The sequence below is a fragment of the Gorilla gorilla genome, chromosome 4, assembly GCF_029281585.2.
Source record: "Gorilla gorilla gorilla isolate KB3781 chromosome 4, NHGRI_mGorGor1-v2.1_pri, whole genome shotgun sequence".
NCBI lineage: Eukaryota > Metazoa > Chordata > Mammalia > Primates > Hominidae > Gorilla > Gorilla gorilla.
In genome coordinates, this window is record NC_073228.2 from 8,601,987 (window position 1) to 8,884,537 (window position 282,551).

Sequence of the window (282,551 nt, forward strand, 5' to 3'; positions counted from 1 at the left end):
TATCTCTTAAAACTTGGAAAAATCTACACCGTTATGGGAATAAACAATGAAATATCTTCACCGCCATCTATATGAAGATGGAAATATCTACTCTGACATCTATATAAACATGAAAATATCTACAACGCCATCTGAATGAACATGGATATATCGACACCACAAGCTCTATAAACATGGAAATACCTACACCGATATCTGTATAAACATGGAAATATCCACACCGCTATCTGTATAAACATGCAAATACCTACGCCGCTATCTGTATAAACATGGAAATATCTACACCGCTAACTGTGTAAACACAGAGATATCTACACCGATATCTCTAAAAACAGGGAAATATCTACAGCGTTATGTGTATAAAGATGGAAATATCTACACCGCTTTCTGTATAAACATGGAAATATCTACACAGCCATCTGTATGAACATGGAAATGTCTAAACCTCTAACTCTATAAACATGGAAATATCTACACCGCCATCTGTAGGAACATGGAAATATCTACACCACTATCGGTATAAACATGGAAATATCTACACCGCTATCTGTGTAAACATGGAAATATCTACACCTCTATCTGTGTAAACATTGAAATATCTACACCGCTATCTCTTAAAACTTGGAAATATCTACACCGTTACGTGTATAAACATGGAAATACCTTCACCGCCATCTGTATGAAAATGGAAATATCTACACTGCCAACTATATAAACATGGAAATATCTACACCGCCATCTGTATGAACATGGAAATATCTACACCGCCAACTCTATAAAGATGGAAATATCTACACCGCTATCTGTATAAACATGGAAATATCTTCACCGTTATCTGTATAAACATGAAAATATCTACACCGCTATCTGTATAAACATGCAAATATCTAAGCCACTATCTGTATAAACATGGAAAATCTACACTGCTATCTGTATAAACATGGAAATATCTACACCGCTATCTGTATAAACATGGAGAGAACTACACCGCTATCGGTGTAAACATGGCAATATCTACACTGCTAATTCTTAAAACTTGGAAATATCTACACCCTTACTTGTATAAAGATGGAAATATCTACACTGCTATCTGTATTAACACGTAAATATCTACACCGCTATCTGTATAATCATGGAAATATCTGCACCACTGTTGGCATAAACGTAGAAATATCTACAGCGCTATCTGCATAACCGTAGAAATATCTACAGCGCTATCTGTGTAAACATGGAAATATCTACACCGCCAAGTGTAGGAACAAGGAAATATCTACACCACTATCTCCATAAACACGGAAATATCTACACCGCTATCTGTATAAACATGGAAATATCTACACCACTATCTACCTAAACGTGGAAATATCTACAGCGCTATCTGCATAAGTTTAGAAATATCTACACCGCTATCTGTGTAAACATGGAAATATCTACACCGCCAAGTGTAGGAACATGGAAATATCTACACCGCCATCTGTATAAAGATGGAAATATCTACACCACCATGTGTATCAACATGGAAATATCTACACCGCCGTCTGTATAAAGATGGAAATATCTACACTGCAATCTGTATAAACATGGAAATATCTACACCGCCATGTGTATAAAGATGGAAATATCTACACAGCTATCTGTATAAGGATGGAAATATCTACACCACCATCTGTATTAACATGGAAATATCTACTCCGCTATCTGTATAAACGTGGAAATGTCTACACCACTATCTCTATAAACATGGAAATATCTACACCGATATCTGTATAAACAAGGAAATATCTACACCTCTATCTTTATAAACATGGAAATATTTACACCGTTATGCCTATTAACATGGAAATAACTAAAAAGCTATCTCTATAAACGTGGAAATATCTACACCGCCATCTGTATAAATGTGGAAATATCTACACTGTCATCTGTATAAACATGGAAATATCTACACCGCCATTTCTATAAACATGGAAATATCTACACCGCTATCTGTATAAGGTTGGAAATATCTACACCACCATCTGTACGAACATGTAAATATCTACACTTCTATATGTATAAACGTGGAAATGTCAACACCGCTATCTCTATAAACATGGAAATATCTACACCGCTATCTCTATAAACATGGAAATATCTACACCGCCAACTGTATAAACATGGAAATATTTACACCACTATCTGTATAAACATGGAAATATCTACACCGCCATCTGTATAAAGATGGAAATCTCTACAGAGCAATCTGTAGAAACATGAAAATGTCTACACCGCTATCTGTATATACATGGAAATATCTACACCGCCATGTCTAAAAACATGGAAATATCAACACCGCCATCTGTATGAACATGGAAATACGTACACCACCATCTGTGTAGAGATGGAAATATCTACACCACCATCTGTACAAGGATGGAAATATCTACTCCGGCATCTGTATGAACATGGAAATATCTACACCGCTATCTGTATAAACAAGGAAATATCTACACCTCTGTCTCTATAAACATGGAAATATCTCCACCGCTATGTAAATTAACATGAAAATAACTACACCGCTATCTCTATAAACATGGAAATACCTACACCGCCATCTGTATAAAGATGGAAATATCTACAACGCCTTCTGTATAAACATGGAAATAACTACACCGCCATGTGTATAAAGACGGAAATATCTACACCGCTATCAGTATAAACTTGGAAATATCTACACCGCCATCTGTATAAACATGGAAATATCTACACCGCCATCTGTATAAAGATGGAAATATCTACAACGCCATCTGTATAAAAATGGAAATATCTACACCGCCATCTGTATAAACATGGAAATATATACACCGCCATCTCTATAAACATGGAATTTTCTACAACGCCATCTGTATGAACATGGAAATATCTACACCGCCATCTGTACAAGGATGGAAATATCTACACCGGCATCTGTATGAACATGGAAATATCTACAGCGCTATCTGTATAAGGATGGAAATATCTACACCACCATCTGCATGAACCTGGAAATATCTACACCGCAATCTGTATAAATGTGGAAATATCTACACCGCTATCTCTATAAACATGGAAATATCTACACCGCTATCTGTACAAACAAGGAAATATCTACACCTCTGTCTCTATAAACTTGGAAATATCTCCACCGCTATGTATATTAACATGAAAATAACCTCACCGCCATCTCTATAAACATGGAAATAACTACACCGCCATCTGTATAAACATGGAAATATCTACACCACCATCTGTATAAACATGGAAATATCTACACCTCCATCTGCATGAACATAGAAATATCTACACTGCCATCTGTATAAAGATGGAAATATCTACACCGCTATCTGTATAAAGATGGAAATATCTACACTGTCATCTGTATAAACAGGGAAATATCTACACCGCCATTTCTATAAACATGGAAATATCTACACCGCTATCTGTATAAGGTTCGAAATATCTACACCACCATCTGTAGGAACATGTAAATATCTACACTTCTATATGTATAAACGTGGAAATGTCAACACCGCTATCTCTATAAACATGGAAATATCTACAATGCCATCTCTATAAACATGGAAATATCTACACCGCCAACTGTATAAACATGGAAATATCTACACCGCTATCTGTATAAACATGGAAATATCTACACTGCCATCTGTATAAAGATGGAAATATCTAGAGTTATCTGTATAAACATGAAAATATCTACAGCGCTATCTGTATATACATGGAAATATCTACACCGCCATGTCTAAAAACATGGAAATATCAACACCGCCATCTGTATGAACATGGAAATACGTACACCGCCATCTGTGTAGAGATGGAAATATCTACACCGCCATCTGTACAAGGATGGAAATATCTACACCACCATCTCTATAAGCATGGAAATATCTACACCACCATCTGTACAAACATGTAAATATCTACACTTCTATGTGTATAAACGTGGAAATGCCAACACGGCTATCTCTATAAACATGGAAATATCTACACCGCTATCTGTGTAAACAAGGAAATATCTACACCTCTGTCTCTAAAAACGTGGAAATATCAGCAACCGCTATGCCTATTAACATGGAAATAACTACACCGTTATCTCTATAAATATGGAAATATCTACACCGCCACCTCTATAAACATGGAAATATCTACACCGCCATCTGTATGAACATGGAAATATTTACACCGCCATCTGTATAAAGATGGAAATATCTACACCGCCATCTGTATAAACATGGAAATATCTACGCCGCTATCTGTATAAGGATGGAAATATATACACCACCATCTGTATAAAGATGGAAATATCTACACCGTCATCTGTATAAACATGGAAATATCTACACCACCATCTCTATAAACATGGAAATATCTACACCGCCATCTGTATAAACATGGAAATATCTACACCGCTATCTGTATAAGGTTGGAAATATCTACACCAACATCTGTACAAACATGTAAATATCTACATTTCTATGTGTATAACCGTGGAAATGTCAACACGGCTACCTCTATAAACATGGAAATATCTACACCGCTATCTGTGTAAACAAGGAAATATCTACACCTCTGTCTCTATAAACGTGGAAATATCTGCACCGCTATGCATATTAACATGGAAATAACTACACCGCTATCTCTATAAACATGGAAATATCTACACCGCCATCTCTATAAACATGGAAATAACCACACCGCCATCTGTATAAACATGGAAATATCTACACCACCATCTGTATAAACATGGAAATATCTACACCGCCATCTGCATGAACGTGGAAATATCTACACTGCCATCTGTATAAAGATGGAAATATCTACACCGCTATCTGTATAAACATGGATATATCTACACTGCCATCTGTATAAACATGAAAATATCTACAACGCCACCTGTATAAAGATGGAAATATCTTCACTGTCATCTGTATAAGCATGGAAATATCTACACCGCCATCTCTATAAACGTGGAAATATCTACACCGCTATCTGTATAAGGTTGGAAATACCAACACCACCATCTGTACGAACATGTTAATATCTACACTTCTATATGTATAAACGTGGAAATGTCAACACCGCTATCTCTATAAACATGGAAATATCTACAATGCCATCTCTATAAACATGGAAATATCTGCACCGCTATCTGTATAAACATGGAAATATCTACACCGCCATCTGTATAAAGATTTAAATATCTACAGAGCTATCTGTATAAACATGAAAATATCTACACCGCTATCTGTATATACATGGAAATATCTACACCGCCATGTCTAAAAACATGGAAATATCAACACCGCCATCTGTATGAACATGGAAATACATACACCGCCATCTGTGTAGAGATGGAAATATCTACAATGCCATCTGTACAAGGATGGAAATATCTACACCGGCATCTGTATGAACATGGAAATATCTACAGCGCTATCTGTATAAGGATGGAAATATCTACGCCACCATCTGTATGAACCTGGAAATATCTACACCGCTATCTGTATAAATGTGGAAATATCTACACCGCTATCTCTATAAACATGGAAATATCTACACCGCTATCTGTATAAACAAGGAAATATCTACACCTCTGTCTCTATAAACATGGAAATATCTCCACCGCTATGTATATAAACATGAAAATAACTACACCGCTATCTCTATAAACACGGAAATACCTACAACGCCATCTGTATAAAGATGGAATTATCTACAAAGCCTTCTGTATAAACATGGAAATACCTACACCGCCATGTGTATAAAGACGGAAATATGTAACCAGCTATCTGTATAAACATGGAAATATCTACACCGCCATCTGTATAAACATGGAAATATCTACACCTCCATCTCTATAAACATGGAAATATCTACACCGCCAACTGTATAAACATGGAAATGTCTACACTGCCATCTGTATAAACATGGAAATATCTACACCGCCATCTGTATGAACATGGAAATATCTACACCGCCATCTGTAAAACGATGGAAATAACTACACAGCTAACTGTATAAACACGGAAATATCTACACCGCTATCTGTATAAACATGGAAATATCTACAACGCCATGTATATAAACATGGAAATATCTACACCGCCATCTGTATGAACATGGAAATATGTACACCGCCATCTGTATAGAGATGGAAATATCTACACCGCCATCTGTATAAACATGGAAATATCTGCACCGCCATCTGTATAAATATGGAAATATCTACAACGCCATCTCTTTAAACATGGAAATATCTACACCGCCATCTGTGTGAACATGTAAATATCTACACCGCCCTCTGTATAAAGACAGAAATACCTACACTGCCATCTGTATATAAAGGGAAATATCTACACTGCTGTCTCTATAAACAAGGAAATATCTAAACCTCTGTCTCAATAAACATGGAAATATCTACAACGCTATGCCTATTAACATGGAAATAACTACACCGCTATCTCTATAAACATGGAAATATCTACACCGCCATCTGCATAAACATGGAAATATCTACACCGCCACCTGTATAAACATGGAAATATCTACACCGCCACCTTTATAAACATGGAAATATCTACAACGCCATTCGTATAAAGATGGAAATATCCACACCGCCATCTGTATAAACATGGAAATATCTACACCACTATCTTTATAAGGATAGAAATATCTACATCACCATCTGTATGAACATGGAAATATCTACACCGCCATCTGTATAAACAAGGAAATATCTACACACCCATCTTTATAAACACGGAAGTATCTACACCGCTATCTGTATAAACACGGAAATACCTACACCGCAATCTCTATAAGCATGGGAATATCTACACCGCCATCTGTATAAACATGGAAATATCTACACCGCCTTCTGTATAAACATGGAAATATCTACACCGCCATCTCTAAAAACATGGAAATATCTACACCGTCATCTGCATAAACATGGAAATATCTACACCGCCATCTGTATGAACATGGAAATATCTACACCGCCATCTGCATAACGGTGGAAATATCTACACAGCGAACTGTATAAACATGGAAATATCTACACCGCTATCTGTATAAACATGGAAATATCTACACCGCCATGTCTAAAAACATTGAAATATCTACACCGCCATCTGCATGAACATGGAAATATGTACACCGCCATCTGTAAAGAGATGGAAATATCTACACCGCCATCTGTATAAACATGGAAATATCTACAATGCTATCTCTATAAACAAGGAAATATCTACACCTCTATCTCTGTAAACATGGAAATATCTACACCGCCATCTGTATGAACATGGAAATATCTACACCGCCATCTCTATGAACATGGAAATATCTACACCGCCATCTGTATAAAGATGGAAATATCTACACTGCCATCTGTACAAACATGGAAATATCTACACCGCTATCTGTTTAAGGATGGAAATATCTACACCACCATCTGTATGAACCTTTAAATATCTACACCACTATCTGTATAAATTCGGAAATGTCTACACCGCTATCTCTATAAACATGGAAATATCTACACCGCTATCTGTATAAACAAGGAATTATCTACACCTCTGTCTCTATAAACATGGAAATACCTACACCGCTATGCCAATTAACATGGAAATAACTACACCGTTATCTCTATAAACATGGAAATATCTACACCACCATCTCTATAAACATGGAACTATCAACACCGCCATCTGTATAAATATGGAAATAACTACACCGCTATCTCTATAAACATGGAAATATCTACACCGCCATCTCTACAAACATGGAAATACCTACACCACCATCTGTATAAGGATGGAAATATCTACACCACCTTCTGTATAAACATGGAAATAGCTACACCGCCACTTGAATAAAGATGTAAATATATACACAGCTATCTGTATAAACATGGAAATATCTACGTCGCCATCTCTATAAACATGGAAATATCTACACCCCCTTATGTATAAACATGGAAATATCTACACCTCTATCTCTATAAACATGAAAATATCTACACCCCCTTCTGTATAAACATGGAAATATCTACACCGTCATCTCTATAAACATGGAAATATCTACACCGTCATCTCTATGAAAATGGAAATATCTACACCGCCATCTGTATAACGATGGAAATATCTACACAGCTAACTGCATAAACATGGAAATATCTACACCTCTATCTCTATAAACATGGAAATATCTACACCGCTATGCCTATTAACATGTAAATAACTACACCGATATCTCTATAAACATGGAAATATCTACACCGCCATCTCTATAAACATGGAAATACCTACACCGCCATCTGTATAAAGCTGGAAATATCTACACCGCCATCTATCTAAACATGGAAATATCTACACCGCCATTTGTATAAAGATGTAAATATCTACACAGCTATCTGTATAAACATGGAAATACCTACACCGCTATCAGTATTAACATTGAAATATCTACACCGCCATCTCTATAAACATGGAAATATCTACACCGCCATCTGTGTGAACATGGAAATATCTACACCACCATGTGTATAAAAATGGAAATATCTACACATCTATCTGTATAAGCATGGAAATATCTACACCGCCATCTCTATAAACGTGGAAATATCTACACCACCATCTGTATAACGATGGAAATATCTACACAGCTACCTGTATAAACATGGAAATATCTACACCGCCATCTGCAAGAACATGGATATAGCTACACTGCTTACTGTATAAACGTGGAAATGTCTACACCACTATCTATATAAACATGGAAATATCTACACCGCTATCTGTTTAAACTAGGAAATATCTGCACCTCTATCTGTATAAACATGGAAATATCTACACTGCTATGCCTATTTACATGGAAATAAATACACCGCTATCTCTATAAACATGCAAATATCCACACCGCCATCTCTATAAACATGGAAATACCTACACTGCCATCTGTATAAACATGGAAATATCTACACCGCTATCTGTATAAACATGGAAATATCTACAACGCCTTGTGAATGAACATGGAAATATCTACACCGCCATCTGTATATAGATGGAAATGTCTACAATGCCGTCTGTATAAAGAGGGAAATATATACACCGCCACCTGTATAAGCATGGAAATATCTACAACGCCATCTCTATAAACATGGAAATATCTACCACGCCATCTGTATGAACATGGAAATATCTACACCACAATCTGTATAAAGATGGAAATATCTACACCGCCATCTGTATAAACATGGAAATATCTACACCGCTATCTGTATAAGGATGGAAATATCTACACCACCATCTGTATGAACCTTTAAATATCTACACCGCTATCTGTATAAATGTGGAAATGTCTTCACCGCTATCTCTATAAACATGGAAATACCTACACCGCTATGCCTATTAACATGGAAATAACTACACCGCCATTTGTATAAAGATGTAAATATCTACACAGCTATCTGTATAAACATTGAAATATCTACACCCCTATCTGTATGAACATGGAAATATCTATACCGCCATCTCTATAAACATGGAAATATCTACACCGCCTTCTGTATAAACATGGAAATATCTACACCCTCATCTGTATAAACTTGGAAATATCTACACCGCCATCTGTATAACGATGGAAATATCTACACAGCTAACTGTATAAAAATGGAAATATCTACACCGCTATCTGTATAAACATGGAAATATCTACACCGACATGTCTAAAAACATGGAAATATCTACACAGCCATCTGTATGAACATGGAAATATGTACACCGCCATCTGTATAGATATGGAAATATCTACACCGCCATTTGTATAAACATGGAAATATCTACACCGCTATCTGTATAAACAAGGAACATCTGCACCTCTGGCTCTATAAACATGGAAATATCTACACCGCTATACCTATTAACATTGAAATAACTACACCCTTATCTCTATAAACATGGAAATTTCCACACCGCCATCTCCATAAACATTTAAATATCTACACCGCCGTCTGTATAAACGTGGAAATATCTACACCGCCATCTCTATAAACATGGAAATACCTACACCGCCTTGAGTATGAACCTTGAAATATCTACACCCCCATCTGTATAAGTATAGAAATATCTACACCGCCATCTGTATAAAGATGGAAATATCTACACCGCCACCTGTATAAACATGGAAATATCTACACCGCCATCTCTATAAACATGGAAATATCTACACCGCCACCTGTATGAACATGGAAATACCTACACCGCTCTCTGTATAAATGTGGAAATGTCTACACCGCTATCTCTATAAACATGGAAATATCTACACCGCTATCTGTATAAACATGGAAATATCTACAACGCCTTGTGAATGAACATGGAAATATCTACACCGCCATCTGTATATAGATGGAAATGTCTACAATGCCGTCTGTATAAAGAGGGAAATATATACACCGCCACCTGTATAAGCATGGAAATATCTACAACGCCATCTCTATAAACATGGAAATATCTACCACGCCATCTGTATGAACATGGAAATATCTACACCACAATCTGTATAAAGATGGAAATATCTACACCGCCATCTGTATAAACATGGAAATATCTACACCGCTATCTGTATAAGGATGGAAATATCTACACCACCATCTGTATGAACCTTTAAATATCTACACCGCTATCTGTATAAATGTGGAAATGTCTTCACCGCTATCTCTATAAACATGGAAATACCTACACCGCTATGCCTATTAACATGGAAATAACTACACCGCCATTTGTATAAAGATGTAAATATCTACACAGCTATCTGTATAAACATTGAAATATCTACACCCCTATCTGTATGAACATGGAAATATCTATACCGCCATCTCTATAAACATGGAAATATCTACACCGCCTTCTGTATAAACATGGAAATATCTACACCCTCATCTGTATAAACTTGGAAATATCTACACCGCCATCTGTATAACGATGGAAATATCTACACAGCTAACTGTATAAAAATGGAAATATCTACACCGCTATCTGTATAAACATGGAAATATCTACACCGACATGTCTAAAAACATGGAAATATCTACACAGCCATCTGTATGAACATGGAAATATGTACACCGCCATCTGTATAGATATGGAAATATCTACACCGCCATTTGTATAAACATGGAAATATCTACACCGCTATCTGTATAAACAAGGAACATCTGCACCTCTGGCTCTATAAACATGGAAATATCTACACCGCTATACCTATTAACATTGAAATAACTACACCCTTATCTCTATAAACATGGAAATTTCCACACCGCCATCTCCATAAACATTTAAATATCTACACCGCCGTCTGTATAAACGTGGAAATATCTACACCGCCATCTCTATAAACATGGAAATACCTACACCGCCTTGAGTATGAACCTTGAAATATCTACACCCCCATCTGTATAAGTATAGAAATATCTACACCGCCATCTGTATAAAGATGGAAATATCTACACCGCCACCTGTATAAACATGGAAATATCTACACCGCCATCTCTATAAACATGGAAATATCTACACCGCCACCTGTATGAACATGGAAATACCTACACCGCTCTCTGTATAAATGTGGAAATGTCTACACCGCTATCTCTATAAACATGGAAATATCTACACCGCTATGCCTATTTACATGGAAATAACTACACCGCTATCTCTATAAACATGGAAATATCTACACCGCCATCTCTATAAACATGGAAATATCTACACCGCCATCTCTATAAACATGGATATATCTACACTGTCATCTGTATAAAGATGGAAATATCTACACAGCTATCTGTATAAACATGGAAATATCTACAACGCCATCTCGTTAACATGGAAACTCTTCCACTGCCATCTGTATAAACATGGAAATATCTACACTGCCATCTGTATAAAGATGGAAATATCCACACCGCCATCAGTATAAACATGGAAATTTCTACACCGCTATCTGTATAAGCATGGAAATATCTACACCACCATCTGTATGAACCTTTAAATATCTACACCGCTATCTGTATAAATGTGGAAATGTCTACACCGCTATCTCTATATACATGGAAATATCTACACCGCTATCTGTATAAACAAGGAGATATCTACACCTCTATCTCTATAAACATGGGAATATCTACACCGCTATGCCTATTAATATGGAAATAACTACACTGCTATCTCTATTAACATGGAAATATCTCCACCGCCATCTCTATAAACATGGAAATATCTACACCGCCATCTGTATAAACATGGAAATATCTACACCGCCATCTATATAAACATGGAAATGTCTACACCGCCATCTGTATAAACATGGAAATGTCTACACCGCCATCTGTATAAAGATGGAAATATCTACACTGCCATCTGTATAAAATGGAAATATCTTCACAGCTATCTCTATAAACATGGAAATATCTACACCGCCATCTCTATAAACATGGAAATATATACACCGCTATCTGTATAAACGTGGCAATGTCTACACCGCTGTCTCTATAAACATGGAAATATCTACACCGCTATTTGTATAAACGAGGAAATATCTACACCTCTATCTATATAAACATGGATACATCTACACCGCTATGCCTATTAACATGGAAATAACTACAACGCGATCTCTATAAATATGGAAATATTTACACCGCCATCTCTATAAACATGGAAATATCTACATTGCCATCTGTATAAACATGGAAATATCTACACCGCCATCTATATAAACATGGATATATCTGCACCGACATCTGTATAAACATGGAAATATCTACACCGCCATCTGAATAAACATGGAAATATCTACAAGGCCAACTGTATGAACATGGAAATATCTACACCGCCATCTGTATAAAGATGGAAATATCTACACCACCATCTGTATTAACATGGAAATATATACACCGCCATCTCTATAAACATGGAAATAACTACACCGCCATCTGTATAAATGTGGAAATGTCTACACCGCTATCTCTACAAACATGGAAATTTCTACACCGCTATCTATATAAACAAGGAAATATCTACACCCCTGTCTCTATAAACATGGAAATATTTACACCGCTATGCTTATTAACATGGAAATAACTGCTATCTCTATAAACATGGAAATATCTACACCGCCATCTTTATAAACATCAAAATACCTACGCCGCCATCTGTATAAAGATGGAAATATCTACACCGCGATCCATATAAACATGGAAATATCTACACCACCATGTGTATAAAAATGGAAATATCTACAAAGCTATCTGTACAAACATGGAAATATCTACGCCGCCATCTCTATAAACATTGAAATATCTACACCCCCTTCTGTATAAACATGGAAATATCTACACCTCTATCTCTATAAACATGGAAATATCTACACCCCCTTCTGTATAAACATGGAAATATCTACACCACTATGCCTATTTACATTGAAATAACTACACTGCTATTTCTATAAACATGGAAATATCTACACCGCCATCTCTATAAACATGGAAATATCTACACCGCCATCTCTATAAACATGGAAATATCTACACTGCCATCTGTATAAACATGGAAATATCTACACCCCCATCTGTATAAACATGGATACATCTGCACTGCCATCTGTATAAAGATGGAAATATCAACACAGCTATCTGCATAAACATGAAAATATCTACACCGCCATCTCTATAGACATGGAAATATCTACTCCGCCGTCTGTATAAAGATGGTAGTATCTACACGGGCTTGTGTATTAACATGGAAATATCTACACCGCCATCTATATAAAGATGGAAATACCTAAACCGCCATCTGTATAAAGATGGAAATATCTACATCGCCATCTGTATAAACCTGGAAATATCTACACCGCTATCTGTATAAGGATGGAAATATCTACACCACCATCTGTATGAACCTTTAAATATCTAAACCTCTATCAGTATAAATGTGGAAATATCTACACCGCTATCTGTGTAAACATGGAAATATCTACACCGCTATCTGTGTAAACATGGAAATATCTACACCGCCATCTGTCTAAAGATGAAAATGTCTACACCGCCATCTATATAAAGATGGAAATATCTACACAGCTATCTGTATAAACATGGAAATATCTGCACCGCCATCTCTATAAACATGGAAACATCTACACCACTATCTGTATAAACGTGGCAATGTCTACACCGCTATCTCTATAAACATGGAAATATCTACACCGCTATTTGTAAATCAAGGAAATATCTACACCTCTATCTCTATAAACATGGAAATATCTACACTGCTATGCCTATTAACATGGAAATAACTACAATTCGATCTCTATAAACATGGAAATATTTACACCGCCCTCTCTATAAACACGGAAATATCTACAGTGCTATCTGTATAAACATGGAAATATCTACACCGCCATCTATATAAACTTGGATATATCTTCACCGCCATCTGTATAAAGATGGAAACATCTACACTGCCTTCTGTATAAACATGGAAATATCTACACCGCCATTTGTATAAAGTTGGAAATATCTACGCAGCTATCTGTATAAACATGGAAATATCTACACCGAAAATCTGTATAACGATGGAAATATCTAAACAGCTAACTGTATAAACATGGAAATATCTACACCGCCATCTGTATAAACATGGGAATATCTACATCGCTATCTGCATAAGGATGGAAATATCCACACCACAATCTGTATGAACATTTAAATATCTACACCGCTATCTCTATAAATTTGGAAATGCCTACACAGCTATCTCTATAAACATGGAAATACCTACACCGCTATCTGTATAAACATGGAAATATCTACACCGCCACCTCTATAAACATGGAAATATCTACACTGCCATCTGTATGAACATGGAAATATCTACACCGCCATCTGTAAAACGATGGAAATATCTGCACAGCTAACTGTATAAACATGGAAATATCTACACCGCTATCTGTATAAACATGGAAATATCTACAATGCCATCTCCATAAACATGGAAATATCTACACCGCCATCTTTATAAACATGGAAATATCTACACCGCCATCTCTATAAACATGGAAATATCTACACCGCTATCTGTATGAGGGTGGAAATATCTACACCGCCATCTGCATCAACATGGATATATCTACACCGCTTACTGTATAAACGTGGAAATGTCTACACTGCTATCTCTATAAACATGGAAATATCTACACCACTATCTGTTTAAACTAGGAAATATCTACACCTCTAGCTCTATAAACATGGAAATATCTACACTGCTATGCCTATTTACATGGAAATAACTACACCGCTATCTCTATAAACATGGAAATATCTACACCGCCATCTGTATAAACATGGAAATATCTACACCGCCATCTTTATAAACATAGAAACATCTACACTGCCATCTGTATGAAGATGGAAATATCTTCACAGCTATCTCTATAAACATGGAAATACCTACACTGCCATCTGTATAAACATAGAAATATCTACACCGCCGTCTGTAAAAAGATGGAAGTATCTACACCGACTTGTGTATGAACATGGAAATATCTACACCGCCACCTGTATAAGCATGGAAATATCTACACTGCCATCTCCATAAACATGGAAATATCTACTCCGCCATCTGAATGAACATGGAAATATCTACACCGCCATCTGAACAAAGATGGATATATCTACACCGCCATCTGTATAAACATGGGAATATCTACACCGCCATCTCTATAAACATGGAAATATCTACACAGCTATCTGTATAAACGTGGCAATGTCTACACCGCTATCTCTATAAACATGGAATTATCTACACCGCTATTTGTATAAACAAGGAAATATCTACACCTCTATCTCTATGAACATGGAAATATTTACATCGCCATCTCTATAAACATGGAAATATCTACAATGCCATCTGCATAAACATGGAAATATCTACACCGCCATCTATATAAACATGGATATATCTTCACCGCCATCTCTATAAAGATGGAAATATCTACGCCGCCTTCTATATAAACATGGAAATATCTACACCGCCATTTGTATAAAGATGGAAATATCTACGCAGCTATCTGTATAAACATGGAAATGTCTACACCGCCATCTGTATAATGATGGAAATATCTGCACAACTAACCGTATAAACATGGAAATATCTACACCGCTATCTGTATAAACATGGAAATATCTACACCGCCAAGTCTAAAAACATGGAAATATCTACACCAACCTCTGTGTTAACATGGAAACATGTACACCGCCATCTGTATAAAGATGGAAATATCTACACAGCCATCTGTATAAACATGGGAATATCCACACCGCTATCTGTATAAGGATGGAAATATCCACACCACCATCTGTATGAACCTTTAAATATCTACACCGCTATCTGTATAAATTTGGAAATGTCTACACCGCTATCTCTATAAACATGGAAATATCTACACCGCTATCTGTATAAACAAGGAAAAAACTACAACTCTGCCTCTATAAACATGGAAATATCTACCCCGCTATGCCTGTTAACATTGACATCACTACACCGTTATGTCTATAAACATGGAAATATCTACACCGCCATCTCCATAAACATGGAAATATCTACACCGTCATCTGTATAAACATGGAAATATCTACACGCCTATCTGTATAAGGATGGAAATATCTACACTACCATCTGTTTAAACATGGAAATATCTACACCGCCATCTCTATAAACATGGAAATATCTACACTGCCATCTGTCTAAACATGGAAATATCTACACCACCATGTGTATAAAAATGGAAATATCTACACATCTATCTGCATAAACATGGAAATATCTACACCGCCATCTCTATAAACATGGAAATATCTACAACCCCTTCTGTATAAACACGGAAATATCTACACCTCTATCTCTATAAACATGGAATTATCTACACCGCTATCATTATAAACATGGAAATATCTACACCGCCATCTCCATAAACATGGAAATATCTACACCGTCATCTGTATAAACATGGAAATATCTACACGCCTATCTGTATAAGGATGGAAATATCTACACTGCCATCTGCATATGCATGGAAATATCTACACCGCCATTTGTATAAACATGGGTATATCTACACTGCCATCTGTATAAAGATGGAAATATCTACACAGCTATCTGAATAAACATGGAAATATCTAAATCGCTATGCCTATTAACATTGAAATAATACACCGTTATCTCTATAAACATGGAAATATCTACACCGCCATCTCCATAAACATGGAAATACCTACACCGCCATCTGTATAAACATGGAAATATCTACACCGCTATCTGTATAAGATTGGAAATATCTACACCAACATCTGTATGAACATGAATATATCTACACCGCTTTCTGTATAAACGTGGAAATGTCTACACCGCTATCTCTATAAACATGGAAATATCTACACCGCTATCTGTTTAAACTAGGAAATATCTACACTTCTATCTCTATAAACATGGAAATATCTACACCGCTATGCCTATTTACATGGAAATAACTACACTGCTATCTCTATAAACATGGAAATATCTACACCGCCATCTCTATGAACATGGAAACATCCACACGGCCATCTGTATAAACATGGAAATAACTACACCGCCATCTGTATAAACATGGATACATCTACACTGCCATCTGTATAAAGATGGAAATATCTACACAGCTATCTCTATAAACATGAAAATATCTACACCGCCATCTCTATAAACATGGAAATAACTACACTGCCATCTGTATAAACATGGAAATATCTACACCGCCATCTCTATAAACATGGAAATACCTACACTGCCATCTGTATAAACATGGAAATATCTACACCGCCATCTGTATAAAGATGGAACTATCTACACCGCCATCGGTACGAACATGGAAATATCTACACCGCTATCTGTATAAGGATGGAAATATCTACACCACCATCTGTATAAACCTTTAAATATCAACACCGCTATCAGTATAAATGTGGAAATGTCTTCACCGCTATCTCTATAAACACGGAAATATCTACACCGCTATCTGTATAAACATGGAAATGTCTACACTGCTATCTGTGTAAAAATGGAAATATCTACACCGCTATCTGTGTAAACATGGAAATATCTACACCGCCATCTGTCTAAAGATGGAAATGTCTACAACTCCATCTGCATAAAGATGGAAATATCTACACAGCTATCTGTATAAACGTGGAAATTTCTACACCGCCATCTCTATAAACATGGAAATATCTACACCGCTATCTCTATAAACGTGGCAATGTCTACACCGCTATCTCTATAAACATGGAAATATCTACACCGCTATGCCAATTAACATGGAAATAACTACAACGTGATCTCTATAAACATGGAAATATTTACACCGCCATCTCTATAAACTTGGAAATATCTACACTGCCATCTGTATAAACATGGAAATATCTACACCGCCATCTATATAAACATGGATATATCTTCACCGCCATCTGTATAAAGGTGGAAATATCTACACCACCTTCTGTATACACATGGAAATAACTACGCCGCCATTTGTATAAAGATGGAAATATCTACACAGCTATCTGTATAAACATGGAAACATCTACACGACTATCTGTATAAACATGGAAAAATCTACACCGCCATCTCTATAAACATGGAAATATCTACACCGTCATCTCTATAAACATGGAAATATCTACACCGCCGTCTATATAAACATGGAAATATCCACACCACCATCTCTATAAACATGGAAATATCTACACCGCCATCTGTATGAACATGGAAATATCTACATTGCCATCTGTAAAGCGATGGAAATATCTACACAGCTAACTGTATAAACATGGAAATATCTACACCACTATCGGTATAAACACGGAAATATCTACACCACCATCAGTATAAAGATGGAAATATCTACAACGCCGTCTGTATAAAGCTGGAAATATCTACAGCGCCACCTGTAAAAGCATGCAAATGTCTACACCGCCATCTCTATAAACATGGAAATATCTACACCGCCATCTGTATGAACATGGAAATATCTACAACACCATCTGTATAAAGATGGAAATATCTACACCGCCATCTGTATAAACATGGAAATATCTACACCACTATCTGTATAAGGATGGAAATATCTACACCACCATCTGTATGAACCTTTAAATATCTACACCGCTATCTGTATAAATGTGGAAATGACTTCACCGCTATCTCTATAAACATGGAAATATCTACACCGCTATCTGTATAAACATAGAAATATCTACACCGCTATCTGTGTAAACATGGAAATATCTATACCGCTATCTGTGGAAACATGGAAATATCTACAACGCCATCTGTCTAAAGATGGAAATGTCTACACCACCAACTGTATAAAGATGGAAATATCTACAAAGCTATCTTTATACACATGGAAATATCTACACCGCCATCTCTATAAACATGGAAATATCTACACTGCTATCTGTATAAACGTGGCAAGGTCTACACTGCTATCTGTATAAACATGGAAATATCTACACCTCTATCTCTGTAAACATCGAAATATCTACACCGCCATATATATGAACTTGGAAATATCTACACCGCCATCTGTAAAATGATGGAAATATCTACACCACCATCTGTACAAACAAGGAAACATCTACACAGCTATCTGTATAAGGATGGAAATATCTACACCACCATCTGTATGAACCTTTAAATATCTACACCACTCTCTGTATAAATGTGGAAATGTCTAAACCGCTATCTCTATAAACATGAAAATATCTACACCGCTATCTGTATAAACAAGGAAATATCTACACCTCTGTCTCTATAAACATGGAAATATCTACACCGCTATGCCTATTAATATAGAAATAACTACACCATTATCTCTATAAGCGTGGAAATATCTACACCGCCATCTCTATAAACATGGAAATATCTACACCGCCATCTGTATAAACATGGAAATATCTACACCGCCATCTGTATAAACATGGATACATCTACACTGCCAACTGTATAAAGATGGAAATATCTACACCGACATCTGTATAAAGATGGAAATATCTACACCGCCACCTGTATAAACATGGAAATATCTACACCGCCATCTCTATAAACATGGATATATCTACACCGCCACCTGTGTGAACATGGAAATACCTACACCGTTATCTGTATGAACGTGGAAATGTCTACACCCCTATCTCTATAAACATGGAAATATCTACACCCCTATGCCTATTTACATGGAAATAACTATACCGCTATCTCTATAAACATGGAAATATCTACACCGCCATCTCTATAAACATGGAAATATCTACACCGCCATCTGTATAAAGATGGAAATATCTACACCTCCATCTGTATAAACATGGAAATATATGCAATGCCATCTCTATAAACATGGAAATATCTACACCGCCATCTGTATAAATGTGGAAATGTCTACACCGCTATCTCTATAAACATGGAAATATCTACACCGCTATCTGTATAAACAAGGAAATATCTACACCCCAATCTCTATAAACATGGAAATATCTAAACCGTTATGCCTATTAACATGGAAATAACTACGTTATCTCCATAAACATGGAAATATCTACACCGCCATCTCTATAAACTTCGAAATACCTACACCGCCATCTGTATAAAGATGGAAATATCTACACTGCGATCTGTCTAAACATGGAAATATCTACACCACCATGCGTATAAAAATGGAAATATCTACACATCTATCTGCATAAACATGGAAATATCTACACCGCCATCTCTATAAACATGGAAATATCTACAACCCCTTCTGTATAAACACGGAAATATCTACACCTCTATCTCTATAAACATGGAAATATCTACACCGCTATCGGTATAAACATGGAAATATCTACACCGCTATCTCTATAAACATCGAAATACTTACACCGCCATCTGAATAAAGGTGGAAATATCTACACCGCGATCTGTATAAACATGGAAATATCTACACCATGTGTATAAAAATGGAAATATCTACACATCTATCTGTATAAGCATGGAAATATCTACACCGCCATCTCTATAAACATGGAAATATCTACAAGCCCTTCTGCATAAACATGGAAAGATCTACACCTCTATCTCTATAAACATGGAAATATCTACACCGCTATCAGTATAAACATGGAAATATCTTCACCGTCATCTCTATAAACATGGAAATATCTACACCGCCATCTGTGTGAACATGGAAATATCTACACCGCCATCTGTTTAACGATGGAAATATCAACACAGCTAACTGTATAAACATGGAAATATCTACACCGCTATCTGTATAAACATGGAAATATCTACACCGACATCTCTATGAGCATGGGAACGTATACACTGTCATCTGTATATAGATGAAATATCTACACCGCCATCTGTATAAACACGGGAATAACTTCATCGCTATCTGTATAATTATGGAAATATCCACACGAACATCTGTATGAACCTTTAAATATCTACACCGCTATCTGTATAAATTTGGAAATTTCTACACCGCTATCTCTATAAACATTGAAATATCTACACCGCTATCTGTATAAACAAGGAAACATCTTCACCTCTGTCTCTAAAAACATGGAAATATCTACACTGCCATGCCTGTTAACATTGAAATAACTACACCGTTATCTCTATAAACATTTAAATATCTACACCGCCATCTGTATAAACATGGAAATATCTACACGGCTATCTGTATAACGATGGAAATATCTACACTGCCATCTGTAAACATGGAAATATCTACACCGCCATCTACATAAACATGGATATAACTACACCGACATCTGTATAAAGATGGAAATATCTACACCGCCTTCTGTATAAACATGCAGATATCTACACCGCCTTTTGTATAAAGATGGAAATATCTACACAGATATCCGTATAAACATGGAAACATCTACACCGCTATCTGTATAAACATATAGTTATCTACACCGCCATCTCTATAAACATGGAAATATCTACACCGTCATCTCTATAAACATGGAAATATCTACACCGCCATCTGTATAAACATGGAAATATCTACAGCGCCATCTGTATAAACATGGAAATATCTACACCACCATCTGTATGAACTTGGAAATATCTACACCGCCATCTGTATAAAGATGGAAATATCTACACCACCATCTGTATTAACATGGAAATATCTACAGCGCCATCTCTCTAAACATGGAAATATCTACACCGCTATCTGTATAAGGTTGGAAATATCTACAGCACCATCTGTACGAACATGTAAATATCTACACTTCTATGTGTATAAACGTGGAAATGTCAACACGGCTATCTCTATAAACATGGAAATATCTACACCGCTATCTGTGTAAACAAGGAAATATCTACACCTCTGTCTCTATAAACGTGGAAATATCTGCACCGCTATGCCTATTAACATGGAAATAACTACACTGTTATCTCTATAAACGTGGAAATATCTACACCGCCATCTCTATAAACATGAAAATATCTACACCGCCGTCTGTATGAACATGGAAATATTTACACCGCCATCTGTATAAAGATGGAAATATCTACACCGCCATCTGTATAAACATGGAAATATCTACACCGCTATCTGTATAAGGATGGAAATATATACTCCACCATCTGTATTAACATGGAAATATCTACACCGCTATCTGTATAAACGTGGAAATGTCTACACTGCTATCTCTATAAACATGGAAATATCTACACCGATATCTGTATAAACAAGGAAATATCTACACCTCTTTCTCTATAAACATGGAAATATCTACACCGTTATGCTTATTAACATGGAAATAACTACACAGCTATCTCTATAAAGGTGGAAATGTCTACACCCGCCATCTCTATAATCATGGAAATATCTACACCGCCATCTTTATAAACATGGAAATATCTACAACGCCATCTGTATAAACATGGAAATATCTACACCGCAATCTGTATAAAGATGGAAACATCTACACAGCTATCTGTATAAACATGGATATATCTACACTGCTATCTGTACAAACATGGAAATATCTACACCGCCATCTGTATAAAGATGGAAATATCTACACTGTCATCTGTATAAACATGGAAATATCTACACCGCCATCTCTATAAACATGGAAATATCTACACCGCCATGTGTATAAACATGGAAATATCTACACCGCTATCTGTATAAGGTTGGAAATATCTACACCAACATCTGTACGAACATGTAAATATCTACATTGCTATGTGTATAACCGTGGAAATGTCAACACGGCTACCTCTATAAACATGGAAATATCTACACCGCTATCTATGTAAACAAGGAAATATCTACAAATCTGTCTCTATAAACATGGAAATATCTGCACCGCTATGCCTATTAACATGGAAATAACTACACCGCTATCTCTATAAACATGGAAATATCTACACCGCCATCTCTATAAACATGGAAATAACCACACTGCCATCTGTATAAACATGGAAAAATCTACACCACCATCTGTATAAACATGGAAATATCTACACCGCCATCTGCATGAACGTGGAAATATCTACACTGCCATATGTATAAAGATGGAAATATCTACACCACTATCTGTATAAACATGGACATATCTACGCTGCCATCTGTATAAACATGAAAATATCTACAACGCCATCTGTATAAAGATGGAAATATCTACACTGTCATCTGTATAAACATGGAAATATCTACACCGCCATCTCTATAAACGTGGAAATATCTACACCGCTATCTGTATAAGGTTGGAAATACCTACACCACCATCTGTACGAACATGTAAATATCTACACTTCTATATGTATAAACGTGGAAATGTCAACACCGCTATCTCTATAAACATGGAAATATCTACAATGCCATCTCTATAAACATGGAAATATCTGCACCGCCAACTGTATAAACATGGAAATATCTACACCACTATCTGTATAAACATGGAAATATCTACACCGCCATCTGCATAAAGATGGAATTATCTACAGAGCTATCTGTATAAACATGAAAATATCTACACTGCTATCTGTATATACATGGAAATATCTACACCGCCATGCCTAAAAACATGGAAATATCAACACCGCCATCTGTATCAACATGGAAATACGTACACTGCCATCTGTGTAGAGATGGAAATATCTACACCACCATCTGTACAAGGATGGAAATATCTACACCGGCATCTGTATGAACATGGAAATATCTACAGCGCTATCTGCATGAGGATGGAAATATCTACACCACCATCTCTATGAACCTGGAAATATCTTCACCACTATCTGGATAAATGTGGAAATATCTACACCGCTATCTCTATAAACATGGAAATATCTACACCGCTCTCTGTATAAACAAGGAAATATCTACACCTCTGTCTCTATAAACATGGAAATACCTCTACCGATATATTAACATGAAAATAACTACACCGCTATCTCTATAAACATGGAAATACCTACACCGCCATATGTATAAAGATGGAAATATCTACAACGCCTTCTGAATAAACATGGAAATACCTACACCGCCATGTGTATAAAGACGGAAATATCTACACAGCTATCTGTATAAACATGGAAATATCTACACCGCCATCTGTATAAACATGGAAATATCTACACCGCCATCTGTATAAACATGGAAATATCTACACCGCTATCTCTATAAACATGGAAATATCTACACCGCCATCTGTATGAACATGGAAATATCTACACCGCCATCTGTAAAACGATGGAAATAACTACACAGCTAACTGTATAAACATGGAAATATCTACACCGCTATCTGTATAAACTTGGAAATATCTACAACGCCATGTATATAAACATGGAAATATCTACACCGCCATCTGTATGAACATGGAAATATGTACACCGCCATCTGTATAGAGATAGAAATATCTACACCGCCATCTGTATAAACATGGAAATATCTGCACCGACATCTGTATAAATATGGAAATATCTACAAAGCCATCTCTTTAAACTTGGAAATATCTACACCGCCATCTGTGTGAACATGTAAATATCTACACCGCCATCTGTATAAAGACAGAAATATCTACACCGCCATCTGTATATAAAGTGAAATATCTACACCGCTGTCTCTATAAACAAGGAAATATCTACACCTCTGTCTCAATAAACATGGCACTATCTACACCCCTATGCCTATTAACATGGAAATAACTACACCGCTATCTCTATAAACATGGAAATATCTACACCGCCATCTGTATAAACATGGAAATATCTACACCGCCACCTGTATAAACATGGAAATATCTACACCGCCACCTGTATAAACATGGAAATATCTACAACGCCATCCGTATAAAGATGGAAATATCTACACCGCCATCTGTATAAACATGGAAATATCAACACCGCCATCTGTATGAACATGGAACATTTACACCGCCATCTGTATAAAGATGGAAATATCTACACCGCCATCTCTATAAGCATGGAAATATCTACACCGCCATCTGTATGAACATGGAAACATTTACACCGCCATCTGTATAAACATGCAAATATCTACACCGCCATCTGTATAAACATGGAAATACCTACACCGCTATCTGTATAAGGATGGAAATATCTACACCACCATCTGTATTAACATGGAAATATCTACACCGCTATCTGTATAAACGTGGAAATGTCTACACCGCTATCTCTATAAACATGGAAATATCTACACCGATATCTGGATAAACAAGGAAATATCTACAGCTCTATCTCTATAAACATGGAAATATCTACACCGTTATGCGTATTAACATGGAAATAACTACACAGCTATCTCCATAAAGGTGGAACTATCTACACACGCCATCTCTATAAACATGGAAAAATCTACACCGCCATCTGTATAAACATGGAAATATCTACAGCGCCATCTGTATAAACATGGAAATATCTACACCGCCATCTGTATAAAGATGGAAACATCTACACAGCTATCTGTATAAACATGGATATATCTACACTGCCATCTGTATAAACATGGAAATATCTACACCGCCATCTGTATAAAGATGGAAATATCTACAGAGCTATCTGTATAAACATGAAAATATCTACACCGCTATCCGTATATACATGGAAATATCTACACCGCCATGTCTAAAAACATGGAAATATCAACACCGCCATCTGTATGAACATGGAAATACGTACACTGCCATCTGTGTAGAGATGGAAATATCTACACCACCATCTGTACAAGGATGGAAATATCTACACCGGCATCTGTATGAACATGGAAATATCTACAGCGCTATCTGCATAAGGATGGAAATATCTACACCACCATCTCTATGAACCTGGAAATATCTACACCGCTATCTGTATAAATGTGGAAATATCTACACCGCTATCTCTATAAACATAGAAATATCTACACCGCTATCTGTATAAACAAGGAAATATCTACACCTCTGTCTCTATAAACATGGAAATATCTCCTCCGATATATATATTAACATGAAAATAACTACACCGCTATCTCTATAAACATGGAAATACCTACACCGCCATCTGTATAAAGATGGAAATACCTACAACGCCTTCTGTATGAACATGGAAATACCTACACCGCCATGTGTATAAAAACGGAAATATCTACACAGCTATCTGTATAAACATGGAAATATGTACACCGCCATCTGTATAAACATGGAAATATCTACACCGCCATCTGTATAAACATGGAAATATCTACACCGCTATCTCTATAAACATGGAAATATCTACACCGCCATCTGTATGAACATGGAAATATCTACACCGCCATCTATAAAACGATGGAAATAACTACACAGCTAACTGTATAAACATGGAAATATCTACACCGCTATCTGTATAAACTTGGAAATATCTACAACGCAATGTATATAAACATGGAAATATCTACACCGCCATCTGTATGAACATGGAAATATGTACACCGCCATCTGTATAGAGATGGAAATATCTACACCGCCATCTGTATAAACATGGAAATATCTGCACCGCCATCTGTATAAATATGGAAATATCTACAACGCCATCTCTTTAAACATGGAAATATCTACACCGCCATCTGTGTGAACATGTAAATACCTACACCGCCATCTGTATAAAGACGGAAATACCTACACCGCCATCTGTATAATGACGGAAATACCTACACCGCCATCTGTATATAAAGTGAAATATCTACACCGCTGTCTCTATAAACAAGGAAATATCTACACCTCTGTCTCAATAAACATGGAAATATCTACACCGCTATGCCTATTAACATGGAAATAACTACACCGCTATCTCTATAAACATGGAAATATCTACACCGCCACCTGTATAAACATGGAAATATCTACACCGCCACCTGTATAAACATGGAAATATCTACAACGCCATCCGTATAAAGATGGAAATATCTACACCGCCATCTGTATAAACATGGAAATATCTACACCGCTACCTGTATAAACATGGAAATATCTACACCGCTACCTGTATAAACATGGAAATATCTACACCGCCATGTCTAAAAACATGGAAATATCAACACCGCCATCTGTATGAACATGGAAATACATACACAGCCATCTGTGTAGAGATGAAATATCTACACCGCCATCTGTACAAGGATGGAAATATCTACACCGGCATCTGTATGAACATGGAAACATCTACAGCGCTATCTGTATAAGGATGGAAATATCTACACCACCATCTGTATGAACCTGGAAATATCTACACCGATATCTGTATAAATTTGGAAATATCTACACCGCTATCTCTACAAACATGGAAATATCTACACCGCTATCTGTATAAACAAGGAAATATCTACACCTCTGTCTCTATAAACATGGAAATATCTCCACCGCTATGCATATTAACATGAAAATAACTACACCGCTATCTCTATAAACATGGAAATATCTACACCACCATCTGTGTAAACATGGAAATATCTACACCGCCATCTGTGTGAACATGTAAATATCTACACGGCCCTCTGTATAAAGACAGAAATACCTACACCGCCATCTGTATATAAAGGGAAATATCTACACCGCTGTCTCTATAAACAAGGAAATATCTACACCTCTCTCTCAATAAACATGGAAATATCTACACTGCTATGCCTATTAACATGGAAATAACTACACCGCTATCTCTATAAACATGGAAATATCTACACCGCCATCTGCATAAACATGGAAATATCTACACTGCCATCTGTATAAACATGGAAATATCTACACCGCCACCTTTATAAACATGGAAATATCTACGCCATTTGTATAAAGATGGAAATATCCACACCGCCATCTGTATAAAAATGGAAATATCTACACCACTATCTTTATAAGGATAGAAATATCTACATCACCATCTGTATGAACATGGAAATATCTACACCGCCATCTGTATAAACAAGGAAATATCTACACACCCATCCTTATAAACACAGAAGTATCTACACCGCTATCTGTATAAACTTGGAAATACCTACACCGCAATCTCTATAAGCATGGAAATATCTACACCGCCATCTGTATGAACATGGAAATATCTACACCGCTATCTGTATAAGGATGGAAATATATACACCACCATCTGTATTTACATGGAAATATCTACACCGCTAACTGTATAAACGTGGAAATGTCTACACCGCTATCTCTATAAACATGGAAATATCTACACCGATATCTGTATAAACAAGGAAATATCTACACGTCTATCTCTATAAACATGGAAATATCTACACCGTTATGCATATTAACATGGAAATAACTACACAGCTATCTCTATAAAGGAGGAAATATCTACACGCGCCATCTCTATAATCATGGAAATATCTACACTGCCATCTGTATAAACATGGAAATATCTACAGCGCCATCTGTATAAACATGGAAAGATCTACACCGCAATCTGTATAAAGATGGAAACATCTACACAGCTATCTGTATAAACATGGATATATCTACTCTGCCATCTGTATAAACATGGAAATATCTACACCGCCATCTGTATAAAGATGAAAATATCTACACTCTCATCTGTATAAACATGGAAATATCTACACCGCCATCTGTATAAACATGGAAATATTTACACCGCCATCTGTACAAACATGGAAATATCTACACCGCTAAATGAATAAGGTTGGAAATATCTACACCAACATGTGTACGAACATGTAAATCTCTACACTACTATGTGTATAAACGTGGAATTGTCAACACGGCTACCTCTATAAACATGGAAATATCTACACCGCTATCTGTGTAAACAAGGAAATATCTACACCTCTGTCTCTATAAACGTGGAAATATCTGCACCGCTATGCGTATTAACATGGAAATATCTACACTGCCATCTCTATAAACATCAAAATACCTACACCGCCATCTGTATAAAGATGGAAATATCTACACCGCGATCTGTATAAACATGGAAATATCTACACCACCATGTGTGTAAAAATGGAAATATCTACACAGCTATCTGTACAAACATGGAAATATCTACGCCGCCATCTCTATAAACATGGAAATATCTCCACCCCCTTCTGTATAAACATGGAAATATCTACACCTCTATCTCTATAAACATGGAAATATCTACACCCCCTACTGTATAAACATGGAAATATCTACACCGTCATCTCTATAAACATGGAAATATCTACACCGCCATCTGTATGAAAATGGAAATATCTACACCGCCATCTGTATAACGATGGAAATATCTACACAACTAACTGTATAAACATGGAAATATCTACACCGCCATCTCTATAAACATGGAAATATATACACCGCTATCTGAATAAACGTGGCAATATCTACACCGCTGTCTCTATAAACATGGAAATATCTACACCGCTATCTCTATAAACAAGGAAATATCTACACCTCTATCTCTATTAACATGGAAATATCTACACCGCTATACCTATTAACATGGAAATAGCTACAACGCGATCTCTATCAACATGGAAATATCTACACCGCCATCTCTATAAACATCAAAATACCTACACCGCCATCTGTATAAAGATGGAAATATCTACACCGCGATCCGTATAAACATGGAAATATCTACACCATGTGTATAAAAATGGAAATATCTACACAGCTATCTGTACAAACATGGAAATATCTACGCCGCCATCTCTATAAACATTGAAATATCTACAGCCCCTTCTGTATAAACAAGGAAATATCTACACCTCTATCTCTATAAACATGGAAATATATACACCCCCTTCTGTATAAACATGGAAATGTCTACACCACTATGCCTATTTACATTGAAATAACTACACTGCTATTTCTATAAACATGGAAATATCTACACCGCCATCTCTATAAACATGGAAATATCTACACCGCCATCTCCATAAACATGGAAATATCTACACTGCCATCTGTATAAACATGGAAATATCTACACCCCCTTCTGTATAAACATGGAAATATCTACACCGCTATCTGTACAAACATGGAAATATCTACACCGCCATCTCTATAAACATGGAAACATCTACACCGCTATCTGTATAAACGTGGCAATGTCTACACCACTATCTCTATAAACATGGAAATATCTACACCGTTATTTGTAAATCAAGGAAATATCTACACCTCTATCTCTATAAACATGGAAATATCTACACTGCTATGCCTATTAACATGGAAATAACTACAACGCGATCTCTATAAACATGGAAATATTTACACCGCCATCTCTATAAACACGGAAATATCTACAGTGCTATCTGTATAAACATGGAAATATCTACACCGCCATCTATATAAACTTGGATATATCTTCACCGCCATCTGTATAAAGATGGAAACATCTACACCGCCTTCTGTATAAACATGGAAATCTCTACACAGCCATTTGTATTAAGTTAGAAATATCTACGCAGCTATCTGAATAAACATGGAAATATCTACACCGAAAATCTGTATAACGATGGAAATATCTAAACAGCTAACTGTATAAACATGGAAATATCTACACCACCTTCTGTATAAACATGGAAATAACTACACCGCCATTCGTATAAAGATGGAAATATCTACGCAGCTATCTGTATAAACATGGAAACATCTACACGGCTATCTGTATAAACATGGAAAAATCTACACCGCCATCTCTATAAACATGGAAATATCTACACCGTCATCTCTATAAACATGGAAATATCTACACCGCCGTCTCTATAAACATGGAAATATCCACACCACCATCTCTATAAACATGGAAATATCTACACCGCCATCTGTATGAACATGGAAATATCTACATTGCCATCTGTAAAACGATGGAAATATCTACACAGCTAACTGTATAAACATGGAAATATCTACACCGCTATCGGAATAAACATGGAAATATCTACACCACCATGTCTATAAACATGGAAATATCGACACCGCCATCTGTATGAACATGGAAATATGTACACCGCCATCTGTATAGAGATGGAAATAACTACACCGCCATCTGTAAAAATGGAAATATCTACACCGCTATCTCTATAAACAAGGAAATATCTACACCTCTATCTCGGTAAACATGGAAATATCTACACTGTCATCTGTATAACCATGGAAATATCTACACCGCCGTCTCTATGAACATGGAAATATCTACAACGCCATCTGTAAAAAGATGGAAATATCTACACCGCCATCTGTACAAACATGGAAATATCTACACCGCTATCTGTATAAGGATGGAAATATCTACACCACCATATGTATGAACCTTTAAATATCTACACCACTATCTGTATAAATGTGGAAAGGTCTACACCGCTATCTCTATAAACATGGAAATATCTACACCGCTATCTGTATAAACAAGGAAATATCTACACCTCTGTCTCTATAAACATGGAAATACCTACACCGCTATGCCTATTAAAATGGAAATAACTACACCATTATCTCCATAGACATGGAAATACCTACACCGCCATCTCTATAAACATGGAAATATCTACACCGCCATCTGTATAAACATGGAAATATCTTCAACGCCATCAGTATAAACATGGATACATCTACACTGCCATCTGTATAAAGATGGAAATATCTACACAGCTATCTGTATAAACATGAAAATATCTACACCGCCATCTCTATAAAAATGGAAATACCTACACTGCCATCTGTATAAACATGGAAATACCTACACCGCTATCTTTATAAACATGGAAAAATCTACACCGCTATCTGCATAAACATAGAAATATCTACAATGCTCTCTCTATAAACTTGTAAATAACTACACCACTATTTCTGTAAACATGGAAATATCTAGACAGCCATCTCTGTAAACATGGAAATATCTACACCACTATCTGTATAAACATGGAAATATCTACACCGCTATCTGTATAAACCTGGAAATATCTACACCGCCATCTGTATAAACATGGAAATATCTATACCGCTATCTGTATAAACGTGGAAATATCTACAACGCTATCAGTGTAAACATAGAAATATCTACACCGCTATCTGGATGAACATGGAAATATCTACACCGCTATCTGAATGAAAATGGAAATACCTAAACCGCTATCTCTGTAAACATGGAAATATCTAAACCACCCTCTGTATAAACATGGAAATATCTAAACCGCCATCTCTATAAAGATGGAAATATCTACACCGCCATCTGTATGAACATGGAAATATCTACACCGCCATCCGTAGGAACATGGAAATATCTGCACCGCCATCTCTGTGAACATGGTAGTATCTAAACCGCCATCTCTACGAACATGGAAATATCTACACTGCCATCTGTATGAACATGTATATATCTTCACTGCCATCTGTAAGAACATGGAAGTATATACACCGCCATTTGTATGAACATGGAAATATCTACACCGCTACCTGTATGAACATGGTAATATCGACACCGATATCTGTATGAATATGGAAATATCTACACCGCTACATGTATGAACATGGAAATACCTACACCGCTATCTGTATGAACATGGAAATATCTACACCGCTATCTCTATAAACTTGGAAATATCTAGACCGCCATCTCAATAAACATGGAAATATCTACAATGCAATCTGAATAAACATTGAAATATCTGTACCGCTATCTGTATGACCATGGAAATATCTACGACGCTATCTCTATAAACATGGAAATATCTACACCACTATCTCTATACACTTGGAAATATCTACACCGCTATGTGTATCAACATGGAAATATAGACATCGCTATCTGTGTAAACATGGAAATATCTAAACCGCCCTCTCTATAAACATGGAAATATGTACACCGCCATCTCTATAAACATGGAAATATCTACACCGCCATCTGCATGAACATGGAAATACCTACACAGCCAAACGTTTGAACATGGAAATATCTACACCGCCATCTCTATGAACATGTAAATATCTACACTGCCATCTGTATCAACATGTAAATATCTTCACCGCCATCTGTATGAACATGGAAATATCTACACCGCCATCTGAATGAACATGGAAATATCAACATTGCTATCTGTATGAACATGGAAATATCTACACCGCTATCAGTATGAACATGGAAATATCTACACAGCTATCTGCATGAACATGGAAATATCTACACCGCTATCTGTATGAACATTGAAATACCTACACCGCCATCTCTATAAACATGGAAATATCTACACAGCCATCTGTATAAGCATGGAAATATCTATACCGCCACCTCTATAAAAATGGAAATATCTACACCTCCATCTGTATGAACATGGAAATATCTACACTGCCGTCTGTATAAAGGTGGAAATAACTACACCGCTATCTGTATGAACATGGAAATAACTAAACCGCTATCTATATAACAATGGAAATATCTACACCGCAATCTCTATAAACATGGAAATATCTACAAAGCTATCTGTATAAACAAAGAAATATCTACACCACCACCTCTATAAACAAGGAATTATCTACACAGCTATCTGTATGAACATTAAAATATCTACAGCGCCATCTGTATAAACATGGAAGTATCTACACCGCTATCTCTATAAACGTGGAAATATCTACACCGCCATCTCCATAAGCTTGGAAATACCTACACCGCCATCTGCATGAATATGAAAATATCTACACCACCGTCTCTATAAACATGGAAATATCTACACTGCCATCTCTATAAACATGGAAATAACTAAACGGCCATCTGTATGATCTTGGAAATATCTACACCGCTATCTCTATAAAGACGGAAATATCTACACCGCCATCTGTATGAACATGAAAATATCCACACCGCCATCTCTACAAACATGGTAATATCTACACAGCCACCTCTATAAACATGGAAATGTCTAAACCGCCATCTGTATGAACATGGAAATATCTACAATGCTATCTCTATAAAGATGGAAATATCTACACCGCCTTCTCTATAAAAATGGAAATATCTACATCGCCGTCTCTACAAACATAGAAACAACTTCACCGCTATATCTATAAACGTGAACCTATCTACACTGCCATCTTTATAAACATGGAAATATCTACACCGCCATGTATATAAACATGGAAATATCTACACCGCCATCTGTATGAACATGGAAATATCTACACCGCCATCTGTATAAAGGTGGAAATAACTACACCACTATCTGTGTGAACATGGAAATATCTACAACGCTATCTCTATAAACATGGAAATGTCTACACAGCTAACTGTATGAACATGGAAATATCTACACCACTATCTGTATAAACATGGAAATATCCACAACGCCATCTGTATGAACATGTAAATATCTACACCGCCATTTGCATGAACATGGAAATATCTACACCGCCATTTGCATGAAAATGGAAATATCTTCTCCGCCATCTGTTTGAACATGGATATATCTACTCCGCCATCTGGATGAACATGGAAATATCTACACCGCTATCTGTATGAAGATGGAAATAACAACACAGCTATCTGCATATACCTGGAAATATCTACGCAGCTTTCTCTAGAAACCTGGAATTAACTACACCGCTATCTCTATAAACTTGGAAATATCTACACCGCCATCTGTATCAACATGGAAATATCTACACCGCAATCGGTATGAACATGGAAATATCAACACCGCTATCTGTATGAACACGGAAATATCTACACCGCTATCTGTATGAACATGGAAATACCTACACCACCATCTCTATAAACATGGAAATATCTACACCGCCATCTGTATAAACATGGAAATATCTATACCACCACCTCTATAAAAGTGGAAATATCTACACCTCCATCTGTATGAACATGGAAATATCTACACTGCCGTCTGTATAATGGTGGAAATACCTACAGCACAATCTGTATGAACATGGAAATATCTGCACCGCTATCTGTATAATCATTGAAATATCCACACCGCTATCTGTGCAAACATGGAAATATCTTCACCGCTACCTGTATAAACGTGGAAATAAATACACCGTTATCTCTATAAACATGTAAATATCTACAGCGCTATCTGTGGAAAGATGGAAAGGTCTACACCGCTATCTATGTAAACATGAAAATATCTACATCGCTTTCTGTATAAACATGGAAATATCTACACCGCCCTCTCTATAAACATGGAAATATCTACACCGCCATCTGTATAATCATGGAAATATCTACACCGCAATCTCTATACACATGGAAATGTCTACACCGCCATCTGTATGAACATGGAAATATCTACACTGCCATCTCTATAAAGTTGGAAGTATCTACACCGCTATCTGTATGAAGATGGAAATATCTACACCGCTATCTGTATGAACAGGGAAATATGTACACCGCCATTTCTATGAACATGGAAATATCTACACCACCATCTGTATGAACATGTAAATGTCTTCACCGCCATCTGTATGAACATGGAAATATCTACACCGCCGTCTGTATGAACATGGAAATATCTAGTCCGCTAACTGTATGTACATGGAAAATGTACATCGCTATCTGTATGAACATGCAAATATCTAAACCGCCATCTGTATGATCATGGAAATATCTACACCGCTATCTGTATGAACATGGAAATATCTACACTGCTATCTGTATGAACATGGAAATATCTACACCGCTATCTGTAGGAACATGGAAATATCTACACAGCTATCTGTATATCAATGGAAATATGTATCCTGCTATCTCTATAAACATGGAAAAAACTACACCGCTATCTGTATAAACATGGAAATATCTACACCGCCATCTCTATGAACATGGAAATAACTACACCGCCATTTGTATCAACATGGAAATATCTACACCGCCATCTGTATGAAGATGGATATATCTTCAACGCCATCTGTATGAACATGGATGTATCTCCACCGCCATCTCGATGAACATGGAAATATCTACACCGCTATCTGTATGAACATGGAAATATCTACACAGCTATCTGCATATACATAGAAATATCTACACAGCTTTCTCTAAAAACATGGAAATAACTACACAGATATCTCCACAAACTTCGAAATATCTACACCGCTATCTGTATGAACATGGATATATCTACACCGCCATCTGGATGAACATGGAAATATCTACACCGCTATCTGTATGAACATGGAAATATCTACACCGCTAACTGTGTAAACATGCATACATCTTCACCGCTATCTGTATAAACCTGGAAATATCTACATCGCCATCTCTATAAACATGGAAATATCTACAATACCCTCTGTATCAACATGGAAGTATCTACACCGCTATCTCTATATACCTGGACATATCTGCACCGCTATCCGTATAAACTTCGAAACATCTACACCGTTATCAGTATAAATGTGGAAATAACTACACCGCTATCTCTACCAACATGGAAATATCTACACCACTATCTTTACAAACTTGGAAATATCTACACTACTATCTCTAAAACAGGGAAGTATATACACCGTTATCTCTATAAATAAGGAAATATCTACACCGCTATGTGTGTAAACATGGAAATATCTACACCGCCATCTCTATAAACATGGAAATATCTACACCGCCATCTCTATAGACATGGAAATAACTACACCGCCATCTGTATGAACATGGAAACATCAACACCGCCATCTGTATAAAGGTGGAAATATCTACACCGCTATCTATATGAACATGGAAATACCTACAACACTATCTGTATAAACATGGAAATATCTACACTCCTATCTCTATAAACTTGGAAATATCTACACCGCTATCTGTATAAACAAGGAAACATCTACAGCACCATCTCCATAAACATTTAAATATGTGCAAAGCTCTCTGTATGAACATGAATATATCAACAGCGCCATCTCTACATACATGGAAGTATCCACACCGCCATCTCTATTAACATGAAAATATCTAAAAAGCCATCTGTATGAACATGGAAATATCTACACAGCCATCTCTATAAACATGGAAATATCTTCACCGCCATCTCTATAAACATGGAAATATTTAAACCGCCATTTGTATGATCATGGAAATATCTACACCGCTATCTCTATAAAGATGGAAATATCTACACGGCCATGCGTATAAAGAAGGAAATATCAACATCGCCATCTCTATAAACATGGAAATAACAACATCGCTATCTCTATAAACATGGAACTATCTAGACCGCAATCTCTGCAAACTTGGAAATATCTACACCGCCATGTATATAAACATGGAAATATCTACACTGTCATCTGTATGAACATGGAAATATCTACACTGCCATCTCTATGAACATGGAAATATCTACACCGCCATCTGTATGAGAATGGAAATATCTACACCGCCATCTGTATGAAGATGGAAATATGTATACTGCCATCTTTACGAACATGAAAATACCTACACCGCCATCTGTTTGAAAATGGAAATATCTTCACTGAAATCTATATAAACATGGAAATATCTACACCGCTATCTATATGAATATGGTAATATATGCAATGATATCTGCATAAACATTGAAATATCTACACCGCTATCTGTATAAACATAGAAATATCTACACCGCTATCTCTATAAACTTGGAAATAACTACACTGCTCTCTCTATAAACATGGAAATATCTAGACTGCCGTCTCTATAAACATGCAAATATCTACAACACCATCTATAAAAACATGGAAATATCTACACCACTATCTCTATAAACATGGAAATATCTACACCACTATCTGTATAAACATGGAAATATCTACACAGGTATCTGTATAAACATGGAAATATCAACATCGCTATCTCTATAGACATGGAAATATGTACACCGCTATGCCTATTAACATGGAAATAACTACACCGCTATGTGTATAAACATGGAAATATCTACACCGCCATCTGTATAAACATGGAAATATCTACACCGCTATCTTTATAAAGATGGAAATATCTACACCACTATCTCCATAAACATGTAAATATCTACACCACTATCTCTATAAACATGGAAATGTCTACACCACCATCTGTATGAGCATGGAAATACCTACACCGCCATCAGTATAAAGATGGAAATACATACACGTCTATGTGTATAAACATGGAAATGTCTACAACGCTATGTGTGTAAATATGCAAATATCCACACCGCTATCTGTAAACATTTAAATACCTACACTGCCATCTGTATGAACATGGAAATGTCTACACCGCCATTGGTATGGACATGGAAATACCATCACCGCCATCTGTATGGACTTGGAAATACCTACACCGCCATCTGTACGAACATGGAAATATCTACACAGCTATATGTATGAACATGGAAATATCTACACTGCTATCTGTATAAACATGGAAATATCTACACCGCTATCTGTATGAACATGGAAATATCTACACCGCCATCTGTATAAACATGGAAATATCTACACCGCTATCTCTATTAAGATAGAAATACTTACACCGCTATCTGAATAAACATGGAAATATCTACTCCGTCCTCTGTATAAACATGGAAATATCTACACTGCCATCTCCATAAACATGGAAATACCTACACCGCCATCTGCATCAACATGGAAATATCTACACCGCTATCTATATAAAGATGGAAATATCTACACCGCTATCTAAACATGGAAATATCTACAACGCTATAACCATAAACATGGAAATATCTACACCGCTATCTCCATAAACATGGAAATACCTACACCGCCATCTGTATGAACATGGAAATATCTACACTGCCAACTGAATGAACATGCAAATAGCTTCACCGTCATCTGTATGAACATAGAAATACCTACACCGCCATCTGTATGAACATGGAAATAACTACACCGCTATCTGTATGAACATGGAAATATCTAAACCATAATCTGTATAAACATGGAAATATCTACACCGATATTTCTATAAACATTTAAATATGTACACCGCTATCTGTGTAAACAAGGAAATATCTACACCGCCATCTCCATAAACATGGAAATATCTTCACTGCCATCTGTTTAAACATGGAAATACCTACACCGCTATCTGTATATACATGGAAATATCTACACCGCTATCCATATAAACATGGAAATATCTACACCGTTATCTGTATAAACATGAAAATAACAACACCGCTATCTCTGTAATCATGGAAATATCTTCACTGCTATCTCTACAAACATGGATATATCTACACTGCTATGTGTAAAACAGGGAAATATCTACACCACTATCTCTATACACATGGAAGTATCTACCTTGCTATCTCTATAAACATGGAAATGCCCACACCGCTATCTGTATAAACATGGCAATGACTATACCGCTGTATGTATAAACATGGAAATATCTACACCGCTGTCTGTGTAAACACGGAAATATGTTCACCACTATCTGTATAAAAATGGAAATATCTACACCGCTATCTCTATAAACATGTAAATCTCTACAACACTATATGTATAAATATGGCAATATCTACATCACCATCTCTATAAACATACAAATAACTACACTGCTATCTCTATAAACATGGAAATATCTTCACCACCATGTATATAAACATGGAAATATCTACACCGCCATCTGTATGAACATGGAAATATCTACACTGCCATCTGTATAAAGGTGGAAATATCTACACCGCTATCTGTATGAACATGTAAATATCTACACTGCTATCTGTATAAACATGGAAATATCCACACCGCTATCTCTATAAACATGGAAATATCTACACCACCATCTCTATAAAAATGGAAATATCTACACCGCTATCTGTATTATGATGGAAATATCTACACCGCTATCTGAATAAACATGGAAATATCTACACCGCCATCTCTATACACATGGAAATATCTACACCACCATCAATGTAAACATGGAAACATCTACACTGCCACCTGTATAAACATGGAAATATCTACACCGCCATCTCCATAAAAATGGAAATACCTACACCACCATGTGCATAAACATGAAAACGTCTACACCGCTATCTGTATAAACATGGAAATATCTACACCGCTATCTGTATAAAGATGGAAATACCTACACCGCTATCTGTATAAACATGGAAAATCTACACCGCTATCTCTATAAACATGAAAATATCTACACTGCTATGCGTACAAACATGGAAATATCCACACCGCCATCTGTATAAAAATGGAAATATCTACACCGCCATCTCCATAAACATGGAAATATCTACACCGCCTTCGGTATGAACATGGAAACATCTACACAGCCATCTCTATAAACATGGAAATATGTAAACCGCTATCTCTATAAACCTGCAAATATTTGCACCGCTATCTCTATAAACATGGGAATATTTACACCGCTATCTGTATAAACATGGAAATATTTACACCGCTATCTCTATAAACATGGAAATATCTACACCGCTATATCTATAAACATGGAAATATCTACACCGCTATCAGTATAAACTTGGAAATATCTACACCGCTATCTCTATAAACATGGAAATTTCTACTCCTCTATCTGTATAAACAAGGAAATATCCACACCACCATTTCTATAAGCATGAAAATATCTACACCGCTATCTGTATGAACATGAAAATATCTACAGCGCCATCTGAATGAACATGGAAGTATCTACACCGCTATCTCTATAAACATGGAAATATCTACACCACCATCTCTATAAACATAGAAATATCTAAACTTCCATCAGTAAGAACATGGAAATATCCACACCGCTATCTCTATAAAGATGGAAATATCGACACCGCCATCTGTATAAACATGGAAATATCTACACCGCTATCTGTATTAACATGGAAATATCTACACCGCTATCTCTTTAAACATGGAACTATCTAGACCGCCATCTCCATAAACATGGAAATATCTACACCGCCGTGTATGTAAACATGGAAATATCTACACCGCCATCTGTAACAACATGGAAATGTCTACACCACCATCTGTACAAAAGTGGAAATATCTACACCGCTATCTGTATGAACACGGAAATATCTGCACAGCTATCTGTGTAAACCTGGAAATATCAACACTGCTATCTCTATAAAAATGGAAATATCTACTCCGCTATCTGTATAAACAAGGAAATATCCACACTGCCATTTCTATAAACATGGAAATAACTACACCGCTATCTGTATGAACATAAAAATATCTACAGCGCTATATGCATAAATATGGAAGGATCTACACCGCTAGCTCTATAAACATGGAAATATCTACACCACCATCCCTATAAACGTGGAGATTCCTACACCGCCATCTGTATGAACATGAAAGTGTCTACTCCGCCATCTCTATCAACATGGAAGTATCTACACCGCCATCTCTAAAACATGGAAATATCTAAACCGCCATCTGTATGAACATGGAAATATCCACACCGCTATCTCAATAAAGATGGAAATATCTACACCGCCATCTGTATAAACATGAAAATATCTACACTGCTATCTGTATTAAGATGGAAATATCTACACCGCTATCTGAATAAACATGAAAATATCTACACCGCTATCTCTATAAACATGGAAATATCTACAATGCTATCTGTATAAACAAGGAAATATCTACACCGCCATCTCTATAAATGTTGAAATATCTACACCGCTATCTCTATGAACATCAAAATAATTACAGCACTGTCTGCATAAACATGGAAGTGTCTACTCCGCTTTCTCTATAAACTTGAAAATACCTACACCACCATCTCTATAAACATGGAAATATCTAAACTGCCATCTGTATGAACATGGAAATATCTACACCGCCGTCTCTATAAAGACCTAAGTAACTACACCGCCATCTGAATAAACAAGGAAATATCTACACCGTGATCTGTATAAACATGGAAATATCGACACCGTTATCTGTATAAACATGGAAATAACTACACCGCTATCTCTATAAACATGGAAATATCTACACCACTATCAGTATAAACGTGGAAATATCTACACCGAAATCTCTATAAGCATTGAAATATCTACACCGCAATCTGTATAAACAAAGAAATATGTACAACGCTATCTCTATAAACATGGAAATACCTACACTGCCATCTGTATGAACATGAATATATCTACACCGCCATCTCTATTAACATGGAAATATCTGCACCGCCATCTGTATAAAGATGGAAATATCTACATCGCCATCTCTATAAACATGGAAATAACTACACCGCTGTCTCTATAAACATGAAAATATCTACGCCACTATCTGTATAAACAAGGAAATATCTACACCGCCATCTCTATAAACATCGAAATGTCTACACCGCTATCTCTATGAACATGAAAATATCTACAGCTCCGTCTGTATAAACATGGAAGTATCTACACCGCTATCTCTATAAACATGAAAATATCTACACCGCCATCTCTATAAACATGGAAATATCTAAAGCGCCATCTGTACGAAGATGGAAATATCTACACCGCAATCTCTATAAACAAGGACATATCTACACTGCTATCTATATGCACATGAAAATATCTACAGCGCCCTCTGTATAAACATGGAAATATCTACACCGCTATCTCTATAAACATGGAAATATCTACATCGCTATCTGTATAAACATGGAAATATCCACACCGCCATCTGTATGAACATGGAAATATCCGCACCGCTTCTGTATGAGCATGGAAATATCTACACCACCATCTGAATGAACATGGAAGTATGTACACCGCCATCTGTAAGAACATGAAAATATCTACACCGCTATCTGTATAACCATGGAAATATCTACACCGCCATCTCTGTAAACATGAAAATATCTACACCACTATCTGTGTAAACAAGAAATATCTACACAGCCATCTCTACAAACATGGAAATATCTACACCGCTACCTGTATGAACATGAAAATAACTACAGGGCCATCTCTATAAACATGGAAGTATCTACACCGCCATCTGTATAAAGATGGAAATATCTACACCGCCATCTCTATAAACATGGAAATGACTACACTGCCATCTGTATAACATGGAAATATCTACACCGCCATCTGTATAAACATGGAAATATCTACACCGCCATCTGTATGAACATGGAAATATATACACCGCCAACCGTATGAACATGGAAATATCTACCCCACCATCTCTATAAGGATCTAAATAACACCGCCGTCTTTATAAACATGGAAATATCTACACCGTGATCTGTATAAAGAGGGAAATAACTACACCGCCATCTGTATGAACATGGAAATGTCTACTCCGCTATCTGCATAAACATAGAAGTATCTACACCACCATCTCTATAAACATGGAAATATCTACACAGCCATCTCTATAAACATGGAAGTAACTACACGACTATCTCCATAAACATGGAAATATCTTCACCGCCATCTGTATGAACATTGAAATATCTACACCGGCATCTGTATAAACATGGAAATATCTTCACCGCCATCTGTATGTACATGGAATATCTATACCGCCATTTGTATGAACATGGAAATGTATACACCGCCACCTGTGTGAACATGGAAATATCTACACCCCTATCTCTATGAACATCGAAATCTCTACACTGCTACCTGTATGAACAAGGCAATATCTACACCGCTATCTGTATAAACATAGCAATATCTACACCGCTACCTCTATAAACATAGAAATAACCATACTGCCATCTCTATAAACATGAAAATATCTAGACGGGCGTCTCTATAAACATGGAAATATCTACACCGCCATCTGTATACACTTGGAAATATCTACACCGCCATCAGTCTAAAGATGGAAATATCTACACCGCCATCTGCATGAACAAGGAAATATCTATGCCGCCCTCTGTATGAACATGGAAATATCTACACAGCTATCTGTATCAACATGGAAATATCTACACCGCTATCTGTATGAACATGGAAATATCTACACAGCTATCTGTATCAACATGGAAATATCTCCACCGCTATCTCTATAAACATGGAAATTACTTCACCGCTATCTCTATAAACATGGAAATACCTACACCGCCATCTCTATAAACACAGAAATATCTACACCGCCGTCTATATGATCATGGAAATATCACCGCCACCATCTGTATAAAGGTGGAAATATCTACACCGCTCTCTGTATGAACATGGAAATACCTACACCGCTATCTGTAAAAACAAGGAAATATCTACACAACCATCTCTATAAACATGGAAATTCCTGCACCGCTATGTGTATGAACATGAAAATATCTACAGCACCATCTGGATAAACATGGAAGTATCTACACCACTATCTCTATAAACATGGAAATATCTACACCGCCATCACCATAAACATGGAAATACCTACAACGCCATCGTATGAACATGAAAATATCCACACCGCCACCTCTATAAACATGGAAATATCTACACTGCCATCTCTACAAACGTGGAATTATCTACACCGCCATCTCTATGAACATTGAAATATCTACACAGCCATCTCTATAAACATGGAAATATCTCATCGCCATCTCTATAAACATGGAAATATCAAAACCACCATCTGTATGAACATGGAAATATCTACACCGCTATCTATTTAAACGTGGAAATGTCTACACCGCTATCTGTATGAACATGGAAATATATACACAGCTATCTGTATATACATGGAAATATCTACACCGCTATCTCTATGAACATGGAAATATCTACACAGCTATCTGCATATACATGGAAATATCTACACCGCTACCTCTATAAACGTGGAAATATCTACACCGCTATCTCCATAAATATGGAAATATCTACACCGCTATCTCTATGAACATGTAAATAACTACACTGCTATCTCTATAAACATGGAAATATCTACACCGCTATCTGTATAAACAAGGAAAAATCTGCAACGCCATCTCTGTAAACATCGAAATATCTACACCGCTATCTCTATGAACATGAAAATATCTACAGTGCCATCTGTATAAACATGGAAGTATCTACACCGCTATCTCTATAAACACGAAAATATCTACACCGCCAGCTCTATAAACATGGAAATATCTAAACGGCCATCTGTATGAACGTGGAAATATCTACACCGCCATCTCTATAAAGATCTAAATAACTACACCGCTATCTGTATAAAGGTGGAAATATCTACACCGCCATCTGTATGAACTTGGAAATATCTACACCGCTTTCTGTATAAACATGGAAATATCTACACTGCTATCTGTGCAAACAAGGAAATATCTACACTGCCATCTCTATAAACAAGGAAATATCTGCACCGCTACCTGTATGCACATGAAAATATCTACAGCGCCCTCTGTATAAACATGGAAATATCTTCTCCGCTATCTCTATAAACATGGAAATATCTACACTGCTATCCATATAAACATGGAAATATCCACACCGCCATCTGTGTGAACATAGAAATATCCACACCGTCATCTGTATGAGCCTGGAAATATCTACACCACCACCTGTATGAACATGGAAATATGTACACCGCCATCTGTAAGAACATGAAAATATCTACACCGCTATCTGTATAAACATGGAAATATCTGCACCGCTATCTCTATACACATGGAAATATCTACACCGCTATCTGTGTAAACAATACCTACACCATCTCTATAAACATGGAAATATGCACACCGCTATCTGTATGAACATGAAAGTAACTGCAGCGCCCTCTGTATAAACATGGATGTATCTACCCCGCTATCTCTATAAACATGGAAATATCTACACCGCCATCTCTATTAACATGGAAATACCTACACCGCCATCTGTATGAACATAAAAGTATCTACACCATCTCTATAAACATGGAAATATCTGCACCGCCATCAATATAAACATGGAAATATCTAAACCGCCATCTGTGTGAACGTGGAAGTATCTACACCGCTATCTCTATAAAGATAGAAATATCTACACCGTCATCTGTATAAACACGGAAATATCTACACCGCTATCTGTATTAAGATAGAAATATCTACACCGCTATCTGAACAAACATGGAAATATCTACTCCACCCTCTGTATAAACATGGAAATACCTACACCGCCTTCTCCATAAACATGGAAATACCTACACTGCCATCTGCATCAACATGGAAATATCTACACCGCTATCTGTATAAAGATGGAAATATCTACACCGCTATCTATATAAACATGGAAATATCTACAACTCTATCACTATAAACATGGAAATATCTACACCGCTATCTCCATAAACATGGAAATATCTACACCGCTATGTGTATATACATGGAAATATCTACACCGCCTTCTCTATAAACATGGAAATATCTACACCACTATCTGTATAAACACGGAAATATCACACCGCTCTCTGTATAGACATGGAAATATCTACACCACTCTCTGTATAAATATGGAAATATCTTCACCCCTATCTGTATAAATACGGAAATATCTACACCGCTATCTCTATAAACATGGAAATATCTACAACGCTATCTGTGTAAACACGGAAATGTCTACAATGCTATCTGTGTAAACATGGACATATCTACCCCACTATCTGCATAAACATGGAAATATCTACACCGCCATCTCTATAAACATGGAAATATCTACACAGCCATCTGTATGAACTTGGAAATATCTACACCACAATCTGTATAAATGTGTAAATATTTACAACACTATCTGTATGAAGATGGAAAGGCCTACACCGCCATCTATATAAACATGCAAATATCTACACCGCTATCTCTATCAACATGGAAATATCTAAACCGCTCTCTGTATAAACAAGGAAATATCTACACCACCATCTTAATAAACATGGAAATATCTACACCGCAATCTGTATAAACATTGAAATATCTACACTGATATCTCTATGAACATATAAATATCTACACCACTATCTGTATAAACAAGGAAATATCTACACTGCAATCTCCATAAACATGGAAATATCTACACTGCCGTCTGTATAAACGTGGAAATATCTACACCGCTTTCTGTATTTACATGGAAATATCTACACCGCTCTCCGTATAAACATGGAAATATCTACAACGTTAACTGTATAAACATGGAAATAACTACACCGATATCTCTCTAATCATGGAAATATCCGCAATACTATCTGTATAAACATGGATATATCTACACTGCTAAGTGTAAAACAGGGAAATATCTACACCACTATCTCTATAAACACGGAAATATCTACACTGCTCTCTGTATAAACATGGAAATATCTACACTGCTATCTGTATAAACATGGAAATATCTACAATTCTATCTGTATCAACATGGCAATATCTAAACCGCTATCTCTATAAACATCGAAATATCTACACCGCCATCTCTATAAACATGGAAATAACTACACCGCTATCTGTATAAACATGGAAATACCTACACTGCCATCTGTATGAACATGGAAATATCTACAGCGCTATCTGTATGAACATGGAAATATCTTCAACGCTATCTGTATGAACATGGAAATATCTACACCGATATCTCTATGAACGTGGAAATATCTACACCACTGTCAGTATAAACATGGAAATATCGACACCGCTATCTGTATATACAAGGAAATATCTACACCGCTATCCGTATAAACATGGAAATATCTACACCGTTATCTGTATAAAGATGAAATAACAGCACCGCTATCCCTATAAAAATGGAAATGTCTACACCGCTATCTGTATAACCATGGAAATATGTACAACGCTGTCTGTATAAACACAGAAATATCTACAACGCCATCTCTGTAAACTCGGAAATATCTACACCGCTATCTCTATAAACATGGAAATATCTAAACCGCCATCTGTATGAACATGGATATATCTACACCGAGATCTGTGTAAACATGGAAATATCCTCACCGCCATCCGTATGAACATGGAAACATCTATGCCGCCATCTGTATGAAGATGGATATATCTACACCGCCACCTGTACGAACCTGGAAATATCTACACCGCAATCTGTATGAACATGGAAATATCTACACTGCTATCTGTACAAACATGGAAATATCTACACCGCTATCTGTATGAACATAGAAATATCTACTCCGCTATCTGTATAAACATCTAAATATCTACACTGCTATCTGTACAAACATTGAAATATCTACACTGCCAGCTGTATAAACATGGAAATATCTACAATGCCATCTCTATAAACATGGAAATATCTAAACCGCCATCTGAATGAACATGGAAATATCTACATCGCCATCTGTATAAACATGGAAATATCTTCACCGCCATCTGTATGAACATGGAAATATCTATCACGCCATCTGTATGAACATAGAAATATCTACACCACCATCTGTATGAACGTGGAAATATCTACACCGCAATCTGTATGAACACGGAAATATCTACACCTCTGTCCCTATCAACATGGAAATATCTACACTGCCATCTGTATAAACATCGAAATATCTACACCGCCATCTGCATAAACATGGAAAAATCTACACCACCATCTGTATAAACATGGAAATATCTAGACCGCTATCCGTATAAACGTGGAAGTATTTACACCGCAATCTCCATAAACATGGAAATATCTACACCTACATCTCTGTAAACATGGAAATATCTACACCACCATCTCTATAAACATGAAAATATTTGCACCGCCATCTGTATAACCATGGACATATCTACACCGCCATCTCTACAAACATGGAAATATCTACACCACCATCGGTATAAACATGGAAATATCTACACCGCTATGTGTATAAACATGGAAATATCTAGACCACTATCTGTATAAACATTGAAATTTCTACAGCGCTTTCTGTAAAAACATGTAAATACCTACACCTCTGTCTGTATAAACATGGAAATATCTACACCACTGTCTGTATAAACATGGAAATATCTACACCGCTGTCTTATGAACATGGAAATATCTACACCGCTATCTCTATAAACATGGAAAGACTTACACCGCTATCTCTATAAACATGGAAATATTTCCACCGCTATCTCTATAAACATGGAAATATGTTCACCGCTATCTGTACAAACATGGAAATATTTACACCGCTATCTCTATAAACATGGAAACATCTACACCGCTATCTCTATAAACATAGAAATATCTACACCTCTATCTGTATAAACATGGAAATACTTCCACCGCTATCTGTATAAACATGGAAATATCTACACCGCTATCTCTATAAACATGGAAATATCTACACCGCTATCTGTATAAACAAGGAAATATCTACACCAGTATCTCTGTAAACATATAAACATTTACACTGCTATCTGTATAAACATGGAATCACCTACACCGCTATCTGTATAAACATGGAAATATCTACAATGCTATCTGTATAAACATGGAAATATCTACACCGCTATCTGTATAAACATGGCAATATCTACACTGCTATCTCTATAAACATGGAAATATCTACTCCGCTATCTCTATTAAATGTAAATATCTACACTGCTATCTGTATTAACATGGAAATATCTACACCGTTACCTGTAGATACATGGAAACATCTACACCGCTGTCTGTATAAACATGGAAGTATCTACACCGCTGTCTGTATAAACATGGAAATATCGACACCGTTATCTCTATAAACATGGAAATATCTATACCGCTATCTGAACAAACATGGGAATATCTGCACCGCTATCTCTATAAACGTGGAAATATCTACACCGCAATCTCTATAAACATGGAAATATCTACACCGCTCTCTGTATAAACATGGAAATATCTACACTGCTATCTCTATAAACATTTAAACACTTACACCGCTATCTGTATAAACATGGAATTATCTTCACCGCTATCTGTATAAACATGGAAATATCTACAACGCTATCTCTATAAACATGTAAACATTCACACCGCTATCTGTATAAACATGGAAATTTCTACACCGCTATCTGTATAAACATGGAAATACCTACACTGCTACCTGTAGAAACAGGGAAACATCTACACCCGCTGACTGTATAAACATGGAAATATCTACACCACTGTCTGTATAAACATGGAAATTTCTACACCGCTATCTCTATAAACATGGAAATATCTACACCACTATCTGTAAAAACACGGAGTTATCTACTCCGCTATCTGTATAAACATTGAAACATCTACACCGCTACCTGTATAAACATGGAAACATCTACACCGCTATCTGTATAAACATGGAAATATCTACACCGGTATCGATATGAACATGGAAATGTCTACACCACTATCTGTATGAACATAGAAATATCTACTCCGCTATCTGTATGAACATGGAAATACACCGCTATCTGTATGAACATGGAATCATCTACACCACCACCTGTATGAGCATGGAAACATCTACACCGCTACCTGTATAAACATGGAATTATCTACGCCGCTACCTGTATAAACACGTAAACATTTACACCGCTCTCTGTATAAACTTGGGAATATTTACACCGCTATCTCTATGAACATGGAAGTATCTACACCGCTATCTCTATAAACATGGAAATATTTAAACCGCTATCTCTATAAACATTGAAATATTTACACCGCTATCTGTACAAACATGGAAATATTTACACCGCTATCTCTATAAACATGGAAATATCTACACCGCTATCTCTATAAACATGGAAAGATCTACACCGCTATCTGTATAAACATGGAAATATCTACACCGCTATCTTTATAAACATGGAAATATCTACACCGCTATCTGTATGAACATGGAAATATCTACACTGCTATCTCTATAAACATTTAAACATTTACACCGCTATCTGTATAAACATGGAATTACCTACACCGCTGTCTGTATAAACATGGAAATATCTACAACGCTATCTCTATCAACATGTAAACATTTACACCGCTATCTGTATAAACATGGAAATTTCTACACCGCTATCTGTATAAACATGGAAATACCTACACCGCTACCTGTAGAAACACGGAAACATCTACACCCGCTGTCTGTATAAACATGGAAATATCTACACCACTGTCTGTATAAACATGAAAATATCTACACCGCTATCTCTATAAACATGGAAATATCTACACCGCTATCTGTGTAAACATTTAAACATTTACAAAGCTATCTGTGTAAACATGGAATTACCTAACGCGCTATCTATATAAACATGAAAATATCTACAACGCTATCTCTATAAACATGTAAACATTTACACCGCTATCTGTATAAACATGGAAATATCTGCACCGCTATCTGTATAAACATGGAAATATCTACTCCGCTATCTCTATAAAATGGAAATATCTACACCGCTATCTGTATAAACATGGAAATAACTACACCGCTACCTGTATAAACATGGAAATCACTACAACGCTACCTGTATAAACATCGAAATATATACACCGCTGTCTGTATTAACCCGGAAATGTCTACACCGCTATCTCTATAAACATGGAAATACCTACACCGCCTTGAGTATGAACCTTGAAATATCTACACCCCCATCTGTATAAGTATAGAAATATCTACACCGCCATCTGTATAAAGATGGAAACACCTACACCACCACCTGTATAAACATGGAAATATCTACACCGCCATCTAAATAAACATGGAAATATCTACACCGCCACCTGTATGAACATGGAAATACCTACACCGCTCTCTCTATAAATCTGGAAATGTCTACACCGCTATGTCTATAAACATGGAAATATCTACACCGCTATGCCTATTTACATGGAAATAACTACACCACTATCTCTATAAACATGGAAATATCTACACCGCCATCTCTATAAACATGGAAATATCTACACCGCCATCTCTATAAACATGGATATATCTACACTGTCATATGTATAAAGATGAAAATATCTACACAGCTATCTGTATAAACATGGAAATATCTACAACGCCATCTCGTTAACATGGAAACTCTTACACTGCCATCTGTATAAACATGGAAATATCTACACCGCCATCTGTATAAAGATGGAAATATCCACACCGCCATTAGTATAAACATGGAAATTTCTACACCGCTATCTGTATAAGCATGGAAATATCTACACCACCATCTGTATGAACCTTTAAATATCTACACTGCTATCTGTATAAATGTGGAAATGTCTACACCGCTATCTCTATATACATGGAAATATCTACACCGCTATCTGCATAAACAAGGAGATATCTACAGCTCTATCTCTATAAACATGGGAATATCTACACCGCTATGCCTATTAATATGGAAATAACCACACTGCTATCTCTATAAACATGGAAATATCTACACCGCCATCTCTAAAAACATGGAAATATCTACACCGCCATCTGTATAAACATGGAAATATCTACACCGCCATCTATATAAGCATGGAAATGTCTACACCGCCATCTGTATAAACATCGAAATGTCTACACCGCCATCTGTATAAAGATGGAAATATCTACACTGCCATCTGTATAAAATGGAAATATCTACGCAGCTATCTGTATAAACATGGAAATATCTACACCGCCATCCCTATAAACATGGAAATATATACACCGCTATCTGTATAAACGTGGCAATGTCTACACCGCTGTCTCTAGAAACATGGAAATATCTACACCGCTATCTCTATAAACAAGGAAATATTTACACCTCTATCTCTATTAACATGGAAATATCTCCACCGCTATGCCTATTAACATGGAAATAGCTACAACGCGATCTCTATCAACATGGAAATATTTACAACGCCATCTCTATAAACATGGAAATATCTACACTGCCATCTGTATAAAGATGGAAATATCTACACAGCTATCTGTATAAACATGGAAATATCTACACCGCCATCTCTATAAACATGGAAATATCTGCACCGACATCTGTATAAACATGGAAATATCTACACCACCATCTGAATAAACATGGAAATATCTACAAGGCCAACTGTATCAACATGGAAATATCTACACCACCATCTGTATAAAGATGGAAATATCTACACCACCGTCTGTATAAACATGGAAATATACACACCGCCATCTCTATAAACATGGAAATATCTACACCGCCATGTCTATAAACATCAAAATACCTACACCGCCATCTGTATAAAGATGGAAATATCTACACCGTGATCCGTATGAACATGGAAATATCTACACCACCATGTGTATAAAAATGGAAATATCTACACAGCTATCTGTACAAACATGGAAATATCTACGCCTCCATCTCTATAAACATTGAAATATCTACACCCCCTTCTGTATAAACATGGAAATTTCTACACCGTCATCTCTGTAATCATGGAAATAGCTACACCGCCATCTGTATGAAAATGGAAATATCTACACCGCCATCTGTATAACGATGGAAATATCTACACAACTAACTGTATAAACATGGAAATGTCTACACCTCTATCTCTATAAACATGGAGATATCTACACCGCTATGCCTATTAACATGTAAATAACTACACCGATATCTCCATAAACATGGAAATATCTACACCGCCATCTCTATAAACATGGAAATACCTACACCGCCATCTGTATAAAGATGGAAATATCTACACCGCCATCTATCTAAACATGGAAATATCTACACCACCATTTGTATAAAGATGTAAACATCTACACAGCTATCTGTATAAACATGGAAATATCTACACCGCTATCTGTATAAACTTTGAAATATCTACACCGCCATCTCTATAAACATGGAAATATCTACACCGCCTTCTGTATAAACATGGAAATATCTGCACCGTCATCTGCATAAACATGGAAATACCTACACCGCCATCTGTATCAACATGGAAATATCTACACCGCCATCTGCATAACGATGGAAATATCTACACAGCGAACTGTATAAACATAGAAATATCTACACCGCTATCTGTATAAACATGGAAATATCTACACCGCCATGTCTAAAAACATTGAAATATCTACACCGCCATCTGCATGAACATGGAAATATGTACACTGCGATCTGTATAGAGATGGAAATATCTACACCGCCATCTGTAAAAACATGGAAATACCTACACCGCTATCTCTATAAACAAGGAAATATCTACACCTCTATCTCTGTAAACATGGAAATATCTACACCGCCATCTGTATGAACATGGAAATATCTACACCGCCATCTCTATGAACATGGAAATATCTACACCGCCATATGTACAAAGATGGAAATATCTACACTGCCATCTGTACAAACATTGAAATATCTACACCGCTATCTGTTTAAGGATGGAAATATCTACACCACCATCTGTATGAACCTTTAAATATCTACACCACTATCTGTATAAATGTGGAAATGTCTACACCGCTATCTCTATAAACATGGAAATATCTACACCGCTATCTGTATAAACTAGGAAATATCTACACCTCTGTCTCTATAAACATGGAAATATCTACACCGCTTTGCAAATTAACATGGAAATAACTACACCATTATCTCTATAAACATGGAAATGTCTACGCCACCATCTCTATCAACATGGAACTATCTACTCCGCCATCTGTATAAACATGGAAATAACTACACCACTATCTCTATAAACATGGAAATATCTACACCGCCATCTCTATAAACATGGAAATACCTACACCACAATCTGTATAAGGATGGAAAAATCTACACCGCCATCTGTATAAACATGGAAATATGTAGACCGCCATTTGTATAAAGATGTAAATATATACACAACTATCTGTGTAAACATGGAAATATCTACACCGCCATCTCTATAAACATGGAAATATCTACACCCCCTTCTGCATAAACATGGAAATATCTACACCTCTATCTCTATAAACATGGAAATATTTACACCCCCTTCTGTATAAACATGGAAATATCTACACCTCTTTCTCTATAAACATGGAAATATCTACACCGCCATCTCTATAAACATGGAAATATCTACACCCCCTTCTGCATAAACATGGAAATATCTACACAGCTATCTGTATAAACATGGAAATATCTACACCGCTATCTGTATAAACATTGAAATATCTAAACCGCCATCTCTATAAACATGGAAATATCTACACCGCCTTCTGTATAAACTTGGAAATATCTACACCATCATCTGCATAAACATGGAAATATCTACACCGCCATCTGTATGAACATGGAAATATCTACACCGCCATCTGCATAACGATAGAAATATCTACACAGCGAACTGTATAAACATGGAAATATCTACACCGCCATGTCTAAAAACATTGAGATATCTACACCGCCATCTGCATGAACATAGAAATATGTACACCGCCATCTGTATAGAGATGGAAATATCTACACCGCCATCTGTATAAACATGGAAATATCTACACCGCTATCTCTATAAACAAGGAAATATCTACACCTCTATCTCTGTAAACATGGAAATATCTACACCGCCATCTGTATGAACATGGAAATATCTACACCACCATCTGTATAAAGATGGAAGTATCTACACCGCCATCTGTATAAACATAGAAATATCTACACCGCTATCTGTATAAGTATGGAAATATCTACACCACCATCTGTATGAACCTTTAAATATCTACACCGCTATCTGTATAAATTTGGAAATGTCTACACTGCTATCTCTATAAACATGGAAAGATCTACAACGCTATCTGTATAAACAAGGAAACATCTACACCTCTGTCTCTATAAACATGGAAATATCTACACCACCATCTCCATAAACATGGAAATATATACACAGCCTTCTGTATAAACATGGAAGTATCTACACTGCTATCTATATAAGGATGGAAATATCTACACCGCCATCTGTATGAACATGGATATATCTACACCGCTTACTGTATAAACGTGGAAATGTCTCCACCGCTATCTCTATAAACATGGAAATATCTACACCGCTCTCTGTTTAAACTATGAAACATCTACACCTCAATCTCTATAAACATGGAAATATCTACACCACTATGCCTATTAACATTGAAATAACTACACTGCTATTTCTATAAACATGGAAATATCTACACCGCCATCTCTATAAACATGGAAATATCTACACCGCCATCTCTATAAACATGGAAATATCTACACTGCCATCTGTATAAACATGGAAATATCTACACCCCCATCTGTATAAACATGGATACATCTACACTGCCATCTGTATAAAGATGGAAATATCAACACAGCTATCTGCATACACATGAATATATCTACACTGCCATCTCTATAAACATGGAAATATCTACACCGCCGTCTGTATAAAGATGGGAGTATCTACACCGGCTTGTGTATTAACATGGAAATATCTACACCGCCATCTATATAAAGATGGAAATATCTAAACCGCCATCTGTATAAAGATGGAAATATCTACATCGCCATCTGTATAAACCTGGAAATATCTACACCGCTATCTGTATAAGGATGGAAATATTTACACCACCATCTGTATGAACCTTTAAATATCTACACCGCTATCTGTATAAATGTGGAAATATCTACACCGCTATCTGTGTAAACATGGAAATATCTACACCGCCATCTGTCTAAAGATGAAAATGTCTACACCGCCATCTATATAAAGATGGAAATATCTACACAGCTATCTGTATAAACATGGAAATATCTACACAGCCATCTCTATAAACATGGAAACATCTACACCGCTATCTGTATAAACGTGGCAATGTCTACACCGCTATCTCTATAAACATGGAAATATCTACACCGCTATTTGTAAATCAAGGAAATATCTACACCTCTATCTCTATAAACATGGAAATATCTACACTGCTATGCCTATTAACATGGAAATAACTACAACGCGATCTCTATAAACATGGAAATATTTACACCGCCATCTCTATAAACACGGAAATATCTACAGTGCTATCTGTATAAACATGGAAATATCTACACCGCCATCTATATAAACTTGGATATATCTTCACCGCCATCTGTATAAAGATGGAAACATCTACACCGCCTTCTGCATAAACATGGAAATATCTACACCGCCATTTGTATAAAGTTGGAAATATCTACGCAGCTATCTGTATAAACATGGAAATATCTACACCGAAAATCTGTATAACGATGGAAATATCTAAACAGCTAACTGTATAAACATGGAAATATCTACACCACCATCTGTATAAACATGGGAATATCTACACCGCTATCTGTATAAGGATGGAAATATCCACACCACAATCTGTATGAACATTTAAATATCTACACCGCTATCTCTATAAATTTGGAAATGCCTACACCGCTATCTCTATAAACATGGAAATACCTACACCGCTATCTGTATAAACAAGGAAACATCTACACCTCTGTCTCTATAAACATGGAAATATCTACACCGCTATGCCTGTTAACATTGAAATAACTACACCGTTATGTCTATAAACATTGAAATATCTACACCGCCATCTCCATAAACATGGAAATATCTACACCGCCATCTGTATAAACATGGAAATATCTACACGGCTATCTGTATAAGGATGGAAATATCTACACTGCCGTCTGTATAAACATGGAAATATCTACACCGCCATTTGTACAAACATGGATATATCTACACTGCCATCTGTATAAAGATGGAAATATCTACACAGCTATCTGTATAAACATGGAAATATCTACACCGCTATGCCTATTAACATTGAAATAACTACACCGTTATCTCTATAAACATGGAAATATCTACACAGCCATCTCCATAAACATGGAAATATCTACACCACCATCTGTATAAACATGGAAATATCTACACCGCTATCTGTATAAGGATGGAAATATCTACACCACCATCTGTATGAACCTTTAAATATCTACACCGCTATCTGTATAAACGTGGAAATGTCTACACCGCTATCTCTATAAACATGGAAATATCTACACCGCTATCTGTATAATCATGGAAATATCTACACCGCTATCTGTGTAATCATGGAAATATCTACACCGCTATCTGTGTAAACATGGAAATATCTACACCGCCATCTGTCTAAAGATGAAAATGTCTACACCGCCATCTGCATAAAGATGGAAATATCTACACAGCTATCTGTATAAACATGGAAATATCTACACAGCCATCTCTATAAACATGGAAATATCTACACCGCTATCTGTATAAACGTGCCAATGTCTACACCGCTATCTCTATAAACATGGAAATATCTACACCAGTATTTGTAAAAACAAGGAAATATCTACACCTCTCTCTCTATAAACATGGAAATATCTACACCGCTATGCCTATTAACATGGAAATAACTACAACGCCATCTCTATAAACATGGAAATATTTACACCGCCATCTCTATGAACATGGAAATATCTACACTGCCATCTGTATAAACATGAAAATATCTACACCGCCATCTATATAAACATGGATATCTCTTCACCGCCATCTGCATAAAGATGGAAATATCTACACCGCCATCTATATAAACATGGAAATATCTACACCGCTATCTGTATAAGGATAGAAATATCTACACCACCATATGTATGAACCTTTAAATATCAACACCGCTATCTGTATAAATGTGGAAATATCTTCACCGCTATCTCTATGAACATGGAAATATCTGCACCGCTATCTGTATAAAGATGGAAATATCTACACCGCTATCTGTGTAAACATGGAAATACCTACACCGCTATCTGTGTAAACATGGAAATATCTACACGGCCATCTGTCTAAAGATGGAAATGTCTACAACACCATCTGTATGAAGATGGAAATACCTACACAGCTATCTGTATAAACATGGAAATTTCTACACCGCCATCTCTATAAACATGGAAATATCTACACTGCTATCTGTATAAACGTGGCAATGTCTACACCACTATCTCTATAAACATGGAAATATCTACACCGCTATTTGTATAAATGACGAAATATCTACACCTCTATCTATATAAACATGGATACATCTACACCGCTATGCCTATTAACATGGAAATAACTACAACGCGATCTCTATAAATATGGAAATATTTACACCGCCATCTCTATAAACATGGAAATATCTACATTGCCATCTGTATAAACATGGAAATATCTACACCGCCATCTATATAAACATGGATATATCTTCACCGCCATCTGTATAAAGATGGAAATATCTACACTGCCTTCTGTATAAACATGGAAATATCTACACCGCCATTTGTATAAAGATCGAAATATCTACGCTGCTATCTGTATAAACATGGAAATATCTACACCGCCATCTATATAACGATGGAAATACCTAAACAGCTAACTGTATAAACATGGAAATATCTACACCGCTATCTGTATAAACATGGAAATATCTACACCGCCATTTGTATAAACACGGATATATCTACACTGCCTTCTGTATAAAGATGGAAATATCTACACAGCTATCTGTATAAACATCGAAATATCTACACCGCCATCTCTATAAACATCGAAATATCTACACCGCTATCTGTATAAACGTGCCAATGTCTACACCGCTATCTCTATAAACATGGAAATATCTACACCGCTATTTCCATAAACAAGGAAATATCTACACCTCTCTCTCTATAAACATGGAAATATCTACACCGCTATGCCTATTAACATGGAAATGACTACAACACGATCTCTATAAACATGGAAATACTTACACCGCATCTCTATAAACATGGAAATATCTACACTGCCATCTGTATAAACATGGAAATATCAACACCGCCATCTATATAAACATGGATATATCTTCACCGCCATCTGTATAAAGATGGAAGTATCTACACCGCCTTCTGTATAAACATGGAAATATCTACACCGCCATTTGTATAAAGATGGAAATATCTACACAGCTATCTGTATAATCATGGAAATATCTACACCGCTATCTGTATACACATGGAAATATCTACACCGCCACCTCTATAAACATGGAAATATCTACACCGCCGTCTGTATGAACATGGAAATATCTACACCGCCATCTGTAAAATGATGGAAATATCTACACAGCTAACTGTATAAACATGGAAATATCTACACCGCTATCTGTGTAAACATGGAAATATCTACACCGCCATCTCCATAAACATGGAAATATCTACACCGCCATCTTTATAAACATGGAAATATCTACACCGCCATCTCTATAAACATGGAAATATCTACACCGCTATCTGTATGAGGGTGGAAATATCTACACCGCCATCTGCATCAACATGGATATATCTACACCGCTTACTGTATAAACGTGGAAACGTCTACACTGCTATCTCTATAAACATGAAAATATCTACACCACTATCTGTTTAAACTAGGAAATATCTACACCTCTATCTCTATAAACATGGAAATATCTACACTGCTATGCCTATTTACATGGAAATAACTACACCGCTATCTCTATAAACATGGAAATATCTACTCCGCCATCTGAATGAACATGGAAATATCTACACCGCCATCTGAACAAAGATGGAAATATCTACACCGCCATCTGTATAAACATGGGAATATCTACAACGCCATCTCTATAAACATGGAAATATCTACACCGCTATCTGTATAAACGTGGCAATGTCTACACCGCTATCTCTATAAACATGGAAATATCTACACCGCTATTTGTATAAACAAGGAAATATCTACACCTCTATCTCTATAAACATGGAAATATTTACACCGCCATCTCTATAAACATGGAAATATCTACAATGCCATCTGTATAAACATGGAAATATCTACACCGCCATCTATATAAACATGGATATATCTTCACCGCCATCTCTATAAAGATGGAAATATCTACACCGCCTTCTGTATAAACATGGAAATATCTACACCGCCATTTGTATAAAGATGGAAATATCTACGCAGCTATCTGTAAAAACATGGAAATGTCTACACCGCCATCTGTATAATGATGGAAATATCTGCACACCTAACCGTATAAACATGGAAATATCTACACCGCTATCTGTATAAACATGGAAATATCTACACCGCCAAGTCTAAAAACATGGAAATATCTACACCAACCTCTCTGTTAACATGGAAACATGTACACCGCCATCTGTATAAAGATGGAAATATCTACACAGCCATCTGCATAAACATGGGAATATCCACACCACTATCTGTATAAGGATGGAAATATCCACACCATCTGTATGAACCTTTAAATATCTACACCGCTATCTGTATAAATTTGGAATTGTCTACACCGCTATCTCTATAAACATGGAAATATCTACACCGCTATCTGTATAAACAAGGAAACAACTACAACTCTGCCACTATAAACATGGAAATATCTACCCCGCTATGCCTGTTAACATTGACATCACTACACCGTTATGTCTATAAACATGGAAATATCTACACCGCCATCTCCATAAACATGGAAATATCTACAGCGTCATCTGTATAAACATGGAAATATCTACACGCCTATCTGTATAAGGATGGAAATATCTACACTGCCATCTGCATAAGCATGGAAATATCTACACCGCCATTTGTATAAACATGGGTATATCTACACTGCCATCTGTATAAAGATGGAAATATCTACACAGCTATCTGAATAAACATGGAAATATCTACATCGCTATGCCTATTAACATTGAGATAACTACACCGTTATCTCTATAAACATGGAAATATCTACACCGCCATCTCCATAAACATGGAAATACCTACACCGCCATCTGTATAAACATGGAAATATCTACACCGCTATCTGTATAAGGGTGGAAATATCTACACCAACATCTGTATGAACATGGATATATCTACACCGCTTACTGTATAAACGTGGAAATGTCTACACCGCTATCTCTCTAACCATGGAAATATCTACACTGCTATCTGTTTAAACTAGGAAATATCTACACCTCTATCCCTATAAACATGGAAATATCTACACCGCTATGCCTATTTACATGGAAATAACTACACTGCTATCTCTATAAACATGGAAATATCTACACCGCCATCTCTATGAACATGGAAACATCCACACTGCCATCTGTATAAACATGGAAATAACGACACCGCCATCTGTATAAACATGGATACATCTACACTGCCATCTGCATAAAGATGGAAATATCTACACAGCTATCTCTATAAACATGAAAATATCTACACCGCCATCTCTATAAACATGGAAATAACTACACTGCCATCTGTATAAACATGGAAATATCTACACCGCCATCTCTATAAACATGGAAATACCTACACTGCCATCTGTATAAACATGGAAATATCTACACCGCCATCTGTATAAAGATGGAACTATCTACACCGCCATCGGTATGAACATGGAAATATCTACACCGCTATCTGTATAAGGATGGAAATATCTACACCACCATCTGTATAAACCTTTAAATATCAACACCGCTATCTGTATAAATGTGGAAATGTCTTCACCGCTATCTCTATAAACATGGAAATATCTACACCGCTATCTGTAAACATGGAAATATCTACACCGCTATCTGTGTAAAAATGGAAATATCTACACCGCTATCTGTGTAAACATGGAAATACCTACACCGCCATCTGTCGAAAGATGGAAATGTCTACAACACCATCTGCATAAAGATGGAAATATCTACACAGCTATCTGTATAAACGTGGAAATTTCTACACCGCCATCTCTATAAACATGGAAATATCTAAACCGCTATCTCTATAAACGTGGCAATGTCTACACCACTATCTCTATAAACATGGAAATATCTACACCGCTATGCCAATTAACATGGAAATAACTACAACGTGATCTCTATAAACATGGAAATATTTACACCGCCATCTCTATAAACATGGAAATATCTACACTGCCATCTGTATAAACATGGAAATATCTACACCGCCATCTATATATACATGGATATATCTTCACCGCCATCTGTATAAAGGTGGAAATATCTACACCACCTTCTATATAAACATGGAAATAACTACACCGCCATTTGTATAAAGATGGAAATATCTACGCAGCTATCTGTATAAACATGGAAACATCTACACGGCTATCTGTATAAACATGGGAAAATCTACACCGCCATCTCTATAAACATGGAAATATCTACACCGTCATCTCTATAAACATTGAAATATCTACACCGCCGTCTGTATAAACATGGAAATATCCACACCACCATCTCTATAAACATGGAAATATCTACACCGCCATCTGTATGAACATGGAAATATCTACATTGCCATCTGTAAAACGATGGAAATATCTACACAGCTAACTGTATAAACATGGAAATATCTACACAGCTATCGGTATAAACATGGAAATATCTACACCACCATGTCTATAAACATGGAAATATCGACACCGCCATCTGTATGAACATGGAAATATGTACACCGCCATCTGTATAGAGATGGAAATAACTACACCGCCATCTGTAAACATGGAAATATCTACACCGCTATCTCTATAAACAAGGAAATATCTACACCTCTATCTCTGTAAACATGGAAATATCTACACTGTCATCTGTATAAACATGGAAATATCTACACCGCCATCTATATGAACATGGAAATATCTACACCGCCATCTGTAAAAAGATGGAAATATCTACACCGCCATCTGTACAAACATGGAAATATCTACACCGCTATCTGTATAAGGATGGAAATATCTACACCACCATCTGTATGAAACTTTAAATATCTACACCACTATCAGTATAAATGTGGAAACGTCTACACCGCTATCTCTATAAACGTGGAAATATCTACACCGCTATCTGTATAAAAAAGGAAATATCTACACCTCTGTCTCTATAAACATGGAAATATCTACACCGCTATGCCTATTAACATGGAAATAACTATACCATTATCTCCATAGACATGGAAATACCTACACCGCCATCTCTATAAACATGGAAATATCTACACCGCCATCTGTATAAACATGGAAATATCTACAACGCCATCAGCATAAACATGGATACATCTACACTGCCATCTGTATAAAGATGGAAATATCTACACAGCTCTCTGTATAAACATGAAAATATCTACACCACCATCTCTATAAACATGGAAATACCTACACTGCCATCTGTATAAACATGGAAATATCTACACCGCCATCTGCATAAAGATGGAAATATCTACACCGCCTTTTGTGTGAACATGGAAATATCTACACCGCCATCAGTATAAAGATGGAAATATCTACAACGCCGTCTGTATAAAGCTGGAAATATCTACAGCGCCACCTGTAAAAGCATGCAAATGTCTACACCGCCATCTCTATAAACATGGAAATATCTACACCGCCATCTGTATGAACATGGAAATATCTACACCACCATCTGTATAAAGATGGAAATATCTACACCGCCATCTGTATAAACATGGAAATATCTACACCACTATCTGTATAAGGATCGAAATATCTACACCACCATCTGTATGAACCTTTAAATATCTACACCGCTATCTGTATAAATGTGGAAATGTCTTCACCGCTATCTCTATAAACATGGAAATATCTACACCGCTATCTGTATAAACATAGAAATATCTACACCGCTATCTGTGTAAACATGGAAATATCTACACCGCTATCTGTGTAAACATGGAAATATCTACAACGCCATCTGTCTAAAGATGGAAATGTCTACACCACCAAATGTATAAAGATGGAAATATCTACAAAGCTATCTTTATAAACATGGAAATATCTACACCGCCATCTCTATAAACATGGAAATATCTACACCGCTATCTGTATAAACGTGGCAAGGTCTACACTGCTATCTCTATAAACATGGAAATATCTACAACTCTATCTCTGTAAACATCGAAATATCTACGCCGCCATCTATATGAACTTGGAAATATCTACACCGCCATCTGTAAAATGATGGAAATATCTACACCACCATCTGTACAAACAAGGAAACATCTACACAGTTATCTGTATAAGGATGGAAATATCTACACCACCATCTGTATGAACCATTAAATATCTACACCACTCTCTGTATAAATGTGGAAATGTCTAAACCGCTATCTCTATAAACATGAAAATACCTACACCGCTATCTGTATAAACATATAGTTATCTACACCGCCATCTCTATAAACATGGAAATATCTACACCGTCATCTCTATAAACATGGAAATATCTACACCGCCATCTGTATAAACATGGAAATAACTACACCGCCATCTCTATAAACATGGAAATATCTACACCGCCATCTGTATGAACATGGAAATATCTACACCGCCATCTGTAAAACGATGGAAATATCTACACAGCTACCTGTATAAACATGGAAATATCTACACCGCTATCTGTATAAACATGGAAATATCTACACCATCATGTCTATAAACATAGAAATATCTACACCGCCATCTGTATGAACATGGAAATATATACACGGCCATCTGTATACAGATGGAAAAATCTACACCGCCATCTGTATAAAGATGGAAATATCTACACCGCTATCTCTATAAACAAGGAAATATCTACACCTCCATCTCTGTAAACATGGAAATATCTACACCGCCATCTCTATGAAAATGGAAATATTTACACCGCCATCTGTATAAAGATGGAAATATCTACACCGCCTTGTGTATGAACATGGAATTATCTACACCGCCATCTGTATAAAGATGGAAATATCTACACAGCCATCTGTATAAACATGGAAATATGTGCACCGCCATCTCTATAAACATGGAAACATCTACACTGCTATCTGTATAAACAAGGAAATATCTACACCCCTGTCTCTATAAACATGGAAATATTTACACCGCTATGCCTATTAACATGGAAATAACTACACCATTGTCTCTATAAACATGCAGATATCTACACCGCCATCTCTATCAACATCGAAATACCTACACCGCCATCTGTATAAAGATGGAAATATCTTCACCGCGATCTGTATAAACATGGAAATATCTACACCGCCATCTGTATAAACATGGAAATATCGACACCGCCATCTGTATAAACATGGAAATATCTTCACCACCATCTGAATAAACATGGAAATATCTACACCGCCATCTGTATGAACATGGAAAAATCTACTCTGCCATGTGTATAAAGATGGAAATATCTACACCGCCATCTCTATAAACATGGAAATATCTACAACCTCTTCTGTATAAACATGGAAATATCTACACCTCTATCTCTATAAACATGGAAATAGCTACACCGCTATCAGTATAAACATGGAAATATTCACACCGTCATCTCTATAAACATGGAAATATCTACACCGCCATCTTTATGAACATGGAAATATCTACACCGCCATCTGTATAACGATGGAAATATCTACACAGTTAACTGTATAAACATGGAAATATCTACACCGCTATCTGTATAAACATGGAAATATCTACACCGCCATGTCTAAAAACATGGAAATATCTACCCCGATATCTCTATGAACATGGAAACATGTACACCGCCATCGTATAAATATGGAATATCTACACCGCCATCTGTATAAACATGGGAACACCTAAACCGCTGTCTGTATAAACATGGAATTATCTAAACCGCTATCTGTATAATTATGGAAATATCCACACGACTATCTGTATGAACCTTTAAATATCTGCGCCGCTATCTGTATAAATTTGGAAATGTCTACACCGCTATCTCTATGAACATGGAAATATCTACACCGCTATGCCTATTAACATGTAAATAACTACACCGCTATCTCTATAAACATAGAAATATCTACACCGGCATCTCTATAAACATGGAAATACTTACACCGCCATCAGTATAAAGATGGAATTATCTACACCGCCATCTATATAAACATGGAAATATCTACACCGCCATTTGTATAAAGATGTAAATATCTACACCGCTATCTGTATAAACATGGAAATATCTACATCGCCGTCTCTATAAACATGGAAATATCTACACCGCCTTCTGTATAAACATGGAAATATCTACACCGTCTTCTGTATAAACATGGAAATATCTACACCGCCATCTGTATGAACATGGAAATATCTACACCGCCATCTGTATAACGATGGAAATATCTACACAGCTAACTGTATAAACATGGAAATATCTACACCGCTATCTGTATAAACATGGAAATATCTACACCGCCATCTCTATAAACATGGAAATATCTACACCGCCGTCTGGATGAACATGGAAATATGTACACCGCCATCTGTATAGAGATGGAAATATCTACACCGCCATCTGTATAAACATGTAAATATCTACACCGCTATCTCTATAAACAAGTAAATATCTACAACTCTATCTCTGTAAACATGGAAATATCTACACCGCCATCTCTATAAACATGGAAATATCTACACCGCCATCTGTATAAAGATGGAAATATCTATACCGCCATCTGTATAAACATTGAAATATCTACACCGCTAACTGTATAAGGATGGAAATATCTACACCACCATCTGTATGAACCTTTATATACCTACACTGCTATCTGTATAAATTTGGAAATGGCTACACCGCTATCTCTATAAACATGGAAATATCTACACCGCCATCTCTATAAACAAGGAAATATCTACACTGCCATCTGTATAAACATGGAAATATCTACACCGCCATCTGTATAAAGATGGAAATATCTACACCACCTTGTGTATGAACATGGAAATATCTACAACGCCATCTGTATAAAGATGGAAATATCTATACCGCCATCTGTATAAAGATGGAAATATCTACACCGCCACCTATATAAACACGGAAATATCTACACCGCCATCTCTATAAACATGGAAATATCTACACCACCTTGACTATGAACATGGAAATATCTACACCGCCATCTCTATAAAGATGGAAATATCTACACCACCATCCGAATAAAGATGGAAATATCTACACCGCCACCTGTATAAACATGGAAATATCTACACCGCCATCTGTATAAATGTGGAAATGTCTACACCGCTATCTCTATAAACATGGAAATATCTACACTGCTATCTGTATAACCAAGGAAATATCTACACCCCTGTCTCTATAAACATGGAAATATCTACACCGCTATGCATATTAACATGGAAATAACTACACCCCTATCTCTGTAAACATGGAAATATCTACACCGCCATCTCTATAAACATCGAAATACCTACACCGCCATCTGTATAAAGATGGAAATATCTACACCGTGATCTGTATAAACATGGAAAGATCTACACCACCATTTGTATAAAAATGGAAATATCTACACAGCTATCTGTATAAACATGGAAATATCTACACCGCCATCTCTATAAACATGGAAATATCTACACCCCCTTCTGTATAAACATGGAAATATCTACACCGTCATCTTTATAAACATGGAAATATCTACACCGCTATGCATATTAACATCGAAATAACTACACCGCTATCTCTGTAAACATGGAAATATCTACACCGCCATCTCTATAATCATGGAAATATCTACACTGCCATCTGTATAAACACGGAAATATCTACACCGCCATTTGTATAAACATGGATATATCTACACTGCCATCTGTATAAAGATGGAAATATCTACACAGCTCTCTGTACCAACATGGAAATATCTACACTGCCATCTCTATAAACATGGAAATGCCTACACTGCCATCTGTATAAACATGGAAATATCTACACAGCCAGCTGTATAAATATGGAAATATCTACACCGCCTTGTGTATGAACTTGGAAATATCTACACCGCCATCTGTATAAAGATGGAAATACCTACACCGCCATCTGTATAAAGATGGAAATATCTACACCGCCACCTGTATAAACATGGAAATACCTACACGGCTATCTGTATAAGGATGGAAATATCTACACCGCCATCTGTATGAACATGGAAATATCTACACCGCCATCTGTATAAAGATGGAAATATCTACACCGTCATCTGTATAAACATGGAAATATCTACACCGCTATCTGTATAAGGATGGAAATATCTACACCGCCATCTGTATGAACATGGAAATATCTACACTTCCATCTCTATAAACATGGAAATACCTACACCGCCATCTCTATAAAGATGGAAATATCTCCACCGCCATGTGTAAGAACATGGAAATATCTACAAAGCCATCTGTATAAAGATGGAAATATCTACACCGCCATCTGTATAAACATGGAAATATCGACACCGCCATCTGTATAAACATGGAAATATCTTCACCACCATCTGAATAAACATGGAAATATCTACACCGCCATCTGTATGAACATGGAAAAATCTACTCTGCCATGTGTATAAAGATGGAAATATCTACACCGCCATCTCTATAAACATGGAAATATCTACAACCTCTTCTGTATAAACATGGAAATATCTACACCTCTATCTCTATAAACATGGAAATAGCTACACCGCTATCAGTATAAACATGGAAATATTCACACCGTCATCTCTATAAACATGGAAATATCTACACCGCCATCTTTATGAACATGGAAATATCTACACCGCCATCTGTATAACGATGGAAATATCTACACAGTTAACTGTATAAACATGGAAATATCTACACCGCTATCTGTATAAACATGGAAATATCTACACCGCCATGTCTAAAAACATGGAAATATCTACCCCGATATCTCTATGAACATGGAAACATGTACACCGCCATCGTATAAATATGGAATATCTACACCGCCATCTGTATAAACATGGGAACACCTAAACCGCTGTCTGTATAAACATGGAATTATCTAAACCGCTATCTGTATAATTATGGAAATATCCACACGACTATCTGTATGAACCTTTAAATATCTGCGCCGCTATCTGTATAAATTTGGAAATGTCTACACCGCTATCTCTATGAACATGGAAATATCTACACCGCTATGCCTATTAACATGTAAATAACTACACCGCTATCTCTATAAACATAGAAATATCTACACCGGCATCTCTATAAACATGGAAATACTTACACCGCCATCAGTATAAAGATGGAATTATCTACACCGCCATCTATATAAACATGGAAATATCTACACCGCCATTTGTATAAAGATGTAAATATCTACACCGCTATCTGTATAAACATGGAAATATCTACATCGCCGTCTCTATAAACATGGAAATATCTACACCGCCTTCTGTATAAACATGGAAATATCTACACCGTCTTCTGTATAAACATGGAAATATCTACACCGCCATCTGTATGAACATGGAAATATCTACACCGCCATCTGTATAACGATGGAAATATCTACACAGCTAACTGTATAAACATGGAAATATCTACACCGCTATCTGTATAAACATGGAAATATCTACACCGCCATCTCTATAAACATGGAAATATCTACACCGCCGTCTGGATGAACATGGAAATATGTACACCGCCATCTGTATAGAGATGGAAATATCTACACCGCCATCTGTATAAACATGTAAATATCTACACCGCTATCTCTATAAACAAGTAAATATCTACAACTCTATCTCTGTAAACATGGAAATATCTACACCGCCATCTCTATAAACATGGAAATATCTACACCGCCATCTGTATAAAGATGGAAATATCTACACCGCCATCTGTATAAACATTGAAATATCTACACCGCTAACTGTATAAGGATGGAAATATCTACACCACCATCTGTATGAACCTTTATATACCTACACTGCTATCTGTATAAATTTGGAAATGGCTACACCGCTATCTCTATAAACATGGAAATATCTACACCGCCATCTCTATAAACAAGGAAATATCTACACTGCCATCTGTATAAACATGGAAATATCTACACCGCCATCTGTATAAAGATGGAAATATCTACACCACCTTGTGTATGAACATGGAAATATCTACAACGCCATCTGTATAAAGATGGAAATATCTATACCGCCATCTGTATAAAGATGGAAATATCTACACCGCCACCTATATAAACACGGAAATATCTACACCGCCATCTCTATAAACATGGAAATATCTACACCACCTTGACTATGAACATGGAAATATCTACACCGCCATCTCTATAAAGATGGAAATATCTACACCACCATCCGAATAAAGATGGAAATATCTACACCGCCACCTGTATAAACATGGAAATATCTACACCGCCATCTGTATAAATGTGGAAATGTCTACACCGCTATCTCTATAAACATGGAAATATCTACACTGCTATCTGTATAACCAAGGAAATATCTACACCCCTGTCTCTATAAACATGGAAATATCTACACCGCTATGCATATTAACATGGAAATAACTACACCCCTATCTCTGTAAACATGGAAATATCTACACCGCCATCTCTATAAACATCGAAATACCTACACCGCCATCTGTATAAAGATGGAAATATCTACACCGTGATCTGTATAAACATGGAAAGATCTACACCACCATTTGTATAAAAATGGAAATATCTACACAGCTATCTGTATAAACATGGAAATATCTACACCACCATCTCTATAAACATGGAAATATCTACACCCCCTTCTGTATAAACATGGAAATATCTACACCGTCATCTTTATAAACATGGAAATATCTACACCGCTATGCATATTAACATCGAAATAACTACACCGCTATCTCTGTAAACATGGAAATATCTACACCGCCATCTCTATAATCATGGAAATATCTACACTGCCATCTGTATAAACACGGAAATATCTACACCGCCATTTGTATAAACATGGATATATCTACACTGCCATCTGTATAAAGATGGAAATATCTACACAGCTCTCTGTACCAACATGGAAATATCTACACTGCCATCTCTATAAACATGGAAATGCCTACACTGCCATCTGTATAAACATGGAAATATCTACACAGCCAGCTGTATAAATATGGAAATATCTACACCGCCTTGTGTATGAACTTGGAAATATCTACACCGCCATCTGTATAAAGATGGAAATACCTACACCGCCATCTGTATAAAGATGGAAATATCTACACCGCCACCTGTATAAACATGGAAATACCTACACGGCTATCTGTATAAGGATGGAAATATCTACACCGCCATCTGTATGAACATGGAAATATCTACACCGCCATCTGTATAAAGATGGAAATATCTACACCGTCATCTGTATAAACATGGAAATATCTACACCGCTATCTGTATAAGGATGGAAATATCTACACCGCCATCTGTATGAACATGGAAATATCTACACTTCCATCTCTATAAACATGGAAATACCTACACCGCCATCTGTATAAAGATGGAAATATCTCCACCGCCATGTGTAAGAACATGGAAATATCTACAAAGCCATCTGTATAAAGATGGAAATATCTACACCGCCATCTGTATAAACATGGAAATATCGACACCGCCATCTGTATAAACATGGAAATATCTTCACCACCATCTGAATAAACATGGAAATATCTACACCGCCATCTGTATGAACATGGAAAAATCTACTCTGCCATGTGTATAAAGATGGAAATATCTACACCGCCATCTGTATAAACATGGAAATATCTACAACGCCATCTGTATAAACATGGAAATATCTACACGTCTATCTGTATAAGGATGGAAATATCTACCCCACCATCTGAAACAACATGGAAATATCTACACCGCTATCTGTATAAACGTGGAAATGTCTACACCGCTATCTCTATAAACATGGAAATATCTACTCCGCTGTCTGCATAAACTAGGAAATATCTACAACTCTATCTACATAAACATGGAAATATCTACACCGCTATGCCTATTTACATGGAAATAACTAAAACGCTATCTCTACAAACATGGAACTATCTACACCTCTATCTCTATAAACATGGAAATATCTACACCGCTATGCCTATTAACATGGAAATAACTACATCGCTATCTCTATATACATGGAACTATCTCCACCGCCATCTCTATAAACATGGAAATATCCACACCGCAACCTGTATAAACATGGAAATACCTACACAGCCATTTGTATAAACACGGAAATATCTACACCGCCATCTGTATAAAGATGGAAATTTCTACACTGCCATCTGTATAAAGATAGAAATACCCTCACAGACATCTGTATAAACATGGAAATATCTACGCCGCTATCTGTATAAACTTGGAAATATCTACACCGCCGTCTCTATAAACATGGGATTATCTACACCGCCATCTCTATAAACATGGAAATATCTACACCGCTATGCCTATTAACATGGAAATAACTTCACCGCTGTCTCTATAAACATGGAAATATCTAAACCACTGTCTGTATAAACAAGGAAATATCTATACCTCTATCTCTATAAACATGGAAATATATACAACGCTATGCCTATTAACATGGAAATAACTACACCGCTATCTCTATAAACATGGAAATATCTACACCGACATCTCTATAAACAAGGAAATATCTACAATGCCATCTGTATAAAAATGGAAACATCTACACTGCCATCTGTATAAACATGGATATAGCTACAAAGCCATTTGTAAAAAGATGGAAATATCTACACAACCATCTGTATAAACATGGAAATATGTACACCGCCATCTCTATAAACATGGAAATATCTACACCGCCGTCTGTATAAACGTGGAAATATCTACACCGCCATCTGTATAAAGATGGAAATATCTACACCGCCATGCGTATGAACATGGAAATATCTACACCGCCATCTGTATAAAGATGGAAATATCTGCACCGCCATCTGTAAAAACATGGAAATATCTACACAGCCGTCAGTATAAACATGGAAATATCTACCCCGCTATCTGTAGAAGGATGGAAATATCTACACCACCATCTGTATTAACATGGAAATATCTACTCCGCTATCTGTATAAACGTGGAAATGTCTACAACGCTATCTCTATAAACACGGAAATATCTACACCGATATCTGTATAAACAGGGAAATATCTACACCTCTATCTCTATAAACACGGAAATATCTACACCGCTATGCCTATTATCATGGAAATAACTACAATGCTATCTCTATAAACATGGAAATAACTACACTGCCATCAGTATAAACATGGAAATATCTAAACAGCCATCTGTATAAAGATGGAAATATCTACACCACCATCTGTATAAAGATGGAAATATTTACACAGCCATCTGAGTAAACATGGAAATATCTACACCGCCATCTCCATAAACATCGAAATACCTACACCGCCATCTGTATAACGATGGAAATATCTACACCGCGATCTGTATAAACATGGAAATATCTACACCGCCATCTCTATAAACATGGAAATATCTACACCCCCTTCTGTATAAACATGGAAATATATACACCGTCATCTCTATACACATGGAAATATCTACACCCCATTCTGTATAAACATGGAAATATCAACACCGTCATCTCTATAAACATGGAAATATCTACACCGCCATCTGTATGAACATGGAAATATCTACACCGCCATCTGTATAACAATGGAAATATCTACACACCTAACTATATAAACATGGAAATATCTACACCGCTATCTGTATAAACATGGAAATATCTACACCGCCATGTCTAAAAACATGGAAATATCTACACCTCCATCTGTATGAACATGAAAATATGCACACCGCCATCTGTATAAAGATGGAAATATCTACATCGCCATCTGTATAAACATGGGAATATCTACACCGCTATCTGTATAAGGATGGAAATATCCACACCACCATCTGTATGAACCTTTACATATCTAAACCGCTATTTCTACATATTTGGAAATGTCTACACCGCTATCTCTATAGACATGGAAATATCTACACCGCTATCTGTATAAACAAGGAAACATCTACACCTCTGTCTCTATAAACATGGAAATATCTACACCGCCATCTGTGTGAACATGGAAATATCTACAACGCCATCTGTATAAACATGGAAATATCTACTCAGCCATCTGTATAAAGATGGAAATATCTACACCGCCATCTGTATAAAGATGGAAATATTTACACAGCCATCTGAGTAAACATGGAAATATCTACACCGCCATCTCTATAAACATAGAAATATCTATACCACCATCTGTATAAACATGGAAATATCTACACCACCATCTCTATAAACATGGAAATATCTACACCGCCATCTGTGTGAACATGGAAATATCTACAACGCCATTTGTATGAAGATGGAAATATCTACACCGCCATCTGTATAAACATGGAAATATCTTCACCGCTATCTGTATAACGACGGAAATATCTACACCACCATCTGTATGAACATGAAAATACCTACACCACTATCTGTATAAATGTGGAAATGTCTACACCGCTATCTCTATAAACATGGAAATATCCACAACGACTTCTGTATAAACAAGGAAATATCTACACCTCTATCCCTATAAACATGGAAATATCTACACCGCTATGCCTATTAACATGGAAATAACTACACCGCTATCTCTATAAACATGGAAATATCTACACCACCATTACTATAAATATGGAAATATCTACACCGCCATCTGTATTAACATGGAAATATCTGCACCGCCATCAATATAAACATGGAAATATCTACACGGCTATCTTTATAAGAATGGAAATATCTACCCCGCCACCTGTAAGAACATGGAAATATCTACACCGCTATCTGTATAAACGTGGAAATGTCTACACTGCTGTCTGTATAAACTAGGAAATATCTACACCTCTATGTATATAAACATGGAAATATCTACACCGCTATGACTATTTACATGGAAATAACTACACCGCTATCTCTACAAACATGGAAATATCTACACCGCCATCTCTATAAACATGGAAATATCTACACTGCTATCTGTATGAACATGGAAATATCTACAATGCCTTTTGTATAAACATGGATATATCTACACTGCCATCTGTATCAAGATGGAAATATCTACACAGCTATCTGTATAAACATGGAAATATCTACACCGTCATCTCTATAAACATGGAAATGCCTACACTGCCATCTGCATAAACATGGAAATATCTACACCGCCATCTGTATAAATATGGAAATATCAACACCGCCTTGTGTATGAACATGGAAATATCTACACCGCCATCTGTATAAACATGGAAATATCTACACCTCCATCTGTATGAACATGGAAATATCTACACTGCCATCTCTATAAACATGGAAATATGTACACCACCATCTCTATAAACATGGAAATATCTACACCGCCATCTGCATGAACATGGAAATACCTACACAGCCAAACGTTTCAACATGGAAATATCTACACCGCCATCTCTATGAACATGGAAATATCTACCCCACCATCTTTATGAACATGGAAATATCTACACAGCCAGCTGTATAAATATGGAAATATCTACACCGCCTTGTGTATGAACTTGGAAATATCTACACCGCCATCTGTATAAACATGGAAATATCTACACCGCCATCTGAATGAACATGGAAATATCAACACTGCTATCTGTATGAACCTGGAAATATCTACACCGCTATCAGTATGAAAATGGAAATATCTACACCGCTATCTGTATGAACATGGAAATATCTACACCGCTATCTGTATGAACATGGAAATACCTACACCGCCATCTCTATAAACATGGAAATATCTACACCACAATCTGTATAAACATGGAAATATCTTCACCGCTATCTGTATAAGGATGGAAATATCTACACCACCATCTGTATAAAGATGGAAATATCTTCACCGCTATCTGTATAAGGATGGAAATATCTACACCACCATCAGTATAAACATGAAAATACCTCCACCGCTATCTGTATAAATGTGGAAATCTCTACACCGTTCCCTCTATAAACATGGAAATATCTACACCGCCATCTGCATAAAGATGGAAATATCTACACAGCTATCTGTATAAACATCGAAATATCTACACCGCCATCTCTATAAACATGGAAATATCTACACCGCTATCAGTATTAACGTGGCAATATCTACACCGCTATCTCTATGAACATGGAAATAACTACACCGCTATCTGTATAAACAAGGAAATATCTACACCTCTATCTCTATAAACATGGAAATATCTACACCGCTCTGCCTATTAACATGGAAATAGCTACAACGCGATCTCTATCAACATGCAAATATTTACAGCGCCATCTCTATAAACATGGAAATATCTACACTGCCATCTGTATAAAGATGGAAATATCTACACCACCATCTGTATAAACATGGAAATATCTACATCGCCATCTGTATAAAGATGGAAATATCTACACAGCTCTCTGTATAAACATGGAAATATCTACACAGCCATCTCTATAAACATGGAAATATCTGCACCGCCATCTGTATAAACATGGAAATATCTACACCGCCATCTCAATAAACATGGAAATATCTACACCGCCATCTGTATGAACATGGAAATATCTACAACGCCATCTGTATAAAGATATAAATATCTACACCGCCATCTGTATAAACATGGAAATATATGCGCCGCCATCTCTATAAACATGGAAATATCTACACCGCCATCTGTATAAATGTGGAAATGTCTACACCGCTATCTCTATAAACATGGAAATATCTACACCGCTATCTGTATAAACATGGAAACATCTACACCTCTGTCTCTATAAACCTGGAAATATCTACACCGCTATGCCTATTAACATTGAAATAAATACACCGTTATCTCTATAAACATGGAAATATCTACACCGCCTTCTCCATATACATGGAAATATCTACAGCGCCATCTGTATAAACATGGAAATATCTACACCGCTATCTGTATAAGGATGGAAATATCTACACCGCCATCTGTAAGAACATGGAAATATCTACACTGCCATCTCTATAAACATGGAAATATCTACACCGCCATCTGTATAAAGATGGAAATATCTCCACCGCCATGTGTAAGAACATGGAAATATCTACACTGCCATCTGTATAAACATGGACATATCTACACCACCATCTGAATAAACATGGAAATATCTACACCGCCATCTGTATGAACATGGAAAAATCTACTCTGCCATTTGTATAAAGATGGAAGTATCTACACCGCCATCTGTATAAACATGGAAATATCTGCACCGCCATCAATATAAACATGGAAATATCTACACGGCTATCTTTATAAGACTGGAAATATCTACCCCGCCACCTGTAAGAACATGGAAATATCTACACCGCTATCTGTATAAACGTGGAAATGTCTACACCGCTGTCTGTATAAACTAGGAAATATCTACACCTCTATGTATATAAACATGGAAATATCTACACCGCTATGACTATTTACATGGAAATAACTACACCGCTATCTCTACAAACATGGAAATATCTACACCGCCATCTCTATAAACATGGAAATATCTACACTGCCATCTGTATAAACATGGAAATATCTACAATGCCTTTTGTATAAACATGGATATATCTACACTGCCATCTGTATCAAGATGGAAATATCTACACAGCTATCTGTATAAACATGGAAATATCTACACCGTCATCTCTATAAACATGGAAATGCCTACACTGCCATCTGCATAAACATGGAAATATCTACACCGCCATCTGTATAAATATGGAAATATCAACACCGCCTTGTGTATGAACATGGAAATATCTACACCGCCATCTGTATAAACATGGAAATATCTACACCTCCATCTGTATGAACATGGAAATATCTACACTGCCATCTCTATAAACATGGAAATATGTACACCACCATCTCTATAAACATGGAAATATCTACACCGCCATCTGCATGAACATGGAAATACCTACACAGCCAAATGTTTCAACATGGAAATATCTACACCGCCATCTCTATGAACATGGAAATATCTACCCCACCATCTCTATGAACATGGAAATATCTACACTGCCGTCTGTATGAACATGTAAATATCTTCACCGCCATCTGTATAAACATGGAAATATCTACACCGCCATCTGAATGAACATGGAAATATCAACACTGCTATCTGTATGAACCTGGAAATATCTACACCGCTATCAGTATGAAAATGGAAATATCTACACCGCTATCTGTATGAACATGGAAATATCTACACCGCTATCTGTATCAACATGGAAATACCTACACCGCCATCTCTATAAACATGGAAATATCTACACCACAATCTGTATAAACATGGAAATATCTTCACCGCTATCTGTATAAGGATGGAAATATCTACACCACCATCTGTATAAAGATGGAAATATTTTCACCGCTATCTGTATAAGGATGGAAATATCTACACCACCATCAGTATAAACATGAAAATACCTCCACCGCTATCTGTATAAATGTGGAAATCTCTACACCGTTCCCTCTATAAACATGGAAATATCTACACCGCCATCTGCATAAAGATGGAAATATCTACACAGCTATCTGTATAAACATCGAAATATCTACACCGCCATCTCTATAAACATGGAAATATCTACACCGCTATCAGTATTAACGTGGCAATATCTACACCGCTATCTCTATGAACATGGAAATAACTACACCGCTATCTGTATAAACAAGGAAATATCTACACCTCTATCTCTATAAACATGGAAATATCTACACCGCTCTGCCTATTAACATGGAAATAGCTACAACGCGATCTCTATCAACATGCAAATATTTACAGCGCCATCTCTATAAACATGGAAATATCTACACTACCATCTGTATAAAGATGGAAATATCTACACCACCATCTGTATAAACATGGAAATATCTACATCACCATCTGTATAAAGATGGAAATATCTACACAGCTATCTGTATAAACATGGAAATATCTACACAGCCATCTCTATAAACATGGAAATATCTGCACCGCCATCTGTATAAACATGGAAATATCTACACCGCCATCTCAATAAACATGGAAATATCTACACCGCCATCTGTATGAACATGGAAATATCTACAACGCCATCTGTATAAAGATATAAATATCTACACCGCCATCTGTATAAACATGGAAATATATGCGCCGCCATCTCTATAAACATGGAAATATCTACACCGCCATCTGTATAAATGTGGAAATGTCTACACCGCTATCTCTATAAACATGGAAATATCTACACCGCTATCTGTATAAACATGGAAACATCTACACCTCTGTCTCTATAAACCAGGAAATATCTACACCGCTATGCCTATTAACATTGAAATAAATACACCGTTATCTCTATAAACATGGAAATATCTACACCGCCTTCTCCATAAACATGGAAATATCTACACCGCCATCTGTATAAACATGGAAATATCTACACCGCTATCTGTATAAGGATGGAAATATCTACACCGCCATCTGTAAGAACATGGAAATATCTACACTGCCATCTCTATAAACATGGAAATATCTACACCGCCATCTGTATAAAGATGGAAATATCTCCACCGCCATGTGTAAGAACATGGAAATATCTACACTGCCATCTGTATAAACATGGACATATCTACACCACCATCTGAATAAACATGGAAATATCTACACCGCCATCTGTATGAACATGGAAAAATCTACTCTGCCATTTGTATAAAGATGGAAGTATCTACACCGCCATCTGTATAAACATGGAAATATCTGCACCGCCATCAATATAAACATGGAAATATCTACACGGCTATCTTTATAAGACTGGAAATATCTACCCCGCCACCTGTAAGAACATGGAAATATCTACACCGCTATCTGTATAAACGTGGAAATGTCTACACCGCTGTCTGTATAAACTAGGAAATATCTACACCTCTATGTATATAAACATGGAAATATCTACACCGCTATGACTATTTACATGGAAATAACTACACCGCTATCTCTACAAACATGGAAATATCTACACCGCCATCTCTATAAACATGGAAATATCTACACTGCCATCTGTATAAACATGGAAATATCTACAATGCCTTTTGTATAAACATGGATATATCTACACTGCCATCTGTATCAAGATGGAAATATCTACACAGCTATCTGTATAAACATGGAAATATCTACACCGTCATCTCTATAAACATGGAAATGCCTACACTGCCATCTGCATAAACATGGAAATATCTACACCGCCATCTGTATAAACATGGAAATATCAACACCGCCTTGTGTATGAACATGGAAATATCTACACCGCCATCTGTATAAACATGGAAATATCTACACCTCCATCTGTATGAACATGGAAATATCTACACTGCCATCTCTATAAACATGGAAATATGTACACCACCATCTCTATAAACATGGAAATATCTACACCGCCATCTGCATGAACATGGAAATACCTACACAGCCAAACGTTTCAACATGGAAATATCTACACCGCCATCTCTATGAACATGGAAATATCTACCCCACCATCTCTATGAACATGGAAATATCTACACTGCCGTCTGTATGAACATGTAAATATCTTCACCGCCATCTGTATAAACATGGAAATATCTACACCGCCATCTGAATGAACATGGAAATATCAACACTGCTATCTGTATGAACCTGGAAATATCTACACCGCTATCAGTATGAAAATGGAAATATCTACACCGCTATCTGTATGAACATGGAAATATCTACACCGCTATCTGTATCAACATGGAAATACCTACACCGCCATCTCTATAAACATGGAAATATCTACACAGCCATCTGTATAAACATGGAAATATCTATACCGCCACCTCTATAAAAATGGAAATATCTACACCACCATCTGTATGAACATGGAAATATCTACACTGCCATCTGTATAAAGGTGGAAATGCCTGCACCGCTATCTGTATGAACATGGAAATAACTTCACCGCTATCTATATAACAATGGAAATATCTACACCGCAATCTCTATAAACATGGAAATATCTACACCGCTATCTGTATAAGCAAAGAAATATCGACACCACCACCTCTATAAACAAGGAATTATCTACACAGCTATCTGTATGAACATTAAAATATCTACAGCGCCATCTGTATAAACAAAGAAGTATCTACACCGCTATCTCTATAAATGTGGAAATATCCACACCGCCATCTCCATAAGCTTGGAAATACATACACCGCCATCTGCATGAATATGAAAATATCTACACCACCGTCTCTATAAACATGGAAATATCTACACTGCCATCTCTATAAACATGGAACTAACTAAACCGCCATCTGTATGATCTTGGAAATATCTACACCGCTATCTCTATAAAGACAGAAATATCTACACCGCCATCTGTATAAACATGAAAATATCCACACCGCCATCTCTACAAACATGGTAATATCTACACAGCCACCTCTATAAACATGGAAATGTCTAAACCGCCATCTGTATGAACATGGAAATATCTACACTGCTATCTCTATAAAGATGGAAATATCTACACCGCCTTCACTATAAAGATGGAAATATCTACATCGCCGTCTCTACAAACATGGAAACAACTTCACCGCTATATCTATAAACGTGAACCTATCTACACCGCCATCTTTATAAACATGGAAATATCTACACCGCCATGTATATAAACATGGAAATATCTACACCGCCATCTGTATGAAGATGGAAATAACAACACAGCTATCTGCATATACCTGGAAATATCTATGCAGCTTTCTCTATAAACCTGGAATTAACTACACCGCTATCTCTATAAACTTGGAAATATCTACACCGCCATCTGTATGAACATGGAAATATCTGCACCGCAATCAGTATGAACATGGAAATATCAACAACGCTATCTGTATGAACACGGAAATATCTACACCTCTATCTGTATGAACATGGAAATACCTACACCACCATCTCTATAAACATGGAAATATCTACACCGCCATCTGTATAAACATGGAAATTTCTAAACCGCCACCTCTATAAAAGTGGAAATATCTACACCTCCATCTGTATGAACATGGAAATATCTACACTGTCGTCTGTATAATGGTGGAAATACCTACACCGCTATCTGTATGAACATGGAAATAACTACACCGCTATCTATATAACAATGGAAATATCTACACCGCAATCTCTATAAACATGGAAATATCTACACCGCTATCTGTATAAACAAATATCTACACCACCACCTCCAAAAACAAGGAATTATCTCCACCGCCATCTGAATGAGCATGGAAATTTCTACACCGCCATCTGTATAAACATGGAAATATCTACACCGCTATCTGTATTAAGATGGAAATATCTACACCGCTATCTGAATAAACATGGAAACATATAAACAACGATCTGTATAAACATAGATATATCTACTCCGCTATCTGTATAAACATGGAAATAACTACACCACTATCTGTATAAACGAGGAAATATCTACACCACCATCTCTATAACCATCGAAATAACTACACCGCTATCTCTATGAACATGAAAATATCTACAGCGCCGTCAGTATAAACATGGAAGTATCTACCCCGCTATCTCTATAAGCAGGAAAATATCTTCACCGCCAATTCTATAAACATGGAAATATCTAAACCGCCATCCGTATAAACATGGAAATATCTACACCGCCATCTCTATAAACATCTAACTAACTACACCGCCATCTGTATAAACATGGAAATATCTACACCGTGATCTGTATAAAGATGGATATATCTACATCGCCATCTGTATGGACATGGAAATATCTACACCGCTTTCTCTATAAACATGGAAATATCTACACCGCTATATCTATAAACATGGAAATATCTACATTGCCATCTTTATAAACATGAAAATATCTACAATGCTATCTGCATATACTTGGAAATATCTACACCGCTATCCATATAAACATGGAAATATCTACACCGTTATCTGTATAAATATGGAAATAACTACACCACTATCTCTATAAACATGGAAATATCTACACCACTATCTGTATAAACATGGGAATATCTACACTGCTATCTGTAAAACACGGAAGTATCTACAACACTATCTCTGTAAACATGGAGATATCTACAATGCTATCAGTATAAACATTGAAATATCTACACCGCTATCACTATAAACATGGAAATAGCTAAACCGCTATGTGTTTAAACATGGAAATATCTACACCACCATATGTATGAACATGGATATATCTATACCGCCCTCTTTATGAACATGGAAATATCTTCACCGCCATCTGAATGAACATGGAAATATCTACACCGCCATCCGCATGAACATGGAAATATCTACACCGCCATCTCTATGAACATGGTAATATCTACACCGCAATCTCTATGAACATGGAAATATCTACACCGCTATCTGTATGAACATGGAAATATCTTTACCGCCATCTGTATGAACATGGAAATATCTACACCGCCATCTGTATGAACATGGATATATCTACACCGCCATCTGAATGAACGTACAAATATCTACACTGCTATCTGTATGAATATGGAAATATCTACAATGCTATCTGAATGAACATGGAAATATCTACACCGCTATCTCTATGAACATGGAAATATCTACACAGCTATCTTTATATCAATGGAAATATCTACACTGCTATCTCTATAAACATTTAAATAACTACACCGCTATCTGTATAAACATGGAAATATCTACACCGCCATCTCTATGAACTTGGAAATATCTACACCGCCATTTGTATGAACATGGAAATATCTGCACCACCATCTGTATGAACATGGAATTATCTTCACCACCATCTGTATGAACATGGATATATCTACACTGCCATCTGAATGAACATGGAAATATCAACACCGCTATCTGTATAAACATGGAAATATCTACACCGCTATCTCTATAAGCATGAAAATATCTACACCACTATCTGTATCAACATGGGAATATCTACACTGCCATCTGTTAAACATTGAAGTATCTACACCACTATCTCTATAAACATGGAGATATCTACACTGCTATCAGTATAAACACTGAAATATCTACACCGCTCTCTCTGTAAACATGGAAATATCTAAACCGCTATGTGTTTAAACCTGGAAATATATACACCACCATTCGTATGAACATGGATATGTCTATAGCGCCATCTTTATGAACATGGAAATCTCTACACCGCCATCTGTATGAACATGGAAATATCTACACCGCCATCCATAGGAACATGGAAATATCTACACCGCCATCTCTATGAACATGGAAATATCTACACCGCCATCTGTATGAACATGGAAATATCTACCGCGCTACCTGTGTGAACATGGAAATATCTACCCCACCATCTGTATGAACATGGAAATATCTACACCGCCAACTCTTTAAAGGTGGAGATATCTACACTGCTATCTGTATGAACATGGAAATATCTACACCACTATCTGTATAAAGATGGAAATATCTACACCACTCTCTGTATGAACATGGAAATATCTACACCGCTATCTGAATGGACATGGAAATATCTACACACCTATCTGCATATCAATAGAAATATCTACACTGTTATCTCTATTAACATGGAAATAACTACACTGCTATCTGTATAAACATGGAAATATCTACACGGCTCTCTCCATAAACTTGGAAATAAATACACCTCTATCTCTATAAACATGGAAATATCTAGAACGCCATCTCTATAAACGTGGGAATATCTACACCACCATCTGTATAAACTTGGAAATATCTACACCGCCATCTGTAGGAACATGGAAAAATCTTCACTGCCATCTGTATGAACATGGATATATCTACACCGCCAACTGAATGAACATGGAAATATCTACACCGCTATCTGTATGAACATGGAAATATCTACACAACTCTCTGCATATACATGGAAATATCTACACAGCTTTCTCTATAAACATGGAAATAACTACAACGCTATCTCTATAAACTTTGAAATACCTACATCGCCATCTGTATGAACATGGAAATATCTACACCGCCATCTGTATGAACATGGAAATATCTACACCGCCATCTGTATGAACATGGAAATATCTACACCGCTATCTGTAGGAACATGAAAATATCTACACCGCCATCGGTATTAAGATGGAAATATCTACACCGCTATCAGAATAAACATGGAAATATCCACACCGCTATCTGTGTAAACATGGAAATATCTACAGCGCTATCTGTACAAACATGGAAATAACTACACCGCTATCTCTATAAACATGTAAATTTCTACAACGCTATCTGTGTAAACATGGAAAGGTCTACACCACTATCTGTGTAAACATGGAAATATCTACATCGCTTTCTGTATAAACATGGAAATATCTACACCGCCGTCTCTATAAAGATGGAAATATCTACAACGCCGTCTGCATAAACATGGAAACATCTACACCGCCATTCGTATAAACGTGGAAATATCTACACCGCTATCTGTATGAAAATAGAAATATCTACAACGCCATCTCTATAAAGGTGGAATTATCTACACCACTGTCTGTATGAACATGGAAATATCTACACCGCTCTCTGTATGAACATGAAAATACCTACACAGCGATCTGCATACACATATAAATATGTACATTGCTTTGTCTATAAACATGGAAATCACTACACCGCTATATCTATAAACCTGGAAATATCTACACCGCCATCTGTATGAACATGGAAATATCTACACCGCCGTCTGCAGGAACATGAAAATATGTACACCGCCGTCTGTATGAACATAGAAATATCTACAAAGCCTTCTGTAGGAACATGAAAATACCTACACCGCCATCTGTATTAAGATGGAAATATCTACACCGCTCTCTGTATAATCATAGAGATGTCCACACCGCTATCTGAGTAAACATGGAAATATCTTCAGTGCTATCTGTATAAACATGGAAATATCTACACCGCTATCTCTACAAACGTAAATATCTACAACGCTATCTGTGTAAACATGGAAAGGTCTACACTGCTATCTGTGCAAACATGGAAATATCTACATCGCTTTCTGTATAAACATGGAGATATCTACACCGCTATCTCTATAAAGATGGAAATGTCTACACCGCCATCTGTATAAACATGGAAATATCTACACCACCATCTCTATAAACATAGAAATATCTACACCGCCATCTGTATGAACATAGAAATATCTACACCGCCATCTCTATAAAGGTGGAATTATCTACACTGCTATCTGTATGAACATGGAAATATCTACACCGCTGTCTGTATGAACATGGAAATATCTACACCGCTATCTGTATGAACATGGAAATGTCTACACCGCTATCTACATGAACATGGAAATATCTACACCGCTATCTGTATGAACATGGAAATATCTACACAGATATCTGTATAAACATGGAAATATCAACACCGCTATCTCTATAATCATGGAAATAACTACACCACTATCTCTATAAACTTGGAAATATCTACACCACCATCTGTATGAACATGGAAATATCTACACTGCCATCTGTATAAACATGGAAATATCTACACCACCATCTGTATGAACATGGAAATATCTACACCGCCATCTGTATAAACATGGAAATATCTAAACCGCTATCTCTATTAAGATAGAAATACTTACACCGCTATCTGAATAAACATGGAAATATCTACTCCGTCCTCTGTATAAACATGGAAATATCTAAACTGCCATCTCCTTAAACATGGAAATACCTACACCGCCATCTGCATCAACATGGAAATATCTACACCGCTATCTGTATAAAGATGGAAATATCTACACCGCTATCTAAACATGGAAATATCTACAACGCTATAACCATAAACATGGAAATATCTACACGCTATCTCCATAAACATGGAAATATCTACACCGCCATCTGTATGAACATGGAAATATCTACACAGCCAACTGAATGAACATGCAAATAGCTTCACCGTCATCTGTATGAACATAGAAATACCTACACCGCCATCTGTATGAACATGGAAATAACTACACCGCTATCTGTATGAACATGGAAATATCTAAACCATAATCTGTATAAACATGGAAATATCTACACCGATATTTCTATAAACATTTAAATATGTACACCGCTATCTGTGTAAACAAGGAAATATCTACACCGCCATCTCCATAAACATGGAAATATCTTCACTGCCATCTGTTTAAACATGGAAATACCTACACCGCTATCTGTATATACATGGAAATATCTACACCGCTATCCATATAAACATGGAAATATCTACACCGCCATCTCTATAAACATGAAAATATTTGCACCGCCATCTGTATAAACATGGAAATATCTACACCGCCATCTCTACAAACATGGAAATATCTACACCACCATCGGTATAAACATGGAAATATCTACACCGCTATGTGTATAAACATGGAAATATCTAGACCACTATCTGTATAAACATGGAAATTTCTACAGCGCTTTCTGTATAAACATGTAAATACCTACACCTCTGTCTGTATAAACATGGAAATATCTACACCGCTGTCTGTATAAACATGGAAATATCTACACCGCTGTCTTATGAACATGGAAATATCTACACCGCTATCTCTATAAACATGGAAAGACTTACACCGCTATCTCTATAAACATGGAAATATTTCCACCGCTATCTCTATAAACATGGAAATATGTTCACCGCTATCTGTACAAACATGGAAATATTTACACCGCTATCTCTATAAACATGGAAACATCTACACCGCTATCTCTATAAACATAGAAATATCTACACCGCTATCTGTATAAACATGGAAATACTTCCACCGCTATCTGTATAAACATGGAAATATCTACACCGCTATCTCTATAAACATGGAAATATCTACACTGCTATCTGTATAAACAAGGAAATATCTACACCAGTATCTCTGTAAACATATAAACATTTATACTGCTATCTGTATAAACATGGAATCACCTACACCACTATCTGTATAAACATGGAAATATCTACAATGCTATCTGTATAAACATGGAAATATCTACACCGCTATCTGTATAAACATGGCAATATCAACACCGCTATCTGTATAAACATGGAAATATCTACTCCGCTATCTCTATTAAATGTAAATATCTACACTGCTATCTGTATTAACATGGAAATATCTACACCGTTACCTGTAGATACATGGAAACATCTACACCGCTGTCTGTATAAACATGGAAGTATCTACACCGCTGTCTGTATAAACATGGAAATATCGACACCGTTATCTCTATAAACATGGAAATATCTATACCGCTATCTGTTCAAACATGGGAATATCTGCACCGCTATCTCTATAAACGTGGAAATATCTACACCGCTATCTCTATAAACATGGAAATATCTACACCGCTATCTGTATAAACATGGAAATATCTACACTGCTATCTCCATAAACATTTAAACATTTACACCGCTATCTGTATAAACATGGAATTACCTACACCGCTATCTGTATAAACATGGAAATATCTACAACGCTATCTCTATAAACATGTAAACATTTACACCGCTATCTGTATAAACATGGAGATTTCTACACCGCTATCTGTATAAACATGGAAATAGCTACACCGCTACCTGTAGAAACATGGAAACATCTACACCCGCTGTCTGTATAAACATGGAAATATCTACACCACTGTCTGTATAAACATGGAAATTTCTACACCGCTATCTCTATAAACATGGAAATATCTACACCACTATCTGTAAAAACATGGAGTTATCTACTCCGCTATCTGTATAAACATTGAAACTTCTACACCGCTACCTGTATAAACATGGAAACATCTACACCGCTATCTGTATAAACATGGAAATATCTACACCGGTATCGGTATGAACATGGAAATGTCTACACCGCTATCTGTATGAACATAGAAATATCTACTCCCCTATCTGTATGAACATTGAAATACTTACACCGCTATCTGTATGAACATGGAATCATCTACACCACTACCTGTATGAGCATGGAAACATCTACACCGCTACCTGTATAAACATGGAATTATCTACGCCGCTACCTGTATAAACACGTAAACATTTACACCGCTCTCTGTATAAACTTGGGAATATTTACACCGCTATCTCTATGAACATGGAAGTATCTACACCGCTATCTCTATAAACATGGAAATATTTAAACCGCTATCTCTATAAACATGGAAATATTTACACCGCTATCTGTACAAACATGGAAATATTTACACCGCTATCTCTATAAACATGGAAATATCTACACCGCTATCTCTATAAACATGGAAAGATCTACACCGCTATCTGTATAAACATGGAAATATCTTCACCGCTATCTTTATAAACATGGAAATATCTACACCGCTCTCTCTATAAACATGGAAATATCTACACCGCTATCTGTATGAACATGGAAATATCTACACTGCTATCTCTATAAACATTTAGACATTTACACCGCTATCTGTATAAACATGGAATTACCTACACCGCTGTCTGTATAAACATGGAAATATCTACAATGCTATCTCTATAAACATGTAAACATTTACACCGCTATCTGTATAAACATGGAAATTTCTACACCGCTATCTGTATAAACATGGAAATAGCTACACCGCTACCTGTAGAAACACGGAAACATCTACACCCGCTGTCTGTATAAACATGGAAATATCTACACCACTGTCTGTATAAACATGGAAATATCTACACCGCTATCTCTATAAACATGGAAATATCTACACCGCTATCTGTGTAAACATTTAAACATTTACTCCGCTATCTGTGTAAACATGGAATTACCTAACCCGCTATCTGTATAAACATGAAAATATCTACAACGCTATCTCTATAAACATGTAAACATTTACACCGCTATCTGTATAAACATGGAAATATCTGCACCGCTATCTGTATAAACATGGAAATATCTACTCCGCTATCTCTATAAAATGGAAATATCTACACCGCTATCTGTATAAACATGGAAATAACTACACTGCTACCTGTATAAACATGGAAATAACTACACCGCTACCTGTATAAACATCAAAATATATACACCGCTGTCTGTATTAACCCGGAAATGTCTACACCGCTATCTCTATAAACATGGAGATATCTACACCATTATCTGTATAAACATGGAAATATCTACACCGCTATCTCTATAAGCACGGAAATATCTACACTGCTGTCTCTATAAACATTAAAACATTTACACCGCTATCTATAAACATGGAAATATCTACACCGCTATCTGTATAAACATGGAAATATCTACACCGCTATCTGTATAAACATGGAAATATCTACACCGCCATATCTATAAACATGGAAATATCTACACCGCTACCTGTGGAAACTTGGAAACATCTACAACGCTGTCTGTATATACATGGAAATATCTACACCGCTGTCTGTATAAACCTGGAAATATCTACACCGCTATCTCTATAAACATGGAAATATCCACACCGCTATCCCTATAAACATGGAAATATCCACACCGCTATCTGTATAACATGGAAATATCCACACCGCTATCTGTATGAACATGGAAATATTTACACCGCTGTCGGTATAAACATGGAAATATCTACACCGCTATCTGTACAAACATGGAAATATCTACACCGCTGTCTACACCTTCTTTCTACACCTTCTAGCTACACCTTCTTTCTTTGACCCACTGACTCTCTTTTAATCTAATCTTCCATTCAGACTTCCCTCCCAGGCATTGTGGAGTTTCATCCGCAAGCTACTCTCTACACAGTATTTCTGAAAAGGATGGCTTCATTCTTACAAAGTGATGTCAGACTTCTAGAGTGAATTTATTTTGGAGGTGTTTGTCAAGACTGAATGCTGCCAGGGAGCCCCCTAGAGCTCAGACTCATGTCCTCATGCAGGCATTGGAATTGGTTTGTTGTCAATGACGTTTTACAGAACTCTGATTTTTTTTTGTTTTTGTTTTTTTGAGACAGAGTCTTTTTCTGTCGCCCAGACTGGAGTGCAGTGGTGCGATCTCGGCTCACTGTAACCTCCAACTCCTGAGTTCAAGCGATTTTCCTGCCTCAGCTGGGACTACAGCACACGCCACCATGCCTGGCTAATTTTTTGTATTTTTAGTAGAGACGGGGTTTCACCTTGTTAGCAAGGATTTTCTCGATCTCCTGACCTCGTGATCCGCCCGGCTTGGCCTCCCAAAGTGCTGGGATTACAGGTGTGAGCCACTGCACCTAGCCTGCAAAGCTCTTTCTTAATAAAAGCTGAGACTGGTCTCAGAGAATACAACAGCAAGAAGAGAAAAATTCATCCCTGGTTCAAGGACCACACAGGCAGGGATCAAGGTGGAAAGAGATGGTTGTTGGAGAGAATGTCATAGAGACCCATGTTTAACTCATTCATGTCCTCAAGTTGAACAGTGCTTTGTTGTTGGGGGCCGAATGCATCAGGTCTCCAGGATGTGCAGTTCAGATACCCAACACTTTCCAGATGGTAGATTAAAAGTCTCTGCTTAAATATTGTGGCTGGTTGTTCTGTTACTGAGAGCTGTACACTTAAGAGCCTCCAACACATGATTGTGGGTGTCCCACAATAAAACACTTGCTGCAATATTCAACCCCAGACTTGGCTTGAAGAGGAAGATCCCTTCTGATGGTGAGGAGGAGGATGCCGAACCATCCAAGGTCAAGGTGGAGACCCTGCATAAGCTGTGCCAGTCAATACAGGCAGGACTCCTTGCACCTCAGATAATTATCTGATTGGGACTCCATAGACCATATGTTTAAAGAAGGTACTGCTCAAACCCAAGTGGATCATTTCCTGGGCAAAACTTAAAGACCCAATGAAGTGAAAACACCTATTATTTTGCTCTGGTTATGGGAAAGAGGATATCTCCTGTTAGCATACTGCAATGGTATACCTAGCAATTCAGATACTAGTTTGTCTGGGAGCAGTCAGGAAACATGAACAGGAAGCAGAAGAGTCACCCCATTCCCTTGAATAAATGGGCTCTGATGACCCTGGAGGATGGAGCTCTAAATGAAAAAAAATGGAACAATCAGACTGGGTGCCAGATGTCAGCAGTGAGACAGATGGTGAGGCCAGGTAAAGTCACATGCAGCACCCAACAACCTCTCTCATTCCTAATAAAAAGATAGTAAGGGCTCCTTTGACTCTCAGCTTATAAAGATTAGCCTACATCTGGCAGGCTCTCCAGAGGTGAGATTCTGGGACTCTGAGTCTGGAAAAAACATTATTGGAAACTAGGATCAGGGAAGAAGCTGTCCCCTCTCGTCATCCTCAGCCTTCATGCTGCCACTGTAGAGCAGTCATATAGACTCTGAGCATGACATCCTCAGTGTTAGACAGAGCTTGTCTGGGGTCACAGCATGGTGAGAAAAGGAGCCAGAACTGGATAGAGAGGCGCTGGAGAGGACAGAGGGAGAGATGTTGGTTAACACTCAGTAAGGAGGGCTGCCCAATCCATACTTGAGCATGCGAAGTCTGGCATCACCTCATATATAGAAATATGACCCTGGGGACAGAGTTCTGAGACACAGCAGAGCAAAAAACCATGTCGTCTTTACCTCCAAGAAGAAAAGTTTAAGTGAAGTTGGAAGAGACTTTTGCAGGTACTGTGAAGAACACACTAGGGAGAAAGAGAAATAAACATTCTCTGCACTCTCTTGGAGGCTTTATTCTTCCAGATGCTTAGATTGCAAGTAATAATAACCCAGACTACATTAACAGGAAAAAGAATAATGTATTAGCTCATAGAACTGAAAGCACAGGAATAAGTGCCTGTTTCAGGCCAAATTAGATCCAAGGCCTCCAACAATGTTTTCTGGAAATTGTTGCTCTGATTCTGCTTTCCTCTTGATGTGATTTGGATGTGTGTCACTGCCCAAATCTCATTTTGAATTATAATCTCCAATGTTAGCAGTAGGGCCTCGTGGGAAGTGATTTAAATCATGGGGGCAAATTTCTCATGAATTGTTCGGCATAGTCCCCTTGGTGCTGTCCTCAAAATAGTGAGCAAGTTCTCGAGAGATCTGGCCATTTAAAAGTGTATGAAACCGAGACAGCCAAGTGTAAAGGGGTCCCCAGAGAAACTCCAAATGGCCTGCGCACTGGGAGGGGTGCACACTGGGGTGGAGCCTCGGGAAGTTGGTGCTGTTTGCAGCCGGAAGGAGCCTGGCCCCTCCTCTTCCTGGGCGGAACGTGGGATTCAGTCTGCAAGGCGGGAAGCACACTAGCAGGGTTCTGGCTTTGTAGAAGGTCCCTGTTGGGGTTTTTTTCCCTTTTGCCCAATAATTTCCATTTATTCTCACCCTTCAAAGTGTCTGCAAGCCTGATCTCTCATGGCCATGTGACAAGAACCCAGCTCTTAGCTGAACTAAGGGAAAAGTCCTACAACAAAACCTCCCTCCCCACTCTCTATCTCTCTTCCTCCTGCTCCAACTATGAGAGAAGCCTGCTCTCCTTTCACCTTCCCCCATGATTGTGCAGCCTGAAGAACCATGAGCCAATTAAACCTCTTTTCTTATAAATTATCCAGTCTTAGGTATTTATTTATAGCAATGTGAGAATGAACTAATAGACTTCTCTATTAAGCTTCATTTTCAGGCAGGCTCCCTTCACCCCTTCTGGAGAACATCAGCTACTCTAGGCTTACAGTCTACAGTTTAACAATCCCAGGGAAAAAAACAAGACCCTTTTTCAATATTTCCAGCAAAAGTCCAGGCATTGATACCAATTGGTATAGCTTGGTCCTGTGCCCATTATTGGTTGGGCCAATTAGTGTGCCTAGAAGGACATGTGGTCTGATACATTAAGCTCACATCATGACCTTGCCTCTGACACCTGTAGGAGGGATGAGAGCTCCTCTTTATAGGACTGAATTGAGAGTGGGAGGGCTTAGCTCTCCAGAAGAAAACAGGTGCACTGTTCCTCAAAGAAGGAGTGTTGGGAAGGTGAAACAAGTGTTCACTCACCCAGTGGCCTAGGAAGCCACTTCTGCCATAAAATTGCAATACAGGTAAATGCTGGCGCTCTGAACACAGGCAGGGGTGGGCTTGAGTCCTTATGACTTATTAGTATGAGCTGCTCAGTGAATGATTTCACTCCTCTAGGCCTCAGGTTTCTCACTGTAAAGTGAGAATACTGCCTTCTTTGTGGGTATACTGGGAGAGTGAAATGAAACAATATTAAATATTCATTCAAAGCTAAAATTAATAGTACCTTTTCCCAACCTCCCCTAGCAGCTTCAGCTTAGATTAAACTGAAAGTAGATTTTGTCTTTCTTCATAACTATTTCCCTATTCTTTATAGAAAGTAGGCATCCTTGTATACAGTTGCCATAGTGTCAACATTTGTTGAATAAATGAATGAATGATGACAAAATTAATACATTTCTGGAGAATTCCTACTTTTCAAATATCAGCTCCCAAGCCCTAGCAAACAGAATGAATTATCCCCTCCTCTGTGTCTGCTGGTATTTTTAATTAACTCCTCTTCCAGCTGTTATCAGCCAGAATGTGAACCAGGACTGTGTGTGACTCAACTCAAGCTCCTACTGCCTAGCACCCAGCCCAGTTTATGTTGCTGAATAAAAAAGATCAGCTAGTCCAAACGCCTCACTTTGCAGATGTTCTAATAGAGCCCCAGAGAGGTTAATTTGCCAGAAGCCCCACAGCTTACCGAGTGATCCATGACTTCTAGTCTATTCTTTTTTCTACTTCATACTCAGGACTCTGTTTTTTTCATGCTGCCATGAGCAATGCACACTGCCAGGAATAAAGCGAAGTTCTTGGTCCTCTAGAAAGGAAGGGGCATCTTCAGTATGAAAAGTCATCATCCTTAAAGAGTGGCATCAAGTACCAAATGCAAGTGTAAGGGTCATTCACTTGCTTCATACCACATATAAACACATTTTTAGTTTCAACATTTTTGTTTTTATTTTTGTTTTTGCAACCTTTGCTTCTTTCCAATAACTCAGGCAAGGCTCAGCCATTCCTACCCATCCTCCCCACACATGCATACCCAATTCCCAACTATGGTTGGAGGAGGCCAACAGGCCTTATTCGGGCTGGAGACTGAATGCTAAGCCCACAGCAGTGGGTTGTTAACCTCCTCACACTATGCCATCCCTTTTTCTGTCTGAAGGAAGAGGTCCCAGCAGGTACTAAGCTAGCATCTCCCCTTCCCTGACTGCTCCTAAACCCAGTTTCCCAAAATCCACGTACCCTGCCCAGTTAAATTCTATTCAAACAGAATCCACCAGAAACACATTCAAGATTATTTATGCTATTTTCCTTACTGGAGACTATGAAAAGACATTTCTCTTATTCATTTACTAATTCGACAAACATTTTAGCAGATACCTGTACTATGTGCCAGGCACTGAGCGTACAAGAACAAATAAATGAATCATGAAGAATGTATGCAGGGCTAAGGCAACTATGTAATCCCTTAATAGTTTTTGTATCAGAATCCCCAAAGCAGAACTTTCTCATTCACCAACCTCTCCCCGCACCCCTCCCCCGACAAACACCAATATTTAACTCAAAGAGCATGTCGTTAATAGCTTTTTAATTAAGAGGAAAGTTTCTTTCAAGGTAAGCTGAATCTTTTGGCTGCAAAAAGTGTTCTTCTTATAAAAATAAAAAAAACAGCAGGTAGGTCTCTCATATTGATAGAAAGAAGGTTGATGGTGATGTATTCACTGCTTCCTTAATACCAGGAGGAAGGGCTGAATCTAAACTCAAAGTACGTGGAATGTTTTGATGTGAGAAGAAAGCAAAACATGTAAGACTCCATCAAAAATCCCGTTTGGAGGAGCTCAGAGGAGCAAGACATTTCTCCAAGACTCAGGTGCACAGCTAATATATCTGAATGAATTAACTCGGCTATGCATATTTTTCTTCCTCTCTTATTCCTAATGAATTCATTCATTTTGAAAATTTAATGACCCTAACTTAGTAGTGTTAAGCCAGGCTTCTAGAATGTTCCCTAGTATTCCAAAGCTCCTTCCTTACTAATTGTAAAAAAGTTTCCTTTTCAATTTATAAAAAGAGACATCTTGGCTTCTCATTTGTGCAAATATGTCATTTTCGAGTGAGGAAACTGAGACCCAGAGTACACAGCTAAGTAGCTCTAGATCCAAGACCCAAGCCTCTTAACTACAAATTGAGAATTACACTTAAAGAAGTCCACTCGATAACTGTATTCCTTGAAATTTACATAACAGTCTACCAATTATTAAGGGTCTATTATGTACTAGGTACTTTACATATTTTTTTCTTTTAAGCCTCAAGTAAAACCTCCAAGATAGGGGTCACTAATGGATGCTGTTGAAGTGTTTAAATAATACCATTATATAGCACTTAGGGTGTACTGAATACTTCCTACATATTATCTCCAATTTTCACAAAAACCCTGCAAAGTATCATCAACCTTGTTTTATAGATACAAGACCTGGGTCTCGGAGGGATAAAGCAATTTGCGAAGCTCACGCAGCTAGGACATGAGTAGGGCTGCATCCAGATCTCAAAGCCTGTGTGCTACCCCTGAAATGCTGCCCATGTAGGCAGCCATAGACCTATCTCAGCCCAAATAAATAGCATCAAAGACTCTTTCTCTCAGCGGGCCTATTGTACACCATAGAAACACTCCCCAGCATGAGGTAGCTAACTAGAGTGATGGTGCAACTGATAAGGTAGGTGACACTTCCAGGCAGGGCCGAGCTCTCAGCATAGTAGTGCCATGTAAGGGGACCTTGCATTATGGTTCTATCTGGGCCTTGGCTTGTCAGAGCCTGGAATTTCGCCCTAACATTTCATTTAGGGCTAGCCGGTATCCTCAAATTTTGTTTAATTTTAGCTGTATCACAAAACAACTATCATATAATGATTATAACGATGATGATGCTGATAACTACCATTTATTGAGTCCTGTGTCACATGATGTGCTTTATGTACTTTGTCTCTAATTACTATGGAGATTGACTTACCCACCTAAAATGAAGCCCATTTCTCTTTCAGGACACATCCCCCTGTTGAATTGTGGTGTTTAAGAGATTTTTTTTCAGAACTGTTGCAGACAGAGGTGAGTTCTTATCTCCTTCTGCAATTACCTGCTGAATATCCTTGAGTGAGAGGTCATTGCCATAAAAATAACTTGCCAAAAGTTAATTTTCCTTATGCATAAGTCGTTGTTTTAGTCTGTTCAAGCTGCTATAACAAAATGCCATAGGCAGAAATTAATTACTCATGGTCCTAGAGGCTGGAAGTGCAAAGTCAAGACACTGGCAGATTTGGAGTCTGGTGAGGGTCTGCTTCCTGGATCATAGATGGCTGTCTTTTTCTGTGTTTTCACATGGTAAAAGGGGTGAGGAATCTTTCTGGGGTCTCTTTTATAAGGCCACTTGCTCTTTTAAATAAGGGTCCCACGTTGTTGCCAAGTGTACAAAAATAGCAGAAAAGCTAAAATCAAAATGTTGGACTAAGATTAGATGCAGGAAAAGATGTAGACAGGATGTAAAAAAAACAAGTATGTAGAGTCATGAATGGCTCGAAGTCAGACACAACAGCGTCACAAATAACAGTCTAAACACTGGTCATCTCTGAGATGTCTTCCACAGATTAATCTCACCCATTGCATACAGATGCTTCCATTTTATCTTAACATTTCGAGGTGATTCATTTTATTTTGAGGACCTACGTGCCATTCATTTTCTTCCACAGCTGCACCAACATACACACACATGCTCAAACATTAGTCTCAACCAAAAATTATATACACAAACAGACTGAAGCTGGGGATGCAGTCAGTCAGCCAGAAGTTGTTTGGTAAATTATCTATTCATTTGGAAGAAAAACAAAGTTAGATCCCTATCTCAAGCTACTGAATGAACAAAATTAAAACTCCAAAATGTAAACATTAAAAAAACTATAAACATACCAGAGATGATACTTCAAGTTAGAGCAGCCTAAAAAGGTGGACAAATCCTCTCTCCGCCAAAACAAATATAAAAGTATAAAGTTGTTTTGCTTTCTTCAGCAGCACGTGAACTAAAATTGGAATGATACAGAGAAGATTAGCATGGCCCCTGCACAAGGATGACACGCAAATTCATGAAGCATTTCATTTTAAAAAAAGTATAAAATTGTTTAAACAAGCATTTTAGGACTGGAAATCAACCAAAAGCAAATAATAAACTACAAAGGGTCTATTCATGAAATCTACCCAAATGTCATATAAGAACAGCAAGAGTCTGAACTTACTGATTATTTCCTTCTATCATCTCACATGTATAGACATAGATAGATGAGTAGAAATTATCCTTTCTGCAGCCAGGCGAGGTGGTTCACACCTGTAATCCCTGCACTTTGGGAGGCCGAGGCAGGTGGATCACCTGAGGTCAGGAGTTCGAGACCAGCCTGGCCAACAATGATGAAACCCCACCTCTACTAAAAATACAAAAATTAGTCGGGCATGATGGCGGGTGCCTGTAATCCCAGTTACTTGGGAGGCTGAGGCAGGAGAATCACTTGAACACAAGAGGCAGAGGTTGCAGTGAGCCAAGATAGTGCCACTGCATTGTGGGCGACAAGAGCAAAACTCTACCTCAAAAAAAAGAAAGAAAGAAAGAAAGAAAAATTATCCTTTCTGAAGAACACAGAAAAAAAAGGCTGGAGAAAAATGATCAGAGCCTCAGAGACCTCTGGGACAACATCAAGCACACAAACATACATATAATAGGAGTCCTGAAGGGGAGGAGAGCAGAAAAAAGGCTAAAAAAAAATTTTTTTGAAGAAATAATGCACTGAAAACCTCCCAACTATGCTGAAAAACATTAATCAGCAGGTTCAAGAAGCCCCACAAACCTAGGTAAGAAAAACACAAAGAGATTTGCACATCATAGTTAAATTGCTAAAAGCCAAAGACAATTTAAAAATCTTGAATGCAGTAAGAGAAAAATAACTCCCATGTACAGAAGAACAACAACATATTTAACAGCTGAGTTTCCATCAGAATCAATAGAGGCCAAAAGGCAGTAGAACAACATATTCAAAAGACTCAAAGAAAACAGTATCAACCAATATGTCCAGCAAAATCCAGCATATAAACAGAACCAAAGACAAAAACCACATGATTATCTCAATAAATGCAGAAAAGGCCTTTGACAAAATTCAACAGCACTTCATGCTAAAAACGCTCAATAAATTAGGTATTGATGGCACGTATCTCAAAATAATAAGAGCTATCTATGACAAACCCACAGCCAATATCATACTGAATGGGTAAAAACTGGAAGCATTCCCTTTGAAAACTGGCACAAGACAGGGATGCCCTCTCTCACCACTCCTAGTCAACATAGTTCTGGCCAGGGCAATCAGGCAGGAGAAAGAAATAAAAGGTATTCAATTAGGAAAAGAGGAAGTCAAATTGTCCCTGTTTGCAGATGACTTGATTGTATATCTAGAAAACCCCATCGTCTCAACCCAAAATCTCCTTAAGCTGATAAGCAACTTCAGCAAAGTCTCAGGATACAAAATCAATGTGCAAAAATCACAAGCATTCTTATACACCAATAACAGACAAACAGAGAGCCAAATCATGAGTGAACTCCCATTCACAATTGCTTCAAAGAAAATAAAATACCTGGGAATCCAACTTACAAGGGATGTGAAGGACCTCTTCAAGAAGAACTACAAACCACTGCTCAAGGAAATAAAAGAGGATACAAACAAATGGAAGAACATTCCATGCTCATGGATAGGAAGAATCAACATTATGAAAATGGCCATACTGCCCAAGGTAATTTATAGATTCAATGCCATCCCCATCAAGCTACCAATGATTTTCTTCACAGACTTGGAAAAAACTACTTTAAATTTTATATGGAACCAAAAAAGAGCCTGCATTGCCAAGTCAATCCTAAGCCAGAAGAACAAAGCTGGATGCATCCCACTACCTGACTTCAAACTACACTACAAGGCTACAGTAACCAAAACAGCATGGTACTGGTACCAAAACAGAGATATAAACCAATGGAACAGAACAGAGCCCTCAGAAATAATACCACACATCTACAACTATCTGATCTTTGACAAACCTGACAAAAACAAGAAATGGGAAAAGGATTTCCTATTCAACAAATAGTGCTGGGAAAACTGGCTAGCCTTATGTAGAAAGCTGAAACTGGATCCCTTCCTTACACCTTATACAAAAATTAATTCAAGATGGATTAAAGACTTAAATGTTAGACCTAAAACCATAAAAACCCTAGTAGAAAACCTAGGCAGTACCATTCAGGACATAGGCATAGGCAAGGACTACATGCCTAAAACACCAAAAGCAATGGCAACAAAAGCCACAATTGACAAATAGGATCTAATTAAACTAAAGAGCTTCTGCACAGCAAAAGAAACTACCATCAGAGTGAACAGGCAACCTACAGAATGGGATAAAATTTTTACAATCTACCCATCTGACAAAGTGCTAATATCCAGAATCTACAAAGAACTCAAACAAATTTACAAGAAAAAAAAACCCCATCAACAAGTCAGCAAAGGATATGAACAGACACTTCTGAAAAGAAGACATTTATGCAGCCAACAGACACATGAAAAAATGCTCATCATCACTAGCCATCAGAGAAATGCAAATCAAAACCACAATGAGATACCATCTCACACCAGTTAGAATGGCAATCATTAAAAAGTCAGGAAACAACAGGTGCTGGAGAGGATGTGGAGAAATAGGGACACTTTTACACTGTTGGTGGGAATGTAAACTAGTTCAACCATTGTGGAAGTTGGTGTGGCGATTCCTCAGGGATCTAGAACTAGAAAAACCATTTGACCCAGCCATCCCATTACTGGGTATATACCCAAAGGACTATAAATCATGCTGCTATAAAGACACATGCACACGTATGTTTATTGTGGCTCTATTCATAATAGCAAAGACTTAGAACCAACCCAAATGTCCAACAATGATAGACTGGATGAAGAAAATGTGGCACATGTACACCATGGAATACTATGCAGCCATAAAAAATGATGAGTTCATGTCCTTTGTAGGGATATGGATGAAGCTGGAAACCATCATTCTCAGCAAACTATCGCAAGGACAAAAAACCAAACACCGCATGTTCTCACTCATAGGTGGGAATTGAACAATGAGAACACGTGGACACAGGAAGGGGAACATCACACACTGGGGCCTGTTGTGGGGTGGGGGGAGGGGGGAGGGATAGCATTGGGAGATATACCTAATGTTAAATGACAAGTTAATGGGTGCAGCACACCAACATGGCACATGTATACATATGTAACAAACCTGCATGTTGTGCACAAGTACCCTATAACTTAAAGTATAATAAAAAATATATATATGTAAAGAAGCTAAAATAAATTCATTCAAAGATATACAAAAACAGGCCGGGCACAGCAGCTCACGCCTGTTATCCCAGCATTTTGGGAGGCCGAGGCGGATGGGTCACTTCAGCTCAGGAGTTTGAGATCAGCCTGGCCAACATGGTGAAACCCCATCTCTACAAAAAATACAAAAATTAGCTGGGCGTGGTGGCAGTCACCTATAGTCCCAGCTACTCTGCAGACTGAGGCACAAGAATCACTTCAACTCCGGAGGTGGAGGTTGCAGTGAGCCAAGATCGTGCCACTGCACTCCAGCCTGGGTGACAGAGCGAGATTCTGCTCAAAAGAAAGATGAACAAAAACAGAATCTGTAGCTAGCAGAACTGTCCCATGAGAAATACTAAAGGAAGACTTTCAGGTTGAAAGAAAATGGTACCAGAAAATGAATCCGCAGAAAGAAATGAAGAGCAATGGAAATGATAAATATGTGGGTTAGCATAAAGGGCTGTATGAACAGGTTTTTTTCTCTTTTTTTATATGAGTTTGTTTTAAATGTTCTGTTTAAATATATATTTATAGATTATGTAAGTTCATATGATATATATATACATTTGTTAATATAAAATAGTTTAAAATGTTTGTTTAAATATTATATGACTGCATAAGGCAATCACTCTATCACTGTTCTGTCGGATTTATGGCATATATAAGTATAATAAATATAGCATTAATGGCTCAAAGAATGTGGAAATGGAGCTATATTAGAACAAAGTTGTTATATTTTTCAAAATTCCCAGCATTAAGCTAAAGTAGATTGTGATAAGATATGTATTATAATCCCTAGAGTAACCACAAAGAAAATTAAATTTCAAAATAGTTAATAAAATAACCTAGGACTTAAAATGTCTCACACTTAAGAAAAAAAAAAAGGATGTGTTTAACACAAGAGAAGGCAGCAAAATAGGATGGGGGGAAAAAAGACATGGGACATACAAAAACAAATAGTAAAATGGCAGATGTAAATCCAAAGATATCAACAATTAAATTAAATGTAATGGATTAAACACTCCAATCAAAAGGCAGTCATTATCAACATGTACGAAAAAGCACGGTCCAATACAGTCGTGTGCTACACCATGACATTTCAGTCAATGACAGGCCGCATATAGGACGGTGGTCCCATAGGATTATAAAGAAGCTGAAAAATTTGTTGCCTCGTGATGTCATATCTGTGGTAACGCTGCAGCACAAAGCATTACTCATGAGTCTCTGGTGAAGCTGGTGTAAACAAATCTACTACCAGTCATATAAAAGTATAGCCCACATAATTATAGTTGCAGTCTCTAATGCTTGATAAAGATAATAAATCACTACGCTACTGGTTTATGTATACACTGTACTATACCTTTTTTTGTTGCTATTTTAGAGTGTACACCTACTTATATTTTTTAACTGTAGAGCAGCCTCAGGCAGGTCCTTCAGGAGATATTCCCAAAGAAATTATTGCTGTCATAGGAAGTGACAGCTCCGTCCATGTTACTGACCCTGAAGACCTTCCAGTGGGACAAGATGTGGAGGTGGGAAACAGTGATATTGATGATCCTGACCCTCCCTGTAGAGCCCTAGACTAATGTGTGTGTTTGTCTCTTCGTTTTTAACAAAGAAGTTTGAAAAGTAGGAAAAAAATTACAAATTTTAAAAATAAAAATTGAATAAGGCTATAAAGAAAGAAAATACTTTTGTACAGCTGTACAATATATGCTTTAAGCTAAGTGTTATTGCAAAAAAGTCAAAAAGTTAAAATATTAAAAAGGATAAAAGCCAAGCTTGGTGGCTCATGCCTGTAATCCCTGCACTTTGGGAGGCCGAGGTGGGCAGATCACAAGGTCAGGAGATTGAGATTATCCTGGCCAACATGGTGAAACCCCATCTCTACTAAAAATACAAAAATTAGCTGGGAGTGGCGCCACGTGCCTGTAATTCCAGCTACTCAGGAGGCTGAGGCAGGAGAATCGCTTGAACCCAGGAGGCAGTGGCTGCAGTGAGCCAAGATCACACCACTGCACTCCAGCTTGGCAACAGAGCTAGACTCTGCCTCAAAAAAATAAAAGGGTATAAATTTAAAAAGTTGTAGTATGTAATGTTATTTTATTATCGAAGAAAGAAAACCATTTTTAATAAATTAAGTGTAGCCTAAGTGTACAGTGTGTATAAAGTCTGCAGTAGGGTACAGTAATGTCCTAGGCATTCACATTCAATTACCATTCACTCACTGACTCATCCAAAGCAACTTTAGTCCTACAAGCTCCATTCATGGGAAGTGCTCTATACAGGTGTTACATTTTTTATCTTTTATATCATATTTTTACTCTATCTCTTCTATCTTTAGAAATGTTTATATACACAAATAGTCATGATTATGTTACAATTTCCTGCAGTGTTGAGTAAAGTAACATGCCGTACAGGTTTGTAGCCTAGGATCACTAGGTTATACCCTATAGTCTAGGTGTGTAGCAGGCTATACCATCTAGGTTTCTGGAAAGGTACATTTCTCAAAACATCCCTGTCGTTAATTGACACATGACTACATAAGCTGTCTTCAAGAAAAGCACTTTTAATTCAGACAAAAGTAGTTACAAAGTAAAAGAATGGGGAAAATATAGCTGGCTCATGCCTGTAATCCCAGCACTTTGGGAGGACCAGGTGGGCGAATCGCTTGAAGTCAGGAGTTCGAGACCAGCCTGGCCAACATGGTGAAACCCCATCTCTACTAAAAATACAAAAATTAGCTGGGCCTGGTGGTGCACACTTGTAATCTCAGCTACTCAAGAGGCAGGAGGCTGAGGCAAGAGAATCGCTTGAACGTGGGAGGCGGAGGTTGCAGTGAGCTGAGATTGCACCAGTGCAAAAAAAAAAAAGAATGGAGAAAATATATGTAAATCATACAAAATGTTACCATAAGGGAGTTGAAGTACTTATGTTAATATCAGAAAAAAAATAGAATTTAAATCAAGAAATATTGGTAGGGATAAATAGCAACAATATTTCATAATGATAAAAGTATCAAAACATCAGAAACATAAAACAATTATAAAGACATAGGCATTGAATAACACATACATGCAGCAAACACTGACAGAATGGAAAGGAGAAATGGACAATTTAGTAATTGTAATTAGAAATTTTAAGTCCCTTCTCTAAGTAACTGATAGAATGACTAGGCATAAAATGAATAAGGATATATAAATCTTGCACAACTGTCAACCAACTTTACCCAGCTAACATATAGAATGCTCCCACCCAACAGCAGGGTATACAGTCCTTTCACATCCACATGGAACATTTTCCAGGATAGAGCCTTTGCTGGATCACGAAACTAGTCTCAATAAACTTAAAAGGATTGAAGTCATCTGAAGTATGTCCTCCAACCCTGATGGAACTAAATTGAAAATTAACGACAGAAAGAAATTTGGTAAACCCTCAAACATCTGAAAAACATACTTCTAAATTACCATGGAGGCCAGGAGCGGTGGCTCATGCCTGTAATTCCAACAATTTGGGAGGCTGAGGAGGGTAGATTACCTGAGGTGAGGAGTTCGAGACCAGCCTGGCCAACATGGCGAAACCCCATATCTACTAAAAATACAAAAATTAGCCAGCATGGTGGCACGCACCTGTAGTCGCAGCTACTCAGGAACCTGAGGCAGGAGAATTACTTGAACTGGGAGGCAGAGGTTGCAGTGAGCTGAGACTGAGCCACTGCACTCCAGTCTGGAAGACAGCATGAGACTCCGTCTGTGAAACCCCGTATCTACTAAAAATACAAAAATTATCTGGCATGGTGGCACACGCCTGTAGTCACAGCTACTCAGGAGGCTGAGGCAGGAGAATCACTTGAACCTGGGAAGTGGATGCTGCAGTGAGCCGAGGTCGTGCCATTGCACTCCTGTCTGGCCAATAAGAGCAAAACACCACCCCCCCCAAAATAAAATAATAAATAAATAAATAATTTAATAACCATGGGTCAAAGAAAAAAAATCATAAGGTTAATTAGAAAACATTTCAAACTGAATGAAAACAAAACCACTGAAATCGCTGAGGGTAGCTAATGCAAGGCCTAAAAGAAAGTTTATAGCTTTAAATGCTTAAATTAGAAGGAAGAAAGATCTATAATCCATAATCTAATCTTTCACTTCAAAAGGTAGAAAAAGAAGGGCAAATTAAACCCAAAGTAAATTGAAGGAAACAATAGCAATCAAAATACAAATCAATAAAATAAAAACAGTAAGGAAGAAAGTCAAAAGCTGATTATTTGAAAAGAGAAATACAGTTGATAAAATTTTCTCTAGACTGACAAAGAAAAAAAGAAATAAGACATAAATTATGAAAATCAGGAATGAAAAGGGAATGTAGCTACTGACCCTACAGAAAGGATTTTAAGAGAATACTATGAACAGCTTTATGCCAGCAAATTACACAACATAGATGAAATGTATAAATTCCTAGAAAGACAAAAATTACCAAAACTGACTCAATCAGAAATTTAAAATCTGAGGAGACTGATAACAAATAAGAAATTGAATTAGTAACTTAAAATCTTCCCACAAAAAAAAACTCTAGGCCCAGATGACTTTACTGGTCAATTGTATCCAATATTTAAGGAAGCAATCTTGCCAATCCTATACAAACTCTTCAGAAAATCTGTGTATTTGTTTATGAGGGCTGCCATCACAAAGTACTGCACTATGTGGCTTAAACTATGGAAATGTACTGTCTCACAGTTCTAGAGGCTACAAGTCCAAGACCAAGGTGTTGGTAGGTTGGTTCCTTCCAAGGACTGTGAGGGAAGGGTCTGTTCCAGGCCTCTTTCACTGGCTTGCAGAGTCATCTTCCGCCTGTCTTCACATTCTCTCCCCTCTGTCTGTGTCTGTGTCCAAATTTCCGCTTCTTACAAGGACACCAGTCGTATTGGATTGGGACCCACCCTAAAGACCTCATTTTAACTTGATTACCTCTATAGAAACCTCATCTCCAAATAAGAGCACATTCTGAGGCACTGGCACTTAGCATTTTAACGTATACATTTGGGAAGGAGGGCACAGTTCAACCGATACCAATAGGTGAGGAGGAAATATTTCCTAACTCATTCGATGAGGCCAGTATCATTACCCAGATACCAACACAATACAAAGATATCAGAAGTAGGAAAAACTATCAACTAAAATCTCTCATAAAAATAGATGCAAAAACTCTTTAAAAATAATACTAGCAAACTGAATACATAAACATATATTTTTAAGTACCCACCATGACAAAGTGGGAATTACCCCAGGAAAGTAAGGTTAGATTAACATCTTAAAATATATTAATATTACATACCATACTAATAGAATAAAGAATAAAAATCGCATGATTATCTCAACAGATATAGGAAAATCATTTGACAAAATCCATGATAAAATAAAAAGAACTTTCCACAAAGTAGAAAAAAGCAGAACTTCTTCAACCTTATAAAGAGCTTTTCTCAAGAAACCTGTATCTATGTGATATTTGATGGTGAAAGACTGAGATCAGAAACAAGACAAGCATGTCCATTCTTAACACTTCTATTGAAAATTTTACTGAAAGTTATAGCCAGGGATAGACTGGAAAAAAATAATAAAAGGCATCCAGACTGGGAAAAAAGAAATAAAACTGTCCTTAATCACAGAAGATGTGTGTAGAAAATCTGATGGAATCTATTTTAAAAAACCTGCTAGAACTAATGAGTAAGTTTAGGAAGGTTGCAGGATATAAAACCAATATAAAAAATCAATTGTATTTTATATGCTAGCAATGAACAATCTAAAATGATATTAAGGAAAAAATTGCACTCACAATACAATAAAAAATAATAAAACACTTGGGAAAATATCAACAAAAGAAGTGTAAGACTCATACACTGAGAATTTCGAAACAATGTTTTGTGAAGATCTAAATAAATGGAGAAATATGTTATGTTCCATGGCATTTTATTATATTTATAGCATAGTTTTATTATAGTTATAAAATCAGTTTTTTTTCTTTTTAATGGAGTTCTTTTTCAAGTTTGATTTTTTCTTTTTTCTTTTTTTTTTTTGTGTGTGTTTGTTTGTTTGTTGAGACAGGGTTTCACTCTGTCACCTAGGCTGGAGTGCAGTGGCACGACCTCAGCTCACTGCAACCTCCACCTCCTGGGTTCAAGCCATTCTCCTACCTTAGCCTCCAGAGTAGCTGGGACTAAAGGTAGGCACCACTACGCCTGGCTAATTTTTGTATTTTTTTGTAGAGACAGGGTTTCACCATGTTGGTCAGGCTGGTCTCGAACCCCTGACCTCAAGTGATCCACCCACCTTGGCCTTCCAAAATGCTGGGATTACAGGCATGAGCTACTATGCCCAGCCCCGAATTTGATTTTATTATACCAATATTATCTTCTCCCCCTCCCACAGTTCCCCAATCACTTCTCTACACACTCTGGTCTGGCACAGTTTCAAATTTGTGGAGTTGATATCTGGGGCTCCTACTGGAAGGAGGATAAAAACAGAAGGAATTTGGCACGGGGCTCCTCCATCTTCCACACATGCGGCATTTGTTCTGAGAATGTCACCTCCCTCACAGTGCATGTCAGAATGGCACGCCAGCATGGGCCTCTGGTCTAGCACACAGAAAGGGTAAAAAGTACACATGGTGACCATTGTCACTTTGCAGATTTCCTGCCTCCCACTCACATGTCTGAGACCAGTTTTGCTACTGTTGCACCGCTAACCACAGAAGCCAGAAAGGGAAACTACTTTCTTTCTTTTCTTCTTTTTTTTTTTTTTTTGAGATGGAGTCTCACTTTGTCGCCAGGCTGGAGTGCAGTGGCACGATCTCGGCTCACCGCAACCTCCAAATCCCTGGTTCAAGCTATTCTCCTGCCTCAGCCTCCCAAGTAGCTGGGATTACAGGCATGCACCACCACACCCAGCTAATTTGTGTATTTTTAGTAGAGACAGGATTTCACCATGTTGGCCAGGCTTGTCTCGAACTCCTGACTGTGTGATCCACCCGCCTTGGCCTGTCAAAGTGATGAGATTACAGGCGTGAGCCACTGCGCCCAGCCAGGGAAAATAAGTTTTCAATAGAGAATTTTCTATTAAGGAAGAGAGTGTTCTTTCAGCAAAGACAGGCTTTAGCCACACCTGTTTTTATAAGGATTTGAGGGGAGGGAAATATGCCAAGAGACAACTTCAGAAGTTTATAAAGACAAGAGCGACCTCTCCAAAACAGCTAGGAGAGTGGGTCTTTAGTGGTGAGGTCTTCATCTCTGTCTGATCTCTCTAGGCTGAAGGACAGATGTGAATTTGCTGTGAAGGGATATTCTTCTCAAGGACACTTACCGTCTGTTTCCTGGGGATAGGAAGGTAAGTCATCAGTGTCAAGAACCTTACTGGTAAAACAATAAAACAATGTATTCATTCGGATTTGTGCTCTTTAAGTGAGAGGGGTTCTAGAACAGCCTTTCTGTCTGGACCCCTCGATGGTAAACGATCCCCTGTGAGGTCTGCTTTTTACTGTGTGGACGAGGCCAGGGCTGTCATTTGACATCCGTGGCCACAGCCCGGAGTCGGCCAGCTCCGGTGCGATTGTACTTAGTACATCAGTAGTCACGAGAAAACTGGCTAAGAAAACACGGAGCTTCAACTGGAACAAAATGTTATACGTGCAACACCCATGACCATGTGGCTGTTTTATCCCCATTGCTCCTTTCTTTTCTGCAGAAGGTTCTTTTTAAATTTTAATGTATATTTGTCCAATTGTTTGGTAATGCATTTCCATGTTTTCAGAAATAGTGAATCAAATCTGGACTGGAACAACACTCCCTCACTTACCTCCTGCACCCAGAGCCTGCCTCGCTGTGGGAATGCCCCATCCTTGGTGTCTTAAAATTTGCAGAGCGTCTTTACTTGTACAAGAGACATGTGCATATACAGAGCAAAAATTCTACATGACCTCACTTACGTGTGGACTCTAAAAATGTCACACTCACAGAAGTGGAGAGTAGAATGATGGTTACCAGAGGCTGGAGGGAGGGGCGGGCAGGGAAAGGGGAGAGGTTGGTCAATGGGTACAAAGTTATCATCAGTTAGAAGGATTAAGTTCTGGTGCTCTATTGCACCGCGTGATGACTATAGTTAATATTAATGTATTGTGTATTTGAAAAGACCTGAAGGAGAGGATTTTCAATGTTCTCACCACAAAGAAATGGTAACTATCGGAGGTGATGGATATGCTAATTAGCCTGGTTGTATCATTCCCCAGTGTATATGTGTATCAAAGCATCACACTGTATCCCATAAATACATGCAATTATTTTTTAATTAAATTTTTTTTAAAACTTAGGCCAGGCTTGGTGTCTCATGCCTGTAATCCCAGCACTTTGGGAGGCTGAGGAGGGGGGATCATTTGAGGTCAGGAGTTTGAAACCAGCCTGACCAACACAGGGAAACCCCCTCTGTACTAAAAATACAAAAATCAGCCAGGTGTGGTGGCATGTGCCTGTAATCCTAGCTACTCAGGAGGCTGAGGCAGGAGAATCACTTGAACCCAGGAGGCAGAGGTTTCAGTGAGCCGAGATCACACCACTGTACTCCAGCTTGAGTGACAGAGCACAGGCTCTGTCTCAAAAAAAAAAAAAAACCTAAAAACTTCAAAAATAAATGTGTATCTTATTGTCCCAAATGTTTCACACACCAAAAAACCATTCTGTTCTAAACCTTGTTTTTCTTTTCATTGAACAATAATTTTTGGAGAGCTTTCCAAAGCAGCACATACAGAAATTCATTTTTTGTAGCCCTATAGTATTTTATCTTTGCACAATTTATTTCAAAGCCTCTATTGAGGGACACGTGGACTGTTTACAATGCTTTACTATTATTAAAAAAAAAAGAATGCTGCAGTGAATTACCTTATACATATATCTTTTGCGTTGTATCTATGGAATAAATTCCTAGAAATAGAATTGGGAGAGATATACATTTGCAATAAATATCACCAGACTGTCCTTTGTAGGCTTTGGCTTATCACTTTATAACATAAAAATTTTTATAAGATATATCCTTACCTCATACCGTATAAAAAATTAACTCAAAATGAAACAAAAGCCTACATGTAAGAGAATACACAGGGATAAATCCTGATGATCTCAGATTTGGCAATGGGTTCTTTGTTCTGAGAATCCTGACTCCCTCACAGTGTGTGTCAGAAGCTCAAGCAACAAGAGAAAAACATAGATGAAATGAATTTCAACAAAATTTTAAACTTTTGTGCATTGAAGAACTCTATCAAAAAAGTGAAATGACAACCCACAGAATGAGAGAATATGTTTGCCAACTGTATATATCTGTTCAGGGTCTGTCTAATATTGTCCTGTGATTTCCCAGATTTTTTTTTTGAGATGGGGTCTCGCTCTGTTGCCCAGGTGGTAGTGCAGTGGCACGATCTCAGCTCACTGAAACCTCCGCCTCCCATGTTCAAGCCATTCTCCCACCTCAGCCCCCCAATTAGCTGGGATTACAGGCACACGCCACCACACCTGGCTAATTTCTGTATGTTTAGTAGGGATGGGGTTTCACCATTTTGACCAGGCTGGTCTCAAACTCCTGACCTCAAGTGATTTGATCTCAAGTGATCTGCCCGCCTTGGCCTCCCAAAGTGCTGGGATTACAGGCGTGAGCCACTGCACCTGGCTTTAAATTCTTTATGTCTATTTGGCATCTAGTAACTGCAAGGCCAGCAGACAAGTGTTTACCTCTCTCCTTCAAGAAGGGGCATTCCCCTCCAAGGATGGGGCATTCCCACACTGAGGCAAGGCTGGGTGCAGGAGGCAAGTGAGGGAGACTTGTTCCCGTCCACGTTTGATTCACTGTTTCCAAAAACATGGAAATGGATTATCAAACAATTTTACAAATATACGTCAAGTTGCCTGGAATTCTCCTTTCGTGTGCAGACAGGCTGATCCAAGTCTGTGCCTCCGCCTACCTTCTATATAACTCTCACACACCAAACCAATACTTCCCTTATCCTAAATCATCCCAAGACCAGGTTCCAGGCAACTAGAGACCACCCCCTATAGCCCAGGCTCACCCATGTTATTCAAAGTAGCCAGTCCTAAACTGATGGCCCGGCCCTGCCTTGCCTTTCCTGCAGAAACTCCAGTAAGGGCTATGGCCTATGCCTTCTCACTCATCTTTTGCCTCTTGACCATCCTAATGCTTTTGCTGTGGCCCTGCGTGTTGTGGCATGTCCCCTCCTCTCAGGAACTGTAAGAAAACTCTTCTTTCAGTAACATTGGCCTCTCCACATCATCATTCAGTCACCTCCATAAACTAAAATCCTGCCGTTACAATTGAGACAAGTATCCATAATATATAAAGAATAGTCACAACTCAACAATAAAAACACAACCCAAATCAAACATGAGCAAAGATCTTGAACAGACAGTTCTCCAAGGAGGATATACAAATGGCCAGCAAGCCCAGGAAAAAGATGCCCAACATCATTAATCATCAGGGAAATGCAAGCCAAAACCACCATGATGCGAACAATATGAATGTCATGAAGGCCGCTGAGCTGTACAATTAAAAATGCCTCAAATAGGCCAGGTGCAGTGGTTCACACCTGTAATCCCCGCTCTTTTGGAGGCCAAAGTGAAAGGATTCCTTGAGCCCAGGAGTTCAAGACCAACCTGGGCAACATGGGGAGAACCCAGCTCTACAAAAAATAAAAAATTAGCTGGGTGTAGTGGTACATGCCAGTAGTCCCAGCTATTCGGAAGGCTGAGGTGGGAGGATCACTTGAGCCTGGGAGGTTGAGGCTGCAGTGAGCTGTGACTGCACCACTGCACTCCAGCCTGGGCAAGAGTGAGACTTTGTCTCACAACAACAACAACAACAGGCTAAAATTATAACTTTTATGTGCTGCATATTTTACCACAGTAAGAAAAAAATAATTAAAGCATTGTGTTAGTCAGGGTTCTCCAGAGAAATAGAACCAGTAGAATTTGTTTGCTTGTTTATAAGCTATTGATTGGCTCATCTAGAACCAGAAATACCGTTTGACCTAGCAATCCCATTACTGGGTATACTATAAATCATTTTACTATAAAGACACATGCACACGTGTGTTTACTGCAGCCCTATTTACAATAGTAAAGACTCGGAACCAACCCAAATGCCCATCAATGACAGACTGGATAAAGAAAATGTGAGACATATATATCATGGAATACTATGCAGCCATGAAAAAGAATGAGTTCATGTCTTTGGAGGGTCATGGATAAAGCTGGAAACCATCATTCTCAGCAAACTAACATAGGAACAAAAAACTAAACACCACATGTCTCACTCATGAGTGGGAGTTGAACAATAAGAACACATGGACACAGGGAGGGGAACATCACACACCAGGGCCTATTGGGGGTGGGGGGAAAAGGGAGGGAGAGCATTAGGAGAAATACCTAATGCATGTGGGGCTTAAAACCTAGATGACAGGTTGATAGGTGCAGCAAACCACCGTGGCACATGTATACCTACGTAGCAAACCTGCATGTTCTATGCATATATCCCAGAATGTAAGTAAAATTAAATTAAATTAAATTAAAGACATATTGATTGGATCACATCATTCTGGAGGCTAAGTCCCGCTGTGAACCACCTGTGAACTGGACCCCCAGGAAAGCCTGTGGTGTCCCAAAGTCCAAGAGGTGGAGAATCAATAGTGTAGATTCTAGTCCAGGTCTTAAGGCCTGAGAACCAGGAGTGGTGAGGGCTGGAGAAGATTGATGTCCCACCTCAGTAGTCAAGCAGAGTTAATTCAACCTTCCTCTGCCTTCTTGTTTTATTCAGGCCCTCGGTAGATTGATAATGCCCACCCATGTTGACCATCTTCTTTACTCAGTCCAACCATTCAAATGCTAATCTTTTCTGGGAACACCCTCACAAACACACCAGAAATAAGGTTTAACCAACTAGCTGGGTATCCCATCACCCAGTCAAGTTGACACATAAGAGTAACTATATCAAGCATAGACCATAAAAACGAAACCAAAACATCACAGTGATACACCACTTCGACTTACGAGTAAGGCTGTATGAAAACAAGAAAGCCCCTAAAAAACAGAGCATAACAAATGTTGTTGAGGATGCAGAGAAACTGAGACACTCATACATTGCTGGTGGAAAGGAAAAATGGTGCAGCCACTGTAGAACAGCTGGGCAGTTCCTCAAAACATTAAATACTGAGTTACCATTCGATCCAGCAATTCTACTCCCAGGTATATATCCAGGAGAAATAAAAACGTGTCCACACAAAAACTTGAACACGAACATTCGCAGCAGCACTATTCATAATAGCCAAAAGGTGGAAACAACCCGAACATCCAACAACTAATGAATAGATCAACAAAATGTAGTTTGTCCACACAATGGAGTATTATTTGGTCATAAAAATAGGCCAGGCGTGGTGGCTCATGCCTGTAATCCCAGCACTTTGGGAGGCTGAGGCGGGTGGATCACTTGAGGTCAGCAGTTCAAGACCAGCCTGGCCAAACGGGGAAACCCCGTCTCTACTAAAAATACAAAAATTAGCTGGGCGTGGTGGCGCATGCCTGTAATCTCAGCTACTCAGGAGGCTGAGGCAGAAGAATCGCTTGAACCTGGGAGGTGGAGGTTGCAGTGAGCCGAGATCAAGCCACTGCACTCCAGCCTGGGCGACAGAGCGAGACTCTATCTCAAAAACAAACAAACAAACAAAACCCGTAAGATTCCAACCTTTTGGGCTCAGCAATTACACTCCCAGAAGTCATGCCTCAAATGCACTTTTCTGTCTTCTAGGTCTTTTCTCCTCTCTGTCCTAATCTCCTCTCCATGCCTCAAGTGATGCCAATAAATGGGTAATAATTCCCTTAAACTCTGTGGAATTAATTTCTTTTTGACTACAGGAATTCACAGTTCAAAACAAAATAACCCCAGATTCCTTAATAAATAGAAACCTTAAAGTTCCTTCTAAAAAGATTCACAGCTATAAAAGTAATAAATGAATCGCCCAAAATACTGCACTGTGGGTCGGGTTAATAATCCTACTGGACAGGAGCTGGCATGACTCAGTTTGGGCGGCCGAGCCCAGACATCAGCATATGTGCTACTGTAGTGCCCTCTTCTGGCCGAATACAAAATCAAATTTATGTGGCCGCTTTTAGTCAAGTTTTCCATAGCTGCTTACAGGCACTGAGTTTCCTGCGACTTCCTGTTTATTGCCTCTGCTCTCCTCAAGTTCTCAGCTTTTTCTTGCACCAGCTAGGCTTGCCTCCTCCTCCTCAGGGAAGATCAAGATCCCCTGATATTCCTAATCTCAGCTCCCAAGATTTGCCCCTTCCACTACCCTGTTTCCTGGCTGTTTGCACCATAGCCTCCCACCTTGAGTAAGTCTAGTTCCATCTGTTCTCTCTTATCTATCTGCCTCCGTACTGGCCATTTACCATGTGCCAACATTGCATCTGGGCCTCTGCACTCACGACCTACCTGTCGTTCCCACACTCACTGCCCCATCTCACCTACACTTGCCTGAGCACTCTCCGTTGATTCCTTGATCCGGGTTTTATAAAATGAGGTCTGTGGACAATCTACATTCTCTCCACCTGGCTGCTTGCTACCGGGCAGAATCCTGAGCTCCCTGAATCAGACCTTCTGGAATCCTGGAACCCGCATTTATAATAAATACCCTAAATAATTTTTATGTACATGCACACACATACACACAAACACACACACAACATAAAAACCACCCTGGGCTGGGCACAGTGGCTCACGCCTGTAATCCCAGCACTTTGGGAGGCCGAGGCGGGTGGATCATGAGGTCAGGGGATCGAGAACATCCTGGCTAACACGGTGAAACCCCGTCTCTACTAAAATACAAAAAATTAGCCGGGCGTGGTGGCGGGCACCTGTGGTCCCAGCTACTCGGGAGGCTGAGGCAGGAGAATGGCGTGAACCCGGGAGGCGGAGCTTGAAGTGAGCCGAGATCGCGCCACTGCATTCCAGCCTGGGTGACAGAGCGAGACTCTGTCTCAAACAACAACAACAACAACAACAACAACAACAACAAACACCCTGATGTTTTTGTTTGTTTGTTTTACTAAGCCATATTATCTTGTCCAGAAACTTGCCATGGCTCCAAGCCATCTAAAGATTTAAATGCAAAAGACTCAGATTGGCTTTCAAGGCTTTTGGTAAATTGTTTTATATATTTTTTGTCCTTTCCTGTAAGAGGATTATATTTCCCCTTTCCCAGGGATGGCAGGCATGGCCAAGTGACTTGCTTTGGCCAATGAAACGTGAACAGCTGTAACATATGCCACAGTCAAGCGGACACTACGAAAACCATTGAACAGTTCTCCCATATTTTCTTTCCCTTGGCCAGAATTGATGATAACCCAGATCGAAGCTGCTTCTGCAGCCTGACCCCAGAACAAAGGAGCCATGGAGCAGAGCTACAGATACCCACAAGGGAAATGTAATGTAAGAGAGAAATAACCTTGTAGTATTGCTGTGATTTGGAGAGTCCTTTGTTACTGCAGTTTAACTGCCTAAGCCGACTGATACACAGTATTTCACAATTTGCTTTTCTAACTCTATTTCCCATTATTGCCTAACACTTATTCCAACTCCTGCCAGACTGAACTACTTGCTTTTCCCCAAAGACCAACAAATTTCTCCAACTCGATGCAGTTATTTGCTTCCTATCTCCTGCCTGCCAACAATACCTCTCAAAGTTTAATTTCAACCTTCAAGTTCATCTCAAGCGCTACTTTCTCTGTGCAGGGGTGTCTGATCTTTTGGCTTTCTGGGCCACACATAAGATACACTAACACTAATGATGACTGGTGAGCTAAAAAAAAAAAAAATCTCATAATGTCTAAAGAGAGTTTATGAATTTGTGTTGGCCCACATGCAGCCTGCGGTACACAAGCTAGACAAGCTTGGTAAAAAGCCCTTTCCCATTCCTTTGATGCCAACTACTGTAAACTATGTTTATTGTTTTTACATATTTTCTTATCACCTCCGCCAAGAAAAAAATCATAAACTCCTTGACATTAAAGACTATCTTATTGGCCAAGTGCAGTCTCTCACACCTGTAATCCCAGCACTTTGGGAGGCCAAGACAGGCGGGATCACTTGAACTCAGGAGTTCGAGACCAGCCTGGCCAACATGGTGAAACTATGTCTACTAAAAATACAAAAATTAGCCAAGAATGGTAATGTGCTTCTGTAATCTAAGCTACTTGGGAGGCTGAAGCAGGAGAATCACTTGAAACCCAGGAAGCGGAGGTTACAGTGAGCTGAGATCACACCACTGCACTCCAGCCTGGGAGACAGAGCAAAAAAAAAAAGACTATCTTACTCACCACTGTATTCCTTGAAGCTTTGCAAATAGTAGGTATCCACTCAAATATTTATCAAATTAGCACATTCAATTAGAGAACTGCTGTTTAATATGTTTATGATTTTTTTACAGGAAGATTTTAAAGAACATTTAACATACTCATTGGGGAAGCAAAATTAACATGCAAGAAGAATTAAAAATCATAGCAAATAGCAAAGATTCCTACTGAGTAAAATATGGGCCAGGCACGGTGGCTCACATCTGTAATCCTAGCACTTTGGGAAGCCAAGGCAGGCAGATTGCTTGAGGCCAGGAGTTCGAGACCAGCCTAGGCAAAATAGCAAGACCTCATCGCTACTAAAAATCAAAAAACTTAGCCAGGCTTGTTGGTGTGCACCTGTAGTCCCAGCAACTTGAGAGGCTGAGGTGGGAGAATCACTTGAGCCCTGGTAGTGGAGGTTGCAATGAGCCAAGATCATGCCACTGTACTCCAGCCTGGGTGACAGAGCAAGACCCCATCTCAAAAAAATAAAAAAATAAAAATAAAGTATAACTCAAAGTTTAATGAATCTCTCTCTCTCTGTAAAAATAAGCATGTCTTGACCTTCATCTCTCTCCCTGGATATACTCAACAGATCTTAAAGTAAAACTTCACCAAAGGGAAACAATGTGTCACACGACTCATGAGTTACGACCCCTATTGTTACAGTCCATATGCTAAAAGCAAGGATTTTTCTAATTATGGAACAAATTAGCTTATGTAAATTCTTAGGCATAGGAAAAATGTATTTCCCTGCTTTTGATTAAAAGCCAACAAAATATAATTCCAATTTTAAAACAAATCCCCTTACCAAACCCCAACAGCAAAGAGCTGCCCCTACAAACCTCACAGCAAATAGTCCTTATTCTCAGTGACTAGCAGCTGCCTCTTTTCTCACTCCTCTCCAGCTTCAATTAACCTAATGCCCTCTGAGACATTTTGGCAGTAATTGCAAAGCTTCTTCAGGTTCGGGAATCTAATTTAATTAGATTGGCGAGATTTGATTTTAGATGTTTCTCCTCAATACCAATTCAAAACTTAATACTTACTTTGCTTTTGTTTCCTGGTAATAACTGGTTTACGGCCCTGAGAAGAAAAATTGGGGCCAATAAAACAAGCTGGATTAGCCTGGTTCTTCACTGACTCCACAATCGGCCTACCATTTGTGCAAAGTCCACTCCAGGAGAAAAATGCTTTGAAGGTAGGACTCTAACATCCTAATGTGTCCGGACTCAGTGGGTTCTTGGTCTCACTGACTTCCAGAATGAAGCCGTGGCCCCTCGCGGTGAGTGTTACAGTTCTTAAAGGCGGCAAGTCCGGAGTTTCTTCCTTCTGGTGGGGTTCGTGGTCTCGCCGGCTCAGGAGTGAAGCTGCGGACCTTCGCGGTGAGTGTTGCAGCTCTTAAGGTGGCGCGTCTGGAGTTGTTCATTCCTCCTGGTGGGTTCGTGCTCCCGCTGGCTTTAGGAGTGAAGCTACCAACCTTCACCGTGAGTGTTACAGCTCATAAAGGCAGTGTGGACCCAAAGAGTGAGCAGCAGCAAGATTTATTGCAAAAAGCGAAAGAACAAAGCTTCCACAGCTTGGTAAGGGAACCCCGGTGGGTTGCCACTGCTGGCTCCAGCAGCCTGCTTTTATTCTCTTATCTGGCCCCACCCACATCCTGCTGATTGGTCCATTTTACAGAGAGCCAGTGGTCTGTTTTGACAGGGCACTGATTGGCGCATTTACAATCCCTGAGCTAGACACAAAGGTTCTCCATGTCCCCACTAGATTGGCCAGATACAGAGTGTGGATTGGTGTATTCACAAACCCTGAGCTAGACACAGGGTGCTGATTGGTGTGTTTACGAACCTTGAGCTAGATACAGAGTGCCGATTGCTGTATTTACAATCCTTTAGCTAGACACAAAAGCTCTCCAAGTCCCCACCAGAGTCAGGAGCCCAGCTGGCTTCACCCAGCGGATCCCGCACAGGGGCCACAGGTGGAGCTGCCCGCCAGTCCCGCGCCCTGCGTCCGCACTCCTCAGCCCTTGGGTAGTTGATGGGACTGGGCACCGTGGAGCAGGGGGCGCTCTGGCCACACAGGAGCCCACGAAGCTGGGAAGGCTCAGGCATGGTGGGCTGCAGGTTCCAAGCCCTGCCCCGCGGGGAGGCAGCTAAGGCCCGGCGAGAAATTGAGCGCAGCGCCGGTCGGCCGGCACTGCTGGGGGACCCAGCACACCCTCCACAGCCGCTGGCCCGGGTGCTGCGCTCGATTTCTCGCCGGGCCTCTCTAAAGAGGCCATTGTAACGATGGAGCTGTGCCTGTGGAGGTTGTTGTGAGGCAGTAGGCTCATCTGCGGAGACTGCCGTGAGGTAGGGTATGGGCCTAAATAGGCCATTATGAGTCATGACCTTCATCTGTAGAGGCTGACTGGAGAGAGTTCTGGGCCTGGCGAGGCTGCTGGGAGGTAGGAGCTGGGCCAAAAGATTTAAGCACATTTACATTTATTAGGCACTTCATTTCCATTATTACACTGTAATATGTAATAAAATAATTATAGAACTCACCATAATGTAGAATCAGTGGGCGTGTTAAGCTTGTTTTCCTGAAACTGGATGGTCCCACCTGAGCGTGATGGGAGAAAGTGACAGATCAATAGGTATTAGATTCTCATAAGGACAGCGCAACCTAGATCCTTCACATGCACGGTTCACAACAGGGTGCGTTCTCCTATGAGAATCTAATGCTGCTGCTCATCTGAGAAGGTGGAGCTCAGGCGGGAATGTGAGCAAAGGGGAGTGGCTGTAAATATAGATGAAGCTTCCCTCACTCCCTCACTCGACACCACTCACCTCCTGCTGTGTGGCTCCCTACGGCTCCATGGCTCAGGGGTTGGGGACCCCTGCTCAAGTGCATCCAAAGCGACCCTTCCCACACCAGTCTTCATAGTGGTCAAGGGCAGCAACCACTTAGCTCCCAAGGCATGTGCCTCAGCTGGCATTTCGTCACAATCAACAGTAAGTGGTAGCTTGAGTCATTGTGAGGTCACTTCCTGGAAATCACCAGCATCCCATTTCCCACTGGCAAAGAGCTCAGCACTGCCCCCTGGGAAACAAAACCTATGCCCAAATCCCATCTGTGTGGGTTTATCTCCTGGGACCCTTCCTAACATATTAGTCAGAGTCCAATCAGGAAGCATAAACCACTCAAAAGTTTAAAGTGGTAAAATTTAATACAGAGAATTATTCATTATAACAGGTGAACAGCATAATGAGAGATTGGCTAGCACAAAGTAAAGAGAACTCTAGAGAATACAGGACTAGCCCAGGCCAGGCATGGTGGCTCATGCCTGAAATTCCAGCAATTTGAGAAGCTAATGCAGGAGGATTGCTTAAGGCCAGGAGCTAGAGACCAGTCTGGACAACACAGTGAGACCCTGTCTCTATCCAAAAGAAGAAAAAAGTTAGCTGGGAGTGGTGGTGCACACTTGTAGTCCCAGCTACTCGGAATGCTGAAGTTTGAGCCTGGGAGGTCAAGGCTGCAGCGAGGCATGATTATGCCACTACAGTCCAGCCTGGTGACAGAGCAAGACCCTGTCTCAAAGAACAAAACAACAACAACCGTTTACAGACAGAAAAGAGATAGAGCTAATAAGCTGAGGAAAGATGTTGAAATGTGACAAGTAAAGTAACATGAGGTCTTTTGTCTATTTAAAATAATCAAACAAAAAATGACTTACTAAATTATAATACCCTGTGCTGGCAAAGGTGCAGTGAAATGGGCACTTTCTTATACTATGAGGGGTGTTTAAATTGTGTATAAGCCTTCCCGGGTAAAGCCTGTCAATTTTTTAAAATAATGGAGACAGGGTCTCACCATACTGCCATACTGCCTCCTCCAACTCTTGGCCTCAAGCAATCCTCCTCTCTTAGCCTCCCAAAGTGCTAAGATTATAGCTGGGAGGCACCCAAAACCCTGTCAATTTACATCAAGGGTAATGAGAATGTCCATTCACCATGACTCACAGTAATCTTACTTCTGGGGAGACAATTCAATCTAAACAAAAGGTCATCTGTACACACACAGTAAAAATCTGGGAGTAACTGAAGACAGAGTTGGTAAGTGAAATAAGAAACAGTTCTAAGAAATTAAACCATGGTATCAATAGGCACCTGGTATAAAAGGTCAGTTGATGTTAGCTGCTACTTTTTTGTTGTTTTGAGACAGGGTCTCACTCTGTCACCCAGGCTGGAGTGCAGAGGCCTGATCATGACTCACTGCAGTCTCAGCCTCCCTGGGCTCAAGTGATCCTCCCACCTCAGCCTCCCAAGTAGCTGGGACTACAGGAACATGCCACCACACTAGGCTAATTCATGTATTTTCCTGTAGGGATGGTGACTCCCCCTTTGTTTCCAAGGCCTATCGCAAACTCTTGGCCTCAAGCCATCCTCCTGCGTCAGCCTCCCAAAGTGTTGTGATTACCAGTGTGAGCCACCACACCTGGCCAGCTGCTACTTTTAGCAATATTATTATTATTCCACTCAATTAAAAATTATTATTTTCAAGGCTATGCAACAGTATGTATCCTACAGCATAATTGTAAAAACATATACAGTTGCCGTCCCTCAGTATACAGAATTAGTTCCAGCCCCCCCATCTCTGCACATACCAAAATCCATGCTTACTCGTGTTTCGCTGTCACCCCTCTGGAATCCACGTATACGAAAATTCCAAATATTAGTTGGGCATAGTGGCAAGCACCTGTAGTCTCAGCCAATTGGGAGGCTGAGATGGGAGGATCGCTTCAGCCTGGAAGGTTGAGGCTGCAGTCAGCTGCGATAGCACTACTACCCTCCAGCCTTGGACAACAGAGGGAGACCCTGTCTCAGAAAAAAAAAAAAACAAAATAAAACAGGTTAGAAATTGTAATGAGGTCTGTTGGGCAAAATTCCATATAAGCAAAGTATAAATTAATAAAGCAAATCGTGATAAATTAGTACGACTGACTTTCTGGAGTTTCTGACAATAAAAGTAAGGAAAATGCAAAACACAAAGACAGAGAGTAAAAAGAGAAATTAGGAAAGCATTCTACATGTTTAATAGGAAGACACTGGTCATGTTCGTGCAGCGGCAGTATGTCGTGACATGACATACCTTGGAGAGAAGTTAACAGATGAGGAAGTTGATAAAAATCATCAGAGAAGCAAAATACTGGTAGCGACACTCAAGTAAACCACGAAATTTCCATAACTTATGTCAGCAAAGTGGGAATATTGTACAGTGTGTGTTGAAGTTCCTATACAACGTTGTTTATCTGCCGTTTGTTTGTTTGTAAGGAATGTATATACTAAAAGTTCTTCTTGCTGTCAAAAGAATATGTGTGAATAAGTCATTTTAACTTATTCTTCTGTTTTTCTTTTATCTTCCTGCCATCATCCCACAGCCTTACTTTAGAAATTTTTTCTTTAGAAAATTGAACAAGTGCTCCTTGTGGTGGCACATACCTCTAGGATGGGAGGCAGGGGTGGAAGGGTCACTTGAGGCCATTAGTTTGACACCAGCCTGGCCAACAAAGTGAGACCCCATGTCTACAAAACAATTTAAAAATTAGCCAAGTATCGTCATGTATACCTACAGTCCTAGCTACTCAGGAGGCTCAGGTAGGAGTACCCTTAGCCCAGGAGTTCAAGGCTGCAGTGAGCTGTGATAGCACTACTGTACTCAAGCCTGGGTGACAGGGTGAGACCCCATCTCCTAAAATAAAAAACTAAGAAAAAAAGTAGTTCAAGTAGCAAGCTGTATGTGGCTTAGTCTGAATATTTGTAAACTAGAAATTCTCAATCTTTTGGGGTCTAACATCCCTTTACCTTTTTTAACTTTATTGAAGATCTCTAAGACTATTTCTTTCTGTAGATAATTATATGAAAACTAGAAAATAAGACCCAAATTTTTAAATATTATTCATCACATATTAAAGCCATTACATGTTGATATAAGATTTTAAAAATATTTAATATTCATTACATATTCATAATAAAACCATTACATGTTGATATAATACTTTTTTTTCTTTGAGACAAAGTCTTGTTCTCTTGCCCAGGCTGGAGTGAAGTGGCTCAATCTCAGCTCATTGCAACCTCCGCCCCGCAGGTTCAAGTGATTCTCCTACCTCAGCCTCCCAAGTAGCTGGGATTACAGGCGTCCACTACCATGTGCAGCTAATTATTGTATTTTCTTTGTAGAGAAGGAGTTTCACCATGTTGGCAAGGCTGGTCTTGAACTCTTGACCTCAGGTGATCCACCCACCTGGGTCTCCCTAAGTGCTGGGATTACAGGTGTGAGCCACCGCGCCCACCCCGATTAATGTATGTTTTAAAACACTGATTAGTCAGGCAACAACACCGGGCAGGGGTCTCCTCATTCCCAGCGACGCAAACCCCACCGCACGGCTGAGGGGTTGCAAGGGCTGCAGAGCCAAAAGGCTCTGACTTGAGATATTATTTTACTTGTATTTTTATTTGTATTGTGAGACAGGTACTGCTCTGTCACCCAGACTGGAGTGCAGCTGTGCATTTACAGCTCGCTGCAGCCTCGACCTCCTGGGCTCAAGCCATCTTCCTGCCTCAGTTCCCCAGTAGCTGGTAGTACAGTTGAGTGTCACCATGCCTGGTTATTTTTTAAATTTTTTTGTAGAGTGAGGGTTCTTGCTATGTTGCCCAAGCTGGCCTCAAACTCCTGACCTCAAGAGATCTGCCCACTTCAGCCTCCTGAGTAGCTGAAACTACAAGTACACATCACCATGCCTAGCTACATTTATTTAATTTTGAAAAATATTTTTGTAAAGAGCAGATCTTGCTGTGTTGTCCAGGCTGGTCTTGAACACCTGCCCTTAAAAGATACTCGCACCTCTGCTTACCAAAGAGCTGGGACTACAGGCATGAGCCACTGCAATGAGCCTGAAGAGATTTCTTTAATCTAGCATCCCATACTTGGTAGGATTGGGAAAGGCAGTAGTGTTTTTTAAAATTACTTAATAATTTCAGTAACAATCAAACTCAACCTTGACCACTGCCTTCTCTCACACCCCATATCCAGTCTGTCAGGAAATCCTGTTGATTGTCTTCGACATCTACTAAAGATCCCCACCCAGCAACTCCCTGGCCTCCTCCCCTACTTCTCCCCTCTGACCATCTCTCAACACCACGACGACCCTGGTCAGGACCACCATCATCTCCCGCCTGGATGTTGCCAAAGCTTGGCCCCCATGCTTCTATCACATCTTCCCACAGTCTTTCTCAACTCAGCAGCCAGAGAATGCTTTTAAATCGGGAGACAGATCATGTCGCCTCTCTGCTCAGAACCCTCCCGCAGTTCCCATCTGAGTCAGAGTAAAAGCCAAAGCCCCACCAATAACCTCCCAGGGCTTATGTGATCTGTACTGATCCCCACCCAGCAACTCCCTGGCTCCCTCCCCTAATTCTCTTCCTCTCTCCATCTGCTCCATGGGCCTCCTTCCAGAGCCAGAGACACACCTCAGACAGTTTATTCTATTGTTTCTGCCTACAATCCTCTTCCCTCAGCACCTTGGCCACCTCCTTCCCCTCCTTCAAATCTTTACTCAATTTTCACTTAGGAGGCCACCCCTGACCATTCTATTTAACATTGCCATCTGTCCCCATGCCCACCATGCTCATTTCTTCTTTCTTTACTTTCTTCTTTCTTTTTTTCAAGATCTCACTGTCACCAAGGCTGGAGTGCAGTGGCGAAATCACAGCTCACTGCAACCTCAAATTTCCAGGCTCAAGCGATCCTCCCACCTCAGCCTCCCGAGTACCTGGGACTCCAGGTTCATGCCACCATGACTGGCTAAATTTTTTAGTATTTTATTTTATTTTATTTTATTTTATTTTATTTTATTTTATTTTATTTTATTTTGAGACAGAGTTTCACTCTTCTTGCCCAGGCTGTAGTGCAACGGTGCGATCCCGGCTCACTGCAACCTCCACCTCCCAGATTCAAGTGATTCTCCTGCCTCAGCCTTCCAAGTAGCTGGGATTACAGGTGTGTGCCACCACGCCCAGCTAATTTTTGTATTTTTAGTAGAGCAGGGGTTTCACAATGTTGGCCAGGCTGGTGTCGAACTCCTGACCTCAGGTAATCTGCCCGCTTCGGCCTCCCAAAGTGCTGGAATTACAGGCGTGAGCCACCATGCCTGGCCAATTTTTTCATTTTTTGTAGAGACAAGGTCTTACTATGTTGCCCAGACTGGTCTTGAACTCCTGGCCTCAAGTGATCCTCCTGCCTAAATTCCTAAAGTGCTGGGATTACCGGCATGAGCCATCATGCCTGTCTTCATGTTCATTTCTTCTTGCTGCTGCAACATAGTTTGCAGTTTCCTACATTTAGTGGTTTAAAGCACCACAAATCTACCATCTTACAGTTCTAGGGGCCAGAAACCCAAACTAGGTCTATTAAGGCTAAAGTCAAGGTGTCAGCAGGGCTGCATTCCTTCTGGAGACTCTAATATGTTCCCTTGGCTTTTCCAGCTTCTAGAAGCCACCCCCATTCCTTGGATCATGGTCCCTGACTCCATCTTCAAAGCCAGAGGTGAAGCATCTTCAAATCTCCCTCTCTTACCTCTGCTTTCATCACCACATCTCCTGCTCCAATTCTGAGTCTCCTACTCTCTTTTTTTTATAAAGACCCTTGTGATTGCTGGGCATGGTGGCTCCCACCCAGAATCCCAACACTTTGGGAGGTCAAGGCAGGAGGAACACTTGAAGCCCGAAGTTTGAAACTAGCACGAAAAACACAGTGAGACCACCCCCTCTAGAAAAAAATAAAAATAAATATTAGCCCGACATGGTGGTATGCGCCTGTAGTCCCAGCTCCTTGAGAGGCTGAGGTGAGACAATCGATTTAGCCCAGGAGTTTGAGATCAGCCTGGACAACATAACTCAATCTCATCTCTACAAGGACGAGGTGGGAGGATCACTTGAGCCCAGGAATTTGTGGCCGGCCTGGGCAACAAAAGAAGACCCCATCCGGCCAACACAGCCAACCTGGCCACCATGGCAAAACTCTGACTCTACAAAAATGAGCTGGGCATGGGTGACATGCATGTGTAGTCCTAGCTACTTGGGAGGTTGAGATGGGAGGATTGCCTGATCTCAGGAGGCCAAAGCTATAGTGAGCTATGATCACATCACTGCACTCCAGCCTGGATGACACAGGAGATTCTGTCTCAAAAAAAAGAAAAGAAATATATATTTAATCTCTGTCCCTGGTTCCTGGCACAGAGCTTCTAAAGCTCTTACAAAGACCTCAGTGATAGATGTGACAGGAACATCTTTTGTCTTAATATTTGGTCTTGGTCCCAGGTTTCTAACACAAGAGCCTCTAAGAACTTTGGGATCTCCAGCATGGTAAGAATGCATTTGGGGATGTTGTTGAGATGACTGGGTGACTGCAAGCTCCTAAATTTCTTCAAGAGGAGGGCTGATTACTACACAACCACATGGTAAGAGGCTTGGAACTTTCAGCCTCATGCACTGAACTCCAGGAGGAAGAGGGGCTGGAGACCGACTTAATCACCAACAGCCAAAGATTTTATCAATCATGCTTGCATAATAAAGCCTCCATAAACACCCTGAACGGGGTTTGCAGAGCTTTCAGGGTTGCTGGACACAGGAGATGCTGGGAGGGTCGCATGTTCAACAGAGGGCATGGGAGCTCTGTGCCCCTCCGAACTTAACTTGCCCTGGGTATCTTTCTTTTTTTTGAGACAGGATCAGGCTCTTTTGTCCAAGCTAGAGTGCAGTGGCACAATCTCAGCTTACTGTAACCTAAGCCTCCCCAGTCCCCAGCTCAAGGTATCCTCTCATCTCAGCTTCCCTAGTAGTTGGAACTCTAGGTGCACAACACCACACCGGTTATTATTATTATTTTTTAATTTTTTATAGAGACAGGTTTTCACCATGTTGCCCAGGCTGGTCTCAAACTCCTGAGTTTAAGCGATCCTCCCACCTTGGCCTCCCAAAGTGCTGAGATTACAGGCATGAGCCACTGCATCCAGCATGCACGTCTCTTTCATTGACTGTTTCTGAGATGTATCCTTCACAATGAACCAGTAATAGGAAATTAACTGGCCAGATGTGGTGGCTCACATCTGTAATCCCAGCACTTTCAGAGGCTGAGGTGGGAGGATCACTTGAGACCAGGAATTTGTGGCCAGCCTGGCCAACACAACAAGACCCCATCTATACAAAAAATAAAAGAAACTAGCCAGATGTGGTGGTGCAGGCATGTAGTCTTAGCTACTAGGGAGGCTGAGGTGGGAGAACCACTGGAGCCCAGACAATCAAGGCTGCAATGAGCTATGACTGCACCATTGCACACCAGCCTGGGCAACAAAATAAGACCCTCTCTCTCAGAGAAAAAGAAAATAAACTGTTTTTCTGAGTTCCGTAAACAGTTCTAGCAAATTATTAAACCCAAGAAGACAGTTATGGGAACCCCCAATTGGTAACAGGTTGGTCAAAAGTATGGTGACAACTTAGGACTTGCCATTGGCATCTGAAGTGAGGATGGCCTCGTGGGACTGAGCCCCTAACTTGTGGGGTCTGTGCTAACTCCAGGTAGTGTCAGAATAAAGTCATGGGATACCCAGTTAATATCCAGAGCACTGAAGAATTTGGTGTAGAAACTCCATACATACATTCAGTCAGAAGTGTGTGAGTAGAGACAAACATGGGCTTTTCTGTCACCTACCTGCTTAACTGCATAGGAGAGGCAATATGTGGTGCTCATGAACAAAGCAAACATTAAAGTCAGACCAGACCCAACATTTGACTCAGTCTTAATATCCAGGTGAGCCTGCACAAATCATTCATTATTCCTAAGGCTTCATCACTCCATTCATAAAATGGGGATAACTGTGGCACCTACATGTGATTCTGTGAGAATTAACGAAATATTATGCTTGGGGTTATTGTGATCATTATACCTGTTCCAAACTATTTGACAAGGACAGTGATGGATGAAGACATCAAAAAATCAGAAACTGCAATGAGGTCTCTCAGGCAAAATTCCATACAAGCAAATTACTGTGTCTACAAAGCATTCCTGCCACACTTAATTCACCATTCCCTGAACAAAATACGCCATCTTCGTTGTTCAGGTCTGTACGGTGCTGGTTTCCCTTCCCGGGCAGTTTGCGCTATCCCATCCCGGCCCATTCCCCATCCCTCCACCTCCCCCTTCCCTCCCCACTCTCATACAACTCTTCCTCATCTTTCAGGACTTGGCTTCAATGTCACCTTAACTGGAAGCTTCTCTCACTCTCCAGAAGAGCTTCCCATTGCACTTGATGCATGCACTATTATTTGATCATTTTTAAGTTACAGTCCAAATCTTTTTGTACCTGAATAACATGTTGCCCAGTCAGTCTCTCTTCCTGGATTCAGAAGTCCTTCATGGTAGATCCAGCTGGAAGTGACAAAAAGACATCTTTTGACATAAACGGATGACACAGACAGACATAAATTCTTAAATGTCTTAAATGTTATGTGAAAATTAAACAGAATTCAAAGACTTCTGGGGAACACTTAGGAAGTTACTGGGAATGTCATAAAGGGTTAATTTGTATTTTATTTTATTTTTTGAGACAGTCTCATTCTGTCACCTAGGCTGGAGTGCAGTGGTGCAATCAGGCTCACTGCAGCCTTGACCACCTGGGCTCAAGTAATCTCACTTAATTTTTATTTGGTTTAAGAAAGTCTTGGTTGAGGGTGGTGGCTTATGCCTGTAATCTCAGCACTTTGGGAGGCTTAGAGAGGTATATTACTTGAGGCCAGGAGTTTGAGATCAGCCTGGGCAATATATTAAGACCCTGCCTCTACCAAAAAACAGAGTGAATGTGTGGAAGACAATTTTTCCACAGACTGGGAGTGAGGGAATAATTTCAGGATGATTCAAGTGCATTATATATATTGTGCACTTTATTTCTATTATTACTACATAGTAATATATAATGAAATGATTCTACAACTCACTATAACGTAGACTCAGTGGGATCTCTGAGCTTGTTTTCCTGCAACTAGACTGTCCATCTGGGGTGATGGGAGACAGTAACAGAATATCAGGCATTAGATTCTCATAAGGAGTACACAACCTAGATCCCTCACATGCACACTTCACAACAGAGTTTGTGCTCCTATGAGAATCTAATGCTGCTGCTGATCTGACAGGACATGGAGCTCAGGTGGTCATGCAAGCGATGGGAGGGGCTAGAAATACAGATGAAGTTTCCCTTCACTCGCCTGCTGCTCACCTCCAGCTCTGTGGCCCTGTGGTTGGAGACCGCTGCTCAAGTGCATTTGAAAGGATCCATCCCACGCCATTCTTCAGAGTCATCTTTACTGCTGCAGTCGTCAACTTGTAGCACCCCTAATCTCGCAGGACATATGCTTCAACTGGCATTTCACAATCAACAGTATGTGGCAGCTTGAGTCATTGTGAGCTCACTTCCTGGAAATCACCAGCATCCCATATCCCATTAGCAAGGAGCTCAGCACTGCTCCTTGGATAACCAAACCTATTCCCAAATCCCATCTGTGTGCGTCTATCTCCTGGTACCCTTCCTAGCATCAATTCTGTATTTGTAGGAGTCCAATCAGGAGACACAAACCACTCAAAAGTTTAAACTAGAATGAGCAAGATGGCTCACACCTGTAATCCCAGCACTCTGGGAGGCCAAGGTGGGTGGACTGCTTTGAGCTCAGGAGTTTGAGAACAGTCTGGGAAACACGGCGAAACCTCGTCTCTACAAAAAACACAAAAATCAGCTGGGTGTGGTGGCACTTACCTGTAATCCCAGCTACTCGGGAGGCTGAGGCAGGAGAATTGCTTGAGCCTGGCAGGTGGAGGCTGCAGTGAGCAGAGGTTGTGCCACTGTACTCCAGCCTGGGTGACAGTGCGAGACCTGGTATCAAAAAGAAAAAACGTATATATATATATGTAAATTTAATATAAAAAGTATTAATTTTGGCCAGGCAAAATGGCTCATGCCTGTAATCCCAGCACTTTGGGAGGCCAAGGCAGACAGATCACCTGAGGTCAGGAGTTCGAGACCAGCCCAACCAGCATAGAGAAACCCCATCTCTACTAAAAATACAAAATTAGCTGGGCATGGTGGCACATGCCTGTAATCCCAACTACTCGGGAGGCTGAGGCAGGAGAATCACTTGAACCCAGCAGGTGGAGGTTGCACTGAGCCGAGATAGCACCATTGCACTCCAGCCCAGGCAGCAAGAGTGAAACTCCATCTCAAAAAAAAAAAAAAAAAAGATTAATTTTTACAGAGGATCAGCACAATGAGGGACACACTAGCACAAAGTAAAGACAACTCTAGAGAATACGGAACTAGCAGAGGCCAGGCATTGTGGCTCATGCCTGTAATCCCAGCAATTTGGGAAGCCTAGGCAGGAGGATCGCTTGAGGCCAGGAGTTGGAGACCAATCAGTGCTAAATAGTGAGACTCTGTGTCTACCAAAAAAAAGAGACATTAGCCAGGTGTGGTGGTGGTGCACACCCGTAGTTCCAGCTACTTGGGAGTCTGGGATGGGAGAAATCCCTTGAGCCTGGGAAGTCTACACTACAGTGAGCCAAGATTGTGCCACTGCACTCCAGCCTGGGCGACAGAGTGAGACCCTGTCTTAGAAAGAAAAAAGAAAAGAAAGTGTTAATCCCCCTATGGGAATCTCCTCTTCTCCTGCCCTCTCTGGAACCTCACTTGTCGGTTCTTCCTCCCACTTTCCTGTATCTTTAACCTATCCCCCACTTTTAGCTCCTTCCCATCATCATTTAAATTACTCAAACTTCTTCTGTTTTAAAAACCTCTCCCTAAACTCAGGGAGAGGTCTCCTGCACACCCATTGAGCCATCTGCTCTCCCTGGTGCCTTCTCTATAGCAGCCTGAGCCATGTCTCTAATCCATGAATCTCATCATGTTACTCCCCCATTTACATCACTTCTCCTTGCCTCAGGGATTAAGTCCAAACTCCTTAACAGCCCCTGCTCTGCCCTGCCTTGCAAGGCAGCCTCACTGCTTGCCCCTCTCCATTTCATCTGCTATGGAGTCCAACTGAGCCTTGAACACACACTCTTTCTCCTCTGGGAGTCTCTGAAGTGGGTAATATCCTCTGCTTATAATATGCTTCCCCTTAAACCTCTACTCTCTTCCTAGCTAGCTTCGACTCCTCTGTCACTTGTCTGCTTTGGCATCACCTCCTCATAGAAGACTTCTTTGACTCCCGAGATTCTCAGGAGCGTGGCAGGTGAAGTGCTCCTCCCATGAATGGATGGAGATTAGGGAGTGTGTGTTATTCATGCTTAATTCACCAGTGCTTAGCTGAGTACCTGGCATAAAATAGTTACTGTGGTGGCCAAAGTAATAACCCCCACCACCACCAATTGCTCATGTCCTATGTTACACAGCACAATTACATAGGAAGGGAGAATTAAGAGTGCAGATAAAATTAATGTTGCTCATCAGCTGACCTTAAAACAAGATTATCCTGGAGTATCTAGGAGAGCCCATGTAATTACAAGCATTCTTTAAAACTGGAAGAGGGAGGCAGAAGGTTAAGAACCAGAGACGGTGGGCACAATGGCTCATGCCTGTAATACCAGTACATTGGGAGGCCAGGGCAGGAAAATCCCTTGAGTGCAGGAGTTCAAGGTCAGCTGTGGCAACATACTGAGGTCCCATCTCTACAACAAAATAAAAACAAAATTCACTGAGTGTCACGATGCTTACCTGTAGTCCCAGCTACGGGAAGGCTGACATGGTAGGATTGCTTGAGCCTGGGAGTTTGAGGCTATAATGAGCCATGATAGGACCACTGAACTCCATCCTGAGTGACAGGGCAAGGTCCTGTTTCTGAAGAAAAAAAGGACATTGGAATCAGGGTCCTCTCCATCCTGAGGTGCCTACAAGGCATCTCTCTCTGCAAATGAGTAAACATCACCCTCCAACTCCTTACAGAGTGGAGCAACAGGAAAACTCCTTCACCTCATTTCTGTGCTGCTTGGGAGGCCTGGACAGCCCAATAACCAGCTCCTTGCTGATGAAGCAATCAGGAAATGGCTCGAGTTGAGCTAAGGAGAATTTGGGTCCTTCTTTTGGTTCTCAGTAGGCAGGGTAGGGGCCAGGCATGGTGGCTCATACCTGTAATCCTTGCACTGTGGGGGGCCAAGGTGAGAGGATTGCTTGAGGCCAGGAGCTCAAGACCAGCCTGGACAACATAGCAAGACCTGGGTGGCATACACCTGTGGTCCCTACTACTTGGTAGGATGAGGTGGGAGGATTGATCACTTGATCCCAGGAGTTTCAGACTGCAGTGAGCCATGATCACACCACTGCACTTCAGCCTGGGTGACAGAGCCAGACCATGTCACAAAAAGTTAGAAAGAAAAAAAAGAGAGAGAGAGGAAGAGAGACTATACACAGGCACCACCACATTTGGCTAATTTTTAAATATTCTGTAGAGACAAGGTCTTGCTATGTTGCCCAGGCTAGTCTAAAACTCCTGGCATCAGGCTGGGCATGGTGGCTCATGCTTGTAATCCCAGCACTTTGGGAAGCTAAGGCAGGCAAATCACCTGAAGTCTGGAGTTCGAGACCAGCCTGGCCAACATGGTGAAACTCTGACTCTATCAAAAATACAAAAATTAGCTGGGCAGTAGTGGCATGTACCTGTAGTCTCACCTACTCGGGAGACTGAGGCAGGAGAATCACTTGAACCTGGGAGGTGGAGGTTGCAGTGGACCCCATCACTGCACTCCACCCTGGGTGACAGAGCAAGACTCTGTCAAAAACAACAACAACAATAACAAAAACAAAACAACAACAACAAAAAAAAAACTCCTGGCATCTAGACATCTTCCTGTCTTAGCCCCCCAATGCCCTGGGATTACACTGTTTCCTATAATTGAAGACACTTGTTCTTATACTGCTTTAAGGTATAAAGGAAGAAAAAAAAACGGATAATGGCAAATGTTGGTGAAGGCCGGGCATGGTGGCAGCCTGTAATTCCAGAACTTATGGAGGCTGATGAACTTAGGTAGAACCTTGTTTACTAGAGTATTAGGCATGGCTTTGGGCAACTATTCTAACCAGAGAAACTGGCTTCAGTGAGGGCAAGTTGGCAATCCAAGGTATAGCACGCATAGGGCTGGCAAAATTCAGGGTGACTGAAGCAAAAGCTTCAGAACCAGAAAGACTACATCTGGGGGTAGAGCACAAAACTCTCAAGAGATGAATCTTTGTAAGAGTGAGGCAGAACTATATAGCAATTTTAGGAGATCTGTTGGTGCCCAGCAAGAGCTCCAAATGGGCTATATGCAGGGATGCAGCCTGTAGTCTCAGGAGAGGAGGTTCACAAAAGTCATTCAGTCCAAGACCTCAAACTGTGTTCTCTACTAAAAGGAATCAAGGTTCCCTAGAGAAATGGCTGACTCCATGTATGGTGCAGTATATTGATCCTGGAACATCTTTTTTGCCAGAAAGCAAGGAAGCCATCAAAGTCCAACAGGATCACGTCAAAAAGACATGAAAGTCAACTTGAAGAGATAATTATTAACCTAGATGAGACAATGTAAGCATCCAAAACAATAAAGACTGCAATGGCCTGAAATACATAAAATGCAAACAATAATCTATGAGTTCATAACGGTATTCAGAAAAAAAAACTACTGGTCATTAGAGGGAAGGTTACTAGGTCACTAACTTACTACTCTGAAAAGTGACTTAAGATGAGAGGTAGGGTGGAGAATTAGCTATTTATTCAGTCTTTCCTGTACAAACATAAATTTTTAGGGAGATTGAAGCAGACGAAACAAATCTGGAAAAATGGAGGTAACTGCTTAATCTGCGGGTTGGGTGCATGGAGGTTCAACATATTTCTTTTGTGTATATTTGAACCCCCTACAAAAAAACCACAAGACAGAATGTGAGCCAAGCAGCTTAGGGTTTAGGCAAGGCTTCTGCCTACAAGAGACACCAGGATATGAGGGGTAGTTTTAGCCCTAATGGGCTGAGCCAACTGGAGGTATATAGGGAAGTGCTAAATTGCAGAGGTATCATGTTGCCCAGCACTTGATCAAATCCTAGATCCTAGGTCTGCTTGGTAGCATGCTTCCTAGGTAGTGGATCTGAGGCTACCTATAGAACTTCCTTTGCAGTCATAATTTGCTCAGAAACTACAAAATGCTTGCTCTTGAAAATGGAGTCTTTGTCCATTTCATGCTTCTATAAAAGAATACCACAGACTGCATAATTTATAAAAAGGAAAAAAGGAAGGAAAGAAAAAAGGAAGGAAGGAGGGAAGGAGGGAAAAAGGGAAGGAGGGAAGGAAAGGAAGGAAGGGAAAGAAGGAAAGGAAGGAAGGGAAAGAGAGAAAGAGGGAAGGAGGAAGGGAGGGAAGGAGGGAGGGAGGGAGAGAGAGAGGGAGGGAGGGGAAGGGAAGAAAAGGGAAGAGAAGGGAAAGGAGAAAGAAAAGGAAAGGAAAGGAATAAATTTTATTTCTTAACAGTTCTGGATGTTAGGAAGTCCAAGGTTGAGGGGCCTGCATCTGGTAAGGGTCTTCTTGCTGCATCATCCCACTACAGAAGGCAGAAGGAAAAGAGAGTGCAAGAAAGCAAGAGGGCAAAAGGGGCTGAACTCTGTTTTATAATAAGCCCACTCTGTGATTACTAATCTATTACCACAATAACAACATTAACTCATTCATGAAGGCTATTTTATTAGGCCCCACATCCCAACTGTTGCATTCAGGATGGAGTTTCCAGCACATAAACTTTGGGGGACACATTTAAACCATAGCAGAGCACTTAGGTTAATTCAACTAAGAGGAGCTGGGAAAATCAAAGGCATGAGAAAGACAGCAAAAGCTAGCAGAGAGAAATGCATAGGTTAAGGAAAAAAGTCACAGTGAATCTTGTAGTGCAGGCTACTTTATCAAAAGCACCTAAAAAAGATCTCATTAACTCCCCCAGCTCACCTCCACCCACATCTAAAGAGCCACACACAGCACCACCTAAGGCAGCACAATGAGAACAGCATTCTCCTCAACAGACAAGCTGGGAGTATCTAGACACCTGACCTCAATAGCTCCAGAACAGCCCTAAAACATTTCCTCCCTAACCACCACTCAAGTCACCAGCTTGGAAAGTATTAAGAAAACCCAAATCCTGACACACCACTATGAAACAACTTAAAACAGCAAAGAACAACCCATTTAAACAGCAATGCCAGCTGTTGGGAAAAAAAGGAACAATGAGTAGAGGAGAAACAGACCTCTCGGGGTCCACCAAGACCCAGTCTCTCAGCTTCAGCACTTTTAAATGCAGAATCCATACCCCTCTGGGGCCTGTGGAGCTCCACAAGGCATGTCGTCCTCAAAGATAAATGAGCAGGCAAGCTGGCTAGAAAACCACTAAGGGTATTATTCTTTAAAGAATCTTTATAGGGTCAAAGAGGAATGGGTCTTAACTGGCTATGTGAACTCCCCACAGATTCTGAGGATGATGTCAGTATCCCTTTCCAGATGTGTTTAACACTTTGCAGTCACTTGTATTCCTGCCACTGAGTGCCAGTGCTTTGCTAATTTGAACTGATTCCAGCTCACGCTGACCCCAGCTCCCTGGATGTTACCATTAGCCAAGACTGTCACCCATACTGTACCCTTTCAAAGAGTCCTAAAAGCAGCTCTTCACCTACTCTTCCAAGACAAGTAAAAATGTCTGCCAAAGAAATGGGGAAAAAAGATTCAGAGAGTGAAAACAATTAATATACTAACAAGAGAGCAAAAAGCAAAGGGGGAGGAGAAACTAGGAAAATCATAGATGGGCTCTCACCTATTTCCAAAGCTGGGCTAATGTCCTTTTACTTGTGTCTGAATAAGGCACCAATTTTAAGCTGCTAATGAAAAAAAAAGAAAAAGAGAAAGAAGCAGGCCCAGGCTGGGCGCAGTGGCTCATGCCTGTAATCCCAGCACTTTGGGAGGCCGAGGCGGGTGGATCACCCAAGGTCAGGAGTTCTAGACCAGCCTGGTCAACATGGTGAAACACCATCTCTACTAAAAATACAAAAAATTAGCCAGGCATGGTGGCGCATGCCTGTAAATCCAGCTACTAAGGAGGCTGAGGCAGGAGAATTGCTTGAACCTGGAAGGCAGAGAATGTGGTGACCTGAGATCACGTCATTGCCCTCAAGCCACGGCAATGAGAACAAAATTCGGTAAAAACAAAACAAAACAAAACAAAACCACCATAAAATAACTCAGACTTAATTAAATACAACCCTAGTGGTGAATGACTAAAGATGGATTACTCATAACAGAGATAACAGTCCAATAAGAATCCAGGAATCTTACCTTTTAATAACAAAAAAATCCTTTCCTTTGAAAGTAACATCCTCTCAAGGCCAGGAATTCCATTAGTAGAAAGCCTTCCTAAAAAACAAAATTCCTGGCCAGGCATGGGTTCACGTCTGTAATCTCAGCACTCTGGAAGGCCGAGGCGGGAAGATCACTTGATGTCAGGAGTCGAGGCGGGAAGATCACTTGACGTCAGGAGTTCGAGACTGGCCCGGCCAACATGGTGAAACCCCATCTCCACTAAAAATACAAAAATTAGCCTGGTGTGGTGGTGGGCACCTGTAATCCCAACGACTTGGGAGGCTAAGGCAGGAGAATTTCTTGAACCCAGGAGGCAGAGGTTGCAGTGACCAGCAAGGTTGCGCCATTGCACCCCAGCCTGGGCGATAAGAGTGAAAACTCCATCTCAAAAAAAAAAAAAAAAATTCCTTTGGGAAGGCCTTCTACATAAAAATCTTCAACATGAGACTGGAAAAAAGGGTATGGGATCATCACCGGACCTTTGGCTTTTACAGCTCGAGCTATAAGAACAAAAAGAAAAAGGGATATCATTTAAACACAGTATGTAGAAAAGAATAATTATTGAATCTGTACTGGTCTTTAACTTTTACACTTTGATCTTTAATTCTGTTATTGTGATTGAGTCCAAAGAAAAATAGTATCAGTAAAATAAAAAGAACACCAAAAATGCTAATATTCTGTTTACCAAAGTCTGTAGTGAAATATCCCATTAAATCCAAGTGCAGTGACACACCCATAATCCCAAGCACTTTGGGAGGCTGAGGCGGGTGAATCTCCTGAAGTCAGGAGTTCAAGGCCAGCCTGGCCAACATGGTGAAACCCCAACTCTACTACAAATACAAAAATTAGGCAGGTGTGGTGGCAGAGGCCTGTAATCCCAGCTACTTAGGAGGCTGAGGCAGGGAGAATTGCTTGAACCCAGGAGGTGAGCTTGCCATGAGCTGAGATCATACCACTGCACTCCAGCGTGGGCGACAGAACAAAACTTCAACCTCCAAAAAAAAAAACAGCTAGCAGGTGACATTTGCTATGGGGAGACTAGGGATATGATCTTGCTGCAATCCTTCCATTTTAGTAAATCTAAACAGTGTGAATCCATTCTGTTTCATCCCCACTCCACTCCAGAGCCAAAACAAGAAAATCAATTATATTTCTAGTTCTTTAAAAACATATCTAACTAAATCATCTAATTAAAAGATAATATGCATGGTTCCATACTCTAAAAGAAAACTTATGTCCTGCATATCATGGACATTTGATGAATGCTTATTCAGTTGACTGGTGTAGACTTCAATAATAACCTGTTCAATGCATTATGCCAGATGAATCTTGCATCTCAAAAGTAGAACAAATATTGTTCGTTCAGTTTTGTCTACCCATAAATGCAATATTTACTAATAAAAAGAAAATGAGTTTATTGTTCTAGAGAGTATGAGAATTTTGACAACATGAATTCTCCTGTCCTAGGACATAATTAATACTTAGAGGCATACTATTTCATGTGGAAGCTACCATTAAATCAATGTTAAGTGTTAATTACCTCACATAATCTTCTAATCTGACTTAAGACTGAAGACGTACCTCACAAAGCTGATTTATCAAGTTGTAAATCTTCACCTGTTGAATTCATAAGTTCATGTCTGAAAGGTGAGAATAAATACTTAATATTCACTAGGCAATATTCAGCTAAGTAATATCCACTAGTACATATTTAATATTTCATCATGAACTGCGGGTGTGAAGAGAAAAGACAGGCTGGGCACAGTGGCTCACACCTGTAATCCCAGCAGTTTGGGAGGCCGAGGCAGGCAGATCATGAGGTCAGGAGTTCGAGACCAGCCTGGCCAACATGGTAAAACCACGTCTGTACTAAAAGTACAATAATTAGCTGGGCATGGTGGCAGGCACCTGTAATCCCAGCTACTCGGGAGGCTGAGGCAGGAGAATTGCCTGAACCCAGGAGGTGGAGGTTGCAGAAACCATTATCACGCCACTGCATTCCAGCCTGGGCAAGAGAGCAAGATTCTGTCTCAATCAATCAATCAATAAAAATATAAGGAGGAAGCATTTACTGTGTATTTATATGTCTGGTATTATGTGAAGCACTTTACTATCTTATCAAATCTTCAGGACAGATCTTCAGTTCTCATGACCACAAAAGAGGATACTAAAGCTCAGACAGGAGAAGAGACGTGGCCAGCCTGTGTCCCCAGGGCCTATGGTCTTACCACTAGGTTACAGTGTTTCCAGATATCACATGTTGTGAGATTTTTGCTTTAAAATGAACCAAAAAAAAACCAAAGGTGAAAAAGGCATAAGCTATTAAAAAGTGGGAGAAACACTAAGAGAACCTTAAGCATGTAACTAAAAATATTATGGAAATGTTATTGAATTCATTAGCAAATTTAGTGCTAGGTTTTCATTGAGGAGTAGGTTATATTACTCATAATGAAGAAAAATGTTCATTTTAAGTACATTAACATAAATACCATCAATATTGTTTATCATGTTTAAATGTTCACTTAAAGCAATTCAGTTAAAATTCTGCATATCATACAATTTTATAGTTTGCTAGTAGGTTACAAGTAAATAGTCACCCAAATAAAAACATCATGTTTTCCACTGGTTGTTCCTCTTTTTAGGTGAGCATTTGATGTATACCAACAGAGAGAGGATAATAACAAATCGCTAATTTCTTTCATCACTATATAAAGGTGGCTTCAGGATAGAATAGTATCAGGGCAATGATGAATTTGAAATCTAACATCAATTCAGTGATGCATCAAGATAAAAGTAGAGACAATAGGGGCACATTGGTGAGTACTGAACATTTTATTTATTTATTTATTTTGAGATGGAGTTTTGCTCTTTTTGCCCAGGCTAGAGTGCAATGGTGCAACCTCGGCTCACCGCAACCTCTGCCTCCTGGGTTCAAGCGATTCTCCTGCCTTGGCCTCCCGAATAGCTGGGATTACAGACATGCACCACCACACCCGTCTAATTTTGTATTTTTAGTAGAGACGGGGTTTCTCCATGTTGGTCAGGGTGGTCTCGAACTCCTGACCTAGATGTCTGCCTGCCTTGGCCTCCCAAAGTGCTGGGATTACAGGTGTGAGCCACTGCACCCAGATGAATTCCAAATTTAACAAAGCAGACTAAGAGAAACAATTCATTTAAAAAAATAATATTTGGCCAGGCATGGCGGCTCACACCTGTAATCCCAGCACTTTGGGAGGCTGAGGTGAGTGGATCAGGAGGTCAGCAGTTCAAGACCAGCCTAGCCAAGATCATGAAACCCTGTCTCTACTAAAAATACAAAAATCAGCCAGGCGTGGTGGCTGGTGCCTGTAATCCTAGCTGCTCGGGAGGCTGAGGCAGAGAACTGCTTGAACCCGGGAGGCGGAGGTTGCAGTGAGCCGAGGTCGTGCCACTGTACTCCAGCCTTGGGCGACAGAGTGAGGCTCCGTCTCAAAAAAAAATAAATAAATAATTCAATGAAATCCGTAAGATCCAGGGCTTTGCAATAAATATGTAAATAAATTTCCAATCTCCATACTGAAAGTTTAAAAGAAATGCTAATAACTAAAGAAATACAACTTTTCCTCAGCTTTGCAGCAATCTAGAAACAAAGTGTGTAGACACTACAAAGCACCTTACAAGGAGAAACGTGTAAGGATGGCATGACTCGCCGGCAGCCCTGGGCTTGTCCACGGTACCCCCATGATGAACAGTAACTCCACTGTGTAAACGCCCATGAACATAAGATTACAGGACTTTTCCAGTTTAGACATACCATATTTTCTTTCAGACAATTCTTCAGTTTGTTTACGTAGATCAGCGATACGACGATTCCATTTCTCTGAAAATCAAGCAAAAGTTGCTTCTCAATACTACGTCCCTATGTCAGAGCAGCACTAACGTATAATGACTGATTTCATATATTTTACATTCTAACAGTCCATATCATTTTACTGCTTTCAAGAAAAAATTTCCCCTTTTTGGTGGTTCTTAGAATTGGTTTAATGGGAGACTATTAGAGAAGCTGAAAAGCAGGAAGGCAGAAAAGTTCAGTCAAATTAAACACAATAACAGGGAGGTCACAATGAGGCGGTCTCCAGGGGTCTTTTAGCAAACTTCCTAAAACATGTCTCAGCTGTGTGAAATAAGACTTTACAGCAGCCAGGCGCAGTGGTGCAGGCCTGTAATCCCAGCACTTTGGCAGCAGAGGCAGGCGGATCGCTTTGAGCTCAGGGCAACATAGCCAAAACCCCCCTCCCTAGCCCCACCCCCACCCCGTCCCTACCAAAAATACAAAACAGCAGGGCATGGTGGTGGGCGCCTGTAGTCCCAGCTACTCAGGAGGCTGAGGCAGGAGAATCACCTGAACCCAGGAGGCAGACATTGCAGTGAGCCAAGATCACCCCACTGCCAGCCTGGATGACAGAGCAAGACTCCACCTCAAAAAAACAAAAACAAAAATACAAGGTTAAGAGGGACCCCCGACCTTACAGATACAAGTTTAAGAGGGACCCCTAAGCAAAAAATGCCAACCCTTTTTCTCCCAATCATTGAAACACCAGGAGGGTGTAACAGTTTTGCAGCCTAGCTGTAGCAGGCTGATGCCCCCAAGATGCCCATATCCTAATCCTGGGAACTGGTGAACATGACCTTATATGGCAAAAGGGGCTTTGCAGATATAATGAAGTTAAGGGCCTTTGGCTTTTGGGGTTGATGTACTCACTCGGATCCTTATAAGAGCAGAGCAGGTGATGGAGAGGGTGGGAGGTGTAGTGACAGAAGCAAGAAACTCCAGTTATTCGAGATGGGCAGCACAAGCTGAGGAGTGCGGGCCACCTCTACGGCCAGGAAATGGATTCTCCCGCAGAGCCTCAGAAGCCACCGACCCTGCTCTCACCTTGACTCAGTAGGACTTACTGTAGAATTCTGGCCTTCAGACCTGTAAGGGAATACATTTTGGTTGTTTTAAGTCACTAAGTGTGTGGTAATTTGTTGCAGCAGCCACAGGAAACTAGTATTGTAATGAAGACTCAAAACCCCCCTGAAGGGGCTGGGCTCAGTGGCTCATGCCTGTAATCCCAGCACTTTGGGAGGCCGAGGTGGGTGGATCACTTGAGGTCAGGAGTTCGAGACCAGCCCAGCCAACATGGTGAAATGCCATCTATACAAAAAATACAAAAACTAGCCGGGCATGGTGGCACATGCCTGTAATCTCAGCTACTCAGGAGGCTGAGACAGGAGAATTGTTTGAACCCAGGGGGGCGGAGGTTGCAGTGAACTGAGATTCCACCACTGCACTCCAGCCTGGATGACAGAGCGACGCTCCATCTCGAAAACAAAACAAAACAAAAAAACCCCACCTGAAGGTTTCCAGTTCTGCCAGCAGTCTCCCACCCATCCCCCAGAAGCAGACATTCCATTGCTGTGGGCCATGGACAGGCAGAAGGAAGCACCTTCTCATGGCAGAGGCCTACCCAGGAGAAACCCAAGGGAAGGCACTGCTGGGCTGGCCCCTCTCTGCCAAGGCCATATTCTTTCTTGTCTGAGGCCAGTTTCACTGTCTCCCAGACTGGAGTGCAGGGGCACAATCTCGGCTCACTTCAACCTCTGCCTCCCCAGTTCAAGTGATTCTCCTGCCTCAGTCTCCTGAGTAGCTGGGATTACAGGAGTGTAGCATGCCTAGCTAATTTTTGTATTTCTAGTAGAGATGCGGTTTTGCCATGTTGCCCAGGCTGGACTCGAACTCCTTGCCTCAAGTAGTCCACCTGTCTCAGCCCCGCAAAGTGCTGGTATTACAGGAGTGAGCCACTGCACCCAGCATTTGCCAAGACCTTTGATGGCAGGCTTTTTCCAGGTGATCAGTCCTTGTCTGGTCTGGCTCTGCCCCACTCTCCTTCTCACCTAGTTGGAATCCCTAGCTACTTTTCAGTAGAGGAGAGTGTGTACCCCAATCCCAGCTTGGTTCAGATCTGCATTTAACTCATGGAACCTGGCTGCTCCCCAGGTCCTGAAGAAAAAAAACGGTCTCTCTGTGGGTATGATAAAGGATGGGCCTGTCCCCAGGACCCTGTGAGAGGGAAGCCCAATGTCCCACCAGGTTGGCAGGGCTGGGGAAGGGAAAGTGTTATGGCAGCCCCAAGAAAAAAAAGAGGCAGCAGAGGGAGCAGGACAGCGCTCACATGGAACTCATGCCACTGCCTGAGGGGAGGGAGGAGTGCACGCCAGTGACATCACGGGGCAGAGAGGCGCAGTTCCAGGGCGGCTTTCCCCCTCACTTCCTGCCATGTTACTCTGATCGCCTCCAGGTGAGCCTGCCCACTTTGTGCCCAGGGGCCTGTAGAAAACCACAGCTCCCCATGGTTATGGCCCCAGGAGTGGGGCAGAGCAGGGAGGAGTCCTGGACAGAGGAGAGGCAGGGGCAGGAGGGGGTGGGCCTCAAAATCCAGGAGGGGGCCCTTCTCATGGGTCCTGCTTTCTGGCTTCTCCTTCCTTACCCCTGGGCTGATCACTCGGGGAAGAACTGAGACAAAGTTTCTCACCCTCAGGCCCAAAGTGTTTAATTACTGGGCCCTTAGGGAGGTGTGAGTCCCCTGAAAGGATGAAAGGTTTTGTTTTGTTTTGTTTTTTGAGACAGAGTTTTGCTCCTGTCGCCCAGGCTGGAGTGCAGTGGCGTGATCTCACCACACTACAACCTGCGCCTCCCAGGTTCAAGTGATTCTCCTGCCTCAGCCTCTGGAGTAGCTGGGATTACAGGTGGCTGCCACCACGCCTGGCTAATTTTTTGTATTTTTAGTAGAGACAGGGTTTTGCCATGTTGGGCAGGCTGGTCTTGAACTCCTGACCTCAGGTGATCCGACTGGCTCCGCCTCCCAAAGTTCTGGGATTACATGAGCCACTGTACTTGGCCACGATGAAAGGTTTTGTGTGGAGAGCATGTACATGCCTTTCTGGGAAAACAGTCCACAGCTCTTATTCTCAGCAGGCTTCACAGTCAAAAAAGGTTAGAACTCTTGCTACAGAGCTGTGGAAGCAGCTAGGTGAGGGGCCTGCCAAGGGCACTCTGGGCACTACCTGGGCACTCTCAAGCCCATCATCCCCTAGGCAGGCTGCACTGCTTGGTATTTGCAGAGCTGAGGGGGTGGGGCATGTGGGGACTGTGAAATCGCCCTGAGATGATCCACAGTCCTCAGCTGGGAAGTGAGCGGTGCATCTCCTGCAGCGTCCTCCATCCCTACAGCCATGGGGCCAGGAGAACTGGCCCTTGCAGCAAGTGAAAAGCCTATTATTGATTCCCTCCCTAGCCATGTAGACAGTGAACCAAGACACTCATATCAGGTAAATGCCTTGTTCTCCGTTACAAAGGTAACCAGTAGGCATTCCCAGATACAGTGAAGGTCCTCATACCAAGATATGCACCTGGCCACCTGAGGAAAGAGAAAGGACTATCTGAGGGGATGGGGCTGAGCTGGGTGTGGAGTGGTCCTTGTGGGTCTTGGAGAGTGGGAGGAGGAGCAGCATGAGCCAGGCCTCGAGGCAGAAGGACAACCAGGAGACAGCCTGGAAAAAGTGCTGGACCCACAAGGGCTCAAGGCTGGCCAGAGGGGAGGTGGGATAGGCTGCAAAGTCCTGAGGTCTGAAGATTGGCCCTGGCAGGAAGAAACCAGGTAAGGTGGGGTGTTACCTACACCCTCGGGGCCAGATGCAGGCCAGAGCCAGCCAATTACCAGGCCCTTAGGGAGGTGTGAGCCCCCTGAAATGATGCAAGGTTTTTTGTTTTTGTTTTGGAGACGGAGTTTCGCTCTTGTCGCACAGGCTGGCACCTTTGCCCAGAGCAGGCACCAAGACTTCTGGCTCTGGGTGTGACATCAGTCTGGGTAAAAGCCCCAGCCCCCACCAGGACCACCTACCCCCTAGACTACTTCAGGTGCTGAGCCCAAGCCAGGGGCAGGAAGCTAAACTGATGCCTAGGGTAATCCCAACAAAGTCCTTGGTTCCCCGCAGCTATGGGGCTGATGGGGAATTACAGCCCAAACCCCAGATGCTGGCTCTCAAACTAACACTGAGCCCTCAGTGCCCACAGGGAGATACAATCAGCGCACTTTCCAGATGGGGAAATGGGATCAGAGAAGTGCAACAGCCTTGCCCAATGCCCCAGACCAGGGCTCCAGGTCCAGAGTGTTCTTTTGACACTGTGTTCAGAGGGCAGCAGCTGCTGTGATGTACCCACCTGAGCCTGGCAGCTTTCTCCAACTTTGGAAGCCCAGGAGCATGGCCCCTGTCCACAGATGCACCTGGCATGAGGCGTGCCCAGAGGGACAGAGGCAGATGAGTTTCATCTCCTCCACTGGATTGTGAGGGCCTAGAAGGAGACAAGCGTCTGCTTGAGAAGGCAGTGAATAGCGAGCAACCTGAGGCAGTGCCCCTCTGGATGGATGCGCAGTGCCTGGATGGAACCTGGCTCAGACAGAGCTCAGTTCTGCAGGTCCCTGAGGCATGGAGAGTTCACAGCTACCAAGTGTAGGAGTCTGGATTCAAAGCCAACGGCGTGACTCCAAAGTCCCTGCCCTAGCCCCTGGACCACCCTTGCAGGCCCATCAGATGCCCAGGCCAGCAGCACAGCCGGCCAAGACCAGGGAAACTTGGGGAGCCTCAGAGCACCCCCAGGTATTCCAACCTAATCCTGGTACCTCGCCTCTCACCACCCTTCTTCCTGCTTTAACCTCAACCCCTACACAAAGCCTGGGCCACTTAATGTGGCATCAAACAGATGCCTCAATAAATCAGTCTAATCTTGAAAAAAAAAAGACTTTAACAGATATACAATTGCACGTTAGAATGCTAAAGACCATAAACATATAACAACTTAAAGTACATATAAATTCAATATATATCCAATCATTATAACGATGACACAGTAGAATATTAAAATACTATTTTCAAATTGTATACAAGCTTAATGTTCTATGTATTCAAACTATTTATTCAAAATACAAATCATCAACATAAATTGCCACTAATATTCAGTCCCTTCACAGGACACATGATTCACTGGGAGTTAATAAATTAGCAGCCGGCAGGCAGTGACACACAGCAAAAATGAAAACCAAGAGGTGAAATAGTTCTGAAATAAAGGTTTTAAAGCTAACCGAAATCACTGAATTACTAAGTCATTAGCACTAATTTTGAGCCAACTAACTAATTAATATGAGATGATACAATGTCCTATACTTTGGTAAATACAGACTATGTTTAAACAATGTCTGTAACGTGACTTGTAAAATGCTCCTGGCTTTACAAAGATGTGATTAAGATGTAGTAACACATGCTAAACCATTTCCCCCTGCAGAGCATGTGGTAAGTTTCATCAGTCACGTTGAGAGTCCAGAAGATAAAGCAAAAGGTCGTGGATTTTGCTGAGAACTTACCAGAGTTGAACTCCCTTATTTTCCGTTCCCCAGCATTGGCGGGTTCTGGGACTGGTGGCTGTGGTGGCTCGTTGGTCTTTGTCTCTTAGAAGGTGGGGAATAATCATCATCTTGAAAAAGAAAAAATGGTCATTACTGAAGGAACCATCTTAGGTTACAGCCACCTCTCGGTCAATTCCCAACATTCAAAAGCTGAGCAGGGCTTTAAAGCTATCTTATTAATAATTATTTCTGTATTGCGAACTTCAGCATACTTGTTTCTAGTTACATTTGAAATGTTATTCTTTTGGGATGTGCTCAAGTGAGTACTGCTTTTTCCTCTGCCTTGCTTCATTACTTTTTAGTTTCCTTCATTTGAATCATCATTGTAAGTCTCCCCTTCTCCTCAAATAACTTTCAAATTGCTGCCAAGAACTATGTTCTATCTTAAGGCTTTTGAGAAAAAACTTTCAATGAAGATAGCCGCCTAAAGTTATACAAATATAGAAGAAACGGGATAAAATAAAGCTTAGATTGGAAAAAATATTTAAGATTATACAAAATTCACACGTAAACAAGGGAAGCTGAGTAATTGTATGTTCAAATACTTTTAACACGTGCAAAACATGTAGGCTTAAAGAAATAGAGCTGGCCAGGCATGGTGGTTCACGCCTGTAATTCCAACAGTTTGGGAGGCCGAGACAGGCAGATAACTTGAGATCAGGAATTCGAGACCAGCCTGGCCAACAGAGTGAAACCCTCTCTCTACTAAAAATACAAAAATTAGGCCAGGAGTGATGGCTCATGCCTGTGATCCCAGCACTTTGAGAGGCCAAGGCGGGTAGATCACCTGAGGTCAGGAGTTTGAGACCAGCCTAACCAACTTAGGGAAACCCCGTCTCTACTAAAACTACAACATTAGCCGGGTGTGGTGGCACATGCCTGTAATCCCAGCTACTCGGGAGGCTGAGGCAGGAGAATCCCTTGAACCCAAAAGGCAAAGATTGTGGTGAGCCGAGATTGTGCCATTGCACTCCAGCCTGGGCAAAAACAGCGAAACTCCGTCTCAAAAAAAAAAAAAGAAAAAATTAGCCAGGCGTGGTGGTGCATGCCTGTAATCCCAGCTACTTGGGAGGCTGAGGCAGGAGAATCGCTTGAACCCAGGAGGCTGAAGTTGCGGTGAGCTGAGACTGCACCATTGCACTCCAGCCTGGGTAGCAGAGCAAGACCCTGTCTCAAAAAAAAAAAAGAGAGAGAGAAAGAAAGAAAGAAAGAGGGCTACATTATTTATGAAACAGATACTGTTAACTCAGTCACCAGAAAGCCTGTGTATAAATGAGCAGTGAGATATTCAAGCACAGCACACACACACTTCTCAGGACAGCTGTCGTGAGAGTTCCATGCTCGTTTCCTTCTGGATACATCAGCAACTCACTCTGCTATGATCCTGCAATACATCTCATGTTAGAATTAGAGACATCTGGGCCAGGCACAGTGGCTGACGCCTGTAATCCTAACACTTTGGGAAGCCGAGGCAGGCAGATCACCTAAGGTCAGGAGTTCGAGACCAGCCTGGCCAACATGGTGAAATGCTGTCTCTACCAAAAATACAAAAAATCAGCTGGGCATGGTGGCAGCACCTGTAATCCCAGCTACTCGGGAGCCTGAGGCAGGAGAATCGCTTGAACCCAGGAGGTGGAGGCTGCAGTGAGCCGAGATCGTGCCACTGCACTCCAGCATGGGGGACGGAGCAAGGCTCTGTCAAAAAAAAAAAAAAAAAAAAAAAAACAGAAAAAGAAAAAAAGAATTAGAGACATCTGGATCAAATCAGCTGCTAGTCTCGCAAAGTGTCGGGTAACATCCTATTAAGATTGCTGCTTACACATCATCTATAAAATACTGAAAATATCATTTTAAGAAATCTTTTTTTTATTTTGAGACAGAATTTTGCTCGTTGCCCAGGCTGGAATGCAATGGTGCGATCTCAGCTCACTGCAATCTCTGCCCCCTGGGTTCAAGCAATTCTCCTTCCTCAGCCTCCTGAGTAGCTGGGATTGCAGTCATGCACCACCATGCCTGGCTAATTTTGTATTTTCAGTTGAGACAGGGTTTCTCCATATTGGTCAGGCTGGTCTCGAACTCCTGACCTCAGGTGATCCACTGACCTTGGCCTCCCAAAGTGCTGGGATTACAGGTGTGAGCCACCATGCCTAGCCAAGAAACCCTTATTTCAAAACAAGCCAGGCACGGTGGCTCATGCCTATAATCCCAGCACTTTGGGAAGCCAAGGCGGGTGGATCACTTGACGTCAGTAGTTTGAGACCAGCCTGGGCAACATGTTGTAACCCCATCTCTACTAAAAATATATTTAAAAAATTAGCTGGGCATGGTGGTGGGCACCTGTAATCCCAGCTTCTCAGGAGGCTGAGGCAGGAGAACCACTTGAACCTGGGAGGTGGAGGTTGCAGTGAGCAGAGATCACACCACTGCACTCTAGCCTGGGTGACAATAGAAAAACTCCATCTCAAAAACAAAACAAAAAACCACTAAAAAAAAAGACTCCATTTCAAAAACAAAACTAAAACCAAAAACACAACACAAATGTAGTACACAAATGAAAATAATTACTGTGTTAAACACAGTTTCATAGAAAATAAAAGACCAATCAAATACAATAAGCTGCCTTTTTAGATGGGTATGTTATTCTTCTTTCACAGCTAAAGAAACAGGCTCAGATAATGTTATTTGATTGGACCGTGTTGCATTTCTGGACAGTGCAGCTGAGATCAGACTTTGGGTGTAACTCCACTAGCCTACCAGGGTGCCTCTCATAAAGGTAAGAAATGTAAATTTGGCCTAATATACAAAGTTGCCAGGGCAGCACTGGGTCAATTCTACATAGAGTACTTCTATGTTCATCAAGGGAAACCTTAAGGGAAAGTGAAAATGCTTCTAGAAGGTGACTGGACACGAGCGCCTTTGCTTGTTGCCTTTGGGCTCTTCTTCTAAGGCCAACAGTGACCTGAAATTATTGACTGGCTTTTCCAATCAAGTGGACAAAATGGTACCAAGGTCGCGAACATCGATGTAGAACATCGATGTTCTACAACATTGCTTAACGCAAGGGGAGACGCTCCTGACTCAGAGTGTTTAATTGCTCACCTACTTCTTTTTCTGCCCTCTTGGGCTTCTAAAATGAAAAGAACCCTGGGGTGATACAGTGAGTCAAAGGGGTGCCAGCCGCATCACAGCAAAATAGATTCCTAAAAAATCCCTGGCCTAAGATGACAGCCTTGGCTGGATCAGTTTGAATGTGCTGATAGTGGACATGGTAGAATGAAGGTGGTTGAAGTGTTCATATTAAAGAACTTCCACCCAGATTGCAAGAAAAGAGAGAGGAATGGAGATGGCAGCACGAGCCCCTACAATAAAAGCAGATGTTTTGAGATCAGTTATATTTCTTCTGACAAAAATTAAAGACAGAAACCAAAGCTTAGCCTGAGACTACAATTAATTGGGCAATAAGCCAGAGGCACATATGGCATAGACAGATTTAAACATTTCTCCCTGATATTAATACAAACACTAAAATTACAAATACATGGATTCCAAATAAAACAAATATGTAAAAAACGTAATGAATAAACACTGGGGTCCACAGCAGTATTTGAAGGAGATCTCACAGACAGGTTTGGTTTCTGAAGGTTAGAACTGGTGGTCTAGAGAATTCGTTTCGTTCCAGAGAAAGAAAGAGAGGAATTTCTTGGGTTCCTTCAGGAATGCGTCTAGCTTTGCCTCATCTTTGTTTGAACTATGGATACGGCAGAAGAAAACATGAGGATTTCACAGATTTAAGGTGCAAAAAGTCACTGGGTTCTCTAAGAAGTCTGGGATTCTTCTGCTGGAAAAATAAGTTTGTTGAGAAAAAATGAGTTGGAGGAGGCTGCTACTGAAGTGAAGCAGAATTGTTTTTACTAATCTGCTTATTACCCACTCTGTAGTGTGGAAACAAATTATTCATGCACAAGGTCCTCTTACTGTTCCTAGAATGCAGTGGAAAGAGAACAGATTAGTTTTCCTCCCTCAGAACACAACCCCTAGAAACATCCTACCTCAGATGAGATATTGCCTAATTATTTTCAAAAGACAGTGAAACATCATGGATGTAAATGTTTGCTGCAAAATAAATACGTGCTAGAAACAGAAGCATCTGGGTCACAGCTGTATTAGAGCTACCTGTGTTCCCCTGTCACTGACATTAAAACAAAAATGTCCAGTACGATCCTTCCCAGCGTGGGAGAGGGGAAGTTGAAGGATGGAAAGGCCAGGCATAAAAGGATTTCAGAATTTCCGTCCATAAGGAAGTGGCTTTGTGCACTGTCTGTTACTGCATGCAAGGTGAAATTTGAAGAATGAAAACATGCAGCAACAAGGGCTCCTTTGTCCAACTCACCTCTCCAGATACCAAGTTTCAGACATGTTGCATTTTAATTGAAAGGTTGATATAATTTTTTTTAAAGAACACTTGCTGTGTTTGAAGTGACAAAGGCTGCTGTGACCAAAAAGCAGGGAAAGGGAATTTTTTTTTTAAAAAAGCAAACAACAACAACAACAAAAACCCCACAGAAAAGCAAACAACAAACAAACAAAAAACAGAGGAAGAAGTCAAACACCCTGGGCTGTGACTACTTCCAGGAAGGGGCTACAAGAGGCAGTTGGAAATTCTATTTGCTTTGCAACTGTGGGTTTTCCAGCCTGCTTCCTTTCTAAAGTATATTACTCTGCTTTTGGTTCATGAAGTTATCCATTTCTGTTTTCTGGAACAGCTATGTATTTTCTTTATCTATCATCTATCTATCTACCTGTTTGCTCTCTATCTTTTCTACCTTTTGCTATCAAGAGCTTGGGTCAAGCAGGATAGAATTCCAGTGTATGTTCACACTACCATTTAAAACAAGAGCTCTTGTAGGCATTCTCCATCACATCATAAACCTGAGCTTTCTAAAACAGAGTGTGGCAAACTACCATGCATGGACCATGTCTGACACAGTCTGCGTTTCTAAGTAAAGTTGTAATGGGACACAGCCAATACATGTATTACATAACATCTCTGGCTACTTTCATGGTATAATGGAAGAGCTGAGTCATTGAGAGAGAGACCATATGGCTTGGAAAACTTAAAATATTTAACATTTAGCCCCTTGCAGAAAATATTTGCTGACTCTTGTTTTAAAAGATCTCTGTTTAGAATGCTACCTATTGCCTTCTGGATAGAATCACAACTCTTTACCACAATCGACACAGCTTCAGCCCTGCTTCTATAACCAGCCTCAACTATTTCTGCTCCTCCTCATTTTCCTTCTGGCCATGCTGATGGATTGTCAGCTTCCCAGATGTGTGAGAATCTCTCCTCCCTTCCCAACATTCTCATGCTCTCCCTCTGCCTCTCAAGAACTTCCTGCCCCATCTCTCATGACAAATCCCTTCTTCATTCTTTGAGATGCAGCCCCTTTGCTCCTTCCTTAAAGATGTCTATCTGGCTCTATTTTGGGTGACATGCTCCTTCTGCATCTCCCAGAGCCAGCCAGTGTGTGTCAGCTACAGCATTTCTTTGCATCTCTGTGTCATATATCACCAAATCTGCCTAAGCTTGAGTGAGTCACTGCATGACAACTTCAGACTCCACCAGCATTGTCCCCACCAATCAATTATTTTCAACCATTTAAAAATGTAAAAATCATTCTTGCCTCATGGGCCATACAGAAACAGATGGTGGGCAGAGTTGGCCCAGGGGCAGACCACTGTTTGCTGACCACTGCCACACTGTCTTAATCAAGGCAGCTTTTATGGTGAGCCATGGTATCTAGTAATTTCTCCCATTTTTGTCCCTTTTAAGGGCCCTTTCTTGGCCCTTTGCATTTCCATATAAATTTTATAATTAATTTGCTGATGTCCCCAAAAAAGCCTACTAGAATTTTAATGAGACAGCTAATGCTAGAAGGGTAATTTTAGGAGAAACAAGAGATGCTTATAAGTTGTGTGTGTGTGTGAGAGAGAGAGAGAGAGAGAGAGACACAGACAGAGAGAAAGAGACAGAGAGAGAGACAGACAGACAGAGACAGACAGAGACAGGATTTCACTCTTGCCCAGGCTGGAATGCAGCAGTGCAATCACGGCTCACTGTAGCCTCGACCTCCTAGGCTTAAGCAATCCTCCCACATCAGCCTTCCAAGGAGCCAAGACTACAGATGTATACCACCACACCCACCTAATTTTTTTGATTTTTAGTAGAGATGGGGTTTCACCATGTTGCCCAGGCTGGTCTCAAATTCCTGGGCTCAAGTGATCCACCCACCTTGGCCTCCCAAAGTACTGGGATTATGGGTATGAGCCACCATGCCTGGCCTTTTAAAAAAGTTTGAGACAGGGTCTCACTCTGTCACCCAGGCTGGAGTGCAGTGGTGTGATCATGGCTCACTGTAGCCTCAACCTCCTGGCTCAAGCCATCCTACCACCTCAGTCTTCCATGTAGCTGGGACTACAGCTGTGTGCCACCACATCTGGCTCATTTTTTTTTTTTAAGTAGAGACGGGGACTTGCTATGTTGCCCAGGCTAGTCTCAAACTCCTAAGCACAAGCGATCCTCCTAACCCTAACCATAAAAATCACCTGGACCTTCAGAGATGAGTTTGTTTATTTTTTTATTTTTTAAAAAATGGCTAATTCACAGAACATGGAGATGAGTATGTTTTGAAGGCTTGGAAGCGTGCAAGTGGGAGAAGAAAGGAGCCAGCTACATTCTGGCTGTGTGCAGAGGCAGGTCACTGTGGTGGGAGTGTTCCTGTCTCATGGACTCTGCAAATCACAATGCTTGGCATGGCCTCCCAGCCCTGATGGCAGAGAAGCAAACACCAGTCGGAGAGCTGGGGTCCTCCCAGCCCTCTTGGCCCTGTGGCCAATTTTTTCTTCAATAGCCTCATAAAATCACATTATTTGAGTGCCCATGGCTCCAAAACAAGCAGGGATGCCCATGGACCCTGATTATCCATTGTCACCCTTCCCTCCAAACAGCCACCTCTCCCCTGGAGACAGCCACATACTCCACTCAGAACTGTGCACTTCCTGGTATCCTTGTCACCTGCTTTTTATGCCTCATTTTACAAACACCAAATTGGAAGACAGCAGGAGCTGCCCCATAATACCAGTAGAGTGAGAAGCAGAGATAAACTAGTCCTAGACAGCTGACTCATGTTGGGGGCAGCCCACTCACAGTGGCCCTGACCCAACTCTGATTAGAGGCCACTTGCTCTCAACACCAGGGTGCTCAATGGCCCATCCTGGTACTCTGCTCTTCTCTCTCCACCTTCGCTTTCCTGCAATCTATGCAGCCTGTGACTCCATCCATGGGCTAGTGACCCCCAGACCTTTTCCTGGGACCACAGGCCTGTGTCTCTATCTGCTGCTCAACACCTCCCCTTGAACATCCATGGCTAAAACTGAGCTCCTGACACTCTCTCCATACCCGCTTCTCTGTGGATTCCCCACCTCCATGAAGGACAGCTTCATCCTTTCAGCTACTCAGGCCAGACGATTGAAGTCATCTCCTTCTCCAGGAAATCGTATTGGGGGAGCTACAAATATCCAAAATCCGATCGCTTCTCCTCCACTATGCCCCAGGCCCGCCACCCATTTTTGCCTGAATTGCTGCAGCAGCCTCCTAACCGATCTCTGCTTTCACGTGGGCACCTCAGTTTTTTCCGGAACAACAGCCAGAGAGATCTGCTCACACCCAAGTCAGACCAGGTTACTCCTCTGCTCTCATAGCATTTGGAGGAAAACCCAGAGTGCTCGTGTTGGCCAGCAGAGCCGGCCCCCATCTCCTCCGACCTCAGAGCCGGCCCCCATCTCCTCCGACCTCAGAGCCGGCCCCCATCATCTCCTCCGACCTCAGAGCCGGCCCCCATCATCTCCTCCGACCTCAGAGCCGGCCCCCATCATCTCCTCCGACCTCCCACCTCTCTCCCTCAGCTAGTCCTCGAACATGTCTGATGTGGTCCCACCTTGGGACCCACATTGCTACTCCTCTGCCTGGAGGGGTACCCACAGTTATCCACACAGTTCACTCCTGTCTTTCAGGTCTTTGTGCAAATATCACCTTCTCAGTGGAGACTACACCTTCAGGACTTAGGCTGTGCCTGGCACATAGCAGGTGCTCAGTAGACACTGGTTGTAGGAAGGAATCTACAGGTTGAAATAAGGAGATCATTTCCCTGAGGTTCCGAAGCTCATATTTACTCACCATTTGTTGTTTACTGCTAATATTGAGCACTGTCAGTAAAATACATAAAACCCTTTGCCAATCCAGGAAGTGAAAATGACACTTTACTGTTTTAATCTGCATTTCTCTGCTTACAAATGGATTACACACATTTTCATGTGCTGTTGGCTACTTATTCATTCAGAAAACATACTAAGTGCTGGCTCTTTTTCATGTCCTTTGTCAAGTTTGGATCATGTCATTTGCTGTTTTCTTTCTGATGTAAACTCTCAAAGTCTGAAGGGTATTGTCTTTTCCTGACACATATGTTGTAAATAATTTTCTGGCTTACATTTTGACTTTTAATTTCATTCACGATGTTTTTAATGAATAATTTTAATTTTTATGAATGCAAGTTAAAATAATTCTTTCATTGTGGTTTCTGACATGTCATGCCAATAAGGGTCTTCTCCTCCAAGAGCACAGAAATATTTGCCAATACTGTCCTTCAAATCGGTCACAGTTTCATTTTTTATATATGCATTTTACTTCAATTGGGGCTTCATTTTACTGAATGCCCTATTTGAAGCAAGTTTCTCAGTTAATTCTTTTCTCAAAGTGCTAAGTATGGTAGATTGCAAACATAAGTGGCCACATAATGCTCCCAACTCCTTTGCCTCCTCTACCAGGAGGAGATAGCGTCCATCTTTCCACTCCTTAATCTGGGCTTGGCCGTGTGACTTGCACTGGCCAATGGGATATTAACAAGTCTGATGTGCACAGAGGCTGTAGAATGTGCACGGGGGCTTGGTCTCTCTTGCTGCCCTGGAGACCAGCTGCCCCACGAAGGAACCAGAGCCAACCTGCTGCTTCCTGGAGGAAGACAGTCCCTCAGTCCCTCTGTCTCTGCCAACCAGTTAACCTGCTGCTTCCTGGAGGAAGACAGTCCCTCAGTCCCTCTGTCTCTGCCAACCAGTTAACCTGCTGCTTCCTGGAGGAAGACAGTCCCTCAGTTCCTCTGTCTCTGCCAACCAGTCAACCTGCTGCGTCCTGGAGGAAGACAGTCCCTCTGTCTCTGCCAACTAGTTAACCTGCTGCTTCCTGGAGGAAGACAGTCCCTCTGTCCCTCTGTCTCTGCCAACCAGTTACCCTGCTGCTTCCTGGAGGAAGACAGTCCCTCTGTCTCTGCCAACCAGTTAGCCTGCTGCTTCCTGGAGGAAGACAGTCCCTCTGTCCCTCTATCTCTGCCAACCAGTTAACCTGCTGCTTCCTGGAGGAAGACAGTCCCTCAGTTCCTCTGTCTCTGCCAACCAGTTAACCTGCTGCTTCCTGGAGGAAGGCAGTCCCTCTGTCCCTCTGTCTCTGCCAACCAGTTAACCTGCTGCTTCCTGGAGGAAGACAGTCCCTCTGTCTCTGCCAACCCAGTTGACCGCAGACATGCAGGTCTGCTCAGGTAAGACCAGCACAGTCCCTGCCCTCTGAGCCAAACCAAATGGTCCAGCCACAGAATCGTGAGCAAATAAGTGATGCTTAAGTCACTAAGATTTGGGCAAAAGCTGAGGATTTATCCCAATCCCAATACTGTTTGTCCTTCTGTTTATCTGTCTGTCCTTCCCTGCTCATTTAAAATGCCCCCACTGCATCTAGTACATTTTTATAGGATCAGGGAACTGCTCTTGGATTAATGTCGTGTTCCCACCTCGAGGCAGCTTTGTAAGCTTCTGAGCACTTCCCAATTCCAGGTGACTGCAGGCGCTGGGAGGCCTGTGCATCAGCTCTGCTGTCTGTAGCTGAGTTCCTTCACCCCTCTGCTGTCCTCAGCTCCTTCACCCCTGGGCCTCAGGAAATCAATGTCATGCTGACATCACTCTAGATCTAAAACTTGGGTTCTTGGACCAGGTGCGGTGGCTCACACCTGTAATCCCAGCACTTTGGGAGGCCGAGGCGGGTGGATCACAAGGTCAGGAGATCAAGACGATCCTGGCTAACACGGTGAAACCCCGTCTCTACTAAAAATACAAAAAAATTAGCCAGGTGTGGTGGCAGGTGCCTGTAGCCCCAGCTACTCAGGAGGTTGAGGCAGGAGAATGGCGTGAACCCGGGAGGTGGAACTTGCAGTGAGCCGAGATCACGCCACTGCACTCCAGACTGGGAGAGAGAGCGAGACTTTCTCAAAAAAAAAAAAAAAAAACTTAGGTTCTTGGATGTTCGGGAAAGGGGATTCTTTATCTAGGATCCTTGAAGCGCCCCCAAGGGCATCTTCTCAAAGTTGGATGTGTGCATTTTCCTGAGAGGAAAGCTTTCCCACATTATACAGCTTCTGAAAGGGTTACTTGACCCACAGATGTGAAGCTGAGGCTGAAGGAGACTGATGTGGTTTCTCCTCAGTTTCTCTGTGGGGCACCAGGTGGCAGCAGAGGTCAGCAAGGCAAACCCGAGCCCAGGGATGTGGGGTTGGGGCAGCTACGTCCTCTCTTGAGCTACAGCAGATTCACTCTGTTCTGTTTCATTGTTGTTTAGTTTGTGTTTTGTTTCTCCAACTTTGTGCTTCACCAGGAAAAGCTTTGGATCACAATTCCCAGTGCTGAAGAAAAGGCCAAACTCTGGAAAAAATTTTGAATATTTTGAGCCAAATGTGAGGACCACAACCTGTGAGAACGGAAAATAAATCCTGGGACCCCAGACTCACTAAGCCAAAGGGAAAAGCCAAGCTGGGAACTGGCTTATGCAAACCTGCTTCCCATCTGGTTCCTAAATAAGATAGCTGTTACACAAAGATAAAAAAGCTACATCCCTGCCTCTACCTCCATCACATGTAAAATGTGTATTCAGTGAATGCTGACCAAAGACAGAAGAATGCAACCATTTGCCTCTGATTTACCCACACCCATTTTTTCCACTTCTTCCCCTTTCCCCAATACCCGCACTTTTCCCCTTTACTTACTGAGGCCCCCAGACAATCTTTGGGAAAAGCACGGACCACAGTTTTTCCTGTGGTTCTCTGTTCTTTTCTCAGGTGTGTCCTTAACCTTGCAAATAGATTTCTTGATATGATTGAGACTCACTTTGGGTGTGTTCTTTGATCAGCGCCTGTGACGCAGCTTCAGGAGGTCCTGAGAACGTGTGCACAGTTTAGTTGGCAGAAACTTAGGGAAACGTAAGACCACCATCAGTACGTAGGAGTTGTGCATTGGTTTGGTCTGGAAAGAGGAAAATTCAAAGTAATGGGGCTTACAGGTCATAGATAGATTCAAAGATTTTCTGATTGTCAATTGGTTGAAAGAATTATTATCTACAGACCTGCTATCAATAGAAAGGAGAGTCTGGGTTAAGATAAGAGACTGTGGAGACCAAGGTTCTTATTATGTAGATGAAGTTTCATAGGTGGCCACCCTTAGAGACAATAGATGGCAAATGTTTCCTGTTCAGACCCATAGAAGGTGCTAGACTCTCAGCCAATGTCTTCAGGATCAGAGAAAGACCTGGAAAGGGAAGGGATTCTCTACAGAATGTAAATGTCCCCCACAAGAGACAGCTTGGCAGGGCCATTTCAAAGTATGTCAAAGAAATATATTTTGAGGTAAAATATTGATTTCATGGCCTCTGTCTGTCATGTGATGCTGCACTGGAATTTGGTATCTTATTGCTAGAGGGCCTTGTCAGTCTTCAGATCTCTGTTTTAATGTTGGTTCTGGTCAGTTCTGCCCAAATTCCAAAGGGAGGAGGGTACAATGAGGCCTGTCCAGCCCCCACTCCTCCTCATCACGGCCTGAACTAGTTCTTCAGGTTTCTCTGGAATCCCTTTGGCCCAGAGGCGGGGTCCACTCGATTGGCTGTGGGGCTTAGAATTTTATTCTTGGTTTACGGCAGCTTTAGGGAGGTGCTCTGAGACCCGAAACTAGACTCGACTGTAACAGACACAGACGACCCTGAAGGTGAGACTGTCTGCTGGTGCGATGCTGGGCGAGTTGCTTAATGTCCCTGAGCTGCTATTTGCTAACTGTGAAGTGGGATCCTGGTCCCTGACAGGCAAGATTGTGGCACACAGAGAGCTGGTACACGTGGGCAACTGTCCCCTAAACTCGGGTCTCTAGTGGGATCCTGGTCCCTGACAGGCAAGATTGTGGCACACGGAGAGCTGGTACACGTGGGCAACTGTCCCCTAAACTCGGGTCTCTAGTGGGATCCTGGTCCCTGACAGGCAAGATTGTGGCACACGGAGAGCTGGTGCACGTGGGCGGCTGTCCCCTAAACTCGCGTCCCTTCTTTTTAATCATACCCCACTGGCTGCACCTGCACCTCCTCCCAGGCACACACCGAAGAGGATGAGCTCTGGTCCTCGAACCTCTTGTCTGCTCCCACCAGGCAGAGTCTCTGTTCCCCATGCCCAGGCAGCAGTGGTGGACACCAGCATCCCGGAATGGTGTAGAAAGGCTGACCCCGTCATAGCCAAAGCCTGGGGTCTCCTGTTTCCCTCCTCCTCCTCCCCACTCCTCCCCCGACCCCTCCCTCCTCCACTTACCCCCATCCCCTGCATAATGGGTTTCTAGCTGCCTCCTCTGGCTGCCCAAACAGGACAGGCAGGAAAAACTGGCTTGGTTCTGAGTAGGCAGTTTCAGGGCCTTAAGGAGAAATTCATCGGCCATTAATCAGGGCCTTCCTCCGGGGAGTTGGCGGCTTCAGGTGTGGTCTCTGGAAACAATCCCCATAAATTATTATCAGAGAACCTCTGTCTTGGGTGGCAGAGGCAGCCTGGTTGGGGTGGGCACCCCGGCTACGGAAAGGAGCAGCTCCCTCCACTTTCCTTCGGGCTGCCTGTGGAGAGGCTCGAGCGGGGCACAGTCCATGACAAGATATTAATCTTGTGGTTGGATTTTTCCTTTTTTTAATAAAGAAGAAAGATAACGTATTGTGCTCATCTTGTAAAAATCAAGCACACAGAACATCAGTCTATTCTACAAAGAAACACAACCTAAGCAAAGATTTGTTATAGGCAGTGGCCAGTTACAGAAACAGTAGGACTTGCATTGGGGGTTTTGTATGGGAAAGAAAGGGAGTCAGACACAGACGTGATGGTGGAGACAGGGGCAGGAAGACAGAGCAGCTGACACTTCCAGAAATAGCTGGCCAGAGGCCAGCAGGAGGGAAACACCGACCCGAGGAAAGAGAGACGGGGATTGGGAGAGAAATTCAGAAGAGACTGAGGCAAGCACACAGACAGACACACCCACCCACACACAGATACGGATTCAAAGAGACACGCACACTCTGAGTTTCTAAGAGTAAGCCACTGTCAGTTCCTGGTGTGAGCCACCAGCCACATGGACACAATTTCCTCTTTTGGTAAGTTCTTTGACCTGTCTGAACCCCCTACTTAATTACCTATAAAATGAGTCATTGCAAGGATGACAAAGATGCTCTCCTTGACCAAACTCCACTCAGGCTCCTTTGAGCCTTCTCCCTGATGAAGCCTCATCCTTGGCCTGCTGAGCTCAGTGCTAACAAGGAATGCTGCTAAGGTCCTTAGTAAGAATCTTCCCCACCCTTGCTAACTAACCAAGTTCCTTTCAGCAACTTTTCATCACCTCCCTCACCCTGCTCATTGGCTATCCCCACTTGTCTCTGTTGTATTGAGAGTTGAATTCAGTCTCTCTCTCTCCTCTTGCAATAGTGTTTTTTTTTTTTTTTTAAGAGACAGGGCCTTGCTCTGTCAACCAGGCTGGAGTGCAGTAGCACAGTCACAGCTCACAGCAGCCTCAAACTCCTAGGCTCAAAGGATCCTCCCACCTCAGCCTCCTGCATAGTTGGGACTACAGGTGTGTGCCACTGCACCAAATAATTTTTTAAAACATTGTAGAGATGGGGTCCTGCTTTGTTGCCCAGGCTGGTTTTGAAGTCCTGGCTTCAAGTGATCCTCCCACCTGGGCCTCCAAAGGTGCTGGGATTACAGGCATGAGCCAACCTATTGCAATAGTCTTGAATAGTCTTTTTGCCATTTTGAACAAGTGTCTGGGGAGTAATTCTCTTTGACAGGGGCATAAGAGAGCCTGCCTGTGAGGGCTCAGCATTAGTCTCGCCTGAGCGAGTGCTCAGACACCTCGCTATGTTGTCCTGCCTGTTTAGGGCTCTCAGATGGGGTCCCTTCATCGCTGTAACTTTGGTTCTAGCCATGTGTCTGGCCCAAGAGGGCCACACATGTATGAATGAACCCCGAAGTGAAGGGCTGAACCCCATGGACAGATATCCTCAGGGTCACAGCAGCAGGCACATGTGGCAGGACTTCAGCCAACAGACTTTCACGGGCCATAGCCAAAGGCTTTAAATGCCAGGCGTGTCTGCTTAACTGTAGACACGTGTGGAAATATACCCCTGATATGAGTTCTGTGGGCAAAGAAAAATTAAGTTGAGGGCCAGATCTCTTGCCTCCGGTACAGAAATCAGGAACTCATGGGAACTGGGGTGTGCGAAGGCACAGCACTCCACTCCTCTTGAGGCTGCCTCAGCTCAGCTCTTATTGGATCTCATTCTGGACACTCCAAGCCTCTGATCTCAGCACTTACTGGAGAATTGTCTCGAGAGGCAAAGATGTGTGACCTACAGGCCCTGCCAGCTAACCTGCTCCCCCATAGAAAAGGAATGTAGGCATAATAATTATCAACCACTACACTAGCAAATTTGTAGTGAATTATTAATATATCCACTTTTAGAATAAGGCTACGGATACATATTGGACTTGTAACACACGCAGCCTAAAAATCTAGTTATTGAAAACTCCAGGTCTAATCTCCAGTGACAAAATTATATATTCTTCATATAGCACGTTTATTAAAAAATCCTACAGCTGAGGATACTGAAACTAAACTCATCGCAATCCGTATTTTCTACACAAGAATAGCAGCAGCTGCCATCAAACTCCAATAACCTGATGATGTCAAAGCTCCTCCCTGAAACTGCAGGCAGCCCGCGTGTGCAGAAGGTGCGTGCAGGAGGCCCGCGTGGGCAGAAGGCCAGTGCAGGCGGCCCACATGTGCAGAAGGCCGGTGCAGGTGGCCCGCGTGTGCAGAAGGTGCGTGCAGGCGGCCCGCGTGTGCAGAAGGCCAGTGCAGGCGGCCCACGTGTGCAGAAGGCCGGTGCAGGCGGTCCGCGTGTGCAGAAGGTGCGTGCAGTTGGCCCGTGTGAGCAGAAGGCAGGTGCAGGTGGCCCGGGTGTGCAGAAGGCAGGTGCAGGCGGCCCGCGTGTGCAGAAGGCCGGTGCAGGCGGCCCGCGTGTGCAGAAGGCAGGTGCAGGCGGCCCGCGTGTGCAGAAGGCAGGTGCAGGCGGCCCGCGTGTGCAGAAGGTGCGTGCAGGCGGCCCGCGTGTGCAGAAGGTGCGTGCAGTTGGCCCTTGTGGGCAGAAGGCAGGTGCAGGCAGCCCGGGTGTGCAGAAGGCACGCGCAGGTGGCCCGCGTGTGCAGAAGGTGCGTGCAGGAGGCCCGCGTGGGCAGAAGGCCGGTACAGGCGGCCCGCGTGGGCAGAAGGCCGGTGCAGGCGGCCCGAGTGTGCAGAAGGCCGGTGCAGGCGGCCCGCGTGTGCAGAAGGTGCGTGCAGGCGGCCCGCGTGTGCAGAAGGCCAGTGCAGGCGGCCCACATGTGCAGAAGGCCGGTGCAGGCGGCCCGCGTGTGCAGAAGGTGCGTGCAGTTGGCCCGTGTGAGCAGAAGGCAGGTGCAGGCGGCCCGGGTGTGCAGAAGGCAGGTGCAGGCGGCCCGCGTGTGCAGAAGGCCGGTGCAGGCGGCCCGCGTGTGCAGAAGGCAGGTGCAGGCAGCCCCCATGTGCAGAAGGCAGGTGCAGGCGGCCCGCGTGTGCAGAAGGTGCGTGCAGGCGGCCCGCCTGTGCAGAAGGTGTGTGCAGGCGGCCCGCGTGTGCAGAAAGCCGGTGCAGGCGGCCCGCATGTGCAGAAGGTGCATGCAGTTGGCCCGTGTGGGCAGAAGGCAGGTGCAGGCGGCCCGGGTGTGCAGAAGGCAGGTGCAAGCGGCCCGCGTGTGCAGAAGGTGCGTGCAGCCGGCCCGCGTGTGCAGAAGGTGCGTGCAGGCGGCCCGCGTGTGCAGAAGGTGCGTGCAGGCGGCCCGCGTGGGCAGAAGGCAGGTGCAGGCGGCCCGCGTGTGCAGAAGGTGCGTGCAGGCGGCCCGCGTGTGCAGAAGTCATGTGCAGGCAGCCCATGTGGGCAGAAGGCCGGTGCAGGTGGCCCGCGTGTGCAGAAGGTGCGTGCAGGCGGCCTGCATGTGCAGAAGTCACGTGCAGGCGGCCCGCGTGGGCAGAAGGCCGGTGCAGGCGGCTCGCGTGTGCAGAAGGTGCGTGCAGGCGGCCCGCGTGTGCAGAAGGTGCGTGCAGTAGGCCCGTGTGGGCAGAAGGTGCGTGCTGGCGGCTCGTGTGTGCAGAAAGTACACGCAGCAGCTGCATTCATGGGAGGGAGTTGCATAGGAATCTGAAGCAAGGGTCAGGAACAATGCCTTCCGGATATGACGCCACATTCTAGTCATCCAAATCACCGACCATGCATCCCCGAGTTACACAGAAGTAGAAATATAACAAAACACTGTTATGTCCATAATTGTCCATAAGATACAAGGATTTAGCTAGGGGCACCACACTACCTGACTCCAAAATTTACTACAAAGCTATAGTAACCAAATCAGCCTGGTAATCACGTAAAACAGACACATAGACCAGTGGAACAGAATAGAGAACCCAGATATAAATCCACACATTTACAGCCAGCTCATCTTCAACAGAGGCACCAACAATATACGGGGGAAAAGACGGTCTCTTCCATAAGTGGCGCAGGGGAAACTAGATAAAGATATGCAGAAGAATGAAACTAGACCCGTCTCTCTTACCGTACACAGAAATCAAATCAAAATGGATTAAAGGTAAAACTGAGACCTGAAACTATAAAACTACTGGAAGAAAACATTAGGGAAGTGCTCCAGGACATTGTTCTCAGCAAAGACTTTTTCGGTAGGACCCCAAAAGCACAGGCAACCAAAGCAAAAACAGACAAGTGAAATCACACCAAGCTAAGAACCCTCTGCAGACCAAAGGAAAAAGTCAACAAACTGAAGAGACAACCCACAGAATGGGAGAAAAGATTTGCAAGCTACCCACCTGACAAGGGATTCATAACCAGGAGCTCAAACAATAGCAAACAATTAGTCGAATTTTAAAATGGGCGAGAGACCTGAGTAGACATTTCTCAAAAGAAGATGTACAAATGGCCAGCAGGTGTATGAAAAAATGCTCAACATCACTAATCATCAGAGACACTCAAATAAAAAACTGTGATGAGGTCTTATCTCACCTCAGTTAAAATGGCTTTCATCAAAAAGGCAGGGAATAAGGGATGCTGGCGAGGATGTGGAGAAAGGGGGACCCTCACACACTGTTGTGGGAACGTTGATTAGTACAACCACTATGGAAAACAGATGGAGGCTCCTCAAAAAACTAAAAGGGGCCGGGCACGGTGGCTCACGCCTGTGGTCCCAGCGCTTTGGGAGGCCAAAGCAGGCGGATCACAAGGTCAGGAGTTTGACCAACTCAGGTCAAGGTCAAGGTCAGGAGCCTGGCCAACATGATGAAACCCCATCTCTACTAAAAATATAAAAAATTAGCCAGGCGTGGTGGTGCGACCCTGTAATCCCAGCTACTTGGGAGACTGAGGCAGGAGAATCACTGGAATCCAGGAGGTGGAGATTGCGGTGAGCGGAGAGCGCACCACTGCACTCCAGCCTGGGTGACAGAGCAAGACTCTGCCTAAAAACATAAATAAATAAATAAATAAATAAAAGTTGGCCGGGCGCAGTGTCTCACACCTGTAATCCCAGCACTTTGGGAAGTGGAGGCGGGCGGATCACAAGGTCAGGAGATGGAGACCATCCTGGCCAACATGGTGAAATCCCGTCCCTACTAAAATACAAAAAATTAGCTGGGCGTGGTGGTGCGCACCTATAAATCCCAGCTACCCGGGAGGCTGAGGCAGGGGAATCGCTTAAACACAGGAACCCGGGAGGCAGAGGTTGCAGTGAGCCAAGATCACACCACTGCACACCAGCCTAGCAACAGAGCAAGACTCCATCTCAAAAAAAAAAAAAACAAAAAAAAAAACCTAAAAGTAAAACTGCTGTATGATCCAGTAATTTCACTAACTGGGCATACAGTCAAAAGAAACAAAATCAATATATCGTAAAGACGTCTGCACTCTCATGTTTACTGCGGGACTACTCACAATCGCCAAAATACGGAATGAGCCTCTGAGTTCATCAGCGGATGATGGATAAACAGAACGTGGTGTGGATACACAGTGGAATATTATTCAGCCATACAGAGGAATGACAGCCTGTTATTTGTACAAGATGGAACTAGGGATCATTATGTTAAGTGAAATAAGCCAAGCACAGAAAGACAAACATTGAATGTTCTCACCCACCTACTAAAAAAGTAGCTCTCGTGAAGATAGAGGGTAGACGCCTGGTTACCAGAGGCTGGGAAATGTAGCAGGGAGAGGGGGACAAAGAGAAGTTGATTAAAGGGTACGAATACATGGTTTGATAGAAGGAATAAGACCTAGTGTTACATAGATCATAGTTGACAATTGCCTACTGTATATTTCAAAATAGCTAGAAGAGAAGAATCGGAACGGTTCTAGCATAAAGCAAAAACAAATATTTAAGGCGATAGATATTCCAAGTAGGCTGATTTGATTTTTACAATTATATGAATGCATTAAACTATCACATGTACCCTGAAACTATGTACATCTATTATGCATCAATAAAAAAGAAAAAAGAAACAAGAACTTAGATTTTAAACTCAGCACTCTCCTAGTGGGCTCCTTAAAAATATTTTTGTTTGGGAGGACAAAGTAGGAGGATTCCTTGAGCCCAGGAGCTTGAGGCTGCAGTGAGATCGTGCCACTGCACTCCAGCCTGAGCAACAGAGAGATACACTGGCTCTAAATATAAATAATATAAATATAAATATATATTTGTGGAATAAATAAATGAAGAAAATATCTTTGCATGCTGGTGAGCCCAGGGTTACAGTCTGCCCTTGGCAGCTCGGTGACACAGCCAAGGCGGCTGAACAATCCTCGCCCACTAGACAGTGGAGGTCGTCCTCCAGAGGACCTTATCAGATGTACGTGCAAAGCAGTTTTCAAGACAGTTTTCTATTCATAGTGTGGTTTAGCCATTCAGGGAGAGAGATCACAAAGGAAAACTACCTTTAGGAAAGCAGGTGAGAAAGGTGTAAGTTCCCAGGCTTGGGGGTCCTGGCCCAGCCTAGCTGTGGGCAACCCCGGGAAGGCTGAGCCCCGCAGGCTGTACGGACAAAGCATCTCGCTTTCCACACTGGCCACAGGTCTATCCCTGGCAGTAAACAGGTCACAGGTGGGCAGCAGGTCTAACACCTGTAGCGAAAGAATGCAGGAGAGGAACTGAGGCTCTGCTACCAGCAGATGCTCCAAGCACATCCCACGGGGAGGACCATGCACAACTCAGCTGGCCACAACCAGGAAAAGGGTGCCCAGGGCCTCAGAGCTGCTTCAGTGGGGCCATTTCCAGGCTCCCAAGCAGTAAGGTGGGTGCCCTTTCAAGAACAGAAGCGGAACAGCCTAACGTTAATGTTTGGGAAGAAGAGAACAGTGATCCCACTGGTTATCTCCCATCTCTCTCTGCAGTTCTCATGCATCTGTGCACACACGCTCACACACACATACATCCATCAATCCACTCACAATGTTTGACTTAAAGCAGAAACCATATAAAGGGCAGGATAAGGAGAAAAGACGAAAGGAATTGAAAAGATGCAAACAGCCACTAACATGCCAATTTGCACCTTGCACAGGGCCTGGGAAGTAATGACACGGCTTCTCTTTATGCATCAATGATCTCATGTTTTCATTTTAACAAACACCCTAATACAAAAATATGTTTTGTAGGGAGGAGAAAAAATATGTTTTATAGGGAGGAGAGAAAAGCCATTCTGAAGAGTTGGATAGGTTGCCTTTGGCCCACCTGGAGTCAGCCCCCTGCCCACGCCACCAGGCTCAGGTTCAGGGCCCTGGCTGGAGAAACCTGAGCAGCAGGACCCGCTGCCCACCAATGCAGAGGAGAAGGCATTATGCTTTTTGCAGTGGGTGGAACAAAAACAGAAGAAATGGGAATTTGGTGAGAAATAAGGGAAGTGGTCCTCAGAATCTGCAGAGCAGTGGCTTCCAAACTGTGTGATGCAACCCCAGCCAGAAAAACACTTTATATCATGGCTGAGGGCACATACGTGCACGCACATATGCACAATACAGGAAATCTGCAATACAGAAAGCCCTGGAATTCCTAAATAACACCCTGCCCACATGGGAATTCTGCCCTAGCTGATGGCTTCTCCGAGGCCTAGGCCCAAATCCACACCTGCTGTTTAGCCCAGAGCCAAGCCTGGGGGTGTAGGGTCCCCTATACATGGGTATTCAACCCCATCCCTGTCCGGAATACCACGGGTGCTTCTCGGTGCCACAAATGTTGGTGGCGGCTGGGGAGGAGTGGTTCCTCCAGGGCTCCATGCCTGCCTCCACCACTGAGGCCAGCACGGTGGGACTGGGCTAGGGAGACAGGCAGGCTGGCCTACCCACTGAAGGAGCCAGTCTGCTTCCACCTAGTCAGCAGCTCCAGGGAGCGCATCTCCCTCCAGGAAGGGCAGGAGGCCAAGAGGAGCTGGAAAGGTGGGCATTTGATATCATGAGGTATAAAGAGAGCTCCTAGGGGTCCCAGACATCAACTAATAAAAGCACCTCAGAAGTTCATAGATGGGGAAACGGCTGTGTGAATATACTGTGTTATCCAAGTCATGCGGCGAGGAAGGGCTCGAACCCATGGCTACTACTCCCCACCCCCGTCCTCCTCCTCCTCTTTCCATTCAGTTTTTGTGATTATGAAAGTAGCTTACGTTTGGTGTAGGAAATATGGAACATATGGAAAAATTTAAAAAGACTCAGGCAAAGGGTCGTGTGTCACTTATGACCGGAGGCTGTTGCTCTTTATTAACAGATGGAAATGTTTTCTTCCAAATTGTTCTGCACGTTTTTGGTGAGAGCATGGGGCTGTGCGGCATCCCCTCCCTGGCGCCCACCTGTGCCCTGCACACTGGCCTGCACTGTGGTGATCTCGCTTGGCCCCCACCTGATTCCCGACATACAGCAGAGGAAGCTGAGGCTCAGGTGGAACAGCCTCAACTGATTCTGTCCCTGAACTTCCGTACACAGCCCTGGAGTTGTCTTAGAGCCATGATTTATTTAACTGTTCTTTCATTTTACAGAACATAAAATGTATTGTTTCCAACTTTTTTCCTATGGTAAATAATACTAAAGTAAATATCTCTGTGCATGAATCTTTTTGTATATGTTCGAATATCCTTAAGATAAGGCCCCAGAACTAAAAGTACCCTGTCAAAGGGTGAGCATTTCCAGTTCCCCTGCTGTGCTTTGCTGCGTTGTTCTCCCCTGCTGCAACGTTCTCACTCCACATTCCTGGGGCAGGTAGGGGAGGCCCAGCTGAGTTTGGATCATAATCCTGAAAGACACAATCCCAAACACCATAATCTCGAATGTTGAAATCCCTAAAGATCAAAATCCCTAAAATCTAAAATCCCTGATGTTTCAGATGACCACAGCTATAGGGCTAGGTGCACACAATTAGTAACTGTAGTGATATACGTGTACACGTTTCTCTTTTGACTTATTTCTTTATGGTCTGTCTTCTTATAACTGCTACACCCATGCCGCCGTCATTAGTCACCTCAGTGCTTATGCAAAAATACCTGTTATCATTGCCTATTTTATTGTGTAAAGTGGCCTATGAAATGTTCTGTTGTGTTTTTATGTTTCTCAAATACATACCTTTTAAAAATGTAAATAAATAACATCGACATTATTTTTTCCAGATTTATACTTTTGGGATTTTGATCTTTGGGATTTCAGGATGAGGTATTCGGAGCTGTGTCTTTGGAGATGATGACTGGCTCCTGTGCCGTCCCACCCATCTTTGCGGCATGGGACCTTGGCATCCCCACCTCGGCCCTGGCTCTACTGCCCTCACAACGGACCAGGCCAACTCAGTCAATGTGGAGGCAGCATCAGGTAGACCTGGGGCTGAAACTCAACACTGGTGTTCACCTTGACCTAGCTTCTCTGAGCCTCAAGGTCCTCATCTGGACACCAGTGGGGTTAGGGGCTGAGGCACATCAGCACTAAGCAGGAGAGCTCATCGTTGCCATGCATCAGCTGTGGCTCTAGAGCCGAGACGCTCCCAGCCATGTAGGCCTCCCCTAGAGCCGAGACGCTCCCAGCAGTGCAGGCCCCTCTCTAAAGCCGAGACGCTCCCGGCAGTGCAGGCCCCTCTCTAGAGCTGAGACATTCCCAGCAGTGCAGGCCCCTCTAGAGCTGCGATGCTCCCAGTAGTGCAGCCCTCCTCTCTAGAGCCGAGACGCTGCAGGGTTAATCAGGGCTGCCCAACAGTCCATCCCCTCTTCTCTCTCCGAAATCAAGAAACATTCCGAATTCCAAAATGCATCTGGTCCCAAGCGTTTCAGTTAAGGGACTGTGGCCCTGTGTAATGCCAGGCAGTGACAAGGACTGTGACTGGGAGCCATCGTAAGTCGATGCTGAGTGCCAAAGGGAGGAAAGGAGGCAGCGGTCCTTAAAGGGCCCACTGAGCTCAGATCCCACGCCTGAGCCTCCGCCTCCCCGTGCAGTCCCGGGGATGGCACACAGCCTTCTGCACGAACCGCAATGAGCTGGGCTCCCTCATCACCGCCAGGAGCACTCTGAGAAAGCAGGGCCCGTTCCACGGGGTTCTGCAGGAGAACGGCGAAGGGTGCTGTTCAACCTGTTCAGTCAGTTGCTAGGTGAGGAGAATTTAGTATTCATAAGTGAAAATTTCTAAGTTACTGGAATTAATTATGCGGTTTGATTCTACATTATCCAGAAAAGCCTGGATGCCACACAGACTCAATGCTGAAAGCTCCCAGTGCCTGGGTGACAGAGCAAGCCGCGATCTCGGCTCACTGCAACCTCTGCCTCCCGGGTTCAAGTGATTCTCCTGCCTCAGCCTCCCGAGTAGCTGGGATTACAGATGCCCATCACCACGCCCGGCTAATTTTTGTATTCTTAGTAGAGACGGGGTTTCACCATGTTGGCTAGGCTGGTCTTGAACTCCTGACCTCATGATCCACCTGCCTCGGCCTCCCAAAGTGCTGGGATTACAGGTGCGAGCCACCGTGCTCTGCATATTTTCATGTTAAAAAGATTTTATTTAAAAAAAAAAAATGTCCAGAAGAGTTGCAAAGACAGTACTGCAACTTCCCACAGACCCGTTCACCAGCTTCCTCTCACTTGAGCATCTTACACAGCAATGATGCACGTATAGAAACTGAGACACTCACATGGGTGCAATCTCAGCAGCTCACGTCCAAGACCCCAGGCTGCACTGGTCCTCACGTCTTCTTAGTCCCCTGCACCTGTGACCCTTTCTTGGCCTGTCTTCGTTTCACTGCCTTGACAGCTTTGCAGAGTACTGCTCAGGTATTTTGCAAGATGCCCCTCATTTGGTGTTTGTGTGATGTTCTCTCTGATTACATTGGAACTGTGCATTTGCAGAAGAACACGGCAGAGGTGGGGCGCTCTTCTCATCACGTGCTCTCAGGGGCCACGATGTCAACATGCCTCATCACTGGTGGTCTGGACCTTGATCACACAGCCAAGGTGAGGCCTGCCAGGTCTCCCCACGGGAGAGTGACTGTTTTCCTCTCCATGTCCTACTGGTTAAGAGTGAGTCATGAAGTCCAGCATGAGCTCCAACTCCTACAGGAAGGAGCATCAAAGAATCTGGGCACCGCGGTAATTACTGAACATTTAGGGGAGACACTTTGAGACTATACAAATATCTTCTTTCTCCTTAAACTTTGCACAGGAATTTTAGCATTCCTCAGGGGAGCTTGCCTGCAGCACTGATGGTGATTTTCTTTTTTTTCTTTTCTTTTCTTTCTTTCCTTTTTTTTTTTTTTTTTTTGAGACAGAGTTTTGCTCTTATTGCCCAGGCTGGAGTGCAGTGGCACAATCTCAGCTCACTGCAACCTCCCGGGTTCAAGCAATTCTCCTGCCTCAGCCTCCCAAGTAGCTGAGATTACAGGCATGTGTCACCAGGCCCAGCTAATTTTGTATTTTTTGTAGAGACAGGGTTTCACAATGTTGGCTAGGCTGGTCTCGAACTCCTGACCTCAGGTGATCCACCTGCCTCAGCCTCCCGAAGTGTTGAGATTACAGGCATGAGCCACTGTGCCCGGCCTGATGGTCATTTTCCCTATTTACTCCACATTTCTTGTTTGGAATTTGTTCCAAGAAAGGCCTGTCCCTTTCAGTTTTTTGTTTTGTTTTGTTTTGTTTTTGAGACGGAGTCTTGCTCTGTCACCCCAGCTGGAGTGCATTGGCGTGATCTTGGCTCACTGCAAGCTCCACCTCCCGGGTTCACGCCATTCTCCTGCCTCAGCCTCCCAAGTAGCTGGGACTACAGGCACTCACCACCTCGCCCGGCTACCCTTTCAGTTTTAATTTATTCAATAATTTATTTATATGCTTACAAATCCATGGATATTCATTTTATTCTTTGGGGTATAATCCGATTTGTGTGTGTGTCTGTGTGTCTGTGTGTGTGTGTGTGTGCACTCAAATCATTCTAGCTGTGGCCACTGGGAGCTCTTACATTTTGGGTTCCATGCCCTTTTGAAATGCCCACATGTTTTTAAAAATTTTATTTTTGAGCATTTTCTTACTTCCTGGGACTACAAGATGCTCCAGGTTCATCTTGTATTTTCTCTCCCACATCCCAATTATCAGCCATTTCTCCAGGGAGACTTGGCTCCTTTTATTGAAGATGAAATTTAGAAACTAACATCTGGGCATGGAATGTGCTTGCTGCTACTGGGGTGTCCCCTCTCAAAGGACAAACCCAGGATCTATAGATGTGTGTGCTAAGCCATGTATGCACATGCACGTGTGTGTGTGTATATTTAACCTGTCTGTATATATGTATTATGTAAACATGAGTTCCTGCTGGCATATCTGACTATAACTGACCACCTCAGGGTCCATTCTGATCTGTATATATGTATCATGTAAACATGAGTTCCTACTGGCATATCTGAGTATAACCGACCACCTCAGGGTCCATTCTGATCTGTATATATGTATAATATATATTATATACGGACCTCAGGGTCCATTCTGATCTGTATATATGTATCATGTAAACATGAGTTCCTGCTGGCATATCTGACTGTAACCGACCACCTCAGGGTCCATTCTGATCTGTATATATGTATCATGTAAACACGAGTTCCTGCTGGCATATCTGACTATAACCGACCACCTCAGGGTCCATTCTGATCTGTATATATGTATCATGTAAACATGAGTTCCTACTGGCATATCTGAGTATAACCGACCACCTCAGGGTCCATTCTGATCTGTATATATGTATCATGTAAACATGAGTTCCTACTGGCATATCTGAGTATAACCGACCACCTCAGGGTCCATTCTGATCTGTATATATGTATCATGTAAACACGAATTCCTGCTGGCATATCTGACTGTAACCGACCACCTCAGGGTCCATTCTGATCTGTATATATGTATCATGTAAACACGAGTTCCTGCTGGCATATCTGACTATAACCGACCACCTCAGGGTCCATTCTGATCTGTATATATGTATCATGTAAACATGAGTTCCTACTGGCATATCTGAGCATAACCGACCACCTCAGGGTCCATTCTGATCTGTATATATGTATCATGTAAACATGAGTTCCTACTGGCATATCTGACTATAACTGACCACCTCAGCATCCATTCTGATCTGTATATATGTATAACATATATTATATACGGACCTCAGGGTCCATTCTGATCTGTATATATGTATCATGTAAACATGAGTTCCTGCTGGCATATCCGTCTATAACCAACCACCTTAGGGTCCATTCTGATCTGTATATATGTATAATATATATTATATATGGACCTCAGGGTCCCCGCTGGCTTTTCCATGACTTCCTTATCCAGCTGTGAGAACCCTGACTCTTACTACCCATACTGTATTGACTTATTTGTGAAACCTTAGTATATATAAAAGTAGTTTCAAAGTTGCTAACATGTATTGCTGTGGGAAACAATTTTACCAATTGGAATTTAGTACTTAGATATGCAGAGTTATTTGATTCTTTCCAGAATCTAATCAAAACACTGTTTTTGGACTTACCCAGGTCAGCTCCTTTCTGCCTACTCTTTCAGCGCAGGCATGTCCTGCTGTGGAACACACTCTGGGATTCCTGTGTGGGTCTGTACCCGTCCTGTACCCGTCAGGACCCCCGGGCCCTGACTCTTGATGTTGTTCTTGCTCGTCTTGTTGATCTTGTTGTTCCCACAGTGAAGTCCAGTCCTATGGGGTTTGACAAACACAGCATCATGTACCCAGCTCTGTAGAGCCACACAGAAGACTTTCATCCCTCAAAAATGGCCCCAGTTCGGCCCCTCGGTAGTAAACTCCTCTCCCCTCACTCACCCACTGGCAAATACTGATCTGTTTCTGTCCCGATAATTGTGTCTTTCCATATACACAAAAGTGAAGTCTGAGGGTGAGGCCCATGGCCTTGGGAAGCAGGCATAAGTTGGTGGGGGTGGGCACACAGGGTCACCGCGGAAGAAGATCCATGCTGCCCACACAGCCACATGTGGGACAGGGCAGGACCAGCCCCCCAAGCTGTGAACCTCGCCCGAGGCTATGCCCCACTCTGGAGCAGAACGGCCTCTGCAGAGCTTCCACCATGCACATAGGGAGTGCACAGCCAGGCCAGGAAGGGGAGGGCCCCTGTCTGCAGAGACAGGCCCATCCTGGACAGGAGGGAACAGCATTCCAGGCAGATCCACCACTGGCTGCTGTTCCCAGAGTGGCTGTGTCCCCTCTGCAGCGTCCATGCCCAGCCGGCCTCCCCTGACTCCCTCTGCAGCTGTCCACGCCCAGCCGGCCTCCCTGCCTCTCTCTGCAGCTGTCGCTCTCCACCCTCCTCTCCTTTCTCCTCTCCATCCCCCTCTCCATCTCCCTCTCCATCCCCCTCTCCTTTCTCATCTCCATCTCCCTCTCCTTTCTCCTCTCCATCCCCCTCTCCATCCCCCTCTCCTTTCTCCTCTCCATTCCCGTCTCCATCGCCCTCTCCATCCCCCTCCCCATCCCCCTCTCCATCTCCCTCTCCTTTCTCCTCTCCATCCCCCTCTCCATCCCCCTCTCCATCCCCCTCTCCATCCCCCCCTCCTTTCTCCTCTCCATCCCCCTCTCCATCCCCCTCTCCATCCCCCTCTCCATCTCCCTCTCCTTTCTCCTCTCCATCCCCCTCTCTATCCCCCTCTCCATCCCCCTCTCCATCCCCCTCTCCATCCCCCTCTCCTTTCTCCTCCCCATCCCCCTCTCCTTTCTCGTCTCCACCCCCCCTCCTTTCTCCTCCCCATCCCCCTCTCCATCCCCCTCTCCATCCCCCTCTCCTTTCTCCCTCTCCATCCCCCTCTCCTTTCTCCCTCTCCACCCCCCTCTCCTTTCTCCTCCCCATCCCCCTCTCCTTTCTCCTCCCCATCCCCCTCTCCTTTCTCCTCTCCATCCCCCTCTCCATCCCCCTCTCCATCCCCCTCTCCATCCCCCTCTCCTTTCTCCCTCTCCACCCCCCTCTCCTTTCTCCTCCCCATCCCCCTCTCCTTTCTCGTCTCCACCCCCCCTCCTTTCTCCTCCCCATCCCCCTCTCCATCCCCCTCTCCATCCCCCTCTCCTTTCTCCCTCTCCATCCCCCTCTCCTTTCTCCCTCTCCACCCCCCTCTCCTTTCTCCTCCCCATCCCCCTCTCCTTTCTCCTCTCCATCTCCCTCTCCTTTCTCCTCTCCATCCCCCTCTCCATCCCCCTCTCCATCCCCCTCTCCATCCCCCTCTCCTTTCTCCCTCTCCACCCCCCTCTCCTTTCTCCTCCCCATCCCCCTCTCCTTTCTCCCTCTCCATCCCCTCTCCTTTCTCCTCTCCATCCCCCTCTCCATCCCCCTCTCCATCCCCCTCTCCATCCCCCTCTCCTTTCTCCCTCTCCACCCCCCTCTCCTTTCTCCTCCCCATCCCCCTCTCCTTTCTCGTCTCCACCCCCCTCTCCTTTCTCCTCCCCATCCCCTCTCCATCCCCCTCCCCATCCCCCTCTCCTTTCTCCCTATCCACCCCCCTCTCCTTTCTCCTCCCCATCCCCCTCTCCTTTCTCCTCTCCATCTCCCTCTCCTTTCTCCTCCCCATCCCCCTCTCCTTTCTCCCTCTCCATCCCCCTCTCCTTTCTCCTCTCCATCCCCCTCTCCATCCCCCTCTCCATCCCCCTCTCCTTTCTCCCTCTCCACCCCCCTCTCCTTTCTCCTCCCCATCCCCCTCTCCTTTCTCGTCTCCACCCCCCTCTCCTTTCTCCTCCCCATCCCCTCTCCATCCCCCTCTCCATCCCCCTCTCCTTTCTCCTCCCCATCCCCTCTCCTTTCTCCCTCTCCATCCCCCTCTCCTTTCTCCCTCCCCATCCCCCTCTCCTTTCTCCTCCCCATCCCCTCTCCATCCCCCTCTCCATCCCCCTCTCCTTTCTCCTCCCCATCCCCTCTCCTTTCTCCCTCTCCATCCCCGTCTCCTTTCTCCCTCCCCATCCCCCTCTCCTTTCTCCTCCCCATCCCCTCTCCTTTCTCCCCATCCCCCTCTCCTTTCTCCCTCTCCATCCCCCTCTCCTTTCTGCTCTCCATCCCCCTCTCCTTTCTCCCTCTCCATCCCCCTCTCCATCCCCCTCTCCTTTCTCCTCTCCATCCTCCTCTTTCTCCCTCTCCATCCCCCTCTCCTTTCTTCATGGCTCTTTCCCTTTCCTGCCACAACTGAACTGAGTGCAGGTGATTTTCGCTGCCTGCTGGCTTTATTCAGCTTCAACTTCTTGACTTTAAAGGTGGATGCAGGAAATGTGTGTCTTGTGTCACACGTGGAAATGTCGCTGAAATAAGTTACTCTTCGCTGATGTGGCCTCGAGGGTTTTCTGCTGGGTTTCTGGACCTTGTAAGCAAAGCAGACCCTCACCCAACTGACCTCCTGGCTGTGACGACATGTGTTTCTATCCCACACAGGGAGGGTGTTTATGGTCTGAAGTGAGGCCTCTCGTTAACTCCTCAAGAGTCGATTGAAGCACAATTTATTAGAGCCCAGAAATCATGGCAATCCATTCCCACAAGCACACAGCACAGCTAAACCAGCTCCAAGGAGGGTCCGAGTGTGGCCACAACTGCACCCCAGGCCCACGGTGCCTGCTGCTGGAGAGCGTGGGGCCCGTTGGCCCCTAAAGGTTTGCTGAGAAGTCACTGACATGAGACAGATGGATTAATAGGAGAAACGGTATGCAAATTTATTTAATGTGTACATATAAGAACCTTTAGAACGAAGACCCAACGATGGGGGAAATTGTCCATTTTTATGTTTAGGTTTAATAAAGTACGAACAGTCCTCTAGAAAAAGGATTGGACACAAAGGGCTTGATCTAATGTGAATAGACTGAGTGGGAACCCAGCAAGGTCTGTCTAGATTTGTCCTCGTCTCTGAGCATTTTCTTCTCTGGACGTGGGGCAGGGCCCTCTCTGGAATGACAGTCTCATGACCTACAGTCAAACAAGGGATGTCGGATCATTTCTCTCTAGTCAGCTCTTATATAGAAACGTAGACGGAAAACTGAATAATATTTTTAGGTTTTCTGACCAGCTTTGGGGAGAAGGGGTTCTGATTTCTGTGACCGGCCTTGGGGAAAAAGAGAGTCTGGTTTCTACAGCGCCTTCGGGGAGAATGAGACTGAGAGACAGGAGGGCAGGAGAAGGTCAGAGACAACTTTTGCTTCTGAGGCTGCTGCTGAGGACTTCATTTTGGGGCGTTGTTTTCTGAGCCCCAACAGAAGGAAGGAAGCCTCTCCCTCCAGGGGTCAGTCCTGGGCCTCAAGGGCACCCTCGAAGCAGGCAGCTCAGCTCACAGAGCTCCCCTCGGCCATGTCCTGCACCTGCCCTTCCTTGGTCCAGCACCTCACCTGCGCACACCTGTCTGGAGAGTCCCCAGGGTTGGAGAGCTGCTGAGTCAGCTGGGCCGAGCACACAGCACAATACTTCCTTGTGCCTCCTAACCATGATGGGCGACACCAGCCCATTTTATGGATGGGACAAGAAGAAGCTGGGCTGACAAGCCCAACATAGTGGAGCCAGCAACAGGCTTTTACTCTCCTCTCTGTCTCTTTGTCTCTCTCCCTCACCGCACCTCCATCCGCTCCATTCTCCTCTCTGCACATCAGCTTCCCAGACAATATTCTTGGTTTCTGTGGCTCCCAAACTGAAGCTTCCCCACAGTGGCTGTAACTATCCAGACCTGGGGCCACACTTGGGCCTCCAGGCAGGGTATCTAGTGATCATTCTGGTCATGTCATCAGGCCAACTTGGCTGAGCTCTGCCCTCCTTATCTCTCCTCTCCCCTCGAGCCCTCACCCTGGTTACCTGCACAAGTCAACTTGCCCCTAACTGACCCCCTTTCCTCCCTCCATGTCCCTCAATACAACACTAACTCTGGCAAAAATGACCAGCCTGGCCAGGTGCGGTGGCTCACGCCTGTAATCCCAGCACTTTGGGAGGCCGAGGCGGGCAGATCACAAGGTCAGGACATCAAGACCATCCTGGCTAACACGATGAAACCCCGTCTCTACTAAAAATACAAAAAATTAGCCGGGCGTGGTGGCGAGCGCCTGTAGTCCCAGCTACGCGGGAGGCTGAGCCAGGAGAATGGCGTGAACCCGGGAGGCGGAGCTTGCAGTGAGCCGAGATCGCGCCACTACACTCCAGCCTGGGCGACAGAGCGAGACTCCGTCTCAAAAAAAAAAAAAAAAAAAGACCAGCGTGAAGCAGAGACTGGGTCTCAGCCTGGCTCTGCCTGGCCCTCTGCTCCCGCTTCACCTCACAGACAGAACGCTGCCCTGTGGAGGGGTCCCCGGACCCTTTGGCGGGTGCCAAGCGGGTATGGAGGCCAAGGCCTGAGTGGTGAGAATAGTCCAGGGGCTAGCGCTGCGTGGGGAGGGCGAGCTCAGAGAGCAGGGGAGCCTGACCCCGCAGGTCAAGACTTCTGTCGGAGAGAAATGAAAAGCTGGGGATTTTAAGCAAAGGAATGCCTTGACCCAACCCTCACAACTTACATAATAATTGACTTAAAAGGAATCATAAGTTTAAACAGAAAATCTATATAAGAGGTTTACAGTTTAATTTAAAAACTATAATAGGTTTATAGTTTTTAAATTAAAATTTTAAATATAGTGGTTTATAAAACTTTGAGAAGAAAACAGAAAATCCCTATGAATGCTGCAAAAGTCACTGTTGAGAGAATGAAAACACAAGACATAGAGTTGGAGAAAATATTTGTGAACCTCATATCTGGCAAAGGAATTGTATCTAGAATACATAAAGAACTCTCAAAATCCAACAGTAAAAACACCAAATAATCCAGTTACAAACCGGGGAAGGACTTGAACAGATGCGTCACCAAGCAAGGGATATGGATGGGAAATAAGCTTCCATCAGCCACCAGGGAGATGCAAATTACAGCCACTAGGAAACGCTTTTCATTCATTCCAGGATGGCTGAAATGTAAGCACGGAAAATGCTGGGTGCCCGCAAGAACGCGGAGCAGCAGGCGCTCATTCCTGATTAGCAGGAGCGCAAAGCGAAGGGGCGGCCTGTGGTGTTTTCCTGTAAAGTTGGGCACACGCTTCCCATATGACTCAGCAATTGCACTTCTGGGTACGTACCCGAGAGAAACAAAAGCTTATGTTCACACAAAAACCTACAACGCAAATGCACAAACAGCTCTATCCAACAACCATCCCACCCTGGAAACAACCCAAATACGCTTCAGCGGCGCAGGCGCCTCCACGCGGAACCCTACGCAGCGCTCAGCACTGACGGGGAGGGAGCCGCGCACGCGCGGTCGGCTCGGCGGGTCGCGACGAACCCAGCGCGAGCAGCCGGCGTCCAAGTGCCGCCAGCTGCGGGATTTCCTCTGCAACAGGCAAACCACAGGGAGAGCTGCCGGGGCTGGGTGGGGGAGTGTGACTGTGAACGGAGTTCTGGGGGTGATGTAACTGTTCTGTATGCACAGTGTTGCTACATGAATCTATAAATGTGTTAAACTCATAGAACTGTACACCAAAAAATAGCAGCTTTGCTGAATGTTAATTCAGAAATGAAATTAAAATTTTAAATTAACAACAAGCAACTTTACAAGAGAAAAAAAAAAAAAACAACCTCATTTCCTCCCCACAAAGCCACCTCATGAGCCTGGGTGGTGCCTAGCCAGTCCTGCTGCTGAACCTGCTCTGACCTGGCCTAAGGGTAGGACTCGAGGCTGGGAGCCAAGGGCCAACCACAGGACATGCAGCAAGACCCGCTTCGCTGGTCTGTCACACACATCGCACCAAGTCTGTGTTCAGGATAAACCGGGGCATACTCTGAGCTGGGCCTGTCTCCGGCTTCAACCAAAAAGCCTGAGCTCTGGCAGGTGAAGGACCAGGCGTTTCTGTGGGGCTATGGACTTGCCTGGGAGGCAGCCACCTCTAAGCCACCCAGGATGGTTTCGGTTGTGTTTGGATGGAGTACTGAGTTTTGCCAGTTAAAATTCCCCCTTCAGGAGCTCTCTATGGGGGTAAAGTGCAAGATTTGGGGTAGAAAAATGACAAGTCAGAGGACTGGAAGGAACATTATGGACTGTCCTCCCTTCTGCCTGAAGAGATGGGGAGACTCTCCCAGGCCATGTGGAAGACCTCACAGGGGGACCAACTGCTGCCTTTCAGCCTGGCCGAGGGAAGAGCCCCTGACTCAGCCTCCGCAGGAGGAGGTGGGCTGGAACCAAGTTTCCCTGCATCAATCCAGGCAGGCAGCCCCGAACAGTGCACTCCAACATGGGATAGTGAGCCAGCTTGGGGGACGGCAGCTGTCTAAACAGGAGCGTGCAACCCCCATGCTGAGAGCTCCCCAGGGTCACGACTACCCAGAGTCAGAGCTGCCCAGGGCCACAGCTACTCGAGGTCAGAGCTGCCCCAGATCAGGGCTGCCCAAGGTCAGAGCTGTCCTGGGTCAGAGCTGCCCACGGTCAGAGCTGTCCTGGGCATCAGAGGAGCAGAGGTGGGAAGGGCTGGCTTCAGGTGGGAGTTATAGGTGGGAGTTATGCTACAAAGGGTCTTGAAGGCCAGTGTTGTTGACAGGGTAGGGTGCCTGGGTAATAGCAGAGGAAGAAAAAGGCTTAGAGTTGGAGGGAAAAACATGAACTGGAGTTGGGGGAGTGCACCTGCCCCCTCAGAGACCACAAAGCCTCCTCAGGGCTGGGCTGTGGCTGCTGGAGCTCCCAGCCCATGCCAAGTGTCAGAGCCTGGGCAAGACCCTCTGGGGCAGCCCGGGACCACCAGAGGTCAGAGCTGGAGGAGGCTCAGCTGGGGCCCTTGCACCAGGCAGGAGGCCCAGAAAAGAGACAGTGCTCTTGAACTGCAGGAAGGCAGCTCCGTAGAGAGGAAAATCTCACTCTAGCTCGGGCAATACTCAACTACACGGACGTGGATGCTCTCAAGGGGGCTTTGCGGCATGTGGTGTCGGCATTGGACCCAAATATGGGCTCAAAGCTTTCCTTTACCACATTCTTTCTACATTTTTCTTGCAGATTGAGAAGGGATAGGGAGGAGTTTAGGGAAGTGAGTGAAGCAGGAAGATGTTGACCAAGGGAAGTTAATTCCATAAAGAGGAGGATGAGGGGACAGAAAGGCAGGAGGAAGAGGAGGAGGGGAATCTTCGCACAGGGGCTGTCAGCTGATGGGGGCAGCATGGGCTCCCACAGAGCCCTTTAGGGGTCATTGGTTGTGTGCAGAGAGGCCACAGCAGGCAAGGCAGGCAGTGTCTACCAGCCCCAAGGAGACACCAAGAATCCCTGTCCTTAGGAAGTCCCCTCTTCCTCCTCTTGAGTCTCATCTTGGAAAGAGGGAGCTGTCAGTCAGAGCTCAGGCCAAACACTGGGGCTAATAGGGGTGAGAGCAGGGACCTGTGGGGTCCTCACCGCTGTCCCCTTCTCACCTTTCTGGCTCGGGCCAGGCTCAGCCCCCAGTGGTCTGTTGTCTTTCTATCTGTCATCTATCTACCTACCCACCTATCTAACCATGCCATCTATTTCATCTATTTTTATCTATCAACCATCTATCATATATCTACCTACCTACCTCTGCCCTTCTTTCTCTCTACAAATTAGAGGCCACATCCCTGGCCGCTGAAGCCTTGTACCCTGACCCACTGTCTGAACCTGATGGAGTCTAAATGCAGTGAGCGGGTGCCAGCCTTTCCTGGAGCTCTGCAGAGGCAAGGAGGGGGTGGATGGAAAGACGGGAGTCCCTCCCCTTACGTGAGGAGAGGAACTAGGGCCCGGGGAGATGCCCAGGCCTGGCGGCCGGTGCACGTGGGTTCTCTGTGGCCAGCAGGCGGCGCTGCAGGAGAGCTCAGAAGCGGTGGCCTGGGCCTGCTCCCGGGGGAATCCGCCCACCCCACCGCGGCCGCCTCTCCTGAGGTTCCCTAGTGGCTGCGAAGGGTGGGCTCAGGGTGAGGGGTCAGGCCACACCAGTGGGTGCAGGGATGGCTGCGGCCACGGGAGGGTGTCCAGGGAGGAGGCCGGAGCTCAGGCCCACTCTGCACCACCCAGCCCACCACCTCCCCCAGCTTTCTCTTCCGTCGTGCACATTCTGGGGCTCATGCTTCTGCTGTGGTCCCATTTAGCAAACCTGGCCAGCCTTTCATGCCTGTTTCATGGGTGAGACGTGGAGGCCAGGTCAGCCGCAGAACCCAGGGCACACGCAGCAGCCAGCACTGCAGCAGGTGGCCGTCTGCGGCCGGGGCCAGCGCGGGGCCCACTGGGCCTTGGAGGGGCCTTCCTGCTGACTCTGCCCCGTCCTGTGGCCGTAAGTCCACCCAGAGCGCTCGATCTTCCGTCCACCAGGCCAAGGATGCATGCAGAGTAAGGATGTGTGTGTCTAAGCATGTGGGGGTGTGGGTGTGATGTGGTGTGTTCTATGTGAGAACGTGTGTGTAGTGTTCACATGTCCTCTGTGCGTGAGTCCCTATGTGTGATGCCCGTGTTCTCAGTGTGAGTTCATGTGTGTGACGGGGTGTGCTGTGTGAGAACGTGTGTGTAGTGTTCATATGTTCTCGGTGTGAGTTCATGTGTGTGACGGGGTGTGCTGTGTGAGAACGTGTGTGTAGTGTTCATATGTTCTCAGTGTGAGTTCATGTGTGTGACGGGGTGTGCTGTGTGAGAACGTGTGTGTAGTGTTCATATGTTCTCAGTGTGAGTTCATGTGTGTGACGGGGTGTGCTGTGTGAGAACGTGTGTGTAGTGTTCATATGTTCTCGGTGTGAGTTCATGTGTGTGACGGGGTGTGCTGTGTGAGAACGTGTGTGTAGTGTTCATATGTTCTCGGTGTGAGTTCATGTGTGTGACGGGGTGTGCTGTGTGAGAACGTGTGTGTAGTGTTCATATGTTCTCGGTGTGAGTTCATGTGTGTGATGCCTGTGTTCTCGGTGTGAGTTAATGTGTGTGTGTGTGAGTTTATGCTCTTGTGTGTCAGCACATGGGTATGATGTGGGTGTGTTCTCTCTGAGGGTGAAAACGTGTGTGTGATGTGGTTCTTTGTGAATCTCTGTGTGTGACGTGGTGTGTTCTCTGTGTGAGTCTGTGTGTCTGGTGAGTGTGTCTGGGTGTGTCTGGGTATGTGCGTGCTGTGTGTCTGTAGTATGTGTTCCTGTGTCTCTCTAAGCTGGTAGCTTCATCTCTTCCATGTTCTCTGACATTCAGAGGAATTTTCTCACAAATGTGTCCACAACATGGCTGTATGCCATTTCTCCTGCTTTGGGGAGCACCAGTGTCTGCAGAGAGAAACGTCCCTGCTCCTGCCCCTGCATTCACGGCATGACCCTGGTTGCCCAGCTTTCCCCCATACACAGCCCAGGACACACCCTCCTGGGGGAATGTGGTGGGCTCCGCTCTGACCTCAGGGTCTGCCTCTCACCAGGGATTCATATCCACACGAAAGGGCCAGAGCAACAGCTGGCACATCCCCTTCCTTCCTCCACCGTTCCCACTTATTCTTCAACCAGCCCTAACCAGGCAGGGAGCCCAGGTCCCACGGAAAATCTCTATGAGAAAGTAAGACAGAGGGCAGACCTCCGCCGTGGTCCCTGGAGAACCAGTCGGCGCTGACACCAGGAGCAGGAACTTACTCTTTCCCAGAGGCAGGCAGGGATGGTCATCCTTGCCCAGAGGCCTCGCCTAGAATGGGGTCCCAGCCCTGCAAGGGACCCCTAGGAAGGGGAAAGGAGCCACTTGTACATCCTTGCTTCCTACGGAGCCCTCACAGGGAGCACATGGCCACTTCGGTCTGGGTCTCTCTGTGCTGCTCACTGCACTGGTGGGGTGTGCTGCGGAGGTCTCTGGGGAGGTCCCAGGAGCGAGAATGGACCAGGCCCAGGGTAGAGGTGCAAGAGGGTCCTGCCCTTGGCTCCCTCCCCAGGCACAGGCCAGTCAAGGTGGAGAGGAGGCCCCAGCTTGTCCAGTTGGCGGAGACTAGCCAGGGGACTGACATGGTGTCACTCTAACCCTCATTTTTCTCAGCCCTTCCATTCCTTATGACTTCTTGCTAGGAGAACCCTGACACCATCCCTGCTGACACTGGAGATATTCCAGAGAGGCCGATCGTCATTGAAAGGGAATGCTCCGTGAACCCTCTGAGCCCTCTTTGACTTCAGAAGCAATAGTATCACAGCTCACAAATTCAGTAGAAAGTCCGAGTTGCATCAGTTTGGAAGTCATGCGGTCAGGCTTCCTGTACCCAGAGGGTGATTCAGCCGCAGAAAGCTCTGGGCTGCACCCCACCCACCCCTGGCCTTCAGGGCCCAGCTACATTGAGGCTGCAGGCGAGCCTGCCCCCATGCCTGAGAGCCAGATTCCATTCCCTGGCAGCCTCACCTTGGATCGGACAGGGAGGGATCCTAGGACACCAGCCTCGTCTATCCTCCCTGGGACACCCTAGAACCTCACAGCCTGTGGGAAACACCAGGGCATGGAGGGTCAAGCCTACAAAATCCCCCAGTAGGTGATTAGGATAAGGTGAGCACTGGCCCTAGCTGACTCAGGCCAGCCCCACAAGCAGCCAGACCACGTGAGAAGTGATGGCCACACGATGCTCTGGGTGTCTCAAGGAAAGTCCAAGAGCAGTGGCACTCCGGGCTGCATCCTTGGAGTAAGCACAGAGCAAGACCCCAGCATGCTTTGCAGACCCCACCTTATGAGCCCTGCACCCCACTGCTCCGGGAGGGGTCAGCACCCCCATGCCAGGGCTGGTTTTCGGGGTGGGTGCCTGGACAATTTGAAGGACCTTTCAGCCACAAGGTGTTCAGAACTCTGCAGAGGATGCTGGGGATTAGCACAACAAGCTCTGCTCCTTCAGGCTGTTCGAGGCCTCATGAAAGCTCCTAAAAATCAGGAAGGGCCATGGCAGAGCCTGGGACAAGGGGGCAGCTCACAGAGGGGACTGGCTGCTTGCCATTAGCCCAGGCTTCTCCCACTGCTCCTGCCTCAATGCTACTGCCCGGAATCTAAGCCCACTTTGTTGACAAGTACCCATTCTATAGAGAGCCTCGCCTAGCTCCAGGTAGAGGCAGAAAAGTGTGTGTAGATCAAATGGCCCAGCTGGCAGCAGAGCCAAAAGTCATGCTTACTTGCTGGCCAGCCTTGCACAAGGCACCAAGGGTCACCTCTGCAGGCTTCAGATCCTGCCCTCTGTGAACAGTCAAAAAGAAGGTGTCAGAAGGAGCTAGAGGATGCAAGCGTGGCCAAGGGGCACAGAGGAGGGTCAGGTTACACTGGGAGGGAAGAGAGGCAGCCTTTGCATTCTCTAGGAGAAATAGGGCGGGAGACTTTGGAGCCCAGCTCCCTGATGGGACATAGGGGAACCTGCGGGGACAGGAGAGTGTCTTTGATAGGCGAGCCCAGTGCCTCTTACCTTCAGGAGGGCGCCTGAGCTGTGAAGTCTGCCCCTGTTGCTCAGAGATAGTTCCCTCCAGCAGGAAAACCTCTTTGAGGTGAGTTACGGCTTCTGGAGGCACAAGGATGGGCTGAGGTCACCAGGCCTTGCCTGTCCACCTTACCTACCCTGAAGTGCATGACCTTTCTTAGGGACAGAGCCTCTCCAGTTAATCTTAGAGCCTGGCCAGGAGCCCAGGATGGGGCAGCATGGGGCACAACACTTACTAGATGGTCAGCCGAGGGGAGCAACTGGGACCCTCCCCTCCAGTTCGAGCCATGTGTGTCATGTATGTGCATGTGCATGTGTGTATGTAATGTGAAGTCAGATGTGTGTATGTGTGCATATGCAAGGACATGCTAATGTGTGTGTGCATGTACACGTGTGAATCTGTGCAAGCACATACAAGTGTGCATGGGCGTGGACATGTATGTGCATGCATGTGGAAGTAACTGTACAGGTACAGTCTGAATCTGTGTGTGCACACACAAGTGTGCATGGGTGTGGGCATGTGTGTGTGTGCATGCATGTGGAAGTGTGTAAGTGTACAGGTACAGTCTGAATCTGTGTGCACACACAAGTGTGCATGGGTGTGGGCATGTGTGTATGTGCATGCATGTGGAAGTAAGTGTACAGGTACAGTCTGAATCTGTGTGTGCACACACACGTGTGCATGGGTGTGGGCATGTGTGTGTGTGCATGCATGTGGAAGTGTGTAAGTGTACAGGTACAGTCTGAATCTGTGTGCACACACAAGTGTGCATGGGTGTGGGCATGTGTGTATGTGCACGCATGTGGACGTGCGTGAGTTGCCCTAGCACATGTTTGTACATATGCTTGTGTGCACCCATGCTAGGCTGCTCTCCCTCCTGGTTCTCTTTCAGGACAGGCCAAGTGAACCAGGGCGAGCTCTTCTCTCCCTCTGACGGCCCCTCCACAGGAGAGGGACCTGGGACCAAGGTTCCTTCAGCCATCAGACCCTAAGTCTCAGGGCACAGGGTCAGAAAGCTTCTAAGGACCCATGAAAATATAGAAACTGGGTGAAATTAACTCTTATTGGCCCGACATATGAAAAGAAAATTGCTTTTGAGCTTCCAGGAGATCTTCTCAGGTTTTGTTTTGGGGATTTCCTGGGAAGGGCGTGTTTCCAAACAAGACTCTTGCCTTCTGCTCCCCCGGAGCTCCCCACCCAGCCAGGAGAGGCCACTGGGCAGGGAAGAAGGTCCAGCCCAGCACAGACTCCCCAGGGAGGGCCCCAGCCCAGTGGAAGGACCATGGAAACCATGTCAGTCTCCCTCAGCAGCTGCCCCGGGTTTACATGTCCCCTTAGGGATCTCAGGCTCTCAACCCTCTAGTCAATTCTGAGCTGAGTTTTTCTGGAGCTTTATATTCAACTCTGACTTTGCTCCCCTTCACCTCTACTCCCCACCCTAGAAATGGAAACCTGAGGTCAGGAAGTGCTGAGGGTCCTTGGGTTTGGTGTCGGGGAAGACACCGTGCTGACTCGCACCCACTAGGCCTCGAGCCCAAAAGTCCCTTCTCTGTGACCTGCGACAAGCACCTACAGCCACGTCTCCTTCCCTGTGGTAACTGAGTGACACCAATTGGCTCCCAGCCACCGCTGGGCCTCAGGCAGTTGCAGTGGCTTCGGCACTGGCTTTGCTGAGCCAGTGACAGCGACGGCACCTCCTGGATGTGAAATGTGCCAACACCCTGGCCTCGGTGACCATACGGCGTGGTGTGAAATTTCTGTTTTAACACTCCATGACCACATAGGTCTTGGCTTTTTACGAGTAAAGCAGAGACCATGTTATACCCAAGCTCTCTGGGTGGCACCCACAGCTTCCTCAGCGGGGTAACGGTGACGGGTGGACAACTGGCCGACAGGCAAACTGCACGTCCCCCACAGCAAGCATCTCTGAGCTGCACTGACCAGTTCAGGCCCATGCGTCACCGGCATTTTTCTGAGCCAGCTCCTCTGGTTCATGAGAAGGTCTGAATTCAAGAAATGAACCCCCAGCAATTAGCAATGTCCACAGAATCAAAGGAGCATGGTTTTAGTTGTCCTCCCGGGCAGCTTTGCCAGTCCGGGTATGAGGTAAAGCCAGAGGGACCCTGCCTCACCCATGCGCCCCAAGAGGGGTCCAAGGACCACCGACTGTCCCCACTTCCCTGGAACTGAGGATGAGGCTGATTCATGTGTTTCCTGTGATGGCCACGACATCATCATATCCGCTCGGAGAACTATTTTTAACTCATTTATGTATTTCTTGTATGAGGAAGACACCAACTTCTCCTTTAGTCTGTTTTACAGGAAAGTATTGCAGCTGTGCTCAGCTCAGCAATATTAATCGCCACAGAGCACCCTCCAAAGTCTTGCAAAAATTAATAAAGTTGGAAATATGAGTCAGGTTTGGATGCCACTCATTCTGAAAAAGAAGAAACTCAATAATAGTTACCTTCTCCTGTAGAATCAACAAGCCCGGTTTGCGAAAGAGCACACTGTGTCTTTAAATTTCCGTGGCGTGCCCACAGAGGAAGGCGTTCCGACCTCTGCTGCTGCTGCAGCTCCGGGGCACTGACCACATAGAGCTGGTTTCTGCACTTGCATCGCTTGCCCGAGAGCTAGTCACCGCGGGCGTGGGCGGGGCTGCCAGGGGCCACCTGCCTGCCAGAGCCAGGGTGCCTATCCTTAAGGCCAGGGGCTCCTGAGGACACAGACACTTCCCTCCTCTTTCAGACAAGGACAAGCTCAGGAACATGGGTGGTTTGGGCTCAGGCTGACCGGGAAAGACACGTAGAAAGTTTGGTGTGCACTCTGGGTTGTGGGGGCCCGGCGGGGGGGTGGGCTTCAGGATCCCGTCCCAGGACGTGTTCATTCAGCGGCACTCACACCCCCAGCACCTGCTCCCGGCGGGTGCCGAGGCTTCTTTCACTTTTCTTAGCATCTCCCCATCACTCTCTTGACTCCAACCAACAACCACTTATGTACCAGCTACACGCCAGGTTGCTGAACAGCTCTGAGCAGTTAAAGGGCAGCCAAGAGCAGCTGGGAGAGGAGGGGCTGGAGGAGGAAGAGGGGTCCAGGACCCAGGGGCTCACGGGGCATCCCGAAGTCTTTGTGGAGACCTAGGGTTGGGGCTGCAGCAGGGGGTCGGGGGGCAGCCAGAGATCCCGGTAGACCTGGGAGGGGCCTGATCAAGGAGAAGGAGGGGCCACAGAGCCAGGGTCAGGACAGACTGTGAGGGGGCCTCTTGTTGGGACAGCGTCCCCTCGGAGCAAGAGCCCGGGGCGTGTGGCTGCCTCACTGTGACCTCCGGCCGTGCAGGCCTCTGGGGAGGGTGGAAATGTTTTCCCCTTCTCAGAGCACGCAGGTGTTACCTGCCCACAGAGTAGGAAGTGGGGTGCTTTCACCTGCACCGCACAGGTGAGGAAGCTGAAAACCCAAGCCATTTGGTCTCACTCTGGCTGAATCACCTGGAGGCTTTGGGAAACAGATTTTCTTCCCCCTTCCAGCCTTACCGCCACCCTCCTCTCTTCTAGAAGAGGCAAGAAGAAGCAGGGGTGGGGGTGCAGGCCGAATTGCCTGGAGGTTAGGGGGACCCTCAGGGCCTGAGTCAGGGCTCTGTGAGACCCCCTGGTTCTTCACTCACTGTGGGCTGAGACGCGAGCTGAGTCGTCCACAGGAAGATACCCTCTTACTCTGAACAACCACTCTTTCAAAGAGGACACCGAGGCTCAGAGAGGCTCCCCAAAGCAATGGCCAGCCACCATGGGCAGGACATGGACTCCGGCCCAAGAAGCCTGGCTCCAGAATCATGCTCCAGGCCTCTAAGCTGTAATTTGTGTCCTCCAGGGCTCACAATATCTAAGATTTAATGTGGAAAAATGGTGCTATTCTGTCTCACCCCATGCCCCAAAATGAACTTAAAGGCAAAAAAAAAAAAGAATAATTATAAAGTTTGGAAGAAAATACAAGAACATTTTGGTATAAAAATGCAAAATCCAAAGCCTTAAAGGAAACCATTTGACTACTTAAAATTTAAAAACTTTTATGTGATGAAAAGAACAACCTTAAAAAGGTAAAATAATAAGCAGCAGACTGGGAACGAATATCTGCAATGTAAACACAAAGTACTGATATTCATCATATATAAAGAACTCCCACAAATCAACAAGAAAAAAGCAAATGACTAGCTAGAAAAGTGGTAAAGGGTAAAAACAGAAACATAGTCAAATAAACTAATGAATATCACAAAATATCCAACCTCCCTATTAATCATAGAAATAAGAAATTGAAAAATATTTTATGACAAAATCTAGTGTTGCTCCAGTGAGGAAGGGATCCACTGACATGCTGTATGCAGGGGTGTGAATGGGAACAGCCTTTTGAGACAGGTGATTTGGAGTCTCTATCACAAGTTTAAATGCACCTGCCCTGAGACCCCCATCCCTGGGAAGAGATGTCCATGCAGATGTCTAAGGCACACGTCTGGAAACAGTGAAGACCTGAGAAGAACAATCCTTAAGGGACCCAGCCCCTGAGTGTTCACCTTCCAGGGAAACCAGTCCTCATGGAGAACTCAGAGCCCTGGTGGGGTGGTTGCTGGGGTCTAGGGCCTTTGTCAAGGTTCACCCCAGGCTGGGCTTGGAGGGCAGGGAGGCCACTAGTATCTGCGTGGCTGCCTGAGCCTGCAGATCCCACGCCCAGCTGCCCCAAGGAGCTACTGTCCACCTGGTGGAGACTCAGGCTGGGCCCAACTCAGAACTAGAAGTAAGGGAGTGAAGCAGGGATGGGGTCCTGCAGAGGGGCGGTAGGGTCTGGCCCTCCTGGTTTGGGGGACCTCCCCGGGCAGCACACTCCCTGTGTCCCACCCCAACCTCCTGCTGCTTTTTCTGGACCACCCCCCCGCCGGCCCCCGTTCCCCTCCAGGCCGGGCTTCCCACTGTCTTCCCACTGACTCAGCATCCATCCTTCCCGTGGGGGCAGCAGCATCACTGCCTTCTCACATGGAATCCCAGGGAGCTGCAGCCTCCACCCTGCCTTCTGGAGAGTTCTGTCTCTAATTTTATACGCCCTATCAGCCTGTTATTCGATCCAGATGCCTGTGAAATTTGCAGCGGGATCGTTCTGTGATGGGCGGTGGGCAGCCCAGGCAGGGCTCCCGTTTCGTGCATCAGCCCAGAGGTCTGAGAAGGGTGTGGCTCCTTCCCTGGGAAACAACATGGGACTTGTTCCAGGTGTTTTTCCACCCAGAGCCAACACCCATCACTTTGCAACCCCCTGGGTAAGTGTGCGTGGGGGGAGTGCTGAGCTGCAGCGGGGGGCAGAGGGCTCAGGCTGGACCACCCCTGCACCTTCCACAGTGAGGCTGTCCCCTCCTGAGCCTGTGGCTCCTGGCCTATCCTCACTCCCTCACCCAAGCCCCATGAGGATTCAGTAGCTTGAGAAGGACCCTCTGCTCACCAGAGGTTACAGTGACTGTGAGAACACCCTCCTGTCCTCTTTCCCCCATTCCTTCCTGGACCTTGGGACACTTCTGGGAGGCAGCACCCTCTCCCAACAGTCTTCTCCACAGGGCAGCCACGGGGACTTTGAGGATACCAGGTCCTCACCCAGGCCCCCGTCTCAGAGTCAAAGCCGTAAGTCCCATAGCACAGTGGCCTTCGAGATGCCCTCTTGTCACCCGCCAAGGGGTGCCGGCACTGAGTGCGAGGATTTGACTTCCCACAAGAGGAAAGCAGGTTCTTTCCCAGGGGCCATGCCAGGCCCCAGCACCTCTGCTGACCTGGCTCAGTGCGTCGGGGAAAGGGGTGCCCAGCCTCCTCTGTGTCTCCAAGTCAGGGGCATCCCAAGGCACCTCACTTGGGTGCTCTCAGAAAAGCCAGCCCTGAATCTCAGAACCACCAAAGGCAGGCAGGGTTCAAGCCTGGCCTCAAACATGACTCTGGAATGTAAAGAGGAAAAGACGATTTAGGTTAACGTGGGACACAGCCCATTTCCCGCCCAAACCAAGGTCCAGGGGGACTTCTCATCCCCAGCAGGGGGTGTGTCTACAAAGAACAACCACAAACTGGGGTCATTTCCAAAAGAAACACTCCCGGCTTCCTCCAGGGGCAGAGACCGAGGGGTCTGGGGGAGGAGGCTGGGGTGGGCAGAGGCCCGAGGTAGGGAGGTCCAGGGGCACATCCCAGGTCTGGCAGCGTGGGCCGGGCCCTGCTGGGAGGGGGCTGAGGACCCCAGAGCCTAGGCCTGTCCTAAGCCTGTCCTTAGCCCGAGAGCCTCGGCCCTGTGCTGGCAGCAGGGTCTTCACTCCTTGCCAGCTCCACATAGGCAGTCAGGCTCAGGCCAGCCCCCAGCCAACCACGGCTCCCAACACACCCTGCCCTGTGGGAGATGCCAAGCTGGCATCCCTCTCGGGCCAGGCCAGGCCTCCTGGTGGTGTGGCCAGCGCTGGCACACAGTCCTGAATTCCTTCAAAGAACAACAAACTGAAAATCCAGCTGAGTTCAAATTTGCCCAAATTCCCACTTGAAGGTTCCCTGTCCCAGAGGGTGGTACCCGCCCCACCCCCGTGGGATGTGGTGAAGGCAGTGGCTCCTCCAGGCCACGAGGCATAAATAAATACCGCCTGGGCCACAGGGGCTTGGCCGGAGCCCTTGACTCAGCCCCACCCAGGCCCCCTCCTGCACCTCGACCGGCTCCTGGGGCTCCATGACCCACAAGCCAGCAAGTTTCTCAGCTGCCCTGACACAGCCTAAGACGGGGCTCGAGTCCCTGTCGTGCCCATCCCAGGAAACTGGTCTTCACTTAGTCAGTCCCAGAGACCTTGCTCCTCACGCCCAAGGTGAGCAGCCCCATGTGATTCTCAATCTTTCAGGGTTGACCCTGACCTAACCCACATCTCCACCTCAAGTCTCCCACTCCAGTCTGAGAAACCCTCCCTGCTCCAGCCCCTAAGCCCAGCCCAGCCCAGCCCCGCAGGGCCTCCTGACTCACCCAGATCTGTCCCCACAAGAGGCCTCCTCACTCCTCAGTGGGAGACTCCACAGCATGCAGGCTTCAGGGGCTCTGTGGTCCCGGAAGCGAAGGTGGGGCTGGAGGAGGAAGCGAAGCGGACGTCACCTTCCTTGAGGCATTCTGGAGCCGCTTCAGTGGACATCTTTGCCCTCTGAATGGGTCATGGGTGGCCAGCAGCACAGCTGAGCCTGTGTCCCGTGCAGCCCCAGCCCCTCCAGCGGGATCACTGGCCCGTTGGGGATGACAGAGAGACACTCCCCGTCCTCTGGAGCAGGGGTCCCCAGGCTGTGGCCTGTTAGGAACCGGCCGCGCGGCGGGAGGTGAGCGGCGGACCAGCCTGACCCTGAGCTCCGCCTCCTCTCGGATCAGCAGCGGCATTAACTTCTCACAGGAGCGTGACCCCTATTGTGAACTGCGCACCCAAGGGATCTAGGTTGTCCGCTCCTTATGAGAATCTAATGCCTGATGATCTGAGAGGGAAACCATCCCCTCTTCTCCCCAACACCCACAGAATAAGTGTCTTCCACAAAACCTGTCCCTGGTGTCAAAAGGGTTGGGGACCACTGCTCTGGTGGGAAGGTGCCAGGCGCCTCAGCCCCTTCCAGGAGACTGAGAAAGGGTTCAGGAAACCTGGGGGGCCGGCTGGTTCACCACCCTCCCCCCACCCTTGGCTCACCCAAGTCAGGGGCTCCACCCCAGCAGGCAGAGCTGACAACTCACAGGGGTGTCTGGGGAGGGCAATGTCCACTGCCATCTGCCAGGTCACGGGGGGATGCTGGAGGTCTGTTCTACCTCAGTTCCCCTGGCGTGGGTGCCTGGGGCTTCAGATTCACCCTTGTGTGGAGGTGGGGAGGCAGGATTGGGGAGGACCCTGAGTCTCCCAGGCAGGCAGCCTGGCACCGGGTGGGGGACTGTGATCCAGCAAACCTGCTCATTCCTGTGGGCGGCTAACGGTTTTTATTTCAGGACACCCACATGTGTTAAAACAGGAAATAAAGTATATGAGAAACAGCACCCCCACACACTCCCGGGGAAGGAGGCTTTTCCTCAGTCCCCCACTCACACCCACACAGCCCCAGGAGGGACCCCTAGGCACAGCCCACACCTCCACATCCCGTCCAACCCCCGCGTTCCTGGGCTGCTCTTTCTCTGAAGCGTTTTAACACACAGGTGTGAGTGCACATACACACACATGTTTACCAACCATGCTTGGTCCCTGTAGCGTCTCCCTCCACCTGGGGCAGGTGACATAAGGGGTCAGGTGCCCGCTGACTCAGGACTTGTGGTTCCTGGAACTCTCAACCTGTGGCTGCATGAGTCCCACCCTGAGAGCTGATGGGGTGGACCCACAGAGTGCTGGACCTGCCCCCAACCTCAGAGCATGTCGGGCTGAATGTCCAGACACTGAGGAGCTTCGGGCAAGGTCAGGGGCCAGGCATCGCGACAGTGTCCCCAGGCAGCTGACCATGAGAGGACAAGGCAGCTGAGAGGGCCAGGGGAGGGGGTGTGCGAATGCAGGGCTAGTGTCAGCAGGCCCAGCTGGGTGTGTGTCTCCTGGGAATCTGCTACAGGGGCCCTAGCACTGCGCTGTGCTCCCGGGGGGACCCCCACCCACCCAGGCCAGGGCCGGGGTGGTGGCTCCGTGTAGTGGCCAGTGCTGTTCAGGGTCTGGGGGCTGGTACAGGGGAGGAGCTGGGACAGCGGAGGGGCTTTGTACAGGGGAGGAGCTGGTACAGGGGAGGGGCTGGTACATGGGAGGAGCTGGTACAGGGGAGGGGCTGGCACAGGGGAGGGGCTGGTACAGGGGAGGGGCTTGTACAGGAGAGCGGCTGGTACAGGGGAGGGGCTTGGTACAGGGGAGGGTCAGTTCTGAGTGATTCTGACCAGGACTTGCGTGTGGAGGGTTTGACCCCCCCAGGTTAGGACCCCAAGTTTTACCCACGGTTCCCCCACCCTATATGCACATGGGCTGAGGTCGGATGGCTGCCTGCCCAACGGCCTGCAATGGCTAGTGGGGTCTGTTCCACTGTTGAGCCAAGTGCTGAGGATCTGCCTAGTGGGAGAGCCTGGTGGGGAACATCCTGTTTCTGGTAAATCCACTCGGGGCTGGGTGTGACTGTATAATCGAGGTTGGTCATGAATGTTTGGAGGTTTATGTCACTGTGCTCCGTGGTTGGTCACGAATGTTCGGAGGGTTATGTCACTGTGGCTCCGTGGAACTGGCACCAAGCTCATCTCGCCTCCTCTTCTGTTGAAGAAATGATGCCCCTTTCTGGGGTCACGTTCTTAGAGTGGGCAGGAGTGGCTGCCCCTCTGACCAAAGCTCCTGTAAGCCTGGAACCTGTCCCAGAGGAGGCCTGGTCTCTCCCTGGTGCTGCAAAGTGCCAGTGTGGGGCAGGCTGGGGTCCCCCTGGCCCTGGGGGAGAGGGGGCTCCTTCTTGGCCTGGGTCCCTTGGGGTGAGAAGAGGTGGCCCCTGCCTCTACTGAGGGACTCCCCATCAGTACCCCCTAACCTGGTCAGAGGGAGAGTACTTAGGTCTCCTGTTCCGCTTTCCAATTTGAACACCTATAAACCCTTTGGCCTCAGCCTCTTTCCACCAAGAGCCAGCAACAGCTGTCCTCAGGGCCTGCCTTTGGTCAGGCCACCCTGAACAAACTTCACTCAGCACTAATGGCCTGCTGTGGCTGTGGGATTCAGCTCCTGGCCAGGACCTTGGACGGAAGCCACTGCCAACCACCCAGGTCACACTCACCACCCACCTGGCCACACAGGAGTGCCTCCTCCTCTCAGAGCCCTCGGGGCAGCCCCAGCCTGGCGTCTAGCATTTGATGATGTCCCTGACCCCATGTCCCCACCAAGCCTCCCTCTGAGGGTCCCTAAGAGAAAGCATGCTTTACGGAGACCTTGTCAAGGAGGGCTGGAGACGGGAGGAAAGGCCTTCCCCTCAAACCAGAAACTCACCATAGAGCCTGAAGGGCCTTAAAAACAAACAAGAAAAATGAGTTTAGTTTTGCTTTGCTTTCCACAAAGAGGCAGTTATGGCACCAGAAAAGTGAAGATGTCTCTCTCCCAGGAATACGGTTGACTCTGAAGTTTATTACATCCTAAAGGTGTCACTAAAGCCACATGGCCATTTTGCAATCCATCCAAATGATCCCCTCACCCACGGGTACCTTCAGAAGGTCCTCACACCAGGTACCACCGTGTGGGTCTATGGCCTCCACACCGTCTTCCCCTCACACCAGGTGCCACCGTGTCGGTCTATGGCCTCCACACCATCTTCCCCTCACACCAGGTACCACCGTGTGGGTCTATGGCCTCCACACCGTCTTCCCCTCACACCAGGCACCACCGTGTGGGTCTATGGCCTCCACACCGTCTTCCCCTCACACCAGGCACCACCGTGTGGGTCTATGGCCTGCAAACCAAGGCCCTCACAAACCAAGGGACCCATGTGGAGAGGGTCACTGTGCACGTGATATGGCCCCTCTTTGGAAGGGCTGTAGTCACCGTGAAGGGCTAAGGTTTGCTCTTGGGGCTCTGATTCTTATTTAACTGTGCACTGGGCACCGTTTTAGGGCTTAAGACACTTCCACAAGAAACAGGCTCCTGCCCTGAAGGGCGCCTCCGGTTGGGGGGCCGACGGCGATGCCATCTGCTGTAAATAACTCTTTATGGTGGGGCGTGGGTGACGGGGCTGAGCCCAGCACTGGGTGGGAGCAGCTGAGCCAGGCAGTGGCACTCAGCAGGAACTGGGGGGCTTGGTGGGAAGGGAACAGGCAGGAGGCCAGGAAAGAGCATTCCAGGTTCGAAGCCCTAGTGAGGGTGGAGCCCACCAGGAGAGGAGCAGCACGGAGGCCGTGTCAGGGGAGGCTGGTGGGAGGGAGGCACAGGGTCCAGAAGGTCCCTTGCGACCAGAAGGGGCACCCCCAAACTCCTGAGATCCATGTGTCCACCATCCCAAGGGAAACAGGGCTCCAAGCTGGCCTCAGCTTGATTGAAAAAACAAAGCAAATGAAATAAAACAAAACACTGACGTGTCTCGCCCACTGGAGAGATGGAATGAGACTCGTGGTGGGTGGAAGAGTTTGCTTTCAGTTGTGCTTTGGGAAGTCAGGAGAGAAAGGAGACAGCCCCACCCCAGAGGCTCATGGAAGGCCAGGTAGACAGAAGGACAAAGGAAGGCACAGGGCACCTGGCCCCAAGAGGTTTGGGTTTATCAAGATAACAGACGTCTACACAGCTTGCCCCAGGACATGGCGGAGGGAACAGAGCTATCCCCTCAAATGCCTGTGTTCCTCGGTTGTCATGACTTAACTCCACGGAGAGCTGAACCATACAGACTGATCAGAAGCTGGGCCCCAGCGACGTGGCCAGGGCCGAGGCTCAGCCTGTCGGTGTGAAGTGTTCATCACCAGCACTTTACAGACCGTGCAATGGCAGCTTTCACGGGCGATGAGCACAACAATCCCGACCTTATTTTCCACAAGCACCAACAGATGTTTAAAACTGGGGAGAAATTTCAAGGACTGGAACATTTCTCAGGCAGGGCCCCTGGAGCAGCTCCAGGGAGCTGCACGCCCGTGGCCTGGTGGTGTTGTTCTAAGCGCGCCCTTCACACATCAGGAATGTCAAACAGAGCTGACCTCAGCACCGCCAAGAGCCCCACTCCAAACAGAGCCGTCTCCAGCAGCATGCAGGCTCCGGGGTGTTTGTCTAATTTAAAACAAACTAGTTGGGCGGTATATTATTTCTCCAACCAAACAGGATTGAAAGCCGCATGTGCGAGGCATGACTATTGCTTCCTGCTGAAGTCCAGGCATCTCTCAAGCCTGCTCAGCACATTTAGCAAAAAGGAGATGATTGTTTCCCATCTCACTGAGAAAATAGAAGCAATCAGAAAAGAATGTCCACGTGCTCCGACCACACCATCTTCCCACCCAACTGTGCCTGCCCAGCCAGACCCACCCCGCGTCCCCCACTCCAGGCTGGCCAGGAGTTCTGGTTGCCTCCTCAGTGGGGCCACCCTCAACAACAGTCATGCTGTCCCCTCTCCTGCCGGCCAGGGCCCCCCAGCTGCTGGCTGTCTCTCTGCTCTTTTTCAAGATGCCCCTCTAGGAACACAGTCTTCCGTCTCCACTTCCTCTCTTCCTAGTCTTTCCTGAGTCCTCGCTAAGCTAGCTTTTACCTCCCCTATTCCACTAAACATGCCTTTGCTGATGTTACCGGCAAAGGCTAACCCTGGCGTCAGTTCTCAGCCCTCATCTTGGCTGATCGACAACACCCAACAGGAGCAGTACGTGTTTTTCCTGCGACTTCCGGAATGCCTGTCTCCTGGCCTGCTCTTTTGATGTTCATCCCTGTATTTGCTTCCTATTGCTGCTACAGCCGATTACCACAGACTTAGTGGCTTAAAGCAACACACGTTTATTATCTTACAGTTTTGGAAATCAGAAGTCCCACATGGGTTTCACTGGACTAAACCAACGCGTCAGCAAGAGTCTCTTCTTTCTGGAGGCTCTGGGGAGAATTCACTTCCGTGCCCCTTCCAGCTTCTAGAGGCTACCTATCTTCCATGCCTCTGGGTTCCTCCCTCTACCTCTAAAGCAAACTCATCACTCTGACTTTTGCTTCCGTAGTTACATCTTCTCTGATGCTAACAGTGTTGCTTCCTTCTTGTGAGGACTCTCATGATTGCACTGGCCACCTGGTTAATCCAGGATAATCCCCCACCTCAAGACCCTTAATTTAATCACACCTGCAAACTCCCTCTTGATATATAAGGTAGTGGGGAATGAGATGTGGACATCTTTGGGGGCCATTATCCTGCTGACTACAGTCGGCCCCTGGCTTCCAAAGACTCACAAGGATGCCACTCCACCCCAGCATCTGTGAACATCTACCTCATTATAGCATTAAGTCAAAGTCCAGAAATCTCATCTAAATTTACTTAGTTCAAGTGTCCCAAATTTCATAATGTAAATTAGGGTTGGGTTAGGGTATAATCCATCCAGATGCATAATTCTGCTCCACCTGTAAACCTGCAAAACTCAAGAAACAAATGATCTGCTGTCAAACCCAACATTAGGACAGGCATCAGTTGACAGTTATAGACATTCTCATTCAAAAAGGGAGAAAATGGAAGGAAAAAAGGAGTCCTCAGTCCCAAGCACTTTGAAAAACCAGCTAAGCAAACATTAGATTTCAAGGCCTGAGAAAATAATCCTCTGTGGGTCCCAGGTCCAACATCTGGGCTCATGGCTCCACCCTTGGAGTCATCCTTCCTTTTTCATGAAAGGTAGCACATGTTTGCCACTGAGTGGTTTTATCAGCCTGCTTCCTTCCTGTAGAATTTTGGAGAGTCCAACAGTGCTCTTTCATCTTTCATTTCATACTTTCTCTGTTCCCTTCAGTCCAAGTTGGCAGTGTTTCTGCTGATATAACATTCTCAAGAACTTTGTGATCTCCTGTGTATGTCACACACAGGATTCACTCTATTTCACAAGAAGGTCCTCCCTAGGCCTTTCACATAGTCCTATCTCTGTCTTCTGCTGAGATGACTGAGGGGCTCCTGAGTCATTCATCTGAAGTCTTCAAAGGCTCCTCTGTGTGACTGAACACACTGACTTTGGATAGTCTCAAGGGACTGGTAGAATGTTGTCCAGCCACTGTGTTGGCTTTCTTTTCAGAGCACAGATTCATGCACATATGCACACATACATACTGCACACACATACATACTATATACAATACAGTGTGTATACACATAGACACACTACAGCACATGCACACACACACATTCTGCACACAATACTGCATGCATGCACATACGGCACAGCACATACATGCACACATGCTGCAGCACACACAATACTGCACACAGAGCATACAATCCTGCAAGTACACCATACACAGTATGCACACATACCACATAAACCTTATAGATACCCTGTATATACACCAGATATGTTAAACATGCCTTGTGCACACACAGAATGCATGCAAACACATGTGCTCTGTACTCGTAGAGAAACACATCCACACACACACCATACAACATGTGCACACCCACAGGAGTGATAGAGAAGCTATAATATAAACATGCAACTGTGCTCTAAGATCTTGCCTGATCATATCAGAGAAGCTACCAAGGCAGGGCTGAGAAGTGGGAGCAATGACAGGAAAGCAGACAGCAGAAATTGAAGGACCCAAAGCCAGACACAACCAGGACCAGATGCTCCCCAGCAGTCTGGAGCATGAGCAGCATGGTGCCCAAGGTCTGGACATGGCTGTGTGGCCACATCTCACTGTATCGCCCCAGCAATGACCACATGTCCCCCACCAAGGAGGACACTTGTCCTGGGGCTGGGATGGTGACTCTGCTGAGCCCAGGGAACAGGAGCAGGCAAATTGGGGTGGGGGTGGGGGGGTCCCAGGGTTCCTGCAGGCACTACTTCAAAGGTTACAGGAAGAGGGAGAACCAGACCAGAGAGGCCCTGCTGCACCCTTCAGGAGCAGATTGCCAGGAACATCAGGGATTCACCTGGCCCTGAGCTCAAGTCGCAGCACCTTGTGACTTCAAGCAGACTTTGTAACCCTTAAGTCTCAGCATCTTCATCCATTAAAGGGAGTTGGGGAGGCCCACCCCAGAGAGCTGCTGTGAGGACAAAATGAGGGTCTGGAAGAAAGAATAGGCCACTGACAGATGCCCCTTCTCTTCACCCGTGTATGGTGTACTTGCAGGATTGTATGTTCTGTGTGCAGTATTGTGTGTGCTGCAGCATGTGTGCATGTATGTGCTGTGCCGTATGTGCATGCATGCAGTATTGTGTGCAGAATGTGTGTGTGCATGTGCTGTAGTGTGTCTATGTGTATACACACTGTATTGTACATAGTATGTGTGTGTGTGTGCAGTATGTATGTGTGCATATGTGCATGAATCTGTCCCCAAACTACTCTCCTTTTTCTTCTATGGGAAAGGAACAGGAACAATGGACCAGTCATACAGCATCTCAGGGGCCCCTAGCCCCCTGCTTGTTCCTCTGGGCTCTCCAGCCCAGCAAGGCCCCAGTCCTCCCTGTTGTGGGTCCCTCAGGAGCTGCCAGAGGGGCGTGGTCTCTCACGAGCTGCCAGAGGGGCGTGGTCTCTCACGAGCTGCCAGAGGGGCGTGGTCTCTCACGAGCTGCCAGAGGGGCAAGGACTTGGGTCTCCCTAGTCAGATGCAGGGCTTCAGCGGGAGGCCCATTCTGAAGATGAGTGGGAGGTGGAGGGGCATTTCCAGCCAATTCTACACACCGAGAAGCCCTGGGCATGGGAACTCCATAACAAGGCTGAGCGCTACCTAAGACTGCGCGTGGGGTGGGCGCCAGCCCCAAGACCCCCACTTCCTCTAGGGACCATCAGCCGGGGTACATGTGGGGACCAGCCCAAGAGCCCCGTATCCTCTAGGGACCATCAGCCAGGGTACATGAGGGCATCAGCCCCAAGACCCCCGTATCCTCTAGGGACCATCAGCCGGGATGCACGTGGGCGCCAGCCCCAAGGCCCCCTCTTCCTCTAGGGCCCATCCACTGGGGTGCAGACAGGCTCAGTGCCTAACTACTTCATTTCGGCAGCCTATACGTGGCAGGCTGTCCAGCCCTCCCCTGCCTGTGTTAAAGCCAGCACATCATGGTGAGCTCCTTCCGCTGAACTTCTCTTTGCCTATAGATTGGTTCAGGGCCGAAGCACAGACTGGATTCTGATTCTACCATTAGCAACTACCATCACCAAATGACCCAAACTCCAGGTCTTGGTTTCTTTACCTATAAAGAGGCATCAAATACTTACCATGTTGGGTCTCATAATATAAATAAGATGGCATGTTAGTTTCCTGCAGCAGCCTTTAACAAATTACCACAAAATGGGCAGCTTAAAACAATAAATATTTATTCTCACACAGCTCAGGAGGCCAGAAGTCCAAAACCAGTTAGCAGCGCTCCCTTCAGAGACTCCAGGGGAGGCCCTTCCTGCCCCTTTCAGTCCGGGGCTGCAAGCATTTCTTGGCTTGCGGCCACAGCACTCTAGCCTCTGCCTCTGTGCACACATGGCCTCCTCCTCTTCTGTCTTCTAAGAATACTTATCAGTGGACTAGAGCCCACCCAGATAGACAAGAATGGTCTCCCCAACTCAATACCCTTCACTTAATTAAATCTGCAAAGACCCCTTTTCCAAATAAGGTCACAGTCCCAGGTTCTGGGAATTAGGATGTGGACATATATCTTTGAGGGTTACCCTCAGCCCACTACAGATGTTGTGTTAGGTGTTCCATATGGAAGCGTCCAGCACAAAGCAAAGATGCAAGAAGACGGCTGCAGGTGTTGCAACAGATGTGGTGGGGTTGTTTCCAGAACCTGCAAGCTCCACGGAGCAGGGACCTTCTCACCTGTGCCACCACCAAATTCCTAGCCAATTAGACTGAGGTGGCCAGATGGATGCTTCTTGGGTCTCAGGGAGTTAAATCTAGCTCCCTTCAACTGGGGTACACAGGCCCCAGCCTTCACCTGGTCCTCTGCTCCCACCCACCTGCCCAGCATCCTCTTGTCAGATAGTGCTAGCCATGGCCCCCTTGAGGCATGGGCTGTGCAAGGTGGGGCCACGGCTGGCACTCAGTATGGGAGCAATGTCAGGTTTGGTGTCCCTGTTCCTCCACCCATCCAGAGGGAAGATGAAGGCCCGGGAAGTGGTGCCTGTCAGTGTCTCTTACAAAGCTGGCTCTTCCCAGACAGTCACCTGTTAATCTTCAGTGCTTCTCAGTGTACAGAGTTGGCTGGAAATGCCCCTCCACCTCCTACTCATCTTCTACCCTCACATCAAAGCTGCAGCTCCAGGGACACCGAGGAGAGGCCTGCTGGCCACAGTGTGTCAGGGCAGCCGAGCTGGCCCGCCATGCACTGTGTCCTTTCCACTGCACCACATCATCTCTGCAAAGCCAAGGGCTTCAGGAGCAGAGGGACAGGGCAACTCCTGGTGTTAACTTTGCCTTCATCCTTGAGCCATTCCTGTGGCAGGTGGCATTGTACACTCACAGTCCTTCCTTCCCTCCCAGTCCCAGCACCATGGATTGGAAATGGGACTTGCTGTGACCACTGAAGTGTGGCAGGGGACAGTGAGGGCAGTTCTGAGTACAGGTAAGTATGTGCTTCCACTTGCCCTCCTGCACGCCTGGCCTGGGAAGTGCCCCGGGGGGACCTTCTGCCTCTTCCATCAGGTCTCAAAATGAGAGCCAAGCCACACACCTGAGAGGCACCTGCAGCCTGAAGTAGATGCTGCGGCCACTACACCGACATAGGCATGAGAGACAAACAGCTTCTTCTAAACCACTGGGATTGGTGGGGCCATTTGTTACACAGCATTATTACAGCAATAGCTGACCAATAGAGAATTTGGTGCCAAAAGTAGGTGCTGCCGTAATAAAACCTAAAGTATTAATATGTGGCACTGGCTGATAGACTGGGTGGTGAATAAACTACTTTGGAAAGTCGGGGAATGGCGACTTGTGACATGTAATGGTTAAAAAAAAATCACTAACATGGGCTCCTGTAATAACTTAGAAAGCAGGAAACATACCCAATGTAATCCTGGCATTGGGTGAAAAGCTTTCCAAGCAAAATGTCTCTAGAGTGAATAATCATTGCTACTGCATTTGATAAAGTACCTCAAGAAAAAAGATAAGCTCAGAAAGGAAAGCCAAGCTTGCAGCAGAATTGAGAGAAAACATAGGGAGCTCAGAAATTCTAGCATTTGCACGATTAAAAATTTAGGCTTTTTTCAGCCAATAATTAATATATTGAGGAGTATCCTGAGCTAGAAAAGGTTTTTAAGAATTAAAACTTAGCATCAGGGCACCGTGAATTCGAGTGCAGACCCCAGGCCCCACCTCAGGGCTCAGGATGACACCCGCTAATGGCCGCCTGTTCACATCCGAGGCAACTAAGAACAGAGGAGGCGACTCTCAGAGCCCCGGCATCTGGGATGTGGGCACCCTTGGCAGCCTAGGGATTTCTGCCACTGTGGGCCTTATCTCAGTGTTTTCAGTAGTTGGAACAGCCCCATAGCAGCCGCTGAGTCTGCCATCCTGTTATGAAGGAAATATGCTGAGGGAAAGGGGGTATGAGGCTGGCGCAGACAATAAACAGAGGTGTGCCAACTGGGAAACACCACACACAGGGAGGCTGCAGTCATCACCCGCAGACACCAACATCCCTGCCCTGAACTAACCTTCCCCGCGTCTCCATTCTCTGCCAACAGCGTTTTTACTTCAAACCAGCACAGCCAGGTCACCCGCATCAGGAAGGGCAGAAGGTCATCCAGCCTGGACCTGGGGCCCTTCACCCCCACTCCTGTGAGGAGGCCTTCTGTGGCCTCAGCCCCCAGGGCCCTGCCAAGAACCTGCCATCCTGGACATTTGCTCAGCCTGCCTGGGAAACAGAGCTCATCCTGCGTGGCAAGCAACAGAGAAGCTGGGATTTGGAGCTAGATCAGGTCTAAATCTTGGCTCTGCCACTTCCTGTGTGGCCCTGGACTTCCCTGAGTCTCGATATACATGTATGTGAACCGGAAACACAACCACTGCAATCCTGAGGTGTTGTGGAGTGGCTGAGAGGCGTGCACATTCTCTAAAAGACCACTTGAGCAATAGCTGGTTCTTTGAAAGTCTTGCTGGGGCAACAGAGGAAGAGCAGGGGAAGGAGGGGGCTGACGACGAGGACGATGACAGGATTATAAGGAACCAAGACTGGTGCCGGCAAAACCCCTGCTCCATAAATGTGCAAGGCAGCATGGGTAGGAAGCGTCACACACAACCCCGGCCAGAGCCAGGCGACACGCCGAGAAACCCTAACGCGACAGCGGCATTGTCGGAAACTGATTTACTTTGTTCAAAAAAAATGCGATAATCTTGGAAAACTAGCAAAATCCCAAGTGTGACTTGAAGACAAAGCACAGGCACTCCAGGGATCAAACCAAGAAGAAACACGGTGAGGGGTTTGCATTCTGGAATGCATTGGAGGCAGCCCGGTTTCATCACCTCCGATGGCCAACGGCAGCACAGATGGTCTGCGTGAAGAAACACGAGCCCTGCTGTCTCGGGCGTCGGTGCCTTTGCGGCAGCACTGGCATCTCTCTTTCCTCAAAGTTTAAATTCTGTTTTGATGTCAGCAACACGTCAACACTCATATTCTAGGGAGCAAATTTCTCCCTCTGCTCCTTATGGCTAATGCAAAAGTAAACGCCAATTTACTTTTGTCTAAATTATTGAAAATTCAAGTGGAATCACATAGGATTCAGATAAATAGGATTTTCCTGTTTTCTTAAAATGGCACATAAGCTTCCCTCCCCCTCCACTCACCCCGTGACTTCCTTCTGGTCCACACCCTCCCTCAGGGCCCAGCATCTTCTCAGAGGGTGTAGAAACTCGAACTTTCACAAAACACAGAGGCCAGCCCGGCCCTGTCCTGAGCCGGTCTCATTATTTCCTGTCTGCGGACAGGCCCAGACCCCAAGGAGACTACACACTGTGAGACTGTCTTTGCCACAGGCTACCCTGGCCCAAGGTAGAGGAGCAAAGCCACCCCACAGGCCTCCCAGACATACCCCTGCCGCAGCTGGAGGTGAGCGTCTCTCTGCCTGGACCCGCTGTGCTCATCAAGTTGACGGCAGCCTGCACGGGCCACAAGCGGCTTGTGAGTTCCTGATGCTGCCCCGCCAGTTACTTTAGCCAGGGTGTTTGCCCTCCTGTGGAAGTTCAACGTCTTCATGTAAAACAAAGGCAATTGATACCTCCAGGGCCCTGGCACCCCAGCTGTCTGTCTCTGGTGACCGGGCCTTCTCTGGATAGCTGCACAGGACCTGCTTCTCCGGGCCATCTGGGACGCTCTGTGCCAGGCCCTAACTTCCAGAAGACTCAGTCACAGTTACTCCCCCTCTCACACATGAGCAGTGAGTCTGTGTGCACGTGGGACAGCTCTGCTGGGCCCTGGTGCTAAGCTCTCTGGTGGGTGCTGCGAGGTTGTCCGAGCTCTCCAGGTCGCCCCTCCAAGGTGGCTGACAAACATAAGTTCTGTCCCAACCATGGCTCTGAGTGCCTGTTGTCTACCCCTCACCCATCCCAGCAAACAGCAGCCACTCAGCAAGCCCTTCCTGGAGGGATCCACATCCTGAAACGGCCCCCCAGTGTGGGAAAAGCCCAGAGCGCCACACTGACACCCGGAGCCCAGGGCCGACAGTGGCAGCTTCTGCTGGGGGTCATGTGGGTCAGGGCAGTGCTCCCCACCCTCAGGTGATACCCGAATGCCCTCCAGGAATGACACAGAGGTGGCATCTGGGTGGTGGACATACACCCCCAGGTGTGGAATACAGGCCCATCCCCGCTGTACCCCCCGGGTGTGGAAAGCCAGGCCCATCACCCCTGCACCCCCAAGGCGTGGAAGGCCAGGCTGGTTCCCCTCTGCACCCCCCAGGCATGGAAAGCCAGGCCCATCCCCCCTGCACCCCCAAGGCGTGGAAAGCCAGGCCCATCCCCCCTGCACCCTCCAGGCATGGAAAGCCAGGCCGGTTCCCCTCTGCACCCCCCAGGCATGGAAAGCCAGGCCCATCCCCCCTGCACCCTCCAGGCATGGAAAGCCAGGCCGGTTCCCCTCCACCAGCGCTCACTCAGGAACTGCACACATGAGAATACCCAGCTGCCAGCTGAATCCCTCAGACAGGCCACTCAGGGAGCACCTGCTTGTCTTCAGCGATCTGCAGAGTGAGCATCTGACCCCTCCCTCCAAGAAGGGCAAAGGGTTTCTCTCTGCATGTTGGGGTGATCGAGGAAGGTAAGCTCATCAAGGAGTGAGCAGACCCGCTGGGCCAGGATGTTTGGGGCCCTGGGCGGGTGGCATCTGGTCTTTGAGGGGGAGGCTGCACATGGCTTAGCAGAGCTGAACCCTTGTCATCATGGCTGGAGTCTCAATCAAACCCAGTGTCTCAGTGTGACTCAGGGGAGTGAAGATGCGTGCCCTAGTGGAGGTCACCATGACCTACAACCATCAGACAAGACCAGGGGCCTCCCCAGGTTTCAGGGTTTGCAGAGCTTTTCCAACACACAAATGTCTGTAGCTGGAGGCCCCACAGACACCTCGAACTCAAGAGGGCACAAAACTGAGCCCATCACTGACCCCTCCAGTCGGCCCCCTCCAGTGACGTGAATGTCAGCCGTCGAGGACTCTTCCCGATCTCCTTCTCCCCGCCTCACACCAACCAACCCCAAGCCAGTCCCACCCCCCCCAAGCCCTGATTGAACGGGCTGTTTCCCCCTGGCCCAGCTCTGGCAAAGCCGCTTCTCACGGCGACCAGCTCATTCCTCTGTTCAGAGCTCTATGGTGGTCCTGGGCTCAGGGAGGCCAGACTTGTCAAGAACCCCTATTTTAATTGCCCCCACATTTCCTCTCTAAATACCAGCTCTGGCCCCTCTGCACATCACCCGTAAGTCCCAGCCTCACAGAAACAAGAGGAGTCAAGGTTCTGGGTCCACACAGTGTACTCACGGTGGCGGAGTGCGGGCGACCGATGCCCAGGGTTTTGAAAAATGTGCTTTGTGTGTTTTCTCTGTTGTTGTTCTTTCAGAGGGGAGTGTAAATCTACTTCTGATCCCTGTCTGGGGCAGAGGCTGTGGCTCTTGGGTGCATGAACTTCAGCTTGGCCGAGTCCTAGCCGCCAGGTGCTGCCATCCCTGCTGCCCTCACTGCCTCCAGCAGGGTCACACCAGGCAGCACACATCTGTCTGGCAGGTATGATGGATCTGTCTGCTGCTTTAAATTCCTCTGAAAATTGCCTATTAATATCATCTGTCCATTCATCCACTGGAGTTCCTTTTTCTTATGAATTGGGGGAATTTATTGTATGTTCCTAATTAATCCCTAATTGGGTTTAGAAGTCACGCATATCTCATCCCGACCTGTCTTGGTTACTTTTGTGGCAACATTTTTATATCATCCATGACTAAGGGGGCAACACCGAAATGAAGTGGGTGCCACCGCTGAGCCCCCCGTGCAGAGGAAGAAACTAAGGCTCAGAGATGCTGAGCGCTTGCTGCAGGTCCCCTGGCCAGTCGGGGAAGGAGGTGGGATTCACACCAGGCCCTGTGCTCTGACTTTGCCAGTCCCTGCTCTACAAGACTCAATGCCAACACCCAACGGTGAGTCCCGTGAACCCCAGGTGGCCTTCACCCCAGCTCTGTGAGGCACCCAGAGGAAATAATCGATGGTTGTTGAATCCAAGTTTTTGCATTGTGGAAGAGGTTTTGTTTTCACTGAAATACCCAAAAGGTCAAATGCGGCAAAATCACTTAAAACTGGTCTCTTCCACAAGTAGCTCTTGCGGGAGAAAGGGAAGCTTCTGGATAAACTCAAGCCGCAGGGACTCCTGAGCCAGCTGGAAAGGCAGGCTGTGAGGAGGACGTGGGGCCTGTGCAACCTGCATCCGTGCGTCAGGGCCTCACAGCCAAAACCAGCTTCTGTGTCCTGTTTTCTCCAAAGGTTAGCTCTTGAAAGCAGGGTCACCTCCTGAAAAGCCAGTGTTTTCCACCATGCCAAGAAAATGAAATAAAGAGTCTGGCACTGGGGTGGGAGTCACAGGCCACCAGCCGGGGGGGCTGAGGATGTGGCCCGTGTGTTGTCAGGGAAGGCGGGCGCCAAGCACCTGGCACCAGCAGCGCCTTTGTTGGGCGCCTGGGAGATTGTTGTTTAAAACGTTTAAAATAATAATAAAAAGCGAAAGTCCTTCCAAGAGGGAGGAGAAGAAAGCTGTGCCAAGAGGAAGGTGGGAGAACATCAAGCTCATCCATCCTTATCCGTGTAAATAAAAAGAAACGTGAAGTGGTCTTTAAGCAATAGAGGAAACTGAGAATAAAAGCACTTCAGAGCCGCCTCACTGTTAGCCTTTCTCCCAGTAACGCACCTTTCACAGAAGACAAACGGTTTGTCATCAGCTCAGGGAACAGACGGACCGGGCCGCAGGGGCCTCCTCGCAGCTCCCTCGCCTGAGGCCCTCGCAGCTCCCTCGCCTGAGGCCCTCGCAGCTCCCCTGCTGCCAGCACTGAGCCTGCGTCCCTTGCGGGCTGCCACTCTCGCTCCGTGGCCTTCTCTCTCCAGCCCTCAGCCAGGAGAGGCGGCACAGGGAGAGGAGGCAGAAGCCGGAGTTCCTGGCTCTGTCCTTGCTGTCTTTGGCTGCACACAGGTTGCTGATGGTCCTAACACACTTGCCCAACCTGCCCCGTGGAACCCTGAGGCCTGGGGGCCCCCCGGCTGTGACTGCTGTGGGGGGTGACCCGCCACGGGCATCCGTCCTGAGCCCCATGCTGCTCGGCCAGGACCTCCTGCACGGGCTCCGTTTCCCTGAGGCAGGAGCCCTCCTCTCCTCCCTATTGGCCTCTCCTCATTCCTGGGCCTGGGCACGGAACAGAGATCCTGGATCGTCACAGAGAGAAACCGATCTGGAAAGCACCAACTCAAATAGAATCACAGAAACACGGATGCAGTGTGCCAGGCACCGTTGTAAACCCTTTGAATGTATCCACTCATGTCATCCCCACCAAAGCTCTGTGAGGCACGGCCAGGTTCAGGGGCTGGCCCAAGGCCTGCAACCCCAGTCAGTCCCCGGGATCTGTGGCCGGAGTCGCAAAGCTGCAGCGTGTCTGGGCCCAGGTGTGGCCAGTCCTGCCACATAGGCCTGTGGGTTGGCTCCGAGTTTGTCCTCAAGTGGGTAATAAATAGCACCGTGGCCTGAAGGTCCCGAGAGGCACGTCTGGGGCAGGGGGCGAGGGACACAAGGGCACCTCACAGGGGGTGAGGGACACAAGGGACACAAGGGCACCTCTTGGTCAGGTGGCCCAGGGGCACTCAGCACTTGCTCCTTCCTTGTGGCCGGCAGCAGGTGCAGATTTGACCATATGCTCCTCACAGCAGCGTCAGGTGCTGGCCAGGCCGGGGGGGGGGCGGGACCCGGGGTCCCAGGTCCATGGGGATGAGCCACCTCTGCCTGGTGAGGCTCCCCCAGTGCTTCAGGGCCATGCTTCCGGAGGGGCCAGAGGATAGCCCGGTGCTCTGAGCAGCTGCCACCAAGACAGGACTAACCTCTCAAGGATTTCATCAGGGAGATGCCTGTTAGCGGAATGAGCAGGAGCCGGGCCGGCAGGAAGGACAGAGCCGAGGGCCTCCCCTGGACTCCTAGGTCTTGGCCTTGCGATCAGTCTTGGCTCTGTCCCCACAGAGGAGCTGAGGCTAAAAGGCTGCCAGCTGCCCCAAAAGTGCACCCCGGCACACAAGCGGCAAGGAGGGTTGAAGCCAGAGACCTGCAGAGAAAGTGTCCCCGGGCGGCACAGCGCCTCTGTAGAGCCGTGGGCTGCAGGTTACACAGCCCGGCTCTTGTGTGTGCCACGTACCCCAGAGACGGCTTGAAACTGGCTGTGCCACCAGCTTGAAGCCACTCGCTGGCTTATGGGGCCTCACCCAGGCCTTGCCCCAGGAGGAAGAGGTGGGAGAACAGAAGGTGCCTTAGCTAGGGCTTCTCTAGCAAAACACCAAGACAATTTAATAACAACACACATTTATTTCTCACAGTTCTGGAGTTTGGAAGCTGCAGACGGTACCAGCTGAGTTGGGTTCTGGTGAGGGCCCTCTTCCTGGCTTGCAGACAGCCACCTTCTCACTGTGTCATGTGGAGGAAGAGAGGGGCATCCCTTAGGCCTCTTCTGTAAGGGCACTAACCCCGTTGATGAGCCTCCGCCCTCATGACGCCACCACCTCCTAAAGGCTGCACCCCCAAATGCCATCACCTTGAGGATTGATTTCAACACATGAATTTTGGGGGACAAAAGCATTCAGTCCATTGCTTTCCCAGAAAACAAGCCGCAGGGGGGCCTGGTGGGGGCCAGGTGGTCCTCAACACCAGCCCGGCTCCAGCAGGCTCTGCAGGCTGCAGAACAGAAGCCCATGTCCCAGGCTCCCCTGTAGGCAGGTAGCGTTGGGCCTCCCTGCTCCGTGTCCACTGTCCATGCCTGCAGCCAATTCCTAATGCCCGGGGCTCAGCCGAGGCACATCTTCCTGAGTCAGTACCCCCAGAGCTGGCTTCCAATGCCCCACCCGTGTAGGCCAATTCTGCATTGTCTCTGGGAGGGGTCTTTACCACTTCCCTCCTGCATCCAAGCCCACCTCACCTGGGAGGGGCCTGCTCCTGTGCGGGACATTGATGGATGCAAAAAAAGAAAATGGTTTTGGGGGTCTGAGGGGCTGAGGAAGCCCACCAAGCTGCTGGACATGGCACCCGAGCACCTGCTGGGCGATGTCGGAATTCTCTCTACACAACATGGACCCGACATCACCCTCTCTGCAGCTCCTGCAGCCAAAGCACAGACATGCACACCAGCCTGCTTGTGCCAGGGAACCCCATCGGCATGGGGAGGCTGCGCCCTGGAGGGGCAGGCTGGGGAAAGGGCATGGAAGGTGGGCAGAGGTCGGGCCTGAAGACCCCGTTTTCCCAGCCATCCCAATCTCCAGGGTCCTTGGGTGTCCCCACCTCTCAGAAACTTGATTTCTGAAGATGAACTCACAGAGCTCTTTTGGGCTGAAAGAAACAATACTAGAAAATGCATTTGTAAAATCTGCCCTGCCTGTTGCTTATGGCAGAAGGGGTACCCCTTCTTCATGTCCCATTCAGGAGCCCCACCCTAGTGCCCCAGCCTCCGCTGCTGCTGTTGGTAACCGTGCACAGACCTAAATGGGCTCGGGAAACCTGTCCCCATTCATCTCACACATTTCTGACTTGGACCAAACCCAAATTTCATTTGGTCAACGCCCTTCTCACCTCCTCCAGCCCCATGTCAAGAAATGAAGCCTGAGTGTTTCTGAATAATTTGCACTTAAATCACCCAAAAGAAGAGTGCTAAGCAGTTTCATCCCCAGAGAGGCCTTGCCCAGCCTTTTCTCTGAGTGACAAGACGTTCCCATCTGCTAAGATATATTAAACCCCAGCTTCTAGAAAGGCTGGAGTAGGATCTGAGGTGTTCCAAAGGCCTGAGCTTCCAACATGGTCTGAGCATCTGGAATCTATGGTGCTCCCTCAAAGAGAGGCTGGGTGAGCTTGGACAGGGCCACACACTAGGCCCCAGGGGAAAACCACTCCCCCCATGGTAGAGGGCTATGTGAAACCCTCCCTCTATCTCTCGGTGGTCAAGTGTATGTGAACTTGTCCTCTTCCGAAACTTCATTTGTCAATTCATAAACATGCCCTGAACTGAGACATAAACATGCCCTGAGCTTGGGCGGCGCCGGGGACACTCAGCACTCAGGAGGTTACGATCTCTGACCCGAGTGCTGGCTCTCACGGAGGGTCAGGCATCACAGTGGGCACTGAGACTGGACAGCCACAAGGAATTCTGGGCAAACAAGAGCCCCCCCAGCTAACCCCTCTGGACTCCAGGCAAGCAGGATGACATCACAGCTGAAACCCAAGACCCAGAGGGGAGAGAGCTGGGGTGGGGGCAGGACCAGCGGTCTCAGACCCAGGGAGGACTGTGTGCAGCTCAGCATGCTCCGAACATGGGGATGGGGGACAAGGGGTCCCCTCCTGTCTGAGATGGGCTGCCTGAGGGTGACTGTGAGGAAGGGTCCAGGTCCAGCACCGTTTCAGCCTCTCAGGTCCCATGGAAGCCCAGTGTTCTGGCACCAGGAGACTCCGAGCACAACCTGGGGCTCAGTTCTATCACTTGCGGCCCAGCCTGCTCCACACCACTACCCCTCTGAAAAATCTATTCTGTCTTTATTTCACTCAGCGTCTGCATGCTGTGTCACCACATTTGGAATTATGCAAACTATTGTTATAAATAAATCACAGGCATCAAAAAGGGACCAAGCAGAAAATGAGCCAAACTCTGGAGCCTGCCGAGTCACTCGTGTGCCCTGCAGAGCTGACACGGATCCCACCTAGACCTATCTGTGCTCTCAGGCCCTGGTGCACGTTGCCCTCCGGGCAGGGGCATGGGAGGAGCAGCTGGACTCAGCCTCCAGAGCAAGGAGGGGCGAGAAGGAGAAAGGGGCCTCCTTTCAGAAATCTCTCCTCTTACCAGATGCTATTTCACCACTAGAGATTCATTCCTTTGGCTTAGATTGTGTCTCTGCATCTTCTATTAAATGCAGGCATCTGGATGAGGAGGGCACCAGCCTCTCTGTGGGCTTTGTTTGGGTGGCACGCCGTGGGCAGGGAAGCCAAGTGCAGAGACAGAAGTGGCCCAGGGGGTGGGAGGGTGCCCAGTGGTCAGAGTGACTGGGGTGAGCACCAGCGACACCTCTGAGGCCAACAGAGACACCCCCACCAGGTAGGAGAGAGACACGAACAGAGAGGCAGGCAGAGCTGAGGCAACCCGTGCAGCCAGTCCTCTGGCCTTCATCGAAACCAGCGAGGCCACAGAGGCTCCCCAGGGACCCACGTTTGGCTGAAGGATGTTGCAGGCCCTGGGCCTGGCTGCAGAGGCATGCAGCTGCATCTTTCAGCACCCTGGGCTCATCTACAGAGTCAACAGGGAGGGATTAGGGAGGGGGCTGTTTGCAGAGGGTTTAGGGTTTCAAGTAAAGTAAACCCATGTGTGCACTGTTATGTAACCTGCTCAGCCAGCCTGCAATGCCTTCCCACACCATCCACTGGACAGTGGGGGCTGACAGACCTGGGCACCATCCCCCAGTCATCAAGACGGTAGGTGCTCAGCCCCTGATGCCTCATGAGCTGTGTTGCGGGCTGGGTCCTTCTCCAGCCTGGGTGCAAGAATATGGAGGCTGCTCGTGTTCACCGGCATTGGGTAAATACCGTACACGAGCAAAGGCCGGTGGTGTGCTGGGAGGGAGCTGTTCTCACCTATGGGACTCGTCTTTCAACACATGGAAGCCACAGTGCAGGAGTGAGGCGCAGCCAGTGCCACGGAGGCAAAGCATGAGACAGGCCCCAGCTCGCAAGCCCACCTTCCTCTGGGCTGAGTGAGGCCTGTGGGCACTCGCACACACCGTCAAAGGAGGGCACCGAATCCCGGCCCGGGACTGGCCTCACTGTCGGGGTCTTGATGCCCCACTCTGCTCAGGGGTCAGGGGAATACTGTCCAGTTGAACATCAAGGGCCGCCTCGTCAGGGCCTCCAGGGGCCAAAAGTGAGGGTCCTCAAGCCCCCCCACAGCAGCCTGACCCCCACGGGGCCTGCACAGGCTCTGGAGCCAGGGAGGGTTCACCGACGGCTGCCTAGGCCATCTGCCTCAGCCCGCTTGGGACAGAGCCTGGCATGGGGGACACAGGTCAGGTGAACAAAGGTCCTGTGGGCCTGCAGCCCTTGCTCCTGAGCACCGTGCCAGCCCTCCCCTCGGGAAGGGGATCACCTTTCTCTGGGCAGGACCCTGTCCCGCCACCACTCAGGCTCCGACGCTGAGGTCGGCTTCTCCTGCCTCAGCACTGACAACTTTTCCTTCTTCATCTGATCCTTCACCAAGTATTTACTGAGTCCTTCACCAGACATGGCAGCACTCTAGGCACTGGGCAGAGCGGGGAAGAGGCCAACACTGCTCACCCAGCCCTCCTCACTGCACCCTGACGCCACTGCTGACCCAGCCCTCCTCACCACACCCCTGACCCCACTGCTCACCCAGCCCTCCTCACCGCACCCCTCACCCCACTGCTCACCCAGCCCTCCTCGCCGCACCCCTCACCCCACTGCTCACCCAGCCCTCCTCGCCGCACCCCTCACCCCACTGCTCACCCAGCCCTCCTCGCCGCACCCCTCACCCCACTGCTCACCCAGCCCTCCTCGCCGCACCCCTCACCCCACTGCTCACCCAGCCCTCCTCACCGCACCCCTCACCCCACTGCTCACCCAGCCCTCCTCACTGCACCCTGACCCCACTGCTCACCCAGCCCTCCTCGCTGCACCCCTCACCCCACTGCTCACCCAGCCCTCCTCACCACACCCCTCACCCCACTGCTCACCCAGCCCTCCTCGCCGCACCCCTGACCCCACTGCTCACCCAGCCCTCCTCGCCGCACCCCTCACCCCACTGCTCACCCAGCCCTCACCACACCCCTGACCCCACTGCTCACCCAGCCCTCCTCGCCGCACCCCTGACCCCACTGCTGACACAGCCCTCCTCGCCGCACCCCTCACCCCACTGCTGCCCCAGCCCTCCTCACCGCACCCCTCACCCCACTGCTGCCCCAGCCCTCCTCGCCGCACCCCTGACCCCACTGCTCACCCAGCCCTCCTCGCCGCACCCCTGACCCCACTGCTCACCCAGCCCTCCTCGCCGCACCCCTCACCCCACTGCTCACCCAGCCCTCACCACACCCCTGACCCCACTGCTCACCCAGCCCTCCTCGCCGCACCCCTGACCCCACTGCTCACCCAGCCCTCCTCGCCACACCCCTGACCCCACTGCTGACCCAGCCCTCCTCACCACACCCCTGACCCCACTGCTGACCCAGCCCTCCTCGCCACACCCCTGACCCCACTGCTGACCCAGCCCTCCTCACCACACCCCTGACCCCACTGCTGACCCAGCCCTCCTCGCTGCACCCCTGACCCCACTGCTCACCCAGCCCTCCTCGCCACACCCCTGACCCCACTGCTGACCCAGCCCTCCTCGCCACACCCCTGACCCCCACACGGGGCACAGCCAGGTGGTGTGTTGGGGCCCGTCCCACCCCACCTAGGAGGCAGTGGTTTGGGACACATGTGCTGCCACTGCCCCCAGCATCCCCTCCTGCTCCCACTCCCACTCCCACTCCCACCCTGCTCTGCCTGCCCTTGGCCTGGGCTTCTCTAGACCTTTGCATCCCCAGACTGGGCCCCCATCCAACTCCAGGCTAGTCCGTCTCTGGACACCGTTGGGTGCATCACTTTAGAATATGCGGTGGGCCCTAAACTAGGCTACAAGTAGGTACCAAAAATAAGCAATGCACTTAATTAAAGAGAGGAGTGCAAATGAGGAGCTGGTCCCCAGGGACCGCCCTGCTGCTCCATGCCGGCTCCAACGTAAGGAACACACCAAAAGCTCCCACCGCACACAAGTGAGGAGCCGTGTTTGCCAAGTCCACGCTCTGGCAAGGCCTGGTCTCACCATGGTCACATCCTGGCCACTGCCCACACCGAGTCACAGGCCAGGCCCCGGCCCACACCGAGTCACAGGCGAGGCCCCGGCCACACCGAGTCACAGGCCAGGCCCCGGCCCACACCGAGTCACAGGCGAGGCCCCGGCCCACACCGAGTCACAGGTGAGGCCCTGGCCGTGAGCTCCATCTGGACAAGCCAGGCTGCCCGGGCCGCCTCCAAGCACAGAGACTCTGTTCCTTGGGAGTCCAGAAATCTTTAGGCTGTGGAATTAGTTTAAAAAGATTTCAGATTGATGGGGCTACAGGAGCCTGGGAAAAGCAAATACAGTCTGTGAAGGGATGCACATTCATCTCAAACTCAAAGAATTTCCCCCAATAATTGTATAAGCAACATGAGCAGCTCACAGTGAAAAATAACTACATATACAAAGACACAAGGCGCCATGAGTTAGAACTGGCAGAAAAAATAGTAAGCAAAAATCCACAAAGACTTAAAAAATGGAATTATCAGACACATATTATTTTTAGTTATCATTATGTTTAAAGAAGTAAAAGATCAACTTGAAAATACCTGCAAGTAACAGAAAACTATGAAAATGACCGATAGATTTGTTAAACAGCCAATTAAGATTTTTAGAAATCAAAAATCTAATGCACAAAATTAAAAATACATGTAGAACTTAGAAGTTGTCACTCTGTCCTAACAAGTAAAAAGCTGAAAAAAATTGAAAAATCAACTCTTCTTAAATCTTTCAGAGAAATTAGGTCACAGGACAAACTGCTGCCCCCCGGCAAATTGAAGAGAAACACTGACAGATACAGAGAATCACAGCTTCCCAAGAGCAGAAACCTCCACAGGAACCAGTGCCGGGATAAGAAAACCTGGATGAAGTTGATGAATTGTGGTTCAGTGTGGACAACTTTGAGAGTCAAAAACTCGAGAGGACCCAGTTATGGGAAACACGCCTTTGTGGATTTTATCTCCAGGAGCCCTACCAGGTCCTCACAGTGAATATCAGAGAGAAATCCCCTCATGCTCTCAGCCGGGGGAGGGGGAAAGGAGTCATTTTAAAGTCTGCCAGAGCCTTCTGTTCTTAACAAGGCTGCCCCCAACAGAAACTATTTAATCAGCCTTGCCTGCTGAGGTTTTATCAGAGCCCAGACCACCATGGGAGAAGGGAAATACCGAACCCCAGGCCCTTCTAGTCATCCTGTCCAACCTTTAAGGGGGATAGAAACTGAAAAGCATTAGTGAAGTTCACAGTCCAGGACACAGGTTCAAAAGGCTGAGACCTGTTCAGAGAACTAGAGAATGCCTCTCCTGGCCCCATGTTGGACCAACACATTTCTTTTTTTTTTTTTTAGACGGAGTCTCGCTCTGTCACCCAGGCTGGAGAGTGCAGTGGCGCAATCTCAGCTCACTGCAAGCTCCGCCTCCCGGGTTCATGCCATTCTCCTGCCTCAGCCTCCCAATTATCTGGGACTACATGTGCCTGCCACCATGCCCGGCTAATTTTTTGTATTTTTAGTAGAGACGGGGTTTCACCGTGTTAGCCAGGATGGTCTCGATCACCTGACCTTGTGATCTGCCCGCCTCGGCCTCCCAAAGTGCTGGGATTACAGGCGTGAGCCACCACACCCAGCTTGGATCACTACATTTCTAAAGGGCCATTTACTGCAGTTTCTTTTCCCCAGTACATTATGTCTGCCTTTCAACAAAAAATTACAAGGCATACTAAGAGACAAAAGACATAGCTTAAAAAGACGGAATAGCATCAGAACCAGAGTCAGATACAGCAGGAATGTTGAAATTATCAGATCAGGAATGACAAGAACAGATGGGTAATGTAAGCAGAGATGTGGAAAATTCTGAGAAAGAATAAAGAAGAAATGCTAGATATCAAAACCACTAGAACAGATATGAAGGATGCCTTTGATGGGTTTGTTAGCCGACTAGACATACATGGCTGTGGAAATGATTCTTAGCTTAAGGATATGACAATAGAAACTTCCCAAAGCAAAAAGCAAGGAGAAAAAGGAAAAAAAAAACAGAATATTCAATAACTCTGGGACAACTACAAAAGGTGTAGCATATGTGTGATGGGAATACAAGAAGGAGAAGAAAGAAATTTGAAGCAATAATGACCAAGAATTTTTCCAAATTAATGTCAGACACCAAACCATAAATCCAGAAAGCTTTGAGAAGATTAAGCAGAATAAATGCCAAAAAAAAAACTCCAAACAACCAAAAACACCACCTAGGTGTACCACATTCAAACTTTAGAGTCAAAGATAAAGTCTTGAAAAAAAGACGGAGGGAAACAATCACCTTACCTGTGGAGGAGCACGGATAAGAATCACATCTGACTTCTCCTCAGAAATTGTGTAAGCAGCTGGGCATGGTGAGTCATGCCTACAATCCCAACACTTTGGGAAGCTGAGGCAAGTGGAATGCTTAAGCCCAGGAGTTCGATATCAGCCAGGGCAACATGACAGGACTCTATCTCTACAAAAAACACAAAAATTAGCCAGGTGTGGTGGTGAGCACTTGTAGTCCCAGCTACTTGGGAGGCTGAGGTGGGAGGATCAGCTGAGCCCAGGGAGGTCTAGGCTGTGATGAGCTGTGGGTGCACCACTGCACTCCAGCCTGTGCAACAGGCTTTCAAAAAGAAAGAAAAAGAAAAGAGAGAGGGAGGGAGGGAGGGAGGGAGGGAAGGAAGGAAGGAAGGAAGGAAGGAAGGAAGGAAGGAAGGAAGGAAGGAAGGAAGGAAGGCAGGCAGGCAGGCAGGCAGGCAGGCAGGCAGGCAGGCAGGCAGGCAGGCTGTATAAGCAAGAAGAGAGTGGAGTGAAATATTTAAAGTGCCGAGAGAAAAAAACACCAAACTAGAATTCAGTACCCTGCGAAATTATCCTTTAAAAGTGAAGGAAAAATAAAGTCTCAAACAAATAAAAATTGAGGGAATTTTTTGCCAATAGACTTCCTTACAACAAATATTAGAAGAAAGTATTTAGAGAGAAGGAAAATTATGTAGGTCAGAAACTTGAAGCTACATAAAGTAAGGAAGAGCACTGGAACATGAATAAATGAAGTAAAATTAAAACTTTGTCTTTTTTTTAATTTAGCGAACAGAAAGCAGTGCAAAATAATAGCGACAACGAACTGGATTATGTGTGCATCTATATGCTCACGTATAAATGAAGTGAATGACAGTCATGATACAGGAAGAAAGGGTTAAGAATTAGAAATATTTTGTTATTATAAGATATTTGCACCACCCATGAAACTGTATAGTGTTATTTGAAAGTAGACTTACAGATTATTGTATAATGTATATCGCAAACTCAAGGGAAACCACACAAAAAAATTTTTAAAGAAGTACAATTGATATGCTCAGAATGGAGAGAAAATGAAAGAATACAAAATGTTCAACTAAAACCATAAAAGGTAGAAAACGTGTGACAAAATTAGAAACAAAGATCAAGGGCAACAAATAGAAAGCAGTAAACAATATAGCAGCTATTAACCCAATTATGTTAATAATCCCTGAAATGTCAATGGTGTAAATACATCAATTAAAAGACAGATTGTCAGAGTGGATAGAAAACAATACCCAACTATATGTCATCTACAAGAAACCCACTTTCATAGAAGGACACAGATAGATTAAAAGTATAGTAAGTCTTCACTAAACGTCAGTGGTAGGTTCTTGGAAACTGCGGCTTTTTGAGTAAAGTGATGTATAACAAAACCACTTTTCCTATAGGCTAATTGATAAACACAAGAGTTAAGTTTTTTATGACATATTTCTGGTCACAAAAATATCACCAAACTTCTAAATATAGGCTCAAAATATTTATAATATTAAACATTGAAATAAATGTAAGATACACATACATTTAAGAAAGATTAAAACAAGTAAGATAATTATTTACTCAATTTTGATGAATCATCAATGACAGTGGTCATAGTGATGGTGGGTTAAATCAAGGAATAAATACTTGTAAAGTGAAAATTCTAAGGAGCACCTCCTACCACCACTCAATTCAAAAACAAACAGTAGCAAACATGGCAGGCTTGATGAGCACTTTTGTACCACATTATTTGTGGTCATGTATTTTTATGATTGTCATATAGTTTATGAATTGTTATTTTAAAATACTTTACTAATAATTCATTTATTTTTCAATCCACTTACTCCAGCTCAGGGTTGCAGGTGGCTGGAGCCTATCCCGGCAGCTTAGGGTGCAAGGTGGGAACCAATCCTGGACAGGACTCTTTTCCATTGCAGGGCACATTTCACACACACCCACACTCACAGTGAGACCATGGAGACACACCAGCTCTCCTAGTGTGCACATTTTTGGGGTGTGGGAAGAACTGGAATACCTAGAGAAAAGCCACACAGACATGGGGAGAATGCACAAAACTTATTATCATTATAACGAAATAAAATGATGTTGGACAAAATGATGTTATTTGAAGATCTGCTGTAAATGGATGGAGAAAGATATACCATGCTAACACTAATCAAAGAAAGTGGGAGTGGCTATATGAATTTCAGACAGAGCAGACTTCAGAGCAAAGACAGTTATCAGAGACAAAGGGAAGTGTTACAGGTGATAAAGGAATCAATACTCCAAGAAGATGTAACAATCCTTAATGTGTATGTGCGTAACAACAGAGTGCCAAATCTATACGAGGTAAAAACATCACAGCACTGCAATGAGAAACAGATGGATCCAGCATTAAAAACATCACAGCACGGCAATGAGAAACAGATGGATCCAGCATTAAAAACATCACAGCACTGCAATGAGAAGTAGATGAATCCAGCATTAGAGCTGGAGACTTCCACAGCCCTCTATCAGAAATGAACAGATCCAGCAGGTAGAAAATCAATAAGGACATAGATGAACTCAACAACACCATCAATCAACTGGATATAATTGACATCTAAATACTACACCCAACAACAGCAGATTGAGAATTCTTCTCAAGCTTGCATTGAATATTTACCAAGAGAGACCACATTCTGGGCCAGGAAACACATTTTAACAGATTTATAAATCAGAAATCACACGACGTTTGCTTTCCGACCACAACAGATTAAACTCAAAATCAATAACAGAAAGATAGCTGGAAAATTCCCAAATACTTAAAGATTAAACAAAACACTTTAAAAAGTACATGGGTTAAAGAAGAAATTTCAGCTGGGCACGATGGCTCACGCCTGTAATCCCAGCACTTTGGGAGGCCAAGGCGGGCGGATCACGAGGTCAGGAGATCGAGACCATCCTGGCTAACACGGTGAAATCCTGTCTCTACTAAAAATACAAAAAATTAGCCAGGCGCGGTGGTGGGTGCCTGTAGCCCCAGCTACTCAGGAGGTTGAGGCAGGAGAATGGTGTGAACCTGGGAGGCGGAGTTTGCAGTGAGCTGAGATTGTGCCACTGCACTCCAGCCTGGGCGATAGAGTGAGACTCCATCTCAAAAAAAAAAAAAAAAAAAAAAAAGAAAAAGAAATCTCAAGAGAAATTTTAAAATATTTTGAATTAGCAGTTTAGGAGGCTGAAGCATGAGGATCATTTGAGGCCAGGAGTTTGAGATCAGCCTGGGCAACACAGCAAGACCCCCATCTCTACAAAAACATTTAAAAATTAACTGGGCGTGGTTGTATGTGCCCGTAGTACCAGCTGCTCAGGAGACTGAGGCAAGAGGATGACTTGAGCCCAAGAGTGTGAAGCTGCAGTGAGCCATGATCATGCCATTGCACTCCAGCCTGGGTGACAGAGCAAGACCCTGTTTCTAAAAAGTTTTTTTAATTACATAAAAATAAAAATACAACTTATCAAAATTTATGGGAAACAGTTAAAGCAGTGCTTAGAAATTTACAGCACTGAATGCAAATATTAGAAAAGAAGATCTAACATCAGTCATCTAAGCTTCCACCTTATGAAACTAGAAAAAGAAGAGCAAGTTAAATCCAAACTAACCATAATAAAAGAAATAATAAAAATTAGAGCAGAAATCAATAAAATTGAAACCAGGAATTATAGAGAATATTAACAAAAACAAATGCTGGTTCTTTTAAAAGATGAGTAAAATTGGTAAGCCTCTGCCAGGCTAAGAAAAAAAGAGAGAGAGACAAATTACTAATATCAGAAATGAAAGGGGGACATCACTACAGATCCCATGAACATTAAAGGAATAATAAAGGAATATTTTGAAAAATGCTATGCCCACCAATTTGATAACCTAGATAAAATGGAGCAGTTCCTTGAAAGACACAATCTGCCAAAATTCACACAAGAAGAAACAAATAATCTGAATAGGCCTGTTTATATTAAAGAAATTGAATCAATAATTAATAACCTTCCAAAACAGAAAGCACCAAGCCCAGATGGGTTCATTGGTGAATTCTACCAAACATTTAAGGAAAAAATTATGCCAGTCCTCTACAATATCTCCCAGAATGTAGAAACAGCAGGAATACTTTCTAACTCATTATATGAGGCCAGCATTACCCTAATACCAAAACCAGACAAAGATACTACTACAGACAAATGTCTCTCGAGCATATGTGTAAAAATCCTCAACAAAATATTAGCAAATTAAATTCGGCAATATGTAAAAATAATTATATATTATGAAAAGTAGGGTTTATTCCAGGTATGCAAGGCTGGTTCAACATTTGAAAATCAGTCACATCAATAGGCTAAAGAAGAAAAATCTCATCATCATATCCATGGATGCAAAAATGCATTTGACAAAACCTAACACTTATTCGTGATTAAAAACTCTCAGCAAACTAGGAATAGAGGAGAATTTTTTCAACTTGTTAAAGAGTATCTACCAAAAAAGTAAAACAAACATCCTACTTAATGGTGAGAAACTCAAAGATTCAGTTGGCAGAATTCATGTTGCCCTGATAGGGGCTCTTTTGAAACTGCTGTCCTATTCTTCTTAGTGCCTCAAACTAGAGCCTGTTCAGATGTGTTATAACAAGGTAGTATGAGTTTATTTTGAAATTGAAATCTACGCATTTTTTCATAATATGCATTTTCCATGAACCTTTTGGAGACCCTCTCACATATTGTCGAGTCAGTTGTTCTAGATTAATCTGTAGATTGAACATACTCCCAATAAAAATCCCAGCAAGTTAATTTATAGACATTGACAAACTGATTCTAAGGTTTATAGAGAGAGGCAAAAGACACCATAATCAAGATACTGACATGAGAATAGGCAAATAAAGCAACAGAATAGAATAAAGTCGTGAAATAGACTCACATAATTTTGTCAACTGATCTTTGGCAAGGGAGCAAAGACAATACTGTGGCCAAAAATTGTCTTTTCAACAAATGAGGCTATAGAGCAACTGGACATCTGCATGCAGAAATTAAATCCAGACACAGACTTTACACCCATCACAAAACTAACTAAAAATGGATCATAGACCTAACGTAAAATGCGAACTATAAAACTCTTAGAAGTTAACACAGGGAAAGCCTAGATGACCTTGGGTAAGGTGATGACTTTTTAGATACAACATTAAAGGCACGATCCATGGAAGAAATGATTGATAAGCTGGGCTTCTTTGAAATTAGAAATTTCTGCTCTGTGAAAGACACTTTCAAGAAAATGAGAAGGCAAGCCACAGACACATCTGATAAAGAACTGATATCCAAAATACATGAAGAACAATTAAAACTCAACAATAAAGAAATGAACAACTTGATTTTAAAATGGGCAAGAGACCAAAACAGACACCTCATCAAAGAAGATATATAGATGGCAAGTAAGCATATGAAAAGATGTTCAATGTCATACGTCACTAGAGATTGCAAATTAAAACAATGATACCACTCTACATCTATTAGAGTGGCCAAAATGTGTTTTGAGAACACAAAGTGCTGGCCAGGATGTGTAGCAACAGGAGCTCTCGTTCACGGCTGCTGGGAATGCAAGACAGTGCAGCACCATTGAAGACAGTCTGGCCGTCTCTTCCAAAATGGAACATACTCTCCCCGTAGAATCCAGCAATCGCTGTCTTTGGTATTTAGGTAAATGAACCGAAAAAGTATGTACACAGAGAAGCCTGCACACAGACGTTTATAGGAGCTTTACTCAAAATTGCCAAAGCTTGGGAACAACAAAGAGGTCCTTCAGTAGGTGAGTGGCACATCCAGACAGTGGAGTGTTATTCAGCGCTGAAAAGAAATGAGATGTCAAGCCATGAAAGAAACTCAAATGTATTACTAAGAAACCAATCTGAAAGGGCTACGTGCTGTATGATCCCAACCATATGACATCCTGCAAAAGGCAAAACTATGGAGACCGTATAAAATCAGTGGTTGCCAGGGGCTGGGGGAGGGAGGGGTGACCCGGGAAGCGCAGAGGGTTTCAGGGCAGTGAGGCTGTTCTGTGACACTACCACGGTGGCTACACGTCATGATAAATTTGTCCACGCTTAGAATGGACAACACCAAGAGTAAATCCTGATGTAAACCACGGAGTTGGGTCACGATGCTGTGTCGCTGTAGGTTCATTCACTGTAGCAAATGTACCCTCTGATGGGAAATATTGATAAGGGGAGGTTGTATGCCTGTGTGGGGGTGTGATATGAGAAACCTGTGTAACTTCTATCCAATTTTGCCGTGAACCTAAAATTGTTCTAAAAATTAAAGGTTACTTACTAAAAACCAAGTAATCTCAGATGATCTCATATTAAGATCTCTTATTAAGATTACATCTGCAAAGACCCTTTTCCCAAATATGGTGACATTCAAATTCAGAGGCTAGGAGGCAAACGTTTCTTTTGCGGGGGCCACCACTGAGCAAACCTACCACGGAAAACAAAGTAAGAAGAAGAAATTGTCCAACTCTCCAAATCTCATTATTCCAAATGAACCATTAGTGATATTTTAACCTATTTCCTTTGTCTTTTTCCTATATATTTTAAGATGGAGGGAAAGTCTATATATAATTTTACATAATAAATTTTAATCAACTTTATGAGAACATAATTTATACACAATACAAAGCACAGATCTTTAGTGCAGTTTGATGAGTTTTGACAAGCGTGTGCACTGCTCACCAGCACCCCATCAGCATCTGGAATCTTCTTCCCCTCCTGGAAGTCACTCTCCCCTGCTCTGTCCTTGAGAGCCGCTGATGGATTTTCCCATCATGCTCTCCTTCGATATGGCCACAGGCATCCCCGTGATCTTCAGACCCCTCCTCCACGTGACTTACGTGCTACGTCACAGTCCGCCATTCATTCTTTCAACAATTATAATGATTCTGAGAGGCACTGGGGGATTTGCTTAACCACTGCTCTGATGTTGACTATTTAAATGTGTCCTAATTTCCCTGATCATGAACAATGCTGTGAGAACGTGTTTGGGCGCTGAGTTTTGTCCACTCCCTTGTCTCTGGGATGGCTCGTCCAGGGTGGAACACACAGGTCGAAGGTGTGAACTTCCTGGAGCACGCTGGCCGACGCCCCCCCAGGCTGTGGTGCCTGTCGGTCTCGGTGGCCACACCTTGCAGGTTCAGGGCCTGTTTCACAAATGCCAGGGTCGTACTGTTCTGTTTTGTATTTCTTGGATTACTGGTGAGACCATGTTTTTCATGTTTCTAGCCACCTGGGTTCTCATAGCTCTGAACTATCTGCTTATGGCCTCTGCCCATCTCTCTGTTGGGAAAAAAAAATTGTGTTCTCTGGGGACAGTAACTCAGGGTCTCTGGAAAGGGGCATCTCTCTGGGCTGTACCAGTCATGGGTGGAGCAATGTCCCCCCGAGGCCTGGAGAAGCCTGTTCCTGCCGGACGGCACCAGGGCCTGAGCACCCTCACCCCCCCAGGAGCCTGTGATCGGTCCCCCAATTTAACGCTGAGGCAACGGCCATTGGTTCTGTTTCCCAGGGGCTGCCCATTTAGAATGACATCCTGGCTACAGCATCGACCTTGAGCCGCAAAGCAAACAAGGAGAATATGCAAATTTGCTGTCAATACAGGGATGGGAATGCTGAGAACTGCACTCGTTTTTAAGCCAAAAGTCCAATATTTGGATACCAAGATTCTGTTCCCAGTCATAAGCCAGCATAACAACCACGTGGAAACCATTTGTGCTGGATGTTAGATTGTAAACAGCTGGTGGGATCAGGCCTTCACAGCCCCAAAAACTGTAAATCAAAAGTCCACATGTTTAATAAACAGACGATGAATCACAATGAGAACGGAAGGGAGATGGGGAGAGGGCCGGGCCTCCAGTGTTGAGCTGGCGGGATGCGGCGGGCGTGAGCCTCGCCCCAGGCGCAGGACACCAGACACTCGGGTTGGACATGGTTTCCAGGCGTGGGGCCACAGCCTGGACCCAGAGGAACACTGCAGCCACAAATCCATCTCAAAACATGTAAATCTGGGGCAACCCCTCCGACAGAGGCCAAAACCATGGAGAGCAGTTTTGTCAACACTGGGGAGGGGGAGGATACACAGTAGGCCTGGAAGTGTCTGGACCCAGCCCTGGTGCACAGTGGTGCTTAAGGTCAGCACCTGGCGTGGGGCAGCTGTCACTGGGGTCTGAAAAAGATGCTGAAGCTGGTGGTATCTGGGAGGCCAGAGCTTAGGACAGCTCAGGAGAGCCCCCCGAGATCTGTGTGCCCAGAAGAGGCAGGGGAAACAGGGAAACCTCAGGGGATCCCAGGACAACCGTGACAAACCTGGGCCAGGGTTGGGGCGGCTGTAAGGCCCTGATGTGAGAAGAAAGCCTCCGGCAGGACCAGCAGCTTCAGCTGAATCCTAGCTCAGCCACTGTCCAGCTGCGGGCCACAGCAGGGAGAGCTGCCCCTGCGATCGGGGACGCCTTGGCCACTCTGGCCAGCACTGGCTCGGGCCTGCACAGATACGCACCTGTCACCAGACCCTGCATGGCCAGCATTCCCAGTCAAGAGCCTCTGGTCCTCCACACCACCTTCCCTGGGCCCCGGCCCATGCCAGCCCCCTTCCTTCAATCCCACAGCCTCCTGCCACCCTCACAACCACCCCTCATGTCTCTGCTCAGCCCCCTTCTTCGTTTACGCCCGCCCGCCCCCACATGCCCCAGGCAGCGTCTCCCCCAACCTGAAGACTTCAAGGCACATTGAGAAAGAAAAGGCCACAGCAAAGTGGACGGGGCACTGATAGTCATGAAAGCCGAGGTGAGAAGAGTTCCTAGAAGAAGAAAGAGTGAAGAAAGTTTACAGATAACACAGGTGAAAAGCTGCAGGGGTCTGTTGGCAGTCTGGGGGAGAGCAGAGCCAGTAGCAGAGCCAGCAGCAGGAGCTAGATAGAGGGACTGGTTAGGGTGAGGTGAAAGCAGACATATGAGGGGGCGTCTCACTCAAGGCACACTGGAGGCATGGGAAGCCCCACAGAGAAGAGAAGCTCAGGCAGTCTTGGAGGGACAGGGAAGGCCTCTGAAGCTGAAGAGAGGAATCAACTCAGACAGGGGCTGAGCACCCAGGAGTGAGGCCTGAGGGCCAGTGTCAGGAGCACTGGCAGAAGGTTCGGGGACAGAAGGAGACATACGGAGAAGGGGACCAGGAGTGCAAGTCCTGTGGAACACTATGGAGAGAAGTCCCATGTTAATGTCCTTGGTTTTCCTGAATGTCAAGGAGATGGTGAGGTCCTTGCTCAGAGTGAGGGGTAGCTTTTGGGTAGAGGGTGCACGGATTAGCTAGGAGACGCAAATGACTGAAGAGTTATCAAGTAATTGAGTGTCAGTGGTTCAGACAAGATTAGAGATGGTGTGTATAATAATTAAAATGCTAAACTCTTAGATGGACTAAGCAGCAGAGTGGGCAAAAATAAAAAGAGAATTATTGAACTTGAAGATAGATCTAAATAAGTTACCCAGAATGCAGAACAGACACTCAATGAGAAGGAATATAGTAACGTGAAATGAAGAAACATGAAGAAGAGACTCCCACTTTTGGCTACAACAGAGTATCTGGTATGAGACTATCCCTCCTACCACAAACATTATAAGCTGGAGGAAAAAAATAGGAAACATTTGTTCTAAGACAATAGACAACAGACAGAGCTGTGATCTCTGAGACAAAGACAGCAAGCAAGGTGAACCCTACGACACCGCGGCGTTCTTCCTGGAGGCGCTTTCTGGCCCCAGCACAGGAAGAGGAGCTCAAGGAGAGCAAAACAGTTTAACTGAGCTCGGAAGACAGGTGCCAGCGCTCAGAGAGGCCAAGGCTCCTGAAAAGTACGGGCGAAGTACCAGAGATGGAAAAGCCATGTGGAGAAAGAACCCCAGAAATCTACATGGTGGTCCTGGTGGTCCCCTTGTGCCTTTGGCTGAACATTAAGCTGCACATATGGGAGACCCCGTGCGGGCAGGCAAAGAGCACTTAGTGGGAGCTGTCATCTGAACGACGCTCAGAGCCCCACAGGCTAGGAGATGCAGTCTGACCAATCACAGCGAACAGACCTTGGTAAGACGCGATGATAAGAAATCCTGCTGAGTTATTACCAGAAACAAGGAAAGGCAGAACCCAATGGAAGAACACCTGTAATAGAAGGTTCCGGGGAAAAAATACAACTGTCAACATAGAATCCAAGACTCAGCAAAAATCTTTCAAAAATGAGGTGATAAAATTATAGCATTTTCAGACAAACAAAAATTGAGAGCACTTGTCACCAGCAGATGTGCAAGACAAGAGATGGAACTGTTCTTTATGCTGAAGGAAAATGATTCCAGAGAGGAACTGGGTCTGTTCAGAGTAACGAGGAACACTGGCAACAGTAAATATGTGGCAAATATAAAAGCCCCTTTTCTCACTTTTAATGTCTTTATCATAAATGTGTCTCTTTAAAGCAAAAGTAATCACAATTTATTATGGAGAATTATAACATATATAGAAGTAGATGTATGACAATAATAGCAAAAAGGATTTAAGGGAGAAGATGGAAGCATACTACTGAAGAGTCTCACATTATAAGTCAAGAAGTATAGTAGCATTTAAAGGAAATGCTATTAATTACAGAGGCATGCCTTAAACCCTAAAGAAAGCACTTAAAGCATTAAAGAAAGAGGTATAGCTGATGAGCCAACAGAAGAGATAAGATGGAAAAATACTCAGTATACCCAAAGAAAAAAAAGTGGAAAAGAAAAAAGGAGGAATAAAGAATAAATGAAACAATAAGATGGAAGACTCAATCCCAACTTTCAATAATTATATTAAATGAAAATGGACCAAATACTCCCATTAAAAAGGCAGAGAGACTGGGCCGTGCACAGTGGCTCATGCCTGTAATCCCAGCACTTTGGGAGGCTGAGGCAGGCAGATCACCTGAGGTCAGGCGTTCAAGATCAGCTTAACCAACATGGTGAAACCCTGTCTCTACTAAAAATACAAAAAAATTAGCTGGGCGTGGTAGTGGACACCTATAGTCCCAGCTACTTGGGAGGCTGGGGTAGGAGAATCATTTGAACTCGGGAGGCGGAGGTTGCAGTGAGCCAAGATTGCACCACTGCACTCCAGCCTGGGTGACAAGAGCGAAACTCTGTCTCAAAAAAAAAAAAAAAAAAAAAAAAGGCAGAGATTGCTCTAGACACTGCCATAAACCAAGAAAAGAAATGAAAGTCATACAGATTGGAAAAGAAGTTAACTGTCTTTATTCATAGGTAACACGATTCTATTCATACGCAATCCTAAAATATGTATCTAAGAAAACTACTGAAACGAGTAAGTGAACTTAACAAGGTCACAGAATATAAAACTATACAAAAATTAGCTGTATTTCTGTATATCAGCACAACTGGAAAATGAAAATAAGTAACAAACAAAAACAAATATTTACAAAAGCATCCAGAAACATGATATACTTAGGGATAAATTTAACAAAATGTGTGTGGGGCCTGTATACCAACAACTATAAAACATTGCTGAGAGAAATTAAGAAGAACTAAATTAATGGAAAAACATACCACGTTTATGGCTTAGAAGACTCAATATTGTTAAGATGTCTTTTCTTTCAAATTCATCTATAGATTAGACTCAATCACTATCAAAATCCTAGCAGGCATTTGTTTTTGTAAAAATTGATTCTAAAACAGATTCTAAAATTTATATGGGAAAGCAAAGGACCTAGGATAGCCAAAACAATTTTGAAAAAGAACACATTTGGAGGATTTACACTACTTAATTTCAATACATACAATAAAGCAGCAAATAGTAGAGTACTGGTGTTAGGATAAGCATGTAGATCACAGAACAGCACAGAGAGTCCAGAAACAGACCTATATATATATATATATTCTCCCACCCCAGCCTCCCAAGTAGCTGGGACTACAGGTGTCCACCACCACACCCAGCTAATTTTTTTGTATTTTTAGTAGAAACAGGGTTTCACCATGTTGGTCAGGCTGGTCTTGAACTCCTGACCTCAGGTGATCTGCTCACCTCAGGCTCCCAAAGTGCTGGGATTATAGGCATGAGCCACTGTGCACAGCCCAATATATATATGTGTATATATATGTATATATGTATATATATGTATATATGTATATATGTATATATGTATATGTGTATATATGTATATATGTATATATGTATATATACATACAGCCAATTTTATACAGTGCCAAGGTAATTCAATGTGGAAAGGACAGTCTCAAGTCTTACCTCATACCATACGTAAAAATTCAATCAAAAGGGATCATGGAGCTAAAAGTTAAAGTTAAAACCATGAAACTACTAAACGACGACATAAGAGAAAGTCTTTGTGACTGGTGTTCGCAAAGGTTTTTTAGCAGGACACAAATCATCAAGTGAAAAGAAAATGTTAATAAATTATACTTCATCAAAATTAAAAGCCTTTGTTTTTCAAAAAGAACTATTAAGAAAATTTTTAAAAAGACAGACTGAAGAGAATATTTGCAATACATGTATCGAACAAAGGACCTGTACCCAGAATATATACAGAACACTTGCAATTCAAAATAATTTTTATTGCCTGTAATCCCAGCTACTCGGGAGGTTGAGGCACGAGAATCGCCTGAACCCGAGAGGCGGAGGTTGCAACGAGCCGAGATCACACCATTGCACTCCAGCCTGGGCGACAGAGGGACACTCCATCTCAAAAAATAAATAAATACATAATTTTTATAAGCAACTCAATTCAACAAATGAGCAAAATATATAGAAAGTTTACAAAAGATGTATGAATGACCAATAAACACATGAAATAGGGATCAGTATCTTTAGTTATCAGGGAGGTGAAAATTAGCCTCAATGAGACACCACTCCACACCCACCAACGTGGCTAAAATTTAAACTACTGGTAAAATCAAGAGTTGCCAAGGATGAGGAGCAGTGGGAACTCTCGCCTCTGGTGGAGCATGAATCCGTAACCACTCAGAAAGACGGTTTGGCGTTACCAACAAAAGTTGAACAGACACACGCTCTGACTCAGCAATCACAGCCCTAGACACACACCCAGCGGAAACGCGTACGTTCACCCAGCCATGGCAGCATATTCAAAATGGCCATAAACTAAGCAACCCAAATAGCCATCAACAGTCGAACAGACAGGTATAGTGTAGCCCATTCACACAATGGGCTGCGGCATGAAAACAAGGGGTTCCACTCACATACGTTAAAACAACATGCAAGACCGGCAGAGGTAGGGACCATCCTGACCTCGGGGAGGAGGAAAAGTATCATAAGTGGAATTGTCAGGACGTCCATGGCTCACTCTCTCCTTTCCTTCGAGTTTTGCTCAGAGGCCTCCTTCTCATTGAGCCTCCCTGACAATTCCATCTAAACAGCAGCTGCCACTCACTGTCATGCTCGATTACCTTTGTCCAGAGAACCTTCCATCACAAAGTCTGTCTCTCTCCAACATAGACATAACTGCATTTGAATGGGCTTCAAGAAGGCAGATGCTTTTGTCAGTGACACTTTTCTTGACACACAGTAGGTGTTTGATTACTGGAGTGAGTGAGTCAGTGAAGGGCAAGGCAGGAGAGTTTCCCAGGAGCACGCTGAGACCGACAACCAAGCCACAGGGTTGGCATGTGGGGGCAGTGGTGCAGGGACAGGCACGTGGCCAGCGGAGCCGACCACAGAGCCCAGAAACAGCCCGGCACACAGAGAAGGCCTGGGCCCGACGGAGGTGAGGTGCAGGCCTGCGCACGGTGCCAGGGACTGGCCACGCACATTAGGAACGCGAAACTGGATCCCTATCTTCAACCAAACACAAGGAAATTGCTTCCAGATGGATGAGGACTTGTGATGGGGGCAAGATGACGGAAGTAAAAGCTACAGGAGAATATCTCCCACACTCGAGGCCGGGAAGGGTTTGTTCAGATACAAACGAGGAAAATTGTGAAAGACAAGGCTGACGCACGTCCTACATCCAAGTCTACCATCAGAAGACAAAAGACAAGGGCAAAGGCAGGGCATGAACTGGGAGGAAACATCTGCAGCACACACAGCTGATGAGGTTCATGTCGGGAGCCACAGGGAGCCGTGACTCAGAAAGCGAGAGGCGGCCCCGCCGGAGGGCACAGGCAGGCACTCTCGGGGATGCGTGAGGACGGCAAGTTCTACTTACAGTCAGGGAAACTCAAAGTAAACCTCAAGCAAGTCCACTTTATACTCACCAGATTCCCAAACAGAAAGAGCCGGGATGGGGCCAAGGGCTGCTGTGAGCACTGGAGGAACCTCTGCCTGGGACTGGCGGTGGGCACCTACCCGCTGGCTCAGGTCTGAGCTGGGGCAGGGCCAGGTGAGGGAACAATGGAAGGTTGGCTCAACTTCCGTTTCACGTGGGCTCTCACACCCGGGGTCAATACAACCACCGGATGCCTTCCTGAGGAGGTCCAGGGTCTGTGGGAAGTGGGACCAGCAACAACCCCACTGTCACCCGGGGTCTCAGGGTCTATGGGGAGGTGGAGCTGGGGACCCCACTGTCACCTGAGGTCTGAGGGTGTGTGGGGAGTAGAGCCAGGGACCCCACTCTCACCCAGGGTCTGAAGGTATGTGGGAGGCGGAGCTGGGGACCCCACTGTCACCTGCGGTCTGAGGGTCTATGGGGAGGTGGAGCTGGGGACCCCACTGTCACTGGGGGTCTGGGGTCTGTCAGGAGTAGAGCCAGGGACCCCACTGTCACCGGGGGTCTGGGGTCTGTCAGGAGTAGAGCCAGGGACCCCACTGTCACCCAGGGTCTGAGGGTCTGTGGGAGGTGGAGCTGGGATGTTCCAGGCTTTCTAACCTGCTCTCCCATGGAAGTACTGAGCTGGGGCCCTGGAACAGGTGCCTGGGAACTTGGTGAGCTCCTGGGGGCTGAGAGTTTCTCGGCTGGGAGAGGTTTTTCTTGTGAAGGAGGTCAGGGCTTGACTGGGAAATGGCGGCAGCCTCAGGACAGGCCGAGTGGGGCAGGAAGACAAGAATCATCTTTTACAACAGAGCGGGAGTGGGATTTTAACAAACTGTCCCCTTGTCCCCAGAGCGGGGGGGCATCCCGGGGCCCAGAATTGTCCCCTTCCTGGGTGGTCCCACCCTCCCAGGCCCAGGGCTCTGTGGGAGCAGCAGAGGAAAGCCCAGGAGACTTGGCTGGTGACTCTCTGAGAACAAGTTCCTGGATCGGGTCCCAGAGGCCCTGGAAGGCCCCTTCCCACCCCACACATATCATGAGGGGTGCAGGGGACCCACGGGGACCCCACTCGGACCCAAGCTGGGGCCCTTCCTGACCCACGGCCCCCACTTTACTTGGGGAGCAGCGAGGGCCGTGACGGGAAGGCCTGAGGCAGCTGCTGGGGAGTTTCTTCAGTGGAAGAGTTTTTTCTTATGAAGGAGACGGACAGCTCGACTGGGAAGGGGGCGTGGGGACAGTAAACGGGGGACGTAGAGTGGGGCTCCCCTGCTCCCCACTGTGGGGAGGGACAGGCACCGGGCGTGCAGGGAGGACCCCCGAAAAGGGCAGAGACTCCAAGGCCAGGTCCCGCTTCGCCCCCCAAGGGCACTGGCAAAGGTCGCCTCAGCCTCGTTTCCTCACCCCCTCTCGAGGGCAAGGTCCCTTCAGCCTGCAGGATTCTGGGGTTCCCAAGTTCCCCGACGGACAGACCAGCCACGGCAGTGACAGCAAGGTCTCCCTGCCGCCCCTTGCCACAGGAATGCCTCGTGCCTCAGGAGGCGGTGGCCCCCACAGCCTCAAATCCCGGCCAAATCAGACATCCGGGAAGGAGGCAGGACAAGGGGGTCCTGCCTGTCACCCCGAGACGTCACCGGCGCCAGGGGCTGGCCTCCATGGCGTCACATCTGCAGCATAGTTGGGGGGGGCTCCCTCCCCCCAGCGGGGCAGGAGGCAGGCAGCACCGACGTCCCCACACAGCTGTAACCCGGGCACCAGGGCCAGCGGCTCTCACACATGCTCTTGAGTATTTAATAATGTCAGGTATTTAATCATAAGCTCACAGAACTGCCCACAGGACCGAGCCCAGACTCCAGAGCCTGAGCAGGGGCCAAAGGAAGCAGCAGCCCCAAATTAACAAGAAGTGGTGAGAAAACAGGGAACAGAGAAAGTGCGGGTGGGGCCGACACTCGTCCTCCCAGTGAGCCTTCCGCAGCGACACTTTTGGAAAGTGATGGTGGCGTGGCCGGGCACGAGGCCAGCGGGGCGGACACGACAGCTGCTCATAAAGACGGGGTTTGGCTTTAACGTTTTTTAAATCCCTCGTTCTCGGCCACAATGGAAAAAATCTCTTTTCAGTGAAGTATCCCGGGTGCCAAAGCACCCGGCCATGAGGATGGACGGGGACCACAGGCCGCCCCCACAGTGTCAGGTCCTCAACGGGGGATGCCTGGCCATGGACGGGGACCACAGGCCGCCCCCACAGTGTCAGGTCCTCAACGGGGGATGCCTGGCCATGCACGGGGACCACAGGCCGCCCCCACAGTGTCAGGTCCTCAACGGGGGATGCCTGGCCATGGACGGGGACCACAGGCCGCCCCCACGGTGTCGGGTCCTCACTAGGTTCCGTCCAAGCCTGAGATCCGAGACCAGGCTCGAATCCCCACGCCCGTGGCCTTTCGGGGACGGGGGCCTGAGGGGCAGCCCCTCGCCCGGGGCTGACTGTTCCCCCCCGAGATGCGCGCGGCCCCCGCCTCAACCTGGACACCGCGGTGGGCCGTGAAGCTGCCGGACTGGGGCCTTCCCTTTGCCAGACGCGGTGTCTCCAGCCCACGGTGTTGCCGCCCACGGGCGCCTCCTGACCCCGAATGCCCTGCTGGGGACGCCCTCCCCATTCTCCGCCCATCTCCACGGCCAGCCTGGCTGCGGCAGGAAGGGTTCCTCGCTCGACCCTGTGCCTCTCCCTGTGAGCGGAGCCCCACGGCCGCCCTGCTCCGAGCTCTGTGCCCCAAGCGACCCCTCTCTACTGGGCCTCATCGGCCTGCCTTGCACGCGTGGGTCTCATGCCTGGTTCGAGCCTGAGGCCTGGGGCCCTGGACCATCTCCCTCTCCTGCCCCCAGACAGCGTCTGCTGTCACCCCGTGAGTTCACGACCCCTCTCTACCGGGCCCCATCGGCCTGCCTTGCACGCGTGGGTCTCCTGCCTGGTTTGAGCCTGAGGCCTGGGGCCCTGGACCATCTCCCTCTCCTGCCCCCAGGCAGCGTCCGCTGTCACCCCGTGAGTTCGCTCCAGGTGTCTTCTCCCACGGCCCGTCCCGGGCTCCCCTTGCTCCCCGTCCTTTCTGGCTGCTGGGACCCTTTGTGCGTCCTCAGCCTCTGTTCCCACTGAGATTTCCCGACCAGAACTCCGGCCCAGCAGCACATTCACCTCCTCGGGCACTTTACCAGCAGGGCTGCCTGAGTCCAGGGCAGCACAAAGCAGGCAGCGGGGGGACACCCAGGACCAGGACAGAGGCTCCGGCCCTGGGACCCAGGCCAGAGAGAGACGCAGCTGACCTCACAGTTGCCTGCTTCCTACACCCGAGTTTTCTCTGGGGTAGAGGGTGTGCGGACGGTCCTTGGCCGCCTATGGGGGAAGGCGGCAGACGCGTCCTCCCCTTGACCCTGCAGGGCCCAGAGCCCCAGCTGCCCATGAGAGGGTGAGGTTCCGTTTTCGCCAAGGTCACCAGCTCCTTCTGCCGACTGTCTCCCTGCCACCCGCAGTTCCTGCATAAAATCCCCAGCGTGTTCCAGCCACAAGGCTGGTGGCTGTGCAGACAGCAGGGGAGGGTTTGAACTTCGTGCCGATCTCACTCCCCGGTTCCCAACAATGTGAGGAATGCTGGAGGCCCGGGTCAGAATGTAAACAAGGAATCGTCACAGAACGGGCCCGGGTCAGTGAACCTCACACTGAGCTGCAGGGAGCCCCCGATGCCTGACGACGTCGATGTGTCTTTGGTCTCATGAAAATACACAGCTCAGCTTTTGCACACGGAAGCCTGCGTCTTAAGCCAACGGCTTTCAGATTCCAGAAACACTGCACATGATTGTTCCCGTTGTATTTTCCCTCCTCGCCCTGTGGGCTGGGTAAGCGCCTCGGGGCTGCTGTTTTGGTGTGTGAAGTTCAACAGCGTGCTGTGGCGACTTCATTCACTGCCGGCCCAGAAGGGAGCTCGGACGCCCAGAGCTGCACACCCACCGCCGTCTGTCCTGGCGAGAACAGCGGCTCAGCCTCGACCGCAGAGGCCGGCGGACCGACAGCTTTGAAGGGCGCTGCGCTGAGGAACAGGCCTCATTGAAGAAACAACACAGAGCATCACACGAAGGTCCACGGGGAGGGAAAGGAGGAGTTTGGTAGGAAAACATGCCACAGAAAGCAGGGATTATGTGGAGACTTGATGATTCTGCCATAAGAAACAAAAGCTCCAACAGAGAAACATGCATATGGGGGTGCAAAAAGCTGGGTTGACGTCCAGCTGGGTGTGGGGGCTCATGCCTGTAATGCCAGCACTTTGGGAGGCGGAGGCAGGAGGATCGCTTGAGGCACAGCCTGAGCAGCACAGCAAGACCTTGTCTCTGCAAAAAGTAAAAATAAAACATAAACAAATTTAACCAGGCATGAGGGCGTGCACCTGTAGTCCTACCTACCCGGGAAGCTGAGATGGGAGGATCACTTGAGCCCAGGAGGTCAAGGCTACAGTGAGCTGACTGCACCACTGCACTCCAACCTGGGTGGCAGGCTGCGATCCTGTTTAAAAAACAAAACCAAACAAAAAGAAAAAAGGAAAAAGAAAGCCAGACTGAGGATGGCGGGAGGGAATACGAGCTTGCACTGCACATTTCATGCACTTCATGCTGTTTTCATTTTCTTAACATGATTACATATTATTTATAGAAAAATGAATACGAGAGAAGCAATGCAGTGTGGAAAGGGCCTAGACTTGCATGGATGCTGCTGTGTGGATGAGGCCATCCCTGCGGACCGTGGCCTATCCCAGACATGGTCTCCCAGGCCACAAGGTGGGGGCTGCAGTGACTGTCTTCAAAGTCATCTTCTGAACCTCCATGGCACCAGGTCCCTGTGCAGCCACAGCCATCCCCACCTTCCCTGTTCTGAGAGAAACACTCCCTTCTGTTGCCTTCAGGTTGAAGGGGGCCCCTGCTCCTGGGAGCCTGGGGTTGGGAGCTGGGCTGCACCCACTCTGTCTGAGGACAATATGTCATGCTCTTATCATCCCCCTTGATGTCTACAGGAGGGATTGTTCTAAACCACAGCAATGGAGTTCACAGGAGAGAAGGAAGGGAGTAAAGTAGATTCCAGAACAAAGGGAATGGTTCTGTAAGGCAGCTCCAGGAGAAAGGAGGCAGAAGCCAAGCTCTCAAGGTCTTAGGATTTCGTGGCAGTCTGTTGAGGGGCACAGAGCTACACCAAGCGGGTTCCACCACGGTCCTTGAAGGGGGGCGGTCGCGGGCCATTTGGCCCCAGGGGCTCTGTTCGGCTCACACCTAGACTTCCCTGGGCACAGGCCTGAGAGGACGCCCCTGCACCCCGTCTGAGTTCCTCTGAGTCTCTGGAGCTGGGCCACCAGCAGGGAAGGAGAGACCCTGAAATGGAGCCAGAAAGTCCCAGCACGAGACGCTGCTCCACCAGGGGAGGGAGGAGTGAGCAGGACATGAGACCCGGAGGCCCGTGGAGAATGAGCCTGGAAAACCACGAGGCTCCTCACAGCTCCATCATCGCACGTGGGCCTGTGGGGAGCCCTGACTCACGCTGGAGACGCCATGAGGAGCAGCTGCGGTGAGGAGTGGAGGACACCTCGCACTGTGCTGAGGTGGCCCTGGTGGAGGATGCACTGGCTGGCTGCGTTAGGCTGTTCTTGCATTGCGATACATACCTGAGGCTGTGTAATTTATAAGAGAAAAGGTTTAACTGGCTCATGGTTCTGCAGGCTGTACAGGAAGCATGGCACCTGCATCTGCTTCTGGGGAGGCCTCAGGAATTTGCAGTCATGGCAGGAGGTGAGGGGGGAGCAGGCGTCCCACATGTCAGGAGTGGGAACAAGGGGGAGGGAGGTGCCACACTTCTACACAACCAGATACATGAGAACTCACTCACTATGGCAAGGACAGCACCACGCTATGAGGACAGGGCTGGACAGGCCTGCCGGTGACGGCCATGTTGGGGTGTGCCTTCAGCACTGAGCAAGACTCCGGGGGGCTTGTCACGGAGCCAGCAAGACCCCCGAAAATCTTCTCCGGCAGCTCTGAAAGCTTGGAGTACCTGAAAACTCAATGCCCAGACGAGATCCACATTCCTTGTTCCTAAACTAAAGCACAACTTCTGCTCTCGCAAAAGGAATGAGATCCGCAGGCAAGGCCTCCTAACAGGCCATTAGCATCTCCCATATTTGGGGAGTTTTTGTCCCTCTGTTTATGACTAATTAGTGTAGATAGGAACAAAAATGTTAACAAGGAGCACAAAAGCCAAAGCCTGCATGGTTCCAGCCAATCAGCACAGTTGGCGGGTGTGTTTCCAGGCCAGACGCATCTGTAATGAGATTGTATTTGATTCAGATACCATTTTCTGTGTGGTTCTTTAAGGGACAGGAAAGTGGAAAAGCAAAGCTGTGAGGACCAGTCGGTGGCCCTTTCCCAGGTCTGACTGGCACTCTTACTCCCATGCTAGGAGCTGGAGTCAGCAAGGGTGCACTGGGCCCCACGTCCAGCATGCCTCAGGGCCAGCACAGGACAAAGGCACAGAACACCTGAGTGGCAACTGGCCCTGGCCCGTACCCGGTCTCCTGACCCAGGCCCCTCCTGCACCCTCACCTGGCACCAACACCCGGCTCGTGCCCCCAACAGTGACCATCCCGTCACCCACACTCCAGCTGCAGCCCCCTCCAATCCTCATTCTGTGCAGGAGGGCAGCCCTGTGTTGAAGCATCTGGACGTCAGCACTGCTGAGCGTTTGTCTGTATGTGGTGGGGAGGATGCCTCTGTGACACGACCACACCCCAGTCCAGAGAGGTGCTTGGGGCTTTTCTGTCCAGACCACGGGGGGAGTTTGCCAAACTCCTGGTAGACCCAGAGTCAAGGAAGGCGAACACAGACGAGAAGCTAACATTTACTGAGCCCCTTTCTAGTGCTAGCCACTGTGCTGCGGGGGTCACCACGTCATCACGTGTGACTGGGAAGCCTGGGTCAGATGAGCAACCACAGGGGATGCTGGGGCCCAGGGCGAGGGCTGGGATGTGAAATAAAAATCTGTTTCCCCCTCCCGTCCTTTTACAGTGGGGTAAAAACATGGGGCACAAGTAACTAAAACCAGGAGTAAGAAGGGAGAATCACTATGGATCCTGCACATGTTAAAAGGGTTATAAAACAATAATATTAACAACTTTATGCCAGTAAATTAGACATCTTAGATGAGATGGACAAATTCGAAGAAATACACAAATTACCAAATCTGACTCAAGAAGACAGAGTATGTGAATAGACTTATAAATAGTAAAGACATTGAATAATTAAAATCATCCTATAAGGAAAAGCCAGATGGCTTCATTGCTGAATTCTAGCAAATATTAACAAAAGAAATAATACCAATCCTTTACAAACTGTTCAAGAAAACAGAGGAGGAAAGAAATACCTGTCAATTCATCTGATGAGATCAGTATTGTCCTTACATCCTAGCCAAAGACATCACCAGAAAAGAAAAGCACAGCCCCATATCTGTCATGAATATAGATACAAAAATCCTTAACAAAATATTAACAAAGGAGGATTTATATCCAAACATTGGTTTAATATCCAATACTTAACTAATGGAATACACTAACCACAGAATAAAGAACAAAAACCACATGATTATCTCAATAGACTCAGAAAAAGCATTTGAAAATATCCAACACTCTTTCATAATAAAATATCTCCACAAACTACAAATGGAAAAGAAAATTCCTCAATTTGACAAAGGGCATCTGGGTAAAACCTATAGCTAACATAACACCTAATGGTGAAAGATTGATTAAAATTTTTTCCTCTAAGATCAAGAATGAGGACAGTATGCCCACCCTCATCACCTCTATTCTACACTGTACTTGAGGTTCTAGCCAATGCAGCAAGGTAACCAATAAAATGAAGGCATCTGTATTGGTAAAAAGAGAAGTAAAGCTCTTTGCAGTTATCTTTTTGCACAAAATTCTAAGAAATCCACCAAAAGTACAACTGACACTAAGAAACAAGTTTAACCAGATCACAGGATACACAATTTCAAAAATCAACTATGTTTCTACATGCCATCAATTGTAGCTCTATAATAGCCATGGGTAGAAAAATTAAGAAAATAATTCTATTCGTAGTAGCATCAAAATGTGAAAAAAGATAAGTTAAATTTAACAAAGCGAGTACAAAACTTGCTGAGAGACATTAAAGAAGATCTGAATAAATGGAGAGACAGCCAATGTCCATGGATTCAATGTTGTTAAATAGCTATTCTCCCCACATCAGTCTGCAAACTCAATATGATCCATGCTGAAATCCCAGCAGGCTCTTTTTGCAGAAAATAACAAGACAGTCCTAAAATTTATATGAAACTGCAAAGGATCCAGAATACCAAAACAATTTGGAATAGAAAAACAAAGTTGTAAGACTTACATTTCCTAATTTCAACCCTTACTACAAAGCCACAATAATCAAGACAGTGTGGAAATGGTATTAAGAATGGACTTATAGATTAATGGAACAGAACTGAGAGCCCAGAAATAAATCCTTACATTTACAGTAAACTGATTTTCAACAAAGGTACCAAGGCAGTTCAATGGGGAAAATGATAGTCTTTTAACAAATAATGCTGGGAAAACTGGATGTCCAGATGCAAGAAAGGTGGATATAGAACCTTTCCTCACACCATACACACAAAATAACTCAAAAGGTATCATAGACCTTGACGTGGTTTGGGTGTGTCCCCACCCAAATCTCAAATTGTAGCTCCCATAGTTCCAACCTGTCATGGGAGGGACCTGGTGGGAGGTGACTGAATCATGAGGGTGAGTCTTTCCCATGCTGTTCTTACGATAGTGAATAAGTCTCACAAGATCTGATACATGGGAGTTCCCTGAATGAGCTCTCTCTTGTCTGCTGCCATGTAAGACGTGCCTTTTGCCTTCCGCCATGATTGTGAGGCTGCCCCAGCCAAATAGAACTGAGTCCATTAAACTTCTTTCTCTTTATAAATTACCCAGTCTCAGGTATGTCTATATCAGCAGTGTGAAAATGGACTAATACAGACTGAAACATAATAGCTAAATCTCTACAACTTTTAAAATATAGGAAAAAAAAATCTTTGTGACCTTATGTTAGACAAGAAATCTTAGATGCCACATCAAAACCACAATCCTTAAGTTACAATCAGAAAATTAACAGAATCAGTGCCAAGGGGATGGGCAAAGTAACCCTAACAGGGACATCACTAATATGTAGAAGCTGGGGGCACCCACCTCCAACACAGGGACGTGCCTCCCACACAGGTCAGAATCCTGTGTCTGGGGCCAAAATGTCCCCACTCTCAAGCAATGCTAGAGACACGAGCCACATTCGGTCTCCCTGGGCTCCACTTTTATAAGCTGCAATGCGGGCCACTCAGCCGTGAAACATCTTCTCTTCAGACAGAGCACAGTGAAGTTACTGAGATAAGCACTTCCATATCAGCCTGTATGAGGCAAGTCACCCCACAGTCTGGAGGTTCAAAGACAATCGCCAAGGCTGTTTCTTCGGATGGCTTCTGTCTTATATTTGGATCTGGATTTATTCCTTAAATCCATTTTTAAGGTCACTTTTGGGCCACTGTGTACAACATCCATGAGGTGGCTTGTCCCCTCCTCCCCCTAGGTGGACCCAGCCTGAGGCCGGCCAGAGTGTCCCCCTCGAATGCCCCCACAGGGCCCAGCCTTCCTCCACATGGAGTTCCTCCAGCAGGTACGCCAGTGGCATAAAGCAAAGAGCTGAGTGACAGCTCAGACACAAAGGCTGCTCCCCACATCTCTCAGGGCCTTTGTCCCCAATCTCCCTGTCAGGTCCAGTGAACCCTGAGACACAGCACCTGGCACAGTGTCCAGGGCCTCCCCCAGTCCCCCAAATGCACATAAAGGATTCTAGGACCTGTTGAGAGTTAGTGATAACTCAGCCTTCACACGTAACAGGAGTGATAATAGAGGGCTTCTGTGGTGAATCGGGGAGGCAGAAGCTTAGGCTTTTCCTAAACCAAGCAAATGGCTAAGAGAGCAAATTCCAGAGTAGGTGTAACTTTGACTGGTGGAGCAGTGGGCGGTGTATTTCTGATGGATAACAGCCCACAGCATCACTTACCCAGTGCAACTGCAGAGGAAGGGCTGGTTCTACATCTCCTGGGACCACCGCATGCTGGAGCAGAGGCTGCAGGGTGGAGCCCAGAGTTCCTCTGTGTCCCTGTATAAGATGTGTGAGCACCGCAGGCAGCATCCCTGGGGACTAGGCTTGGCATGGGCTGCTCCTCTGGTCACTGAGCCCCACAAAGGCTGCAGGCAGCACAGCCCTGGCATCCGTCCACTCTCCTAAATGACTGCAGCCTTGCCTCCTGGGCGTCTTTGCTTCTCAGCTTTATGTCACTGGAGGTAGCCAGTCAAGGATGGTTAGGCATGGCCTGTGTCAGACTTTGCAGATTATGCCTCCTCCGTGCTCACAGAAGCTGGGTGTGGACGGGGCAGAGCCTCCAGCAGTGTTTGCTGATAGCCAAAGTCAGAAACACCAGAGTCGCCAGCTGAAGTTCCCAGGCCTCTTCTAATCAAGGAAGAGAGAGACTATAACCCAAAGTGTCTGGGAGTGTGGATGGTGCCTGCCCTCCACAGCCTGACTCACTCAGCCCTCTGGCCCCCACAGAGTTCTGAGGTCCACCAAGAGCCTCATAGCTGCCCACAGCCAGGAGTGGCTTTTCCTGGCCTCCTGGCAGGAGGATGCAGACTGTTCCTGAACCACTCTGCCGCGAAGGGAGTGGAGCAGAGGCTGTAAGGTGGGGCCCAGGGGCACGTTTCCAGGGTGCCCTGCTGCCTTCCTGCTGAGCTGTTTCTGGCAGAGAGGGTGTTACAGAGCAAGAGAGGACACAGCTGCACTTCATAAGCCCAGCAAGCACCATCACCAGCTCCTTGAGTATCACGTGCAGGGGTTTGGAAACAGGAGTAAGCTCTTCTTCTTTTAATTAAAAACAGAGATGAAAACTTTTTAAATACATACAACACACACTTAGGACCTGTTAAGATGAGGAATAAGGAAAAGGAAAAAAAAAAGATTAAGTGGAGAGAGAAAGAGAGAAAATAGGCAGGGTGGGGAAAGGGAGACTGAAGAAAGAATGAGAGATTTCTGAAAACACAGAGAAATTGGGAGGCGCACCTGCTTTCGAGTAAGCGTGAACAAGCGAGTCTTCTCAGCTCTCAGTGATGCCCGGCTTCCCCATCATTTGAAGGGTTTACACCAGCAGATGGTCACATATCCTTAGCAGACACCCCAGTTCCCCAGATTACCTGAGCTGTGGCCAAATTCAAATCCAACTAGCTTTTATCAAGCACCTCATATGCAAAGTTTTTAAAAGATAATTCTGCCTAGGCCAGCCCCTCACAGATTCTGTGTGAGGACGTCTAGGGTGGGAGGAGACAGCATTCTTAGGAGTTCCGAAGTGGACTGTGACGTGCACAGACTGAGGACTGCCTGGCAGTAAACACATGTGCCGTCCGTTTACGAGACCCAAAGCTGCTCTGTGAGGCAGGTGCCCTTATGCAGATGGGAAAACTGTTCCTCAGATTAGAAGAAGACATCACATTGTAGACCAGACAAATCCAAGGTCTACAGCAGATATGCTCAACTCCGGGGTGGAGCCACACGTGACCTTTAGGGGTATCTAACCCGTCAGAATTCAATGGGAAATTGTGTTTTTCTGAGAAGGGAATCTGGGGCTTTTTCTTTTAATTTTCTTTTTAAAATTTCCCTTTATATGCACATGTATGTAAGCTTTGGGAACTGTGTATACATCATTATATCATGATACTGTTCAGGATTTTAGTGACGTCCATTTTTGCTTCCCGATCCAACTTTCCCTCCACCATGCCAACCCCAACCCCTTCCAGGTCACCAGGGCTAACAACCAACTGTATGCCCTTCCATGCTCGTCTTCATGTTTATATAAACCACGTACAAATACATAGTGGCTTGCCTAGAGAGCGAACAGAGAGGCCTTCCATCACTGTAGGGGACAGTGTCGTATCACTGACATGTTTAGAATGTACGCTGATGACAAAAAGCAGGCCAACTTCTAGCCATTTTTACTATCGTTTTTAAACTCATTACAATTTACCCAATTATGGTCAACACCTGGGAGAGACTGACCCACCTTCCCCCTTGGCGTGCCACTCAAATATAAACACACACACACACACACAAATATAGACAAATATATTAGATTTTGTCATCCTATTTTTGTAAAACTATTTTTTACCCCTTCTGTGTCAACTGACATAGTCCTAACTCATGCTTTTTAATGGGAGCTTAATAGTACATATCTATGTCGTGGATGTACTATGATTTTTCAACCATTCTCCCATTGGTAGGATTTATATTGCTTGCAGTTTTTATTTTGTCTTCATTCTGGAATAATATTTTCTCCTCATACAGAACACCGGGTTGACAGTTTCTTGTTTTGTTCTCCCAGCACCTTAAACATGGCATTCCACTGTTTTCTGGCCGCCATCATCTCTGAGGAGAAGTTAGTGGTTGTTCTATCGTTGTGCCCTGGCTGCTTTCAAAATTTTCTCTTTACGTTTTGTTTTCAGCAGTTTGACTATGATGAAGCTAGGTGTGATTTTATTTTTTAATTGACAAATAATAATAGTGTATATTTATGGGGTCAATGTAATGTTTTGGTACATGTATACATTGTGGAATGATCAAATCACACTAACTAGTATAGTCATCACCTCAAATATTTATCACTTCTTTGCGTTGAGAACATTTAAAATCCTCCCTTTTACTATTTGCAAATGTATAACACATGATTGTCAACTCTGGCCACCATGCCGTACAACAGAACACCAGAACACACTCCTGCTAACTGCAACTTTGCACCATTGACAAGTATCTCCCCTTCCTCATCCACATTCTCCTCATACCCAGCCCCACCCAGCCTCTGGTAACCACCAGTCTACTCTCACTTCTATGAGTTTGACTTTTTAAAAATTCCACATATAAGTAAGATCATACAGTATTTTCTCTCTCCATACCCGGCTTATTTCACTTAACTTGATGTCCTCCAGATGTATTCATGTTATTGCAAGTGACAGAATTTCCTGGTTTTTAAGGCTAAATAGTATTCCATTGTGTATGTATACCACATTTTAAAAATCCGTTCACCTGTTGATGGACACTTCGGTTGTTTCCATATCTTGGCTATTGTGAATAACATGGCAATGAACATGGGAACGCAGATGCCTCTTCCACAAATGATTTCAATTCCTTTGGGTGTATACCCAGTAGCGGAGTTGCTGAATCAAATAAGTCTAGTTTTAGTTTTTTTACTAACCTCCATACCGTTTTCCAAAATGGCTATACTAATTTACAATACCACCAACAGTGTACCAGGGTTCCCTTTTCTCCACATCTTAGCCAACACTTATCTTTTATCTTGTTTATCATAGCCAATCTAACAGGTATGAGGAGATATCTCACTGTGGTTTTAACTTGCATTTCTCTAATGATTAGAAATGTTGAGCATTTTTTCATGTATCTGTTGGCCATTTGTATGTCTTCTTTTGAGAAATATCTATTGAAGTCCCTTGCTTTTAATAGGGTTTTTATTTTTGTTATTAAGTAATTTGAGTTCTTTATATATTTTGAAAAGTAGCCCCTTATGCAATATATGATTTGCAAATATTTTTTCTCAGTCTGTGGGTTGCAGCTTCACTCTATTAATTGTTTTCTTTGTGGTGAAGATGCTTTTTAGTTTCATGTAATTCCATTTGTCTGTTTTTGCTTTTGTTGCCTGAGCCTTTGGGGTCATATCCAATAAATCACTGCCCTTATAATGTCATGGAGCCTTTTCCCTATATTTTCTTCTAGTAGTTTGATAGTTTCAGGTCTTCCAGTTATGTCTTTAATCCATTTTGTGTTGATTCTGGTAAAGATGTGAGATACGGGTTCACTCTCATTCTTCTATACATGGATACAGTTTTCTCAACACCATTTATTGAACAGACTGCCTTTCCCCATTGGGTGCTCTTGGCATCTTTGTTGAAAGAAAGCTATTTCTTTGTTTGTTGGACGGTTTTGTTTTTAAGCTATTGGTTTTTATACAGCTATTTTGTATCCAGCCACCTAACCAAATTCTTCACTAATTTTACCAGTTTGTTATTAGTATCTCTTGGGTTTTCCAGATATACATTCATGTCATCAGCACAAAAGAGGTAGTTTTATGTTTCCTTTTCCAATTGTATACCACACATTTCCTTTTGTTTTCTTATGCTGCATTTTCTATAATCTCCAACACAATGTTAAATAATAGTAATTAAGGCTCCTAAATTTAACTGAAAGGGGGTTTGTTGGTTGGTTTCTGTTACATTTAAGTAGTCTGGTTCTGTTCCCATTTTACTTAGAGGTTTTTTTCTTTTCTAATTAGGAATGGCTGTTAAGTTGTATTACGTGTCTTTTCAACATATATTGATATGATGATTTAAGTCTTTACAAATTATTGATGTGACGCTTTTGTTGATAATCCATTATTGAACCACCCTAACCCATTCCCAGAATAAACCTAACTTGATCAGAGTGCACGTGATTGGCAGCTTCTGAAGTGGCTCCTAATGATCCCACCTCCTGGTATTCACTCCCTTTTGTTCCCTCCCCTTGTGCGTGGGCTGAGCCTAGTGACTTGCTTCTAACAAATAGATTATGACAAAAGTGATGAATGTCACTTCTGAGATTAGGTTATAAAAGACTGAGACTTCCATCCTAGACTCTCTCCTGCTTACAGGTACACACTCTCAGTCTCAGCCTCTTCCGCCCTTTCATGTTGATGAAACCTGCTGCTGTGCTGTGAGCCACCCTCAGGAGAAGCCTCCAGCAAACAGCCAGCGAGGGCCCGCGGCCCTCAGGAGAACAGCCGGCCAGGACCCGCGGCCCTCAGGAGAACAGCCGGCCAGGACCCGCGGCCCTCAGGAGAAGCCTCCAGCAAACAGCCGGTCAGGACCTGCGGCCCTCAGGCGAACAGCCTTGGGGAACCCCAACAACCCCTGCCAAGCCACTGAGTGAGCTCGTAAGCAACTTCTGCCCCAGTTGAGCCTTGAGATGACTGCAGTCTCAGCTGATTCCTGACAGCCTTGAGGGAGACCCTGCACTGCAGAGCTCATGCCACGATTCCTGACCCACAGATACCAGGAGATAACCATCTACTATTTAACCCACTAAGGTTTAGGGCAATTTGTCACACAGCAAACATGAATACAGTGTATTCTATTTTTGATACAGGACTGAATTTTATTTTCAAATATCTCATTTGGAAGCAATGCATCTGTATTCATAAAATAAAGTGGGGTATAGAAATGCTCTAGATTGTCTGCAGCAGACTTTCATATTGAACTAATTAATAAGCTCATAAAATTAAGTTAGAAAAACTTGAATAACAATGGACTTAAAATTCAGCTGAGGCCAGGCATCGTGGCTCACACCTGTAACCTCAGCACTTTGGGAGGCCAAAGTGGGAAGACTGTTTGAGCCCAGGAATTCAAGACCACCCTGGGCCATATAGTGAGACCCTGTCTCTATAAAATAAAAAAATTAAAAATTTTAATGTAATTAAAACAAAATTAAAAATTAAAAAAATCAGCTGAGAAGACATCTAATCTTGATGTAATTTCTTCACAGCTCATAAGCCTGCACAGGCTGGGTGGATGTGTTGAAGTCCTGAGGAGCAGGGTGGGGTCTACACCTGCAAACTGCTGTAAATTTCCCACCCAGTCCACGGCTGCCATTCTGGGTTCCAGCCCAGAGCTTTGAGCAGCGCCTCTCTATCTGAGTCTTCTGAAAACTTGGGATTCAAGGACCACGGTCATGAGGTGAGGTAGAGAGTGCCATCCTGGAAGAACAGAATAGAGCTTGTTAGAACCTGCTGCTGAAACTCAGACGAGCCACTTTATTCCAGACTTCAGTTTCCTCGTGTTCAAAAGGAAAAGGTTGGGTTTCTAAGATCCTGTCGTGCCTTAAGAGTCCCTGAATCTTCAAGATAATTAAACAGAAAACAAGGGCCTCAAGGGGTGATATAATTGGCGTTTTTGTCCCTGCCCAAATCTCATGTGGAATTGTCATCCCCAGTATTGAAGGCAGGGTCTGGTGGAGGCGACTGGATCATGGGGGTGGATTTCTCATGAATGGTTTAGCAGCACCTCGTGCTGTCCTCACGAGGGTGAGTTCTCAGAGACCTGGCTGTTTTATGTGGGTGGCACCTCCTGCTCTCTCTTTCTCCTCCTTCACCTTCTGCCCAGACTGTAAGCTTCCGGAGGCCTCCCCGGAAGCTGTACAGTTGCTGGCACCATGGTGCCTATAAAGCCTGCAGAACCGTGAGCCAATTAAACCTCTTTTCTTTATAAATTACCCAGCCTCAAGTATTTCTTTAAAGCAAGGCAAGAATGACCTGAGACAAGGGTGGAACAATTGTTACCTATGCTGACGTCTACTTGTCTATATAGTTTCCAGTGATTGACCCTTCAATATTGAAATTTAAGGCTGCCCAGTTCACCATCAGGGTGATAATGGCCAGACACCGAATGGTTCACATCCCAGGTCAGAGGCTGTGGCAGGAGACGGAGCTGGAACCTTTCACAGAGTAGTCCCCATGACAAGGTGTTCATCATGGCTATAGGAGTTCTTAGCAAGATCTCAGCAGAGTCACCAGGTGCATTTCCTGAAGGTGGAAGCAAAATCCCAGGACTAGGAACCCCCAAAAATGAACACAGTCTTTTCACAGGATGATCAGAGGCAAATGTCTGTGATAAGGACTTGTCCTGGCTGCACTGAGGTGCTCATCCTTGCCAATGCCTGCCCAGGAAGCGTCTCTACAATGAGATGCACTAACAGGAGACGCTGGGGTCAGGCTCCAACGGACACATCCGGCTGCCCCAGCACCGTGCATGTGGCTGGTGCCCGACAAGCATGAGTGGGTGGATGGACGGGCATGGTCTCCCTGCATCTCTCTGAGTGGGCACACCCCAGTTGTTCCTCAGTCTTTGGAATCTGGGACAGAAAGCTGTATCCTTCCTTCCCCCGCTCCGAGAGTAGGCATCTTAGTTCCCAGGACACCCACAATCCCCAGAAATGCCTCAAAGAGCCCCGGGGGTCCTCGCACATCCTTCAGCACTCAGGGCCTTCGGTTCTTTATGTGTTTATTTATTTTTCTTTCAAAGGTTTTAGCTTTTTTTTATTATTAAAACAGTGAACCGGCATGAGGCGCAACGTTAAGAGAACATTTGTTCTGAGAAGAGGTTGAAGTCCTTTCCCTCCACCCCCGGACTGAAAGAAACAGACCATCTCCCTCCTTGTGACACCTGCCCCCGTAACAAGCCACCCACCCCATCCCAAGATGAAGAGGTCACACTAAAGTTGGCCTGAAAAGGAAGGCTGAGCACCTTTTTGAAAAGTAACTGAACTGGAAAGTTCAGAAGAGGCCAAGGCCACAATTTGCCACCCTTTCCCCCACGCATGGCAGCGTCAGCCCAGCCCACAGCCCCGGAGCCCCGGTCTCCACACATGACCATGCTACACGAAAACCCAGATCAGGACCCGGTCTTGGGAGCCCGGTCGCGCCGCCCATTCCACACGTGACCGTGGTACACGAAAACCCAGATCGGGACCCGGTCTTGGGAGCCCAGTCGCGCCGCCCATTCCACACGTGACCGTGGTACATGAAAACCCAGATCAGGACCCGGTCTTGGGAGCCCGGTGGCGCCGCCCCTGCCCATCAGGGATCTTTCACTTTAGTGCTGGGGCGTCCTCTGCCTGGTCTCTTCCCCTTTCGCTTTCCTGCTTGTTTTTCCTTCATAATCCATTCAGTCCCTCAGGACCTTCCCCCGGGCATTAATGAAGCGTGTGTTGACGGGGTGACCTGTTCCACCGGGGAAGAGCTGGAATACAGGGGAGTCACTAAGACGAAATTGTACTCTGCAAGGTTATGAGGAGGGCTCTGCAGCCTGAGACAGCTGAGTCGCAAGCACTCCTGAGCTTCAGTTGCTGCCTCTAGAAATCAGGGGCAGTCACAGTTCTCACCTATACAGTGATTCTCACCTGTGTGGTTTTTGGTACAGCAGCAGCCATACTCACTGCACCAAGCACTCAGTAGTCAACAAGCCTGTAAATTAGGAGGCTTTTGTTTATAATTTATTATCAATAAGTTATGAAGTTAAATTTTATGGTGACCAGGGATCTTGATGGGGCCTGTGGACGATCTCTCGGGAGTAGAGAGCTGGTGTGCTCGCTGCAGCCCCCAGCTCTGAGACCCTCGGCCTTGCCAGAGCAGCTGGCGGGGATGAGTCATCCCTGGGTGCGTTTGAATGGACCTGCATACCCTACTTGGGCAACCCAGTCTCCTCCTCACCTGTGGCCAGTGACGCCGGCTCTTCCTCCCCTCGGGCGCAGGAGGCCTGGAGGTGACGCCGGCTCTTCCCTCCCCTCGGGCGCAGGAGGCCTGGAGGTGACACCGGCTCTTCCCTCCCGTGTCTCTGCCCTGCTGGTCACAGCTCCTCCCTGGCAGAATCCAGTCACAGTTCTCTTGTGCAGGAATAGTTTCACTGTTTTTAAAAATTGCACTTTCATCTATCACAGGAATGAGAAAAACCTCTTTCTGCAGTTCTTGGATGTGCAGAGAGCAACACACACGTTTAATCACCAAGAAACATCCTGGGTCTAATGACAGCAGATTGAACGGCCAGGGTGGGGGCAGGTGAAGCTGATCTGCAGACCGGCATGCAGGGAGGGATCCTGCGTCCTCTCCCAGAGCCCTGCCCCGCGGCCCGGCATGGGAGGGCTTCCACCACCACGGATGCTCCATGCCCAACGCATGTCTGCATGACCATCCCTCACTGCCAGGTTGTCACACCCATGTGGAGGCCAGTAACCCACCACCCCTCAGCCCTAGGGGTGAGTCAGTGACCCCCCAGCATCCAGCAGCCCACCTGACACGGATGCTCACACAGCCGCCCTGAGCATCGCCTGGCACACAGCACTCTGACACGGATGCCCGCACAGCCGCCCTGAGCATCGCCCGGCACACAGCACTCTGACACGGATGCCCGCACGGCCGCCCTGAGCATCGCCCGGCACACAGCACTCTGACACAGATGCCCACACGGCCGCCCTGAGCATCGCCCGGCACACAGCACTCTGACACAGATGCCCACACGGCCGCCCTGAGCATCGCCCGGCACACAGCACTCTGACACAGATGCCCGCACGGCCGCCCTGAGCATCGCCCGGCACACAGCACTCTGACACAGATGCCCGCACGGCCGCCCTGAGCATCGCCCGGCACACAGCACTCTGACACGGATGCCCGCACGGCCGCCCTGAGCATCGCCCGGCACACAGCACTCTGACACGGATGCCCGCACGGCCGCCCTGAGCATCACCCGGCACACAGCACTCTGACACGGATGCCCGCACGGCCGCCCTGACCATTGCCTGGCACACAGAACGCTGACACACATGCCCGCACGGCCGCCCTGAGCATCGCCCGGCACACAGCACTCTGACACACATGCCCAGACGACCACCCTGAGCATCACCCGGCACCCAGCACACAGCACTCTGCGGCGTTTCTTGTCTGCTTGTTGCTGTTGTCTCTGCCCGGATAGAACACGCATCCCTGGAGCACTGGGATGTTGCCTGTCTGCTCACTGGCAGCTCATGCGTAGCAGCTCATGCAGCCCCCAGCAGGTGCCCAATGCTCTCGAGTGAGTGACAGGAAGCTGGGCACTGGCCTTCTGTCTTCAGGAGAGATGCTTCTGAATTGCTGCTCCATCCTTCTATGTTGGCTCAGACACACTTGCTGGGTGAAGGAAAATGACAAACAGAGCTCCCGCCACTGCCCAGGACTTGTCCCCATGCCCCAGGGTGTATTCTGAGCTCCAGCCTCTCAGGCTTACATGTTGGTTGACACAAGTGGACATGGTCACTCCAGGCAGCCAGCGGCCTGGGGCTCCACGGAAGGCCCATGAAGCCCAGGTCAGAAGAGAACGGAGTCTTAAGTCACCTCAGAGGAGGCAGGAGAAGATGATTTTCAGAATGAACTCCATGTAGTTCCACAGGGATGAGGCATCGAGGGTCTCCTAATCCCCAGACAAATTTCTCCCATTTGTCTGGCTCTGACTCAGATGTCCTTAGGGGACAGGGCACCCAGCAAGCATCGTTCACCAGGAAAAGCGCATCCTTGTTCATTTCATGTGTAGCTGCAGCTGCCCTCCAATTCCCCCTTTAATTCCCTGACGCTTTAATCATGCAAGTCACAGAGTGGGACGTGGGGGTGCAGGATGGGGGCTGGGAGTGAATGGGCTCCAGGGAGCTTCCTGCCTGTGGCCGGAGCCACACCGGGCAGACCCCTCCCCTGCCCCGGACAAACTGCACCACAGACGAGACCTTCGAGTTCTTACAGTTTTAGGGTTCCTTTATCTTGAAGGAATTTGTTGTCACTCTGTGCCATGCGGCATGGTGCTTTTAATACGACTGGGATAGAACTCCCTAACAAGATACAGCTAAGACAAACCGCTGTCTTACTCACAAAGCCATTGCAATACAGCTTGTGCCCGAGCCTCCATCACGGCTACCTGGCATCTGCACGTGACACTGCAGCTTTGGAGCAACCCACAGGCGTGGAGAGGAGCCACGCGTGGAGATCCACAGCATGGTGGGCTGTGCTTCTTCTGAGGCCACGGCTCTGCAGCCCACAGATTTCGGCTCATGCGCCTCCTGGGTCTGCATGTGCAGTTGGTGAGCATGGATGTGGGGCCCTGAGGAGTGGGTTGAGGAGGATGCCCCATTAACAAGTCGATTTACTCTCAATGACCCCAAATGGGTCCCGACCTTCAGTCCCCGGAGGCCCTTCCACAGCCCCTGGCCAAAGACCATGGGCAAACTTCAGACACCAGGGTAGATGGATTTGCCAGGCTGCACCGAGGGGAGCTGGGTGTCACGCACACAGTGCCAAGTCCAGCAGAGGGCATGGGCACGTTGCCTGTCCGCCACGTGTGGCTTCAGCACAGTTGACAGTTTGAGGTGTGTGTTCCTCTGCAGATCCTGGAGGCTCTCATAAGTGCTGGCCTCGGCTTCACCGATATCAGTGGCTGGCTGGGGAACCTGGTGGGGCGGGGGTACTTCCTGATGTTCTAGGGTCTCCTAACAGAAAACAAATACCCCCAGGAAGGAAAAACACCCAAGCTATGAGTCACTAACATACCCAAGGGGTCAGCTGACCATGAGCTGGGAGAACAGGGGTGAGGAAAGAGACTCAGCAAAAGGTGCTTTGGGGAGAATGGCCAACCAATCTCACTTGCTTGGTAATTCTGCCCAGGTTGGGCCTCAGTGGGTGTAGGGTGTTGGGCACATAGGGATGTGGGGAGAATTGGGGCAGTGAGGAGTCAGGAAGGTCCCACAGAGACACCTCCAGTGCCAGACAACCCACAGCCACCTTTGATTGGCAGCAACACAGAAGTCAGACTCAGACAGAAGACCAGGTATTTAGAAGTTAAATAAAACTGTACATGCATGCAGCTTGTCCTGAGCTAAATAAATGTCTGCAATTCATAAAACAGTCTAAAAGCCATGAGGCCCCTCAGTCAGTTCCCCGTGTAGTCAGTCACCTGTGGTTCTGACCCCTGGAGACCCCGAGAAACAGAGCCCAGCCCTGGCTTCAAGGGGTTCTGGGCTCAGCTGGCAAATGAAGACATGCAGACACCTTATCTCAGTCCCACGGAAGCTGCATGAGGAGGCCAGTGGTCCTCAAGAGACAGCGACATCGACTCTGCCTGCAGGGTCAGGAGGGTCTCCGAGAGGACTGGCGTGGAACAGGTGCTGTGCATCCACATGTGGGTGATGGGTGGGGAAATCCCAGCAGGGAGGGACAAACAGCACCCCAGATGTGCAAGGCCAGACAGCTGGCGGGGGTGTGGGAGAAGCAGAAGACAATGACCGCCTCGAACTTCCACCTTGAGTGAGAGAACCATCTAGTGAAGTTCTTTAACAGAAAATGGTTCCTTCCAGGGATAAGTATCAAGGCCTATTGGTACCATGCGGTGCCTCTGTGAGCCCCAGATAACTTGGTGCCTTTTTGGTTTGAGCTCACAGATAAGCAACAGGGATGCTGTGCCTTCTAGTCATTCCTGACGATGACCAATGAGAGGAAGAAGGAACCCTGATGATAAACACAGGGGCAGGAGGAGCGGGGCGCCTGATGGGACCCTGGGGTCTGAAGCTTGGTGCCACCCTACTTACTGTCTGTCAGGCCCCGGGCAAGATATTGCCTCTATCTCAATGTTCCCGTCTGCAAAACAGGCACAAGGTATTAACTACTTCCTGGCACCAGCCCAGCCAGACTCACGGACAGAATAGAGTTCAGAAAAAAACCTAAATCCGTGTATGAGCTGCTAGCATGTGACAAAGGCGGCACCTCAAGTCAGTGGTGAAAAGACGAATTATTAGTAACGATATTCAAACACTAGGCGACCACCTTCAGTTACATGCACACCTCACCCCAGCCACCAGCAGGACCCTACAGGGCCACAGTGTGAATGCTAGGGAGCAAAACCGCAAGAGCACAGAGAGCGTGGGGCCCCCATGACCCAGCCTGGGGAAGCCCTTCCATACCCCGCCACAAAGCCCAGAAGCTGGAGAACAGATGAAAAGTTTTTACCCAAAATATTTTTTTCATGGCCAAAACACCTACAACAAAACAAAGTTGAAAGACAAATGACACGGGGAAAACATACAAGCAATTCCTACCTCAGACGGAGAGCTAATCTTTATAGCCAAAGAAATCTAACAGATCAACAAACAAATTGTTCACAAAAAAATGAATAAAAATGACCCTTCATCATATAAGAGATGCTCAAAGTGATTCATCAAAAGGTAAATTAAAGACTAAAACTACACTGAGATACCAGTTTTCATACATCTGCTCGGTGAAAGCCAAGCTTTCGACAACCTGCCGGAGGCCAGCCTCGCCTGCTGCTGGCGGGAGCACGGAACAGCACAAACTTTGACGGAGGAGAGTTCACTGCACTTAAAAAAATTGCAAGCGCATCTGGCTCTGACCCAGCAATTCTAAGAATTTACCAAATCTATGTAAAAATAATATTTTTAAAAGTATGTGTCTTCGGCCAGGCGCGGTGGCTCATCCCTGTAATCCCAGCACTTTGGGAGGCTGAGGCGGGTGGATCACGAGGTCAGGAGATCGAGACCATCCTGGCTAACACGGTGAAACCCCATCTCTACTAAAAATACAAAAAAAAAATAGCCGGGCGTGGTGGCGTGAGCCTGTAGTCCCAGCTACTCAGGAGGCTGAGGCAGGAGAATGGCGTGAACCCGGGAGGCGGAGCTTGCAGTGAGCTGAGATCGCGCCACCGCACTCCAGCCTGGGCGACAGAGCGAGACTCCATCTCAAAAAAAAAAAAAAAGTATGTGTCTTCAATGATACTTACATCCTAAATTCACATCAAGGAGAGGACTGGTCAAATGTCTCGGCAGATGCGTACAATAGAATACCATGATGCGTGAAAAAGAACACGAAGTTCTTTTTGTAGTCATATGAAAAGATCTCCAATAAATAATATTAAATTAAACATAAATACGCAACCCTCAAGTGTGGGCTGTGTAGACTGACTTCCTTCCCGAGAGTATGGAGAGGGAAGGAAAAGGATCACATCACCATGGGGAGACCTGACCGACTCCCCTCAGCTGGGTGGCCGAGGCCGGTGTCCACAGCAAGCATCCGTGCCGGGTGTGTGAGTCCCTCACGGGATGGGGTGAGCAGGGCACTTCACCTCTGGGGTCATTGTCCCCAGGCCCCAAACCCCAGTCTTACCACGAGAAACACATCAGAACAATTCTAATAGAGACGCAGCTACCAAACACCCAACCAGGCCTCCTCAAACCTGTCCCAGTCACCAAAAGCTAGTCTGAGAACTGCCCAGCCCAGAGAGGCCTACGGAGACGCGGGACAAAGTGTCATGTGGGACCCTGGGTGGGTCCTGAGACAGAGAAAGGACATTTAGGGGAAACTAAAGACGTGAATAAACTTCAGACTTTAGCTAACAATCATGTGTCAACACTGGTTCATTGATTGTAACAAAGTATCATTCTAACATAAACCATTAACAGTGCGAGAAACTGGACGTGGGTATGTGGGAACTCTCTCTACGATCCCCTCAATTTTCTGTAGACCTAACACTGCCCTAAAAATAAAGTCTATTATAAAAATGAAAGAAAACTTAAAAATTTTTAAGTAACAAGCAGAAAAGCGTATGTAACATCCTGCCATTGGTGTAAAAGTCAGGGAATATGTATTTGTATTGAACTGTATGTGCTAAAGGACCTCTGGGAAGTCACCTAAGACACCAGTGATAATGGCTGCCTCTTCCAAGAGGCAGGACTGAGCAAATGGGAGAGGAGGTGGGAGGAGTGAAGATTTTTTAACACATTTTGAAGTTGGAAATTTGTAAACTCGTTATTTAAAATGCTTAAATAAGGGAGGAGCGGGGGCTCGCCTCATGGGACCTGTCGAGGTGAATAAAGCAATGATTGTGAGGCCTCCCAGTGACGGTGATCTCCACCTATGGGATCCGCACAGGAAACATCACCCTTCATCCTGGCCTGACCCGGCCCCGGGCGTGGTGGAGACCAATGCTCACTCCCCCGTTGCTGCAAAACCTCGGTGGCTTCAAACAACAGCAACTTCATTTTCTCAGGAAGCTGCCTCTGGGCAGCACCCCTGGGGTTGCCTCTGCTCCACTCAGCGCTGGACAGTTGTCCGAAGCTTTAGCAACCCCAGCCAGAGTCCATGCTCCTTTGAACACAGGTCCAAGAGCCCAGGGTCTGCGAAGCCCAGGTCAAGAAGCTCGGTGAGAGGTCTGAGAGGCAACAGGCGGGACCCATGGACACCAGCGTGAATGTCCCGTTCCTCTCACTCTGTCTGGCGCTGGGATCCCGTAAACCTACAGCACATCCCACTGCAAATGTGAGGGCTCCACAGGAGACTCCTGAGTGGCACCGGGGAATGGTCAGCCCACAGGGCGTCAGGGGCCCTCCCCCAAATCCCTTCCCGGCTCCAGGATCTGCCCCTTTCTCACTTGGACTCCTCTTCCTAAGACAGGTCTTGCAAGGCTGATGGGGAATCAGAGAGAACGACCTGCCGGCCCAGCTCAGCAGTGTCGGGTGCTCTCCTGGGTGCCAGTTCCCAGATGCCTGGGTATAGTCTGCAGAACCAGCTCCGTGTTATGCTTGAGAGAGTGACTGGTAGGTAGCAGGAATTCAACAAATACGAATCAAATGAACAAATGTTTCATAGCATTGTTCTGGAACCCCCTGGAAAGGGGCTCCAGGACCCTGTGATCTCAAGGGTGCATCCTATGGGGGACACCCCTTTACGAGAAAAACTTGGGACGTGACGTACCCCCTCCCAAACTGGGAAGGGTCAAAAGACCAAGGAATGAATCAGAAGGGTCCACGATATCTGACGAGTCAATGTGTTGATCAGGATTTACCAAGGACACTGCTGCACAGTGGCAGGACAGCCCTGAGACCTGCGCCGCCTCCCGTCTCCAAACTATTTTAAGCTGATCTTCTGGCTTTGCCTCCTGTGTGTGTGTGATGCGGCTGTTTCCTCGGTGGGTTCTCAGAGCCTCTCCTCGATCTTTGGGTTCTCAGAGACACCAACTCCTGGCCTGGGCACCAGGGCCTTGGCTCACCACCTGGCTTTCAGGGCTCAGGCTGTGAACACAGGCCCTTAAGAACCTGGTGGGGGACCTGCCACCCTACAGATCCCACACCCCACCCTACAGAACCCACACCCCACCCTACAGATCCCACACCCCACCCTACAGATCCCACACCCCACCCTACAGATCCCACACCCCACCCTACAATCCCACACCCCACCCTACAATCCCACACCCCACCCTACAGATCCCATACCCCACCCTACAGATCCCACACCCCACCCTACAGAACCCACACCCCACCCTACAGAACCCACACCCCACCCTACAGATCCTGCACCCCACCCTACAATCCCACATCCCACCCTACAGATCCTGCACCCCACCCTACAATCCCACACCCCACCCTACAATCCCACACCCCACCCTACAGATCCCACACCCCACCCTACAATCCCACACCCCACCCTACAATCCCACACCCCACCCTACAGATCCCACATCCCACCCTACAGATCCCACACCCCACCCTACAGAACCCACACCCCACCCTACAGAACCCACACCCCACCCTACAGATCCCACATCCCACCCTACAGATCCTGCACCCCACCCTACAATCCCACACCCCACTCTGCAATCCCACACCCCACCCTACAGATCCCACATCTCACCCTACAGATCCCACACCCCACCCTACAGATCCTGCACCCCACCCTACAGATCCCACACCCCACCCTACAATCCCACATCCCACCCTACAGATCCTGCACCCCACCCTACAATCCCACACCCCACCCTACAGATCCCACACCCCACCCTACAGATCCCACACCCCACCCTACAGATCCCGCACCCCACCCTACAGATCCCGCACCCCACCCTACAGATCCCGCACCCCACCCTGCAATCCCACACCCCACCCTACAGATCCCACACCCCACCCTGCAATCCCACACCCCACCCTACAGATCCCACACCCCACCCTGCAATCCCACACCCCACCCTACAGATCCCACACCCCACCCTGCAATCCCACACCCCACCCTACAGATCCCACACCCACCCTTCCAGCGTGAGGCTCTCGGAGAGGACGCCCTGAGCTCTTGCACTCCACCCCTCCTGCCGTGGTGCCTGCCTTGCATTGAACCTCTCAGTGTCCTGTGGTCAGTGTCTGCCTGGGGTCGCGAGGACAGCTGTGGGCTGTGGTCTGAACATGCACAGGACCTAGGGCCACACACAGGGACATGGTCACGGCTGCTGCTGCTCAGGGAGACGGGCAGAGTCCAAAGCGTCTGTGCCCGGAGGGGCCGTTGCCTGCCTCTGGGAGCAGCATCCTTCAGGCCGACTCTGTCGTCACCAGGCACTTCCCATAAGTGACGATGTCTGCTGTTGCTTGCTTTATTTTTTTTTTATTTTTGGACAAAATTAAAAGTACATTTAAATCAGTCCTCAGCTATGGGGGGTTACTTAACCGGCCCATGAAGTCCAAAGCCAGCAAGCTTGTTTCTGGATTTACGGTTGAAGCTCGTGCCAAAGATGCCTCTGCGCTGGGAGGGGAATGTCCGTGTGCTACAAACCACACACACTTCAAACCCCCACAAAGCCCACACTGGGCTGCACGCATCAATGACGAGCCAGTGTTTAACAAGGCGTCTGAATATCAGAAGGGCCTTCTCATTTATAACAGTAATGTAAATTTACAGACACTTGTAATAATTGCAAATTGTCCAAATTCTGCTTATCCTTCAAAAATGAGTCTTCAGAATTCCATGAAAAAATAATGTCTCTTCCATAATAAACACAAATATTTGAAACACAGAAACAAACAGGTTGTTTCATAGAAGCAGATGCCCAGGCGTCCACCAGACCAGAGGGCAGTGGTCACTCAGAGAAGAGCAGGACCCTGGGAGAGCTGGCGACCGCCACGAGGCCAGAACTATGCATGTTCTTTATGAACTCGCAAAGGGTAGATTTTGCTGTGCTGTGCCCTGGACTGAAGCCAGGATGACCCTCAACCTCCTAGGTAAACGACTAAACCCAAGCCCGCTGATGCAAGGTGGGTCCTGACCTCTGACCCAGACACTCCACCATCCTCTTTGAGCTCCTTGAGGTGACACACGTCCTCAGGGCCTGTCCAGACAGGGGTTGTGGCATCTGATGGCCATCAGCTTGTCTCAGAGACCAGGGGTCAGCCTCAGGTGCGAGCCCAGCTGAACAACAGAGGCCCTGAGCAGCCCCAGCCATGCCAGCCACGCCACTGTTCTTGTCCTCAGCTTATTTTCTGTGCAAAGGGAAAGGGGCTGTTGCGAGAAGCAGACCCTCCCTGGTCACGGCACCCTACACTGCCCAAGGCTTCCCAGTCCTGACTGCCCCCCACAGTCGTGCGGCTGCCCCAATGGCCAGAGCTGCCTCTGCTGCCCCCAGCATTCAGTGGAGCAGGGGTGCAGGGTGAATGAATGGTAATCCATTCAGAGAACCTGAGCAAATGCTGTGCAAGCTGCTGGCTTTGAAAAGAAGTTGTCATCACACGCAGGGAACCCTGTCTTACCAGCCGACAGGTGGATGACCTTCTCCCCTGGCAAATCCCCAGAGAAACAGACTCACAGCTTCCCTCAGTAGTGACAGCCCCACATGTTCCCTGCGTGAAGGGACTGAAGGTCGGACCTTGCAGGTCACCAGGGGTCCCCTCTGCACCCAGGTCCATCGTCAGGGCTGGAGTCAAGCTGGGCTCCACCCGCTGCAGGTGCAGGAAGCCAGGGGTTCAAGGGCGAGGGTGTGGCCTGCATCACCTGCTACATGCACATATTTCCTACTGACGCCTGCACACTCCTGATTTAAGGTGACGTCTTTATAGCACTAAGCACATGGTAAAAATAAACCCACACAGCCCATCCGCCGCACTGTGTTGCAATTTATTCTCTTAGCAAATTTCCAGCGAATGGCTACAGAGTTGCTGAGGTTGGGCTAAAATTTCAGTTCTTCAAGGACCCAGGCCTGCGCAGAACCCAGGGGTGTGGCAGGAAAAGGGACCAGGAGCCACATGTCGAGAGCCTGGGGGAGGCTTCTGCCAGCAAGTCTGACCACAGCCATTCTGATGCGGAATCATCTTTTTTCCCTGAAGCATTCCAAGGCCTGTATAGGATGCCAAAGAGCTGCTGTAGCTCCTCACAGAATGGATGCGGGCTTTTTTCCTGTGCAGGTGGGAAGGAGGCTGCAGGAGCCTGTCAGTGGGAGCTGCTCCTGCCGCAGCCGCTGCCAGCTCTGTTCTGAAGCACTGGGAACAAGAAGGCATCGACCTCTGTGTGTGCAGGAGAGAGAGTGTCGGCTTCAGGCACTCTGAGCCCTTGGAGAGCAGAGATGCCGGGCTGTGTGCCCAAAGGAGAGCGGAGAGGGATAGGGGTTGCCGGGGCTCGGGGAGACCACAGCCCAGAGGTTGCAGACGCCGTCAGGGCTCCCGGAGACCACAGCCCAGAGGTTGCAGACGCCGTCAGGACTCAGGGAGACCACAGCCCAGAGGTTGCAGACGCCGTCAGGACTCAGGGAGACCACAGCCCAGAGGATGCAGACGCCGTCAGGACTGGGGAGACCACAGCCCAGAGGTTGCAGACGCCGTCAGGGCTCAGGGAGACCACAGCCCAGAGGTTGTAGACGCCGTCAGGGCTCAGGGAGACCACAGCCCAGAGGTTGCAGACGCCGTCAGGACTCAGGGAGACCACGGCCCAGAGGATGCAGACGCCGTCAGGGCTCAGGGAGACCACGGCCCAGAGGTTGCAGACGCCGTCAGGGCTCAGGGAGACCACGGCCCAGAGGTTGCAGACGCCGTCAGGGCTCAGGGAGACCACGGCCCAGAGGTTGCAGACGCCGTCAGGGCTCAGGGAGACCACAGCCCAGAGGTTGCAGACGCCGTCAGGGCTCAGGGAGACCACAGCCCAGAGGTTGCAGACGCCGTCAGGGCTCAGGGAGACCACAGCCCAGAGGTTGCAGACGCCGTCAGGACTGGGGAGACCACAGCCCAGAGGTTGCAGACGCCGTCAGGGCTCAGGGAGACCACAGCCCAGAGGTTGCAGACGCCGTCAGGACTGGGGAGACCACAGCCCAGAGGTTGCAGACGCCGTCAGGACTGGGGAGACCACAGCCCAGAGGTTGCAGACGCCGTCAGGGCTCAGGGAGACCACAGCCCAGAGGTTGCAGACGCCGTCAGGACTGGGGAGACCACAGCCCAGAGGTTGCAGACGCCATCAGGGCTCAGGGAGACCACAGCCCAGAGGATGCAGACGCTGTCAGGACTCAGCCCCTGGGCCAGGGGTGCCCTCAGGCTGCTTCCCAGGGAGGAGTTTCATGGGCCCCATGCGGAGGATGCTCCTCTTTCTCAGGCTCCTTTGAACGGACTGAGGCACAGGCTTGCTCCACACACACAAGCTCTCCAACGCCAGCCCCAGCCCAGCAGCATAAGCTCTGCCTGGTCCCTGGCGGGGCCCGGTCAACAGGTCTCCCTGTGCCCCCAACAAGCTCCCAGATGGTGCCACGGCTGCCCAAGCCCTCCAGGGGCTCCATGTCGCACCCACCTGGTCCACAGTCTCCCAGCACCAACCAGGGCTGGGGGGCCTCCTCCCCATTCCCCTTGGGCCATAGCAGCTCCAGTCCCAGCCATGGCCTCTGCCGTGCGGCTTCTTGGCTGGACCCCCACCCCCAAAGCGTGTGCTGTGCTTTCTCAGTGAGGCCACCCCTCTAACATCACAGCCCCCATGCTCCTCCCCAGCTTCCTCACAGCGTTTCTTCTGCACCACATTAGGCCGTCTTCTCGTTCGTTTCATCGTCTCACACACGTACAGGTTCACCAGCATGTAGGCTCCACAAGGGCCTCAATGTTGATACATTTGTGTTATTAAAAATTTCAAACATAATACAAAAGTAGAGAAAATAGTAAGACAAACCCCAGTGTCCAGTCCCCTGGCTTCAGTAATTATCAATACTCGCCCATCTTGCTGATCCACATCCCACTCTCTCATACGTGGAAAAGCAAATCCCACACATCATATCATTTTCCCTGCAAATGCTGCTGAAATGCAAGGAGTATTAAAGAGGGTAACCACAATAACACTGTCACACCTAAACACGAAGTAGCCTTAAAATCAAATAAACAGTCCAGGTGCGGTGGCTCACGCCGGTAATCCCAGCACTTTGGGAGGCTGAGGCAGGTGGATCACCTGAGCTCAGGAGTTCAAGACCAGCCTGACCAACATGGTGAAATCCCGTCTCTACTAAAAATACAAAATGTGCCGGGTGTGGTGACGTGCACCTGTAATCCCAGCTACTTGGGAGACTGAGGCAGGAGAATCGCTTGAACCCAGGATGCAGAGGTTGCAGTGAGCTGAGATCATGCCATTGCACTAGAGCCTGGGCAACAAGAGTGAAACTCTGTCTCAAAAAAAAAAAGTCAAATAAACAGTCAATATCCAGAATTCTCCAATTAGTTGTTACCACTCTTCTCCCTTTTGATCTGCTGAAGGAGCTGGGTGTTTGCCCTGTGGAATCCCTCCCTCCAGCACTGCAGGCTGCGCCCCCCGGTGCCACCTGCATGCTCCTCTGAGCCGGTACTTCCTGGGACCCTGGGACAGACCCAGAGGTTGGCAACATAAGCTTCGTTTCTCGGCAGGAGTGAATTCACAGGGCTGTGTGCTTCCCAGCATGTCCTTCAAGGAGCTCTCGGTGTCGACGCCAGCACACGGTCCTGGACTGTCCACAGCGAATCTTACCACACTCCTCTCGCATCTGTTAGCCGGGTTTTCTGTGAGAACTTTCTGGTTGGTCACAATGCGTCCGGGAAAGCCAGGAGGAGCACCTGTTGCCTTCGCTTATGCATTTTCAGGAGAATGAGTTGGTTCCTGGCATCATTCTCTCTGGTTTCCAGCTTTTTCTTCTTTTTTGTTTTTGTTGTTGTCATTTTCTGCTTTCTTTTTTTTTCTTTTTTTTTTTTGCGGGGGGGATAGTTATGAACCCATGAGATGTGAGTTGTGTAACACATTTCAACCCATTTCAGCCCACCTGTGGCCAGCAGGTCCCTTCCCCTTTGGTGTGTGTCCTTTTGACGGACTGGAGTATTGGTGAGTCGGATGTCCAGGCTCTGGGCCGGCCATCTCTGAGGAGGAACCAAGATGTTTGGCTGTTGTGTTCACTCTGTACACCAGCAGCATTCTATAAATGCCAGGTGAATGAATGGGCTAGCGAAGGCGCTGATTGAAGTCTCACGTACAGATACAACTGAGCAGCCGCCCTCCGCCTGGTTCCCCTGCCGTCTCCAGGAGTTCCCACCTGGTTCCTGCAAACACGCTTTCATCTGGGGTTAGCAGCATCATGTTCTCCAGCTCCTCCTCCTCTTCCTTCTGCATATGCTCCGGCGGCTCCTCCTGTGGCCCTGGCTTCAGAGCCCTGAACTTGGCACTGAACCTGCAGCCGGGGGACCCGAAGCCCTCACGGCACTGGGTCCAGGTCTCCGAACCCTGATCAAGTGGTCCTCACGTTGTGCTCCGAGCTTGCCCCGAGTCATGAGCTCTGTGCTCTGTTTCTGAGCTCCTGGAAGTTTTCTAAAAACCAAAAACAACTCCATGGTACAATTCTCACAATCCCACCGCCACGCACGATGCCTCCACTTAGTGGTGACTGTTCTCTCCCTGTTGGTGCCAAGACTTCGGGCAGCCGCGTTCCTCCCACTCCTGGGTCCACCAACAGGGACCCCCGATTCTCTGATTTGCTCTAGCTTGACCCTTCAAGCACCAGTGTGTGCGGCGGGGGGGTGCACTGCAGCCCTGGGGGCCAAACACGTCTTCCCTGGACAGCTTGATAGAGACAAGGTTCCAGCTCTCTGACGACTGGCTCGTTGGGAGGAGCCCACGCTTCTCTCCTTTGCTTATTCCTCCACTAAGTAGTATATTTTCCACTTTGAAAATGTGCTTTTGGTCACCACCAGACATGAAGCCTCCGTCCTGTTGCCATCCCCTCTCCTCAGACAAAACAAAGGTAATTTTCCTGGCCTGCCAACACCACTTTCTTACAGGAAAGATAGGCTGCCAGTTTTCAGGAGTTTTCCTCGTTTCATTTGTGGAGCAGGCCATACAAATTCAGAAAGCAGAACTCCTCCTCTTCTGGATCCAAAATGATCTACAATCGGGGCTCTCCGGGACAGCGGATCAAAAATAATCTACGACCTGGACTCTCCGGGACAGCAGGTCCAAAATAATCTATGATCTGGGCTCTCCCGGACAGCGGGTCCAAAATAATCTAGGATCTGGGCTCCCCCGGACAGCAGGTCCAAAATAATCTACGATCTGGACTCTCCCGGACAGCAGGTCCAAAATAATCTACGATCTGGACTCTCCCGGACAGCAGGTCCAAAATAATCTACGATCTGGACTCTCCCGGACAGCAGGTCCAAAATAATCTACGATCTGGACTCTCCCCGACAGCGGGTCCAAAATAATCTAGGATCTGGACTCTCCCGGACAGCAGGTCCAAAATAATCTACGACCTGGACTCTCCGGGACAGCAGGTCCAAAATAATCTATGATCTGGGCTCTCCCGGACAGCGGGTCCAAAATAATCTAGGATCTGGGCTCCCCCGGACAGCAGGTCCAAAATAATCTACGATCTGGACTCTCCCGGACAGCAGGTCCAAAATAATCTACGACCTGGACTCTCCCGGACAGCAGGTCCAAAATAATCTACGATCTGGACTCTCCCGGACAGCGGGTCCAAAATAATCTACGACCTGGACTCTCCCGGACAGCAGGTCCAAAATAATCTACGATCTGGGCTCTCCCGGACAGCGGGTCCAAAATAATCTACGACCTGGACTCTCCAGGACATGGGATCCAAAATAATCTACGATCTGGACTCTCCAGGACATGGGATCAAAAATAATCTACGACCTGGACTCTCCCGGACAGCGGGTCCAAAATAATCTAGGATCTGGGCTCTCCCGGACAGCAGGTCCAAAATAATCTACGACCTGGACTCTCCCGGACAGCAGGTCCAAAATAATCTATGACCTGGACTCTCCCGGACAGCAGGTCCAAAATAATCTACGACCTGGACTCTCCCGGACAGCAGGTCCAAAATAATCTACGACCTGGACTCTCCCGGACAGCAGGTCCAAAATAATCTACGATCTGGGCTCTCCCGGACAGCGGGTCCAAAATAATCTACGACCTGGACTCTCCAGGACATGGGATCCAAAATAATCTACGACCTGGACTCTCCCGGACAGCGGGTCCAAAATAATCTACGACCTGGACTCTCCCGGACAGCAGGTCCAAAATAATCTACGATCTGGGCTCTCCCGGACAGCGGGTCCAAAATAATCTACGATCTGGACTCTCCAGGACATGGGATCCAAAATAATCTACGACCTGGACTCTCCCGGACAGCGGGTCCAAAATAATCTACAACCTGGACTCTCCCGAACAGCAGGTCCAAAATAATCTACGACCTGGACTCTCCCGGACAGCGGGTCCAAAATAATCTACGACCTGGACTCTCCCGGACAGCAGGTCCAAAATAATCTACGATCTGGGCTCTCCCGGACAGCAGGTCCAAAATAATCTACGACCTGGACTCTCCCGGACAGCGGGTCCAAAATAATCTACGACCTGGACTCTCCAGGACATGGGATCAAAAATAATCTACGATCTGGACTCTCCAGGACACAGGATCCAAAATAATCTACGATCTGGACTCTCCAGGACATGGGATCAAAAATAATCTACGACCTGGACTCTCCCGGACAGCGGGTCCAAAATAATCTATGACCTGGACTCTCCCGGACAGCAGGTCCAAAATAATCTACGACCTGGACTCTCCCGGACAGCAGGTCCAAAATAATCTACAATCGGGGCTCTCCAGGACAGCGGGTCCAAAATAATCTACGACCTGGACTCTCCCGGACAGCAGGTCCAAAATAATCTACAATCGGGGCTCTCCGGGACAGCGGATCGAAAATAATCTACGATCTGGGCTCTCCAGGACAGCAGGTCCAAAATAATGTACGATCTGGACTCTCCGGGACAGCGGGTCCAAAATAATCTACGATCTGGACTCTCTGAGACACGGGATCCAAAATAATCTACGACCTGGGCTCTCCGGGACAGCCTTGATGCACCCTCATCATTCTGGTTAGACAAAATGCCTGCAACACACACTCACACCAACACGCAGCCTCTCTGTCAGCTCCTTTTTACCAACTGGGAGGAAAAACCCCAGACCTGCGCTTCATGCAAAATTCATCTTTTCCTCTGTCCTGACACACGAAAGTGAAATTGCTTCCAGCCACGACGGCTCACCTGCAGGGCACAGGGCAGGGCACAGGGCAGCACACAGGGCAGCACACAGGGGAGCACACCGGGCAGCACCAGGCAGCACACCGGGCAGCACACAGGGCAGCACACAGGGAAGCACACAGGGCAGGACCAGGCAGCACACCGGGCAGCACACAGGGCAGCACAGGGCAGCACACAGGGCAGCACCGGGCAGCACACAGGGCAGCACACAGGGCAGCACCGGGCAGCACACAGGGCAGCACACAGGGCAGCACCGGGCAGCACACAGGGCAGCACACACGGCAGCACCAGGCAGCGCACAGAGGAGCGCACAGGGCAGCACACAGGGCAGCACCGAGCAGCGCACAGGGCAGCGCACAGGGCAGCACCGGGCAGCGCACAGGGGAGCGCACAGGGCAGCACACAGGGCAGCACCGGGCAGCACACAGGGCAGCACCGGGCAGCGCACAGAGGAGCGCACAGGGCAGCACACAGGGCAGCACCGGGCAGCACACAGGGCAGCACACAGGGCAGCACACACGGCAGCACACACGGCAGCACCAGGCAGCACACAGAGGAGCGCACAGGGCAGCACACAGGGCAGCACCGGGCAGCGCACAGGGCAGCGCACAGGGCAGCACCGGGCAGCGCACAGGGGAGCGCACAGGGGAGCGCACAGGGCAGTGCACAGGGCAGCGCACAGGGGAGGGCACAGGGGAGCGCACAGGGCAGCACACGGGGCAGCACCGGGCAGCGCACAGGGGAGCGCACAGGGCAGCGCACAGGGCAGCGCACAGGGGAGGGCACAGGGGAGCGCACAGGGGAGCACACGGGGCAGCGCACGGGGCAGCGCACGGGGCAGGGCACAGGGGAGCACACGGGGCAGCGCATAGGGCAGCACACGGGGCAGCACACAGGGCAGCACCGGGCAGCACATAGGGCAGCGCACAGGCAGCACGGTGCACGCTGTGCCGTTTGCACCGCAGGTTCCTGTTTCCGGTTGCAGTTCTACCTGGACTCTACAAGGTTCCTCTTTCCCCCCCCCCCCACTGGCACCTCTCTCTCTTCCTCTCTTTCCCCTTTTCTTTTTCAAACAGCTTCATTGAGGAAAAAATGCATGTACCATAAAAATCAACCATTTAAAGTGTAGAATCCGGTGGTCTTTTGTACATTCCCAAGGTTGTATGACTCTCTAATTTTAGAATGTTTTCATTACACGAAAAGGAAACCCCATACATTAGCGGCCCCTCCCCAGCCCCTCCGAGCCCCTCCCCCAATCCCTCCCCAACCCCTCCCCAGCCCCTCCCCAACCCTTCCCAACCCCTCCCAACCCCTCCCCAGCCCCTCCCCAGCCCCCTCGACCCATCCCCAGCCCCTCCCCACCCCCTCCCCAGCCCCTCCCAACCCCTCCCCAGCCCCTCCCAGCCCCTCCCCAGCCCCCCCAACCCCTCCCAAACCCCTTCGAGTCCCTCCCCAGCCCCTCCCGAGCCCCTCCCTATCCCCTCCCTATCCCCTCCCAAGCCCCTCCCCAGCCCCTCCCCAGCCCCTCCCCAGGCCACGCAACCAGTGTCCACTTTCTGTCTCTGGATTTGCCTCTTCTTACCTCTTCGTATAAATGGAATCATACACTACGTGGCCTTCTGTGTGTGGCTTCTTTCACTGAGCATGATCTTTTCACGGCTCACCCATGTTGTCACATATGACAGGGCTTCATTCCTTTTTATTTTCACATAATAGAGCACTGCACAGATATACCACTTTTTTTTTTTTTTTTTTTTTGAGGCAGAGTCTCGCTCTGTCGCCCATTCTGGAGTGCAGTGGCGCGATCTCGGCTCACTGCAACCTCCGCCTCCTGAGTTCAAGCGATTCTCCTGCCTCAGCCCCCCGAGTAGCTGGGATGACAGGCGCCCGCCACCACACTCAGCTAATTTTTGTATTTTTAGTAGAGACGGGGTTTCATCATGTTGGCCAGGATGGTCTTGAACTCCTGACCTCAGGTGATCCACCTGCCTCGGCCTCCCAAAGTGCTGGGATTAAAGCGTGAGCCACCGCGCCTGGTAGATGTACCACATTTTCTTGTCTGTTGATGAACTTGGGGCTGTTTCCACTTTTTGGCTATTGTGAATAACACCAGGTACACGTGTTACGGGGGACGTGTTTCTGGTTCTCTCGGGCTACATCTAGGCGTGGATTGCTGGGTCGTGTGGAAAGTCCGTGCCTGTTATCTGAGGAGTGACCGGCTGTTTTGCACAGTGGCTGCGCCCGCCCACGTTCCCACCGGTGGGGACAGGCTGGTTCCTCCCCCGCCTCCCCAGCACTTGCCATCTGCCCGTGAGGAGGGCGGTCCTGCTGCCGAGGACCCTCGTTCACGGGCCGCTCTTTCCGCTGTGTTTCCCACCCCACCCATCTCTGTTCTTTGAGCTGGAACTCGGGGTCAGCCATCCGGAGCTTCCACCCACAGCTTCCCTTTGACTTTTCCAGGTCCACCTCTGTGCTTCTCCCATCCCTCTTCTTACAAAAGTGCCTTTCTGCTGCCAGTCTTGCGGCCACACCTGCACAGAACAACAACTTTTTCAGGATTCTTTAGTAAAATAATAAAATGATTAAAAGCATAAACACAAAGAACATGCTTTTATATCAAATATACTGCAATGGGGGGGTCGCTATGCAAGCACAGGGGAAGGCGCTTTGTTCTTAGGTGCAAGCACCACTTTCTCACAGGCAGACATGTTAATAGTTTAGACGAGCAGAGCTAATCCCTCCTGGAGCCCCGGCTCCCCTGGACCCAAGCTTCACAAAGCACCTCTCCCGGCACGGCCTGGGCATGTGAGTGAGGAAGAGACGTCCTAGATGTGGGATATTCTTCCCCAGGAGCTCTCCCAGCCCCTCCGTTCCCACTATCTTACGCCCCTCACACTCTAGCTACTGCAGGGGCATCTCTGAGGCTTCACTCGCTGTTCATTGCGTCTCCTCCCCACACAGTAACCTCCCAGGCCTCCCCACGTCCACCAGAACGGAACCCAACCTCCATGCCGGGTTCATGAGCTAGCTACGGCCACAGAACAACACTTAGTGACCCACACAACAGTGAACGTTGATTATCCTCAAGGTCTTTGGCTCAGGGGTTTGACGCTGCTCAGCTGAGCTTGTTTGGGGTCTGCTGTGAGGTTGCAGTCAAGAGGTCAGTCGACGGTAGCCCCGTCTCAAGGCTGGGGAGGCTTCAGTTCCCCACAGGGTGAGCCTCACAGGCTGCTTACAGGCCCTGCAACAGGGCAGCCGCTCCCCCAAAGTGAATGACAAGAGAGTGCACCAGGCAGAAGCCATCCTTTTCTGACCTCACCTGGGGAGTCTCAGAGCATCACTCCAACCATATCCTACTCACTAAAGGCAGGTCCGGAGGCACAGCCCGCGTTCAGGGGTGAGGAACTGGGCTCTACCTTTTGGAAGGAGGGCTGTCAAAGTAGCAGATATACTTTAAACCATCATGCCAGGTATCCAAGACCCCACAGCCTGTCCCAGCCCAAGGTCCCCGTTGCCTAAGGAGATGCACAATGAAGATTTGCTCATTAAAGTTTCTGACAGTCCTGCAGGTAAGAAACCTGTTTGATTGTGTTCAGTTCCAAGTTCATGTGCACATAGAACACGTACAGCAATATGTCCAAGGCCTGTGTTCGGTGTACGGTAATGAGGAAGCAGACGGCAAGCTCTTCGGGTGTGTCATACACACAACCCCGACCACAGGGCACACATGGGAGGCTTCCAAAACTGTGGACCAAATAATAACTCCTCAATAGTATACTTATTTCCTTTGCACATCAAGGTCAAATTCTAAAAAGGAAAATGTCTATATAACAGAGAGATTTCTAGGCTGTCCTTATGCCCAGAAGCCCTCATTCTATGTGGTAAACGTTGACTCCGACCAGGAAGCCCCCGGAAGGTTTTTATAGCCAACTTTGACCCAGACGACGGACCATTTCCATTGAAGGCCCACGTCTTCCAGGAGCACGGATGTTGTGTTAAGATGACACCTCCTAGCACCCGCGGGCAGGGGCCCCTTGACCTCTCTCCTGTGGTTGTGCACCTCCTAACACCCGCAGGCAGGGGCCCCTTGACCTCTCTCCTGTGGTTGTGTCCTTTGCGGGTCAGGTTGCCGGAGAGACAACCACCCACGCTGTGAGCTGCAGAGCGATTCACCTGCGTGGCTCACAGAATCAGCTAGGCATGGTGGCTCAGCACTGCGGGAGGCCAAGGCAGGAGGATCCGCTGAGGCCAGGAGTTCCACCCCAGCCTGGGCAGCATAGACCCCATCTCTATTTTTCAAAAACTAAAAATAAAACCGTCTCCTAGACCTTGGGCACTAGGACAAAACACGAAAAGCTGGGATCTGCCACTGCCTGCGGGGCAACCGGACCTGGCCTCCCTGTTTGGTGAGCTAGCTTCTGAAAGCTCAGTCTTCAGTTTCTCTTTGCTGCCCCTTCAACGTCACCCTGTGACCTTCAAATGCTTTACGTCTGTCCTCCAAGTCCAGGCCCGCGTTCCAGGGGACCCATTCCCGACCAGGCTCAGCCTTTTCCAGACAGCACCTCATGTCAACGCAGGCCTTGTCAGTGCCTTTATTATCTGTCTCCAGTGATGTTCTCCCAGCTTGTCTCCTGACTGTCTGGGACAAGCCCTCAATCCTGCCCAGGCTGATGACCATCAAATCTGGCACCTCCAAATTAAGCCCTGGGGTGGCCATGACACTCCAGCGACAGTGCCTGCTGCCTGAGCATGCTGGACAGAGGGATGTGTGGCTGGGCGGACAGGCCATGAGTCTCTGAGGACGACAGGGCTGGTGGCCACCCCCAGCTCATGTGTGGAGAAAGACTCCTCTCCAGGTGAGTGGGTGCTGCTTTCTGGACGACTCCCTCCCCGGTGTCAGCGTGGGACACCCCAGGACTCCCGGCTGCAGTGGGATTGGAGTTGAGCTGGGCCAGCTCTCCTGTGGTTTGCCCGTCCGAGCCTTTCCTCAGGCTCAGCACCTCCTTCCTGCACGTTCTGGTCACTCATCTCTACGCCCATCACGATTTCTCAGTGTTTGCCCACCGGGGCGCCTGTCTGCTGCAGGAGGCCAGCAAAGCCGCCCGGCCCCACGAGGCCTCGAGGTCCTGGTCTCCTGGCTGCCCCCACAACCCACGCTCATCCTTCACCCGCCTTTAATTTACTTCTGACACTGGGGTCTTAAGCCTCTGGCCTCAGCCACCCTGCAGCTCCGAGCTCCACGGCAACCCCAAGCAGGTCCCTCGATACCGGGAGGACCCGAGAGTGGTGTCGGGAGTGGTGGCTGCTGTAGAGACAGCCTGTGGCCACCCAGCTGCCAGGACGCTGGCCAGAGTCTGGAGTCGGCCTCCAGGGCTCACAGCACCTCAGCGTCCTGCAAGCTGCACCGCTGGCCTCAATCTCACCGAAGCTCGGAGCCGAAGCCCTTGCCGGGCTCTGCAGCACCCGAGCCACCAAAGCTGCCCGGGCAGGCCCCTCCGAGCTCTGCCCAGCCCCCAGGACCAGGCACCGTCCCCTGAGCACAGAACAGATTCCCCCACAGGGCTGCAGGGAGAGGAAGCTCAGGGCTGTGACTCCACCCATGGGAAGGATGTGCTGGAGGAAGGTGTGGGGTGATGGTGGACCAAGTCCACCTCCATGGGCCCCGCGTCGCCTCCCCTCCCCTCCAGTCCCGCCCAACTCAAACCTGCCTCACCTCAGACCCAACCACAGAGACCCCTCAGCCCCTCCTGCCACTTAGCTGCCCATAGCCAGGCCCCGATGGCCCCACTGCCGGCTCCTGTGAGGCCACCGCCCTGCCATTTGGTGGCCCCTGTGGCACCCCAGCCCCTCAGAGAGATGCTTTGAAACAGGAACCTGGAGAGGAAAGGGCAGAGGCTGCACAGCGCAGGGCCCAGCGAGGCCAAGAGACTTGTCCAAGATGGAACGGCCTGAGGGTGCAGCCCCAGCGTGAACTGAGAAGCGTCTGAGCACCAGGGCCAAGCTCGTGCCCCTCACTCTCCCCACCGAGGGCATCGAAGGAGGCTGGGTGCCCACTCAGAAGAAGAATCACAAGTCAGTCACCCCCTGGGATGCTGCCTCTGCCACCTGCCAGGTGTCCCGCCGCCCCACGCGCACAACCCGCCACTTACACAGGAGGTGTGAGTCCATGGAGGCAGATCTGATTCTCCAAGGGACACCAGGCCCTGTGCCACCAGCTCCAAGCAGTGTGGGCACCTCGGGTCCATGCCTGGCTTTAGGCAGGTCGGCCAGCCGTACCCGGGAGCCACACAAGGGCTGTTTTCACCCTTGAACTTCTAGCAAGCTCATCACGCAGCTCCTGACCCTGCAAGCTCTCTCCACCATTGGGAAGAACAAAATCACCAAAGTTGAAAAGTCTTTACCCACCACTTCCATATGTTTTGTGATTTTTAATGACACCGTGCAAACACTGGACAGGAGACCCGGTTCCAAGACAACCCAGCCTGGACGAGACTCGAGGCAACCATAAAAACCGTAGACCCTGAGGTTTGACTGCACCATCGGCCCCTGTAAGACACACCCTGCTCCCCTCTGCGACGAATCCTGGGCTGCTCCGGTGTTTCGACGACATCCGGCCCTGGCCCCACGCACCAGAGACAGCACTTGCTTAAACCTCACACAAAGGGTGGACGCTGGCACCTCCCTCTCCCTCAGTGCTTCTGGGGGAGCACAAGCCCTCCCACCCACCACCCAACTCAAATTTCTTAGGGAGAAAGGGTGGAAATTCCTGGAGATAATTACTGTGAGGCTTTTGGTTGGGGTTTTTGTTGGGGCAGGGGCACTGACTGAGACGAGAACTTTTCTTTTTGCTATCTCTTCCCTTCCCTAAACCCCTGTTGTGAATCACACACATAAAAAACGTGGCCGGGCGCAGTGTCTGACGCCTGTGATCCCAGCACTTTGAGAGGCCGAGGCAAGAGGACCACCTGAACCCAAGAGTTCAAGACCCACCTGGGCAATAAAGAAAGACCCCGTGTTGGCCGCGCGGTGGCCATGCCTGGAATCCCAGCACTGTGGGAAGCTGAGGTGGGCGGATCACAAGGTCAGGAGATAAGAAACCACCCTGGCTAACACGGTGAAACCCCATCTCTACTAAAAACACAAAAAATTAGTGGGGCGTGGTGGCGGGTGCCTGTAGTCCCAGCTACTTGGGAGGCTGAGGCAGGAGAATGGCGTGAACCCGGGAGGCGGAGCTTGCAGTGAGCCGAGATTGCGCCACTGCACTCCAGCCTGGACAACAGAGCGAGACTCCGTCTCAAAAAAATATATATATATATTGCCCCGGGACCCCACCTGTGGCCGTGTGGGTGGCTGTGCCTGTCCTGGGACCCCCGTGTGCTCCCATGTGGTGCCTTTCTCTGGGCTTCACGTTTTGAGTCTGTCAGGGGCTCCATCCCTTGCTGTGGCCAAGAAGATTCCACCACATGGGTGCCCAGCATGTCTGTGGGCGGCTGGTTTCCTCTAAGACACCCCGGCCTGGGCCCCTCTGTGCCCCCCACCACCAGCGGACCTGCCCCTTCAAGGAGGGTTGCGGGGCCCTGCGGGCTGCAGCAGGGGTACAGCACTGACGTCTGTCTGTTTTCCAGCAGCTTGCGTGGCCCCTGGACACCCTTGTGTGCTCACGGCCAGTGAGAGGGAAACGCTGTGCTCGGCGGGACAGGCCAGACTCTCCAATGAATAAAGGGCAAAAACTGCACTTACCTCAGCTATGCAGGAAAAAATCAGAGTAAAACCTTCCCAAAACAACTGCAGGGGCCACCCAGGCTCCCGAGGACACTTCCTACCTGAAAGCGTGTGAGGCTCCAGGCCTTTTGGGTGAGCCCTGGCCTGGACAATGGCCCCTGGACGCCGGCCCTCCGGCATGGAGAACAGGCTCGGGCACCCCACCCTGATGCCCTGGCCTAGGCCTCCAGAGGGAGCTGGGTGGGAAGCCCCTGAGCCTCCGAATCAGCATTTCCATGTCAAAGGGTCTTAGCCGTAGCCCCGGCTTCTGTCCCTGTGATTTCATCCTGGGACTTCCTGGGCATCAAAGTGGGGCTGGAAGAGGCCTGAGCTGAGCCCCCAGTGCCCAGAACAAGGTGGGAGGAGTCCCTGGCCTCAGGGCCTATGCAGAGGAGAGTGGCCAGGGGACACCCTGGGCCTCAGCCCACGTATGGCTACAGCTCTCCATTGTCCCTGGCCTGTCACACAGCCCCCCATTTCCCCTGGCCTGTCACACAGCCCACCATTTCCCCTGGCCTGTCACACAGCCCCCCATTGTCCCTGGCCTGTCACACAGCCCCCCATTTCCCCTGTCCTGTCACTCAGGCCCCCCTGCCCCTAGGCCTCTGTCCTGAGGTTACAGAGATTGGCACCCTGGCCTCTCAGGCTCCTGAATTCTAGTTTCCGTTTTATTCACATCCATGGATTGGGGCTGGGAACAGAGGTCGAGTCCACACTCAGACACGCTCTGAGCAGGCCCTGCAGACATAGGCTGGACCTGGGCTGGGGCGGAGATGTGAAAAGCAGCCCCAGGCCTGGTGGGAGGCGGGGGCCTCAGAAGGAGGCAAATGCTGGTCCAACATCGTGCGGGCCGCAAGGCTCTTCTCCCCCTCCAGATCCTTTTTCCGTAAACCAGGAAAGGCCTTTGCACGGTAGGAACGCTGCTAAGGGGCCGCACAGTCTAGGAGAAGCTCCCCATACTAGCCTCGTGCCCCGCCAGGACCCAGGAGCACGAGGCCCCAGCTCACTGACACTGCTGGGAGTGTATGCAAAGAGAGAAGGAGAGAAAAAGCATCGTTTATAATGCAAGGAAAAAGGGAACCTAAAATCTCAACATCCATTGATTGTATTCACAAAATAAAAACCTTCACAACCATTAGCCTGATGTAAATCCACAGTTAAGGTCACGGAAGTCTGTCCACAAGATTCCATTTTAAAAATCAATCCAGAAAATTATACATATATATAAAATGTGCTCCTAATTTGGAAAAGCCTGAAAACATACTGTTGTGTGCATAAAAGGAGAAAAGGTCCGCAGTGGCCTACACGAAGGGATGAAAACAGATCGCCCCTGGGTCGTGAAAATGGGTAATTTCATCAGTGGGAGAACAATAGTTATGTTTATTTTGTGATTTTTAAAAAACAAGCCCCCCAAAATCTGCTCTCAAAAGTAGGTTAAAAGGGGTCCCACATCCCCAGCCCAGGACAGGAAAAGCCACACTCCTCCTAGGGACACGGCGTCCGTTTCCCTGGACGGAAGGTTGTCGTTGGCGATGTGCACACCCACACACGCGCACCCCTACACGTACCCACTCAAGGACACACATGGGCACACCCCCACACACCCCAGTCAGGTCAGCATCCCGCAGAAGGTCAACGCCCGGGGGTGGAGAGAGGACCCTGGGGGTCCACACAGACTGTTCCAGGGACCCTCTGGTTCCACAAGCTGGCAGGGACTTAGGACCCCTCAGGGAGGGTGCCGACTCCCAAGACCCCCACAGCCTTTCCTGGTGTCCCCACCACACACCGCTGAGCACGGCCCGGCCCCCAGCTGCAGACCTCGTGGCCTTTCCCCACCAGCCGTCCTGCAGACCCGACTCCCGCCCCGCTCTGTACACACCTGGGGAGCTCTCTGTTGCGTTAGACCCCAAGAGAGCGGCTACTGTCGGGCTCCTTCGCTTCAATATTCTGCCTGGCCACAGCCCTTTCAAAAGAAAAAGAAAGTCAATAAATCTCTCAAAACAGGGTCCATCCTGGGACCTGGCTGCCCTGCGCGCACAGACAGGAGAACAAAAGGGCCCGCCCGGTGGGAAAATGGTTCCCTGAGGCCACCTCCCAGAGCTACGCTCCCAGTTTTGCGCCCGTCAGCCCTGCCCGCTGTAGGGGTGGAAGGCCGGGCTCTGGAACCCAGCCCCTGGCTCCAAGGAAACCGCCGCCTGGACTGACCTGCCAAGAGGCCGTTTTCCCACTGGTCAGCGCTGGACGGGGCGTCGGTGGGCTCAGGAGCCTGCACCCCATCCTCTTTACCAGGAGCCTTCACCCTCTTCTCTCAGGCAGCAGAAAAAACTCTCAGTGAGGAGAAAAGAAAACCTGCACCAGCCCCTCACTCTGAACGAGGGGCTCCCAGAGGCCGACCCCAGCCCACCAAGGATCAGGGTTTGCAACCCCAGCCTCCGAAGGGTCAGCTCGTGGACTGAGAGGGCTACTCGCTCATTTGTCTGTTGTCAGGGAAAAGAAACTTGGACTCAGGATGGCCAGGCTAGAGAGACCCCACAGTCCTCCAAAGAGAAAAAATTCTCAACAGCCAACTGTGGGGAGGATGGCGTCGGGAGAGCACATACGGCTTGAGGCTCTTTCCAGCGAAAACCCCGGGTGTGATATAATGACCGGCTCCCCCAAACCCTGAGTCCAGGGCATTCCACAGGAAACATAAGGACAGTTTTGAAAGAATGAAAATGTGTGTTTTGCTTTGAACAGAACAAGACGTATACGTTCACAGCCACGTTATTCACAACAGCCAGAAGGACCGTTGCCAGATGAGTGAATAAAACGTGGTCCATCCACATGAAGGGCTGTGACCCAGCCTGGAAGAGGAAGGAAAGTCAGACGCTTGCTGTGACATGGATGAACCCTGAGGACACTGTGCCGAGGGAAATAACCGGACACATAAGGGCAAATCCTGCTGATTCCACTCGTACGCGGTCCCTGGATTGTCAGCTTCATAGAGGCAGAAACAGAACGGTGGGTGCTGGGGCGGGGGGACTGGGAAGCTCGTGTTTAATGGGGACAGAGTTTCGGCTCGGGAAGATAAAACTTCCTGGAAATTGACAGTTAAAGTTAATGTGAACGTATTTCATGCCACCGAGCTGTAGACTCAAAAACAGTTAAGACAGTAGGGTTTGTTATATATATATATACATATTACACAAGTTAAAAAGTAATTTTTACAACACATACAACATGACCCCAGCGATGTGAGGACACACATAAACAGACGTGTTTGTACGCACAGAGAGACACACACAGACATGTGGCTTAAAATTCTGAAAGAAATGCCCGGAAGGCTGACGTGGTCTTTGGGTGGGGAGATAGCGCAGCCCAGAGATAAGACCCCTCCCCCATGGCGTTGTTTCCCTGCTGGAGACTTGCTGTGATTTCCAAGTTTTCTAAAAGGGGCAGGCAGTTCTCTCACAGTGGACTGAAGTTATGAAATGTGCTTCTTTCCCTGCCTGCCCACTTGGCCTTTCGGCCTCACTCCACACAATGGGGTCGTTCAGCCGCCCTACCACGCTGCCACGCACTTGCGGCCACGCCCTGGCTCCTCAGCCATCAGCCAGGACAGCACCGCCCATGCCCTCGTCCGGCCTCCTTCCTCCTCCCCCAGGCCAGCGCCCCCACGGTTGTGCCCACCCATGCCCAGGCATCCCTCAGTCCTCTGCAGGACGGTGGGCACCAGCCAGCGCCCTCCCCTCCTGAGGGTCAGTGCCGCACTTTGCTGTCCTCTCAGCTCTCAGTAAAGTAAGTGGAGTCGGTGGCATCCACCGGGTTTGTTACGCCGTATTCCCCCAATGCATAATTATGTCTCTACAAGGCACATTCTTGGCGCATGGCCATGCCTCTCTGCCAGAGCCCCAGACGTCTTCCTGCATTCCTGGGCCGTGACACCACCCCGCAGCCTGGTGTGAGTGCTCAGCCAGATGTGTGTGTGGAGCTGGCCACGGTGGCCTGGCTGGGCTTGGGGCAAGAGGGGCCCTGTCGGAGAGGATGTGGCTGCAGGGCTGAGGGGCTGCCTGTGTCTTGTGGCCAGTGGGAGGCCTGCTGGGGAGCTTCTGGCCCCTAAGCCCAGCCTTGACACGTCCAGCCCAGAGATAAGAACCTGCCCCTGTGATGCTCATGGACGGTGGCCTGAGGGTGGCCGTCCCATTTTCCTGTTCTGCAAAGGGAGGCCCTGCATGGTCTGAGGTCCAAGGACCCCTAGCGATGCCTGAGCGAGGGTGGCCAGTGGGACTGAGGCCAGGCCAGGCTGGGGTTGCGGGTGACCGTGCTCTGGGGGCTCTGAAAGGCGAAGTGGAGGGTGAAGACACACCATTCAGGCAGCGCCAGCCAGGCAGGTCAGGGTCCTCCCAGCGTCCCCAGAAGGCCAGCCTGGAGAGGACCCCACAGGCACAGGGGGCGCCTGCACGCAGGCCAGCACCTCCAAGTGCTGTGACCGCAGGAGCAGCCACCTGGCCAAGAACTGTCAGCCCATCCCAGGGCCTCTGAGCTCCTGGGATGTGGGAGAGGGGAGGCTTCTCTTCTGAAACCCACTGAGGGACAGGGACTCAATTGTCAGCATGGCTCAAGATCCGTCACATCCAGTCCACATGTCATTTTCCTGAAGGCTGGATGAGAATTCCTAGTTCTCCCCTCACAGCTATGTGGCCCTGGGTGAGTGGCTCACCCTCCCTGTGCTATAGTTTCCTCCCTTGTGCAGTGAGGAATAATGGTGCAGTGAGGAATGATTGTGCAGCAAGGAAGGATCGTGCAGTGAGGAAGGATCGTGCAGCGAGGAAGGATCGTGCAGCGAGGACTGATTGTGCAGCGAGGAATGATTGTGCAGTGAGGAAGGACTGTGCAGCAAGGACTGATCCTGCAGCGAGGAAGGATCCTGCAGTGAGGAAGGATCCTGCAGTGAGGAAGGATTGTGCAGCAAGGACTGATCCTGCAGCGAGAAAGGATCGTGCAGCAAGGAATGATCGTGCAGTGAGGACTGATCCTGCAGCGAGGAAGGATCGTGCAGCAAGGAAGGATCGTGCAGCGAGGAAGGATCGTGCAGCGAGGAAGGATCGTGCAGCGAGAACTGATCGTGCAGCGAGGCAGGATCGTGCAGCCAGGCAGGATCGTGCAGCGAGGCAGGATCGTGCAGCGAGGAAGGATCGTGCAGCGAGGAAGGATCGTGCAGCGAGGACTGATTGTGCAGCGAGGAATGATTGTGCAGTGAGGAAGGACTGTGCAGCAAGGACTGATCCTGCAGCGAGGAAGGATCCTGCAGTGAGGAAGGATCCTGCAGTGAGGAAGGATTGTGCAGCAAGGACTGATCCTGCAGTGAGAAAGGATCGTGCAGCAAGGAATGATCGTGCAGTGAGGACTGATCCTGCAGCGAGGAAGGATCGTGCAGCAAGGAAGGATCGTGCAGCGAGGAAGGATCGTGCAGCGAGGCAGGATCGTGCAGCGAGAACTGATCGTGCAGCGAGGCAGGATCGTGCAGCCAGGCAGGATCGTGCAGCGAGGCAGGATCGTGCAGCGAGGAAGGATCGTGCAGCGAGGACTGATCGTGCAGCGAGGAAGGATCGTGCAGCGAGGAAGGATCGTGCAGCGAGGACTGATCGTGCAGCGAGGAAGGATCGTGCAGCGAGGAAGGATCGTGCAGCAAGGAACGATCGTGCAGCGAGGAAGGATCGTGCAGGGAGGAGTGATCATGCAGCGAGGGAGGATCGTGCAGCGAGGGAGGATCGTGCAGCGAGGACTGATGGTGCAGTGATCATCTGCAGTGATCATGCAGACCTCATTGAGCGCTTGTGCCACAGACATAACATGGGTGCCAGTGCACTCAGCACCAAGCGGGGCCTTCCAGTCACTCATAGTCATAATCCCGTTGGCCCGAACACAGTTCAGAGGCTGAGGGGTCTGGTCTGTCCTGATGGCAGAGGCTGGGACCTGCCTGTGGCACTGTGAGCCTCCCTCTGCTTGTCCTCGCCCAGAGCCCCGTCCCCCCTACGCCCACCAGTGCCCACACTGCCCTCGTCCTCCTCCCGAAGCAACAGCTTCGTCACTAAACTCCCCACTCAGAAAACTAGAGAGTGCCTCATCTACTGAGGATGCTCAGAGCCGCTGTTTAACTCGGGTGCAACTTTAAAATGTCATCTGTGTTTATCTCCAGGTGATGGGATTTTAGCTAACTTTAAAAAATTTTTCTAACCTTTCTTTCATAGCATACTGTGTGCTGTTTGAAAATTACAAAGCCCTATTTTTAAATCCTTCTGCATCTTCCTCTCCTGTCTCTCTTCATAGACCTTCTCTGCTCTGGTCAGCCAGGTCCAGTGGCCACCCCACCCCCTGCACTTGCCCTCAGCCCACTTCCCGTCCAGCACCTGTGCAACGCCCCCTCCCCGTCTGCCCCCACCTCCTGCGCTTGCCCTCAGCCCACTTCCTGTCCAGCACCTGTGCAACACCCCCTCCCCATCTGCCCCCACCTCCTACGCTGGCCCTCAGCCCACTTCCTGTCCAGCACCTGTGTGTGACACTCCGTGCCCGTCTCCCCCCGCCCCCGAGCCTGCAGTGGTGTTGCTGGCACAGACCACCTGGAATGTTCCTCATTCTCAACGGCAGCTCCTGGAGGGGCAACAGGTGACAGCAAAGGAAGAAGACTCAGGCTGGGGACGAGCCGCATCCCAAGCTCCCCAGGATCCCCTCCTTTGAGACCTGGATATCATAAAGGCCACCTCGGGCCCTGAGTCCATATGTTGTCCCGAAGCTCCTGGACCCTGCCCCCAGCAGGAGCCCCAGGCTGGAATGGGGGCAGGATTTTACAAGTAGCTCTGTGTCCTGGGCAGCCCCATGAGGGCCCTCTCTCCAGAAGGAGAAGGGGACAGAGGGACCCCCATCCCAGCAGGGGCACCTTCCACTCCTGCGCCGACACC

At 45.3% G+C, this 282,551-nt stretch overlaps 1 protein-coding gene, 2 long non-coding RNA genes and 1 other non-coding gene across 8 annotated transcripts; 1 reads left to right on the top strand and 3 right to left on the bottom strand.

Annotated features, from left to right (window-relative positions):
- The first annotated feature begins 99,726 nt into the window (after positions 1 to 99,726).
- On the top strand, positions 99,727 to 99,833 carry LOC129534013 (U6 spliceosomal RNA). Its single transcript, XR_008680424.1, has one exon. It is a non-coding gene; the product is annotated as a U6 spliceosomal RNA (small nuclear RNA).
- A 20,989-nt stretch (positions 99,834 to 120,822) lies between these two features.
- Positions 120,823 to 142,422, bottom strand: LOC101144932 (uncharacterized). 4 transcript variants are annotated; one of them, XR_010133689.1, is made up of 10 exons: positions 142,292 to 142,422; positions 141,782 to 141,847; positions 139,570 to 139,628; positions 137,965 to 138,488; positions 133,347 to 133,469; positions 130,860 to 131,351; positions 129,951 to 130,015; positions 123,290 to 123,408; positions 121,096 to 121,153; positions 120,823 to 121,002 (listed from the first exon to the last, which is right to left on the bottom strand). XR_010133689.1 is itself a non-coding variant. In XM_063705980.1 (5 exons), exons 1-5 carry the CDS (start codon positions 130,940 to 130,942, stop codon positions 120,926 to 120,928), a joined length of 402 nt encoding a protein of 133 aa, XP_063562050.1. In that variant the 5' UTR covers positions 130,943 to 131,387; the 3' UTR covers positions 120,823 to 120,925. The 4 variants fall into 4 exon arrangements, 1 of the variants encoding a protein (XP_063562050.1); XR_010133690.1 differs by lacking the exon at positions 139,570 to 139,628; XR_010133688.1 differs by lacking the exons at positions 120,823 to 121,002; positions 121,096 to 121,153; positions 123,290 to 123,408 and adding an exon at positions 123,758 to 124,282 and having other exon boundaries at positions 139,529 to 139,628.
- Positions 142,423 to 147,438: 5,016 nt separating this feature from the next.
- Positions 147,439 to 160,525, bottom strand: LOC101127511 (uncharacterized). The gene is made up of 4 exons (XR_010133692.1): positions 160,190 to 160,525; positions 158,733 to 158,867; positions 157,367 to 158,270; positions 147,439 to 147,541 (listed from the first exon to the last, which is right to left on the bottom strand). It is a non-coding gene; the product is annotated as an uncharacterized lncRNA (long non-coding RNA).
- An 8,176-nt stretch (positions 160,526 to 168,701) lies between these two features.
- Positions 168,702 to 243,580, bottom strand: LOC129533480 (uncharacterized). Of its 2 annotated transcripts, none has more exons than XR_010133691.1 (3): positions 242,898 to 243,580; positions 174,008 to 174,187; positions 168,702 to 169,261 (listed from the first exon to the last, which is right to left on the bottom strand). It is a non-coding gene; the product is annotated as an uncharacterized lncRNA (long non-coding RNA). The 2 variants fall into 2 exon arrangements; XR_008679748.2 differs by lacking the exon at positions 242,898 to 243,580 and adding an exon at positions 188,365 to 188,523 and having other exon boundaries at positions 168,705 to 169,261.
- Between the last annotated feature and the right edge of the window lie 38,971 nt (positions 243,581 to 282,551).

What these genes read in the sequence shown, in the direction of transcription:
- LOC101144932 (XM_063705980.1), bottom strand. Translation starts at nt 130,942, where the DNA reads ATGACTCTGAAGAATGGCGTGGGATGGATCCTTTCAAATGCACTTGAG. An exon ending in ACAGGGCCACAGAGCTGGAG is followed by an intron (nt 130,016 to 130,859) that starts GTGAGCAGCAGG and finishes TGTCACTTCCAG; the next exon opens with CTGGATCTACCATGAAGGAC. An exon ending in CCCACTGATTCTACATTATG is followed by an intron (nt 121,003 to 121,095) that starts GTGAGTTCTATA and finishes CTTTTGGCCCAG; the next exon opens with CTCCTACCTCCCAGCAGCCT.